The sequence below is a fragment of the Pagrus pagrus genome (genome assembly GCF_965226575.1).
Source record: "Pagrus pagrus genome assembly, chromosome: 19".
NCBI classification, from domain to species: domain Eukaryota; kingdom Metazoa; phylum Chordata; class Actinopteri; order Spariformes; family Sparidae; genus Pagrus; species Pagrus pagrus.
In genome coordinates this window covers 13,658,523-13,902,315 of record NC_140203.1, presented here as the reverse complement: position 1 = coordinate 13,902,315, position 243,793 = coordinate 13,658,523, and the positions used below count along the sequence as shown (strand labels likewise).

At 41.0% G+C, this 243,793-nt stretch overlaps 17 protein-coding genes across 26 annotated transcripts in view; 6 read left to right on the top strand and 11 right to left on the bottom strand.

The window, feature by feature from the left end:
- Nucleotides 1-10,088: 10,088 nt before the first annotated feature.
- tbc1d10ab (TBC1 domain family, member 10Ab) lies at nt 10,089-17,823 on the bottom strand. Its single transcript, XM_084382379.1, has 9 exons — nt 17,105-17,823; nt 15,978-16,077; nt 15,506-15,613; nt 15,305-15,411; nt 15,081-15,195; nt 14,810-14,875; nt 14,061-14,250; nt 12,958-13,112; nt 10,089-12,758 (listed from the first exon to the last, which is right to left on the bottom strand). The coding sequence occupies exons 1-9, from the start codon at nt 17,272-17,274 to the stop codon at nt 12,360-12,362; spliced, it is 1,410 nt and encodes a 469-aa protein (XP_084238505.1). The 5' UTR covers nt 17,275-17,823; the 3' UTR covers nt 10,089-12,359.
- A 1,343-nt stretch (nt 17,824-19,166) lies between these two features.
- On the bottom strand, nt 19,167-27,879 carry LOC311275099 (protein phosphatase PTC7 homolog). Its single transcript, XM_084383326.1, has 6 exons — nt 27,321-27,879; nt 25,004-25,183; nt 23,813-24,011; nt 22,703-22,826; nt 22,463-22,592; nt 19,167-22,130 (listed from the first exon to the last, which is right to left on the bottom strand). Exons 1-6 carry the CDS (start codon nt 27,520-27,522, stop codon nt 22,072-22,074), a joined length of 894 nt encoding a protein of 297 aa, XP_084239452.1. The 5' UTR covers nt 27,523-27,879; the 3' UTR covers nt 19,167-22,071.
- A 608-nt stretch (nt 27,880-28,487) lies between these two features.
- On the top strand, nt 28,488-33,142 carry LOC311275272 (uncharacterized protein). The gene is made up of 2 exons (XM_084383668.1): nt 28,488-28,590; nt 29,132-33,142. The coding sequence occupies exon 2, from the start codon at nt 29,136-29,138 to the stop codon at nt 30,612-30,614; it is 1,479 nt and encodes a 492-aa protein (XP_084239794.1). The 5' UTR covers nt 28,488-28,590; nt 29,132-29,135; the 3' UTR covers nt 30,615-33,142.
- Nucleotides 33,143-36,876: 3,734 nt separating this feature from the next.
- On the bottom strand, nt 36,877-53,973 carry LOC311275364 (calsenilin-like). 2 transcript variants are annotated; one of them, XM_084383841.1, is made up of 9 exons: nt 53,710-53,973; nt 49,132-49,306; nt 41,693-41,817; nt 39,001-39,070; nt 38,592-38,662; nt 38,361-38,468; nt 37,674-37,778; nt 37,518-37,580; nt 36,877-37,436 (listed from the first exon to the last, which is right to left on the bottom strand). In XM_084383841.1, the coding sequence occupies exons 1-9, from the start codon at nt 53,713-53,715 to the stop codon at nt 37,389-37,391; spliced, it is 771 nt and encodes a 256-aa protein (XP_084239967.1). In that variant the 5' UTR covers nt 53,716-53,973; the 3' UTR covers nt 36,877-37,388. The 2 variants fall into 2 exon arrangements, with proteins under 2 accessions (XP_084239967.1, XP_084239968.1); XM_084383842.1 differs by lacking the exons at nt 49,132-49,306; nt 53,710-53,973 and adding an exon at nt 43,776-44,008.
- Nucleotides 53,974-57,513: 3,540 nt separating this feature from the next.
- trim69 (tripartite motif containing 69) lies at nt 57,514-63,809 on the top strand. 3 transcript variants are annotated; one of them, XM_084383834.1, is made up of 7 exons: nt 57,514-58,032; nt 59,392-60,135; nt 60,638-60,733; nt 61,270-61,503; nt 62,131-62,153; nt 62,248-62,363; nt 62,510-63,809. In XM_084383834.1, exons 2-7 carry the CDS (start codon nt 59,494-59,496, stop codon nt 63,052-63,054), a joined length of 1,656 nt encoding a protein of 551 aa, XP_084239960.1. In that variant the 5' UTR covers nt 57,514-58,032; nt 59,392-59,493; the 3' UTR covers nt 63,055-63,809. The 3 variants fall into 3 exon arrangements, with proteins under 3 accessions (XP_084239960.1, XP_084239958.1, XP_084239959.1); XM_084383832.1 differs by having other exon boundaries at nt 57,514-58,060; XM_084383833.1 differs by having other exon boundaries at nt 57,514-58,064.
- Nucleotides 63,810-63,925: 116 nt separating this feature from the next.
- LOC311275356 (bone morphogenetic protein 1-like) lies at nt 63,926-78,050 on the bottom strand (the record flags this gene model as incomplete). 3 transcript variants are annotated; one of them, XM_084383827.1, is made up of 20 exons in its annotated part: nt 63,926-66,362; nt 66,456-66,706; nt 66,890-67,103; nt 67,199-67,326; nt 67,697-67,822; nt 68,390-68,570; nt 68,672-68,835; nt 69,526-69,651; nt 69,738-69,933; nt 70,147-70,292; nt 70,401-70,517; nt 70,648-70,750; nt 70,892-71,007; nt 71,174-71,298; nt 72,387-72,492; nt 72,618-72,796; nt 74,175-74,292; nt 74,407-74,556; nt 74,656-74,766; nt 77,915-78,050. In XM_084383827.1, 20 exons carry the CDS (start codon nt 78,048-78,050, stop codon nt 66,228-66,230), a joined length of 2,928 nt encoding a protein of 975 aa, XP_084239953.1. In that variant the 3' UTR covers nt 63,926-66,227. The 3 variants fall into 3 exon arrangements, with proteins under 3 accessions (XP_084239953.1, XP_084239955.1, XP_084239954.1); XM_084383829.1 differs by having other exon boundaries at nt 68,390-68,546; XM_084383828.1 differs by having other exon boundaries at nt 68,672-68,832.
- A 193-nt stretch (nt 78,051-78,243) lies between these two features.
- On the top strand, nt 78,244-96,645 carry antxr1b (ANTXR cell adhesion molecule 1b). 2 transcript variants are annotated; one of them, XM_084383831.1, is made up of 18 exons: nt 78,244-78,293; nt 84,392-84,463; nt 84,559-84,630; nt 84,725-84,806; nt 84,929-84,962; nt 85,241-85,320; nt 86,535-86,603; nt 86,694-86,774; nt 86,884-86,944; nt 87,055-87,153; nt 88,915-88,984; nt 89,521-89,599; nt 90,233-90,328; nt 90,437-90,478; nt 90,621-90,713; nt 93,599-93,757; nt 94,553-94,633; nt 95,746-96,642. In XM_084383831.1, the coding sequence occupies exons 3-18, from the start codon at nt 84,572-84,574 to the stop codon at nt 96,124-96,126; spliced, it is 1,566 nt and encodes a 521-aa protein (XP_084239957.1). In that variant the 5' UTR covers nt 78,244-78,293; nt 84,392-84,463; nt 84,559-84,571; the 3' UTR covers nt 96,127-96,642. The 2 variants fall into 2 exon arrangements, with proteins under 2 accessions (XP_084239957.1, XP_084239956.1); XM_084383830.1 differs by lacking the exon at nt 78,244-78,293 and adding an exon at nt 81,985-82,363 and having other exon boundaries at nt 95,746-96,645.
- LOC311275363 (pregnancy-specific beta-1-glycoprotein 9-like) lies at nt 96,608-99,766 on the bottom strand. Its single transcript, XM_084383840.1, has 5 exons — nt 99,733-99,766; nt 98,595-98,915; nt 98,238-98,477; nt 98,032-98,148; nt 96,608-97,873 (listed from the first exon to the last, which is right to left on the bottom strand). Exons 1-5 carry the CDS (start codon nt 99,752-99,754, stop codon nt 97,686-97,688), a joined length of 888 nt encoding a protein of 295 aa, XP_084239966.1. The 5' UTR covers nt 99,755-99,766; the 3' UTR covers nt 96,608-97,685.
- Nucleotides 99,767-104,982: 5,216 nt separating this feature from the next.
- Nucleotides 104,983-129,205, bottom strand: LOC311275355 (AP2-associated protein kinase 1-like). 2 transcript variants are annotated; one of them, XM_084383825.1, is made up of 20 exons: nt 128,129-129,205; nt 126,858-126,976; nt 124,859-124,967; nt 124,579-124,721; nt 123,790-123,911; nt 123,409-123,490; nt 123,035-123,167; nt 122,794-122,897; nt 122,400-122,482; nt 122,076-122,236; nt 121,488-121,609; nt 121,004-121,354; nt 120,429-120,574; nt 120,128-120,336; nt 119,958-120,047; nt 117,503-117,586; nt 117,281-117,388; nt 116,928-117,095; nt 115,372-115,479; nt 104,983-107,274 (listed from the first exon to the last, which is right to left on the bottom strand). In XM_084383825.1, exons 1-20 carry the CDS (start codon nt 128,289-128,291, stop codon nt 106,568-106,570), a joined length of 3,312 nt encoding a protein of 1,103 aa, XP_084239951.1. In that variant the 5' UTR covers nt 128,292-129,205; the 3' UTR covers nt 104,983-106,567. The 2 variants fall into 2 exon arrangements, with proteins under 2 accessions (XP_084239951.1, XP_084239952.1); XM_084383826.1 differs by lacking the exon at nt 104,983-107,274 and adding an exon at nt 109,437-114,628.
- Nucleotides 129,206-130,625: 1,420 nt separating this feature from the next.
- Nucleotides 130,626-139,896, top strand: anxa4 (annexin A4). Its single transcript, XM_084383839.1, has 13 exons — nt 130,626-130,765; nt 132,051-132,102; nt 132,918-133,005; nt 134,697-134,791; nt 135,663-135,776; nt 136,081-136,171; nt 137,016-137,092; nt 137,451-137,507; nt 137,587-137,680; nt 137,789-137,884; nt 139,098-139,156; nt 139,306-139,428; nt 139,647-139,896. The coding sequence occupies exons 2-13, from the start codon at nt 132,094-132,096 to the stop codon at nt 139,701-139,703; spliced, it is 960 nt and encodes a 319-aa protein (XP_084239965.1). The 5' UTR covers nt 130,626-130,765; nt 132,051-132,093; the 3' UTR covers nt 139,704-139,896.
- Nucleotides 139,897-153,538: 13,642 nt separating this feature from the next.
- prlhr2b (prolactin releasing hormone receptor 2b) lies at nt 153,539-160,948 on the top strand. Its single transcript, XM_084383838.1, has 3 exons — nt 153,539-153,594; nt 156,678-157,118; nt 158,145-160,948. The coding sequence occupies exons 2-3, from the start codon at nt 156,691-156,693 to the stop codon at nt 158,776-158,778; spliced, it is 1,062 nt and encodes a 353-aa protein (XP_084239964.1). The 5' UTR covers nt 153,539-153,594; nt 156,678-156,690; the 3' UTR covers nt 158,779-160,948.
- Nucleotides 160,949-161,354: 406 nt separating this feature from the next.
- brf2 (BRF2 general transcription factor IIIB subunit) lies at nt 161,355-165,852 on the bottom strand. Its single transcript, XM_084383837.1, has 4 exons — nt 165,573-165,852; nt 163,843-163,902; nt 163,405-163,726; nt 161,355-162,562 (listed from the first exon to the last, which is right to left on the bottom strand). Exons 1-4 carry the CDS (start codon nt 165,718-165,720, stop codon nt 161,752-161,754), a joined length of 1,341 nt encoding a protein of 446 aa, XP_084239963.1. The 5' UTR covers nt 165,721-165,852; the 3' UTR covers nt 161,355-161,751.
- Nucleotides 165,853-166,552: 700 nt separating this feature from the next.
- Nucleotides 166,553-181,915, bottom strand: LOC311275354 (uncharacterized protein). 2 transcript variants are annotated; one of them, XM_084383823.1, is made up of 6 exons: nt 181,131-181,915; nt 172,941-173,368; nt 170,878-172,864; nt 168,562-169,347; nt 168,062-168,176; nt 166,553-167,403 (listed from the first exon to the last, which is right to left on the bottom strand). In XM_084383823.1, exons 1-6 carry the CDS (start codon nt 181,493-181,495, stop codon nt 167,197-167,199), a joined length of 3,888 nt encoding a protein of 1,295 aa, XP_084239949.1. In that variant the 5' UTR covers nt 181,496-181,915; the 3' UTR covers nt 166,553-167,196. The 2 variants fall into 2 exon arrangements, with proteins under 2 accessions (XP_084239949.1, XP_084239950.1); XM_084383824.1 differs by having other exon boundaries at nt 168,562-169,329; nt 181,131-181,913.
- A 733-nt stretch (nt 181,916-182,648) lies between these two features.
- LOC311249037 (glycerol-3-phosphate acyltransferase 4-like) lies at nt 182,649-189,798 on the bottom strand. The gene is made up of 13 exons (XM_084339717.1): nt 189,617-189,798; nt 188,254-188,539; nt 187,401-187,470; nt 187,009-187,306; nt 186,822-186,896; nt 186,193-186,282; nt 185,858-185,951; nt 185,630-185,745; nt 185,119-185,174; nt 184,944-185,029; nt 184,731-184,859; nt 184,511-184,590; nt 182,649-183,816 (listed from the first exon to the last, which is right to left on the bottom strand). Exons 2-13 carry the CDS (start codon nt 188,392-188,394, stop codon nt 183,648-183,650), a joined length of 1,404 nt encoding a protein of 467 aa, XP_084195843.1. The 5' UTR covers nt 188,395-188,539; nt 189,617-189,798; the 3' UTR covers nt 182,649-183,647.
- Nucleotides 189,799-191,697: 1,899 nt separating this feature from the next.
- On the bottom strand, nt 191,698-208,294 carry LOC311274655 (calcium-binding protein 4-like). Of its 2 annotated transcripts, XM_084382501.1 has the most exons (8): nt 207,204-208,294; nt 195,972-196,139; nt 195,113-195,143; nt 194,886-195,029; nt 194,567-194,676; nt 194,143-194,217; nt 193,915-193,987; nt 191,698-193,266 (listed from the first exon to the last, which is right to left on the bottom strand). In XM_084382501.1, the coding sequence occupies exons 1-8, from the start codon at nt 207,879-207,881 to the stop codon at nt 193,241-193,243; spliced, it is 1,305 nt and encodes a 434-aa protein (XP_084238627.1). In that variant the 5' UTR covers nt 207,882-208,294; the 3' UTR covers nt 191,698-193,240. The 2 variants fall into 2 exon arrangements, with proteins under 2 accessions (XP_084238627.1, XP_084238628.1); XM_084382502.1 differs by lacking the exon at nt 195,972-196,139 and having other exon boundaries at nt 207,204-208,293.
- Nucleotides 208,295-224,582: 16,288 nt separating this feature from the next.
- Nucleotides 224,583-234,574, top strand: ggt5b (gamma-glutamyltransferase 5b). Its single transcript, XM_084383040.1, has 12 exons — nt 224,583-224,909; nt 227,591-227,718; nt 227,798-227,893; nt 228,682-228,877; nt 229,441-229,601; nt 229,757-229,903; nt 230,058-230,188; nt 231,223-231,410; nt 231,512-231,603; nt 231,698-231,807; nt 231,891-232,001; nt 232,218-234,574. The coding sequence occupies exons 1-12, from the start codon at nt 224,737-224,739 to the stop codon at nt 232,362-232,364; spliced, it is 1,680 nt and encodes a 559-aa protein (XP_084239166.1). The 5' UTR covers nt 224,583-224,736; the 3' UTR covers nt 232,365-234,574.
- Nucleotides 234,575-237,015: 2,441 nt separating this feature from the next.
- LOC311274923 (glutathione hydrolase 1 proenzyme-like) overlaps nt 237,016-243,793 on the bottom strand; it is a 7,700-nt gene continuing 922 nt past the window's right edge. Inside the window, exons 4-11 of the mRNA XM_084382946.1 lie at nt 243,548-243,708; nt 242,999-243,148; nt 241,296-241,432; nt 240,302-240,489; nt 240,070-240,197; nt 239,443-239,555; nt 239,197-239,310; nt 237,016-238,190 (exon numbers count right to left, since the gene is read on the bottom strand). Of these exons, the coding sequence (XP_084239072.1) occupies nt 238,044-238,190; nt 239,197-239,310; nt 239,443-239,555; nt 240,070-240,197; nt 240,302-240,489; nt 241,296-241,432; nt 242,999-243,148; nt 243,548-243,708 (1,138 nt within the window). The 3' untranslated portion in view covers nt 237,016-238,043. The remainder of the gene's footprint in view (nt 238,191-239,196; nt 239,311-239,442; nt 239,556-240,069; nt 240,198-240,301; nt 240,490-241,295; nt 241,433-242,998; nt 243,149-243,547; nt 243,709-243,793) is intronic.

The window sequence follows — 243,793 nt, the reverse complement described above, 5'->3', positions numbered from 1 at the left end:
AATCAAAGCAAGCTTCCTATCTGTACTCTGTCGGGACTGAGGTCTGTTTATAGCTGCGTTTGCTGACAGGCATGTGAATATACGGCTAAATAAAACATCAGGCCTTGATCAAGACGTCGACACACCGACTCACTTTCCCAAAATCCCCTACATGGAGCAGTTTTACAGAGGCAGGATAAGAAACTCAAAGTCTGAAGATGAAGATGGACTTTTGTGAATCTGATCCCAATTCTTCCTATTTTTAACCGCCACGAGTGACAACTTCCAATCGGACCGACTCACAGAGCATCCGTCCAGCTTCACTCAACATACCACAGCTCATCCAGCTTGTGTTTGTCCTCCTAATTGTCCACCTGTGTGTCAAATCAATTGCTGTTGTTGTTGGTGCTGTCCTCTCGTGTGTGGCCTTGTGCTGTAAACCACACACCATGAAGGCACCGAGACATTCCTCCTGTTTTTTTACGCTCTTATTTAACCACATCATCCATCCGTCATCCCTTCATTCGACTGTCATCCATCAGCGATGAGTTGGCAAGGATGTGTACCTGATTCTCAAAATATACACAAACCAGAGAGACACGCAAAACACACATACACACTGCAGTGACAGTCTGTCTGCAGAGCTCCCTTTGATCCTCTATCCTGGCCTCGCATGTTTATGAGGCTAGTTTTGGTGATACTTGCAGCGCCCCAAGAGCGTGAGGTGTGTGTTCTTGTTGTTTAGGTGTGTGTGAGGGTCGGCGGGGGTCCGACAGTTGTTTGATGTGTGTGTTAAGCTGTCACAGACCACATGCACGGGCCCCCCTGCGCTGAGACAGCTGGTTCCTCCTCGAGGATGGCTCTACTCTGAGTCAGACTCTTCTGAAAATCCATGATATCACACGTGTGACCTGATGGCAGCCTGACAGTCCTGATGATAAACAGACCCTCAGGAAAACACTGAATCATCAGCTACATTATCGATCACATCAACAGTCTGCGCTGCAGTTTTGATTATCTGGATGCTGTCGAAGCTAACACTTCCAGCACGGCTGGAAAGCTTGAACATTTGGTGTCGTTACCCCCTGCTCCGCTCGGCCTTCGCTCTTTTCAAGCAAAGAGGTGATTGACACCAGCTTGTTAAGACACAAAGGGCCACCAGGATGGGAGACGTTTACACCTTTTCTTACTAATGCGGCTTCAGCTAGAGGTTTACAGCTGTTTGCATGGACGAAACAGTTCTGAACTAGTCTGTGAACGGTATTTCTTACTCAGTCTGGTGGAATCTTTGATGATAGTGTGACTGCTGGTGACGAGCGGCAGGTCAGACCGGGTTTTCTCCTGGAGCTGGTGCACGGAGTAGGATTGGGTATGATTGTACAGGACCAGGTGGCAGGGCAGGAGAGAATGGGATCGGGCATGACAGGACAGAATACAACATGACAAAAGACAACACATTTTTATTGTGGATGTCTTGGACTTGGCCCAACAACAGCTCACATTCTCCTTCCAGGTATGAGTCAAATACTGAACCTGGTTCAACTTTCCTTGCTGGACGGCGTGCTGGAGCGCATCGCTGTGCTGAAGTCGGGTTGTTGACGCATCCATGCCAGACATCTTGTTGCTCTTGACTCATTTTTATTTTCATTTTGAAAGCATTGATTCGGCTGCTTGGTTTCTTTTGTTTTTACATGTTCAAAATAAAAATATATCAACCAATCAATCAATCAATCAATGGTGAAGCAGCGTTATTATGCTACTAAACTAATTTCGTCAGGAGCTTTCTGAGAACAGATTCTCAGCCGAAACCCATGTACCCCATGGGACCTTATTTCAGACTACTGGTATTAGAATAATTCTTAAGTATTGGACTCGCTTCTCCAATTACAAGTACAAGTAAGCATTAAAAAAAAGGTGAAAATCTCTAAAAAAACACATTGACAGCTGCAGTTATGTGTATTGAGAGTTAGTCAGCTCTGTGAGTAGCTAATATAAGCGACTGTCTCTACAAGGTTTCAGTCAGGGGCTTTGGTGAGCGTTAAATAAGACAATGTCTCTCTGTCTAATTAAGTGTTTTTACAGTATTGTATTTCATTAGTTTTATGACAAACTGCAACTGTCTTGACCTGGAAAATTTAAATTTACAAATTAAATGGACAAACATCATATGTGTAATTCATGCCACAAGTCAAACGGGATCAAAAAGATTATTTGTCTCTTGCCATTCACTATCATACATATTTTTTTCACCCTCTGGGCTCCACTGGAAGTGACTTCTCTCTGCACCTTATGAGCCAGATCTGCCCCACATTTGGTCCTCTGGTGCCAAAGCACAGAGGTGAGCTGACATTCAGTGAGACCTGGCCATGGCCACCATGATTATGGTAATGAGTGCTGAATCTGAAATAATTAAATCTGCTATCTACCACTTTTTTCTCTTAAATCATAGATTTTGGCTTGAAAAATCTATGAAAAATCTTGGCTTTTCCTGCTCAGGGTCATGACGTACAAGAAGCAGAGCCTTGGACCTATGTAGTGCTCAATCACTCTTCTGACGGACCTTTTTGAAAGGTCAGAAAACTGCCATGATGCACTTTTTTTGATGAATTTGTGTCTCAATGATAACAATGCACTGTCTTGACCCCGCCGCATGGAGTTCACAAGATGTTTTCATGACCTCTCGGCCTCGATGACCCCACCGCTCGCAGGCCCTCAAACATCCAGAGCAGCAGCAGCTATTCTGAGCCAGCAGCTAACCCTCACATGGACGCCCAATTTCTGTTTTTTGTTTGTAAGACAGTCGACCGGGAGATAATGTTGATATAAATCTTCCTGCCCTCAACGTGTTGTTGTCGTCTCGGACAGTAGCAGCCGAACAGAAATATTTATCAAATATAAAAGTGAGGACAGGAGAGGGAAATCCCACACAGTTTTCACGAATAAAGGTATAAATAGCTCTCATGTCTGCTCGGGGTCAGCAGCGAAAATATAACCGTCAGAGAAAGGCGGGGCGCCTCCTCGTCTCTTACGCAGGAGAGCTGAGAAGAGTTTAAATCAGAGGGAACAAAAGGGAGAGGGTCATTTGTCATTTATAGAAGTGGTGAGGTAACAATGGCAGATCATGCCAACTGTGGTTTGTTTACACAGACAATGAGTCAGGATAGGTGTGCATTTTCCCTCAGTTAGTAAATGTTATCATGCAACACAATAAACTAAAAACGGTGGTGACATGGGGTGAATCCGGGCCCCACTTTATCAAATATAACTCACAATGTGGGACAGCATGTTTTGGGTAATCTGGGACAGTCGATTAACCCTCATCCGACCAACATATTTAACATACATGGACCACCCATTACAAGTTTACCACATAATCCAATTACACAACCCCTCAATGCTCACGACATATTTTATAGTTTTCCTAATTTTTCAAGTGCACTGCTGTCTATATAATGCATGCCACACTCTTTGAAGGCACAGCATGCTTAATTGCATACAAGATACTGACTGTAGGGCAAGACCTTTTCAGAAAGTGCTTTTCTAACCTAAATATGATGGTCCAAACCACTCGTGAAGAACAGAGATAAAGTCTCCACCCTGTCTAAACACCAGAGAGCTGCAATAAAACCTGCACCCACATTTCCGACCACATGTTTTGGGTAATCTGGGACAGTCGATTAACCCTCATCTGACCAACATATTTAACATACATGGACCACCTGCATCACAAGCCAACATTTATTAAATTCAGTACTTAGCAATAGCCTATCAAGCTTAAGGCTGCTAACATTAGCCACCATAAGCTATCTTACTGGTAATAGCAGATCCGATGGCTAGGCTGCGGCTACAGAATCTCTTAGTGTCGGGTTAGTAAATTGAGCAATTGTGCATTTTATTGCACATTTAATCAACAAAGGTTACTTTTGAAACACGCTAACAAGCTGTGAGAAGTTTTTGCAACTTTACAGCAATTGTGAGGCCATGGTGGTGGTGGCGTTCCCACTGCATTACATCATAAACTGCTTATCTCTCTAAACCATATACAGACAAAATGCCACAAATTACAAGTTTACAACATAATCCAATTACACAACCCCTCAATGCTTACAACATATTTTATAGTTTTCCTAATTTTTCAAGTGCACTGTTGTCTATATAATGCATGCCACACTCTTTGAAGGCACAGCATGCTTAATTGCATACAAGATGCTTTTCTCACCTAAATATGATGGTCCAAACCACTCGTGAAGAACAGAGATAAAGTCTCGACCCTGTCTAAACACCAGAGAGCTGCAATAAAACCTGCACCCACATTTCCTTCTTCCTGTGGAGGGGAGGGGGGGGGACGTCCAGCAGGCGAGACACTTTCCTCTGCTGCACCGAGACTGATATTATTCTCAAAATCGTGTGAAACAGCGACGGGTCAGAGAACAGGAGGTCGTCTAGAAACTGTGTGAATTATTCTAAAAGCTCTGCAGGATTTAAGATGCTTTTAAGTCCTTTATCCTTCACATGTAACATGAACTGTTTTACAGATTTTTATGGCTGTCCGAACTTCACAGAGTTTTGAAACACAAGACTCCAGTTTGGTTTCAAGGTTGGGACACACACACACACACACACACACACACACACGTGCACAAAACACACTCCTGTGAGCTCGCACACTCTGTAACACCCATGACTACACTGGATGCAATACAATAAGCTATTGTAACCTCAAACCAAAGGTCTTGACGCCCATGTGCTTTTGTCATTAGTCTCAATTATAACAGGCTATGAGGTCACTCACTGATGTTAACACACACATCCTTTACTCTCTCTCACACACACATGCAAATATGAATGCAAAAACAAGACTGTGTCAATTTTTTAAATGTTTTTTGTGATTTATTTTTGATATATTTCAAACACAAAAAGGCAGTTTTAGGTTACTACTATTTGAGTCTTATTTGGGTGGATTGTACCTATATTTCTATTAGTTATAGTGACATTATACTCAATTGTATCACTTTATTTGGAGATGTCACTGAAAGTAGTTGCAAAGGTAATGTCATTAATAACCCCTGATTGCACAGGAAAAGTGTGCGAGCACAAGTAGATTATAGCTGGACCAGGAAGTTGGCCTGTGCCTGGTTTGTGTCAGTCTGTGATGGATGTTTGTCACGTATAGTTTGCATAATAATTTCACCTTTTCTCTTTGTTTTCTCTTCCTTACAAGTTTGGCTAAACTAGGGATTTTGTTGTCTGTGTCCGACTTATTTTGAGCAACGTGTCTGCAGAGCAAACTTATCATTAAAGATGGAAAAAATGGCCCAAATCATGAAAATAAGATAAGTTGTTTACGACCCAAATTATCCCTAATAAATTTGTGCGGGAAACAGCCGGCTCGTGCGACTCCTGCTCACTATCAATAGCCTGGCCCGGTTAAGATTGGGCCCCGGTTTATCAGGGCCACAGCAGGGCTCTCTTTCTCACTCTCACACACACAGCGACACGCACACTCACCTCCTCCCCCCTCCTTGTGTATCCTCTCCAAGCTGCTGGCTTCCTTGATGGGGAAAGAGGGGACTAGATGGACGGGAAGAGAGGAGACAGCGGGGATGTGACACAACAATGGCAGGAAGTGACTTCAGATCAATACAGATTAGTGCAAAACACACCGTCAACACAGAAGAAGCACCGGGCCAACAAACATCCCCGGTGAAGAGATAAACACGCAGCACAAACAGAGATGAGTGTGTTGCGAGGCAGCTTCACTCATCGTGTGTCGCAGGAGAGTTTTGGGGTCACGGGGTAAATAACCTATAATTACTGTAATCATATGTTCAAATCAAGATGGGTTAACCACAAAGAATTGCTGATTTTTAAAAGTGATCAAGCACTGTGCAGTATTTCAATGTGCTGATTGATAACACACCAGTCAGCTTCAACAGCGACACCTAACAGGCCTGATGATCCAGTTCAACGACATGCTGAACAATCCAATGCATAGCCTGGTAGTGCACTTTTCTTGTGTTAAAACATGTTTAAACACAAGAAAATGAGTTATATCCTGCAAAATAAGCGCAAGTTGTTTACAGGAAGGTGAAAGAGTCAACAGAGGGTGCAGTCAGAGAGAGGAAAAGTTGGTCAGCAGTTCAGAGGTCACAACAAGGTCCCTAAAACAGAAAACCTGATAGGTCTGGAAACTGTGTAATGTGTAACCAGGAGCCTACCCAACTTCAAACGCGCTGACATCAAGTGGAAAGAGGCCAGAATTACTGGAAGGTATCGTGATCTTTTACAGCCAAAAGACCGTCTGTTTGAGAATATAACAAAATGTAAGACTTTGTCCAGATCTTTAATCACAATGTTTACCCACTGAGCACTGCACATCTTTTCACTGCATCCCTACTTTGTCTTTTGTATTGTATTATATGCATTTAAAACACATCAGTACTAGTACAATCAAGGATCTTAAAGGATAAAAACAAAAATTTTGTCATTATCTAGTCATTCCAATGCTGATGGAAAGTCAGGTGAAGTTTCTGGAGCTTCACAACTTGGGATCTTGGGGCTTCAGAAGACTTGGAGTCCCCATTTACTTCATTTGTTTAGGAGAATGCTGCAACGCTGTTTTGCTGTTTTGCTGTTTTGCTATCAAAAATGTTTTGTAGACTACAGAACTTCACTTGACTTTCCATCTGCATGACGCTGAAAAGATAATGACAAAATTTACATTTTTGGGTGAATTTATCCTTTAATGCCTGAGCCAAATTTTGCTTTTATGGTCTTTCAAACAGAAAACGCCCCTTTCGAGGACCCTTAGACAGGAACAATAACTTGGATGTGGATCTGAAGTTGCTCTGCATTGTGCAGTATAAATCAGTCTTACGATGATTCATAAGACGTTCAGCTGTAAGGGAGATCAGGGGGATCCCCCGACTGGAACCAAACAGGTGTGTGTTATCATTTCCTACTGTGTCAAAAAAACGTGATGGATCTGAGATGATTAGGGGCTCCCTGTCCAGCTACCGTTATCCTGAGGAGAACCATAAAAGGACAAACACGCATCCTGTCCACTGTCCATTGAACGAGCATCTGTCCGACCCCTGACACCTTCCACTCCGACTCTGCTTCCTGTCCCACACGTGCAGCTTCGCTACTTGAAACTTTTCATCAAAGCCTTTCTGCCAAAACACGGAAAAGTCCCAGAAAGGAGCCTGTATATACAGGGTGTGGACAAAATAAGGGGGACACAGATTCTCAGATTTTACCTATGTACCCAAGTATTGGATTATAAACACCGACTGCAGAATCAGCTGCAATCCAATTTCACTATTCAAACTTTTATCAACATGGTTTTTTTTTGTTTTGTGCCCCTGACCTCTACCCCTTCTAATCCCAGAGCGGGCATGATGGGGGATGGCAGGCCTGGGATAAGGGTCCCAACCAGGACCCTCGGTCCTTGTTACCAAAAAGCTTTAGAGGAGCTTTACAGCTCACGCAGCCAGACTATAATCTCCCAGACGCTTCTCGCATATGTTCTCATTAGATTATCCACTTTACTATACTCACCCACCCCCCATAAACAGCTACAGTATGTAAACAGACAAATCACATGTGTGGGATATCTGATTAAACACACACATAATCATCAGAACGTTTTTGCACTAAAGAATAAAACTTAATTCTTGATTCTAGATTATAAGAGTCAAAGTATACAGGCAAATAATTGACCCAGGTGCACAGATTTTCATCCACTTACAGCATCTTTTCTGGTCGAAGTAATAAATTCAGTCGGTGACGTTTGCTGGTGGAAAGCAAAAGTAAATATTGGGTGCATAATGTAATGGTTAGAGTAGACATATACTATACTATAATATACTCCAGTGGATGAAGTTTGGTTTAAGCTCAAGACAAGTTAAACTTTATAATTCCTACACTGGGATCTTAAATTGTTTTACCCGTGTGCAGTTAGCACATTCAGTCTGCTATGCGGACCCTTGTGGACAGGGGAGCGTGACAACATTTTTGTCATGCAGGCCCGGGCAGCTATAATTTGAGCCTGCAGTTTTTTCTTTCTACACTGTCATGTCCACAAAGAAAGTCATTTTCTCAGAAACTAAAGCATCTTCGGACATTGCCATGAGACCACTCAACTTTAGATTTTTCAATTTCTTATGTTTATTTGATGTTGTTATTAGATAGTTGTCGTGGTGAGATGAGAGGACACATTGGGAGAGAGAGATGTAACAGAGGTCAGATTGAAATCAGGGACACTGGGTTCATAGTCGGTTGACTTTTGCTGCAACACAATGCAAAGTCATCAGGCAACAGAAGGTATCGGCCAGTCACATATGTATAACACTTTGAGGATAAAAGTATTGCCACCGTGATGACTTGCAATAAACTGCTGTGTCGTGTTTCTGCGTCAGATGAGTCTTTAAGCTCTTGGATGTCGTGTCATACTGGACCTCCTGGATCATATTTCATCTTCTCACCACTACGTGTAGCAACATGTCCACACCAACATAGCTTCTGTGTCTTTTTTTAAAAAACAGATCTATTTTCAGTCTGAATGTGGCTTCAGCTGCAACATGGACCGGGCGAAATGGCCACTCCAAGTCGTGAGAAAACCGGGAAAATGCCCCAAAACATGAAAACGATATGACGATATGATTATACCAATGTTCATAGGTTCATGCGGTCACTTGATGTATCGTGATAGCACTTGTACTGTACTGTACACATAGAAGAAGCGCAAAACCGACTTGTAACAGAGTGTACCATGATGTTCTGTGTACATACAACACATCCTTAGCAACAAGCTATTGCTACTACGAAAGCTGTAAATCCTGCTCAGCTCTTTTCTGAGAGTGTGGTTATGGGGGCACGTCTGGGTCACGTCTCCATAAAGCCGGTCTCCCATTACACCCTCTCTGGTCTAAGCTGGGGTCTAGCGAATGTCAGTGGGCACACCAGCAGGTTGGGAATGGGGGGGTGGGGTTGGATTGAGGTGAGGGGTGGGGTTGGGTTTAGACGGGGCGGACAAGCTAGCATTGTTTACCGATGGCTAAAGACACAAAAGAGATGATGAGAGGAGGCAGAAATACAAAAATGCTCTAATGACAGGCATCCTCAGACATAAAATCTTTCACTGAAACAGAAAAAATTTGTGACGGCTGCGAGGGAGACTCAGGAATGTGACACGAGGATGATGAAGAATCTCAAACATCTCATCTGATTACTGGGTGTGATAAAAAATGAAATCATGTATTCTCAAATGACAGAAAATGAGCGGAAGCTTGGAGACGTGAGTGGAAGACAATGAAGCATCCAACTGAAAATAGTCATGCAATTATACGCAAAGGGACCCGTCTTGTATTTAAATAAATTAAAAAAGTCTAGGTAAATTAAAATGTAGAGGCGAGCATTCTTGGCTGTCATGTTCTTGGACTGCAGCTGAACCTTGTCGAGGAAGAAGAAGAAGAAGAAGAAGAAGAAGACGTCTTTCAGAGACCAAAGGCAAATGGCTGGGTGAGGCGCTTTGGACGGTGCTGTGGGAATTTGCCCTATTTGAGATGCAAATGCCTCAGAGAGCTGAAAGAGCCGGAGAAACAGGTGTCCCGAGGAAGTGTGCTGCTGTGTGGGTGAGCGAGGGTGGGTGTGAGGGTGCTGAATGACAACACAGGGTGTATTGAAATCCAGTGTGTTCACTCAAATCCAGTCAGTGTGGCACTTCTTCTCTTGTCTCCTTGTATTTGTTTAATATTAAAGGGGCACTATGTAGTTTTGGAAAATAAATGCAGAAACTCAGGAAGGTAATAGTTACAATATTATCAAAGTACAAATTCAAACTCAAAAGTATTTATTGCTTCTATAATTTAGAAAATAAGCCTTCCTCGGAGGAAAATAAGGTCCCCAGAAGTAAAACAGTATGAAATTGTGTTGTCCTTTAAGGTCAGTTTGTTTATTCAGACATGAAAATGAAGAGAGTTTGAAAACATTTTTCTCTTCTGATTCAAATGACTTTACTACAAAAACTACATACAGCACCTTTAAATGTGGGCAAAACAAGGAGCTTTGTTGTCAGTGTAAAATAAGGAAAATATGACAGATCTGCAAATGTTTTCAGTTTTTATTGATTTAAATGAAATTTGGTATAAAACAGCTTATAGATTTGAGGAGTTGATTTCAAAAAGAATCAGCACATAGATCAGAAATAAAGTCCTACATGTTGACAAAGACAGCAGGTTGCAGATTTACAAGCCTCGGGCTCAATCAATGATTTCTTAAATCATAACAGTTACAATGATTCTTAATAAGGAGCACTGTCCACGTGGAGTACTTAAAAAATAAATCCTTTCATAGAAGTCAACATAACATTTTAGATGCCTCCTTCAGAACGACTGAGCAACTAGTCATTCAGTCCCTGGTTGAAGCTCAGTGGCACCATCTACATAAAGTATGAAAGCTCAACTGATGAATTGCACGGCGGTTAATGTGATCTGTGTTCTTGCTACAGAAAATGTTTAAAATCTAATTATAACAAGCTTCAGAATGTGTGGCAGGTAAACAGTGCCTTCTAAAAAGCAGAAAACAATAAACCCGTAGCACATATTTAAAAATGAATATCTCCACAGTGTTCAAAATCAACACATACCCACTACCATTTTCCATTTTAAAACCCCTTGACAGCATATAATCTGATGTAGAGTTACACATGCGAGTGCTGGTAAAGGAGTGTCCAGGACTTTCAGTGTTAAATGTTAAGAATTCATTATTTCTTCATTGAAACATCTCAGATAAAAATGAGTATCAACACATACAGTTTGGTCATTATCAAAGATTTGTGGCTTCCTTGACTTTTAATATCTTTTGCTGCTCAATTGTTTTTTTTGTTTTTTTTCTCAAAATCCTTTTGCTGTAGGGTCATGTGTTTCAAATAACAGAGAGACTCAGTGTTTCGGTTCATTTTTAGCCAAACATGCCTTCAGAAAAGACCTGCTGAAGACGATGTTTGTACATTACTTGGACCCCATGATTCTTTTATAGTTTTGATTTTTAAAACTTCATCAGAGCAGTTTTGAGAAGACAAAACCTGGTTCTCATTTCATCACATTTCAGCCTAACAAAAGAAAATCAAAAACTGACTTGTTGAGTGTTTAGATTGTGTGTTGCAGACAAAAAAAAAAAAATCTCCCAATGGTTTGCATTTCAGCTTAAAATGAGATATCTTTCAGTTTAGGACCCACGAGCCTTTAAGCACGATTGTAAAGACAAAAACAAAATAAAACAGTTTCATATTAGCATCCTTCAAAATGGCATTTTACCATATCTCATTCATGACATAAATAAAAACTTAATGCTCTCCCAAACTGACAATCACTTTATCACAATATGACTGAATAAACTTGCTTAGACAACATATACATTAACTACATGCATTAAAAATCTTTGGCTTAGTGGCACAAAATATCCCTGCACACTTTTTTCCTTCATCCAAGACTCACAAATCTCGTGTCAGTTTTACTGCTGGCCACTGCTGAGGCTGAGAGATAATCTCAGGATGCCCTCAAGTGTTCAACATGAGCATAGAAAAACTAATAGATGCAGCATAACTGTCACAAGACTGTGTTTAACAGACACACTGATAAACTGTGTACCTGCATATTAGTGCCAGTGACTGAGTCTAGAAAAGCAGGATAACTATGAATCTCTGTGTCGGCAACATAGTGACTTATGCAGGCAAAGAGGAAGACTATAAAGGCAAAGTGCTCTAGAGATGACCTCATCCAGTCAAACTTCATTTATAACTGAGCAAAAATATCTGAGCACTGCTTTTAGTAGGTAAATATCAGCAGTAGCCGTTCCCAACGTGTTCAGTCATATGAAGCTAACAACTCCATTCTCCCATGAGTCAAAACCTCAAAGATGTGAGGGCACGTCGTCGCCATCTGGTGTCGCTCCCTGGAAATTACACATTTCCATTACATTTGAAACAGTTGCTAAACTATTATGCGAGGCTTCCACGACTGTACTACTTCATTAAAACTGCAGTTAACGACAACAACCTGTGTAAATTATACGACACTGAAAATGTGTTGAGTATTACGGCGACTGCTCGGTAGTCACAGGCATTTCTTGTGCGAGTTTTGATGATATGATTACTTTTACAAATGTCTAAGATTAATTTTAAATCCCATAACTTTTCCTGGATTGTCTTGATTGTAAAACGTTTTACTTAATGACACAGTTATGACAATACAGTTGCTCTATATCACAGAAAGGGATGTCATGTCACTGACAGTTGTGACATGTGAGGCTGGAAACTGTGATGAGTGTCACTGCTGAGCTGGAATGATTTATGTGTGTAAACTGCGACACTCACCCTGCTACAGGTAAGTGTCATGCTCTGCACTGCTCAGACTCTCTTTGGACCCCTGTACGGTCATGTGTTCGAGGAGAGGTGAGGGTGGAAGGTAAGGATTATTAACAGTCTCCTGCGTTGGAAGGATCGTTTCCTTCGGTTTTCCATCTTGAGTCATTCGACTTTGCTTGCCGTTGTCTGCGCTCACCCCATCTGTCTTGGTTGCCAGAGGAGACTCCACGATGATCGTAGGCCTCTGTCTCAGGTCCTGTCGGCTGGGTGGTTCGGCTGCCATGATGGCCTTGGCGCCGTGCATCCTGGGAGGGGACTTGCAATGTAGATCTCCGTGAGACTCCTTCCAGCGCCGCAGCTGAGCATTGTGTTCCTTCTCAATGTCTTTCTCAGACACCACTAACTCAATAACCTGAAACACAAGGGGAGAAGGAGTGTGAATCATGAGTAAGTGAGTAATGTTCCAGCACATTACAGGTTAAGTCTACCACTGTTACCAGAGGAGGGCAAAGTCAAAGAAAGGGGAAGATAGCTGAGTGTGCAATAGGTGCCAGGTCAAAACAATAAAATGGATAATACAGACTACAACCTCGACAGAAGTGTAAGCGTACCTCGTGCACCAGGAAACTTTCTTGCATGTACTGTGGCTGTATCGCTCGGAGCAGCTCCATCGTTTCATAGAGACCTTGACAAGCCTTCAGTTTCTCTTGAGATCCGAGTGTGCACTTCAGGAGAACCAGGCCCACTCTGAAGATGATCTTCACACCTGAGAACAGCATCACATCATATTTTTCAAGTGTCTGTACTTTGTTTGAGTAGTAATTTCTTTGCAAACGTATGACTTTTACTCCACTACGTTTGAAAGACAAATATTGTGCTTTCGTCTCCACTCCATTTCTTAGAAGGTGCATTTTACTCATTTCCTTGAAGCATAGTTTAAAGCCAGCAGATTATTATTTTTGTCTTTTCTAAAATGCAACAGGCCATATGCAGTTTTCATCACAGGAGTAAGTCATCCAAGCCATATTGGGATCGGGTCCTTGTTAGCCAGCCAAAATACTGGAGTTAATAATGCTGACTTAAGTCCTTTCAGATGTATTTGACTAACTGTCACTTGTATCTGAGTAATATTTGACCAGGAGTATATGTATCCACCATATGTCTTCTCTATATTTTACAGACAGACAGAAAAAAGTGGATATTAGATTCATAACTCTGGTCTTGCAACATAGATTGGGTTCAACAACCTGGCAGTGAGGTGAACTATTTCATACACATTCTCATATTCATTCAGGCTTCATGTATTCAACATTTGCCTTGTTACTTTAAGGGTAATTGTGCTCTGGTGTTTTACAAGTAAAATGAAACAGGAGGATGATAAGGCCCTGCCTGGGGGAAGATTAAATACTGCTACGTAACCCCAAGCTTAAATAAATACGTTATCGCATTGTCTCTTAAGCCAGCTATTGTGTATTACCTCTGGTGTTCTACAGGTAAAACAAGTGGGCATGCCAGACTCATAATTTAAACAGCAAAGACAGCAGGTTTCTAAAGAACTAAAGGATCACTTGACGTAAACACAAGCTGTGTTTGCCTAGTGTGCAATCTCATGATGTAATCTCCGTAAGAATGATTTGTTTGGTCTGAGGAAACCGCTTTTGGTGTAATGCGTTCTCATTCATAATATAATAAATACATCAGTGCAGTATCTCACCCTCACAAAGGAACATGTCCCAGACCCGCAGCACCGATGCCCACGGCAGAGTCCGAGAGAAGGCACACATGAACCACTCGGTCATGTACAGGATGGGCTCCAGCTTGTGCTTCTTCAGGTGCCGGTGGGCCGCAGGGGAGACGCGCCGCAGCAGAGCGTACAGGATCTCCCCGTCCAGCTGGATCGCCTCCTGTGGAGACGACAAGGAACAGCAGTCAGGGGAGAGACAGAGACAGAGAGAGAGAGAACAGACACCTTTCTCTTTGTTTAATCTGATTATGTCGTCCTTGTAGCCTGGTCACCACCTCATGTTATTAGGTTGTGAGCATATCAGTGTTAAGCTAGAGACACACTGGCCTGAGAAAGCTACCACCACCAGCCACGTATTAAGTGCACTCTGTAAACTGAAGTGAACTGACAATTGGTTTTATGAGACCTCATTGTGGTGGCCTACAGTGTAATCTCTGGACAATGTAAATAAATGCCCAGATGCAGTCCTATAATGTGGCAGAAATGCAGACTTTAGAAACAGCTTTCTTGCTTCAGTATTGTGGGTTTATTCTTTCTTCTAATAGATTCATTTGAGGAGTACACAGTACATTCTGATGGATAATAATTGACGTGCTGGACACTGTGAATATATCATCCTGTTACAGGTTGTACTTGTTCTCTATGTTCTCTAACTTTTCTTACGGTGTCAAAGTCTCCTTTGCAAAATGATGTGACGGTGTGTCTGTCTGGACTCTTACCAGCCCTGTACTGTAGTATCCAGGAAGGTATTTCTCACAAATCTGGACAAGAACCCAGAATGCATCCTACGACAAAGAAGAGAAACAAGGTTAGACATGTAATAAAAATCACTATTAAGACTGAACTACTTCGACATAGAAATTATATTCGTTCACACTCTTTGCCCTGTTTTTTCTCTTAATCCTATCATCAGATCAGTGAGTATAATCTCTATATTCATTTCTAACAGAAAACATCTTTGGAAAGGTTGAATCATTAATGTTTGCTCACCTCTGCTGGCATATGCATCAGGAGTACAGCAGCGATAGGAGCCTGAGCCTGACAATAACCCTCTTCGGGACGATGCAGAGTGTAAGCCTTTAGCACGCGGAACAGGTCCTGCTGCCTGAAGGTATGAACATACAGTATACAAATGATGTATATTCAAAAATGACATTCAGCCACATTAACACACTGATAGGCATCATGATAGGCCTTCAGAAGACAGTGCTTACCCATGACCTCCTCTCGCTGCAAACATTTCGTGGAAGGGGAACTGTCGATGGAGGTCCCTCTCAATAATATCTACCCATTTAGGATCTCCTGGCTGGTTGTCCAACTCCTTAAAGCACAACAACATTTTGTCAGCTTTCATAAAATTATACTTGACATTTTTGGACCATTTCACACCAGGGATCACAAAATATAGGACTGACCTGGAATTTGCCCTGATTTTGCTCCCTTTTCACTTTGCCCCCCGTGAGGAAGAGCCAGGCCCGGCCACGCAGGGATGGAGGGATCCCCTTCTGACAACGTTCTTTCACCTGTTATTCAACATACGCACAGTTAACCGGAAGCAAGAGAAAGGAAGAACAGGAGAAATCAACAAAAACCTCTTTTACACAGCCTGTTTAAGGCTGCCTTTATTTGATATCACTGTTCTGACAGGGGACAGGGGTGTGATGTTTTGACGATGTGTGTGAACCGGGAGATTTAAAAAAGAAGCTAGCAGCAGTTAGCAGCTAACTCAAAGAAGGAGATGATCAACCAAAGATGTCCGCAAATTGGGGAGATAACAAATTCTGGGAGCTTGTTATCCTCCAAACAGAGGACGAAATCAAGCAACTTATGACGGGGACGTTATTGACTGAAGAAGAAGTGAAGTCCGATCTAATTTACTCAGCAGACCTTCTTGTGTTTTTTGGCCATCCACTTGTCCCAGCTGTTGAGCATCTCCAGCCATTTTGCCTCCCGCTCCCTCAGCACCTCAATGGGGATTTCTTCAGCACTGTGGAGATAGGAGACAAATGTCACTGATAACGTGATCACATTATTTTCATGCAAACTGACGATGGCTGCACTGCACTGCTTCACTTCCCTGTACTTATGACAGGAGGATCCTGCCATCAGAGGAGGAGGGACGGTGGTTCATCTCTTCCTCGTCCACACAGGAAATCTAACCTCAGACAAAACAGTGGAGCACTTGCCAACGGCAGCAGAGTACAAGGAAAACAGGAAGCTGTGGGAGAACTTTCCCCTTGCTCAGTTCCCTACGACCGCTCACACAAAACTTGCACCATTATCTCACCTCACTACAGTCCGACTGAAGATCGGAGCGGTCATGCTGTCATACACACACTTTCCGGTCCTGATCCGCCAAACAAACGCCTTCTTGGCAAACAAATTTAAAGAGCTGGCTGACGTTGCTTTTGCATACAGCATCTCAACAACACAACCACTAAACATCTACTGGCAGATGACGGGACCAGGAGGCCTGGTTAGCTCATTTCTTCCAGTGTCACTTTTCCAAGTAGTGACTAACGTGCTGTACAATTTTCAAGGCAAGGTTAGAATTAGCATTAAATAGATAGACAGATATATAGTTAGACGTATATACAAACAGAGAATAAAATGTTGTGTATGCTGGTGCGTGATGCAGAGTAACTGTAAACAAACACTGTGATTCAGTCTGTTGGCTTCCAAACTATGTGTGATGTCACATCTCATGCCTGACTGCCCACTTCTTTAAAATCAGATTTTCAGTGAGCAAAGAGAAAACTGGAACTGAATGAATGTAGTGTCAAACTCTGCACATACATTGTTCTACACAGAGGAGAGGAAGATAAACAATACTTTGAGGGGAGTGGGACTTTAATGAGCTATTAAGCTATTAACATTTACAGTGTGTTAGTGTGTAGAAGAGAGGCAGACCATCTGTTTAACTCACAACAGTGCTAGAAAAAGACTAACAACTCTGAGGCACTCATGTGAAACTCTTCTGACTACTTTATTGAGCATGATGAAGCTCCACTTACTTCTGTCCGGAGTGCTGCTGTGCTCCTCCTGAGAATCCGTACTTGTCCACCTCAGTCTCCCCGGGGACAACATTGCCGTTTGCCTCTGGGTCGGAACCTTTCCTATTATCTGTCAGCTTTTCTGCGCTGCCCCGCAAGTGAAGTCCATTGCCCTGCTCAGTTTTTGCCATTTAATCAACATTTATGTTAGCAGAAGCCGCCGGCCGGTCTATAATCTGAAGACAAATCTCGAAGGCTTAGCTAACAACACCTCAAAGCTCTCCATGAAGACGCCCGCTGGCTAGCTAACCAACTGTCACAGCTAGCTCCGGTTGCTAGGAGGATTTACTTCCTAGCTGCTCGCGCGCTACTGCTATAAAAAAGCCACTTAAGGTTGGAGAAATTGTTTCATGATAAACCTGTTTGACTTTGGTCGCTCGGTTTACGTTCTGGTCACTCAAAATAATGTCAAACTATTAAAGAATAAACGCAGCTACAATTGTATCACCCGAAGCTAACATGCTAGCATCACACAACTGTCAGCTGACACACACCTTCCTACTTTAGCCTGGATCTCTGCTGTCAGCAGGAATGTAGGCTAGCTGGTGGCTACAAGGAAGAGAGGCAGGAGCAGATAAGTAAACATAACATCCCTGGCATCCTATGACTCTCCACTGCCATCTACTGCTGAAAGCCACATGTTCAGGTACAGCATCTATCCCTGTTATTACACAGGTTTTACTGCTCTAATTTAAACACACTTTTATAGGGTTTGTGTGCTCAGATACAGCTGGCATGTTTCCCATAGCAATAGAAACTGGAAAACTGTGGATGCAGCAGTAGTCCCTCTTTAGAAAATACCTCTGTATGTTTAATCAGAATCAGAATGGCTTTTATTGCCAACAAACAATACTAAAAGTACTTAAAAGACATAATAAAACTATAAAAATATAAATAGAGTGAGAATATATATATAAATAGAGTGTGACCGATTTTAAAATGGGTGAAGACCGATTTAACCAGTAGTGCAAAAAGTTTGACCTAGATTGTGCAAGGTCGCAGTAGATACTGATATTACAATGTGCAAAAATAAGAGCGTCTGGTGACTAAAACTTACATTAATGTAATGTAAGTGAAGCGGGAGGGAGAGGGGTCAGTGTCAGTGGGGGTCACGGGCCTTGTAGAAAATAATTAAGTACATTTAAAAGTAGTTCACTCATTGGTGAACTAGTATAGCCTAAGTAAGAAGATATGAAGATCATGAGAGGTGAAATTACCATATTTATAGATATATATACTTGCACATACTTTTACTTTAGCAGGACATTGTAATAATCTGTGGCCCCCAGTGTTGGAAGGAGTACTCATATCCTTGAACTAGTTTAGTAAAAGTAGTGAATGTAAAAATACTGTCCTGCTTTTATAATTATACTTTTAATTCACCAAAATATACTAAAAGATTTCAAAGTAAGAGCACACATACTGCAGAGTGGCCCTTCCCTTTCAGAGTAACATTGTTACCTTATTATGGGATATAACTGACTCAGAGGTAATAAAAGTAAAAGTAAATAGTAAATGTATATGTGATAAATAAATGTAATAGAGTAAGAAGTACAATATTTTCCTTCTGAAACACAGTGTAGTGGAGTAGAAGTATGAAATAGCAGAAATACTCAAGTAAATTTCAAAATTGTACTTGAGTAAATGCACTTTGCTGCCTAACACTACTTCTTATGAATTTTCTTACATGCTGGTGTGTATGTAGACATATCTGCAACTATCTGGCATGTTTGCATACATAAACAGTTTGTCAGTGTTGTTGATCTTTAAACATGCTCTTCACACTTTATCAATAATACAGGTGTTTTTTTTTATAAATGTAGCTGCTGTATTAACTTATTTAACCCGCTTCGATATTTGCAGCAGTCGAGGATCATAGCAAATAAAGTAGTCAGAAACATTTGGTAAATGTGTCAGTACAGGAAGTTCATCATTTCATATTGAGGATGTTGAAATTTTCTCAATCACAAAAAAAAAAATGAAAATGAAACATGTAATGGCATCAGGAAAAATCGCAGGCAAATTTAGTATAAATACTAGATTCTTTATTTAAATATTGTACATATTTTAAAACATATTTACATAAATTAGACCTGCATTGTTACACTGTAGACATAGGTGTATCTTTCATACGCACAAACATCGCTTGCTGAAAAGAGGACAATCGTACCATACAGACTGCAGAAGCACCTTTGAGAACGACTTTACAGGAGAGACAGACGGGCACACTTCATTTACGTCAAACACCGGGCGACATGACCAAGACGAGACAAGCTTGCAATGACAGGAAAGGCCTCTTGATTACAGGTCTAGCTATTTGTTAAGGCTGAAACTGTGCTCACCCTCATACTTAAAGTTCACAGCACCATTACCTATCTCACCACCCCATCCCTCTGCAGCTTTTTGTGAAATATCTTTGAAGTAAATACAAGTTCAGAACCTTTGTACAACATATTTAAACCATTCTAACAACTGTGTGAAAATAACTTTGTAAAGTGGCTGAGACAGAAACCATGCAAAGAAGAACAGTGCGAACAGTAAGACAGATAGCATTCGAATAATTGTCTCCATTATGTGTATGAGGAATACACACCATTGAATCTTTACAGCAGGGCTTACAGAGCAGTGCCCCGATCATGTGTTTATATATGGCTTTCCTTCTTTGGTTTCATAAACCTGCCTTATACTTTGTTGCAACCAGTCCGTACAACTTAAACCAAGAATATGTTCTGAGAAAAACAACTGTAGGCATAGAAAATATCTCTCTGAACGTTTCTACCCACCCTTCCCGGCCATCAAACAAGATTCAGAGCACAAGGAATTTACAGTATTGCTGTCTGATGTTTGTAACAACAAAGCTTAATTACATACACAAAGAAAATGTGTCTTTGGTGCACCTGCTCTTAAACTGTAAAGACATTGTCCAAACCACTTGGGTGAACTGTTAGATAAAAAGGGACAAACTATCAGGAGCAGAACAGTATTATCAATGTCTTTGATTAATGTCGTTTGTTGCAGCACACACATTTACACACGCACTCGTTACAATCATGGTGACCATGTTCATATAAATCAAGTCATATACAGACATCTTAATTAAAAACGAGAAGCAGCAAACAAAAGTAAAAGGGAGAGGGAACTGAAAAATAAAAAACAACATTTCTCACACACACCCCCGCACACACCTGATTCTTGTTAAGATAGCTGGATCTCTTGTCATCCATCACACATATTTCATTTCAGCAGACACTTCAAACTCTTACTTTGAAAACTAAACAACGTTAAAAAAATACATCTTTCTCTTTTGAATTCATGCCTGACCTATCATTGCAACTGTAAGCATTCCCAGATGCTAGCTTTAGCTTTGTGAGATAACAAAAATAACATTAAATATACCACACACACTTCTCAAGCGCACACACACACACACACACACACACACACACACACACACACACACACACACACACTTAACATCCTTTCCTACCACACAACAGCTGTACCGATCAATCTCAGCACATATCTTCTTGTTCATTTCAGCAAATGTGGAAGTGTGGGATTGATAAAGCTCACTTCAAGATTAATGCTGCATTCACACGCATTTAGGTGGATGGTAAACGGCAGACAGACAACACTTTATGGACGGCATGTGAAAAAAAATTCCCAGTGTCGATATTACATTTAATTTTATATTGCCATATTTGCCACCATATGCAATATTTTTCATACCGCGATATCAAATTTGGGATCTTTTTTGTTATCAAGACTAACTGTGTTGTATTGTTTAGAAAGAATAGAATATAATGTATTGAAGAAAATTATTCTATTATTTTATGTGATTTTTCTAGTAATCTAGTTTCTCCTTGTCCAGATCACACATGCTTTCCCCTTGTGTGAGGACGAAAAGTTAAAATAATTCTGTCAGCCTCACCTTATTTTACCATCCTGCACTCATCCACTAAAATGATATCCGGTTTGCTGTCTACGGTCTGCCTGAATACATCTGAATGCAGCCTAACATCTACACAGGAAAAATATATTTATGAATGCATGTGTACATCTAGTAACAGAATTTGCTTTAATGACCAAAGCAAAGACAATTGAAAGGCCAGAACGTAGCCCTGAAAACACAAAAATATTTACAACTCATCAGGATGTGCGCCCCCAGCCGAGTTACGAAACCTGATCAACCTTCACGTTAGCTCTAAGTGTTGTTAAGTTTTCCCTTTACAGGTTTCTTTGATCTGAGCATTCACTAGTAAGCTCCTCCATCGTTCACATTCCCATACCCAAGACACTAAAACCCTTGAATCTCACTTTAAAACAACACCCATCCACTCCCAACATCAGCTTCCTCAGTCCCTCTATATGCTTCAAACACATTTACAACATGGGACAGATTAACAACTGGGACAACAGACAGCTGGATTCAATAGTCAACTCCAGAACTACGCTCTAATGAATCCAAAACCATGGCTTACTCCTCTGCTAATATTACTTTTTTTATATATGAGGACTACCAGGTTTTAAGGCCCTCAGTCAACGCAAACTGTCCTGCACTGCCTCTTTGTCACATCCACTCAAAAGTGTTGATGCCACGCAATGACACATTAGAGACTGAAAGGCATCCCCCTCAGCCCGTCGTACTCATCTCCTCCTGCGTCATGATCAACATGAAAATGTCCTAGCTGCCTGCTTCCCCCTCGACCGCTCAAGCACCAAAACAAAACAAGAGGAAGAAAACAAAAACGTGTACATGGGTGGACGTCAGCCCCGCAGGGAGGAGTGTGCGTCGTGTTGGTGGGCCTCCCCTGTCAGCCCACAGGATGCAGTGCATTTTTTGGGAGGGCTGCAGGTGGAAGACTCAGGCAGACGGGAAGGAAGGACCAGCCCCAGAGAAGCACACACACACACTGTCGCGCACACTTCTAGTCTGTATATTCAGCCACAATGGACAGCAGCACCGTGATATCGTCTGGCTTCCCTCCTGCAGGACAAGAAAAACAGTATGAGGAACCGTGCAAACACTTCTAACCAGATTTTACCCCCACAAGGTTGCAAGGATATTTCTCACTCACTGACACTTCATGCTGGGAGCACAACGACATTTCCCTTTTTATTTAGCTTTGGCTGGGACGGGGGGAGGGAGGCAAGCTAACGGTGTGAATACAGCCAAAGATGGCCCTCAACTTGCTCAAGGTTTTTCAAAAGTCCATGGTTTTATTATTTTCTGTGAACAGGATGTTTCCGGCTGTCAGTGACAGACAAATTGGTGTTTTTAAATGGGAAAAGACAGCATCTGAAGCACTGTATATTTACCTCGTACATTCAGGCCATTGTCACAGGCAAACTGTGCAAAAGGAGACATGTAGTTGGGGTCGTAGGCAAGGTCGTGAGCTTGCTTTGCAATGCTCTGTGCAGTCTGCAGAATGCTATCATAGTTGGTAGTCTGAAATGAGTAAAAATAAAAAGCATTAAGTGTGAGAAACAGTTATTCTGCACATATTTTCATTAAAATAACTAGATACAACATTTGTTAAAGCATAACTAAGCTGTCACCTTGAGTTTTTTAAGCTCCTGAAGAATCATGTAGTCTGGCATGTTGTCAAAGAGGCCGTCGCTTGCCGTCAGGATGATGTCTCCGAGCTGCACGTCGAAGGAGGAGCTGTCCGCTGCTTCAGGGCTAGAGGACACAGGAGCAGCGCGGCAAGATCAGTCACAAGTGAAACAGGAGCATGCGGCGCCTTAGCCGCTGTAAACAGTTTCCAAAATGGAATCAAGCAGGTCAGAAGACACTCTGCCAAATCTCGGAGGTGAGGCTGGACGCGGCGTGGGTGTTTAATCTGACAGCTGACTGTCAGCCTGCCCTGTGTGTCCTTGCCAGACACAGAGAGGTCCTGTTGCTTGCTGGCATCACAGCCAAGACTCAGGTTATTTTCTGGAAGCCTTTAAACTTATGTTCATGCTTCACCTTGAGGATTTTTATTTCAAGGTGACACACCACAGAGCCACAAATGTACCTTAAAAAGGAATGCTTACTGCTGAATAGCTAAATCTTAAAATGTTCCTCACCTGAAGAAGCAGATTAAACCAGTTGGAAAAAAAAACCACCTCAGGGCTGCTCCAAATGGATTACAAAAGGTTTATCCCTCGTTAATGAGGCTGCCATTGTCAGAATCAAATTGTGACACTTCTCTGGGATGCCTGACAAGCCTATGCATACGGCTGTATTGTGTGAAATAATTTGTAATCTAAATGAGTCTGGAAATTTCCAAACATGTTTTTCTTAATAAGCATGTGCATGTTTTTTAGATTGTAATGATAATAAAGATGATGGTGTGTTCACCTTTAAAATGGTTGAAATGTAAACGAAAAACAACAGACTATAAACAGGATACAAGAGGATTTTCCATGTGGGCGATATAAGAAAAAATTGTGTATTTGTGAAGTCAAAGTAGGTCTTGTTTATCCTGCAAACACTGTTTGAAAGTTCTTACTGGAACTGGGTTTGCTGCCCACATGAGATGATACAAGATGCTTTAAGAGATCCAGTGTGACTCAGTTGTCTGAACACACACAGCAAAAATCAAAGTGAACATAACCCCTTTCAACAAAGGACAATTTCACTTTGACCTTTCTCTTATTCACTTGTGTCAAAGAACTACCGACCTGTCGCTGAGCACCACCCCTTCAGCTCCCGGAGGAGCGATGGACAGCTGGAAGGGCGTGTTAAAATAGTGCTGTTGTTCGTCTGAGCGATGAACCACCTCTCCTCCCCGAACCACCAGGAAGCCCGAGTCACCAAGGTTACACGTGTGTAGTCGGTGACTCCGTCGATCCAGAACCACAATACAGGCTGTGCTGCTCCCTATAAAAACAGAAGAGTGCAAACAACAAAAATGTTATGGACATGTAGACAGAGAGGTGAAATTTGAGAAGAGATCTTCCAGTTTGTACAGGTGAGAACAAAAGAGGCACCGGCTAAATTCATGTCTCCCCTCCCTTTCAAGACAGGTACAATGCTGAATGAATTTCATGCTTCCATATTGGGTTGATGAGATTTATGATACAATTTGCAAGTGGTCTCGCACCTAAAAAAGGAGGAAAACAAACCCAAGGGTCATGGACTGCTTGTCCTAGTGACTACAGCTTTGTGTGCCAGTAGTCTAAGCAACCTTGAGCAGCGAAGGTCAAACTCAGACCTGGTCACAGCTTCCCAAAATAAAAGTAGGCCATTTGACAAACAGCGTGACAGGGGGAGGTGGCTAACATTGAGCGTCTGCGCTGGTTGTATGTCAGGGATGCTGATTCTCAGAAGAAATGTGACCTTGGTCACATGTTTTGATGTGAGCACGCTTTTAAAAACTGTTCAGCCCTCCTGCAGTGTCAGTTACAGATGGATTCTTGACCTTTTGGAGCTCTGGTATGAGACAAAATATTCAGCCTGCACGTTTAGCCCCACAAGGTCAGTGAGTTTAAACTATTATGTGTTGGCATAACGAAATACAGTCTGATTATGTTAGTTAGTTACCTCACACAGTGATTGCATCACTCAGTCAACAGCCCCCACACAAAATAAAATACTGGGTGAGGTTGAAATTCTGCATCTTATTTGCATATTTCATGCACCTTTTGCCAGGTTAGAAAAAAATCTGACATGCAAATTAAATGAAGGTAAGTTATAATAATGTTATAAACCTTGCTAAGAAAGGCCACTACCCATAGTCTGACTCATCCTGCAGCTATGTTATTTATTTAGAGAATGGTTGTTCACATGGGAAGCATGACTCACTCTACCTCTGACTGTGTGTGTACCACAATATATGATATCTGTGCGATGTTGTCCCCATGCGTACTCACCGAGCAAGGGAACTTTGTTCTGTAGAAGCTCGTAATAGCCAGTGGTCAGGATCCCAACTGGATTACTGGGAGTGAAGCGTCCCTCCTTCACCAGTCGCTCACAGGTTCTCATTAAGGTGGCGGAGAACTGGGATGGGTCGACGCCATAGTCACGCCAACCACCTACGCCATCTGCAACACCTGATGGAGAAAGGGGAAATAACATTTTTGTTTAGATGATGTTTGGTGTTCGCCCACCTGCAAATGAATGCTCACATTGTTTGTCATACGAGGTGATGACATGTATTGAGGCCCTGAAGAGCTCAAACTGTACGTTGATTAAGAGAACGAAAACAACAATAAGGACCAATGATTTGCAAATTAATCTAGAAAATAATTTAAAATAGCTTAACTGTACGAGGCCACACACACAGACATTGATGTGAGGCACCGAACTCCAGACCCTTTGATCATGAGGTAATGCATTAAAGCTTTATTCACGTTATGTTTAGTCAAATTCATTCTATGACTGTCCTGGAAGATACAACAACAGAAGACCAAGCAAGGCACCGTTACCTTGAGTAAAATTGCGAATTATCTGGGTTTAGACATAGTTGGAAACATTTGGGATAACTTAAGTGCACAATTCAACAAAATGTTTAACAAAAGGTGTAGTTGCTTTTAGATATTTCAATGCAGAAATTATACATATTATCTTTAATACTTTTACGTTTGTACTTCAGCACCTCATTCCATATTCCAGTATAAACAGTTAACAGTACTGTGACTTTAATCACTGCGTGAATTGTAAAGAGGACCACAAACTATGTGAGAAGAATAAACTTTACCAAAGAAATGGTAAACCAAAACAATATGACATTCGTGGTTTCACTTCAGATGCCTGAGAAATGCTCACCACAAGGGGAAGTTTTTTATTAGGAGGAAACAACCCGCATGATTAAATTATTAATCCTCGCTGTTTCTGCCATCCACTGGAACACTTGCTCTCCAACTATCTGTTTGGTTTTCAGTTACATCAGCCCAGCTGGTTCCAAACCACATGCATCACAGCTGTTGTGGTGGACAACACCTTTTTGGATGAGTCAAATGCTAGAGGGAAATAAACTGGATCAATCTAGGCAGTGGATACATCAGATTTGACCACAATGGCTTTTAATGGATATCTGCTCAGTGGATAATATAAAGAGCCATTTGGAAAGGCTGCAAGATTAAACAGTCCTCTGACTGAAATGCAGTTATGGATCATCCAACATCTAAAACACAAATACTTTGTTGACTTAAAAAAAATAATATAATATTTATCTTCACAGCACACTAATAGTATTTCACTCTATTGTTTCAAGCCCATGTGCATCCCTCTGTTAGTGAGCAAATTGCTCTTGTAACTTACTGTTCATTTAGGTTATGCCCCATTTCAAAACAGAAAGAATAAAATGTGGTATGGTATATAAAACATTCATACCGACATCAAGCACTGTTATCATGCTTTATCCTCAGATTTATTTTCCCCTTGTGCCTCCTGTGGAAGTTCCCTCAAATGAAACCAAAATTACAGAACAGACTCTCAGAGATACTTCATATTTCCACCATACATTTCATTTATTACAGACCATTGTTTGATATTTGATTAAAAAACAAAAAACAAGCCTTGTAGGAGTCGACCAAGCCATTTGGTTAGTAAAATAACCTATTTGCCTGTGTTAACACTCCTGTCAGCTGGGCGGTGAGGACAAAGCAATTGCACTCAGCTAAGCTGGCAGGCTAGCTTGACGCTATTAGCAACATGGCTGCCTCCATGCTCAACCATTCTGACCTTTGCAAGACATTGTAATATGAAGTATGAGGCGTTATAACAGGAGCTTTTTCAGGCATGTCCACCTTTAATGAAGCCTATCTACATCTCCTTGTTTTAATATGTAATATTTATTATGTTACCGACGCGTATTCTTCGGTTGGAGCTCATCTAGGTGAAAGGTCATTCGGTGTTTCACCTCAAAACTACCCGCTAGCGGCACATAATCGCAGTGTATGCATAGAATAATAACACTGCAGTTGCACCTTTTGCACTGATCTCTTGTAAACATTTACCCGGCTTTAAGTAGACTAAAGACAGAAATATCTATTGTGAGGAGAAAAGTTATGCATCTATCTGCTGCTGGAGGAGGGGGAGGGGGAGGAGGAGGAGGGGGGCTGTTGTGTTGTCATCCGAGGGGTCGCTGCACGTGCAGGCTAGCTAACTGAAGGTCACCTGAGCACAGAGGCTGTCCACTGTCCCCCTGCAAGACATCAACACTGATTTCTGTGTCTGAGAGCTTACCTAAAACGTCGGCGGTCCTGTGCCGCGCAATGAAGCAGGCGTCATCTCCGTAGCACATCCCTTTCTTAAGGATCCCCTTACGAAAGTCTTTACCGAAGCCATAACTGGCGCTTATCAGGCTGTAGTCCCGACCGTCTGTCTGAGAGAGTCCGCCCAGGACAGCCCTGGCTACCAGTCTGCCATAAGACAGTACGGATAACATCCCCCAGCAAGGACCAACTCCGTCTTGCTTAGAGCACACACACACACACACGCTGGCTGCCCCCCCCTCTCGCTCTCTTTCTACCCGTCCCGGCCGCCTGTCTGTTAGGCTACTTCTTCGGATCAAGCCCCGGCTGTCTGTCTTTATCCGTCCATTCGGTCCCGACCGGCCTGCTTCGTGAGAGTAACGTGGCCCCAGCAGCGGTTGCTAACTCGCATAAAAACGCCACCGTCCGTCCAGACCGATTGACGTCCAGTTTATGTCTCAGGTGTGCATTTCACGGACGCAGTTCCTCCGCTGGGCTCTCTCCTCCCCGACATGTTTCCACTGTGTACCGGACTGAATGCTGCGAGTACATACGGGTATTCGACGAACGTTTACAATCTTGACGTCATGGCTCACCGGTGTCATCCAATGAGGGAGCAGCCCGCAGCCCCTTTACACGTGCAGTTCACAGAGCCGCCGACAGAGGGCTCGCGGTACCTTGGAACTACGCAGGCTTCGGGGGTGCACTTGTTCTGAGTCCCTGGATGTAATGGTTGGGCGGAACCAGCGTTAGCACCAATTCACCTACTTACATTATAATACATTTATGTTAATAATAAAGTTATTTGATGATTCAACAAGGTCTCTACCCGTCCCGGGGTAGAGACTCACAGATCAAATTATATCCGTCTCTTTGTACCAATTAAAGGCACCTGTTGTGTTGTGTGATGAGACATGAGTGTGATGATTTTTTGTGTGAAAATGTAGCTCAAGCTAGGTTAAGCAAGCTCTGTTTCGGTCCTTATATGAGTGGCACTCGTACGTTACAGTCTTCTCAAAGCACAACACTTCTGTGAATGTAAAACATTTTAATTTTTATCGGTGTTTTTGGGCTTCTTCGTGATCATTTCACGGAGGTGTCCCCGCCTCACTGTGCTCGCTGAGTATCAAAACGACCGCCCCGCCCCCAACCGGGCGAAACCACCCTGAGCAGAGCATAACTGATCAGAGAGGGATAGAGGACGACAACGCATTTATCACCGAATAACCGTCGAAGCAGACCGCTTAAAGCCCCATTTCACGGTGAGAAAAAAATCATTTATGCTTAATGAAGATGTAATGGTCTTTGTGATTGGGCTCGACGAGAAAGCAAAGACGCCCTTTATAATAAAATTTAGCGTTAGTGGTTCGGCTTAGCTAAGCCACTGGGCATAATGATAATGATGCAATGGTCGTTTGTCGCTGTTTAAAGATGAAAACAACGTCTGCCACCGTCAATTCATAGTGGTAAAAATGGATTTTACTCATTCAATTTATTTTAGATTAACCACTTGATGAGATGATGATGATGGGAGTGGGCTTGATTATCTTGACATAATTAAAACGCTCCGCTTTAAAGGATTGAATAAGGCTATTTGCTGCTATATGGCTTACAGACGGATGCAATTGGGGAGCTATAAAAAGCCCTCCATTGTTGCTCATTATTAAATATAAATGGTAACACTATGCTTCTTTCAATGTCATCCTATGGAACACGCAGGGAAAAAAGAGCAGGGAGAGCAATGTTTGTTTATGTAATGCTTCATTGTTTTTATGATGTTGACCATGAAACACTTCATTTCAGGGCCATGATGGGGAGGTTGTGCGAGGTAGCACTTGTGAGCCTCCTTCTTGTGTTTCTCCTGAACACTGAATCGACATGGGCTAAAAGAGGTAGCAGCAGCAGCGGCAGGAAAAGCACATCATCATCCTCGTCCAACAACAGGGGTGGGACACAATCAAAACCATCCAGTACCAATCGAAACCCCAATCCATATCCCTCTGGTGGAAGTTATCCTGGAGCTGGTAACTCTAATCCAGGAGGATATCCCAGACAAAACCCAGGAAGTAATCCAGGAGCTGGTAACACTAATCCAGGAGGATACCCCAGGCAAAACCCAGGCAGTTATCCAGGAGCTGGTAGTAACCCTAACCAGTATCCTGGTAGAGCCAATCAGAATCCAGCAGGTGGATACCCAGCCGCAGGAGGATATCCTAACCAAAACCCAGCAGGTGGATACCCAGCCGCAGGAGGATATCCTAACCAAAACCCAGCAAGAGGGAACTATCCGAATCAGAATCCAGCTGCTGGAGGCTACCCCAACCAATATCCAGGCAGAGCTGGTACCAACCAAGGAGGATATCCCAACCAGTACCCAGCTGGAGGAGGTTATCCCAATCAGTATCCAGGTGCTGGGGGCTTCCCAGCTGCAGGTGGCTATCCTAACCAAAGGTCCCCGTACCAGTACCCAGCAGCAGGTGGTTACCCAGTCAGAGGTGGGAACACAGGACAGGGTTGGGGTCACGGTGGTGGGTACCAAGGGGGTCAACCCTATGGTGGTGGTTACCCTGGTGGCTACCCCAACTGGAACCCGAATAATAAGATCCTCAGTCCTGGCTTTGGTGGAGGAGGCTACGGACATGGTGGTTATGGTGGTGGGATGGGAGGCTCTCCTTTCTCTCGTTCTGTGCAGAGTATGGGATATCAGCCCAAGTCTTCAGGTTTTGCCAAAAAAGCCATTGTGGCAGCTGGCGTCGGCGCTGTGGCTGGAATGGCCGTTGGATACGGTCTGGGCCGCTTCCCTCGACCACATTTCAACTTTCGCAACCCTGAAGAAGAACAGTACTACAACAACTACATGTACCGCCGTTACGGCACCCAGTCCACAGATGAGAAAGACTTTGGCCGTGATTATGTCTACAAGCCTCCACCACGGGCAGAGACTTATGACAAGTTCATGTCTCGCTGTATGAATAGGACTGACCTTCTTAAAGATCAGGGCAGCAGCTCTACAACTCCTAACAATCAGAGTGGAGGAGATGATGACACCGTCAGCATTGAGGAGATTGGATATCCGTCCCTAATTGAGCAATTGAAGGCCCGACGCTGTGTTGAGCTGTACATGGAGTATTCTGAGAGCTTTCTGGAAGAACGAAAACCCGAGCCACACTCTGGTAATAAGCAACAGTACCAGCCTGGAAATCGCTGCAGCCCACTGAGCGACGGGGTGATTCAGCTTTTCACCTCCCTCATTATGCTACTGTCCAGCATGCTTCTTCTGCAGTGAGAACACCCTAAAGGGATTTCTACTTCCCCCATTATATCTGCACGCCACATTCAGCTAACGTAGTTTACCTCCATTATCTCCACAGTACAAACCATAGCTGTATACTTGCAAGATCTGTGGGTCGTATTTAGTCAGCCATTTATTATTTCCAGAGAAAACTTGCAAATGGTAACAAAATGATATAGTGTGTATAGTAACTAAAGCAGTCATTTTTAAGAGGCAGCAGTCATGTAATATTTTGACAGATCAGTTTTGTGTTGTGCAAACTGCACATATTTTTTGTTTTAATTTTATCAAGAATTCATTTTGCACTTTTCTAATCCCACATTGTTGAGCACTGAATGCATAGAAAAGAGATTCAGGTTACTTACGTTCAGTTTTTTGTGACAATTTATTATGACAATAGTTCTTCTACTGTAGGTAAAATAGGAATGTGACATTAAGAGTTTTATATATGTACAAAATCATCCAATTAACATCATCAAATCATTCATTCATCCTTGTCATCGACGGGAGGATCCTACAGACTATCATTGGTTAAATATGCTTAATCAAAAGGAAATTTATTTTAATCGAATATATGAGCATTTAAAGGATAAGGATAATGGTTAAGTATGGCTCGTCCAGTGTAATCAAAGTCTTCAAGAGCCCCAAGATCTCAAATTGATTGATCTCCGCCGGACTTTCCATCAGCATAGTGATGAGTAGATAATGACTGAATAATCAGTTTTGGGTGAACTTATCCTTTAAGCCAAAGTTCCACTATTAAATCTGAATACACGTCAACATAAGTATACTGAGTTAAATCTAGTTAGACTGAAGACCAATTGTCATTGTGTTTCAGTAACAATCCCCAACTCCAAATGTGCTTTGACGTATTAACAGGAAGAAAGGAGATGTAAAAGTTTTCAGGCAACACTGTGGTTTGCTCAAAATGCTGATGGATCTGTGGTGATGTTTGGCTCTACATTGTTGTATAATGGCCCTGACGAGACCACTTAATGCTCACAAAATAATTCACATTTTAGTACTGAAACTCTAAACATCCCTCAGGATCTACAAATTGGTGAAAATCAATTAACCACATAGGGACATGTTGAAGGGCCTGTGGTAAAACGATTGAATATCCCACAATTAATAACAGTTATAAGACAGTCTGGTACAGAATAGCCCCACTCCTTCTCAGGTACATGATACTAACATACATTATTTGTTGGCTGTAGAATCGTGGATTGCATGTAATAGCCCTTTACAGTAAGAGGCTGTAGGTGAATGTATGTCCTTTGATGTGCAGCAAATGGCGTCATTAGTGGTGTTGCTTCCTTGCCTGCAGCTGTAGAGAACAATAAAAGCATTTGTTGACAATAGCTCCTGATGCTTTTAGCCTGTGTTGTATTAGCATGGTGATAGCTAGGCTTTTGAACCAATAAAATCCACAACAATTCAACACTTTAATCCTAAACTCTCAGCACTAATTCTGCTTTAATCCTGTGCCTCTACCTTACTCATCATCACACACAGACTCTTAATGTCACATCTATTATCAGAAGGACCAGATTAAGACTGGAAGTTGAAGCAGACACTGGTGGAAATTAACTGGAAACTGAAAACTGCTGTTGAGGTTAGATTTGTTCCCAAATCTTGGTCAGATTTTCCAGGCCTGAGCTGGTCAGTACATCTCTGCGTCTTCCTCTCTCTAAGATGAGGTATTGGCGGGTCTGTAAATATCTCTGTTTGCTTTTTCTGAACTCTTGCCTCCCCTGGCTGTCATGCTGTGTGTCTCTGCAGGAATGAAAATTCTGCTCTCCTTTTCCTTCAAAGTCAGTTAAGTGGACTTTTAACTCCCACTAGGTTTGTGGGGTTGTGTATAGCGAAGTTTATCTGTACATCATTCCTTTGTGTACGTTATTCTTTTACTATTCCTGCTTGTTTTCTTTTATCTGAATGTTTAAATTCCTTCTTTAACTTTGCACTTTGTAACCGTGTTTTGAAAAACGCTTGATTACAATTGTAGGCTGTCAGTGAGGGATTTTCACTCCAGTAAATGTTCAATTTAAAGTAAAAGTATCACTGTTCATTTCAGTTTTTCAGCGTACTTGTGTTCAGTGAAGTCTGTTGTCGGTACACATTAGACAATACTTAGTGTGTTATAACTTCTTTGTAACTTTGTTCTGATCCGGCCAGTCGCCCTTCAAATCCCTCTTTTTTCCACACTCCTCCCAAGGCCTTTCCTGTTCCTTTTTGTTAATTCTGGCAAAATGTTTTAAATTGATTTTGAAATAAACATTTTCATACAGTTTCACATTTTCATACAATCTAGTCTGTAGAATATCTTTAAAGTGCACTTATGTCCCTTCAGGAGTAGATATTCTGTAACTGTGTCATTGAACTCATATTGGGAATGTAGACTGTGTGAATCTTCTGGTTTGGCCTGCAGTTGTAAACACTTTGAGTTACTCATCCAGTAATATGACTAATATGGTTTGTCATGGATGTTTATGTGTTAAATAAAATGAGTAATACAATAACGGTTTCTCTGTCTGAATGATATAATATCACAAACACTGTCTATGACATACTCTTAATGAAGTTAACTGATTAAATAATAACATCAAAGTACAGAATAAAGAGAGTGAAACAAAGATTAACTATTTCTGTTTCCTATTCAATATACAGTTAAACTGTTGAAGTTGATGGCAAGCTTCTGTTATTTTGCCATTTGAATACAGTATATATAGCAGTTTTGGACAAATTCTATTGGAGGAAATCTTGGTACAACAATTTTGTGATCTGGAAAGTCATTTTAATTCTATTAATCGTTTGTGCTCTCAGCTCAAGTTCTTCATTAACTGGTTTTTGTTGGCCCTAAAGTTGTTGAGTATACAGATCAGGTATCAGCCCGTACAATAACCACTATGTATACGTTTTTATTGTAGAATCTATTCTCCTCTGAGGTTGATAAATTACCCTGAAGTCCCAGAAAAAATGACCAAGGACATGACCTCAGTGTTGATATATGTAGTTGGTAATATTTCCATTTTAAAGAGAAATATTAAACAATAAAGGACACGGAGGATGATTTGTTCAAAGGAGCTTTTATTTCATTTCATTTGATGATCTTTTCCCCAGTGATCAGATATCAAATGTCTCTTATCCAGACTGCTATGAGGAAAGACACCACATGTCCCAGTGTGAGAAAGATGTTAGTCATTGGAGGAGGGGCAGCCGCGTTAACAAAAGCTCTCCACCGAGACTGGTTGCGATACTCTTGACGTTCATTGTAGTAATGCCGTTGATCTTGCTCATGGGAGGATGTCTTATGGCTGTGGTGACCCCCAGATCCGTGCTTTTTCTTACCGAGGAACCCCAGGCCATACCCGGTGCCCGTGCCTCCCAGCATCCCGGCTGCTGCTGCTCCAGCCCACTTCAGGCCGTGCTTGGAGAGGCCTCGGTTCTTGGAGGGAGGCTCTTTGTCGCCATCACTTTTTCCTCGACCCTTAAAGATGCCTCCACGCTTACTGTATGCACCTGGGCACAGAGCTGCCATGAGCAACAGCCAAACCCACAGTGAGAGAAGCTTCTGCTGGCCATTCATTACTGCAGATCTGTACCCTGCAAAAACACACCTACATGTGTAAATAAGAGCGACAGGTGAAGACTGAGTTGAATAAATAATGCTGATGATGATATTAGAATGATACTACGCTGTCTATTTATTTTGGTATGGTACATTTTAGAGACAAAGAGTCTGTAAAGTCTGTTGGCTGTTGTTCAAACAGGAATTAAAGCTTTTGATTTTGCTCACTGAACATCTGATGTCACATGCTCACCAGCACTAACACAACAGACATCCAGAATGATCCACATGCTCTGTCAACACTGGGATTAGCTGGGCATTATGTGTCTGATGCATATTTCTGCCTTTCAGGATGCATTTGTTTGCCCCGGCTCTGATAAGCAGCATATATTCCCCTATATATTTCCATAGTTTGTTTGGGTTAGGAGACGATTAACACAACTTAAATCAAACAGGTCAAACATGTTGATACTAGGGATGCACAATATTGGATTTTTGCTGATATCTGAAATGCTGACGTTTTTAAACTCAGTTTGGCTGATGACGATATGTGCACACGATATGTGAACATCAACTTTCTCCAGTAGTGGAATGAAAATGTTATAAATCCTACTTTTATTGGCGGATGCAGACATAAACTCCTTTTCAAAATGTACAAATTCACGGAAATCAGCAAAATCTTGATCTTATCAGCAAAATTTTTCATTTTAAAGCTTTTATCAGTCATTATGAGACCAATATTATCATGCATCCCTAGTTGATACCATCTATTTTGCAATGAACAACATAAAAATGTAATGAATATTAGTTGGATGTTTTCTTTACCTTTCTGATCGGTCACACTGAGAGGTCGTGATCCTGGAGCAGCTGTCCTTTCTCAAACCCTTTGAGTACAGCAGAGCAGCATTTTGGTACCTGCTTCATTTCTACATCAACATCCACATAGCGAGCACAGCTCCTCCCCAAAACAAACCCTGCTCTGCTATTGGTTCAAGATCAATAATACAGTACAGGTTGAATGAGTTTAGCTGATGGTGGCATTTCACATACAGTTTTCTCTCATTATTCACTAACTGCAAAGGCTAGGGCAGCTCCCATCTGTATGTTTGTCCTTACTTTTGTTCATTAAAAGCTTACATGTTGGTGCCAACATGATTCTAATGTTCAGCAGTGTTTAGGGAGATTACTGGTTTGTCCACTGAACTTTAAACTGGGACTTATTTTTTTAAAACTTATTTAGGATTAAAATTACAGTATGTAAGATTTTTGGTTGAAAACATTCAAAACGTTTAAAACTCTTATATATAGCTTTTTTAATCAGTGGATGTATAACATAGCAGGATAGCACTTGAGCTAAGGTGTTGAATCTTTGCATCCCAGTAATGTTTTAATATATTGTACCTGAAATCCAGAACATAAAACTACAAATTATAGCTTTTTTTCTTTTACTTTCTAATTTGCAACTGAGATATGGAGAAGATGGACTAAAAGAGATGTTTGGGACTATCTCATCGTGAAGAACACGATTTTGCTTATGAATGGATGTATTCATCACGCAGAGCAAAAATTGAGTTAACTGCATCGAGCTGGCTCTATGAACTCGACCCCTTCTGTATGAAATATAAAGATCAAGAGTCCAGAGGATGTAGAACAAGACAGATGATTGTTCAGAAAAGACTGGTGAGGCTGGTAAAAACGCAAAAATACAAATGATTGGGGAGAATTTCTTCGGGCCAAATCAAAGAACTATGAAGTTTTTTGCTTTGTGTCATGGGTACAGAAGCTCCCCTTGTTCAGTATCACTTTTACGATGACTGAATTTTCCATGTAGCTGGATGCATGCAAGTTGCACAGACCTCAAGCTTTTGGTCAGGAGAGGGGACAGAATACAGAAACTTAACCAAAGGGAAGCTTTTTGGATTTGTAGACCGGATGCACTCGTTACGTTACAGTCGGGGTCATGTGACTGCACAGACTTGACACGCAACTTACAGAGCAGCTTTACAAAAACAGACATGTGGCGGATGTTGGCTTTTTTTGTAATGATTTGTCTTTTTTAATGATGTAGCCTCTTTAATAAAGGCTTTTCAATATTGCCTTCCTCGTTTAAGACATTTTGGAGTTGCCTGGATCGCCTCTGGTTTTTGCATACTACTACTGTATGTTTCATTGCTCTTTTGCAGCTTTGCAGTAACATAACCCAAAATGTAATGTAACGCATTTGATGAAATCCTTTGCTACATGTTAAAATTTGTAAGCAGACATTCAATTACTATCACAGATCCCTGCGTCATGTTGTGATCGCGTGACAACTGGTACAAGATACAAACAAGATAAAAGCTGCATGTGGAAAGAACTTCATAGTTCTTTGATTTCGCCTGGAGAAATGTTCCCATGTTTACAATTTTGACCAGTGTCTTCTGAACAACATCCCTCTTGTTCTATATCCTCTGGACTCACAGCATCACAGTCTTGGTATTTCATATGAAAAGAGTTGAAAAGGCTACTGGCTGCTGTCATTAACTCTATTCTCATTCTGTATGATGAATACATCCACTTATAGCAAAAGTATGTCCTTCATATTGATTAAGTCTTTATAATTATAAAAATGATATATTTTACTTCAGGCTCACTACTTTTGGTGAAGACATTATATAAAAAAGAAGCCATTCATTAGAGTTATCATTATGTGAAGGTAAATGTTTATTCCAGCAGGTTTTGGAACAACATGACTACATACATGACTGGGTATCACGTTTACACAAAATCTGATAACTTAGAAACATAATTATTCTCTTTACATTATAATACAGTAACAAAGTATTGTCATTTGTTTCAAAGTGGTCAATGATAAACCCTCTCGTCTGTGTTCAATGTGCTTTGCATCACATGCTGTTAAATGTTGGGCAAGCACTCATGCTCATCTGACAAAGATTTTTCTTCACATTTCCTTTATGTGCAAAATGAAAACTGTCATGCAAAGAAACGTTTCTTCTTCAAGTGATTTGGTGCATTTTTTCTGCATAGAACAGCTCGACAGGGAAAATAAAAGTGTTTGCCAGTTTGTATTAAAATGTGCCAAATGTGTTGCATGACCCAGTTTTTTCCTTTTCCAGGGATGACTGAAGTTGTTTCAGGGCCAGAAGCTTGCAGCTGGAAGCACTAAGCAGCATTACTGCCGCGTCCGTCTACAGAAACTAGATGACGTTCTCAAAGAGCTGCATGGAAGCCATTATATTTTCATCCTGTTGAGAAAAGAAAACACAAGGCTGCATGAACTCTGACCCTCACCATGTGGTAAAACTTGAGTTTGATGATGGCTTTACCTTTTGGCAGGTTTCTATGAATTCATCGATTGTCACCATTCCATCCCTGTTCCGATCCATTTTCTAGAAAATGTCAGAAATGTAAAAGATGCAATAATATATATTCAGATGCCAAGGATAAGTCCTTCTGCTTTAGCGGTTGCAGAGATAGCATACCTGGAAGAACCTCTCCACATGCTCGTAGGGGGAATCATCTCGCACACTGGGAAAGGTATACCTGCCCATCATGTCATAAATGGAGGTCATTATTGCCATCATCTCCTGCAGGAAACCAGAAACACATACAGCACTGCAGCAGACTTTGGTAGGTTTTCTCAAAAATGAGAATTTGTTTGTTGAACAGCTCAGTGTCCAGGATATAATGTTAGCAGTTAATGGTTCTGCAAACCACAGATGTACACAAGTTTTCTATGTGTCATACGCTTTGTGCCATATTGACATTTGTACAAAACGTGTCATATCATGACCAAATTACATGTTTATTACCTCACTTTCACATTTGGAGGATACTTTTGATGAGGGACAGCAACGTTTAAAGCCTGACACCACTGGATGTTTTAAAGGAGACCTTGGGACATTTACAGCTGTGTTTGTTGCGACCAAAACCTTGTTTTTCACAGGAAGTTAGGCCATCTACAGCCGTGTTTGTGGTGACAGAAACGGGTGTTTTTAGGGAGACCTCCAGAGATTTCCAACTGTTTGTGAAGACCAAAATCTTGATAACCATGATGTTTTCTTAACCAGAGCATAAGCATAACGAAACATAACCCTTTAAATTGTCTGTGGTTTTGCAGAAATAAACTGAGCTTACATTTTTTCATGCGATTGGGTTGCGTTATGTACCTCTTTAGTGATGTAGCCGTCTTTGTTGATGTCATACAGGTTGAACGCCCATCGCAGTTTCTCTGGAACAGAGCCTCTGAGCAGCACCGACAATCCAATCACAAAGTCCTGGAACAGCAGGAGGAAGTTTAATAATTAACTTTCTTTAAAAACAAAAGTCATTCTGGTTAAAACTAAACCCCGGCCACCCATGTTACATAACAACAAACATGCAGTCCCCAGTGAACTCACTTCAAACCGGATGGAGCCACTTCTGTCCATGTCGAATGCATTGAACAAGAAATGTGCGTACATGGTTGCATCTGGGAAAACACAATGAAAATCCAGGGGCATTAACAGGATTTGGCTTTGTTTGATGGCAATATTTATTTATACTAAGGGTCAAGGTTTTGCCTACTTGCCTTACAACTTTAACACGTTTTTTCATGGTTTCTTTCACTCCACACAGATGAAATAAAATAAAGGTTTTGATGAGGATAAACTGCCTAAATTGTCATTCTTCAGACATTTTGAAATCAACTTGTCAAATTAAGCTTGCTGTTCCAAACGTCAGCAAGATTTACTGAGTCAGTGAAGGCAGCCTTGTATATTCTTGTATAATAACATGAGCATGAGCATATAATTGCATGAGTTCCTGTACCTCCTTGTGGGAAGAACTGTGCGTAAATGCTCTTAAAGGTTTCTTCATCCACGAGCCCACTGGGACACTCCTGTTGGAAGAAAAAACATGAACATCTTTTAAGTTATTGATTATATCATTATTATTGTTATTATTATTATTGTTATACATCTAATTCTTAAAGATTTCATCTTTTGCTGTTTGTGAGATAACCTTTATTTATTCAGGGAGGGTTCACTTTAGAGTGATGCTGTCTTTTTCAGGAGCACTAGAAAGAAAGAAAGCTTCATAGAGGTTTGTTTTTAGAAAAAGGACCCCCTCTTTTAAACTATAACTCGTCACATTTCCTGGTTAATAACAGATCTCTAGAGTTAGTGTTACTGACATTCATCAGTCATTGACATTGTCATGCTGTGCTGATACAGTCCCTGCATGCAGTGCAGGAATGTGGCCACTAGAGGATATCTAAAGCGCCAGTACAATAGGCTCTTACAGTAAGTGAAGCCTTCTGTGCTTTTTATTTATTTTGTTCATTTTTTTTTTACTAATCCTCATAATGCAGCGGCCTCAGATTACTACAGTAATGGAAGCCCTGATGGCACATGTGTACAAGCTGGGTTGAGGTCAAAATACAAGCGGTGCAAAGACAATGACACAGTTCAGTAACAGCACAACAAGAACAGAGAGAAAAAGCAGGGCAGGGAAAATTTGATTTTGAAGACTAAAATCAATTAAAATGGCCTGTTTTTCAACAAATGTCACTTAGCAGAGCAGTCTGCCACCAGTGGGCAGAGAGCAGTGGGAACATTTCTAATATCACAGGCCAAACAAGTGAGTCACATGTAATAATTTCATCTTCCAGGCTTTAGGTGTTGCCAGCTCATTGTAAACATAAGTTTTCATTACATCAACAAATCACTTAGAACTTAAACAAGCTGCTAAATACACCTTTTTCATCACAGACATTTTGACTTGTGATAGCAGGAAAGCGTAGGTCGATGTCATGACATTAGTGGTGAAGGTCTGTTTGACTATTAAAGACACCACATAAAGAGTTCATTACAGTTTTGCTTACACTGAACACTTGTCACCACAACTCATTATGGGTGTCATTAAGGCCTCAGAAACCTCATAAACCATTTGCAAGCCTTTTAAAGCCGACTTTGTTTACATCAGCTTGCTCCTGGTCTTCTTCTCCTCCTCTTTAATGACTCTTTGCTACCATTGAAGGCACATTACAGTCACTATCTGTCGATATGCATGCGCCTCTGCAGATGGCAAAAATATTTACCATGTCACTCCCATGCCCGTGCATATGCATACTTGTGCGTGTTTTGGTAGAACACCAAATTTGGTAGAAAACAAGTTTCTATCTGCACCCGGATAACAAAAGTCAAACGGCAGCTATAGGACTTTCCCCTGGCTCCACAGAAAAACTAGCTGCGTGCACGGTTGCATATTAGCGTGATTTCTTTTCCTTAAGAGGGTTCTGCTCAGTCCTGCTCTACTCTGCTGTGATTGGCTGGTACCACTGGGGTGTGATAGGCTAGTACTTACATGTTTGTGATTCAATTCAATTCAATTCAATTCAAAACACTTTATTTGTCTCCGGGGGACAATTAAAGATTGGAATGCTTGATTGTGCTGTCAGTGCATGTTTAGATATTGACAGTTGGGAGTAGTTTAGGAACAAAGTTGTGTTGGATGATGGGTCCAACTGATAATTCTCAAAGAAAAACAGGCTACTATCCTACCTGAAGTCAAAAATCAATATGAACAGATCATTTTTAGACAAAGCTGAGCTATTTTCCTCAGAATCTTCTTTTACTATTTTAACTTTTCAGTTAGGCAGTTTGGTAAGGTTAAGGCTGGGGTTAAGGCTTGGGTAGGCTACCTACACCCAGGTGTAGGTAGCCTACATCTGGTGCACCTGGTAATATTAAATCATTACAGGCACCTGCCCATCAAAACACTGCTTCACAGCACCACCGGTGGTCAAAACCTGCACAAAGTACTAACATTTTCATGTTTATGTGCAAATTTTGTCATTTATATTGAACATCTCATGCAATAAAACTGTTTTTCCAGCTTTAAAGATGTGGAAAATAACCAACCATACGGCTAACATACAGTATGTGACTAAAACTATGTGGACATTAATAGTGTTGTGTTATTCATTGTTTTGTCTAGACCCCTTGGTTCTGACTAAGGTCACTTATAAAGTGGCTTGGCCATATGTGAGCCAGTTGTAATGTGACGGGAAAAATAAGACCTTCCTCATCTCTTAGGTTCCTATACAAGCCTGTGGACTAATTGTTTAAGTTGTTTAATGCTGCTTGAATACAGATTTTTTGTGAAGGATGTGACTCTGTCTCTTACATAAAGTAACGACCTGCTTCCAACACATGACAGAAGCTCCACAGAGCCCCTTTAATATTACAACATAAATTTAAATTTTGGACCAACAATTTCTAACCTTTATGTTGAGACCCCCCAAGGGGTAACAACATAAATTTGGAAGTTGCTTTCAGTCTCAAATGTACCCTTAAACCACCATTAATATTATCAAAACTGCAACAAGTTGTTGTGCAGTCATGTCGAAGGATATGTGCAAAAAATGCAAGCTCATCTTTTCAAATCAAAACCCCTTTACAATTTCTTCAGATGATCAGCCACTCCTGATTGTGCGGGGTTAGGGTTAGGGTTTTCATACATTTTTGAAGCCTCTGTAAAGCGACTGAAGCTCCTTCCTGGTGAACTGTGTCTGGGCTTGGAGCTGGTCGAGGCCCTCGGGTTGGTGACGCACCATGGAGAGTTCAAGGTCGCCGTCACAGCTGTCTGTCAGCGGGAAAAACAGAAAAAAAACAGGGGTGGGAAAGAAGGGGAGGAAGAAAGGAGGGAGGAAAGAGCGGTAAGACGAGAAAGAAAGAAAAAAGGAAGGGAAGGGAGGGCCGAATGTGAAAATACTAGAAAATCAAAATAGATGGGAGACGGAAAATCAAAACGACTGCACATAACTCAAAATGCTCACCATCTTTACACACACACACACACACACACACACACACACACACACACACACACACACACACACACACACACACACACAAAAAAAACAGAAATGGAGAGGTTTAAGAAGGAAAGGTGAGAAGAGGAGGGAAATGGGCAGGAGATAAAATGGGTTAAGAGTACAGTATTGAATCAAATGGTGACACAGGGAAAGATGGAGGGCATTATTTTGACAGAGAGGTAAATAAATATGAGCAAAAGCAACTTGTAGCTTGGAGAAATAGCTTTGGGAAGAAATTAGCTTGATTAGAGGAAATAAGCAGATATACAGTACAGGATAACTAGCAGGTAAGTTAGAGCAGTTTGTTAAGGAAAAAAGACCTTGTGGACACTCGGCTGTGTCCAAAACAACTCCCTCTTCCCCTATCTCCTATGTAATGAATACATAATAGGTTCATTCTTTGCAAAAGAAGTTGTAGAAATTATAAGAGGAGCTCAGTTTTGCATCCAAACTACCTCTTCTTGCTCCATTTAGGACATTTTTGACACCACTTTTAGTGCACTGACACTTAAATAGAACGGGGGTGAGTAAATAAAGATAGCAATTAGGGAGCTGTTATAGACACAGCCGTTAACTTGCCATAAAATCACAGCTGTCACTAATAAAAATGAATGAAATTTCCATTTAAATGTACCAGTGAGCCAGCATGCACAACATCACACCTCTGGTAGCTATAATGAATGTTATTAGTAACACCTGTGTTTGACAAGTCGACATGTCCACTGTGAAAACGGGTTATTATTAAATCAGCCAAAAGGGACAAAACTGACAAGTTCAGCTCAAGAAAAAAACGTAAGGGGAAGGAGTTTTTGACGTGACTGGGGTGAAATTAAACTCAGTAATAATGCGCAGAGGAACACCACCTGAGTTACTCACCGTCTTTACAAGAACAAAACACAAAGTGGGAAGTTGAAAAGAGGTGGAGGCGAGGTGATGGAGGAATGAGAGGGGAGGAAAAGTTGAACAACCGTTAAAATATTTGACTTGCTTTCTGCAGGTTAGCAACATTAACCAACATACTGTAGTGGGCACACTATTAAAGGATGGATTCCCTTGTTTTTTTGGCCTTTCATCACTTTATTTGATAGGAAAAGTGAAGGGGGACAGGAAACAGGAAAAGAGAGAGTGGGGAATCAAACCCTGAGGACACAGCGTCTGTACATGGGGCACAAGATCCAGATTCACATTTTTGTATTCAATATCATTTATATTATCATTTATATTTCATTATATTTATACATCATTTTATATATTTATATATTATTATTTGGCTTTTCAGGGCTTTATTTGACTGTACAACTGAAGAGTGGCAGGAAAGGGGATGAAAGAGAGAGGGGTTGACATGCAGCAAAGGACCACAGGTCAGACTCAAACCCTGCGGCATACACTCTACCAACTTTAAACATCATGTTAAAATATCAGTATGTACACTGAGAGTTTCTGTTCACTGCCGGTATGAACAGGAGGAACGATTACAGTGACCACAAACACTTTCTATGTACCTGAGGGTTATTCTAAATCATTCGAAGAAGACTGATACATACATAATATTTTACAGCTGGCTTTTGGGACTGCTGTTCCTCCTCATGTCTACAGTACTATTACAGTCAGAATAAATACAATAAAATTGGAGCAAGTTTGACAAGATCATTGTTCTAATGCTGCACAGAGCAAGATTTTAACATACAAACATCCCGATTTCACTTCTTCAAACTCGCTCTCTTACCTTCCAGTGACAAGGGCTCCCAAATCCCAAATTGTTTGAGCACGACAATAAACAGTCCAATGACAACAAGAATGGCAATTACTTCCATGCCGTCCATTTCCATTGTTGCCTTGCATTAGATATCGCCTGTGCAAAAGCCCTTTTAAAAAACTTAACAAATACGTTTGTAAAACTGATTCTGAACCTGATCAGCTCGTATCCAAAAACATTATCTGCTGCCAATCACCTCCGGCCACATCCTTTTTTTATCAGTGTTTTTGTGCAGGCATCAGCTATTACATTCGCTTAAAAGCAACCCCCAACTTAAACCACTGACCAGTGCGAAAAAAAGCTAATAGGTGGACCGCTGTACATCCTCCTTTAAGTGAGCAAGTCCATCAAGTGCTCCTCGCAAAGAAATATCTAATTCATAGAGCGGTAATCCCCCAAAAATATCCACTTGCAAACGTCCATATCTGTTACAACTCGCCGGCGTTTTACGTCCTGGGCCGGTTCATTTTAGGATGTGTCCCACAACTCCATCAACTCTGGGGCTCCACCCCCCACTCACTCCATCTCCTCTCACTCTGTCCTGTGCTGTGTGTGGTGAGGCTAAGGGAGGGGTGTTTTTGCTGAAGGAATTTCTTTACTAATAGTCCCTGATTGACAGTCCACGCTGTCTTTATTTGCTCAGTCATTACAAGGATGTATAGCTGTAAAACCAAGCATTGATCCACATTCGCTGATGGCTGGGATATGAACAGCACTTAGAATAAAGGAGCCTGCCCTGCCCTGTGTGGCGCTGCTTGTGTCTACTAGGTCGTTTAGCGATACGCACGGTCAATAACAAGGATTCACTCAAAGCTGAAAAACATTGAGACTGTGAAAAACATTGTAGTTAAGAATAGTGAAGTTGAAGTGAATTGTCTGGGCTGCAAAGGTGCACACACCTCAGAAATCAATTCAATTGTCCACGTGCTTCCAGAGTATTGGTGATCCAGAAGGTTACACAAGTCTTGTTGTTGCAATGACGTGAGTCTTTGTTTGTTTGATTGTGCTGTGATGAGAGCAAAGAAGAATCTGAGCTCACAAGTGATGACTCTGCACAACATAATGGACTCTGTGTAAGGAGGGTGGAGAGAAAATCAATTGTTAAGGGGTAAAATGTTGGTCTTAGAACAGGTAGGGAAAAAGGAAGGCCAGAAGTGCATTTGGGTCGCCCTGGAGAGTATGTAAATGTGCTTCATGTCTGAGTTAAACAGCTTCTATTGAACTGGAATAGTGTCACTCCGAAAATTGACTTTATGTGGAAGGAAACCAGAGCCAGATTCTGGTCAATTTTTAAAGAGGAGCAGTAGAAAGCATTCTGGCTGGAAACATCACAAACCGGCATGTTTCGTGCACGGCACAGGACAAGAAGGCTCTACAGCAGGTGATTAAAACCGCCCAGAACATCACTGGTACCCATCGACAGAGCATCAGTAATATCAGAGAAGTGAGGTGTATGCACAGAGCCCAAAGGATACTAAAAGACAACAGCCACCCCAGCCACAGTCTGTTCACCCTGCTGCTGTCTGGCAAAAGATACAGAAGTATCCGTTATCGTACCACCAGACAGGGACACACCAAATAAATAGTTTCATTTTTATGTTTTAAAATGTTTAACATACCATGTTTTACATAATTAACTTTTTTGTAATTAGTATCAAGGCACTACAACTATCACCTTCATGTACAATGATAAATAAAATAATTCTTGAATTTTGAATGTTGATGAGCAGTGTGATTTGATATTTGTACACAGAATTTGTTCAATAAGATGTTGTGGTTTCAGAGGGAGATTTGATGTCATATACAGTATTTGTTTGTATTCTTGTGATTATAATATATTAAGATAGGATAGTTCCTTCATTAATTATATATATATATATATATATATATATATATATATATATACATATGAAAAAACTAGAAGAATGCCAGTCTTGTACAGCTTAAAAGGTTTGTTTCCCAAAATGTGTCAGAATATGAAATAAAATGGAAACTGAGGCTGAAGTATTACATTTTAATTTGTTTTTGGACATAACATGCTTGAGTTATGAGTCTGCAGAGTGTAAACTGTGAGATCAGAGGCGATGAATCGTCTAATAAAATAGTGTCACTATAGTTATCCTTTGCATGTGAATGTGGATGTTTGCTGCGTTTTTGATCTGTGACCTAATCCTGCCTCACCAGACAGACACGCTCTACTACAGCAACATGCAAGATGTATGAGCTCATATGGAAACTCTTCCACCATAAAAATAATGCAGCATTACACTGTTTAATGCACTCTAAGTGCTGAGCTATCCCTGTTCTTCTATTAAATACAGACAGGAGTGAGGTGGCTTAAGCATGCAGAGATGCAGACAGTGCAGCCATCAGTCTCACCGTCAGGTTTTAATGACTGCAGTGAGAGCAACATTACAGCTCAGATCCTCGGACCATCAATCAGAAAACCATCACACAAGTTCTCTTCATCACACAATTAAACACCCTTATCTTTGCTCTCTCTCAGCCCCTCTTCTAAGTGCATCCTTAAAGCTCTTTCATTGGTTTTAGGCATTTTATTTTGTTGGCATGAAGTTTCCTTTGCAAAGAAGTCTTTTTGAATTTTTAAATGGATAGCCATCATCACAGGCTATCCACAGATCTCCTTTTAACAGCTGATACTGTATGTTGATGAAGGTTCTCAGTCATCCAGGTCATGGTAACTGTAAGTGCTGTATCGTAGGCACTGGACTTATAGGGCCCTTATAAGTTCTTATAATTTTCTTATTAACACTTATACACTTATAATATAGAAGTGTTAATAGTAGCAAGATAAACACATTTATTTTCAGATTATAGGACATTTATAAGCACCTATAAGAAACTTGTTAACAGTTTATAGATGCTAAAGAGTGTTAAACTCATGATTGTTTATAATTACATTACAAATAGGCATTATATAGGGACTTATCAAGGCCTTATTACCTGTTAACTAACACTTATTAGAAGACCCTTAACATAAAGTGTTACCGGTTACAAAAGGACATTCATACAGCCCCTTTAGTCCTGAAGACTTTAATTTACAAGAACAGATTTGTCACTTCTGGATTAGTGTGGTGTGGGAGCCGGTCATGACTGTATTGTAACAGAGCACCAGTGGGTTTGCCAGTGTTTAGTTTTGAGTAAACTGAGTGAGTCTACTGGTAACAAACTTGGATTTTATTTACAGTATGAGGTGGAAGAACTCACAGGCAGAGCGACATTTTATAGTAAGTGGTACCTGTAGTTATGCATTGTGGTTACAGCCAAAGAGACATTTAAAAACATTTGTTTCCACATTTTACACAAAATCGAATTGCAATTGTGTTATTCTCACCTTCATAATGTCTAAACAAAGCAGTAGTTCCACCTCTTCTGGCATGATTTTAAAACGTTTTGTGAAAATTTGTTTCAAATTTTTTTAGGCTGTTCTGCATGAGATACACCTGTAGGGGAGTGAGTTCAGATCACCTTCTATTGTGTAGAGACGAGGCCTAAACCAGATCAGAGTCATGACAAAGACCAAGACAAATGCGAGTCCCACAATGCATGACACACAATAAAATGAGGAACATGCGAACCATGGCACGCCTAAAGTTGATCTGGTCCACATTCGGATAAAAACCCACAGAAGACAAATGAGAATTCCTCTGCATTCACCTCTTTTATTGATATATATATATATATATATATATATATATATATGTATATATATGTATATATATGTATATATATATATATATATACACACATATATATGTATACTGTGTATGGGTACGTGTATAAGTGTACCATGAGAAATGCCTTGATAGTAATAAAACAGCACTGCAGGGGTGAATTTTACGTGTGTGGAAAACAAATACAAACACGAAGGAGCTGAAATCAATGTTTTACCCTCCAACAAACAGAATACAATTAGAAACAGTGATATCCCTGCAGTTTGCGGCCTTGACTGGTCTTGAAATCCCAGAGTCCTCGTTGAGACCGAGAAAAGACCGAGCAGTAATGCGGTTGACTCTGAGACGAGACCGAGACCTTTAAAAAGTGGTCTTGAAACCAAGATCGAACTCGAGTACCACAACACTAATAGAGATGGTGGTGCAGGAGACATTCAGGTGCTATAATGTCTACACACCACTAGATGGTGATCAGGTTGAGGAAATATGCTGACAAATATGTCCATTTTAATGCACAACCAGCAGTAAGTGAGAATGATGATGTATCTGAGCCTGTAGAATGCAGTGCTGACAAAATAGTGATTTATTTCCAAATTGTTTCTAAATTAGAGATGCGGTGCTTTTAATTTGATAATGTACGTGTTTTACATACAAAATACATCAGAGCATTTGTTCCTATTTATGTGACTGTTTTCATCCTTGTGATGTCTGAGTCACATGGCCATCTGTCTGCTGGCAGAGAGAGAAGTCAGCAGTTGATTCCTGGAAACTGCAGAGAGATTTTGTCTGTTCATCACTGTGTATGTTACCCAGACTGATCAGTGGGGAAGATGATCGAACACATCAGAGACACAAAGAGATCGTTTACACGTTAGCTGAAATGAATTATGTTGCGATGCTTTGACAGATTGTAGAATGGTCCGTCCTGCTTGTGAAGCACACAGCTGACGGTCTGTGCTGTCTGCAAGCACAGGAGGACAATGTCAATAATTTAGGCAAACCAAAAGGAAATGGGGGCGCGTGGGAGCAGTCAGTGGAAGACACGGCGCTCTTCATCTTAAAGATCTTCTCCTTTTGTGACACATAAATATGATGAAAGGACGTGTTCTTGTTGATTAATTCCTTCGTAAATTGAAACTAGAGTTTAAGATTAAATCATTCCTCATAATTTCTCAGAAAAGAGCAGCTCTATGTGTTTGTCTGTGTGGGGGTGTGTGACAGAGAGAGAGAGGAGAGAGGGAGAGCGAGCACTAAATGGGGAGGGAGATGTGTAGTGGATCAAACTTAATTCTATGAAGGAGAATCAGAGGTGAAAGCGAAAGCAGCAGCGGCCCATTCATTGACTGATTACATGATGGAATGAAGTGGCGTTTGGTGAAGAGAGAGGTCTGTGCTGTAAACGCTGGAAAGAGGGAAAGACGGGCGAGAATATATAGACCGTAGATGGGGCAGGTGCTTTAAAATTCATGTATTCTGTAGTGCTGGAGATTGAAGGCCTGCCCTCCCACTGTACCTCCCTGCTGCTTTGCTCTGCTTCCCCTGCTGTCACACACAATCATGCAGATATTCACTATGCTGTATTGCTGTTTAGGGGTGTTACCCTGCTGGTGTCTCTCTCTATGTGCCTGTACCTGGCCCTTGTTGTGTGGTACTGGCGATAATCCACTTGACGAGACAGCACTTCATCAGAGATTTACGGGTAAGCCGTGGTTTCTGCCACTTGGAGCCATCCGTCTGTCCGCCAGGGTTTGGGTCTTTCCCGTTGGCATCAGGCAGCAGACCGCCATCCACTGCCTTCTCGTTCGCCTGAGGGAGACAGAAAAGAAAGTGTCCTCTGAGAGAGATAAGACGCAAGACATCTGCAGGTAGGGAGAAGAAAGCAGGCACCCCTCCTGTAACTTCTTCCATGTTTTAGCAGAGAATTTGCTCACCAGATGGCCAATAGCTTCCAACAGTTCATCAGAAGTGTGTTAAGACTTGGCAACAATTATATAATGGATTAAAATAACATTTGGTACAGAAAATGAGTCGTCACAACTTTGGCAAGCCACTGACTTTTCCAAGTCTTTTCCTCAAGAAAATTTGGTACAGTAATTCATGCCTTGTGGTAACTTCAAGGATCCCTTCACTTTTCATTTAGCTCCATTTTCAGATCAAAGTTTCTGTCCGACTCTTTGGTTTACCGAATACCTGCAAAACTAATGACAATCCCCATAAGCATCAGCTATACTTTGTATTTAGTGATAATTAGTAAATGTTACCATGCTAACACGCCAAGAATGTGAACATATTCCAGATGAGTGTAAGCCTGCAAGCTAGCAAGCATTAGCTCTGCCATGTAAGCATCTTACCATCCACATACTTGCCTATACTACCCCTGTTACTGGAGGAAACCACACACATTAGTTAGTTGTCCCAATGTTGTCCCTGCTGACTTGCTTACTGACCTCTGACCCTGTCACATCCTGAACATTCAAACGGACCCAGGATACACGAGGCAGCCATCAAGCAGGTATATCTTCAGTCTTAGCTGACGTCTGTAGACTCTTTTTGTTGGTGTGTTTCATTTTGCAAATATAAATAGCGACCACACATGCAGATATCAAAGAAAAACATTATGTGGTGCCCTAATGACCGGGGGGTTCATGATACTGATCTGAGTTTGGTTGGGGCCTTTGATGTTACACATCCTCCCTCTGCCTCTCAACTCATGTTGACTCAGCTCTCTGCTGCATGCTGTCTGGAAATGCCCCTTAAGTACTTTAAAAAAGAAAATGTCTCGGTATTGCATCTTGGTTTCCTGCCTCACAGGCTCATAGGTCTCTCAAGCCAAAAAAACTAGGTGTACAACCCATCATCCACCGTCTGGTACAGGATGGAAGTTACAGAGAGCAGACAGTTTTTCACAGACATATTAGATGTCTCACAAAAAAACCCAATTCAAGCACATTTTGTACAAGTTATGTATTGATAAAGGCTTTTATGACACGACAGTTGTTCTGGCACTGGCAAGCTAGCTCTGCTTTCATAGCTTTATATAGCAGCTGAACCAGCAGCAGGAGTTACACTCAGACATCCAGCCAGCAGGGGAGTACTGATGAACAGATCAATACCTCAGTAATAAATACTTCAATACTCAAAACGCTGCTCATTTGACATTAAAAAGTGTTGTTTACCAAGATTTGTTTTGTTTTTTTGAGGCTGCAGGACTTTTGGAGACACTATCAGGTTCTCTGAAACTACATATATTTGTGTCCAGCATATTTTAACACTGCAGCTCAGAGGGGATGATGTTTATATGTATTATACAGATTAACAAGTATTAAGAAGTTTCTATGTTGTTATTTCCAGGAAAAAGACAGAGAAAATCTAATACTCTGTTAACATGAGCACTTACGAGAATAGGGACCTGCATGCTCTCTCATTTCCACTTATTTGCACCATCACATAACATCTTCTCATCTCACACCGGATGAACATGCATTTCTATATTCAGATGAATATTTCAGTGATAATAGCTTTACATATCTGAGTCGCCGAATTTACGCAGCACAGTCCGTCTAGCATGATAACTGTGAGTCTCATGCAGGCCCCTTCAGTATTACACTGCCACATGCTCGGCTTTTCTCTTCTTTCTCTTCCGATTTTTTCTTTTTCCCTTCTTTTGTTTTCTGGATCTTCACAGACAGTTTTCTTAAAGCCCTTGTCTCCTTTTTCTTTGTCTCTGCAAAGTCGTCCCCCTTGCTTTATAAATAAAACAGCTTTCTTTAAGAGGTTGGTGCGAAAGCAATGTAAAGAGTTTGCAGAGAAAATAGCCAGAGCTTCTATCTGGGGAGCTCCTCTGTGTCCCCCTGGTCCTCTATTTGAATACGAAGGGATGCCAAAGCATACAGAGCTTCGAGAACGTCGCTCAATAATTCACACTCCTTAAAACTGCATCAATAAAAGATCAGAGCTGGCTGCCATGTTGAGGTGAATGATGACTACGAGTAACACACAAGGACTGATACTTCATGGATCACCCAAAAGCCACACACTGTACACACACATTCATGCAGAAATAAACAAAATCACACTAAAAAAAACACAAAAAAAAAGTCAAGCATATGACCTTCTGGAGCATCTGAGGGTTAATGAGATAATATATCAATCAAATAACACAATATGAAGCACAATAAATCATCAGTGAGCCATTTCAAATTTCCGTGACTTCATGCTGAGAAACTATACGATCTGAGAAGACGCTGATTTGGGGTTTTAACATTCACAGCGCTGCATTATTAAAAGCCCTGAAGCCATGTGTGCTGAGCAGCGAGATGCTCCCTCTGATCATCTGTGCCATCGTGAACACCGTGGGCGACCATCCTCCACTGATCATCACATATGTTACCTTTGCAAGCCCACACACACACGCGCTGCTTAAACAAAGAGACATCACAATATCTGCCAGGATTGTTTCTTTCTTCCAGCCCACTTGAAAAGGACACAGCTGCTGTTGGTGGATATTTCAGCACGATGACAAACCTTGTGTTTGCATGTTTTGCATCTTTACATCGCTTGTATCCAGCCTGCACAGCCCAACGCGACTCTCTACCACATGTGATGCTCCTAACTACCTTTTTATTTCTGCTTTCCGTGCAGTTAAGATGTTTTGGCCTGAAGACAAACTGATAAAACACAAACATGCACATGTTGTATTTGTATCTGCCTTGAGATCAGCATAACATGAAGGTGCCCTATGATTATCTCTCTATATCTCTCTTTGTAATCACCAGTTTACAGTCACTGTTTTGCTCATTTTTAACACATTTAAGACGAACCATAATGGGTAAAAAAACATATTAATAGTCATGTCACTTTGATCATGAAGGTGACACTACTCTACAGAGTATACAGGCTACAACACTGAATAGAAATGAGAATTTATAGTAGTTTTGAGAATTTTATAGATCCAAGACGAAACTGACAAAAGGGCAGAACTGAAAGAAAAGATTCAATTACAAATCCGTCTGCTGCTTCAGCACCTCTGACAGCACCGTGGATTTATCAATACACAGAACAGCTCGACTACTCATATTTCAGAGCCATAGAGGGGCCATATATTCTTACTTTCACAAACCTCAGTCAGATAAAGTGATCAATGAGTCAGACGAATTAGATCAAGACATATGCAGCTAAACCACCCCTCTGCCCCCGCACTCTGTCTGCTGCTAGAGGATGGGGAGAGGGGGTGCCAGGTTGAAATGGGGGATGCATTTTAGTGCTACTTCCATTTCATTACATTTCAGAGGGAAATACTGTACATTTCAATCCACTTCATTCTTTGATAGCAGTGCTGTTGCGTTTTTCCGGTAATTACAATAACTGTGATGATAAAAAATTACATTGTGTTAGTTATACACATATGATAACTTTGTGTGACTAATCCAGTGCAGATGTTTGGCCTTTGGGTCCAGTGTTTATCAGTTCATCTGGTTGCCTTTTCACGAAGTGTTATGGTTCTTTTTGTACTTATTATTAATATTTTTTTTACATTTATGGTTACAGTCTATGGTTACAATAGTGTAATTTATTTGCCAAAAACAGCCGAAACGTACAGTAAACAAAGTTAAAGATACATTTGACTAAGTTTCTATGGATATTGTGGATTTGTTTGGCCACAATAATGATGTGAGTCTGCAGGTCCAGACTTTAGATTCAAAACATATGATCAATAACCAAAATATAATGCATTTTAAGAGAATATAGTTCCCAACAGCATATAAAGTAGTTAAACCTATCAACATATGGCATTAAAATGCTGCTCACATGTTAATGAAATAATAATAATAACATCCAAATAATAGATTGCATGCTGCATATAACACTTCTTGATGCCTTATATATTATATATACTTTGCTGATAATACTTACTTGGTACTTTTACTTGTAACTGAGTTTTTACATTCAAATTACTGTATATGTCAGTAATCCAAGTGCTTCTTCCACCACTGGAAATCACAATGCACGCCTCACTAAAATGCTTTTTCTGTCGTGTTCAGTTAAGTTTGAAGACTTTTTACAGAAGATAAATTATGAAGTATTTTGGTCACATTAAGTTTAAGTAACCACAGGTAGGCTAATAAAGGGATATCAACACAACAAATCGTTCTGCATGCCAGTCCACTCAATCAATAACTCAATTAAGGCGTAATAAATGTGTATCGTACCTGCATTGCTTCTGGATTTGAGTCGCTGTTTTTGCAGAAAATGTTGCTGCAATCCTCCGCTGACGCTCCTCCTGCGACCCTTCAGTGATCTGCAGCAGCGCACACAGACAAGAGAGAGGAGAGCTGTGAGGAGGAGGAGGAGGAGGAGGAGGAGCAGAGCTGCTCACAGTCAGTCTGACTCTGTAGATTAACAGGCGGACCTGAGGAGTCGGGAGTCAGTAGCAGGGGGAGTCGTGATCCTCAGCAGAAAACAATAAGAGCATCAGATCTGCTGAAGCTGGTCTCAACAAGTGAAGAGGAGGCAAACAATTTATAGAGCGAGGTGTGGATGAGGCGCTCACATCGTGACAAACAGTATTATTAGAAGTGCCAGACATAATATAACCAGCAGTGACGGGTCCAAACTCAGACAGTGTGACTCTCTGAGGAAATTAAACAAGGATTCTGCATCCTTTCCCTGCGCTTTGCTTTTTCTTTATAATCCTGCTCTGATATAATGAAAACAAGAAGAGTATTATATTATTAGATTTACAGCTCTCTCTCCATCAATCCTGCAGGCTGCTTGTGACAATGTCTCACTTTTTGTTTGTGGGGACAAACTTTGATGTGTCACTTGAAAAAAATGCACACAATTTGCAGCATCAAAATGACAACATCAACATGCAAAACTGTAATTTATTGTGTTTGATATAAAGGGGGAAAACAAGCATAATTTGTCATGTAATGTTTTTTTTATTATTATTATTTCAGTGCTTAAAGGTGCAATGTGTAATTTTACTTCAAAAACTGAATTAGCATGCTAACCAGCTAGCTCCAGCAGGCCAAGGCTCCTGTGCTAGTGGTGTTAACGCCCACACTCCCCCATTGCTCCAAACTCCCAGTCCAGTCACACTCAAGCCAACTAATAAGACCACTAGCTACACTGCTAACTGAGCTAACGGAGGCTGCAGTTAGCTGCTACAGCTGGCCGATTATTACATACTGCACCTTTAAAGATAAAAATCTATTTATTATGTGATGGCTCCCTCACACATGAGGGTGGATTTAGATGGTTCGTGGTTCAATCGGGTCTTGCCAAACCAAAGAAAACAATAAAACATATTATAGACAGGCTGCAACGTCGGTCTGTAATGTGCTGAAACCACAGTGTCAAAATCTGACTTTGAATTTGACATTACGAGGCAGCGTTCACTTTGTACTGTGCACCTGTTCTATTCACGGTTTCACATTAACTTGAAAGGTAAATTAATACGAGCGCAGGAAGCTGCCTCCTGTGCCCAAAATATGCCCTGACATTGCATCAGTGCCTCTTCTCAAATTCTATGAAAGTCATGAGGAGGACTTTTTCTTTTATTGTCTAGGGGAATCTGAAAAACACAACAACAAAAAGAAAACGGATGGAGACCAACTGTGATGCAGGGAAAGAGGGAAAGATTTTAAGCGATGCATTGAAAGAAGTAAATATATATTTCACTTGCGTGCATACTAATGGCTATAAATCAGCATAAATGTGCCTGCTAGTGTTTTTCTTTAAAAAAAACAACAAACTAATGGTGGCTGGTTGTTCCTAAAGTATTGGATGAACCATAATAATATCATTACCATCATGAAACCTGGAGAAATTCAATATTTCTGCACTGTGTGTCCTTGTGGCTCTTATCTTCCTACAGGTCTGTCTCACTCCTGCAGACACTGAGGTTATTTTTAGCTTCACAAGTTCCAGAGAGCCTCCAGTTTCCCTGGTGCCTTCCACATCAGCTCAGGGTTTAATTGAGGGTGTGTGTTCGGTGCAGATGTGCCTTTTGAGTGTGTGTTAGTGTGTGTCTGTGTGAAATGGAGTTTCTTTTATTTTCCCTCTTTCCTCATAAATGTTGCATTTTTTCCCCCAGAATTTGCCACAAACGCTCACATGCATGGCTGCACGCATTTGAGGGCATATTCACACTTTGTCTCCAGCTGCGCCACAAATATCCACCACTTCTCATCCTTATGTATGATGGCTGACATTAAAATAACCTTTAAATATAATGTAAAACCTCCTTATGAGTTACTCACATGTTTGTGTAATGGGTGGTGATGAAGATAAACAGCTTCATGGCATACTTGTACAGCTCTGTGGTTGTAACTCTTCCCCCAAAGGTTCAAAAATATAGTAACCAAAATTAAAATCTCCAAAACTTCCCAAATAAACAAAACTATACGATAAACACTGTGTTGTTTTCTAAGATCTGACCTTGGTGAAAGATCTTTCTAAGAAACAACACATAAATAAGAGTCTACAGCCATGCTAGCCTTGCTTTGCCTTGAGCTAAATGCTAATGTTAGCATGCTAATACGCTCACATGAAGGGTTACCATGCTGATGCTAAGCAGGTATAATGTTAACCATGTTCACCATCTTAGTTTAGCATATGATGCTAACATTTGCTAAGAAGCGTTAAACAGAAAGTAGTTTTGCAGGTATTTGGTCTTAAACGAAAGTTGCGACAATTTTAAATTTTGACCTGATGATGCAATAGATGCAAAGTCAGAGGATCACCATACTTTGCACAGTTTATCCTGAGGGGACGGTGAATATCTGCACCAAATTTCATAATAATTCATCAAATAGTTGTTGAGATATTCCAGTCTGGACTAAAGCCCTGGACTGACAGGACATGCCACCCACTAGCATAGCTAAAAAGACATTTTCTCCTTGGTGGAGAATTTTTTTGGATGACTCTAGCCACATGTTTAAGAGAGAAGAGCATTTAAGTATATATTCACCCTGTTACTTGCGCTACCTCTCCGCACTGCTGCCATGAATCTATCGCCACCAATTTGACTAAAAGTCGAGTGAAAGCTGGAGACTGCTGCTGTGTTTTCACAGCATGTTTTTTGGGGAAAAACTGGAAAGACTTTTAAAGCTCCCAGTTTAATTTTTGCTGTTGAAGATATGGTGAAATATAACCACTTCATTCCCTCCCTGCCGCACCACGCTCAGTCTTTTCCTGACCCACCAGGCTCATAGGAATCACAATGCTAAAGAATTTCAACAGTTTAATTAACTCAACAATCCTAATCTGCCCCGTGTGTTAATTATGTGTGTGCAGCTCTGAAGATATGGTGATGGTCGTTTTTATTATGACCCACTGAAGGTTACAAGTTAATTACACGACGTGCCACCACTTAATTTCCACTTAGACCTCAGTTAATGTGGACTAAAGCTGATAAAAATGTCATATATTACCTTTCTTCTTGCTTATATTTTCCAGTAGCTGCACATCATAAGTAATGCAACACATTATACCTGATTTATTGAAAGCTGATTGGGTTGAATGACGTTATATTGAGCAGTTGTGACATGTCTTTATGTATTAATATGTTCACCTCATGTAAGATTTCAAATGCTGTCAGTATGTACATGTTTGTGAACATGTTTCACAATAAAGAAGTTACACTTGTAGTCACATAATGCTATTTATTTCATTGTTTGATTGCACATTAAAATAACCATTATTATAAAAGATATAATAAATGCACACATATGCAAAAACACTTAGCAGCCAACACTCAGAGACACATGAAATCAAAGTGCAGGAGAAGTAAGAGGCTGTTAAGGTCTCTATGAAATAATAAAGGACAGATAAACAGAATTAGATTAAATAGAAATAGTAATGGTGGAAGTCTTTGTCTTGGTTTTGTAAAAGTATGAATCTTAAAATGTTTTCTGATCGTGGGACACTTCCATCGCAACCAAACTTTTCTTGTTTACTTCCTCTAGTGTCTAAAAGTCAGGGGGCAAGCGTGAGTAACTTACCTTCTTTTAATTTCTGAGTTTCTTCAGTTAATTGTTGTTCAGATAGATGGGTTTGTTTAAAAGTGTGTCTAAAGTCATTTTTAGTCAATAGCTTGCTCAATAAATGACAAAAAATCAGAGGAATAGAAATTACTGCAACAGCTAGCAGCTAGCTTGCTTGGTAGCTAGTTCCCTTTAACTCAACCTAGCTAGCCTAGCTAGTTATTAGCCCTGCCTATGAGCAGCTTTTAAGAATGACCGCCACCCCACCCTGTCCTGCCGTCTGACACACTGGTTAGTTTGTTTAGCAAATAGTTTAACTCTAGTATTGCTGTTAAAGGATGACCTACAGTATCTAAAATAGTTGACGTCTGAAAGTTAGCATACACAGTTTGGGGAAACGAGCAAAAAGAACGGTTAAAAAAACAAACACAAAATGGCCGCTTGTCATCGTCTCCACAGGGCTTCCCTCCTGTTCAGACATGTCCAGCTCTGCAGACAGCTCCAGCAGCTCCCCAGCACCACGGACAGCGACTGAGTTCAGAGGTCATGTGATTACTCTGTGCCCTCACCTGTAGGTCTGAGTGAGGGTTTGGGGACGTGTCACGCTGATGGAGAATGATAGTACAGTAGGATCTGAGCCCCAGGGCCTGTGTGCTACTTACATTTCTTTTCACTACAGAGGAATAGAGTAAACATTTTCACTAATAAATATATCCATGAAACTTCCCCTGTTCTTTTATGTATTTGCACCTGAGTCAGTTATTTGTCTTTCTACTTAAACTTCACTGCATTTCCAAAATGACTGCCTTTAACCATCTAAACACCAGTTATTTGTAGATTCTCTGCTCACTCTCAACTGTATTTTTCTGTACCATCAGTCATCTTGATTTAATTTTCAGTTTGGACACCAGATGTCACTACTGTCCTGTCAGTAGTACCAGTTCTCTCTGCAACGAGGAACTCAAACTAAAGCTATGAGCCCTACAGTCACTAGTGGTTTACTTTGGTTTCCAGAACTTTTAATTGGGTTTTATTCACTCCGCAATGTCTGAATACACTCCACACGCCAGACATGATGTTAAATGAGCTCTCTGTGTACACATTAATTTTTAAATCAACATAATCCTAGTTGTACTCTCCTGACCTGTGATTATGTTCCAGTGCATAATCACAGGGTATCTGTGTTGAGTTTACTGCGATACAGTGTGATTAGCCTGATGTAACACCCTGTAATATTTATACTAGACTCTACAGTTATATGCGATTTCCTTGGTAGTAATCCACATAAAACCTCTCAACCACTGTGATGAAAGAAGCTCTAGTGAACTGGACAGATGTTTCAGCCCTCAGGGAACAAGCTGCAAATATCTGTTATAATAACTGGAGGGGGAAAAACAAACGTCACAGGATGCCGGCAGAGTGTGTATTTGCCCATGGTGGAGCTTTCTTCCTGCAGGGCATTTTCTTTTCTTTGTGTAAATCTCTTAATGATCTTGTTTACCCTTCAGCCACAATGATTACTTACTGGGCAGTGAGCCTTTGCCATAAAAAGAAGCAGGAAATGTGTTACTGCTCACAGGCATCTTGTCGGACACGCTCATGCGTGGGCATGCACACACTCAAAGTCACATAAAATGGATTTACATTTTTCTGTAGTTACTCTCCGGCAGATTAGGATTAAGTTTAGTGAGGCAGGACTTTTCTTGCAGTCACCGGCCAGGCTTCACTAAACAAACATGCTAAGGATAAAATATCCACGGTCCGCCTCCGTTTCCTGACTGAGATGTGACGTCAGTCTAGAGGGAAAAGGGGGGCCCGCTGAGATCCCCTCACTATCTGCTGAGGATGTGAGAGGCTGTGGCTGATTCTGCACCACCCCCTTCATTTCCCCACAATCAACAGGAAGACTGGAGGCCAGCGAGAGCGGCCACACTCTGCAGGAGAGGAAGGACGTAGACGTCCAGCTGTACAGTCCGAACAAAGGAAAACAATCAAGGCAAAGGAATGAGCAAGAATCAGAAAGAAGTGAAGAAAATCAGTTCAGTTTATCTGCAGAACTTGGAGAAGCTAAACCAGGGGATAAAGCCAGACAAGAAAAGTTGGAAAGCAAAGGAAGGAGAGTTTGCTGTGCAAACAGCGATGGAAAAGCTGCGGCAGCCTCCCATAGCTGGAAAAGTAACCAAAAGCTCAGCACACACACACAGAATCAGCAGAGATCTCACCTGCTCCATCTGCTTGGATCTTTTCAAGCAGCCAGTGTCTTTGCCCTGCGATCACACCTTCTGCCAGGCGTGCATTGAGGGTTACTGGACCGGTCCCCGGGGCCCCGGGCAGGGAGGCTCAGGCTCCTGCCCTCAGTGTCGGAAGGTGTACCCCGGACAAAGCTACAGGCCCAACCGCATCGTTGCCAACATAGTGGAGAGCTACTGTCAGGGTCTGGAGGAGAGTGGGACTGCACCCTGCCTGCCAGATGTTGGGGCGACAGAGAGGGCTCCTGCTCCGGTGCCACGCTGCAGCAGACACAGAGAGGAGCTGAAGCTTTACTGCGAGGAGGACCAGGAGCTGGTGTGTCTGGTGTGTGGTCTGTCCCAGGAGCACAGAAATCATACCATGGTGTGTGTCCAGGAGGCTGAGCAGAAGTACAGGGTGAGTTAGGCTTTAAGTTGATGTCTGTGTAGTGCAAAAGAATCAGCAGAGTGTTAAGATCTTATGATTTATCTGTTGATGAAGTTTTCAGGATTTCTGGTTATTCTCCAAAAGTCTGCACATCAGGATGCATCTCAGGAAGAATACATATTTTACTTTTGCATAGTCGTCTGCACTGCCTGTAATAGTAATGTACTTTTATTACATCCTTTTCAAGTTGTCGGTGAGCATTGATTTTCTTCTCTAAACATGGACTTTAATACATTTATATAAAACACCCCTTTTTGTGGATGCTAAAGCCCCTTCTTTATCACATATAGTACTTGATATGGTCCTTTCATCATCATTCATTCCACATTAATCACTGCTGTTTGCAGGTACCACGTCTATTTTTCATGTATAAGGAGTTTTTCGTGTGTCTGCTGAATGTTTATGCTTCAGACCAAACCGATAAAAGTGGATGTGACATTGCATTTGAAGTGTTGTGTCTCTCTCCGTTCAGGCGTCTCTGAACAGCTCCATGGATTCCCTCAAAGCTGAGCTCAACACGGCGCTGCAGTATGACAGGGAAGCAGAGGAAGAGGTTAAAAAGCTGAAGGTGAGAGGAAACCAGAACGAGGTTTTAGGAGACATATCATGATGCACACGTCACATACAGTAACTGTACAGTTTGACCCACTTAATGTCTTAAAATCAGATTAGACCAGAAAAAAATTGATACATTTACAAAAGAAAATTGTTAACCTCTAAAATTTCCAACTCATTTGAGTTATAAACATTTCTTTCTACAGTAAAAAAAAGAGTAAAACATGACATGAATTTTATGCATCCATCTTTGTTGTCATGTAACTTAGGGCGGGGTGGAATGGCCTTAAAATAACCTATATTTTTAGGCTTTATCGTGATACAGTTGACCAGATACCTCAGAAAACTACATAACTTAAGCCTAAAAACCAGGAAAAGGCACTTGTCTCATCATGATGATATCCAAAATCTAAGATGATACATAGTCTCATATCACGATAACGATATAATATTGCCCAGCCACTGCAATTCCTGAAAATAGTGGTTGCGTGAATATACATGTAAGTGATTCTCCTCAGTGACGTCATCCATCATCTTCCATTTACTCAGGAGCACACTGCCGACCTCAAGCAGCGCATCGAGGCCCAGTTCAGCGACCTGCACCAGTTCCTGTACCAGGAGGAGAAGCTGCTGCAGGTGAAGCTGAAGACGGAGGAGCGCAGAGAGCTGATCCGCCTGGACGAGCACAAGGCCCTGCTGTGCGTGGAGATCTCCCGCCTGCAGAGAGCCGTCCACGAGATAGAGGACAAGCTGAAGGAGCAGGACCCGTTCACTCTGCTGCGGGTGAGTTAGGTTCATATGAACTTCATACACGATGATTTGAGTCCATCTGGAGGTTATTAAGAGCATGATGAGTCAGCTCTGGAGATGATTAAGTTGAGAAATGCTGAGCTTGTGATTTTTAAAGCTATTTGTTTCTAAAGGTATTTATAACAAAGTAAAACTTGGGATGAATGACAGCTTTTCTGTGCCAAAATGTTAAACAGGCTCCAATATCAACGTTCAAGGTTTAACTGAGCAGGGTGTGGCCCAGTTCGTACCCTATTCTTAAAAGCCATAAACATGTTGATCATGTCGGTTTGCGTGCATTTTGAAGAGCAATCTTTGACATACTGGCGAAAATGTTGCTGCGTTTCTAATAACAAAAGCCTTGAGCGGAGACAGGATGTAGGCCAGTGATCTCACCCGTTGATCTGGAGGATAAGGAGTTTAGCTCAGGCACAGGGCCATACTCAGGCCACGGCTGCGGGACTTTCCCCCAGCCACAGGGAGATCCCACAGGGTGGGATAGCGTGAGCTCAGACATTGATGTAATGTGGAAAAAAGCTTTCTCTCCTTTCAGATACGACAAATACTAATCATCACTCTCCATCTCTCTTTTCCTGTGTTTATTCTTGTGCCTCGTTTCAGAGCATCAAAGTCCTCCTCCAGAGGTGAGTGTGGGAAAAGTGTTTTATTACTTGATCCTGCAGAGGCTAGTGTTTTTAGTCCCTCTCCTTTCTGTGCTGACTTTGCTTCTGTTGGCAGGCCTTCGCTGAAGTTTGAGAAACCTGCGTTCACACCACCCAGTCTGTGCGAGGGTCGGTTTGCGGGGCCCCTGCAGTACAGAGTGTGGAAATCCATGAAAGGAAGCATTTATCCAGGTACTTTAAGTGACACACATCTCCCCTTCCAAACAACTGACAAGCATTGAATTACACTAGCACCAGCATTTTTCGTCTGAACATCAAGAAGTGTTTTCAAAGAATCTCTTAAATCTTTTGTTGTTTTACATTTTCCTTGTCTTTAGTTCCAGCAGCCATCACGTTTAACTCCAGCACTGCCAACCCATGGCTCAGCCTTACCTCCTCCCTCACCTGTGTTCGCTACCAGACCTTTAACCACACCGTTCAGGACAACCCTTACAGGTTCAACGCTGCCCTGTCACTGCTGGGGAGCCAGGGCTTCACCCATGGACGCCACTACTGGGAGATCGAAGTCTACAGCAGCACAGTGTGGACTGTGGGAGTGGCGCGAGAGTCGGTGCCCAGAAAGGGAGTCATCAAAGCCCTCCCAGCCAACGGCTTCTGGACTCTGTCCCTCTCTTATGGGATACAGTACATGGCTGGCACGTCACCACCAAAGGTCCTGTCCCTGGAGGAGCCGCTGGCTCGGATCGGAGTGTACCTGGACTACAAGAGGGGCCTGGTGTCCTTTTACAATGCAGAGAGCATGACACACCTCTACACCTTCAGGGAGACCTTCAGGGAGACACTGTACCCTTACTTTAACTTGGGCTTTCTGGATAAAGTGCATGAGAATGAGCCTCTCAAAGTTTTCTTACCTAAGATTTAAAAACTGTGACAACAAAAGAAAAAGGGAACAAAAGAAACATGTTTTTTGGTAAAAAGTTACAGAAAAACATGAAAAAAACAACTTTCTATTGTACACAAATAGATTCAACAGTGGATTTGTAATTGTGTAAACATTAAATATTGGAATTATCTGTCCACAAGAAACAGATGTATCTTAAAGGGGCCCTGTGGAGTTCTCTTATAAACAAACAAAGTTATGTTTATATTCAGCGTTAGTCATCAAAACACATCGTGTGCAGCTCGCAGTCCTCGTCTTCCCTGCCTTTGCTGGCATCGCAGCATATCTTGGCATGTAATCGCCACCGAGAACCGTAGTTATGCATGTCCCCCCCCTCGACAGCTGTGGGTCAACACATTCAATGTCAAACACTGTCTCTCTGTTTCATTACTCGCAAATGTATTGAAAAGTAGAAAACAGAAAGTAATATTGTTAAGGAGACTGTCACTGTGGATTGTAGATCTTTTTTTTTAAAGTGTTGTGTAGTGTAGTGAATATGATAGAGAGCCTAGGAAACGAGAGGGGAGGAGCTAGGTGGAGAGGAGACTTGGGGAGGAGATGAGAGAACGGCAGAGGAAACAAAAGAGGAAAAAATGTCTGGACGTGGCAGCCGTGCATGGGACAACATAGAACCAGAGGAGAGGAGAAAATGACCGGAGAGGAGGGCAGAGCTTGTTAATTGTAAATATCTGAACTTATCTTCATATGACGATGCATAGATTTCTGTACAGCCTTGCCACTCCCTGTTGATCAGTGGAATAGCGCCAGACCATTGGTAGGATTGTGTATTCACCCAAAAGTAAACAGGGAAAAGCAGCTCCAGAGCACCATTAGAAATCAAAACTTCACAGGGAACCTTTAAGTAATATTTTTATTCAGCACATAACTCAGTTTGTAGACTGGATCTACTGCCACACATTTCACGTCAGAGAAGCTGAGCTTCAGTGAAGAATGTGAAACTGTCTGGTCGCCTGACTGCAATGTGCTTTATGTTCTTTTTTTTAAAATCAATTATCTTTCTTGTGCATGATACACTTCATACATTCAATATCTTCATCGATATATACTGTAATGTTTTTGACATGTTGAAAATGATGCAAAAATGTACTGTTTAGTTGATTTCATGGTGTCATATCATACTAATCATGTATTTGGTGCTTTCAAGGTTCTTGGGAGATGTTAAGCTCTTTGATTTGAGTTGGTAACAGAACAGTTATACGACAAGTAAAAGCAACTTTGGTTTAATAGTCTCTTTTATGTGAACAGACGGTTATAATTTTGGACTTGCGGTGCTACATGACAGTACCAACTGTTCACCCTGGTTGATCTAAGGGCTGATGCACGTTAAGTGGCACCCGATGTCACACAGAATTATACGATCAACATTTTTAATAAAAGCAAATGTTTTTGAAACTGTTTTTCCCCAAAGTGTGCTTATTCCAGCATAAAAATAAATAGAACATCCTTGTCATCTGATTACATCGAGCAAGATGTTGAAACACTATTTGTCATTGTTTAAGAGTAACGGCCAGACAGCGTCTTCAAGAAGTCACGTGATCACACCTGAGGCAGGTTGAGCAACACAAGCACTCCTCTTCAGGTGCAATCACTTCCTAAATGATGCCTTCCTCCCTCTGTTTTGTCTTTGACCCCAGTCACGTTGTGTGTGTGCTGTAAGGGAATTTTCTCATTTAACACCAGGCTGAAGAGTAATGTACGACTGCACCTGTAACCACGCCCCCTGGTGATGTCACAGTGTACTGACAACCTCCAGATTACTCTTCTACATATGAGCAAGTAAAGACAGGAAATAACGTGAGGGGTGAGCAAAATCAAGATATTCAGCTGGTGTTAGGTCGCTCTTTAAAGGGACAGTTCACCCCAAAATTAAAAATACATATATTTCCTTCCTGAAGTGCTATTCATCCATCAAAAGATATCGGCCACAGAGATGTCCACCTTCTCTGGAATATAATGGAGATAGATGGCACTCAGCTAGTGCCCAAAGAATATATTTGAAACCTTCTGTGTGTCCACAGACGGTTTCATGTAGGAACTATTGTCTTTTTTTGACTGAACTACACCCACTAACTGTGTCATGGTGCAGAAGGAAGCGTGCATCTACTCATGGATGAGAGCAGGGTCGGGTTAAATGAATAGATTACACTAGGCAGACTATTTTTTGGGGCCCCCACATGCCCATTTAGAAACTGTTCACAAAAAGGTCCTTTGGATTATCTTGAGTAACAGGGTCATGATTTTAAGAAAGAGACATTGCTGTTGAGTTTTTCAAATGTACTTTTCTGGCACTTTGAGCACCACAAGCCGAGTGCTAATCAATTTCCATGATAATCAAGAGAAGGCTGATATCGCTGAAACTCGGCAACTCGCACCAAAACAATCTAGATGGATAAATAGCACTACAGATAAGAGGAAAAATATGTATTTTTGGTTTTGGGGTGAACTATCCCTTTAATTTGATCCATTATCGTGCTGTCCTTATGTATGTTAATAGAGAGCACACAGAAACACCAATCAGAGGAAAAGCAGGAAAAACTGTGAAAAACTGTCACAAGGGAACTCAAATATACTGTGATTGACTGTTAATGTAAGGAAACTCAAAAATTGAAGTAAATCAACGACGGGGCTGAAAAAAAAAAGTAAATAACTGTTCAATTGAGCTTTCAACATGTTCGATTGTTTCATCCTTCTTACTCATTTTGTGCATTTCTCCAGAGATATAATACAACAAAGTGCATCACATTCATTTAAAGTGATCAAACTTCAGCCTCAGACAGTAAAATGTTCCATAGTTGATATTATGATTAAAAAATAAACAAGTCAAACTATATCACAATATATACATTTTATATCTTAACACAGTGCTACGACGTAATCAGCTCATTACAAGCGGCGCGACTGAATTTACTCGAAATAATCACTGCAAACTAGTCCTTGTTTCTCATCCTACACAGCTACAGTATATAATGAGGAAGAGTAAAGTGTGGCTTCACCCCCTCTAACAGATGTAAAGTATGTGGGCTGGTGTTTGTGGTGTCAGTCCATGCATTCACTCCTCGTCTGGAAACGGGTGTGTCCCACCAAATGTTAGGGGTGAAGTCTCCATTTGGGTTTTGGGGTAGGTTTTGAGAGAGTCACTTGCTTGCGTGTAACGTGTCCTGGAACTTTGTGCTTGTGTAGCGTACATGAAAGCCTTTTTTATTGATGCTGTCATCTGAGTGAAACTTTAAAAGTATGGCATCTCCAGCTGAGTAGACCTCCTCTGGGGCCTGAGTTAGAAAGAAAAAAAGGACAGACGCAAAAGGAAGTTTTACGAAGATTCATTTAGTTTACCAACACAAGGCCGATATTTTTAGCCTTACCCCAGATCCGCAGTATCGCCCCAGCCTCGGAGACTTGATGTCAGCGCCGTCGTACAGCTCCACGTAATCATACCCGCAGTCTGCCTCCTCCTCGATCTCAAACACTTGGAAGATGATCTCCACTCCGTAACCCTTCTCAGCAGAGACCACCCACAGACAGTCGGAGCCACCGGGGTAGTTGTTATCTCCAAACTGGGCATGAGAGTAGAGATCTTTTGTCTTGACCTCGGCTTTCAGGCTTCCTCCACATTCTGGGAATTGGCGACCACAAAATTAGAGGGGTCAAAAAGAGGAACTCGTAAAAGTGTGGAAAGAATGCAGCCTTCTAAACACGGCAGAAAACAAACCCACGGTTGAAATGACACATTTTTGGTATTCTATTCTCATTTTACTCATTTTCCAGGGGTAAAAAAAGGGACTTTATTGTTGCCCACCTGCTCCATAAGTAACCTCGAAGCCTCTCTTCTGCACGGAGTTGTCTGAGAAAAAACGCAGGAACATCTTGTTGCCACTGGAGACGACCGGAGAGGGTTTTTTGGTGCCACAAAAGCGTCCAAGAGTTGGGACACGCACGTCTCGCCCGTCGTAGATCTCCAGATGGTCGTAAGCACACTCCAGATGAGCCTCCATGTCAATCTCGTTGAAAACCTGAGAGCCATTTTTAAAAGTCATGAATGAACTCCATAGGTTGCTGACTGTTATATCATGAAATAATGTTTAACTGGGAAAAAAAGCAAACATACAAGTTTGATACGATGGCCCGGTGTGGTGGACAGAATCCAGGTGCAGGCCTTCTTGCTGGGGTATCTGTCAGGCCAGTTGGGGCTGCTGATTGTCCCTGACACACTGTTGACAACATGATCACAGCCCGCTGGAAAACACAACAACAGAGCAAAACAGTGGAAGCTGCATCACTGAGAGGTCACATCATTTCCTTCTTCACAACACAAGTGCCCTCTGGGGTTATTTCCTTTAAATAGGCATCCATCAAGAGTGAATACAATGAAAGCACAGCTAAGTCGTTCCGTGCTTAAACACACTGGAGATATCTTCATTTGGACTAAAAGACTAAAAAACATAAACACTTGGGCTTCCTGTCCCCCCATGACTTCATACCCAGCCCTAAATGACCCCCAGCAAGTGATTAACTCATGAAGAACTAGAGAATTTCATCCAGACATTTTGTAATTTGGATGGACTGACCCTTTAAATCAAGTAGAGAGCAGAAACACACACTGTACCTTCCTTGCAGTCGTGCTTGTTATCGTGCAGCATGAAGCCGCTGCGGCACTGACAGCTGTAGCTTCCGAAGGTGTTCACGCACTCATGCTGGCAGCCTCCGTTTTCTTTGGAGCACTCGTCTATATCTGTGGCAACGTTGAAACAACTTTAATTAAAACCTATTCACAACACGCTGCAGAAACTAATAGAACATACCGAGTTACATTTTAGGCCCAGATGTATGAAGTGCAGGTGCAAAAGTGTTTTTTTTCACATGTGAACTGGACATTTTCACAAGTGATTGGCTTTTTCACGTGTGTATCAATATTTCCACATGTGAATTTAATAGATTAATATGTGACTTGATTTTTTTGTCACGTGTTTCACATGAAATTTGCTTCTTCAGCTGTAAATTCCACATTTTCACACACGTGATTGGCTTTTTTCCCCACATGAAATCCATTTGCCAGCTTTTAACGGTAGAAAAAGATGTGACTGTTCCTATGTGGATTTTTGGATGGGCTATAAACATTCTTTTATTTTTATTAATACGAAAGAGCAATTCAGCAGTAAATCTATCTGACAAACAATCGTAACTCTATAGCTATCTGTGATTTGATTAAGCAGAACACATGGTGAATTTATTTAAGCCTCCATGATATTAAAAACTCCCCATAAATTCATAGTTTTATTGATCATCCTTCCTGACTTACCAGAGAAGAAGTGAGCCTTGAAGCCCCTCTTGGCAACGGTGTTGTCAGACTTGAACTCAATCCTCATGTTGTTGTGTTGGGAGGTGATGACCTCGGGTTTCTCAGCTCCGCAGAACTTCCCATGAAGCTTTGAGTCCGAACTCAACCCGCTGCGCACCTCCACATAATCATATTTACACACCTGATGGTAAACACTGGAAAATTTTACTTACTACAAAGATGATGGTGAAAGACGACGCTATATTACCTATGGACAGAAAAACATCACCTTCGTGAACTCACATCGTTTCCTTCGGTCTCGAACACGTCGAACACCAGAGTGATGCGGTACTGAATGGGCGCCACCAGCTGCCACACGCAGTTCTTGTTGGGAGGGTATTCTTTGGGCCAGCCGGGGGTGGTGAGGGAGCCGTTCAGCTTGGTGATGAACCCACCACAGGCAGCTGCTGGTGGGAGAGAGCACTGATGTTAGTGGTAGAAGTGTGAGAGAAAACACTTGCATAACATAAATTATATATTCCATTTGTACAAATTTGTGCATTTCTTATCCTATTCTTTAAGTCTATAACTGCAGGCGATGATGGCCTCTTAATTCTGCTGCTGATAACAAAGAAATGGAGTGATCACCAAGTACAATCAATGTCACAGGAAATAATGGCGCCAGAATAAATCTGTAATCAGAATACAATTCTTTATCTAATGCTATGACCAATGTAGTGGAGTAACAAGTAAAGTATTTGTCCCTGAGATTTACTGGAGAAGAAGAAGAAAGCTCCATAAAATGGAAAAGTGAAATACAAGCAAATTAGTCAATCAGTGCTGTAGTGGACTGTCCAGGCTCAAAAATAAGCTGCAGCAAGGACGTGCTGCCCTCTTGTGGTTGAAGAGAAACCGCCAGGCCAACTCATATTGAATGTAGTACATGAATGTACAGCAGCTGATATTTGGCATCAAGTCTCTGACATGTCATTCCGCTAACTGGTTGCAGGCCGTGGACTTATATTAATGGAAATATATGAGAGCGGTATTGATCTTCTGAATTTGGTCTTCCCCACAAAGCAGCATACTACTAGCTTCACTAGCTTTCCTGCATAATTCGGGTTAGTATCATGTGTGTGTTAGTGCTCTACACTCACTCTCACAGCTGCGTCTGTCAGCTGCCAGCTCATATCCAGGATCACACGCACATCTGTAGCTGCCCAGCGTGTTCATGCAGCGCTGCTCGCACTGACCGTTGTCAGGTCGGGAGCACTCGTCCATCTCTGCCAAGTGAAAAATGGGCAGAATCAGTTCCAGACTAAATGTTCTTTTGATTGCAGGAAGTTTGTATCTGAATGGACTTTCTGACCTTTAAAGAAGTTGGCTGCAAACCCAGCTTTGTTGACCGATCCGTCAGATACGAACTTGAGCCAGAGCCGTTTGGAGCTGCTTTTGATGTCGTCTGGTTTGTCGTAGCCACAGAAACGGCCCAGCAGCGGGCTGCTCTCCGAACCGCCGTCCCTCACCTCCACGTAGTCGTAGGCACAGCTGTCATGTCTCTCGATCTGCAGTAGAAGCGAGGACAGTTAAGTTTGCCAAGAGATATCACAGCAGATGAGAGTGAGCTCTCAGATGCTCTAACAGGCCTTTTCCTGCTTTTCGTGGTCGGCACACAATAAAACGAAAGGTTCAAGGTGCTGGAGTGAATATGAGGTTTTTTCCTGGAGATATTTTCTTGTTTTTCTTAATGTAACCAAAAGCAATAAAAGTGGTTTCACCTCAAATGACTGGAAGGAGAGGCCAACATCGAAACCTTCCGCGACTGTGATTTTCCACACACACACTTTGTTGGACTGGTAGTCATCGGGGTAATTGGGTGACTGGATCTGTCCGCTGTCTCGCTTCACCTCTCCTCCACAGATGGCTGCACAGGAGGTGAGAGAAGAGATTCTAATTTTTTTTTTTCTACGTTTTCTACATTAAGCAGTGAAAAGAAACGCATATTAAAACCCACACATTGTCAGTTTTATACCTTCGTAGACTGCTGAAAAGCCTTTGCCCAACCAGCTGCTGCTGCTTCTGAACTCAATCCACAGCTGGCTGTCAGTTGAGATCATTGGATCTGGAAGTGTGTCTCCACAGAAACGGCCTGCCAAAGCACATGAAAAAATAACTGTGTCAGGAACCAGTGCTGAGAACATAACACAGCAGGTATGACAGGTTTCTGGATGATACTCAGAGGAGAGAGAGGAGGTGTGCTGTAAATCACAGTCGAAGACCTTTCAGGGGAGCTTTTCTCCAGAACCCGTCTCGGACCTCCACGTGGTCGTACCAACACAAGTGACTCCTGAAGAGGTCCATCGAGGTAAAATTCAGAACAATCTAAGAGACAGAAGATTGGGACACTTCAGTGATTGAAAATCGTGGTCGGCGTAAACACCGACATTCAGTAAGTCAGTAACTTGATCATTTTGGTCACTGTCAAATTCGACTGATGACTTCACTTATTTTGTCATCACTCGCCTTCTCTCCAGGAGTGACAGAAATCTTCCAGACACAATGAGCGTACGCTGAGTAGCCGTTGGGAAAACCAGGAGAGGAGAAGTTTCCAGCACTCTCCTGCAGGCTGTCCCCACATCCTGTAACAACCACACACCATAACAACACGTTACACTACAATAGACCAGAGAAACAACATTATAAAGAACAGAGAAAATTCTAAACTCTCTTCTATCTTATGTTTTCTTTAGCTTTAGTTAGCGCACATACTTATTTTCTCTACATATTCAGTATAATGCATCTTACTTGCACACTTGTAGAGTTTGCGGGCTTGTGCAATATCCCCTTTGCTGAGCTTGGTCCTCTGTCCGATAGGTGGCCTGACTCCATTGACATCATAACGGGGCAAGATGGTGTCCAAGAAGACGCCTCTGTTTCAGACAGACCACAACATGAGCCGTTTATTCTCAAAGAGGATCGAAGCGTCTAATGATTCAAAAGTTAAATACAGCACAAGGAGCCTGATGAGGAAATATCCAACCTCCTAACTGACGTGCAGGAAAATGTCATTTTTCACAGAGAGATTAGATTGCAGCATTTTTTCTTAGTAGATCCGACTCCTGACCAACAACTTGATACTTTATTGATTTTGATAATCTCTCACTGGGTTTGGAGCTCACTCTCGCACAGTTCCCATGGTGATGCGCCCATGAATGACAGGCATGTGCAAACAGAGTGCACTGAATGGGGCCTTTCGACGGTGCCAGCCGGCTCAGTGGAGCCCGCTCCTGAATGCCAGAGAAAAAGGCCACTCCAGCCCAAATTGTTCAACAAAGCCTGAACTGCCAGGCCTTTATTTAGCTTGGCTTGCCTCCATGACCCAGACCAGCAAAGCGGCGATGGAGGTAAAAAACCAGAGCACAGAGAAAAGCAACGGGGCAACAACATGCACGAGACAGAAATGAAAAGGAAACTGGTGTGAAACCATTTCTGTCACAATACAGGATCAAATCCCCTGAGGTTTCCCGTGGAGCTTGTTTAGCAGAGCTGAATAAAGGGACAAACAGCAGGTCAGCTGGTAATGCAGCATGATATTAGTGTCAGTGAGGGAGGTTTTGATCAAGTCAGAAACCCTCAACAGTGCAATATTTAGTCATTTAAACCCCAAAAATGCAGATATTTGAAGGAGTTTAGTCACTGACTGAGGTCAGAAGTGAAGTGGTGGTGATGATGGCCCGGTAAGAAAAGCCGGCTGGTGCACTAGATGCTGCCAAATTAAATATACAGGCAGAGTGGACAGAGTGAAATCACCAAATGCTCAGCGAGTCAGCTCTTAAGCAGGACATTTAAGCAGTAACTGTCCCAGTGGAGCTGTGTAATGGCCTGTTAATGTGAACCAGGGTAGAACTGAAAACAAAGTGAGCACGCTCAGGAACATTAAAGTGATGAAGTCCTTGCAAACCCGTTAACACAAAACTAACTCTAGGAAAGAAAATGCGAAGCAAAAAGAGTCGCCAACCTGGAAAACGTATTCCTCGCGTAATGCATGATGCTGCCAAAGTCGTACACCTCCCCGAGTGAGTCGACCTCGCCTGGCTCCATCTTCAGGAAGTTATACTCCTGTCCTAGTCATATACAGATGCTCTAAATGCAAAGAGAAACATCTGGAGCACACACATGCTTTGTCTTTTCTTTTTTCTTTTGACTTTTTTACACTTATTCATGCCAGCTCAGCTGAAGTTAACAGTACCTGGTTGGATGTTGTCTCTGACGATGCTTACATGCTCATCGCGGTCTGGACGCGTGTGTTCATGCCAGAAGCCGATCACGTGGCCTAGTTCATGGACCACAATGCCAAACTTATCACAGTTCTTTCCTATGGAGATAGCCTGAGGGCCGCCGCCTCTCCTCCCCACGTAGGAGCAACACCTGCAGGGGGCAACACTGTTTAGATCCTTGAGCGCCTGCAGAACAAACACTGAGCCTTTGCTGCTTTTGAATATTGAAGAAGCATGCCAGTGTCTGTACTTTATCTATATTTTTTAGTTTTTTGAACTTTTTAGAGTACAGGTTTGACAGTTTAAGGTTCCTGGATGTCATTTTCCTAGAGTTCAATAACTGTATGAGTCACAAACACAACTCGTGGCAACAAGTATGTCCGACCCATGTTCATCACTTTTTAAGGTCCTCTGGCAACAGTCTCTGTTGTTGTCTGTGCTACTAGCTGCATTTTTGTATTTGGTTTAGTTTTCTGTATTGGTTTTGTTTTTGAGTTGTTTGAGTTGTTGTCTTGTTTCTACTTCCTGCTCACCTGTGTTCTGTTTCCCTCCTGTGTTCCTCCCCAGTCTGATTTTGCACCACACCTGTCTCACATCAGCATCGCTAGCACTGCCCTGTTCCCTGTGTCTCTCCACTTGCACCTCATCCCCTGGTTAGTTTGGTTTTTTAAGCCTGCGTTGGTTCGTCTGTTTTCGTCCTCGTGTAAGTCCTGTGTCTCCTGTGTCTGCTCTGCCTGTTCCTTTGTCCTTGTGTGCTCTGCGTTCCTGATTTGTTCCTTTTGGTTTTCTGGTTTGTCCTCAGTTTTGTATTTCTCTTTAGTTTTTTCCTTGGACTTTCCTTTGCCTGTCTTTTGTTACTTCCTTTTTGGTTTTTGGACTTCACATTGGACATCAGCTCATTAAAGCTTGCTTTTTGTTTTCAACCTGCCTGCCTCAACGTGTCTGCATTTTGTGTAACTGTCACAATTGGTATTCATTCGGACTCGTGTTTCTGGCAACCCGATGAACGTAGGTCCAATATTCTCTCTCTTTTAGCTCTGTTTTTGTCTCCACCAACCCCTGAGGAAAACATCTGACTCTTTAGCTGCTAATGCTCCACTATGCTCACCAGCTAGTTGCGAAATGTAGGTGCTGCGCAGGTAGCATATATTGGGTTTTTAGAGCACTTTAAAAAACAGTTGCCAGCTGTGGCTGAAAATAACGATGACGAGTACACTGAGAGTGAACCAAAACAATGAACTGAAAGGAGATAAACTGCTCTGCGAAGTCGGGTAATTCTCTGTGGGTTCATCATCAAGCAAGCTTACATGTAAAGTCTGCCAATTGACTTTCACATCATATGAAAATGAATGGAAATCAATGGATCCCTTGAATAGTAGAAATGTAAAAATCCTAAAGCAGGACATATGGTTGGTTGTGATGTGCCAGACAATCTTCTATTCCTCTGTCTTTATAGGATCTATGTGCAAATCTGTTGATCAATCGATAAATAATGGTAATTCAAAGTAGCTAGTGTGAACCCAACTCACCCACAGGGTCGGTATGTGAAAACAATGTAGCTTTCTTCAGTCGTCCTCTCTGTGAATGTTACACAAGTGTGTTTCTCCCAGTGACGCATCGCCTGACGGAAAATGGCTCGCTGGCTGCCTGAAAGGAATTAAAGTAAACCACACATGGCAAGGAGCTCATTGTGGCTGTATAAAACACACACAACCTCTGCAGGAGCAGATGAAAGACTCATTGTTTTCATCCAGAACTCACCAGTGAAATTCCCACTGATCACATACGGGATGATGCCATCCGGCCACACTCGCTCAGGTCTGGAGGTGGCCGCTCTCCTCCAACGACGGAGCGTCTGTCTGTCTGCTGCTCTCGTCCTCCTGACACTCCCGTTGGAAGAGGAGCCATTAACTGCAATAAGTGTGTAGAAATCACTGATTTATTTATCTGAACTCACAGAAGTCAGTCAGAATTATTCATAGATCAGTACATTAATGCCTGCTTTGCTACCTGAGTCTGTGTGGTTGATCTGGAGAGAGTGCTGTGCACTATCACCGCTGTGGACGTTTTTGAACATGCGGAGGTCGTCTTCATCGAGGGCAATGTCTCCCAAAAAGGCAGCTGGGGAGAACAGATGAACAGTGTACAAGTGATCAAATGTCTATCTAAAATTTACGTCACATTTACATTGTCTGACAACAACTGGAGTGAAATTAGGAAGTGTGTTTCTTCTTGAGGCCTTTTTCATCCATTTTCAGCTGCAATTTTGAATTTCAGTGAAGGTTTCTCCTCTAAGCAGGAGCCAACACTAACTGTCTGCTTTACTGTACTGTAGGTGCATATCTCTGTCCTGAAGAGAGGACTCCATGTGTCTGTTTGATCAGCAAACACACCTCCTGAATACAGTCCGCACCGCACACACACTGGAACATATTGGAGAGCTGTCAGGCTGCTGCGTCACTTTAAAGGATAAAGATGTGAACTGAATACGTTACAGGGTTGTGATCTCACTGCGCTGGACTCTGCAACAACGTACAGCTTTTTGTACCATTATTACAGGAGATTTATATGAAAGGCCTATAGATGTTGTCTGCACATTTGTGCTTATACCAAATTTACACACACACATCTATTGTAGTATAGTGGCCTTGATCAGTAAGCAGGGATTCTTTTGCAATGTTCAGCGACTGACTAACGTCAGGAGTGACGTCCTCTCCGTCAGAGCAAAGACCTCCACATGCCTGATATGGTGAAGTAATGCCTCTGTACTAAAGCTTCACTATAAAGACTAAACATACAGCACCTCTATAGCTTTAAAATCCTTGAGAGGAAACTTCCTCTAGAATATGTTACTTATGATCAGTGTGGATGGTAATGAAGGGAGAGCTTTGCTCTTTGACACACAAACTGACTGAATGCAAACAATCCCAGTCACCTCAGATGAAGATTTTTTTAAACAGTAATCTTTCAGGATCTCCATCGGTATCATTAACGCCACAGTGAAGAACGATTAGAGCGATTATCTGGTATGTTTAAAGCAAATCAAGTTTCACATATTTGTCTTGAAAACAACCTACTGTGAAAAAGAAACGTGTGTTAACACATACCAGAATGACAACAGATATGCAGATTTACGGGATACTGATGATAATTTAATGAGCCTTATCAATTGGTAAAAAAAACCATAACATTTATTTTTCCGTCATCTAAAATGCAGAGTAATTACTTTGGTTCCTAGGGGGCCTCCAGCTGGTTGGGGTCCCTTTTTAACTTGTGACTTCTGAAACTTCCAAAACACACCGTTCCTCTTCTCCGGGGCAGTTGCCTGGAGACATTTGAGGTCATTGAGGCCGTGCCAGCGCAGTCCTCGGCTGGACGCCGGTGAAATCCCTCTGGCTTCAGGGCATGGGGTGCACGCCGCAGGGGTGACAGTCATTTACAGTCACCCTTTGCATGAGTGAATTCACTTCAAAGGCTGACTCAGGGCCTGCTATGTCTTTTCATTTGGACTTTCAAAGGTTGTTACATCACATGGCTAAATGAGCTATTTAATGGGAAAGTCTGAAGTGAGCTGTTCTGCTTGACTAGTTGATTTATACAGGAGGTACGGTCATAATAAAGTGTTAATTGCATTGGGAAGGGAAACATGGAAGAAAAGTGATGTATGATGTCAAATACAACTTTCAGAAAGGAAGTTGTGAAGCCTGGATTAGGGTTAACATTCAGTGTCGTCCTACTGGAGACAGAAAATCCTGATTTGGGCATCAGGATCGACCCCGGGTTGTCATTCACGCAGACACAGTTCATGATATAGAATTGGTATTTCCAGGAAGAAGTCGAGGGTTTTCCCCACTCAGTGTGTTGAAGCCAACAACCCAACTTCAGTCCAGTTTTCTCTCACAGACGATCCTGTTTGATGTCTTATGGTTTCTGATGGTTGTCCTATTTTTTCTTGAAATCTTCAGCTGCTTAAAAACAGTTTCTGTGGTGACTATGTAAGAACACATTAAACCCCGCAGTAATCAGCGGTCGAAAGAAGCCACTGAAGATCAATATTGTACATAAACACATACAGTAATACCAGCTCATGAAATATGATGCCTTGCTGTAGATAAAACTTTTGTTAGATGAAAAAAGGTGATTTGTCCCAACCATTACTATAGTATGCTTGTTTCACTGCGCTCGCAAACCAAGATTCCCCACACGGGAAGAAAAGAGCACATTAGTATACCTCCTCTAAATAAAGTTAATTAGTTAGTAAGTTTTGTTTATTACCCTTTTTGAAATTACCTTTGTGTAAAACAAAAACAACCGACATTACAACAATTTACAGTCAAACAACAAAGTGCTTCACATCATCACCAACAAAAAATATAAATATACCAAAATACAAGCGCAGAACGCCTCATGTCACAAGCACAAGGAGGTCCACCAAGGTGGTACCCTGCACCTCCGTCCTGATGGCAACAACTCATATTCACCACAGAGAGGCTGTGATGCCTTACAGAGGATTGCCCGTCCTTCTTCTGCCACTCAGGTATCACAAAGCAGAGAGTCACTGTGCTGTGGCTAAACACACTGACAACCTTACCTAGTTTGTTCTTCTTAACTACAGACAATCCTCACTGGAGTGTAAGGACAGAGGATGTTGTTCACTGTACAGATCGTAAAGCCCACTGAGGCAATGTGATTGTGATTCTGGGCTGTATAAATGAAACTGATTTGACTTGATTTGAAGATTAGCAGGCTTTGCTGAGGTATTTCCATTGTATTTATTTACATTTCTTTGACAGCTTTAGTTAACAGCTACTTTGAAGATCAGATTTTACATACAAAAAACACGATGTGCTATAAAATATGATGTATCACTGTCGGTGCTTTACTTTTTGTAAATAAACCTATGAATACAAGACTTGCAAAAGAGTATGTTTACAGTGTGGTAAAGGCCTACTTCTTGGCTTGCTCTACATTAGCAAGCAGATTTAAATGAGGTATTTACTTTTACTTTTTTTTTTTAAAGTTAATTGTTGCTTTATTTATCAATCACATGAAAATATGGAAATATTTTTCTTGTGCTTTTGTTTTGCATGCAAGCATTTTCATCCACCTACATCAGCTGTTTCTACATCACCAGCTACATTAAGTTATCAGACTAGCTCACAGTGATCAGGGCCTGTGGGTATTGGCCAAAACACATTAGCCTATATATAAACCAACCGGAAAAGCAAAAAGATCAATAAATTGGTAGAGGAGATAAAATGCACAGTACCAGCTTTACATGGATCCTTGTAGTCGATTACATCATCGAGGTAGGTGAAATTAGTGTCCACAAACTCCCAATCAGCCGCCAGAGAACCGAGCAGACAGACGCACAGCAGGAACAAACATGCAGGAGCGACTTCCATGACTTCTGATCAAATACCCGCAAGAGCCGCAGCTAATGAGCTCACTGAGCGGCTGTAGGTCGCTGTGTAGGCAGGTAAAAGAGCGTGGAAAAGTTGGTGAGCAGCGGCGGTGTGATTTTCTGACACACAGCGCTGTTTTCTCACGTCTCCATTCTGCTGCAGTGATCGGCTGACGGACAGGAGCAGAGCAGCGCTCACAGCTCACAGCAACACACAGACATGACGGGCATCCGAAGCAGAGAGGTGCCTCACCTGCACACACGTTTCCATCATGAGGGAGCAGTGCTGCGAGTCGTGCTCGAGTCAAAGGAAAGGTTGCTGTCAGAGCAAAAGTAAAGGGATGGTACTTGAGGAAATGTCCTAAAATATTTGATATGACTGAACTTAAGTATCAAAAGTACAAGTAAAAGTAAACCATACATGTAAATACATGCAGTGGAGTAAATATCTGCCTTTCAGTGTTGTTAAATGGAAGTATGAAGTAGCAGAAAATGGAGATACTAAAGTAATGTACCTCAAAATTGTGCTTAAGTACAGTACTTCAGTTAATGTACTTAGTTACATTCCATTGCTGAAAGTACCTTAAGGCTTACTTGAGTAACAGTGAAGAAAACGTGTTAAAATATTACTTTGGTAAAAGTGAAACACACCCATGTAAATAGTGCTTGCGTGAAAGTATCTTGCATTAACTGTACTTACTTAAGTAAAACTTGAGTACTTAAGTAAAAGTAAACGATACATATAACACATGTAGTGGAGTAAAAGTACACTATTTGCTTCCAAAATGTAGTGGACTGGAAGTATAAAGTAGTGGAAAATGGGAATAATTGAGTAAAGTGCCTCAAAATTGCACTTAAGTACAGTACTTGAATAAATGTACTTAGTTACATTCCATCTCTTAAAGTACCCCAAGGTCATACTTGACTTAAAGTAAAAAGAAAACATGTTAAAATATTACTTTGGTAAAAGTGAAAGTCACCCATATAAATAGTGATGAGTAAAAGTCTTAAAGTATCTGATATTAACGCTGTATATTACGAGTTGACTGATTATTGACTTGGAATCTTTTAAAATTCAATTGCTGATAAAATAAACTAATTAAAAAACACACTTCTTTGGCTCTGATACAGGTTGTAATCTGAAAAGTTACTGCTAACTAAAGTTATCAAATACATGTAGTGGAGTAAAAGTACAATATTTGCCTCCAAACACAGTGGAGTGAAAGTAAACAGTGGCAGGAAATGGAAATACTTAAGTACTAGTTACCTCAAAGTTGATGAAAAAGGCACAGTACTTGAGTAAATGTACTTAGTTCCTTTCCATCACTGTGTGTGTACCACATTTTAATGTTTCTGTCTGATTTAATTTGAATTGTGGTGGACCACAGAGGAGCACTTCAGAGCCGAAACATCAGTATCACTTCAGTGAAACAATTTATTAAGAATAGCGTAGATTTTTAAAATTCCAACAAATCATTTAAATAAAAATCATATATAATAAATGAAAGTGCTCTCTGTTGAAAATCCTGCTTCCGACACATTCTCATCGCAGACGCTGATTGGAGAACAGAGCTAAAGAGCAACTTGAGAGAGGAACGAGGATTCACTTACTGAGTGTGATGAGTTTATTGTCCTCAGCGTTCCCAAGCTCATCCATGGTGCCCCATTTAATCCTAAATGTTCCTGAATGTAAAGTGTTGCATTTAAACTTAAACTGAGTGAAGCGTCACCTTTTACATGAGATAAATCCTGTTTTCTGCTCTTCATCTGAGCTTCTTTACTGTTACACAGCTGCCATTCAGCGATGGCATGAGAAGCTTCAGTGTCCTCTATGAACTGTTTTTTTATGCTGGCACAGACAGAAAGACTGCTGCCACGATTTTTTTTTTCTTTTCTGGGTGAAAGGCCCAAACGCTGTCACTTCAGTTTAGTTGGTTTGGTTTCAGAGGATGTCTCTATTGAAGCAGTCCCTGTTGCTTTGAGGTTATCAAAGCACCTTAAAGACTGGGGGCTAGATCCTTAAAGGAAAAGTTCACCCAAAAATAGACATTCAGTCAACAAGTTCCCATCTGCTTCAGATGTTTAGGAAAATGCTGCAACACTGTTTTGCCGTGAAGCTCCAGAAATGTTTTGTGGACTATGAAACTTCACCTGACTTCCATCAGCATGAGGGTGAGTAGATCATGACTGAATTTTTCATTTTTGGGTGAACTTTTCCTTTAATGTGGCTGATATGAAAAAAGAAAGAGCACTCCAATTTAACTTCTTAATATTGCTACAGGATGTTTGGGGCAAGTCGCCCTTCTTCAGTGTGTATTCTGGCAATTTCACAGTCAGTATACTGTACATCAACCAGCACAAGTACGTCCCAGCAGGGGGCGCCAAAACATTTCCATGATTATCATGATGTAGAGAGATGATCTCCACATCAAAAGAAGCCAATGAAATCTCCTCGTTCATCCCACTGGGAAGGTGGTGTCGAGCAAGTGTAAGCAATATGATGCGATTTTAACTGTGGTATGTGCTTACTGGGAATGGGCAATTCAGTACGAGTTAGTGATGGTGACACATCAGTCAGTCTCTTCTGTAAACAGGATGAACACCACACGGCAGCTTGGCGACATATAACGATAAATCTGGCAAAATGAAACACAAAGTCTGTCTTCATGCACACAGAAACTGGTTGTGGATGAGGAGCAGCTGCAGGGCAGCCTGTCAGTGATGAGAGCTGATTAGCGATGAGCCACAGGTGTGAAGATCAGGAAAACAGCAACAATTCTGAGGAAAAAGTTAATTAAATAAATAAAGTCTTAAATTAATTTGAATTCATTCTCAATTTACAGTATGACCCAGCTATTTGACCTTCTCCTGTTTACCTCAAAGGTAAAATATGCATTCTTCCTTTTTTCTTTTCTCTTTTCTGATGCTTAACCAACCTGGAAATTCACAATTAATAAATAAGTCATTATTTTTGACATACTGAGTCATTTTTTGACATACTATGTAATTATTTTGACATACTTAGTCATTATTTTTACGTAGTAAATCATTATTTGACATACTAACTCAATATTTTGACATAGCAAATCATTAATTATATATACTAAGTCTACTAGTATGTCAAATAATGATTTACTACATAAAAATAATGACTAAATTTGACATACTATGTCATTATTTTGAGATAATATGTAATTATTTTGAGATAATATGTCATTATTTTGAGATACTTAGTCGTTATTTTAATACTAAGTCATTATATCTTAATACTAAGTCATTATCTTGAGATACAAAGTCATTATTTGACATACTATGTCATTATTTAGAGATTATAAGTCATTATTTTGAGATACTGAATCATTATTTTTAAATACAAAGTCACTGTTTCAAGATTCAAAGTCATTATTTTGGGAAGGTTTCTCATTGTATCAACTTACAAGATATTTTTTTATTCCATCAAATTGACAGAAATGGACTTTCATAATAATAAACTGTCAGGCATTTCTTTTCTTTTGTGAATTGCTCAAGACTTGACCTGTGTTTGACATTAGAAGGTAAACGTGTACCAGCTGTCCCAACAGGTGTACTGCATTACTTTAGGAGAGACACATCACTATTCCAGTTCTTACTGTGGTTTATTTTTCAATTTCAAATGCCGAGAATCTGAATGACCATTTCATGTTTACAGTGACTCACAGTGAGTTGCATGGTGCATGTGTTTACCACTGAGTGGCACTGATGGGCAGGCTGTGGAATTGAGTGAACTTAAAGAAAAGTGAAAGAACAAAACAAACTTAGTTATTGTGAGAACAAATGACTGGTGAAAGCTGTAGGGTCACACAGACAACACACTAAATCAACCACTAAGACTTTTTTATGATTTTATTGATGTGATTTCATGGTACTGTGTGTTAAAGTGGTTCACTGTGGAGAGAGCGAGAGAAAGACCATCAACTTCACTCCTCCTCTGCCAGCACACATCTGTTGCTGAGGAGATGGGACTGTGATCCAGAGAGGAGCGTTCAAAGCCTCTGAGATCGCTTTGCACAGCATGGCTGACCGCATGCTCAGTGTGCTGTGAGAGGGGACAGGAGAGTATTTATGTTTACCTTCTCTCTGATTGATTGAGCCAGTGCTTTCTCTTTAACCTGGGGTGATGTCCCAGTGCTGGTGCAGCAGGCAGGTCCTGCTCGGTGTGGAGCTGGGCATGCTGGTGGCGGTCCTGGTGGCCGGCGGCGCAGGACAGATCCATGACAGGAGGGAGGCAGGGTCGTCCTGCTACGGAGGATTTGACCTATATTTTGTTTTGGACAAGTGAGTGTTACTACTTTCACACTATTACAAAGGAAGGCTTTTATTATTCAGTGCATGAGTCATCTGAAGACACAGGTGCAAACATTCAAGTTGATCTCTAGAGATATTAATGGGCTACTTGCTTGAAAAATATGTGCTACTGTACTACAACCAGCAGCCTTAGCCTGTTGATTGATGAATCTAATGAGGACAGATTTCTGGCTTTGTAAAGACAAAAAAAATCATGTGAGTACTTAGAGTCATAACTGCCAAACAAAAGCACATGAATGTTTATTTTGATATGTCGCCTGTCCAATTCTGTCTGTATTAATGTAGCATGTTTGCCTTGTTTGCTAAAAGATAACTTAAAAAATAAATGAAAAAATCAGTCATCAGAGCTGCAGAATTTTTGGTGGTGTGAATCTCCCACAACATTTTATAGCTCCATTGTTTTCCAAATTGCTGAAACAGAGCTGTAAACCAACAACCTGCATTGCAATTCATTGTAATTCTGCCCTGCATCAGACCAGGGCTGCAACTGATGATTAAATTCCTCATCGATTAATATGCTGATTAATTTGAATCGGTCAGTGGTTACCTACCACAGAGGTTTAGGGCCACTGTAAGACTAATTTTCAGAGTTCTGACTTTTCCCCCCCATAATCTTTTTCTTCAAACAACAGTTTAAAGTCAAATTTATCAGTTTACAGTTAGAATTCTGAGTCTAAAGTCAAAAATCTGAGAAAAATGACTTCTGAGTTTAAAGACAGAATTTGGGGGAAAAAACAAAACAAATTCTGTGAACAGCAAAAGTCTCAACAGTGGCTCTTATCCTCTCCCGTAGGTGTTTCAAAAAGAAAAGAAAAAATTGAAAAATAACCATTTGGATTCATTCATATGGGAGAATAGAAAAAACAGTTGACACTTTTGTTTGAAAATGACTTCAATGGTTAATTGTCTCCCTTTTTAGTCACCAGGCAAAAGCAGCAGATTTTATGGAGACTTGAATGTCCTGTGTGAGCGCAGCCATAAGGGTTAAATTAGACTGTCCATTAACCTGTCATGAAGCTGATGTGTTCTCCTGAGCAGGTCATGTCAAGTCATGTGCTGTTGTTTTCTAGGCCAGGACTGCATAAACATCCAGGAAGAATAACTTATAAGACAGACAGAAAGTGTGTTTACACTACGATGAATCATTTGCAGAGTGCTTATTCAGCCACATCAATGAGAAGGTGCATGCAGGGATTCCTGTTGTCAAACTGCGGCCACATTTCACTGACGGTAGCCCACGCAAAGTCGCAGCTTCAGCTCCCTCTGCTTCAGTCGACAGAACCCTTTCTCCATTAGAGCCAGATGTTCCAGGGAAGTTTTTTGGCTGTCTGTGCACTGGGACTCACATCACAGGATAAATGAAAACATAAGGGAGCGAGGCAGAGGAGCAGTGCAGCGTGAGAAGACGCTGCAGAGATTTTGCAAACTTTTTCCTCACATTTCTGGTTAATTGCTGACTTTTGCTCCGAAAGCTGCATTCTTCTTTTGATTGCTTTGTCGAGTCGGCACCTGTTTTCAAAATCAGGACCCCGACACAAAGCCGAGTTCATAAGAGAAGAAACTGACGTGGCACTTTGGTTTTTGTTTGGCATTTAAGAATGAGCTGTGAAGCCACATGAGAAACAGTGGAAAAATTAAGCATCAGCATTCAGAAGGAAATACAAAGGCTGCAACTCACTGGCCTCTTTTGTGAAGTTTCACAATGTTGAATGCGCAGACACTCATTTAGTATGCATAAACAATCATAGTGCAAAACCAACTTTTTTTTTGTTCACAGGCCAAGTGGTTAGTGGATGTTAACTCAGTAGATTACCATTGTTTGTTTGCCTGGCGAGTGAAGCGATTTTTTGCCCTATCACCATATGAGTCATGACACTTACTCTGCTAAAATAAGTGCATGACAGAAAGATAGAAACTGGAGGGCTTTTGGGACTGCCACTTTCATCTTATTATCATGAAACAAAAAATCATTCATCTGCCTTGAATTTTCCTCTCCAGGTCTGGCAGTGTGCAGCACTACTGGAATGAGATCTATTACTTTGTTGACCATCTGGCTCACAAGTTTATCAGGTAAGTCCTCACAGAAACATCAGATTCAAAGAGAAAAAGAGTACAACGTGTTTTGCTCCACGTATCGTCTGACAGTCGCCTCTTCTCGTTTCCAGTCCTCAGCTGCGGATGTCTTTTATTGTATTTTCAACAGAAGGGAGGACTCTCATGGCACTAACGGAAGACAGGTACAAATATACACTCAAACGTCTTGCGTTGAAAATTCTTAAATTTACTTAGTCTTGAAATTAATTTACATTTTTATTCCCTGTAACTGATCAGAGAGCAGATCCGGGCCGGGCTGGAGGAGCTGAGTATGGTGCAGCCAGGTGGAGACACCTTCATGCACAGAGGTTTCCAAAGAGTAAGCCATCTGTTAATTCAATGGGAATCTGATCCTGCTTACCCACCAGTATGGCATCTAACTTTTTCAAATGAGGCTCATTTCAATTTATAGCCACTGACGCCTTAAAACTTCTCCCTCAGGCAAGCGAGCAGATCTACTACGGGACTGGAGACGGTGAGTAGAGGTTTTCCTTTTTAACACTTAATCATTTCCTTCTACTCGTGGAGTCTTCATCCGTTCATCAGAACTCGATTCAAACAGATGGAGGAATCATCATATGAAGAAAGACACAACAACAAAAAAACCCTCCTGCCCTTCCCATCACATGACGATTGTGTTCAAAATGTGTTTTTCCCAAAAGGCTGATGGTGATTCTTCATTAGAAGAATACATTTGAATAACTAATTCCACTTCCACAGCTAATTTTCCTCCGATCTGGGTCTGACTTTCAGGTTACCGGACAGCCAGTGTCATCATCGCCCTGACGGACGGTGAACTGAGAGAGAATCAGTTTGATCTGGCACAAAGAGAGGTGATGTGAAAATCAGCTTCACAATGAAATGAAGGGTGCTAGCATTCTTTGAATGTACTATGAATGCACTTTTAATGAATCAGTGTTCAATAGCAACCCAATAGGCAGAATAAGTGACCACAGATATGTTGCAACTTTACATTTAATATGTTAAAACTTTACGTTTCTTTAGGTTCAGTTTTCAATTTTATGTTGAGACTGCCCTGTGCTTATGGTCTGGTGAGCTTTAGGCACAAAAACGTCTTGGCTCGGTTTAGGAAACGATCATGTTTTGGTTCACTTGGCTCAGTCGCCAAAGACATGCCTGGAAATTCTCCGGATCTATCGTTAAGAACACCCAGTTTCTGGCTGCAAATTGTCTTGATTTATTGTCAGAAATATCCACTTTTGTTGCCACTAACAAGGCATACTTCTCATGAACAATATCCACCGTCATTTCAAATAGTGGTCTCTCGCATTGGTGGACTCCATGGAGTGCCCTCATGTTTGATAAAAATGACGGGAAAGTGCCCTCTTTGATGCCCTTATGGTAGATAAATCATGATAAAGTGCCCTCTTGGATGCCCTTCCAGTGGATAAAACTTGTGCCCTCTGTTCACTATAGATATATCACCACTTTCCTCACATACATGTGATGCCTTTTTTGCTTTTTTGGCTTTTTGGCTTTTCTTCCCCTCAAACATCCTCAGTCCACCACTGGTCTCTTGTTTGGCAGCTGTCTGACACATATAATATTTATATAATACTTATGAAACATTCAAATTGAACTTATCTGTGGTTTGCAGAAACTTACAACACCGACATTTTATTCTGGCAACTCAGCTGTTAATTGTTAATATCTTCACATAAAAAAGGTAAAAGGTAATAATGCATAATTTAACTTGACCATTATCACCTACTAATGTATAATATTGCTTATTTTTCCCTTCACTATGTTAAAAATAATTACAAAAATATAAATAAGGAGGATGTTGCTGAGGATGTTGCTGTGTTGCCCTCTTCAGGTGAAAAAAACTTCCTGGCTTGTTGTTCTTGTGGCCACGCCCCTCTCAGTGATGTCACAACAGATGTGCCCAGCAGCTGTCAATGGCAAAACATGAGGCGCAGCATCACTTCACTTTGAAGTTTCGGCCCATGAAGCCCGTCTTTAGCGAGCGTTCATCATTTTACTGCAGCTCATTTGTTGTTTGTTTGTTTGTTTTATTTCACATCAGGCAGGCAGAGCGCGCCAGCTGGGGGCCACTGTGTACTGCGTGGGAGTAAAAGACTTTAATGAGACTCAGGTACATCAATCCGTCAACCAATACACAAGTTAATCAGCAGAGGAATTAATTAATCATCCGAACAATAAAACGCATCAAATTTCTTGACAGCTTTCGACGATAGCTGACAGTAAGGACCACGTCTTCCCTGTCAATGATGGATTTCAGGCGCTACAAGGGGTCATTGACTCGGTAAGAAAGCACATGACACTACAATATTACCGTGATTAAATACCGGATCGCATAATTGAATCTACTGTTCCTTTATTCAGCTTTTTAATATTATTATTTTCCCTTTTAGATTCTGAAGAGATCCTGCATTGAGATCCTGGCTGTAGAGCCCTCCAGCATCTGTGAAGGAGGTAAAGACGCACAGAAACAGAAGAACACGACATTCATTATATTATCAGATTACATGACTCTGCCCAAGTTTCTTCAAAAATACTTATTGCATACTTACCTGCTACTTCAGAATCTTTCCAGGTGGTAGTCAAAGGAAACGGTTTCCTGCACGCCCGAGACGTACAGAAAGTTCTCTGCAGCTTTCGCATCAATGACACCGTCACGTTGAGTAAGTACAAGCCCCAAGGTCGTCGTTCATAAACTTAAAGAAAAGTAAGAAAAGTTGATTCTTGAGTCTCAGTCCCAACTCGTCAAATACTGACACTCTGGGATTGTAGGTCGGGTCGGTCACCTTCCCAAAGCGTCAGTATGTGACAAGTTGGGAACGAGACTCAAAAATCAACTTTCTTACAAAGTGAAGTTTAAGTTCGGTGGTACATCACACTGTTCTTGGCAGCCTGTGATACATCTTATTAAGGGCGTATGTTTTAAGTTTTTTAAGCTGCATTGATCTATATTTTTATATAAACAATGGTAATCTTCAATACGGAACGAGTTGCTCTTAGTGACAGACTCACATCGAATTCTCGCGTGGCTTTTTAGCACCTTTCAGCGTGTTGTTTCGGTTTCACAGCCTGTAGTGCTACCTGCTCAGCACCAAACATCAGACAGGCAAACTTAGCGACCATCTGGTAAACAAGCTCTCAGGAGCTCCTGGAGACCAAAACAGAGCTAATAGGAGAGCGAATGTTGGACTAGAAATTCAGCAGGACATCAGCTTTGAACGTGAGGGCTTGTTGTGGAGTTCTCCCCCTAAGAGGCCAAAAACAAAATACAAAAATACATTAAACCCCAGAGCAACATTTCTTTATTGTGATGCACTATATAATCACTCTAAGCCAAATAACAGTAAACTTCTGTAGACTTTGATAAAGAACCAGATTTGTTCTTTCTAAAAGCTTATGAGTTGTTAATACAGTAAAAACTTCAGAAATCATGGAACTGACGGGTGTTAATGTACTTAAAGGAACAGTAAGTCATTTTGTGAAGTGAATATATAGCTTTCTTGCCAATTGATGAGAAAATACACTCATGTCTGTGCTAACTAAGATATATATACACAGCCAGCAGCAAGTTAGCTGAGTCAGTATAAAAACTGCAAACAGAGGGAAAAAGCCCATCTGGCTCCGTCCAGAGGTAACATATGGTTTATCTGGAGACGGTATGGCTGTTTCGATGGTGAACAAAAGACAGAAGAACAGTCGGAGGGAGAACCTGTTAAAGTCATCTATATATATATTACACAGTACTGAAGGCAAGCTATTTTAGATACAGAGATGTGTGAGAAAAATCCTCATCCTCTGTTGTTCGCATTATATTGTGAAGTGATCGACGAGGGACAACAACATCGTAGGTGTGTGAATTCAAACATCGCATAAAAAGCCCAAATCCAACTATTAATAGGCAGAATAGAAAAGCAGCAGTTTTTGGTATTCCACTCAGCAGCCATTTACATGACTGTGCCACGTTTGTTTTGGCCAGCACGGACGGGGATGGGTGGGGGAGAGCAGCACTTTGTGGCTCACAATGATTTAAATCCCCGTCCTCCACAAAAACCATCAGCACCATCTCTCTCCGCTTTGAATCGGCTGGTTTAACGCTCAACGCTTCTCAGATGTCTGAAAGGGAATGTGGATCTCATCAGCGACGAGCACTGTCTTAACACACACTAGACACTCACTCAGCCAGGGTAAATACACCGCAAGCCTCCCTCATTTGCTTCATTTTCCATAAGGACAGGAAGTCCAGGAATTTAATAACAAAAAGAATATTTTCAGGCTTGAATGGACTGAAGTTTCAGGACTGGTAGAGAAAAGTCTAGCAAACCTTTCCCTTTTATTTTTCACCAGAGACCCTGACCTATCTTGGTATTTGGTATCTTGGTATTTTTATCATGATACAAATTCTCATGTTTATTCTATTTCCACAGTGAAAAGACCTTTGGTGGTGAGAGATATCTACCTTTTGTGTCCAGCTCCTGTTCTGGAAAAAGAGGGAACGTAAGTGATCACTGTTAATGATCACAGACAAGCACTGATGGAATGTAACAAAGTACATTTACCGTAACTGTATTACGTCGAATTTTGAAGTACTTGTACTTGAGTATTTCCATTTTCTGCTACTTTATACTTCCACTCCATTACAATTTGGAGGCAAATAGTGTCCTTTTGACTTGTTTATATTTATCTGATAACTTTAGTTACTAGTTACTTTGCAGATTGCATGCTACATTAAAGCCAAAGCAGCACATTTTTAAATTATTTCATTTCATCAAAAACAAAGAAAACTGATTTTATTAAGCAGACAAATGCTGAATATCTGATCTGAATAATCATAAAGGTCGATGATCCCTCACCCCTTAGTATTTATGTATACATTTAAATATTTCGTTAATTTTGTACATTGATTGCCAATAAATGACTCTTGATACTTTATACCACATACTCACTATCACTTAAGTACTATTCATATTGGTGTCTTACAAAATACAGCAAATTATCGTCATCTTTCATTTACTTTCCTACCTTTTCTACAGGTCTGCCACCCTCCACGTCAGCATGAATAATGGCCTGAGCTTCATATCAAGCTCTGTCACAATTACTGCTGTCACCTGTGTAAGTACAATGTACAACAAACACTAAACTCACTCATTAGCTTATGGCTTCAAGTATTCAATGACCTTCAGCGTACACTTTGACTTTGTCTAAAGGATGCTGAATGTTTCCTATTTCCAGCACAGCAGGTTACATATTATTGTGTTGCTGGTCATTAAGAGTTATGGCATCAAAGAAACACTTTTGTCCTTGTTAGCATCAGCTGTTTCTTTCAGTTTATCTTTGAAGAAACATCCAAGTCTCCTGCTGTCACACACGTCTGCAGCTGCAAGCAGCTTGACCTCCTGCCTCAGTTTTGAGCATTTCGTTAGTAGCCTTAATGCTGACAAGATGCAATAAATCGAAAGTAATCCATAATGTCCTCCAAACATCACTGAAAAGACTTTTCAGAGGTGATTTATCTCATTTTGGTTAAAAGTGAAAGTTGCATCAATAAAATACACATATAAAACATCATAAAGTATCTACATTTTCTGCTACAACGAGCTGTATACAGGTTTGATGGGGTACTGTATGTGTTGCATTGACCTCTTGGACTTCTCTTTCACAGTGTTTTTGTCATTTTATCCAGCAAACACACGTCTTTTAGGAATCTCACCCTGTTCATGTCCTTGCATCTATTTTCCGCTATAGTCTGATGGGACCTTTGTGGCCATAGCTCTGCTCATCCTGATGTTCCTGCTCACCATCGCTCTGCTGTGGTGGTTCTGGCCTCTCTGCTGCACCGTGGTACGACTTGGATCGTCTCAGACTGAAGAACATGCAAATGTATTTACGACACACCAGCCGTCCTCTGAGGCTTATAATACACATTCCTTTTGTTTTGTTTTTTTGCAGGTCATTCATGAGCCGCCTCCTCCAGTAATAGAGGACGTCTCTGTGAGTTTTTTATTTCTTCACCTCGTAATGAAAAAATTCTTGGTACCCATTTTAATTATTTACGACACATCTGCTCTTTGGCTGCAGCCTCATCTATTTGATTTACTCTTGACAACATGAAGACTGTTTCCTTCCTTTTCAGGATGATGAGGATGGTTTTCCCAAGAAGAAGTGGCCCACAGTGGATGCCTCGTACTACGGAGGGCGTGGAGTCGGAGGCATCAAGAGAATGGAGGTAAAAACAGATTATAAACAAGTAAATATGTAATAATTATGATGAAGACACACTAAAATGGAAATCAGTGTGATATCTGGCACATGAACAAAGTGAGTTCTTTCTTTTATGAAATGCTGACAACACTGTTTGTGCATTTTGTGAACATGAGTCATCGTACTCAGGATCATACAGTATAAATTAATCTCTAAACAGCTGGAAGATGATACAAACATTATGAATTTAATTTTTCATGATTTTAATTATTGTTATTAAAAACTCTTTTTCAAGAGAAACCTGAGGGCAGCATAAAAACACTGTTACAACAGTTAATACTTCGCAAATAACATAAACCAAGTAGGTTATTTTCCAGATATTCCTTAACCCTAAACTAAATCATTGCTTTCAGGGTTTCTTTCTTACATTGAATTAACATCAAACCATCATCTCACGTTTCTTTACATGCTTTTGTAGTGTAACTACTTGGTCAGAACTGCTGTAAATCACCTCCTTCCTGTATCCCCTGTTGTCAAACTGACCTCCATCAGTCTTAGGAGGCTGTGTTCAGTCCCAGTTCGGTCTCCAGCCGTGTTCACACTCACGTCAGGTGGCCAAATCCAGTTGAGCTGGGCCCCCCTGTGACCTGAGGTCTCAGTCAAGACAAACTCCAGGGCCACTGGGTACACGGCTAATTGAGGCATGAGCTAATCGTCCAATGGTGGATGCAGGCTTCCTCCTGCGTGGCGTAGTTCTGGTATAAAGATAGTTTCTCCATGAAACTGTTCAGAACAAGATCTGTGGATTATCTTGAGTAACCTGGTCATGATTTCTGTTGACTTTTCTAAATGTATTATTTTATAGCATGTATCTTTAAAATACAGAATATGATTGAAACTACTGTATATCTGTTTCCATCAGCCGGCTTCAGGCTCCTAGACGAAACACGTGGCAATCTTAAATCTCGCACGCAGCCAGTTAGGAACTGTTGGAAGACGCGATCAAACACAAATAGAGCAGGAATACAAAAGGAAACAGGAAGCGACTCATTCCTTAAAAGAGATGACTGTGCAAATCCATGCTGGAATAGACTGAGTCAGTTTGTTGTTGTGGCTAGTTTGGAGCGCTAGTGAGAGTTGTGATGAGGCCATCTGGCCGGTAAACTGCAAGTACGACACATCTAGGCAAAGATTTAGACAGTTTTTACGGTCCGGGGGCGAGGATGTACTGTATATTAATCATGCGAGCTGGCATGATTCGTTTGTGGTTGTGTTTGGTCTTTGGCAGTCTGCTCCGGACAGATGAAGGTGCCTGTCAGTGAGATCTTTTTGCAAAGGCTTGAGATGGTAAAAAAACATCTCAGTTTCTGTGAGGAAAAGAAGGAAAAGGTAAGGAGTGGAAAGAAAAGTTCAGAGTCATGACGTCAAGTGATTCCTGATTCAGTTCGACATCTGAGCCAAGATAACCGAGCGCAGCCGTCAGTCGAGTATGAAGTAACATCTACAGGTCAGGAGGGACCAGATGTGTCTGTGGTCTGAGAGAAAAGAATGTCAAGGAGACAGAAGTCTACCTCTCAGTGTGAAGTGCTTTACAGACTGGTGGTGCAGTTTGAGGTGTGTGTGATGTGAACTTGAAGCGGCACCGCTTCCAAACAAAGCAACGGAAAATATGCATGACTCCATTTAAGTGCCACAGTTAAAGACTTCACGGCTTCTCTGTGGCAGCTGCAAGGGAGCTAATCTGAGTAATGAACTTCCAAGGTTGCTTTGACAGTAGTTTTCACTCGTGATCTGATGCAAACTCCTTGACATTCGTGTTAGTTTTGTTAGTGTGAGCAGCCAGGTTAAAAAAAAACATCTTGAAACAAAGCTTTTAGTGAAACGTTCCTTACCTGTGGCAGTGGGTCTCTTGTTTAATTTGAGGTTTTTAAAAAAAGGGTCAGAAATAACTGCTCTCAGAGATTTAGGACAGAATCCCCAAAACTCTGGAAAACTTTGAGGTAAGGGAGCCAACTTCTGTTTTCTTGTGGATTTTAGAGGACTGGCTTTAATTAAATTCCACACAGACATGTTTATGACATACACGCATCTGCCAGCATAAGTGAGGAAAAGTAATGTTTTACATGTAACAGTAATGCAGCAAGTTGTTGCAGAGCTTGACATAATTTACAACGGTTTTAGTTGTTGCATTCAGATGAAGAGGTCTTGGTAGAGTATTAGCAGCTCAAATCAGATCACAGCATCATGCTATCAAGTGAAGATTGTCTTATTATCCCAAAATAACAGCTGTACTAGCAGCTCTGTGAGGCTGTACTTAGGGCACAGCAATTTTTTAAGCTAAATGTTCAAAATCATGATCACCAAAAGTATTAAAATTCATCCTTTTTCATGACAATCCATTCAATATTAAGGTATTTCTCTAGAAACCAAAAATATTAAGCTAATGGTGGTGCTACAGGATTTCATTGCAATCCATCCAACGGTTGGTGAGATATTTAAGCCTGGACCAAAGCGTCCCCTGTCCAGTTCATACTCCAAACAAACACCATTTCACCAGAGTAACTGCTAACTGCTGCTAACTGTACCTGCCGTTAGCTTGTCAGATAATAGGGCAGTGCTAGTGGTCCAGATTGGGAGCTTTGTGCACTGGGGAATTGTTGCTGTTTATACAGATAGCACAGGAGGTTTGGACCAGGGTGTGCCGGGGCTAGTTGGACAGTAAGCTAACTTCAGTAGATATCTCTTCATCTATCTCTCTTTCAAATCAAAACACCTTACCTTTTGCTAGGAAAATCTGGCGGGCCAAATCGAACCTCGTGTCGGGCCACCTTCGGGCAGCCCTGCACTAAATAAAGTCTCGTATTTGTGACTGATTGCAGCGCTGTGCTGAAAGCTTCTGCTTCTGTTCAGGTCCGATGGGGAGACAAAGGCTCGACTGAAGAAGGAGCCAAACTGGAAAAAGCTAAAAACGCTCGAGTTGTGATGCCCGCAGAAGAGTTCGAGTCACCGCAGTCTTACTACACTGTGCACAAAACCATCCGTCCCCAGAAGTGGTACTCTCCCATCAAGGTGCTCCAGTCATTTACTTTTATCTTCCTTTTTATTATATTATTTATCAATTCACTTATTTTTCACATTGGACTTTGGGGATTACTATGTGCAGGTTACTTTTATTTCATCTAATGTTTGATTCTGCCATATTTTGACTAAAAAGATATAAGTTTTGGGTTTACTTAGTAGCCTTTAACAGAGCTTTCGATGACATCTCACGGTGCTCCTCAGTTTGCTCAGCTGTCACAGAGATGTGGATCACATAATGCTAACATATGTAATACACAGTGTGGTGCCTCTTCCAGATGTTGCAACACTAGGCTTGGCATTAAAGACCTCTTCCTTATGAGAATGTCCATCCTCCATAACCTAAAAATATTTCATTTTTAATGTTTCTGGGACTGATGTGTTCGCAGGAAACAGTTAATAAAATTAGTTTCCTGACATATTAGTCAGCTGGAAGGAGGGTAATGAGAACCAGACATGAACCCAGCTAACCCTTGAATATGGAATCTGTTGAGCTGGTGTTATTCCTGACAGAATGCATTCTTTGTTTATATGCCTCTGTGGCATATAATAAAGCTTCCTGAGAATCAAAGAGAGACATCTGGAGCAGATACTGTCCATCAGAGTCATAAATAAACACTTAAACTCTGCTGCTCGTTTGTTAACTCAGACTTTTAAGTGATTGTTTTTGCTGCACTGATGGCCAAAGCACACACATTGCGTTAAAATTCTGGTTGTTATCAGAGATTATTTGTGTAATATACCATTTTTTATTCGCGCCCGTCATCTGTGATCCTCTTTCCGCAGGGCAAACTGGATGCTTTGTGCGTATTCCTGAGAAGAGGCTACGACAGAGTGTCTGTGATGAGACCTCATCCTGGAGACAAGGTGAGACACGCCAGAGATAACAGAATAATAGAAAGTTAAACAATGTTTTCCTCTGATGAAAAACAGCAATCAGCTCTTTACAGCTGTAAGATAAGCACACATTCATTCAAAACAAAGCAATTAATAAGATTGTGAACCAACTATGTCAACTTTTGGCAGGGAGGCGTTTAGGAATTTGCCAGAGCTTAAAATCTCAACCTTTTGGAAATGAGGGATAAGGGAGGTTTGGATCTGAATTCTGTACAAGTTAAGAGAAGTTTTTCCATGGAGTAGATGTTTATAAAAAAGAAAGAATAGTGACTTCAAGGAGACCTTCAAGTAGCGTAGTGAGTAAACAAAGGTGATATTTGCAGCAGCATTGTCTGCAGGAATGCTCCGGTCTGCAGAAGTGATCAGGAGTAGATGCGGCCTGGCTCCCTTCAGCTCCCAGCGTCAGCACGGCTCGGCTGGCAGGAATGCTGTTTTCTTCCATGACACTCACTAACGGAGGAATTTCCTCTTTCCATCTGTTGAAAGCTGCTGCAAACCTGCCAATCGCTGCGCCACAGTAGATTTCTCATTACACTTAATGTGAGACACAATCACCTCCAAAGTAACGTCTCAGCGAGAGACAGGGACTTGTTTTAATTTTCACTTGTTGCGTTGGCATTTTGTCTTTTGCTTATTACATGAACACCTTGTATTCATTGTTTCTTTAACTTGTTTTTTAAGTGACATTTTTTTCAGTTTCATGTCTTTTCTTTTCATTTCGCATTGCGCAGTTCACCCAAAAATGTAAATTCAGTCATTATATCCTCACCTTCGTGCCAATGGAAAGTAAGGTGAAGTTTCGTAGTCCACAAAACATTTCGGGGGCTTCGCAGCAAAACAGCGTTGCAGCATTCTCCTAAACAACTGACGTAGATGGGGACTTGTTTTAAAAAGTGAAAAATCAACCAAAAATGCAACATTGTTTTGCTGCGAAGATCCAGAAATGTTTTGTGGACTTTGTACTGAGTACATAATGACTGAATTTACAGTTTTTGGTAAACTGTTCCTTAAAGTACATGAACAAAACAACCTGCGATTACTTTATGTGCTCTGACTGAACCAACTTGCTTTCTGTTTTAAAGGGCAAGTGCATAAACTTCACCCGAAGCAAGTCCTACCCCGCTCCTCGCTATCCCATCTACAACCACCCTGCAACGCCTGTCTACACTTTGCCGCACAGTTACCGGCGCCGTCCATCAGACGACGACAACCTCTTCAATTTGCCCCCTTCTCCAACTTCAACGCTCCCCCCTCTCCCGACCACTCCTCCCCCGTCCTCCACCACCCCTCCCATGTACTACACACCGCCTCCAAACAGAGCCCTGCCCCCAACCAACATGAGCCCAGTCTCTGCACCGCCGTCTCCAACTGGCTCCCTACCACCTCCACCTCAGGGTCCACCTCCGTGTAGAGCGCCTCCTCCGTCACGCCCTCCTCCACGCCCCAATTCCGAGAACCACTGATGATGATGATGATGATGAAGAACCAAAGAGTTGAAGAGGAGGATTCAAGCTCAGGATGGAAACATGAAAAGACCTTCTCACTGTGCCTCTGTTTAATTACAGAGTGAGAATGTGACTATATAATGCAATTCAGTGCCTGCACAGTAAAAACTTTTGACACTTATGTCTCTTCCTCAACAAGTGGCTCATGCATGATGTGCCATGAACTAAGTTTTTTTTGTTTTTTTTAAGTCTAGAAAATGCTATTTAGTGTAGCAAGCACAGCTTCGGAGCTTAGCTTATTAATTTCTTCTGAACATTTCTTCCTAATATCAAATCAGACAAATTGGTCGAGTATTGCACTGTGCTTTGGACTGGTATAAGCTTACATTTTAGCCTTCGCCTGGTCTAAATCTTTTGACCTTAAACTAATCTTTTACTGTTTTGCACAGTGAAAAACAAAAGTCATGACTTTAAGCAGCAGAAAATCCAGAGGCTCAGCAACAGCGTCATGTGTTTTATACATGCAGGTCTGTATATTTTGTGAATGAATATTCAATAAATCACAGAAATATATGTGTGTACATTATACAGCATTTGATTGATTTTTGATGGTTTTTTTTAAAGTTAAAAGTAGGAAGGCTAGTTAAAGTAATACTTAGATATTTTGGGAAATACACTTATTCGCTTTCTTGGCAAGAGTGAGATAAGAAGATGAGTACAACTGTTATGTCTTAATGGTCCTCTTCAGAGAGACACGGCTGGAGGACGAGCCATATAAATGCCAGGAAAGACTTAGCAATAAGGGACACAATATTTTGTGTAGTTACCAAGAAACAATTGAGGAACGAATAAGCAACTAATGGCTAGTTACACATTAGTAAGTAACTCCTAAACAAGTGAACAAGCACCCAAAACTCTGAACAAGCAGGTGAACGGCACAATCATGCCTTAATAATTACTTAAACATTAGTTACACTTTTTGTGCACCCCAAGTAGTGACACAGAGTACTGAGTAGTTAATAAGTAGTTCCTCATTACCTAATCATTATCTTGTGATTACTTACAGCAAAAGGCCACACCCCATACATGTGAGTATTTTACTTGCACACTAATAAAAATGAATACAAATGCAAAAAGAAAAACAAAAAAGAAGTACAACATTTATGGAAAAAAACATACAGGGAACTTTTAAAAACAGTGACTTTAAAATCATATCTAAAGCCAGTGAAAAACACAGCTTGAGAGGTGTCACAGATGTGTTGGTTCAGAAAGTTAAAGGAGCACTATGTAGTTTTTTTTTATGCCTAAACAAACTAAATAAACAAACTCTCTTTGTTTTCATGACTGATAAACTGACCTTCAAGGACAACACAATTTCATACTGTTTTACTTTGTTTATATTTGTCGGACCCTGCCACCTTTCTAGCGTCAGACAGTGTTCTTGGGACCTTATTTTCCTCTGAGAACAGCTTGTTTATTCAATTATGGAGAAAATATATTGTATTATTACCTCATTGATATTGTAAATATTAAAATCCTGAGTTTGCATTTCTTCTTTAAAACAACATAGGGCCCCTTTAAAGTTCAGATGCAGAACTTCCCATTTCCACCATCACAACAGAGTTCTCTTGGTCCATCTTTCCAGGGGCGGCAGAGCCTTCAGCTGTCTCGTATTTCTTCTTCCTCCAGACGTAATAGACGGCAATCCCAATTAATATCAGAGTCACCACAGCTGCTCGCAAACCACATATGAGCAGGGAGTGATCTGTTCAGATAAAGAGACACAAATATCACGAATCAAGTTACTGCTGTGACAGCAGAGTTAGTCATCACTTACTTGAGTACCGTGGGTCATCTCTGCTGGATTAGTGTGTGTGATGTGAGTGGAGAGTTTTATGGACACTTTGCTGCTACTTTCCTTACCCGCAGAGGATGACTCTTTATCTGTTGTTGGCCTAGTACACCAGGATTCGCTGGATACAAGCAATCTCTGTGAAAAGTGCGTCCCGTTGAATAAGCTGCAGTCAGTTAATCTGAAGCCTATGGAAAAGAAACAGATCGATAACTGATGTCAGCTAATCTTCAGTGTCGTAATTACCAAACTGTTTTCCACTCGTCTTCTCACTCACCGCAGGTAGACATCCTACTGACGTGATTGCTGACTGAGCAGTCCAGTTGTCCTGAGACTTTTTGTTTCAGAGTGATGTTGTTACTGTCTTTATTTCCAGAGAGGAGCTGAGCGTCTGTCAGTGTGTGTCCATCCAGAGTCCAGCTGTACTGAGGACTGTCCCCTCCCTCAGAGGAGCAGGACACCCTCATCTCTCGCTGGGACAGACACTCAGAGACCAGCAGGACAGAGGACACAGGAGCTGAAGGAAACACACTCACATGACTTTTGATATTGTCACAATCTGGGTCACTCTATACAGTTTCTAATACAGAACAGACATAGATACAGAAATAGGTAGAATATGAGATATGTGTACCTTGAATGGTCAACTGTAGAGTCCGAGGCTCTAATTTCTGTCCTCTTAAATCAAAGATATGAAGAGTGTATTCACCACCATCAGTCCTGCTCAGGTTATTGATCCTAAGAGTTCCATCACTGGGAGTAAATATGGAGATGTTTTCTATCAGGTTAGACATGATGTGATTCCCTCTCCCATTCAGTACCATCGTTTGGCTTTTGAACCATTGGTATCTGCTTATTTCTGAGGCGTTGTCCATCAGCCGGAGAACCATGGTTCCTTCCAGAGGTCCATAACACTGGGCTCTGTCCTGTCTGCCATCACAGTAGGTTTCCACACCTGGAAATTTTGAAACAGAAGTTGAAATTAACCATTCTTGATCCTTCAGTTTCAACAAAAATAAATGACAATGAGACATACAGTAGTCAAACCAGCAGAAACAGTGTGTTAGCTGCAGCTGTGTCTCTGGCACAGACCTGTGACCAGTGGTGGGATGGCACTGAAGTACTCTGACAGAGTAGTTTTATATTTATAACACAATACAAATATATATTATACATGATAATATATATGAAATAAAACCCTGTGAACAATGCCATTCAGTACTGTGAGTACTTTTAATACTCCAAGTACATTTGCACAATTAACCTTTCGACTATTTTAGAATCCATTTTTACTTTGTAGCATCTAGAACTGATAATGTAATTATAAATAATGTATTACGTATCAAACAGAAATAGTATTTTTGCTGCATCTTCTTAGACCAACCAATAAAACATTTTAAGCTGAGCCACTAGTGTACAATTTTTTAGGTAAAACATTGTTTTTAAGTCTCTTCCGGACGTTTTTCAAACCTTGTTAATCTTTTGTATCTGTTATTTGTATTTCAGTTGTTTTAATATCAATGAAAAAATAATACAAAAGCCGCTTGAATTTACCATCATACATTATGTAAATAGTAGTTATACACAAGCTTTTGTTTAAAATTACGCCAGAGGAAGCTCTCGTGATGTTTCAGTATCGCAGTATCGAGCTATAACACATCACTGAAGATGATATTTGTAACTTTATCTGGTCGTAGTATCTGCAGATGATATTTTTAATATATTTGATACCTGCAATAAATGTGTCAAATTAAAATAGTTCAACGGCTCACCATGAGAGACTCCAAGCAACATCAGCAACAGTCCAAACACAGTGTCCATGGCTCATCAGTGTTCAGCCTCTGTTTATTCAGTCAGCAGCTTCCAGACAACCTTTCTGCTACTAGCAAACAGGCAGATCTTAAACTGAGCACCCTGAAATGTATTCTCATAATGATCAGATGGAGATAACATGTGTGAAAACTGTTGTTAAAATAGTATAGCTGAGAGAAGAAACAGGAAGCAGGGTAAATGTGGTCAGTACTTCTCAACAGTACAAGTCTCAGAAACAAGTCATCTGCTTGACAAGTTGAAATCTTGACATCTATCTTATTCTTTAGTTGCAGACATAATGTTTATCAGCGAGCTTTGCACAATATCAAACTAACTGTAAAAAGTTAAACAAGTAAGACTTTTACTCTATTTTTGATGAGCAGAGCAAAGATGAATGCAGGTTGAAAATCCATTTTCACTTTGAGGTTACACAGCTTAATCCCTGCAAATATCTTGTAAACCAGAACGTCTCATAGACTTGTTGGATCAAAAACTCTGTGAAAGAACTTTTTAATTCTGCTTTTGGGCCTCAGAGCATCATCAGGTAAAACTTTACACTGCATCAACATAATCTAATTAATGCATTTATTTGCAAAATGGCACGAACCATTTCTGCCAACATGAAGGTGTTTCATGAGGACAGTTGATATTCTTATACCCAGGATGCCTGTATGCACTTGTGCGAAAACGTATGGTCTATTTAACACAGCCAAACCTCAACCCACCGACATCACAGTAAAGCTGTTTTTCACAAAATGATGAAGGAAGCAGAATATTGCTGGTCGTACCAGTTCCTCATTTATGTTGGGAACAGAAGTCCAGGCTACGCATCAAGATGTTATGATATGTTGATCGAACTGCAAGAAAATGTTGGTTTATGTAATTGTAATGAAATGTTCCTCATTTATAACAATAATCTTCCTCCTCTGCTTCTCTCTGTGCTCTCATTAGAGTCTAAAACAGTGTTTTCTCAGTCCTGTTCTTGTAGGCCCCCTGCCCTACATGTTTAAGATGTTTCCCTGCCCTGACACACCTGATTCAAATGAATGGGTCGTTACCAGGCTTCAGATGTGTTAGAGCAGGAAAATGTCTAAAACATGCAGGGCATGGGGCCCTGGGATCAGGACTGAGAAACAGTACCCTAGCAGCAATAAACTCATTTTCTATTAATAAGATATCTTTAAAAAAAAATCTTAAATGAAAGTAAATCTTTCTGATCTTGAGCTTTTCTGTTGAGAATGATCAACAATAAATCCCAAAGTTAGATAACCAGAGAGTTTAACCTGTAAAACTGTCTGCATGAAGCTCTTAAAACACAAGAGTTACATCTTTGGCAGCCTGTGAGGCAGACTGTCAGGAGCTATTAAAGTTATGTAGCACGGACCAAACAGACCTCTGGAAGATTACCATGAGACTGACTTGGCCGCCAGAATGGCAGACTGAAGGCTTGTGAAAGGATGTGTTCCTGCCACAGGTGAGTGATAGATCAGTAAAAAGATTATTTTATATTGTTTGCTCCACTCATCACCATGAATTCTCATTGGCTTTATCTGCATTATGATGGACAAATCATGGCACAGAGGATGTTTTAAAACAGTTTGATGCTGGTTAGTGATGAGTTTATGACTTTAACTTGAAGGTGTAAAATTGTGTATGTATATTAATTCATCTATTACAAAAGTCCTACGTTCACAGATTTATATGACAGAATGAGAACATGACATGAACGTGTCACTATAACATATAACATAGAGCCATGGGGACAAATGACCTTGGGAACATAGAGTCATGAGAACCTAGGCCTTTGTGAACATAGGACCTTAAAAATATAGGGCCTTGAGAAAATACAGCCATGGGAACATAGGACCTTGGGAACATATGATATTGGGAACTTAGAACCCTAGCAACATAGGGCCATGGGAACATAGAACCATGAACATATGACCCTGGGAACAAGAGCTATGGGAACATATGACCTTTGGAACATAGGACTTTGGGAACTCAGAACAGTGGGAACATAGATACAGACCTAATGTAACAATGTCAGTTATGCTGTTACAGTTCAAAACTGTACCAAGTGTTTTCTACTAACAGATCACAACACTGACACCACTGCTGGTGTTTTCACTTTGGCTGATTAGATTTAGCCTCTTCTCAGGGCCCCCTGGGTGTGTGCAAATTGTGACATCACCCTGACTTTCCTGTTAATGTTGTGTGCTTATTAGTGCAGAACAACCTAAAGTAGGATCATGAATTTGTCCCAAACCACTCCCTCGTTTACTCATCCGTAAAAAGCAAAATTAATGATCATTTAGCTGTGTAAGTCTCGGTGGCCATGGCACTGCTTAACTGTCACACTGTCATGGATAACAGGGGCACTCAAATAAAATGGAGCTATCGTTAAGTCAAAATGTCTGCTGCAAGAATTAGTGAGGGCACTATATAGTGCATGCATTTTACACTCAGAATTCAGACACTCATATAAATGCAGGGTGGTGATTATAGTGCACTGTATAGTAAAATGAGGAGGGATTTCAGACACAGCCCAGGACTTTTATTACTGCATAAAGTTTGTTGACATCATGTAAGTCGGTGTAGCTCCACCCAGTTTGAGCCTGAGCAGTGGTCCAATCAGCAAGAATTGGAAACACCTGTGTGGGTGTGCAGGGTCTCTCAAAAACAACATATGAACTTTGTCCTAACATTGGAAGCAAAGATGGTACATGGATGGAGTACTGATTATAAATCAGCCTCCTGATTATGACCAATCATGTTAAAGGTCATTGAAATACAGTAGGATGAATGGATTCACTTTAATTGAAGTATTTGATTAAAAAGGTGGCTTCACATCATTGTCGAGACGAGATGAGCTGCACTTGAAGTGGTTGTTCTACCTGATGAAGACGCCCCCACGTGTCTCCATAGGAGTATACTTTGGGCACCACTTGAAACTTATGGAAAAACTGGAGAAATTGGCAAGAGATGCACATCTGGGCTGCTTTGCTTTCCTGGCTGGCACGGCAGGAAATGAGCATACAGCTAGAATGTGAATGAATTAAGAGAAGGACGAATGAAGTGAAATTGTTTATTTCTAAGACGACTCTAAAATGCCTATAGCCTATAGACTCCCTCTAGATAAAAACTGTAACCTGATATTTGGGATTATGCAACAAGCCAAGGAGCAGCCAGTCAGCTGACTCTTACTCAGATCTACAAAAATAAACCCCATTATATCTTTTCCATGTGTATCCCTTAGTTTCTGTTCATTTGGAAGTGCTTTCACAGACGCATTCAGTCGGACTTGCAGTCCTGTGGGCAGTGAGCTAATGGAGGCGTGTCTGAGAAAACTGCCAGACGCAGAGGCAGACAATAAAATCAAAATCCAACTATGATGCCATGGAGATCTGGAAGAGGAATTTACACAGCTTAACACTTGACCAAGTTCATCAGAGAGCAATGAAAAGACAGTTAACAAAATGCTTCTTAAATCTTCCTATTGAAAAGCAACCGAAGCTTAAAGACGGGCTTTGGGACCACTTAAAAGTCTATTTCTGATCCTGTTTGTCTGTTTCCAGCTTTGTTTTGGCAGAGAGTTTGTTTTTTCTGTCTTCCATAATGACCATATTACACAATAAATGAAATTAAATTCTCTTATTTCCAAAAGGACAACTATGCAAAGATCTCTTGACACAAAAGCAGGCACTGTTTGTGCAATGTGCATGTGACAAAAACCAGTGCTTCTTTTGTTGATTCCCTTTTCTGGAAATCTCACGGCACAGTGTCGTAGCCTCAAATACCAAATGATAGCAAATATGTTTAACTCAAAGGAACAGACTGTATATATGCTCAGCTGTGGCCTCAACTTGGCCAGTGCTCAGCCTACCTTGGCTGTACAAACAATAGCAATCACTGACGTCACACAGCTCATCAGCCGCACCGTAGTGGGGGTTTATGTCTACTTTGCACACTGCCTTGAACTAATTCATAGGAATGCCTCGGCCCTATCTCTTTCCATTCATCCTGACATGTTTACTGTGATGGAATCGGCTCATGACCCGGCTCTCTCCCCTCTTTTTCCATGTGCTCTTCTTGTCCCAAGTTGATCAATCTCTTACTGAATCTGAGATCAGGTGCCTTTTACGCATTGCTGAATAAAAACAAGTGTCTCATCTTCCACATGAACTGAACTTACCCCCTTTTCTTCCTGGACTGGGAGTTTTAAACTGTAACTCATGTGTTTTCGCGCTGGTTTATTGGAGTTTCAGCCTGTCATGAAATAGCAAGCACTTGTGTTTATAGAGTTGGATCAATTGATTTGTTTTTGTTTTTTTTCAATTTTCCTGCATTTTGTTATATTGGCACAATCTGGTATGACTAACATCCTGCTGCAGCCAAGATACAGAGGAATGGGACTCATAATCCTCCTTAAGTACCTATCAGAAAGCCTCCTCAAGCCCCTGTTGTCTTTTAAAAAATCTTAAAAGTGGCTGAAATTTAAACAGGCATTTGCCGTCACGAACCATAATAGGCACAGCATGAAATCCTGGACCCTAATATGAAACAAAGGCAATTTGGCACAAGTACAAATAAAGACTCCCCGGTAAGATGACACGGTTATGTAACTCAACATCTGCATCGTGTCGGTAGATATACGTCTCTTATACCCAGTGGCGGACTCAGGATGTTTGAGAGGCAGGGGCAAAAAAAATAAAATAAAAAGGGCACCAGCATGTAGAAAGTTGTGATATATTTATAGTGAAGAAAGGGCACACCACAGGGACATCCAAGTGGGCACTTTCACTGTGCTTTTTCCAGTGTTTCTACCCACCGAGTAATAAGTGACAGTAATTCATGATCATTTCATTATAGTTGACTCTATAAAATGTCAAAAAAAATTGTGCCCATCACATTTTCCCAAAGCGAGGTCTTCAAATTGCTTCCTCGGTCCAACCAATAGTCCAAAACCCACAGACTCTTCATTTAAAATGACAAAGAAAGGCAGCAAATCCTTACACATACTGTGAGCTGAAACCAGCAAATGTTTGACATTTATGCTTGAAAAATGCCTGAAATGATAAACTGATTAAAATTCTAATCGATTAATTGACTAATCATTGCAGCTAATCATTGCAACAGGTGTCACCTGGACCAGAATCAACCAGAAAAATATTGATGTGGTGTGCTCCTTAGAGGAAATAAACAGGAAGCCATTATGTTTACAAACCTTTAATAAAATACAGTTTAAAGTTTTATCTTCACTGACAACCGTTCCTAATGTCCAGTATTAATAGCCAGATAATATAGAAACATAGAAATACTGTTAGCAAAGGCAGCATAGTTTACAACAAGTCCTTATCTGTGCCAAAGCAAAATTAGAAGCATTATTTAAAATCGTATCACTTTTTTGTCAACACATTCTCTTGAGAATGCATTCAAACTGAATCCAATACACACATGATATGCATCGTTTAAAACACCAAGGCCAAAGACAAACATTATCAGGTTATAAAAATCCTTTCAAGAGAACTATAATGGTGCAGTTTGTGGGAAAGTTGCAGCAGCAACCTTCGAACAGTTATTAAGCATTAAGACAATAAATTGAGCTTGAAATCTTGTGATACGGGTTCCAGTATAAAGCTCTCTAGTGACCTGCCCTTGAGGATTTTGGGTAACTCGCATCTCTTTTCTGAAAATATTTCTAAAACGTTTACAGTGCTTTCACTCTTTTGATGTGAAACTAATAACTGCATAAACATCTTTTGTCCTTTCCTTCAACTGTGTGTAATGTTTCTCACCATTATATTTAATTTCCAATGTTCTTTGGCTTGCAGCGAAACATTTGGTATCCTCTGCAGCACTGACGCTGAGGCCTGCAGTGATACCAAGGCACAATTCGTAATCTACAGTAAATGTAAACGAAAGGGTAAGCGGCTACAGAGATTTAAAGGCGTGCAATGTAGGATTTTTTCGGTTGCTGTTTGTAAACACACCATTCAGAGTTGGTTGCTTCGGGCTGACGAGCCCTCAACCAAAATTGTCTGTATTTGAAGAACCTGAAATGAGACAACAACCATCATCTTTCAACAGGATTTCTGACACCCAGAAACATCTCGGACGTGGCTAAATAATAATGAAAAAACAAATTACAGGCAGAAGGGCGGGGTCTCTAAAGATACAGACCGGCCACACACTTCTAGTCGATCGTAAGTGCTGAAGAGGGAGCATGTTTTATGAGTCTGAACGTTTTGGGGTTTTTTTTGTTCTTTTTTTGTTCTTTTTAGGAAAAATCCTGCCTAATATACCTTTAAAACAGAACCTGCAACCACTGCTAAACTGACTGAAGGACTAACTCTGAAAACTAACTCTAGTTATGGTGTTTAATGTTTGAATACAACTGTCATGTTTGTAAAGGTCTGAGTCAAACAGGACCCACTTTCGATTATGATAAACTGAGAGACGCTAAATACTTGTATCATTTGAATAAAACTGTTATTCATATATTTAAAACAAAATACAGATTGGGCTTTTCAGAACCCTTTATGATATCTTAAATTGAGTCGAGGACCAATCCTTCAAGTCCATTTTAAGAACTCAGTCCAAGTTCAGACTAAAGTGCTGAAATGATGCACTCACATGACTGAGGTAGAACTTTAAGTTTAAACAAGTACATAGTTGGCTAAAGGATCATTTACTTGTCTTAATACTGCAGCAATAATGACAAGAGTACAAGAAATGTGTATAATACTGCGTCTCAACTGTACTTTGGCTGAAAAAAGCTCTGACATTTTTTTCAAATCAAGGTTTCCCCTGAGAGCATCTCGGATGAAAAGGTGCGGCAGTGAACGGGTCTTCCAGCGCTCTTCCCCCGATGGTCCAGGCGTGCAGAGGCCCCACAGCAACCGAACCTACGGCGGCCTGCTGACCGATCCTGGAGACGACGCGGTGCACCGCCACTGGCTGCTGGAGCAGAGGCGCCTCTGTGTGCACATGAGGGGCCCGAACACTGAGAGACTGAGGAGCAGGAGGAGATGATACTGGGACCAGGTGACACTGTTTGACGGGTCGGATCTGCTGTGCAGCAGACTTAAATATGTGAGTGTTACCAGAAACAGCTTTGGTGGTTTCCTGCCTCTTTCCAAACGGTGCCTGGAGGAAAACATCAGACGCCTCAGCAGGTCTATGAGACGCAGAAAAGGAGGAGCTGCTGAATGCCATCCGACTTTCTTTTGCTGGCGTTTTAAAAGGGGCCAGCTGGAAGACATCAGAGGTGACTGGGCTGTCTGGGGGCTGGAACTGGGATACTTGGTTGCTGGGTACAAAGTGTAGGTTGGTGGACGTAGCGGGTGTCGTAGTGTGTTGTATGCTTCTCTCCTCTGATGGCAACATGTGTTTATTGTGGTCACATGCAGCAGTCCTCTGCTGGATCCTCTGCCTCTTATTCTCCTCAGAAGCTGCAGTCTGAGCTGCTGGCAGCACATTACTGTTGAGCTCCCTCTGTAGGTCTGTATGAGGAAAAAATGAGAGGAAGGTCAGACAGCTCTGAGAGACCTCTGAAGCTTTTACACTCTTTTGTTACAGTATTCAGAATCAGTATCAGGTGTCTTGGCCAAATTTGACCCTTTTTTTCGTTGCTCTTAATGCACTTACACAGGAGCAGACATAGAGAAACAGTGACGAACAAGGACAGCAAAGCTGAACAAATAAAGACGAAGAACAGACAGGACGATTATGTCCACAAGTATGTGAAAAAAATAAGTAAAACTACAAATACTTGACCTTTACTCAAGCTCATTTTCCACTCTGGTGAACATTTTTCTTGGACTCTCTTTCTCGAGTTGATTAAAACTCAATGATTCAAACACATTTGTGTGTTCTTAAAATGGAAGTCCTACATGTGATGTGTATCAGTAAGCTCAGATATGAGACATGAAACATCGCCCCACAAGATTTCTGAGGCTGACAGATATATTAGAGTTTTACCAACTCCAATACTGATACAATACATGTATGTAGTACATGACAAGCATCTTTGATATCGTTATTGGAGAGTTGTGGTGGTTGAAAAGTAAATTTGTCAAAGTATATGCGATTAGATAATACAGGTTAATTCATCGGTTGGGCTCGAGAAATGATCCTAACCCACTCAGCAGCAGATGCACTCCTGACTCTCGACTAGGGCTGCAACTTACATTATTGACATTTTTTACTAATCAGTCTATTATTTCTTGATTAATTGATTAGTTGTTTGGTCTATAAAATGTCAGAAAATGGTGACAAATGCCGATCAGTTTTCCCCAAAGCCCAAAATGACAATCTCAAATGTCTTTTTTCATCCACAACTCCAAGATAATCAGTTTATTCTCATAGAGGAGTGAAGAAACGAGAAAATATTCACATTGAAGAAGCTGGAATCAGAGATTTTTGCTTTATTTCCTTAAAAATTACTTCAATTATCAAAATATCTGGGGATTCATTTAATAGCTGACAACCAATTCATTATTCGTTGATGCTCTACTCTTGACTCCGTTTAGGAAAGTGAAACATGAAAGAGCCACAGTCAAAAAAATACAAAAAACAAAAAATGGACTGACATTTTCATGGGGCATGAAGTTGATGATGTTTGGTCTTACCTGAGTAGAATTAACCTGCTATTTGAGCAGAATGAGAATTTGATTAGTGCATTCAACATTGAACCTGCCCGACTGTATTATGTTACAAATTAACACACCATTCACCAGATAATTTAAGCTCTTACTCTCTCACCCAGAGTACTTCATGCAGATACAGTACATTTGCATGCAAACCTAATAAGAAGCAATTAAAACAATACTCCAGCAATTTAGCATTGCACTAACAATAATAAATAAATAAATAAATAAATAAATAAATAAATGGCTCAAGAAATAAATTAATATACCACTAAATGCACCAAAAATAATAACAATAATGTAGGCATTGATACATTTATAAAATATGACACAGATTGATATTTCTGTATTTATTTACCTTTGAATTAATTCACCTCTTCATTTAGTTTGCAATCTAATTCATTAATTGTTAATTCATTTGTTTAATGTATTAATTTTTGTACTCTTTTGCAACCCTTGCCACATATTTCCACAAACTCGAATGTGAATTATAACAAAGAAGCAAATTAAAAATACCAATTTATATCACATTATACATATAAACGGCAACATTCACTTTAAATCTTATCTTTGGTGCAATTAGTTGTGTTGTGTGTTTATTTTTTTTTAATTGAGCCATTATTTACTTATTCATGTATTTCTGATTTTTGGCAGTTTCAGTCCTGCATATGGTAAACTCACTTCTTACTCCACACAAACAAGAGTTTTTAAATTCTTAAATGTGTAGTCTTCATCTCAACTTAATGTATTAGACTATTTATTTAACTTTTTCACACAGTAGACCTTAAACAACATTTGTATACAAAAATTGCTTACAGTTTATCAATCATGTTTTTTAAAAAACAGTTGTTTAAAATGTAGAATATTTATTAATGCTGACGATTTTCCTTTTTCTGACAAACAAACATTATGAACCATGTAATTTTGTGTATCATGTAACTTTGTTGAGTTGTATTAGTTTCATATAATATTCTGAGATATAACGACATAAAACCTTTCAATCAATACTCAACACGTTGACATTCACATTTGTATTTTATTTGCCATCCCTTTATAATTCTTTAATTATCTCACAAAAATAGAAGGAGCACACGATACCACAGCTCTGACGCAGGTTTGGGCCATTAAAGACAAGAGGTGTCTCAAAACACTCAGATAATCAGGTAAATCGACAGCTTTCATTTTTGGCAAAACAACAGAGAAAAAACGAGGGGCTTCTGTTTCACATCGAGGACTAATCTCACTACCTGCTTGGCTTTTTACCGATTACAACAGCACACAGGCGGCTACAGGGAGAAGAAGCTCGGGAGTTGCATAGGTTCAAACAGTAACTGCAAATGATTGAGTTGTTCGGCGGAAGGATCAGAAAGAGGATGAAAAAAAAAACATGAGCCTTCAGTTACACATGCAGTACCTACAGTAAATTCATCTGGGGACCAATTTTTTTCAAAGATAAAATGATCATTTAAAATTTAAATCAAGAACTCTACTCAAAATACTCTAAATTTTTTATTGGAATTACTGAATAAAATTGAAATAAGACTTGTGCATATGTCCCTTTTATAAGGGCCCTTTTCCACCAAATTAGCTCCAGTTCTGTTTGAGATTCTTGGGACCTTGGTGAACCAGCCCGAGTTTCTACCAGTTTTGAGTGGAAACACTGTGATCAAGGACGTGTCATCAATGGAGGGCGTTGCACAATGCACTATGACTTGTAGAATATGACACACCCACTCTGGTTCGCTCTTGATGGACATCTTTTTTGGTTCCAGCTAGGAACGGAACCGGTGCTATGTTGGTGGAAAAGAGGTATAACTGAGCTCCATGCTTTTGGCACTTTTCTCAGACTGAATTTTGAGATTCAGTTTTGAGGTGATTCATTTGATACTGCTTGTTCAACAGCCAACTACATTTTATTTCACATTACATGTAATAAAAGGTGCAATATGTCAGAATTGATCACCTGTATAATTCACACTCCAAACAAATAGGGGGCAGCATATCACCAGAGTAACTGTTAACGGCTGCTAATTGTAGCTAATGTTAGCTAATAAGCTCAGTTAACTGTGAAGCTAGCGGTCATATGAGCTGACTCTGCCCGGACTGGGGGCTCGGAGGAGTGTTGGTGTTGTTAAATATCGGGGCTATCACCTCTTGAGGTACAAACTCGCTAGGTGCTAGGTGGTTAGCATGCTAACTTTCATAGATATCTCTGCAACACAATACATAGACGTCTTTAAAATAACATCAACACTGTTGTTTCTTAAGACTCTGTAATTTTTTAGTTCATTTGTTGAATGTTTTAGAAAATTCTTACATATTGCACCTTTTAATCTAACTAGCCTGTGAAAAACCACAAAGATGTGTGCACTTTGTCCAAAATATGAATGATTTGTTTATCATTCAAAAAAAAGAACCTTGTTAGTGTAAAAAAAAAATACTTAAAAGGTGCACTATGTAACTTTTTTAGTTACCATTGTTATATATTCCTCTATACAAGCCTGTTTTGCTCTAATGTTCACAACTAAAAATGTAAACATATGGCTTAAGTTAATCTAAAACTCATTTAGCTTGTGCTGTCTTGGTTTGTTTATAGCCCTGAAAAAAAAGTTGCATAGTGCACCTTTAAACTTATCTCTGAATTACTTGCTGAATTATTAGATCTCTCAAGAAAAACATACTGTTTCTTTTAATATTATTTGAAATCACTTCCTAACATGACACGATGAAATTAAAAAGGTTAATGCAGTCTTCTCATTGTGTTCATGCATGAGAAGCAAAATAACTTTGTTTGATCCTACAGAAACATTTATATTGCTGATTGGAGCTGATTTTTCGAACCCTGGACAGCTGATTTCATGCTGCCTGATAAACAAAGCACGGCTACAGCAGCTTCACCATAAGATTAAACCTTTTCACACTTCACAGAGCCCCTCACACATGACCTATCAGACAAGCTCTCTTAACTGTAATATGGAGCGCAGACTTCCAGCGGACAGTGAGACTGGGGAGCAGTAAGCCAATACATATCCAACTCTCAGAGAGAGTGATGTAGCTCTGACTTCCTGAGAGAATTCAGGGATGGGGTGGATGGGGTTTGGGTGGGGGGGCTGTGCTTTCAGAAGAGATTTTAATGACAACGTGTCCGTCGCCATATTTGCAGCAAACAACAAACACAATAGGCTACTGGAAAACACATCCAACAATTCTGACTCCACGCACACACACACACACACTTATCATTAACACTGTATACCAACACACATGAACATAACATTCAACAACACTGCCATGCTTTTTGATATGAAGTCTGTGATCACTAAAACCCGGTAAAGCAAAAACAAAGCTTTACGAAGCACAAGTTCAGAAAAAGTTTCTAGTTTAGCGATGAAATGAAACAAGAGGTTACGCTCCCACTTTCCAGATAACTGTTTTGAATAAAAATATAATCCTTCGTCAGTCCATGTAAACAAACAAAACACAGGCTCACATTCTTTTCACAGAGGAGGAAGAAGAAGAGGGGGGTTGGAATAAAACATGGGATTCAGCCTAATCTCCAGGTTGAACAAAGACTAGGATTATCATCTATACATTTGAATGTACTGACAATAATAGAGTAGATATAACCAAGAAAAAAAAACTTTCTCAACACACAATTCCACAAAGAGGAATGAAATATTTATATAGTATTCTTCAATATTATTCAGTGATTATGGTGTTAAGAATCATAGATATTTTTTTTAATTATAGACTAATATTTATTTCTTACATTCATTCTCTAACACTCTATTCATATTAACATTTATTAACAGGAAAACAATGTCATTTTTCAATCATATATACATCCATAGCTATATATAGATGTATATATGAGATTACACAAGTAAAGCATTATGTTTTCCACAAGTAAAGCTTTATGACAATGACTTCATATATACATGGGAAGAATAACTGATCCTATGGTCTGGATAAGAGCCCGCAGGGGTTGCAGATATCTATTTACATAAATGAGGAGTAAACAAATGACAGGAATGTAGGAAGGATTGCACAATGCGGGATGAATGTTTGTGTTAATTTCAAATTAAAAGTGTCAGTGAGTGAAAATAATTTTTAAAATGCCATATTAGACTGTTTGTTAGTGCCAAAAAAATGACCTGACTAGTCATGAATGGTCTCTCTCTCTAAATATATATATAAATAATAGCTACTGTATTTCTACGATTTCCTATTATTGTTGATTATTGAAATTATTTTCATGATTTCATGCATTTTCTATTGATATGGCACACTGCTATAAACAAATGCTAAATGACCCTGATTTGTCATTTAATTTCAAAACAACCTATTGCTTGCCTCAAGGATAAAATGAAACATAAGCTCAAAATAATAATAGGTCCTCTTTTAAAAGTACAGTGTGTCTGGAAAACAAGTTAACCTTGAATAGTCAGACAGATAATTTGTTTTGTTGTATTTTGAGTTTAGCTGATACACTTTCAGAGCTCAAACTGTCAGTGGTTTTCTTCACAGATTATTTTATGGCACTTGGCTGTTAAGTCTGATCAGTAAGGTTGTTCTGATACGTGGGTGGGATGTGTGGGTCTGTTATTTTTATCAGCACTATGCCGACGATACTCAACTCTACTTATCTGTTAGGCCCAGGGAAATCTCTAATCTAAAAATCCAGCAAAATTACCTGACTGAGGTTGGTTACTGTATGTCTCAAAATGTTCTTCAATTAAATCATAGTAAAACTGAAGTTCTGGTTTACGCCCCAGATCAGGTCTCCACCACAGCCTCCAACACCTCGGCCCACTAGCCACTAATAGAAAATCATATGCCAATATATGTCAGTTTTGATTAAATTTAGGATTCAATTTAAGATCCTCCTCCTCATTTTATAGGCTTTAATCTTGCTCTGTGGTATATCATTAAACTACGAAGACAATATTTCTCTGCTAGGCCCCTCAGGTCCTCTAATCAAGGCTTCTTAGTTATACCTCAAACAAGACTGAAATCACGAGGGGACTGTCCTGGGTCACGGGAGGTGGAACAGTCTCCCTCTGGGAATCAGGTCAGCAAATTTTCTTGGGTCTTATATGTTGCAGTTGAAGTCCTGTCTCTTTTTGTTGAGCTGTAAATACGCACTGGTATATGATAACGCACTGTATCTGATCGGTTCCCTGTATTGGCTGACACACAAAGTTGAAGTATCAGTATCGGCATTGGGAAGGAAAAAATGGTATTGGAACATCTCTACTGATCAGGAAAACTTTTGGCGTCCTGCTCTTCCCTTCAACACAAATCACAATAACTTAGTGTGATGTTTGCAGGACGTTTGTTATGGCTGTTCTGTTTCCAGATTGATGTAATTTTTCAGTCTAACCTATAGCAGCTTTAAATTGTTAAAGATATACCATCTAACAACCCTGACAAAGGTAACATTAATGCTACTGTGCAAATCAGGCTACATGACTAAATTTCCCTTTTATTAGAAGAAATAGACCAAACTAATTTCAACAAAGGCTCATTTAACTTTTACATGATTTTACTTTAAAATGTGCAAATAAATGTGGGGAGGAGAATTTAAAAAGGCAAACGACGACAAATTCACTTGTGCACCATAATAACTACGACCACTTATAACTATGCCTATTGTACATTACAACAATGATCTTCTATTGTTTGCTATTAGACATAATGCAATATTGTTCAAACAAAAGGGATAGCAATATTATATCCTGAAAGATGTAATGGTTCGTCTTTAGAGAGGATGATGTTAGCGTACTGGCCACTCTTAAACCGATGGACGGTAACAATGGTGATGTGTGGAGACTACAACAAAGAGAAAATGTGAGCGAGAGGGTGAGAGATGAGAGCTGAAGAGAAGCCAGATAATGCGATCGATGCGGCGGAGAGGGCAGGAATGAAGAAGCACTGAAAGGCGAAGGCTGCTTCTACTGTAAGAACTAGAATTGAGATGACAGCCGAGGGCGGGGTGCAGGAAGCTAGCTATGACAACAGTGTTGATTGCCGTTATGCTATGCCAGTCTCTAATCCAGTGTTACAGCTTCTACTGGGGGGGTTGTAGGGGTTGGGGGGGGGGGCGCCTACAAGTCGATGAGCTGGTCCACCAGCAGCAGGGAGCGCGCCAAGCTGGGCAGGCTGGATTCAGAGCCACCACTGTTACTGCGCGAGTGGCCTCCTGAAACTGGCCGGAGAGACAAGGGGGGGGGATTGGGATGAGACGAATACAGGCAAACAGAGGGCAGAGGGAAGGGGAGGGGGCAGAGGAGCGGGGGTCACAACAAGCAAACAGAGCGGAGGGGGAGAGAGGTCGAGACAGAGAGAGAGAAAGAGAGGGCAGAGTTTACCCATTTACTTCTACTGGTTTTAAAACATTCTTAACTCTGAGGATGTAAAAATAGTGCAGGCACCTGATTCTGTTATCAGTAGGTTTGACTATTTCTTTCATTCATTAATTAGCAAATCAGCATGCAACTGATGGGAACCCAATAAACAGCCAGTCCCTGTTTCGGTTTATCTGGTATTGCTATTTGTTGTTGTTCCTACAGTTCAAATTAATATTGGTCCAGGAAAATCATTGCAACTGACCAAAAAGCAACGAAGTCCACAGAGGAAGCAGTTTGTGGTGGGTGAATGGGTCAAGCTCAGGACTTTCACCTGGCGGACCAGACTTTTTATTTTCAGTTCTCAATCGTAGGAGTAGGTGACAAAACTACTAGGTCATGTTTAGAGAGAGAAGGTTAAGAAGATTAACCACTTGTTACAAAGCATAACTTTGGTTTCGGCCCTGGAGCAACATTAACTATGATGTAATAGGAGCAACACCAACACGGCGATATCAGATCGTGTTACCTGTCTTTGATCTTAAAGACAAACCCGAAAGAACCACCTGAGCTTCCTTGTGGAGAATGAATGAGAAAGACTCACCTTGGGAGTTCTTTCGGCCTGTGACCGGAATTGGATCGAACTCGTCCTCTGTGCCGGCCTCTGCACTGGCTTGTTGGGGCTCAAAGTCTGAGATCAGGAGAGATGAGTCTGCAGGGTATAAAAGAAGGCAGGCTGATGATGGAGTATGAAAGCCCAATTGTGTGAGAAAAAGTTTGATATGAAAAGGTGAAAAGATTACCTTCTCAACATTACACAAATATTCAGAAAATCTGAAACTACTGCCACAAAAATAAAAAAATAACACAGTGGAAGCTCTCCAAAGCCTGTGTGATAAGACATGATGAGGAGAGATCGGTAGTAATTAGGATCTTGCAGCTGGCTATCAGGCAGTATTTCAGAATTGGCACCGTCAATACAGTTTGCTTCCTTTCACCAGCCAAAAACCAACAGATGTCGAGCTCTCAATTAGCGACAAACGATATGGTTTTACAAATAATTACACTCAGAAGAATTATTTTGTAAATTTACAAACAAAAGGAAAACCATTTTCATGAAAAGATCAAGTTTAAAACTTCAATTGCTTTTTAATTAACTTATTTATTTTCTATGCTTTATGAAGTTGTGGGGATAAAAACACTACATAGTCTGTCAAGATCAATTTGGATTAGATTAATATGTTAAGAAGAAATAGAAATGCTTTTGCTGCCACCCAGTGGTTGAAAACTTCAAAACATTGCACTGTGAAAATGTTAACAATGGCAGCTCAAGACGTTGGTATGTCGATGTAGTTTATCAAGGCTCCATGTCACGAGTCAGCCTTAAGTCCAACTTAAATTGATTAAATTAAATTAATTCTCCTACAGCATACTTATCAGCTCTATAGACTACATGTCCTGTGATCTCCTGATAAATTAAACAAAAGCAAAATAAAAAAAAATAAAACAAATCAGGAGGAGAAATTCAGTTTACATGTTTTGGTTTCATGCTGGCGCCCTCTAGTTTTGCATTCCTTCCTCAGAATGCTGTGATTAGTTCCATCTACGTAGACCCACATATACTGTCCTGCTAAAGCGTCCGTCTTTTCTAAACTACTAACACATCTTGTCCTGCACCTTAGCTTGTTGAATGAATGACTAAACAAATTCATGGGGAAAAATGCACGTCAGCTACAGCATGTAAACTTACCTGCAAATATCACTTTGGTTCAGTTGCATGTGGGTGTAGTCCTTACTCATAAGGACTACTGCTGACAACACACAGTCTACCCGTGTCTTGAAAGCTATGGTGTAAATTTGTTTATTTTTTCTCTCTTCCCCTACCCTTGTACTGTACAGTGCTGGGGCTCAGCCTGCAAGCTGCTCCCAATGAAACTCAGACAAACAAAATGTTTCCAAAGACCCTTTTTCTTACTTTTAATAATCAAAAACTATTACTATAACACAGAAAAAAGTCAAAAAGGATCACTGAAGGCAATATCTAACTGAAGTGTAAGTAAAGAAAAGAAATAATTCGGTATGGAAATACTTCTCTCACTAATTAAAAAGCATTGGAGTTCACTACCTATGTGAATAAGTATTTAGATTCTTCCACCTTACCTGCTTTGGGCTGTGCGGAGTCTCCAGACAACAGGCTGAATTCATCCAAAGCTGAGGCAGCGGAGTTGGGAGCAGATGAGATCGAGGAGGTGGCACTGCTTGCTGCTGGAGGGGCGGACGGACCGGAGATCAGAGAGCCCAGGAGAGAATCGTCTGCAGTGAGAGGGTCTGGGACGGGTCAGGAGGAGCCAAAGGTTGACAGAAACGAGAGCAAAGTTTAGTTATGGCTCAAATAGAAAGATACAACCTCTTGTATTTCAATAAGTTGATAAAAAGTGTTATTTATTCACCATTAGTTGTGTACTGTTAAGTTAAAGAATACATAGATGGAATACATTTTGAAACACACACACCTTTTGCAGACTCTTCCACAGAGCCACCGAAGGGATCAGACAATGACAAGAGATCGGGAAGCATGAGCGAAGACGTGTCTGGAGATTTGAGTCCTTCAATCAGCTTCTCTAAAGGTCAATTAAGAATTAGACACAATAAAGGAGACATACTTGAGCAATGCGCAATGACAACATCAGCTGTAGCATACATAACTAAGACAGAGAACAGAGGGAGATATTTACCCGGTGCATCGATACCGAAAGGATCAGGGACAATCAACAGTGAGGCTCCTGAATCCACGTCAACGATGGCTGATGGTCTTTCAACTAGGAAACAGAAGCAGTGCTTTATAGTAAAGATTTGTAATCCATTAAAAAGCCTGAAAATTAGGCTAAAATGCATTTTGGGAGGAAGCAGACTTTTTCAGCTGGTGAGTCTCAATAGAAATGCTTGTTTCAGCCATTTACATCAATTAATACCAAGTCAAGTGTGAATCTGTCGCTGGAATTTAAAAGTGCCCATGGATACTTTAAATCCAGTTTTTCAAACAGTATGAAATGTATTCAGATGTCCACATAAACACAGCAATTCCTTGAGTGCATTTTAATTAACCCAACAGGAAATTAAAAAACTTTATGAGCTCTCTTGTGCATGTTTTCACAGCGTGTGAGACTAAGCAATCCCATCACCTGATACAGAATATGAGCAATATGCTATGTTAAAAACGTTCTTACTTGTTAAAGGAAACAGTGCGTACATTTGCTGGGCAGAGCAGCAGTACAGCCAGAACTCTTTACATCAACATCATTAGTGTGATATTGTTTCTTTTATTCAGACAAACCCTTTATTTTATTTATGTGATGCACAGAGGCAGAACTTGCTTTCAAAAGCTTCTTAAAGAAGATCAGATTAATGGATAAAGTGCATTAAGACCTTTACCTCTCTATTTGGTATTACATTAATCAAACTCATACAGTACAATGCATTAAGTGGCGTCAGTACGATAAAGTGGGGAAACAACTTATCAAGATATTTGAACTGTAAATCTCACCCGCCTTGCCAAATAAGAGAAGAAGTCTTTATATTAGCTTCGTTTTGATGTCCATAAACCAGCATGCTAACTCATGCTAATGTCTATTGACATTTAACCACTTGAACCAAGTGCACAATCGTTGTGGGGGTTGGACGGGTCATGTCCCGCCAAATACATGAAATATTAGTATATAATGTAATGTACACTAACCCGATATGACTAATCTTCAAATGCATCTAAAAGCTAAAAGAAAGCAAATTTTATTTCTTCAGTAATCAGTTTAAAACGGACTCTAAAACATGATGGATGCACCTCCTTCATGTTCCTAAAGTTTTGGGTCTTTCTGTATCCTCCCTCATCATGTATACATCTGATCCGCAAGTTGATCTCTCTTGTCTACTCCACAGGTAATTGTGTTGTTTGCAGCAGCATCAGTGTGGTACTGCTCCTGTTGGTTGACACATCTGGTCGGGTGTTTTTAACAGGCTGGACGATGATCTGACTTTCACTCTATTATTAGCCTTCGGATAACTGGGTCTGTAGTTGATCTGTCAATAACCTATGTCATTTAGGGATGGACTGATTATCGCCCTTGCCGGTCGGTGTTTTTTCTCTCAGATTGTTGATAACAAATTTAAAAATGAGCTACTTTGGCTCTGATGCAACATCCCCTCACACAATGTCCTGCCCACAACAATATCTGATTAGTTTTATGTCACAATTAATGACCGACAAAAAATGAAAGTAACTAAATGTATAAAGAATCAGAAAACGAAAATACTCAAGTAAAGTACCTCAAAATTGCACTTAAGAACAGTACTTAATAATCTGTACTTCTTATTGCATCACTTGTTCTAAATTTTAAAAACAAGATTTTAATTTTTACTGCAAATGAATGTTCGTTCCAAATAACAGTTATCGGTCTCCTAAAAGAGCGATATCAGTTGACCCCTATTGTCACTATTTTTTTTTGTAGATTTGTGTTGACAGATCTGGTTATAATGTGTTGTGTTGTCAGAAACACACTCACACATTTGCATGCAGGTGCTAATTCTGAAACACGGGTGCAAATCATCTGTGGCTCGTGGTCCTTATACATCTGTGTTTTACTGAACATCCAACATGTAGCTACTGTTAAAGAGGTAATTACTAAAAAATCAAGGTAAATCTTGGTGTTTGGATCCTTTTAAGAAAGCGTGCTCACATATAGACTGAGTGCGCAACTGGATACAAATAGAAACTAATGCATGTACAGCCTCATTTCCCAGATCAGCGATACGCTACTAACACTGCTGTCTAATTTCCCTTCTAATGGGTTTAAAGTTAAATAAAGTATTTCGAACAATTTAACAAGATTAAACCCCTGTTGTGTATTTGATTGTTACAGCCCATTGTTGGCTGCTTTCATGAACTGTTGAAGCTTTATTACACGTATTGTGCAATTAGTTTAATAGTTTAATTCCAAGATACTTGAATGTTGACATAATATGGGAAGTGTTGCAGTCTGTGTATCATAAATTGCCCAAATTTGAGAAGAACTAATGTTGATGGGGACAGTGTGAGTTTGCGATAATGTCACTAAAGGATTTGTGGCGTTTCATGTGTCCAGGTTCATGCAAAAGACAGAAAAGAAGAAAAACCCTGATTTTAAAGCAAAGACATACCAGTTTCTTGGGGTGGACTATCCACAGTTGAGTCCAGCAGGCCTGGTATCAACTCCTCAGAGGATGTTGGCTCGAGTTCTGAAGGTGCGTCTGGAAAAAGAAACACCCAGTTATCGACAATTTGTCACTTACTAGAAATACTTCTCACATACGACTGCATTAAACTTTACCAGCAAGGTTTTTGTCCTCAGCTTTGAATTCCTCAGCACCGAGGTTAGAGAAGTTGTCATCGTCAAAAGGATTCCATGCCGGCTGTGTGGGGGTGTTGGAGGCACTGCCAGACACAGGAACAGCGGCTCCAGCTTTGCTTTGGTCCTGCCCTGCATCACCAGCACTGGGCTGAGCAGGCTGGGCGGTGCTTGGGTGAGATGGAAGTGATCTACAGGTAAAAGGAAGTACACACAATAGATAAAACAAACAGGAGAAGACTTGAATTTAAAACAGGTTTATTCCAGTACACATGCCACTTACTGGCTGAGAGCAGCGTCTCCATTAACTCCTTGTGGCTGCTGTGAAGTGTCACTCACTGGGACTCCAGCAACAGTGCTCGCTGCGGCGTCACTCGGTGTGCGTTGGTGGCCTCGTTCTTCGGTTGTCTTTGGAGAAGCAGGTGGAGTCTGTTCAAAAGGGGCATGGAGTGAAAATAAAACAAGATGGAAGATCAAGATATATTTCATGGAAGATCTCATGAGTCACAGCCTAATATGTTTAAAGGTTAGGCGCAAATGCTTTGACAACTCGTGTTATTCAGGTTTCATTTCACTCACAGTCGCAGTTTTTTGGTGGCAAAAAGTGTCGAAGAAAAGGAGCAACATGATTAGCAGATTAAGTATCTAGTAAATATTTTTACAATTTTTTTTTTCTAAATCACATTTGTGAAGAAAATGGAAACAATTTATGAATAGAAGGACAACAAGAACATCACGCTGTGGCACTTTAAAGATTAAGAAAAATGAAAAAGGGAGGAAAAGTCATCTGACAGCTCTGCAGTGATGATGACTTTTAGACACTTTTTGAAGCTGGTTGGTGAGCAGAAGGCCACTCACCGTCTCAGCTGCTTTTTGGCTGATCTCGCTGGAGGCGGGCTGAGCTTGGGCAGCTGATGGCTGAGTTATCTGCTGCTGCTGCTGACTAGCGGCCGCTTTGCTGGGTGAAGACTGAGCCGCTGGCTGCTGAGCCTGGCTGGCCTGCCTGCGTCGAGCTGGACGTTGAGGAGGAGCAGGACTCGATGGAGCCTGTGCTGCCGGCTGGGAAGCTGCGGTGACCACGGCGGGAGGCGTGGTCTGTTGCTGAACTATCGGCTGTGCTTGTGCTTGGACATCAGCCTTCGTCACTGGTGACACGACTGCAGCTGCTGCTGCTGTCTCTGCCCCAGCAGCTGCGGCTGGCTGCACCGGCTGTCACACAAAGAAAAGATCACATTTGCATCCTAAACACCTTCATGCTGCGGGTCCAAAAAACAACTGTGAATGTTTTGTTACATCTGTGTGATGCTGACACAAGACTTCAGTGTAATCCATCAGTATGTACCAGCTTCTGTTGAGCTGCAGCCTGACTTGAATTGTTTTGTGACTGGATGAGTGGCAGACATGAAGTCTGTGCCTTCTGTGACTGCAGAGCTGCAGCTGGCTGAGAGAGGTCCAGGCTGACTCCTGTGGGATGTTAGAAGAGCACAGACAACACATTAGTCAACAGCATGGAAACATATTAAATCTTAATACTTAATACAGATGAAAACAATGTAAATATCAAGCAACATAAAAATCGTAGGAGTCGACACAATATTCATTTTAAAGTTAAAGAGGATTATATAATCTGTTCCACAGTGATTAAGACATCAAAGTCATTAGTAACAGGTACAAAAAGTGATATCAACAGAGGCGCCATTTCAGAGTGCGGAGAAAATCATTACATAATCCATTTGGGCCTGTGGTTACATTGCTTTAATTTGCACGAGTCTTAACCTGCATACTTGATCTATTCCTGCTGAGAATTGCAGCGTTTATTGTGTGCACAAAGGATTAGAGGGATTCCTGTACTTATGCACATCTTTATTCAAAACCTCAGCTTCTTTTCTCTGCGACGGAGAGGAGAATAAGGATGGAGTGCTGTACGTACCCACAGGCTGAGCTGTACCACCAGGGAGATTAGCTCGCTTGCGAGGGGTGAGAGCAGCAGGCTGGATGGGTAAGATGCCAGCCGCAGGCTGGGTATGGGCTGCTTTGGGCCTCTGGCGAGGGGTGATGGAGGTTTCAGTGGTGGGAATTGGATCTGTCAGTCTGGCAACAAAGGGAGCGTGTTGGCCTTCTTGTTAATCATGCCACATAGTGTTAACATAATTATTTAATGAGTATCAGAACACTGTCTATACCTAATTACTTCCACAAAATATAGTGTCACTACAGCTCTCATGCTAATACAATGTAAGCAGGTCATGCTTGCCTGGGCTTAGCCTGGCTCTTCTTTGCTGCAGCAGCCTCACTCGCTTTGACTGGTTCAGGAAGTTTAGTAGGAATTGGAGAATTCTGGATTATGGAAAGAAATGCAAAGTCATCAAAGAAATCTTGAAGTTTTACAAGACAGCAGTATGAATGACAATGGTACACTGGTAACGCTGGCCGTAATAATGAAGAATATCATCAGTGCTAACAAGCATTTCCTACTGTATGCAACTGATAAATTAGTGCAGATTTTGCTGCAGAGCCTGACAGCCGATTGCTCGGACAGAGAGCCTATAGCAGATTCCACTGAATAAGACATGAAAATCAATTCCTGATGAGAGAAAGCCGAACAAATCCAAATATTTCAGCTGACTCTGCTGCTGAGAAAGACTGACCTTCACATTCTGAACAGGGCAGGTCCGCTGAGCTAGTTTAAAAGCAAAGTAGGACACCTGGTAGATATCTGGTCTTTTGTCTGGGTCTGGCTCCAGCATATACCCTGAAAAATGAAAAAAAGAGTGAGACTCAAGAAAACCAGCATTGCGAAAGCCAATTAATAGGTATTCAAGCTTCAACCACAAGTGCAGATTGAATTTGATGTTGTTGAAAAATAATTAACGTTTAAGAAGGACTAACGAATGAGGCAGTGAAGATCATAAGAGTAGCGGGAGTTATCTGGAATGGTGAAACTGCCATCACAGATGGCCACCTGGCTTTCACCAAAGGGCAGAGTGAAGAAGCACAACTTGTACAGCAAACAGCCCAGTGCCTGGAGAAGACAATCACATGCACACGCCCCGTCACACCAAACATGAGGAGAGGAGGAGAGGAGAAGAGGAGAGGAGGAGAGGAGAAGAGGAGAGGAGAGGAGAGGAGATTAACCAAGAATAACAATAATAAACAGTAAGTCACACAACAATGGCATTTCTATACAGTAGTTTCTATACAGATTCAATACAGTATGGTTTGCATTTATATGAATCCCTGTCATGATTATACTCCTCACTCACCCAGACATCTGCTTTTGTGGTGATAATCTTATTGTTGTAGAGGTTCACCATCTCAGGGGCACGATATGATAAAGTGGTGTACCTGAAAGAAGACAGGTATGACTTATTTACTCTAAAATGGACAAATTTAATAGGAAACCATATGTTTTTAATGTGGCAGTGAACAAATTCAATATCCATCAAGCTAAAGCTGTTTTGCACACACATCAAAATATTAACAGTGCTGCGCAGAACCCTATATGAGGATGAGGTGAATAAAAAAACAACAAAGCTGCTGATGAATGAAGAACTGATGACACGTTTCTGTGCAGCCATACCTAAAGAGAGCGCTATGAATGAAATCTGCAAATATGGCTTAAGCAGATGAAAAGAGGCACAAACTTTTTGATCTCTTCCTCCACGGCGGCCACTCCCTCAGTCTGGGGGCTCTGGAACTTGTTGGTGGCACTGCCAAAGTCACACAGCACATAATGACCCTTGTCATGCAGGAGGATGTTCTCCACCTGCAGAAGAAGAAACAATCACAATGTTTGTTTACAATATCTTCCAGGTAGAAAACAGAGAGGTCAGACCACCGTCCTTAACAATATATTTTACAAGTTACATTTACGGCTGAAAATGACAACAAAAATAAATAAGTTTGCAGATTACACATATCTCTGCATTGCAAAACAACAGCCATTGTCTACCTGAAAGTGACTGTTGTTAGCGTAGAAGAGGTGAGACCCCAAACATGGAGCTATACATGAAAGGGCCGAAGTCAAACACAGTTTTTTTGCCTCCTGCAGCATGTGCAATTGTCTTGAACAATAAATGCAGTAGTGAAATCATTATGACACATGCTATCATTTTCAGGTTTTTATGCAGATCAAGAAAACTGCACTGCAATAAAAAGATTAAATCTACTGAGTGACACTGACTAAAAAAATAAAGCGACTACCACACCACATCGACTGGGCTCTGCAGAAATGGACATATTTGAAGTATTTTGACAGCTGACATTCATCCCCTCCCTCCCCTGCTGTTAGAGCTTTCCATAATTAAACACAGTTTCAACTCACAGAAACATGTCAATCAAGACATCACACAGCATGGCGATCTACAGAAGGTGATTTCCCTGCCTTAACATAGAATGGCAGCCCGTCCCATCCAGTACGCAAAATGTGTCACCTTTAGGTCTCTGTGGATGATGGGTGATTTGCGCTGGTGCAGGCGAGAAACGGCATCACAGGTGTCACAGAAGATCTGCAGCACCTCAGCCTCGGTGAAGCCGGTCTGCAGCCTCTGGTTCATCAAGTTGACTACCTGCCCCCCTGAAAAATAAGATCCACATGACTGAATCTTAACTTTCATTTGCTAACACTTTCACACAAATCCATTCTGACACCGAAAGTGCTACTTATACTCTAATTCTTTCACCAATCACAGCCCATTTCCCTTCAGCACTCACCCTTGCAGTAGTCCATAAGTATGAGAACCTCCCACACGTCCCTCGATCCCATAGCCGTAATACTGGAGTCCAGATAACCAACAATATTCTTGTGACCGACAAGGTCTTTCTGCAGGAACACAAACACACATTCAAGGGCATTAACAAACCACTGTGCATAAAAACAAAACAAAAATGGCTGCATAGTGAGCACATACTACGGCTGAAGTCAATGGTTAGACGTTATTTTCAACTTTGAACAAGTCAGAGAAAACAGGCAGGAAACATTAGCATATTTTGCTGCAATTAATTTTAATGCCATAACCCTTTTACTCAATCTGGTCTGGTTATTGTTTTTTGATGCAGTGTGATGCTACCACCTGCAGAGGGAGCTGCAAAGGAGAGCTGAAATCAGGAACCCATTAGGTAATGAAAAAATGTCAAGCACTGCAGCTGAGGTGAAGCACTGTCTGTCTATGAATGTGTGTGTGCATGTATGTGGGTGTGTATGTTGTGTGTGAGAGAGTGAGACCGAGCAAGAGAGAGAGAGAGAGAATGAATGAGACAGACTGAGAGGTAAATAAAACACGATCAAATGATGTAGAAGAATGACACCAGACATCGTCTTTGAACCAAATTTTAGACTGTTAGTGTTCGTTTCAAAGGCCCTAAGTTGTTACAATGTGCTGTCTGTAATTCTGTTGACTGTTTATACAATCAGCCCCTTTTTTGTAATTTGACCATCCACCGCTTCCTTCCTTCCTTCCTGAGTGTTCCTTCAGACATAAAAGACTAAAATCTGTGTGTGAACTCCATGAGCGAAAGGGTCCAGCTACAAAAATGCCTCAAATCAAAATAAGATAACTCTTAAGACTGCTGGTGGGATACTTACATTTTGTGGTCTATTATACACTAAATAAATACCAGTTCTGCTCTGATTTTCACCAAATCAAGACATCGAACGATGCTGGGATAGTCCAGGATGTGATCCTGATACATTAAGGCCCCGACACACCAGGCTGACAGTTGGAGTCGGCCATTGTTGGAGAGCATCGGACAGAAAAAGAAAGGGAAAGCCCTCTGAACCCGTCGCTGTAATACCCATGATTTCTCCCATTTAGTGCAGCTTCTCCTTATTTTACTCCTTTGCCTCTTCATCAGTGCCACTTGCAACTTCTTATCAGACATATTTTCAATTATAAGCGGCTATATTAGCAAGAGTGGTGTTGAAAAAAGCTTCTTAATCACAACAACGTTGGACATTTCCTTTCATGCAGGCGCAGAACGTACAAGCTTGTTGGCTGTCGGCTGTGGTCTTTGCTGTGTGTTCAAGTGCAGCTTTTTGGCTGAGACACAGGAGGTGGGAGGCAGCCCAACAGTCAGCCTTTGTCGCAGCTAGTTTTTGTGTCAGTTTGGTGTCAGGGCCTTTACATTTACAGCAGAGAGACATGTAGCTTTGTGTCATGTTCAGGGATGTGTGCGATTAGTTGATGATTATTATTATTACTTTATTACTGTACACATTTGAACGCACACAATATGTAACTTGGTCGTTAGAGACGTCTCTAGCAATGACTGTCACAAATTTGTCAAAGACCCCATAGGAGGAAAAACTAGAACTTCTTTTTTTCTTAACAAGTTTAACAATGAACACTGGATAGAAAACACTGCATCAAGAACTAGACGGTCCTTTAAGAATTAATTCAAAACAACTCATTCTTCAAGACGTCTCGGGAGGTGAGCAGGACATGTAAGACAATACTATGAAAACAAAAACAAAGCACACCAAGAACCAGATGAATAAATACAGTACGACCATCCAAACAAGCCCGCTGCAGGCTGTGTGTACCGACATCTGCACTTCAGTCCTGCAGACCAGAAAACTTTGCAGAAACAATTGGACTTTCACGAGACATTCGTTTTAGAGTTGCCTTCATATTGTGGATTTAACCCCCCGGCAGAAAATCACATGAGCTCAGTTTGAGAACAAGCAAGAGAAAATGTAATGTCAGCGACTCACCATTATTTGAATCTCGCATTTGCACACCTGCAGATCATGCTCGTTGTTGACATACATCCTCTTCAGGGCACAACGCACCCCTTGATTTGTTTTTACAAGGAACACGATTGCGAAACCGCCTGCGGGATTGGAGAAAGAGACAAATTAAACTCGTTAGTCCTCAAAGAGATGATTACCAAAAACCTGGATGCATACAAGATAACTGACAGATGCAACTACAATCAAACCCAAATGTATAAGATTCATATGAAAGCGTTAAGCCATTAGCACTCATGTTCTTAGGGCAGGACATGCTAATTTTTACACAAAATTACTTCAACAACTGTTGAAATGTGTATTCATGTGGCCTTACAACAATACAGACAATCAGGACCAAATGGTGCAGCCTTATAGCATAATGTATTAGTCATGCCATTGCTGCAGGGTTTACGTAGAGGCCTACATTGAGGCCCAACCATCTGGTACAGCTCAGACCACAAATTCACTTTGCCGAGTTTAGTTGTGACAGAGTCATCAATTTCAGGCAGGCATTGTGGCTTTCGCTGCATCCTCAACTTGGCGTGTGTGAAATGTTATTGCATGGCACTGTCGCTGCAGGAAATACCTATGGACGTGGGTGCAAGTTGAGGCTGGGGGTCAACACAGTCTTCCTTTATTATTCTCATTCATATCCCCCCGTTCAACTCTTACACTGTACTTGCATTAGCACGGATGCAGTCTGTAAGAAACTGCCAGTGACTGTTGGCTCACATGATATTCAGAGAAAATAATTAACCACTTCAAAAGCAATATAGGAATAGCAAAAAAGATTGAACATGATCAATAAAATGACTTGGTCAAGTACAGACCTCTACTTCAGCATCAGTAATTTGGTGCAGATGCCAAAAAGTATAAAGAAATCCAGATTGTACCCCACACTCAACCTTCACGCAATCATTTTAAACCAAATACACTAACTGTGCTGCACCAGGTGAATTTCCATCTTCTTGAATCACACTTCTGAATCATAAAACGGCCAAAAGGAAAGTGTTGTGTTAGTCAGAGCCCAGCTGAGAGAGAGAGGAGTAGGCCTCTAGTTTGCATCCATGTATCCAAGATACATGGATGCAAAGCTGCATCCTTCCTGTGGGAATGGCATAGGGTTACATCCCTGCTCTGTCACGTGACTCACACATTTGGCTTGAGCAACATGCATGGAAAGAAAAATTTTAAAAAAAGAAGGTGAAAACAAAAACAAATGGCATCATCTGGCCTGTGCAGCCCCTTCTCACCTTCAGCGATGATCTCCTCAACAGTGACTTGGTGCCGCCCGACAGTGAAGGCTCTGCCAATGAAATTTCCGCCTGCATGACTGGACCCGGAGCTGCCACCTCCTCCTCCAGAACCAGGCCCGGAGCTCACCAACTCCCGACGAGAATCAAAGAACTTCCTCATGTTGTCGAGGCGTCAGGAAGATTTTTTTTTTTTAATGTGGCTTCAATCACAGACGAGCTGCCTGTTTCCTGCAGGCTGAATTATTGCACTAGTAGATAACGCAGGTCGAGACTGTAAACCACAACGACCGCCTCGAGCCTTCGAGTCTATTTGGAGCCTCGAGACGTGCAGTGGTGATTCTGTCACTTACGATGCTGATGTTGAGACTACCCAGATTTCTGGTGGCAAATTTCCCATTTGCTTACCAACACAAGCCAGTTGGTTGATAGCTAGAGCGGTTGCGACTAGCCGTTATGTAAGTGAATTACACCACCCAGGAGGCTAAAGCATCTCCGGAGAAAGTCTTTCTTTAGCTATCCATCCAGCTGTTCATGGTCGGCTGCTGCTGATGCTGCTGCTGCTGATAACATTAGGTCCTTCTCCATCTCGTCCAGCCATTACCAAGCTAGCTAAGTGCTAGCTACTTACGCGCTATGACATTTCGTGTAAGGTTATCCAGGTTATCCTCTGAAGATAATGTCTCCGGGTGCGATGTATCCGACGTGTAACTTGTCTGATAGCGTTGCCCGAAAAAATGTTTCCATCCTCAGTCAAGCGAGGCGAGCCGTTTGGTGGCACATAGCTGCCCGTCTATCCGTTTAATTGCTCCCATTAACGATAAAACTATGATTTTTAGTAAGCTAACGCATTAGCGCGATGAAGCCTCTCGTCAACACAAACAAGCGCAGGGTCGACAGCAGACCAGAGCCTCCGTCCGTCACAACTGTGGCACAAAATGACCAAACATACGATTTGACATCTATCAAAACATGAGACAGAGGTCTCAACCCAGCAGCCTAATCTCTGCAACCACAGCAGTCTTTGGCTGCCAGCGATATCGCAACATCCTAGCTGTTGCTGTTGACGCGCGGACGGAATTGTGGGTGTTGTAGTTCAGAGCGCAGCTGCAGCCTCCCCTCCCCCTCGTCTATGTGGTCATGTGCTGCGTTCAAGTCAGATCACGGAGTGGAGAAAACTGTTCACACCAGGCTGGTTTCACTTCTGATGTGTCAGGATCTGTGATAAGAACTCTATAAAGCAAAATGGCTGCAAAGCTAATTAACAAGAAACTAAATACACAGGTTGTTTGTATCTGGTTTACAATGATGGGAAGTAATTAAGTGCATTTACCAATTAATTACTTAAGTTTGAGGCACTTCTAATTTACTTGAGTATTTCCACCTCGTGCTTCTTGTATTCCACTAGATTTGAATGGCTAATAATGGACCTTTCACTCCGCACCGTTCACATGACAGCTGCAAATACTAGTCTCTACTTTGCAGATTTATTTCATTTAGATCTCATCTTTAATTCATGTTATTTACACAAAATAAAATCAACAAATGAATCCTAATGTATTGACTTTTGCTCCCTGAAGGCCTCATCTTTACCTTCTACTTAAGTAAAATTGACTTACAATTGACTGTTAACTACTTAAAGAGTAATATTTATACGCTGTGTTTTACTCACAGTTTTACTTAAAGTTGTGAACACCTATTCCACCACTGCTGTTTTAATTTAATCTCCACAAATGTGTAACATGATACAAATATAGCTAATATAGCCTATTATACGGTGTTGATAATAGTGGTAGAACTAGTATTCAGATCCTTTAATTGAAAGCACTTAAACCAAATTTTATTTTTATTATTCTAATTTTATTTAATAGGGACAATACAATTTAAAATGTACAGAAATGCTATAGTTATTGCTAATTTTAACCAAATACTAAAATAAACACTCCTTCATTGAAAATGTTATTTAGGTAGAATTATGTAAGTATAATCACATCATTAACACTATGACACTGTTATGTCATTAAATTATCATTACTCCTGCATGGATGTTAAAGCAGGATTTAACTGCTGTAGTTGGTTGAGGTGGAGATAACTTTAAACTGATAGTGGGAAACAATCAAAGTGTTCAAAGTGACATCTTTGGTGCAACTACTGATTTAAACACATTCAAAACAAATCCATGTTTGAAGCATTTAAAAGGAAAGGGAACAATTCCTCACATTTGTAAGCTGGAGCAATGAAATGTTATCTCATGAAAACGTATTTAAACAATTGCCAATTAATTTTCTAAATGGACTAATTGATAAGTCGACTAATTGCTGCAGCAGCTGTAAAACAGTCGTATTTTATGAGCTCATATTTTCTGTATGGAAAAATAACTGCAAAACAAAAGCTGCTGTAGACTTTGACGTGTAGTTGTTTTCTGTTTGTTCTGTTTTTTCCCGACATTCATGGAATGCAGCAGCAAACCGCGCGCGCAGTCTAACGTGCACGCGAAGGGAGGACCCTGTTCATAAAATTTGCATCCCGGTGGGTGGGACGTGAGAGCAGCTGCTGTTATAAAGTCTAGTTTCCTGGTCCGGTGACGCTTCACCCTGTCTTCTGGCTCCTCACGAGACTCACCAGTCTTCAGCACAGGTAAGGTGAACTCCACAGGTCGGTCCGTCATGTTCTCGAGCTGTTTCACCTTCTTTCATTTGACAGAGCAGAGCTCAGACTGAGGCGGCTGCTCCCCTGTCTTCAGGGTGTGCCCACTAACTCCATGCCAAGTTAACTGTTACCCAGCTCTGCTTCCTGAATCACTTCTGTTTTACACTTTGCATTTTGTTATCTCACATCTAACCTCAACGCTACAGTGCGGATTTCTTCGGCTATTTTAACGTGCAGTGACAACTTTAGAAACACAAGTCTTGTGTCAAGTTTTTTCGGTTCAAAGGAATACAACCTTTTCCTACTATTGCTCAATTCTGCTGACGTTATAAGTTGATTATCCAATCACATGCTTTAGAGGGGAAAAAAAGCTGAATATACTAAATAATGCATCTGAGAATGAAAAGTCAGGTAACAGGAAAACACTTCATCGATCCAGACTGTTAGACACAAGTTTGACAGCTTAATGTGAACAACCTTCAAGCCCTGACATCACACTATACACACTAATGTGAAGTTAGATGTTGGTACTGCTGTGGCTAATAACTGGAGGTATTTACCAGAGGGATAACAAGCTAAAATTTTGTTTATTCGGGTCAGGGTTTCAATGTAGGCTATTCACTGCTTGCGCTTAAGCAACATGATCCACTTTGTCTATATTTACAGTCTGTGGTTCATACACATGGTGTGAAGTGTGTGTAGGAGCCACCTGCCCTCTATTTACATCACAAACCACTCGGGTGTGGCTGTGGACCTACACACAAAGCTCAGGTCCCTCTGTTTAAGTAGTAAATGCCTCCACTGTCAAACTCCTGTTTTTGTCTGATAAGTAGCAAAAACTTAAACGGAGAGAAGAAGTTTCAATTTATTAACGTCTGTGCTGTGAACAGACTCGCTGTGCTCATAACCTAAATCTTTCTCCTCAGTAATCTTTTATTTAATTTGATTTGGACAGATGTGTGACGGCTGTGTTAGTGTGTAAGTTGATCTATACTGGCAGGAAAAAACCTCCCAGTACCTTTGCTCCCTGTCGAGTAATTACAGGTGTGTCCAAACAAACTCTAGCTTAATGAGATTAGCTCCTGGGACGCCAACGCAGCCGTGGGACACAAGAGAGCTCGTGACCAAATGTGTGTGACGGAAAGCCTCTCTGAGATGATGAATTGCATACAATATTGATCAGAGGTTAATGAGGGTCACACTCAAAACTCAGACCACTTACCGCCCCTAAACCTGACACTGCATTTATCATTCTCTGTTTTCTCTCTTGCAGCTTTCTGCATTTCCAGTTTGGGAAACCTCTCACTCTTCGTACAATGGCAGCGGTAAGTGCCACCCATGCACAGCAAAAAGATACAACAGCCGTGCAATAAACAACATTTACATTTATTTGCATGCCCGGTAGAGGCTCCGCTGTTTTGTTTCGCTTGGATTTGAATGATATTGGCCATTTAAATATTATTGTGATGATGTGGTCGGCCACGGTTGGGATTCACAATGGCCCCTGCAATAAAAGTTATGTTGTCATGTTTATTTTATTCAAAACATAGACACAGGGTGATACATAAACATACATTTTAATCAATATTACCTTTATATAATATTATATATAATGTAATATTACTCCTCCTATCTGCAGGAAGGTTGCAACAGTATGAGATTTTCACAGCTGTCTCAGAAAATATCAAAGCTTCGTGATATACAGTATTCACCAACTTTTATTATAATTATAAATTACAATGATCCTTAAAAGAATTAAAACAGTTTTTAAAAACACATTTTAATAACAATGGTATACCTTAAACTGGCATACTGCTGCAACTCTCATCAGCAGTTTAGCCTATTAAATTTAATGCAAAAAGTCATAATTTCAAAATTCTACATTAAACTTTTGTAAAATCACGATCGTCTTGAACTGAGATTGAAGGTGAGCACATTCAAACTTTTTTAACCTTCAGCAGAGAAATGTGAAAACGGCCTGCTAGCTTCAAACTCATACATACAAGCACATACATCATTCAGCACAGTGAAGGCCAAACATCCAAGTGAAATGAACAATAAGCAAAACACATTTTTGAGCAGACTTTAAACCTTATGTCTATTTATTTTATGTATTTATTTACTCTTTCTTCATGACCAGATTGGAAACCGTGGTGCAGTGACTGAGGCGGCTGGTTTCGACCCAGAGGCCGATGCCCAGAAGCTCAGGGAAGCCATGAAGGGAGCTGGTGAGTGATCCAGCCACTGTCATCCAGAAACGATCATTAGCCGACGATATGTTGAACCGTGTCATTAAGACTCGGCCTCTACGGGGGAAAAAAATGTAATTAGTACTTTCCTCGGTCTCTCTCCTCCTCTCCAGGAAAGTTTGAAACCTAAATTCAGTGTTGCTCAGTGCCTGTGTTGTCATGGCAGCTTTTTTTTGTTTTCATTGTCCGTTCATCCTGCTGAGAGACTCCCTCGACACACTGTGTTGTAAAGCTTCTCCTCCACTCCTGATGTGGGAGAAAATGAATCTTGACTTTGCTGATCATGCAGGAAATAATAATAACCTAATCTCATTATGGGTTGCTCTGTCCTGAAACCACGCTGGCAGGTGTGTGCCACTCGGAGAGGTACATCCTGACAAACACTCAGGCGTGTGTGACAGTCACATCTCTTTCTCTATCAGCTACATTCATGGTGAGGAATGTTGATGCTGTTAAGGTTTGCTCACATAATCATCTTCCCCTGACTCCAGTTTGAGCTCTGCTGCAAACAGATGGTTTCTATGACGATGCAAACAAAACATCTGTGTGTTCGGATCATCTCCAGGGTTGCAGTTCTGATGCTTGATTCATTGTCCAACACTCCAAGGATAAGAATACATGACCCTTACAATTAGGGCTGGACAGTACATCGATATTATCACGTTATCGTCATTATATCCACATCACTCGTGATCATTAATCAAACTTATTATGTTAATATTTTGTGAAAACACCAAAAGTCATCACTACAATATTATCGCAGTATTGTTATTGAGGTATTCGATCAAAAATATTGCAATATTTGATGTTGTCGCTAAGTCCTAGCGTTTGTGAAGTGCTTTTGAGAAGATGTCAAACTCTCGAGATGTGTATCTTCTGTTGTGAGAAAAAATTAAAACAGTGCAATATTATATGGCCATATGGCCCAGCTCTTCTTATAATTAGAGATGTTTCAGTACCATTTTTTCCTTCCTTAAAAATGTTTTTTTTTCTTCTATTTTCACACATTTAAGATCACAAAAATCTGATAATTAAAAAATAAGAGATGTGCCAGGAGAGATCAAGAGAGGTCGTATAAGCCATCAGGCTAATACGATGAACCTTCCCTCCCTTACAGAAAAAAACCCAATAAAAATGAATGTAATATTATTGGGGGAAAAAAACAAAAACTAAAGAAAAACTAACCAATCAAGAGACAGTGATCCAATAAAAACATGGAAATACCTAAAGAATTAATACGAGAAAAAATGTATTATTATTCATTATTATTCTTTATCATTATATACAGCCATTCTAGTAGTTGAAACTACTTAAATGTTTGTTTGTTTGTTTTTGGCACTTTCCACCCTCCATGTCACCTGACAAATGTAGTTTAAAGTTACACAAGTCACTTGCCATATGTGGATATTTGCTTCTTGTGCTGTAAAAAATCTGATAAGTTGCAATCATGCGTTCGGGACACTGCCGGGAAATAGCAGGGTCCGGTTTTGAGGGTTTTAAATCACGTGGTATCAGATCGGTGCATAAACTTGCGTATACAACGACACTCAATTCAGCGTTTTAACGGGGGCATTTCAGATACCGGTATTAGTATCGTAATGACCCAAGGTACAATTTTAGGTTAACATTGGTTAACTTTATAAGATTCAACGTCGTATTTTATCTTGCAGGCACCAATGAGGCAACCATCACTGAGGTCCTCGCACACCGTACTATTGCCCAGAGGCAGCGCATCAAAGAGGCCTACAAACAGTCAGTGGGGAAGGTGAGCGTTCTGTCTGGTGAATGAAAATGTGTTTTTCATCCTAAATCCACTCACATGAAGCAGAAGAAGCCTTGATGGAGACTTCTGGCAGCAGCAGTGGATGTGTCATCTCTTAGCCTTTTTCCATTGTGTACCCTCTCATCACGTTTTCACTCAAGGTGGGGTTTTGCTTTGCTCACATAGAGCTGAGAGTGTGCAAGTTAACTATTAACTGTAAAGCAGAAATTAATCCCACCTGTAAACAAACACCAGGACAGAGAGGGCCTTGTAGTCTGTAGGGAAGGGTAATGTTCACCTCCATAAAAAGACGTACATTGAACCCACAGAGGTATACTTCTCACTGACTGTTTCCTTGTTTCCCGATTATACGGATCAATATATTAACTGAAAGGGAAGTCTGGGATGTAAGTTGTGTTGACCTAATGAGGTAATAATCAGCCCACCTCGCTGTGCCCGCTAAGATGTCGATAAAGTTATCTGGAAGTCCCTGTGAGCGAGCTGCAGACAAAAAGCAGAGCTTGTGAGTGGAAATCCTCGCAGGCAGAAAGAGTGAGTCATGTTGCACTTTGGCGACGCCCACATGCGGTCACACAGGCGAGTTGTGAGGAACAGCTCCTCTGTTCACACAACTGTGTCCATAAACCACACCCTCTAGTGGAGACACCAGTGAGGAAGAGTGGAATGTATGAGGTCATGTGAGGTCCACGCTGGCAGCACAAATCCCAGAAATAAAGCCAGTACTGACTCATTTTAATGCCAAATATAATCAGCTTTCATTACAGATTCCCCTTCTTGATGAAATATGTAAAGTGCTGGGAATGAGTGATGGCCGTTTCTTCCTGTTAATCCATCTGTCCCAATCTTCCTGCAGGACCTGGCTGATGATCTGTCCTCAGAGCTGAGTGGGAACTTCAGGACTGTCGTTCTAGGTCTGCTGATGCTGGCACCTGTGTACGATGCGTACGAGCTAAAGACTGCAATTAAGGTCGGAGTTTCTCATATGCTTCTGTCTTTATAGGATAAGTGAAGTGATTAATCCACAGCTGAAAATAATCCCTGACAATTAGACAATTTACTCCTGTTTGAGTTACGTTTGCTAAGAAAACTACAGTACCCAGGTTTTTCATGATATTATTTAACCTTTAAAAAGTATATTTATGCAGTCATGACATGTCCTCAGTACATATAGGAACAAATAAGACAAAGTTTATCCTTTTAAGCTTTATGTTTCCTTCTTGTGTAATCATTGTCTTTATATCTTATTTTGATCACATATCCATTCATCACAGGGGGCTGGAACAGAGGAGGCTTGTCTCATCGATATTCTGGCCTCAAGGTCGAACGCTGAAATAAGAACCATCAATGCTTTCTACAAGAAAGGTAAGTGTGCCCCCGTCTATGAATGACTTTAGGTCACAGAGTATCTCGGTGTCTGTCGGCCCCATATGGGTTGTGTATGATATCCGATATTGTCTATCAGTGACTAAGCCTCACAGATAGACTGTTCTTTGTTTGCAGATGCAATGACCTCCATTATTAGAAAACAGTGGACGGCATAAATTATTCATAAAAGCCATCACTGCTGGCTGTGTAGCAGTTTATTGTTTGCTCATTTGTTCTTCTGCGGTTTAAAATGACAGTAGATGGAAAGTATTTTCAAAGTGTTTTCTTAAATGGATTTTGTCTCTGTAAATAAATTGTTTTGTTGTAGTGCTTTGTGATGTCACTTACATGTACATGTTTTGTACCAATGACTCCAGCACAGTTTGATTTAGATGACAACACAGTAAGAATTAATGAAAGTGGATTCACTTGTAACTTTTTCTTAATCTCTTTGAAAGTATGGCCCGTAACTCCTTCGTGTTCCTTTGTCTTTGTGATTTTAACATTAAATCACGTCACTATTTTATGTAAAAGGTAGTTGCTCATGCTTTTTTATCCACTTTGAGCTTATTTTTTTTATTTAAAGAACATTTACTGAATGGTTGAGTCTGAAAAGCTCAAATCAGCATTAACTGCCTTTCTAAAAACAGTGGACAAGTTATCAACTGACTATTGAATGTAATAGCAACACTTGAGAAACAGGTAACTACTAGCCACTACATAGTATGTGGTGGCTGTGTATCTGTCAGTTTTTATTGATTATCTGCCCCATAGTGGCCAAAATTCAACAGTTATTAGATTACATGTGTTATATTTTCATTTCTTATGTTTTTTATGGCAGAATATGGATGCTTGGAAGACGCTGTGAGCGGAGACACATCCGGGATGTTTAAGAGAGTTTTGGTGTCTTTACTCACGGTGAGCAAACATGAGCCCACATAACCTCTCGCAACTTGGAGCAATGCGAATGTTATCATGGCACTCAATACGGCTTTGTTAACATTCAGTTTGGTGAGGAAATGTAGTTCAAGTAAAGTGTATTCACTTCCTTTCTTGAGATCGATCCCCCCTTTGTACCCACGGGTTGACTTTTAAAATGTCAGGAGGAACTTGTGGTTAAAAAAAACAAACCCTTTTCAACCATTGTTTAGGGAAGGGGAAGCCAAAGTCACTTCTGCATCATAAAAATACATTTTCTCCTGTATTTTTTCTGTCTTGTCAATGTTGTGCAATCCTCCTCATTTTCTCCTACGCTGTTGTGTCTTCTGCATTACAGGCTGGCCGGGATGAAAGCGACAAAGTGGACGAGGCCCAAGCTATTCTAGATGCCAAGGCAAGAAGAGTTCAGGTTCTTTTACGTGAAAGTGTGTGTTTCGATCATGACCCTCATTTTTTTTTTTCTCTGATTCTAGGAAATCTATGAGGCTGGTGAGGCTCGATGGGGCACGGACGAGGTGAAGTTCCTCACAGTGCTCTGTGTGAGGAACCGAGTCCATCTGCTGCGAGGTATTCTTACTGCACATTCACAGACATCATGTTTGCAGACTGAATACCTTGAGGTTTATCAGTGTAGTCTGTCATGTGAACAGATCTGTCGTTGTTTTTTCCCTTCAGTCTTCGAGGAGTATCAGAAGATTTCTGGAAGAGACATCGAGGATAGCATTAAGAGGGAGATGTCTGGCTGTCTGGAGGATGTCTTCCTCGCCATAGGTCTGTCTTTGTTGAGAAATGTTCCTTGTTTCCCACAGACTGGCTGAGTACTCGTCCACCTTAATGAAGACACATTGTCTTGTCTCACCTTTTTGTTTCTCTCTACCAGCAACGTTATCTGTTTTCTTCGTCGGCAATGCATTTTTTATAAAGTCGACCAAAAAACACACCTCGCAGTTAAGATTTTTTCACCTGTCATTACAGCAGGAGAGCGGCGTGTGGAGCGAGCTTGTGATTAATTATGTAGCCGATAAAAACCAACGTGCACGCGCATGTGAATGACATCGCAACAACCCGGCTTTAAAGTTTGTTGAAAATAATAGCATGAGTAGGCCTTTAGTAAATAAGAGAGGTCGCATCACAATCAGTGTGTAGGGGAAGAGCGAGGGCAGTGTCCACTAGTTAATCAATCGCGTATCCCATCGATCTCTCGGATGGATGGGGGAAAAAAGTATAAAATGCTAAAATGGGTCTCCAAATATACCTGGGTGGACCACCCAAGTAACATCTACATGTATGTGTGGGAAACACTGCTTTATAAAGATTCATAAAAGTAAAAGGGAATACTATACAGCAGGTCTACCCAAAACTGAAAGTTAATGGTGCCCATCAAATCCTTTTGTATTGCCTACAGATTCAAAATGATACTCGGATCCCAAGTGCCCTCTATTGACTGACTTCTTTCGCAAAGTGTCAGTGTGCCCGCCATGCTCAAATGAGGAAGATTATGAATAATTAGGGATCCTACATGATTAATTTTTACTTTTATTTTCACTAGTAAACATCTAGTGGCCGAATTGAACCTTATTTCAGGCCTGTGGGCCTCACTCTGGGCAGCCCTGCTACGTGTACAGTATAGTACCAGCTGTTGGTTTACCAAATAGTCTGTGTGAGGTTTAGAGCAGAAACACGCTGCAGTGAGTACCTGGCACCAAAGATGCCAAAAAAAGAGGAACTTTCATCCATTTAAGCTCAAAAATAATAGTAACACCTGTTCAATCAATGCAGTCTAATACAGTAACCCTGTAATAAAAGACATGTTGTGAAGCATCACAGGGATGAAGTTGTTGGTGCTGTATTCCCTTTGTTTTAAAACACTTTAGCTTTAACTTTTAAATCACTAGGCTTATGAACATTTCTATCGCTGAAGTTAACGCATACATGTTGTGACAGCATTACACCTCATGTGCTGTCATTTGTTTTCTCTTTCCAGTGAAATGCTTGAGGAACAAGAATGCGTTCTTTGCGGAGCGATTATACAAATCAATGAAGGTAAATATTTCATGCTCGTAATGGAATGAGACCAGCAGACTGATGTTATCGTACTCTGTGTGGTGAAAAGAAGCAGCAGGGGCAAAGTCTAGCTCATTATAAACAGATCCTCTCTCTCTCTTTCTCTCTTTCTCTCGCCCTCTCGTCAGGGGCTGGGCACTACAGACAGTGTCCTCATTAGAATAATGGTCGCCAGGGCTGAGATCGACATGTTGGACATTAAGGCGGAGTTCCTGAAGATGTACGGCAAGACTCTGTACTCCTTCATCAAGGTGAGCGAGGGGCGGGGAAATACTGTAGTCAGCGAAAGCTTTGCAATGCATCAGCTGTGATATTATATGATGATAATGATAATAAGGATTCCAGCTTTGATCTTAACGTTCTTGGAATCTGTGTAAGGACGCTTCACAGTTTGGCTTCATGAGACTGATCGCACTTATTCCCTACACTGGTCCTTTGAAGTCTCACTGATCTTTCTCTGCCTGTGCAGGGAGACACGTCTGGTGACTACCGCAAAATCCTGCTGGAGCTGTGTGGAGGCGAGTAAAAGAAGCGTCAGAACAACATCTGGCTCTGTCTTCACTACACAGACCACATCATGAGCTTTTTTCCGTTGATGACTTCCTTGACCTTACCTATCTCTTCTTCCGCTGTCCTTCGCATTTCGCTGATTGACCGCAGTGCCTTGTTTTACTGTTTGTGTTGTAATACCAATTAAACCAAAGAGCGGTGACCTTTTACACATGTATCTGTTTTTGTTATTGATCCTGCATTAAGGGTTAATTAATGGTATTAGTTAGAGAGAGATATATGCTTCTTACATCTTTAAGGACATAAAAGATGAATGTTATTGGCTTCCCCTCTGGGTCTTGGTACAGCACAACATTTTCATCAATGTCCAGTCAGTGAAGTCCATTTGTTTAATTGGTAGCAGTTCCTGATTTGTTGAGTCAGCCCTTCGTTATTTGACTCAATTACATTAACGGGCTGCTAGCTTGATTTGGGAGGCAGTAAAGTGTGCTCTAATCAAGTTAAGGACGATGGTCCATAGCTCATACAAACTTAGAGCACCATCTCAGAGCAATAAGCGTGGATAATAATTTGGAGGGGTTGTACTCAATGTGACCACCAGGTGGAGCCAAAATAGCTCTTCATAGAGTTTGTTTTGAAGCAGCTGGGAGCTCAGCAGTGTAGAAAAATCTCAGCATCAACTTGAAGAACACCCAGTGTCCTGTTTTCTTAATTGAGCTGCAAAATAGGACTCATTTGCAATGTTTTTCTCAGTAAAAGTCTAATGTTGAATATTTAACATGTTCTTCCACCGACTCTTCTCTTATTGTGCTGGTTCCCAGTTGCTCGCAAAAGCCTCACAGGGGGTCGTGTAACCCTCTTGATTTTAAGGGGATTTCAAGGGGAAGTATGAAAACTTAAATACAGTAGGCCCTATCTCTGAGAATGGAATTCCTATTTGTGAAGAAGTGTAGAAAATCATTTTAATAGAAACTTAAAAAAACAAAATCTCATATGATGAGGGCTGAAGACCTGAATACAAGCTAACAGCCTCAACCTGCATTAAGAAAGTACACAATTAAAACAATCAAAGAGCTAATAGGACAATGGCCAAGCGTCAGGGAGAAGAAAACACTGACCTTGTCCAAAAAAAGCTGATTAGGTATGTATGATTGTTAAAAAAAAAAAGAAGAAGAAAAGTAAAAGAAAACCATCACACAATATAGACAGAAAGTTCTATAAAATGTTCCTTTAAAATATCAGGAAAACTCTTGTATTGACCTTTTTGGATAATTGTACAGTTTATCAGTTGTGCTGCACAGTTATCGTTATGCATTGACTATTATATGAAATATCCATAAAATATGTCACTTAGTCGGGGGTCGTCAATTACTCAAGGATAGAAAAAGGGCTCCCTGAAGGGATATAGGATGGAAACCTCTGTTTGAACAACATGTGCTGTATACAGACTTTAAAATAGACCCAGTTTGGACTTGAACGCAAAACATTCACCACCGCAGGCCGTCCACTCTGTGTGGTGCAAACAGGAAAAAGAAACTACATTGTTGAACCCCCATCAGACTGATCGTTAAGCAGTCAGATGAACTAATACATCCATTTATGTCTATCTGTGAGGGACTGCCACCCTCTGGGGCCATCTGGTGAAAGCCTCATGTAGTCAGTTCAGAGTATTCAGAGGTTTTCCCGGCAAATGTGAAGTCGATCCAGGCACCAGAAATGATTAAGAAAGAAGAAGTACTTTATTAATCCCCAGGGGGAAATCAATTTTCACTCCATTATACACACACACACACACACACACACACACACACACACACTCCATAGACAAGCAACTGGGGGAGAGACATTAGACTGATGTGATCTAACAACAGGTTTCTCAGCATCAGCCAAGAAATCAAACCTAAGTTATTTCTGACAGGATAACATGAAGTGATGACATTTTATATCCAAAAGGTCAAAGGTCAACTTCACTGTGACATCATTATTTTCTGCAACACTTTTCAAGAACAGAACAGGAGATTGTGGCCGTATTTCACATTTGGCCGGATACTGAAGCGGTGATTGTGATCATAGAGATCCTCTGTGCTGCTGTGTCCAACATGTGCGTAGCATCCACGTTTGAGATGAACTGGAGGTGGATGGGGCGGAGGAGGGTCGCAACGATTTTGCACTGAAACGACAGCTGACAACAGCAGAGAGGAGGACAGCGCTAAAGTCTGACGGCAACGACATGATTGGTTGGTTGTTTTAATCGAGGACGAATCTGGTTGCTTTAACTGAAAGAGTAAAATGCTCATCGACAGTTGATTAATTACTGGGGAGAGAGAGTAAGATGGAGAGAGTTGTGAATGGTCTTCCTGATTGAACTTCATTTGTCCCTTTGTTCTTATGAGCAACAACTATAGACGCCATTAGTCGACATTATTATAGAAGAAGAGAATTAGTTTATGATTCAAATAAATGCTTTTAAACAGTTAAAGGAAAAGCTCTCTCCTTTACTGTGTCCAATATAAAACCTTTTTAGGAGCACCTTCGTTTATTTGGATTCATGGCATGAAGTCTGTTCATTAGACAAAAAGAGCATTTGTTTTTTCATTGTGTGCAATAAACGTGGTCTAATGAAAGGAAACATTTAAAAGAAAATGAGGACCCTCTGAGAAACCACTTTCTCTATCAAATATTGTCGATGATAATGAACAGAAAGATTCTTAGTTTTTTATTTAATACATCTGTACACTAACTTTTGATAAAAAAATAACAAGTTGTTCTCTGACGTTTGAGATGTGCAGGAGGTCCTTGATAAACGCAGGAGAGCCACAGAAAATAAAGAAGTGAGACAAAGAAGGTATAGCAAACAAGTACCACAGGATACGGTTACACAGGAAGACGCTGTGTTCCTAACTACTTTCATGGCTTAATGGTTATCCCTTAATAACCCTGAATAACTGGAAGAACACAATATTGCAAATATTACCATGGCAACAGAAATAAAGTGCACGGCAGCAGCAGAAAACACAACCTAGTGCTTATTGTTCATTGCTCAACTCTGCGGCTGCTGACATTTGTAGGTGGTGAGCTCTGACACGACAGCTCATTAACATCAGGAAAACAAAGTATGTGTAAAGACCGAAGCTGTTGTTCACTGTCAGGTTAAAGGAACGCAGCTGTCGCAGCAACCCTGGTGTAACTTCAGTACATGGAGGTGGATGTATGGAAATGTGACGCAGAAATAACAATGCATGTGTTTTAAAGTTAAGCTAAATTAGCTCCCACCTGTGCATTACAGGGAGATGTGGTGGCAACTTAAATGTGCAATATCTAAGGATTAGCCACCTTTGACCGCGAACTGCTTCTGACTGTAGCTGCTGTTTGCCGGTTAACTCAATTAGCCATGCAGTGTTGGTGTTTACACCGCTAGCACACTTACATTCTGTTGATATTTGCAGGTAATTTTAGAAGTTTTTCAACAAAAAATCTTACATATTGCATCTTTATATGATATAGGTGAACCGAAAACGTAACGAGACCTCCTCCTCAAAAAGCGACACAGTTCTAAATTAGCATTTCATTTTTCAAAATCATTTTCTTTTACAATTTCCATCTATTTTAACAGCTTTTGAATGGGTTAAGATTAGACTTCATACACACTTTCATGTTTCTGAGAGGATGACTCGTACTGACTTTGGCGATTCCCTGACTTTCCTCCGGTGCCACTGCAAGGTTGACATTTGTGAGTAAAATATCAAATGTTCCTCTTCCTGTTCCTGCTAATTGGCTAATGTTGGCCGAACTCAAACTAAGATGTCGTTGATCTGATGTCACATGATGAAGTAAAATTTTTTTGAGCTGAGGCAAAATGGCGAACTCCTCCTTTGAGGTGTATATCAATAAATAAGTAAAATCACGCCAGATTCTCTCTTTAAAAATAAAAACTGTATCAACAAGTCGAGCAGAGAGGAAACAGACTGTGTCTACTTTTACCTGCTCTCACAAACCAACAACACAAATTTCCTCTTTACCTAGCAGTGGGACATCAACATCTGAATAGAGTCTGGGGTCGCTGGGTCTGAAATGTGATGTGAAAACTCAGGTGGGAAAATATGTGACAAGGTCCACCGGACAAAAACCGTCTGTCAAGGTCTCATGCAGGAGAGTAGAGCACACGGAAGACAGAGAAAGGCTGTGAAGATAACATCAAACTGAGGAAAGGCCTTTGCTCTGATCACAGGGGACAGCAGAGAGCAAGGAGAGGTCTTGAGAGACTGTTGAAGGCTGCAGCGCTGCTCCTGCAGTCCCTAAGACGACGTAAAGAAGAGATGTAAGGAAGATGGGCAGAGGGAGCCGACTGTAAGGCCTTTAACCACCACAAAACCTGCAGTTATTAAAGAAATTAATATCAAAAGATGAATCTGTTTTCTCTCGTTTCAATTATGAATCAAGACCAAAATCCTGACTCTGGTAGTACATTACTTTTTGTAATACAACACCGACTGCCAACAGTGAAAATAAGAGCCTTTGAAAAGCAGGCGTCAACCTTCAACACAGACAGCAGCTGCAACGATGACGGGAAAACTGACAATGGATAAACCAAGGGCAGGTTGTGAAGAACATGCAGAGGGGAATAAGCAACATCAACAACGTCGCCAAGTGAATGGGCTTCTTTTTCTCTGTGAGAGCCGAGCAAGTGCTCATGTTGGATGATGTTCAAGGTGAACTGTGCAGACAAATCCACATCAAGCTCAAACTCGACATTCTCGGAAACGCTTTTCAGAAGAAATTACACCCCGAGAAGTTAGTGGGGGAAATATCAAACTGAATTGAAATGAAATGAGCAGATCAGGTGAACAATGACAGGATGAAGAGCGACCAGGAGGAATAAAGAGCTGCTAATGAGGTTTCCTGAAAGCGTATATGCCTTTTTCTCAGCAGACATTATGAGTTTTTCATTGTAGGAAAAGTACAAATGTTAATAATGACATTGAGAACGATCAGATCAAAATCACTGCATGATGGCAGGAATGAAATGATGCATCTCACTTTGTCAGAATGTGGTCACACTGCTGATTTCACTAATTAAATAGCGGGGAGGACAGAAGTGTTTTCTGCATATCAACTAGACATGTTTAGGACATTTAAATGATGTGAAAATTTATGGCTCTCCTTGGGCATTTCAGAACGCTCGGTGCTTGCCAACAATGACGAGCACTGTTTCTGTTCATCACATTTGAATAGCTGATCAGAAAAACAGAGCAGAATGCTACAGAACCTTGGTGAGTTTTAGTATTTTTATTTTGGGGTTAGCTGCTTATATCATCGCCTGTGCTCGACACAGACAGAAGTGGATTTGAACACTGCATTCAGTAACATTAGATCATGAGCTCATGTTCTGCCTGCAGAAACAAAATGAAATAATGAACAGGGTCTGATGTGAATCCAGCACTGCATAGTTGCTCTTTTTCTTCGAAGAACTTGACAATAATGTCACGTAAAATGTTTTACCTCAAAAAAGTTCTATTTTAAACAGGCAGCAGCCATGGTTTTTTTTAATAAAGTATCATTATGAAGTAAATGTTGATTTTTGGAGTAATGACTGTAGAATAATGACGCCATCAGCATTTAGATTGGTTCCCTATAAACCTCGCTTTCATTTTGCAAGGATGAAATCTCCCAGGAAAATGAGGCTGACTGTTGATCCGGTCAGGCTGGCAGCCAGGCACCATTTCCATACGCTTTCATGACTCCATTACAGACTGACTGAATGAATAAACTCACACTTTTTTTTGCTGTGTTGTTGGAAGCTGACACTCTGAGGAAAATAGAAATGATCCAGTAGTCTTTGCGACGGCGGCGCCAACAATAATAGCACTTGGAAACGCAAGCGGGGAGAGTTATCTGTTTCTACTTTGCAGTGCGATCAGTCGCACATAATATTCAGACTGTCACGCTGACAATTTCACTGAATTTATGAATTGGATGTAATACCCTGTAAATGCTGGGTGTGTCATAGTAAGAAAAGCACAGGTGTTACTGATATTGTTAACGTTAATGATGGCTCTGTTCTATTCAAGCCAGCGTGCACCGTACCAGGACCCTGAAGCAGCTTAATGGGACCAAGCCATTATTAACTTTATTATTTTAACCAGTACATAAAGCTCACAGTTGAGTGAAGAGTTAGGAGAATTGCTAAGTGTAGCTAAAACAAGCACGACACGACATATTATCACCTTTAGGTTGATTTGTTGCAAACTTGTTAGCAAACAGTTGTCTATTTCCAGCTGGGCTACATTAGCATTTATTATTTTTCACTAACTCCTGAAGGAAATATTTGGCTTTTTAGCTGCTAAATGCTAAATGCTCACAAACTACTCCCTCACTTTGTTTTCCTTTCGTTGCGGGCAGGAAGCTGATTTACAATCGATATTAGAGCTTTTTGCTGACAACAGCTGCCTGCTGTTGCTAAAAACTGTGCTAGAGCAGCGAGAGTGAAGCAGAACAGTAAAGTTGCGGACCACAAAACAGAAACAAGGAGCTGAAAGACTACCGATGTGCTGTAGAGTTGAGGGGAGCTGCAGACTTATGCATTTCACAAAGGCCTACAAGCGATCAAATGATTCATGGTTGATATAAAAACATTAAAGCAGCTTTAAGGACTTGGCGTCCATTTTGGCTCTAAACTTGCACTTCAAAGCTTGTTTGTGACCCTGGTAGCTGGTAGAAATTCAATTAAACTATAAATTCACTCTTGCTTTTTTTTTTTTTAAGCTTCCCTTCAAGGGAGACATTAATGGAAATTAAATGTCTACTATTCCATTAAAATGCAAACCATGGAGCTCTTTGAAAGTAATAGACTGTCTTTGACAGTCTTTTGTCTTCATTTGTGTGAAAACTGGTGGAAAATACAAGTAATGCCTTCATACAGTGGAGTGGAGGAGAATTGCCAGTTACTTCATCCAGAGTTTATTCTGACTGAGCTTGAATGATCTACTGTACGCCACGTGTCTCTTTGAGAGCATAATTACAGTACAATGACCCGACACACCCGACCTCATTAAAAGGTCCAAGATGAGCTCCTGAAAATGAGCACGATTATAATAAATTATACGTACTGTAAGTGGAGTATTATTGATGACCTTTGTCTAAAGAATTGATGGTATTATTTAATCTGAAATGTGGCCGTAAGCAGCACCATGATTAACTGTCTTCCTCCTCCTTTCTGAGGGTATATCCTTGTGTCGGCTTGAGGTAATTTTATAACAAGTCTTAGTATATTTACTTAGGTGGCCTGTTTCCTTATCATTCAGTTTAGATATAGTCTTGGCAGCTCAAATTTAGCTTGTGGTTTTACCCAAATAGACAAACAAAATGCTCATCATGTTTGACTACTGAGAGATTACAGAAATATGCATAATGCAGTGACAGATCAGTGACAGGGGCAGGTAGAGGGGACTGCCCTGTGCAAAGACCACTGAGATGACAGAGGGGGATGCATTTAAAATGCATGGTGACTGGAGATACGTTTGAATCTTTTGACAGCTATTATTGTTGCAACTGTCTTTTCTGTGAAATTTTAGCTCTTTCTATGCAAATGAGCTCCCCTCAGTGGCTCAGATCCCATCCTCATTTGTGGAATAATGATCTTTAATCATTATCTTCAGCTTTTCTACAGATGCCAATCTAGAGACTTTGTTTTAATTCTCGCATTCAGTTCATGGAAATAGAAAATACATTTTTCTTTTTTACAAGTGAAGATCAATTTCGAAAGGATGAATTTCAGGGTTAGATTACAGGTCAGCCCCTGGAGAGCCGTTCAGTTCCCACCTGACTGGCTGACTGACTGTCGGATGCAGAACTACTGATGACACACCCATTAATATAGAATAGGCTTTAGAGGAAAAGTCACATGGGAAGAGCAAAGCTCAGCTGATGCTGCTGTATTTGCACTGGAATGAAGTGGAATACAAATATTGTACCAGCTATGTGCAGACAACAAAAGGGATTTGATCAGAATCCCGTGACGGCTGCTGGGACACACTGATATTCAAAGACAAAGCCTGAAACTAGATACGTGGAATCCATCAGTGTGAAGCTGACACACACACACACACACACACACACACACACACACACACACACACACACACACACACACACACAAACTATACACTACATACTGATCTGAAGTCTGTACATGCCTTCATCTTCATTTAAAATGCATGCAAAAGACTGGGGCATGACTCACAGGCGACAGTTTCCGCACCGCTTTGACTGTCTCTCTCTTTAGATCTATTTTCTATCAAAGAAGTAGTTCCGGTTAAAAACATCTGCGCTCTGTGTATTATCAGGACTAACAGGTAAATGGTTTCCGGAGAGAGTTTTTGCTGTGTAATTTTTGGGACTGCACTTTTTAATGAACACTCCTGTCGTATTGAGAAAAATATCTCAGCCATGGAGGTCTGGAAACTTCAGCAGAAGCCTCAAACAGAGCAGAGCTGCTGATTGTACGTGATTGGCTGTGTTATTGTAAATAGGGGACAGACGTTTGTGATGAAAAGTGTCATTATGAAACATAACGATCATTGGGAAAAAACGCTTTGACAGATAACTTGCAATTAACTTTATGATGATGAGCTGAGTAAAACATTTGCCAGATTATTCCACTGTTTTGTTATATTTTAATGAGGCTGTGAATTGCACCTTTTTAGTCTGAGATTTGGTGGAACCGACTCTTTAAAAGTGAATATTTTTCTCCCCTGTGATGATTGCTGTTTTCCCCACACGAGCATTCTCGGGTCCAGCTCCTCCACATCAGCAGCTGCACACTGTGCTTGTTGACGTCAGAGTCTGAGGCACAGATTGGACCTCATTGACTCTAGGTGGCAGACTGAGTTATTCTCTACATCTAGTGTTGGCTGCGACACTCTTGAGTCAGATGAGAGTGTGATTCTACACTTCGGGGGATACAGGGACATCTTTGTCCTGGAGTGGACTCGCTCATCTTGAGCGGAGCATCACTCTGATCATCAAGACTGCGCCTCGATGAGAAGTTCCTCAGGGATCAAAGCCTCCTCAGTTGAGTGCTCAAGTTACAGCGCGTTAACACGGTGCTATCAGCTGCAGCAAAGTGGCAGTGATCATCTTAGAGTACACAGAAAGATGAGTTGTGACTGCCTTTTCCCAAGATAAGGATGTGGTCGACTTTGATGTAAGATGGAATTGATGTTACAGCTGGGTTAAAATGATAGAGAGACGTGGCTTTGATGACTTGCAACTTGACTTGACAGAAAATAAATGACTTGAGACTCACCTCGGACTTTGAAGTTAAAGACGGCGTCGACTAAAACTAATTTCTAATGTAAGTGTCACGAAATGGTCAAATTATCTTACATTTGGACATTTTTGGCATTCTTGATCATACATCACACAGAGGGCAACATTATCATACAAATACTATCTTATCTGTCAACGCAGGTCTCTATTCTTTCACACTTTTCCCCCCTTTTAGTTATCACAACCTGTTTCCGGCACTCTACACAGTGTAGTCTACCGTGCTGTTGGGCCTCATTCGCCTCAGTAAGTGAGAGACAAACAGAGACATGGAGCAGAGAAAGGAATAAGTAAATGTCAAGACATCCTGGGAAGTACAATCCCTGTTTCATTCGTCATTGCATTTCGTAAAATCTGCCACACTTGCTGATCGTGGGAGTTGCACAGACGTCAATCACCATCAACTGGCTGACACATAGGACACTAGCATGCATAGACTCTTTGTTGTTTTATTTTGTATGTGACAATAAACTCGGCCTTTATCTTCGAACTGTACATGTCCATCAAGCTTTACAGTCTGTTATTATCTCCCAACCTCCACAAGACGATTGTGCTGCTCTGAGTCGGACAGGCGAACATCAAGACACTGTAAGAGCAAACAGACGGCTTAAAAGCCTGTGTAAATTCCATATAAATGCAGCTGGTGATAGGTAACAGCCAACATCACTCTCACTGCTAGATGCAGCTGGTTTTGGACTTTTAAATTAAAAGGTAATTTTGTTATTTTCCCTTCCATTAATGTGCTGTGGCCAGTTATGCTTTGCAGCTGTAGCTGAGGTGAAAGTACACAGTTACATCAGGATGCTTCAGTAGAAAACCATTTACCTTCAAATTGGCCATATTTTTCATATTTTCTCATTCACTCTGGTCTGCAGCACCTTTCATCAGCACTTCAACACCTTCATGTCACTACACGTAACATAACAAGTAAAGGCTCAAACTTGCCCCCTGGTGCCATCTCGCCAGAATCTGTGATGACCCTCATACTGATATCAGAGTCACCTCCTGTGTGACTTGGGTGTTAAATTAACAACACACCCTTTCTGGTGGTTTCATCTTCCATCAAAATTCTCGGAAACTGCTGTAGGTGAAGGCCTCATGCATAGTGAGCAGGTCTGCTGCATGTTTATCCTGATAATGTGGGCTCCTCTTGAAATTTGAAATTCATTGTCAGTGAACGGATATAATGATTATGATTAGGACATTTCCTGAACTGCCAGTCATGCACTGAATCTTCTCATATGATATTCTGTCCCCCTTTAGAGGAAATACACAATAGAAAGGGTTTATTATTTATTATTAAGTACTTAATTAATGCGTATAGTGTCAAATATAATACGCACCAGTATAGAGCGTCAAAAAGGTTGGCATCAAGTTTTGACTTAAAAGTTATCAAGTCTAAAAATAAAGTTAACCTGTCTAATGAACTATAAAATCTGCAGGTGGAAATAATGGTGATACATTGATAACAGGGGCAAACCTTTCATTAAACTGTCGTTCGTCAGCGACAAATGATAATAAAGGGTTTCTCAGTGTTCAAAGCTGGAATTATACTTCTCCAGGCATAAGTGAACGTGCACAGGGTTTTTTTTTTACTCGTTGTTTAGTTTGTTTTCATTCCCATTTTAACTCACCTCCCAACAGGAGATGAATCCACCCATCAACTTGCTTGACGCACAGCCTGCATGATGTGTTGCATGGTTCTCTGTGTAGGTCCACGAAATATTTAAGTGTATATTGAAAGAAGCATAACTGCAGCTTTAAAGCCTATAACGGAAGTGACAAAGGGTTAATTACGCAAGTCTGCTGTTGTAATTGTTAATAAGATCTAAATAAACCTGCAGTGACGAGTGGAATCGAGCTGTAAGCACAACACTGACATTTTTTTCACTTTTTTGAATATATAATATGAAGCATTTCGACATTAAAGGGGCTCTGTGCAACCTCTGTATATGTTAGTGGCACTGAGACAAGGTTCTCGAGAACTGAAAGCAAAAGGCCCTTTGGACTGTGGTGGAAAATCCGATGGATTTGGGTCTAGATTCTCTGCAGCTGTTAACCGGAAAATACTCTAAACTTATCATATATTAGGTGAATACAGCCAGTTGGAACATCTTCTGCCTACAGACCATTAAAACTCAAGATAAACTTTAATGATCTGCAGGTTTTGGTATTTACACTCCCATGACATCTAATTACCTGCATGCTGCGCTGAGAAGGGCTCGTACAGAACTCATTTTAAATAAAACTTAACATGCATGAAAATGTCAAAGGTTATGTAATTGCACATAATTTGAATATTGATATCGGAGCATATAAAAATAAAAATAAAAATACTCCCTCTCTGGCAGCTTACTCCATCTGGGTCTTACGTTATCATCTCTGCAGCCTCGGGCAGCATTTTGGGATTAAAGCATTGCAGATAAACATGATGTTTCCTATAACATCATCATCCAAACCTGTGATTATTTTGTGTCTGTGGATTGATTCTTCTCTGGCCCCTTGAGGGATACATTGATTCTCATTATTTTTTCTCTTTCCACCCTCATTGATTTACCAGCTTGGCAATATGAGAGATGGCAATGCTATTATGTATGTATGTGTAATGTTCTGTACATGACACAAGGGTGTCTTTACAGTCTTGCTCATCATGAGCCGGCTGAATAGATAAATTTCTCCCATATTACAGCCCGGATGGATGCGGATTATCACCTCGTTTGTATTCGATCGCCATCTTTTTCTTCACACATTTGACAGGGTTCGAATGCCTTGTTCACGAGTCTCTTACCTCTGAAAGCAGCCAGGAAGGGTGACACTGTCTCTGAGAAGGTTAATGATTTTCAACTGTTCTACTGAATAACAGACTGACTTGTGTTTTGTGGATTTTTTTTACTTGCCAATTAAAAGGAAGTAGAAGGCAGAAGAGCCGAGGTATAAAAGCTGTTTGACTTCCATTAATCATTCTCCATCTGCAATGAAAAGGTCATTTTGTTAGCATTTTTTTTTTTGGCAAAAGAAATGAAATGTTTCAGCCTTTTTCTGTCATTTTAACATGTAACTGTGAATCATAGCAGTGCACTTTAAAACATTTTAGCCAAGGAACATTTCTAGACAGTGAATAACTGCAAGCACTCACATGTCTGGGTGGGAGTTTAGGGGATGATCATCTAAATGGACATATTTTCAAAAAGCTTTGTTTTCTAGTACTGAACAGCTCCACATGCTTTCCACGTCACTCGCAATTAGAGTTTTGTTGGGAACAAGCAGTGGCGGATTCAGGACATTTGAGGGGCAGAGGCAAAGGTCTGGGAAGGCCTCATTTTTCACGTGATGTGACAATCCACTCACATATGGCCAATAAAAAAGTGATCAATACTTGTTACATGTAACAAAGAGCCCCTTTAATGATAGTTTTCACCTGCAATAAAACAGAATAATTCATTGAAGGTGCAATATGTAAGACTTCTAGTTAGAACATTCAAAAATTAACTAACGTTAACAGCAGAATGTGAAGAACAACAATAGACATCATGTTATGATGTCTATTGCGTTGCAGGACACAATAGTTAGCATGCTAATCAGCTATCCCCGGCCTATCATGATCCAAAGCTTCTCTGCTATGTGTAAACACCAATACCACCCTGGTGCTCCCAGTCTGGATAACTAGCTGCACAGCTAATTGAGCTAACTAGCTAACGTAAGCTACAGTTAGCAGCAGTTTACAGTTACACTGGTTGCAGCTGCCCCTTGTTTATTTTGAGTGAGCACTACACCATAACTGTGTAGTGAAATTCCGATATCGTGACAGCCCTGCTCTGAGGAACTGAGTTTAAAGCTGGAGTATGTCTCTTTTGTCTCCCCCTTGTGGCAACTGGTTTCTCTTCCATAAGCTCTGCCGTAGTTGCTGTAGCCTACTCCTTAACAACGGTTGCTTTAAAACATTTAAAAACTGTTATACTGCAAAATACAGAGAGATTTATCTAAAGGGCATAGGCTTTATCAGCATTGTGTGAACTCGTTTGACAATAGCTTCAACCTAAAAGACTTTCATTTGTATGTAAAAGTTACATACTCCAGCTTTAAAACATAACTACATCTATGAATAGCAGGTAGAAACGTCAAAGGACAAATGGTGACAGCTCACAAACTGTTTTTAGATATGTTGGTTTAGTTCTCCATCTGCCAAAAGCTTGTTTCAAAACACAGCAATTAAGTTTTACTTGAAAACAGTTCACTGACAGCATTTAAATATGCTGTTTAAACACAGGTAGACAGTCATGCACATGTCTGTGAACAGATCAATAATTACCGTTACTGTCACTATCCTGAGATCTATCAGTCCCAATTAATCACTTCAAGATCAAACATCATCGTCAAGTGCAACAAGGACATGAATCTTGTTGGGGTCTCTGCAATCTTATTGGTTTACTGTCATCGCCACAGGCGTCTCTCTCCCTCTCTTTCCCTCTCCCTCTTTCTAAAACAGCAGCAGCTTCAGCTCGCTCACCGCGGAGAATCGCACAAGGAGCGTCTGCTCTTCATGCTCACTCAACTCATCTCTACACTGAGAAACACCAACACAGGTAAGTTACTGGCTGATTGTTTTATTTTATTTTTGGGTCTGTATGTATATTTATTTATTCTGTGCATGCCTCAGGTCAGGCAGGAGTGACACCTCTTCCTCAAGACAGAACAAAATAACTGCACAGATTAAAAAATAGACTGACTGATAGAGCAATAAACTCATGAATATATTCTTAGTAGCCGCAATAACTCACACTTTTCACACTATCAACCTTTAAATGTCAGTGAGTGAAATCACATGTCATTGCTGGGGCTCCTTTAATGTAATGGAAGGATTTATTTGCATCCCCCCAGGATAAAAACTGTTTAAATTGATGTGTATTTAGAGATACATTAATAGATGCTCACAGCCTCATGTGCCAGAACCCTGTTATGTAAGTCTTCTTGACATTATAATCCAGAGGCCCATATCTAGACTTTTATAATAGACTTTTATAATACAAGTGCAGGGGATAAAAGCTTCAACTATGGTATTCAAATGACTGAGGATGGTACAGAATCTGTGAACGTGGCTGAATCTATCCCGACGGAATAAAAACAGAGGAAAGAACACGAATATGTTTTTTTTTTTATTGCTCTGATATTTTTGTAACATCCAAGTTGATAACATACTGCTCCATTTGGTTTGAGCCCATGATGACGTGTAGTAATATTCAAGGAGAGTCACTGTGCGCTCTACATTTCTGCTTTAAAACCAGTGGACTGCTTTTGCCTCAGCTGAATATCTGAGTGTTTGTGCAGATGTGATCTTTTGAAACAGATTTGAAACAGAATTGACTGATAAGCAGCCGTGGTTTGTCTGTAAGATACGCACTGCAAAGTCACCAGCCCTCTATGCATTAAAAGATAACATCTTCATGTTAGTGTGAGCACTCTCGTACATATGTGATGATACCTGATTATTTAAGTAATAATAATTATAATAAGCAGAAGAAGAAGAAGAAGAAGAAGAAGAAGAAGAAGTGGAGAAGCTGCGGAGTTTACTGCAGAATTCTGTACTTTCTGTGCTGCATATGTTCATGCACTAGATGTTCATCATGTCTTGATAGTCTGAAACACTGAATATGTGTTAATTACAATTTTCAACGAACAATCAGCAAGCAAAAGACTAATCAACAAAATCTCCCTCACTGTTCATGAGTATCATGATTAGTTGTCTGTGATCAGACTTTGCATCGACTTGTGGATATTAATTTCATATAGAAACCTGACTGCACCATGAGAGCTAACCGAAGACAGTCACTGCTGGTGCTGCAGTTGCAAATTTGGCAATGTGGTGAGGTAGAAGGTACAACAATTGGAATGACATTATGTGCAAAGCAATGGAAAACCACATTAGCAAAGAGGAAGCGAGGTCGACCCTCACCAACGCTGGCTCAAGGACTCTTAATGGGGCATTAAAAAAACAGCACGAGCTACGGCTCTTCAACAAAGTGACTATCAAGATGAATAATCGCAAAAAGCAGAATTATGTGCTTCAGTTTGTCACTGCAGAAGTATCATTCTGTGAGGTGTTTCTCCACAACCAAGCTGATTCACATTTAACATTTTTGGACACAAATGTGTTTGTATGTCGCTAATAACAGTACATACAATCACTCACACAATTTTAATGTTGGCTCAAACCGATTACCTTAAAAATAAAAATTCAATTTTCAGATTTTACTGTTGTGGGTGCCCCAATGCCCTCTTGGTTGCCCCTGTGGTAAATAAAACATTTTGATGCTCATCCAGATTTTCGCTCTCCTTTTCTTTCCTTCTTCTCCCGCTTCCTTCACGATCGTCAGCTGGGTGTTTACTCTTTCAGCTTAACCAACTAGATTATGCCACAATCTTCTGTAGCCAATCATATCACTGCTGCCTCACTAAACCTGTTCTCCTCTCTGCTGCTGTCAGTTGTAATTGCAGTACGCGTCGTCGCAACCCTCCCCAACCACATTCACCTGCAGCACCCTGAGCTCACCAGAAGCCCGCTCGTCTTCACATCCATCCAGATCTCAGCCATTCTCTTCATCCACTCACCACCACAGGTGTCTAGACTCCATCATATTTATACCACACGGCTTCATTGCCCCCTGATGACATCATGATGGGGTCCAAACGCCAAAGATGATTCACATTTCTCATCTTTGTTGCGCACATATCAATAAATACTTGTTCACAGGAAGGAAGTCTCCTGATTTAAATAAAAAAAAGTAAAAGTGCTTTTTCTCTGAAGATTTACTTAGAAAATCTCTCTTCAAAGGGAATATAGTATTAGAATTTTACTTCCCTTTCAAAGTACAATATGTAAGAATGTTAGTCTAAAGCAAAAAAAAATAAAAAATACTAAAATTATCAAAAGACTGTGAAGACGTATCAGTTTTAAGGTTGTGTAATGGCGCCGTCCCTTGCCAGTTTTTCCCAAGTGGTTGCCTCAGTCCCGGTCCTGAAAACAACCTTCTCCCATTGGTCCAAAGCTCCCAGGCCGAATTGAATTTCTACACCGCTAATTAGCTCACTAGCTAACTGCTGCTACAGCTAGCAGCAGTTAGCGGTTACTCTGTCAATATGCTGCCCCCTATTTGTTTGGAGTATGACTCAACAGGTGGCCAATTCTTACATACTGCATCTTTAATTTCCTCTGTAATTCATTATCCACTAAGTGACAGTGACAACAATAATCAACAAGTAAGCTGTCTTTACTTTTTCATAACATGCATCACACTCCATCAGTCAAACAGCTGGTCTGTAATCACCTGAAAAGAGATCTGTGCGTTCTCTGCAGACACAACCCTGTGATTTGACATTTTCTGTAAGGACATTTCAGCGGAGGTTGCACAATGTTGTGGCGCTCATCTATTCACATTCAAATGCCTTCGTGCCATTTAATAATATGCTTTTTGTCCTACGAGAGAGAGAATGTGTTGGTAAAAGCGTTCACTAATGGCCTTCCATTTTCTAAGTGTCGCGACCTGTTTTAATCTAAATGTTGTGTAAATTTTACATGCATCCTTGAATCGAATATTTGACCTTTAATAAAATTATTCATGTTTTGTTATAACAGCTGCAAACCTGCGTTGTTTTATTGTGGACCGTGCAGGTACTTTGCTGCCATGGAGGGTAATCACAGTGGCTTGGCTGGCGGCATGCAGACAGATGGACACATTTATGAGGTTGCGGTACAGAATAACTCCGCCAACCGCAGCTCCCAGTTTGCAGATGTGGCTCTGCTGCAGACGTTCAAGCCTCTCATCATCCCCTTTTATGTGCTGGTCGTGGCGGTGGGTGTCTTCGGGAACTACCTGCTCCTCTACGTCATCTGCCGAACCCGCAAGATGCACAATGTCACCAACTTCTTCATTGGAAACCTGGCCTTCTCTGACATGCTCATGTGTGTGACCTGCGTACCCTTCACCCTCGCCTACGCCTTTAACCCACGTGGATGGGTGTTTGGCCGCTCCATGTGCTACCTGGTATTCCTCATCCAGCCGGTCACAGTCTATGTGTCAGTCTTCACACTCACTGCTATTGCTGTGGACAGGTGGGTGGATCTGTCTGCACTGCGGGAATCATGCCACTCAGAGCTCAAGTGACATTTAAAAGTTTTGTATTTTTAGTTTTTTGTCCTTCTTCCTTTAATTCACTTCAGTGTAGTGTCTATGTGCTGCCATTTTGGAAATAATCTCTTCAAAAACTGATTTAGATCTCAGTCAAGCTCCAGATCTTTGTATAGGTCAAATACCATACAAAGAATTCCCTCTATGTATAATTCATTTTGCATTTTAAACACCTGGGAGTGGAGTTATTTGATTAACGAGAAAGAAATTAGACAACTGAATCATTACCTTTCATCATCATTTGAATTTATACTAATTTAGATATTATGGAGATGTGCAGATTGATTGGTTAATGAGTGCTTGCTTACTTAGTGCTACTAAATCAGTGTTCATTACTGATGGTTAATACATTCACGACTCATCATGATTTAGTGCATAATACCGGATAATCTGGCTTCATATTCATCAGTGATCAGAGTTTTATTCCCTCAAAATGAAATTATTCGAGACATAAATGAACAATTAAGTCATAAATTAATGAACAATACTTAGAGCTGCACGTGTCGAACTCATTTAATGTTCACAGATTGTAAATCCATATGTTAATTAAAAAACAAAAGCAAATGGAAAATGAGCAGCGTGTACGTGACCGGACTAAGTTATCCGGCTTTATACGTTCTCTTTGAAAGAACAGGAACAGGCATGTCTTGCAGGGTGATGTGCAACAGTAGACCTCAGACTCTCTGCAGCTCACTGTAATGCAGAGGTACCTCCAAGTGCTTTGTAAATTAATCACAATTCATATTATCAATATCAAACTCTTTTGTATTTTAAAAAGGCAAATTAAATGAGATTCTGTGTGGTAACAAGTTAAGAGCAAATTTAAGATTATATGTTATCACAGATATGATACATTAATACATGATAACTCATGAATTAATTTATACATTGGATCATGATCAGTCATGCATTTTTTACCCTTAATATGAATTTCTGCTCATTCTTAATAGATACTATGCAACAGTTCATCCCCTGAAGAAGCGCACCACTGTGACTACCTGTGCCTCCGTCCTCACTGGCATCTGGCTGCTGTCCTGTGGGCTCGTCGCTCCGGCAGTCACCCACACCTACCACGTAGAGTTCAAAGATGAAGGCTTCACCATCTGTGAGGAATTCTGGTTGGGTCAGGAGAAAGAGAGGCGTGCTTATGCATACAGCACCCTGCTGGTCACATATGTCCTGCCACTGTCAGCTGTCTTTGTGTCTTATCTCTGTATCACTGTCAAACTGAGGAAGTGTGTCGCACCGGGCCACAGGACACAAGACCAGGCGGGAGCCCAACAAGCTCGCAAGAGAAAGATCTTTCGCCTGGTTGCTCTCTTGGTGACTGCCTTTGCAGTGTGCTGGCTTCCTATTCATGTGTTCAATGTGCTGCGAGACATAGACATCCACCTGATCAACAAGCGCTATTTCTTGCTTATCCAACTGTTGTGCCACCTGTGTGCCATGAGCTCATCTTGCTGTAACCCCTTCCTCTACGCGTGGCTACACGACCGCTTCCGCGCCGAGTTACGGAAGATGTTCAAGTGCCGTCATCGCATTGGAGTGCCTGCAAATCACTGTGCTGCCAGCGTGGTCTTGTAATTACCTGGTGAAGAGAATCCTTTGACATCATTGTAGTGTATGTTGCTGATTCATCTTGAGTACATGTGGAAATGTTGGCGTGTCACCAAACTAATGAGTCTGCCCACCAATAAAATCCACAGAAACATTAATGGCAATTAGTTCTGTTGTGTATAAAGATGATCTGTTGACCCTCTGAGGAGAGGTCAAACTGTCGGGCAGCATGATGGCATCCGGTCGTTTCTATGGCAATCTTAGAGCTTGAGATATAAAATGAAAAAATAGAAACTTTGGCCCTGATGGTAGCAATCAAACGAGGGCAAATCGGTTGTTCATCCTCTGTGGACAATGAATATCCACAAATCTTATTGCAATCCAGTTATAAGATATCTTGTTAAAAGTTGGTAATTTGACTGGAGGTTGTTGCAAAGGAAAATCTCATGTAGGGTCCAAAATTGGAGGAGGTTCATCCTCTGGGAAGCATGAGATATTGTGACTAGATAAAAGATCAGTGGGTCACTAGGGGGTCCTCTGGGGACTATGAAAATAAGGCCACTAGTTTTCAACCACAGTGTTAGTCAAGGGAAAGTTCCACATTACAGTGGCGCTAGGCGAAAGGTGAAAGTGTCTCTGAAATCTAAAGAGGGTCGAGAAACAAACAGCATGTCTTCGTTACCATCCTCTGAAAACCATGAATGACTATACAGAAGTCAAACACAATCAGGCCAGCAGTCGATATCTTTCTCTGGAACCAAAACACTGCAAGGACATTTCTTCAGGAAACTCCTTGTGCCAACTTTTTGTCAACTTTAACAGAGGAACAACAGAAAGCATTCTGCGCTTTGGAGGTACACACTGGCATTGGATGTTCACGGCCAAGGACAGGAGGGCAAGTAATACAGAAGTATCCGCTGCGCTGCCGTACCACCAGATTACAGAGCCTCTATCCTCAGGCTGTGAGACTCCTTAACTCATCCACCGTATTCAAATACAAAAATATTAATATGTGTATTTTAGGGACTTATTTATGGATCCTTCTATATAATTTATGTTTATGTGAATAGCATATAGGGACCTATTATAAAATGATAAAATAAATTAATCATGAACATTAATAAAAAAACAAAAAAATGAATGCATAAACGTGGATATTGTAACAAGGACTACCAGCCAGGCTGTAGAGCCTAATGTTTACTGCATATTTCACTCTTTGTTACTAATTCAGCCTTGATAAAATATGCCAGTTAAACATGAGACAACCTCGAAAGAAGAATGTGAAGAGATAAATTCTTGTGTGACTGGAATACCTGCCCTGTATGAAATGATATGAAATGATAAAATAATCTTTGTAATGAGAAGATAATGACCCTGTGATATGAAAGAGATGAGATCTTCGGGGTGTCAGGTTTTCTTTAATAAATAAATTAGGCTTAAACATCTAAAATGACCTATAAGGCTGGAAAGGATTTGTGCGTGGTGAACAAAGTGCAACTGTATGAGCATCGTCAGCTGAAATTGTGTCGCTGCAGATGTGTGCAGGTGTGTTTCCACCCGTTCCCTGATGTCAGAACGAATCCTCACGTGAAGCCCTGTGGAATAAATTAAATTTGTGAACTTGCTCCCCCGGGCTTTAATTTTCTTAAAGCCTGTGTAGATGATGAATATGCACCTTAACATATAATTCAATAAATTATTTCCCATGGCATCGTGCTGTATATTGGCTGCAAAAAAATGTAACCCTTATATTGTGGAGGTTGGTTCTCTGCTTTCTTTTGTTCCTATAATGCTTCAAGACTGATTTACATGCATAATTTATTTATTAATAATCTGAATACCCACACTCTTAACAATGGGTTGTCAAGATCAGGCTGTCTTCATTCCTACTATTTCCTTTGCATTATACTGTAGCTTTCATGTTCTGTATTCTCTGTATGCATATTCATCTCTTTCCTGCGGGTGGATGGGACAGATTTATCTTTGCAGCAGTGACAACTCAACAAAGTCAACCAGTCTGAAGTGCTACAGTCAGTCCTCCACAGTGGTGTGGATGTAAAACACTTGTGTGCCTTTATTTAGCTATTTCCATCAACATTTTCTTGTTTCAGTAACTGAATGGCTTTGGGTGTTTACTGTCCTATTATTACCGCCAAACTGTTGTAAATTATGTCTATGATTTGTGGTGAAAAAGATGTCATCTGTGGCCTGTACTAACAACACACTGTGTGAAAATTATAAATAAAAATGCAGAGATTGTATGGCCTTTACTTCAGATCAGTGTAAATGCATGGCAAGTAGGACATGAAAAGAACTCAGCCATCATTAATTTCATTATCTAAACCTGTGATTTCCTGACATGAAACGTGACCGTTTAGATTTTTTAAATGCGTGTGCTTAACCACATTAAAGGGGCGCTGTGTAGTTTTGGAGAAGAAGTTCAAACTCAGATTTTAATGAGGTAGAAATACAAACTCAGACATGTTTTTTTTCCATAACTGAATAAACAAGCTGTTCTCAGAGGAAAATAAGGTCCCCAGAACACCGTTTGAAGCTAGAAAAAGGTGGCAGAGTCCGCCACATATGAACAAAGTGAAACAGTATGAAATTGTATTGTCCTTTAAGGTCATTTGTTTATTCATTCATAAAAAAAAGAGAGTTGCACCTTTAATTTATTCTTACAGTCCCTTCAAAAGAAAAGCCCTCGTTTTGTTTTGTTGTTTTTTTACAAAAGCGTTTTATATTTTAACCATTTCAACTTAACTTTATTTGCAAGTCCAAGTATAAGCAGCAAAGTAATACACAGATACAATCTGTAAGTGGACAAAACTACATAAAAAAAGGTTGCAGCATCTCTTAATATGAATATGTGGAAATAAAAATATCTGCATCCTTATTAGAATAGTCCTAAAGTAGAAAGTGCATTTAAGCTTAAAAATCTGTTTTAACTTATACAACCAAGATCGAGAGACGTAAACACTGGTCTCTACAGATAACCGATCATGACTTCTCACTCTCCGACAAGGACAGAATCTTCTGTGTCAGCGCAAATTCTCGAGCTTCCCGAGGAGTGCGGATGTATGAGTCAATTTCACTGTCAGAGATTTCCTCATCACCAGTCACATCCTGGAGCCCAGGCTGCTCCACTCTCCTTCTCTTAGGATGAGTCACACATGGAGGAGCAAAAAGCACTCTCTTCCCCCAGTTTGGTGCCGACTCCTGGCTCTCATGAGAGTCACTGTGCAGCTCAGGTGCCGTGCATGGACTTTCATTTCCATCTCCTGGTTGCTGGGAATTCAGTCCACACAGTTCCACAGCGGATGCATTTGGAGTGTGCTCTACAAGCTCGGAGGAATGGGAGGAAGCGGTCTCCTCAGTTAGAGAGTCCTCTGCCTGCAGAGCATCCTCATGGGTTCTCAGAGCCCTCCTCAGCAGGGCGTACCTGTTCTTTAGAATATCATCCACCTGCCTAACCACATTATCTGGTGTAACGTCCTCCCTGACCCAGGGAATCTCCCTCCCCAGCTTACACAGTACCTCCTTCATCTCAGCGATTCTCTTCAGAGCAGGCTTGTGCTTGTTCACTTTGGCAATCTGACAGAATCTGTCTAGTGTGAATTTCAGGCGCTGCTTGCTGGGCTTCAAGGACTGCCACGCCAAATAGATGGCTGCCATCATGATGGGGATGGGCTTCCGGCCAGTCACAATCCAGGTGTCTGCTGCCAGCTCGACCAGGGCCACGCCACGTTTGGCCAGGTCCTTGGAGTTCTCAGCCAGCTCTTCAGGCACGTGAAGCGGGCTTATTTTGTACCTGACAGAAAGAAGAAACATGCTCAGTAACTGTAGATGCAATCTTGGAAAGGGCTTATAAGAGCCTGGAGTGAATCATTTGAAGCACTTTTAATGCACGGTGCCAAAGAGGCTTTTTTTTTTTTTTAACTAACTAGTATACATTTTTTTTTAAATTAACATTACCACCACCATCACCACAACAACAACAACCCTACAACAGGTTGTGACTTTAATATGACAGAGTATGAATAATCAAGTGTTCAAGAGAAAGATATCTACTTTATTTACTATAATAAAGTCATAATTGAATGATAATTCAGATGTTATTTAATGAAAATAAAAGGATAAGAAAAAGGTCATAGTACAAGAAAGAGTTGAGATGGTAACATCTGTAATAAACAGATGAGAGCTGTCGGTTGTCCAGCAGGGACCTGGTTGTCTCCAGACAGCTGAGACCCGAGTTCAGTCATGGCAGCAAAGAGTGATTAAAGCTTAGTGGGGTTATGTAAATGATGTAAAAGGCAGGCAGAACCTGCATGTATGATAGTCTGCTGTCTATTACGTTACTGTTCTGCACTCTGCTGATATGGTGGTAACCCATTCAGACCAGCTGACAGACACATAACCCTGTATGGGACTGTCTCTCTGGATTAGGGAAGCAGATGTGATGTGCTAACCTGATGCACCAGATGATTTGTTACACAGAACCATCTGGAAAGCCTCTGTTTGGAAAAGGGCAGGCACTTTAGAAATAATTGGCATGTGATTGGACGAAACATCTGTCTATCATTGTGTATCACTTACCAGCAGAAACCAGCTGGTAAATCAAACTCTTGATTCAGACCAGTGCTCTTGACTTACTCCTGACTGTGGGCCTCCATGACATCAGTGACGTTGACGATCGGAGCCTCGATGTTGAGAATCTTGACCATCTCCTGATAAACCACTCCCACCACCATGGGGTCGGCATCCAGCAGGCAGCTCATGGTTCCCATGGTGATGGGCCAATTTAGCAGTCTGCAGCTTACGAGCACACAGCAACCGGCGAGAACTTCTTTCTTCTGAAGACTCACTTTAATGAAACTTTGATGCTGATACGCCTGCTTGTAATACGTCTGTGACAGATCCTCGATCTCTTTGTGGACCCTGAGAATCCGACATATAGCTTTCACACGCTGCAGGCCTGTAAAGATATAACACGGATACACGAGCATGAACAGCAGGATCAACTAAATATAGAAGAGCTATTATGTAATGATATCTAATAAGCAGAAGCTCCTGTTGAAGAGAAGATCTCACCTTTTATCAGGTTTAGACACAGCTTTTTGGTCACAGCTGTGGTTCGGCTGTAGCTGACGTCTGTGCGGGGCACACAGAGTCAAGGCAAAGACAAAATGGAGGAAATGTAAATATAATGAAAATGAGACACATACTGCACACTGATGATATTCACTTATAACCATGCTTTTTACCAATACTTTTAGAAGTGTGGGGAAGGAGTTAGCTTAGTTTCTTTAGTATTCTTGTCATGTTAATGTTGGCAACCCCAAATTTTAAAAATAAAGGAAATGACAACGCTTGACACCGTTTCATTATGTCAACGTGGGTTTTATTCCCAAATAAATGTGTGTTCAACCAAATTACTACTGAGTGGGTAGTAAATCTTTTCACTCATTTCCCTCAAATCATATCACTCATCTCAGTGGTGTCTAACTGTGTAGGTAGTGTCAGATGTATTTTTTCGCAGGTTTTGAGATATCTGTCTCTAAAGTGTCTGCCTCCACCTCAATAAAATAAAGGTGAATGGGATTTGCTCACGGCGCTCACACTGCTGTCAAATTAAATCTGAAAAATAAACGGCATCACGTCTGAGCAGGAACGCTGTTCGTGTTTTAATTGAAGCCGTTATTGCTCGCAGCATTGGTGCAGTCGTATACGTCAGTATACCGAAAAATAAAGCCAGTACGGCAAGATACAGAACACGATGAACCCACATAAAAACACAGCGAGTGTCTGTAATAAAACATTCATCATACGAACATGAATTCAGGAGAAATATAACCCCTACACACAGACAGATCCTCAAGAGCTGTCAGTGATTAGACTTCTACAAGAAAAGCAATGAAGGGGAACACATGTTGCGAAAATACTCTCACATTTGCTGTTCTGGTGGCTGTTGAGGTGTTTTCCAGTACTGTGGGATATTTGTCTTTGTTGTCCTAAGGCCATAACAGTCTTTGCTGCTCTCAGAGCACTCCACCATAAATATTAGTTTGTTTTTATAACATTATCTATTCATCCATTTACATAAGCTGCTTTGTTAGTAGCATCAAGGGATTACAACGTGTCCACCCCTGTGTTATAGAATGATGAATAAATGATCTTTTACCTTGAAAAGTGGCTACTGTTAAACTTATCAACGTTGGGTCTGATTGCACTGCAGTGGCAGCCACCTTATACAGAACCACAGAAGTAACATCTGATTTTGAGCTGACTCTTGGAAAAGCAGGACCCTTTGTAACATCTTTAACTGGACTGTCCCCAGTGTTAAAGCGACTCTCCAGCAGAGCTAGATAAGTCAGCCAATATTAACGTATTGCAGATATATCTGTATCAGTGTAACTGTAGGCTGATAAGACACAAGATACTGAAGGCGCCTTGTAGATCTTTGAAAACAGGGTCTCCATTATGTGGTTTGTCCACCAGAGAGCACTGACAACTTGTTGTCAACCTGTTTACAGAGCATCTATGTATTTTTCGTGTGCTTATGTCTTATCTGAAGTTGCTCCAGATGTTTCAACATGCTTGCGATTTTAAATGTTGACGTGTGTCCTCCATGTTTGATATAGCTGCTGTAGTCTTGCTAAAAAATACGTCATGTAGGTTCCGAAGTGGCAAAATTGGATGTTCAGTAATGTCAGCAAGAGCAGACAAAGTTCAACATGAAACTTCTGAGATGAATATCTCCAAAAGCTAGCAGGAAAACGTGTTAGGGTATCATGAGATGTCCCGCTGTGAGGCCTTCGTACCTGAACCTCCGGCCGGGTCATGGGCCAGCACCCCCTCGGACACCACGGAGCCGCAGTCCACACACACCATCTGGGCCTGAGAGTACAGGTCATCGTCCACGATGTTGGAAGAGCCGCAGCCCGGGCAGCTCACACCCGCACCGGACATCTTCTAGCAAACTGCCGGGGAGCAGGCGACCGATAACATATATCCTCAAATTATTAAACACCTACAACACCCCAGTGAGGACAGGACCCGCGCTGCGACTGTAAACAGCTTTTTGAACGACCAATGAACGTTGTTGTCACCGGTGTGATGGGGGCGGTTAAAATGTGTCCGGGCAGACACAACGTCTGAATGTCAAAGGTTCCGCTTGGTCCTGTCATAAGAACGTACTATGCATTACTTAACGAATGGGAATATGGCTCAACTAAACAAGTCTCTTCAACACAAGCTCACTTTTCTTTTTGAAGAGATTAATCCTAAACTAGTAAATACACAAGGATCTTCACTGATAAAGATTGTTTTTTAGATATTAGGAACTGTTAAAGGTGCACTATGTAGTTTTGGAAAGGAAATACAAACTCACAAAAGGTACAATTTTAAATATTAATAAGGTCATAATATAATCTCAGACTTATAAATATACTATTTATATACAATTAAATATTATTAACAAGTACAATGCTTTATAAACAATTCATTTAGCAATTGTAGAGGTTTATAAACTTCATAATAGCCATCTAAATGTTTTTAGATGAGCTACACAATATTTATCAACCATTTACAAAGTATTATAAACCTCAGTTGAAACTTTACAATAAACAATTGCTTTACAAATGTTTACAAAGCATTTCAGTGTCTGTTAACAGTGAAATAACTATTAACTAAAGTTTGGTTAACCATAAATGTACCAGATATATAAAGTGTTGATAAATCTACTGTACATAACAAATATCTCAACTTTATCTAAGATATTATTTCCAAAAATGCCAAGATGTGATTTTGTCATAAAAGAAAAAACGTTTATTTTATTTTGCATATTTTAATACCATAAAGCAGTAACCTCAGTACAGTGCAGTGATTCAGTGGACATCATGTTAATAGTGTAAGCTGGATAAAGTGCCTTTGGGGTTAGTAGAATCATGTAAACGTTGACATTCAGTAGAGCAAGAAGCTTCTATCAACATGACTAGTGCATTATCATTAGTGCATAGTTGTAACAGTAAAATAAGGCTCTTCTTCATACCGGAGATATCTCCAGAGGACAGGAAGCTAACAGTAGAAAATACAGTAATTTAGTCTGACATGTTGGCAACATTCAATATTGCTGGAAAGATTTATATGCTCGACAGGAAAACGGTCATAACAAATATACAAAAGAGGTTGTTTCAACGTCACACATTTACATACTGAGGCAAAATATTGCTAAATATATAGAAAAAATTTTTAATATGTAATATTTATTACTTATTATAATCTTTGATTGCAAGTCAACTGAAAGGCTGAAACAGCAGCAGTTTTCCAAAATACATTTCAACTCTAATCATTTTTTGCCAGTATGTTGAACTTGAACTCTTAACTGTTCAAACCTTGTAAACCTAACCTTTAACACTGGGAATAAAGTGTCAGCTGTTCATCCACCTAGACAGTTTTCTTCAGAGAGTTCATGGACATGAGGATACTCGGTGACTCTTCCATAACGCGCACAAGCAGGTTGTCGATATACAGCTCCAGCTCCGATATCTTCTTATCTCTCCCTGACAGCTGGTTGTCCTGCTTGAGCACCAGAGAGATGAGCTCCTCCCGAGTCAGCTGGGAGTACGGCCCTTTCAGCTCAGTGTCCTTTGCCTATGAGAAAACAGAAAACATGGAGAATATGTATGTGTATATTGAACACAAATAGGACACAAGTTTATGTTGGTTCGAAAAGAAATCCTTTAAAAAAGGAGACATAGTATGCTTTTTCGTTTTCCTTCAGTGTTTTTTATAGGCTGTTGCGATGTAAAAGGTCTTGTAAGTTAAAAAGCTCAAAATCCACGGCAACAGAAGCTCCCATCTCCCACAGAAAACACTGCTCCCGAAACGCCTCGTCAGTAGCCCCGCCTCTCCGTCACCATTTCATTCATTTGCATAATTTATGCCTATATCCAGGGGTAGAAGCGAAGCTAACGAGAAACTGAAAACACGACAGAGCCGACCAGAGACATGGTGAGCGGAGTTGGCTCAGGCTTGTGTGAGTTGACCAATCAGAGCAGAATGGGTATGCAGGAGGGGGCCTTAAAGAGACAGGAGCTAAAACAGAGCGTTTCAGACAGAGGGGGAATACAGAGCTGCAGCGATGGACAGCATGGAGGAAACTGATGTGTTTTTTGAGCATTTAAGCTTGTAAACTGATTCCAGTAGTAACCCAAAATAAAAGAATGAACCTGAAAATGAGCATAATGTGTCTCTTTTGAAAACCACAGCAATTTTGATTAAAAAAAAAAAAAGAAAAAAAGAGATATACCTTTGTTTTCTCTTCAACTTCACTGTGGATTCCTGTGGATTTGTTATCCATTTCCCCTTGAGCAACTGCGAGAGGCTGCTGTCCCAGAGGATTAAGGGGTTTTACGGGTTGAAGTCTGCAATGACCAAAAGAAAGAAAGACTTAAGCACTGTCTGGATGAGAGTGAAATGAAATGGAGTATTGGTTTAGTAAGAGATGTTTTTATCATTTAACGAAAAAAAGATCACAGAGTAACGCTAGTCAAAGAGAATACAGTAGTTTGTGATGATACTGCAAGCTCACATCAACCTTATCAGATACAACACAGTTAATAATACAAGTGAAGATGAAGGAGTTCAACGATGAAAGATAAATGAGGATGAATCGAAATGAGGATGAAGATGCTACATAAGCAATTTGCAACGTGATGGATATCAGGAACTGGTGGTGTTTGATCTATTATATATGAAGACATGGACGAGCGAAAAGAAATATTCTGTTGAGGAACTGATCAGTCTCACCTGCGTGAGGTCACAGGAGGCACCTCCTTCTTCCCACCTGCCTCCTGCGCAACAGCCATCGCAGGCTGGGACTCTTGTACTGGAGCCTCCTCAGGGTCACATGGGTGGGTTAGACCATTGTCATGTGTGGCCACACCTGTATCATGGCCTCCTTCCGTGTTTTGGTTGATTGAAGTGCTCGATGTGGCGTCTGTGGTTGCAGGAAGCAGGGGAGCACGGGCCTTCTTTGAGGATTTGATTTTTGCTTGAGAGGCGGCATCTCCATCAGCAGCTTGTGACACAGCTGGAGGCCCTTGTATTGAACCGGTAGTATCTTGGGCTGTGAGCTCATTTTCATCCTCATCATCTTCAAATGGATTTAAGCCATAAGCAATCGGCTCTTGTTTAGCCTCGGAGCTACTTTTATTGGCAATCTTGCCATCAGAAGACAAGGCTTTCTTGGGTTCAGATGGTGCAGAGGGTGCAGGGCGTTTACCTTGACTTTGCGCCAAGCTCTGGGTGTTCTTTGCATCTGTAGGAGACCGATTCAGAGGAGCGATCATTTGCACCGAGCGCTGAGGGGGGACGCTGACGATTTTGGCGTCTTTGTCTTTGCTCTGCTTGTTAACTTGTACCAGATGTCGCGTAGATCCATCCTGACTCTGTCCCTCGGCTTGATTTCTTCCTGGAGGCTGAGGAGCCGGTCGTTTCTCCCGTTGACTACTAATAAGATCCTTTTCATCAGTGGAAGAAGTCTTGCTTCCTACCAATGACACAGCAGGTTGACTCCTGGAAGAGAGACACAGACTGCATGATATTTAAGCAGATGGAGGCATTTAATTGAAAGGAGTCTCATAGGGAAGACAATGTACTCTAATGTGCTTTCAGATACATGAAGACGTTCACCCGCCTTGAATAATAATCTGAAACAAGTCATCAGGGATGTTGATGAGACAATTAAAGATGGTAAAATCTTGTTTTGCGAAATTAGAGGACAAACAAATTTGTCCTTTTCTTGATTTGAAAAAGTAAAGGTAATGTAATGAAGTAAGATGGATTATAATAATATAGGAGAACCTTTTAATATGCCAAGAAACTCTCATCCTGAGATCACTGTGAAAAATTAACATCCACCTTCACTGTCACTCTAAGTAATTACCCATTCTTCAAAGTCTGTTTATACGACACCCGATGTAATGACGTATGACTACACAATGAGCCCACAATCTCAGCTGACAGAAGAAACCTATCCTTGCTCACAGATACGTATCGGTCTGCACGCTCTGAACAACTCTAACACACACACACACACACACACACACACACACACACACACACACACACACACACACACACACACACACACACACACACACACACACACACACACACACACACACACACACACACCAGAGCTATGCAATTTTCATGATGGTGTCAGGTTTAAGTTGCGTTTAAAAAAAAAAGAAGTGCTGTGAAGAGTTGTTGTCGTGACCGACTCGAAAACAGAAGATAAAATACTTTCAGATAACATGTAAATGACTCTGATGAAGATGAGATAAAGTCAGACATTCAAATTTAGTTTCAATACTTTGCCTTTCTCTTCCTGGTCCTGTTAGCTACTGATAACACAGGCAGGTTAAGGAGTTGATCAATGCGAGGTTCAGTACAAGTTCATCAATGAGGTTGAAATGGTTTTTCACGCTGTAGTCCTTTTGGCTCTTTAGATTTGGTCCGCCAAATCCCGACTGAAAGTATCTCAAAAATCAGATGATGAATGGAAGTCTGACATTCATGGCGCCACGAAGATGAATCCTACAGACTCTTACGAAATCCTCATTTTAATGTCCCCATCAGGGTGAATTGCAATAACTTTGCTGATCCCGTCGCCATGAATTAACGTGTTGGACATTTTTTTTTTTTTACCAGATACCTGAAAATCTAACAATATTCCCATTGTATTTAGTGCTAATCAGTTAATGTTAGTATGCTAGCTTTTGCTAGCATTAAGATGGCGGACCTTATACCTGCAACATTAGCATTGTAGCCTGATCATTATAAGCATCATGCTTAACTGGCCTCAAAGAGTCACTTTAGGCTGTAGACTCCCAGTCTTGTGCTTTTTTTGACACATAAAAAGGTGCAGGGTTGTGCAGAACCCTGATGAAGGTAAAAAGCCAAAAAGTTCTGGGAAATATAGTATGGTACACATTCATGAAGAGGAGAAAACTTTCATCCAAACTTTAATTTGGATGGTGTTGACTATGCACACAACAATAACAGTTCTGTATGCATCAGTGTTTGTGCTCGGTGTAGTACGAGATGACATGAACTAACCTTTGTTGGACCGTCGACACCGCGGTGCTGTCAGGTGCAGCAGGCGAGTTGGGATTCTCATCAAAAGGATTATTCGAAAAGTCTTCATCAAAAGGATTCGTAGAATAGACTTCTGCAGAGCTCCCTACTTGGGATGTTCTCCCTGCAACTTTCTGTTTTGTTTTATTTCCCCTCTTCTTCTGTTCTTCAGCATTTCTTGCAACTTTTTCCAGCTGCCTGGCTTTCTCCTCTTCCTCCATTTTTATTTTCTCCTCTTCCGCTTCTCTGCTCCTTCTCTCCTTCTCCATCCTAATCTTTTCCTGCTCTTCCTGTCTAATTCTCTCCTCTTCCACAATTCTTTTCCTCTCTTCTTCCTCGCGTCTCCTCTCCTCCTCTTTCCTAATCCTTTCCTCTTCCTCCCTTTGCTTTTTTTCCTCTTCCTCAATCCTTCTTTCTTGCTCTTCTTTTATCCTCTTCTCCTCTGCCAACTTCTCCCGCTCTTCTTCTTGCCTCCTCTCCTCTTCCTTCCTCCTCCTGTCTTCCTCTGCCCTTACCCTTTCCTCTTCCTCCTTTCTAATTTTCTCCTCTGCCTCAATCCTTTTCCTTTCTTCCTCCTCTACTATCCTCTTTTTCTCTACCAATCTCTCATATTCTTCCTTTTCTTTCCTAGCCTTTTCCTCCTCCTCTTTCTTAATCCTTTCCTCTTCCTCCTTTCGCTTACTTTCTTGTTCCTCTCGCCTTCTCTTTTCCTCACGCTCCTCTTCAAGTCTTCTCACCAGCTCCTCTTCCTCTCGTCTCCTCCTCTCTTCCTCCTCCCTCCTAATTCTCTCCTCTTCCTCCTTTCTTACTTCCTCTTCTTCAATCCTACTTCTTTCTTCTTCCTCCAGTCTCTTCTTTTCCTCTGCCAATTTATGCTCTTCTTCTTGTCTCTTAACCTTCTCCTCTTCCTCTTGTCTCCTCAGCTCCTCTTCCATGCTAATCCTTTCCTCTCTTTGCCTTCTTTCTTCTTCCTCTAGTCTCTTCTGCTCTGCCAGTGTACGCTCTTCTTCTTGTCTCTTAGCATTCTCCTCTTCCTCTCGTCTCCTCTGTTCCCGAGCCATTTCCTCCTCCATCCTTATCCTCTCCTCTTCCTCAATTCTCCTTCTTTCCTGTTCCTCCAGTCTCCTTACTTCCTCTTCTTCAATCCTTCTCCTTTCTTCTTCCTCCAGTCTCTTCTTTTCCTCTGCTAATTTACGCTCTTCCTCTCGTCTCCTCCTTTCTTCCTCAGCCCTTTCCTCCTCCATCCTAATCCTCTCCTCTTCCTCTCTTTGCCTTTTTTCCTCTTCCTTAAATCTCCTTCTTTCTTCTTCCTCTAGTCTCCTCTTCTCCTCTGCTAATCTTTCACACTCTTCTTCTTCTCTCCTAGCCCTTTCCTCTTCCTCTCGTCTCCTCCTCTCTTCCTCCTCCCTCTGAATCCTCTCCTCTTCCTCCTTTCTTACTTTCTCCTCTTCATTCCTTCTCCTCTCTTCTTCCTCCAGTCTCCTCTTTTCCTCTGCCAACCTTCGCTCCTCTTCTTGTCTCGTCCTTTCTTCCTGTGCCTTTTCTTCCTCAATCCTTATCCTCTCTTCTTCCTCTTCCTTGATTGTCCTCCGTTCTTGTCTCCTCCTCTCTTCCTCCTCCTCCATCTTAATCCTTTCCTCTTCCACATCCTCTTTTATATCTTCGACTTCCGCCATCTCTTCCTCCTCCTCTGTCCAGGGTGAGTATTGCCTCACTCCTCTGAGGGAATCAACAGATGGAGGAGAGCTGTCGGGGACGTCCTCCATGGATCCGTGTCCTGAGCTGGCCAGACTGAAGTTCGAGCCGATGCGAGCGGTCCGGGCCGGCGGCTCTTCACAGTACACATGACTGCCATTGATGCACAGGTTACTCTGTTCTGTAGTGGCGTGTTTTTGTTGACCGGAGGAGGAATCTTTGTTGTCGGAGCTGCCTGAGCGTTTGTGTATCTTGAACTTGAACTTCTTTTTACCTGGAAGGACACGAGAAAGTTAACATGCATGTAATAACACAGAGGACAAGAGAAAGTGAATTAAATCGCTCCCGACCTTCAGAGGGATCCACATTCAGACCGGATGACTGGCTGCCGCTCAGCGGGGAGTTCTTCCCAGGCAGGACAGACATGGACTGAGACATATTCTTCTGCAGATTAGACTTTGGAGAAAACAACGACTTCATCTTGTTTTTCTTCTTTTTCTCCTCCTTTCCTGGAGCCGCCTCAGCGTCCCCGTTCCCCTCCTCCTCGCTGTCGGTCAGAACCTGAGTGAAGGATGGCACCACGGTCGACGCAGCATCCGATTCTTTTTTCTTGCCACGGACTTTGTCCTTGAACTTGCCCAGGCGGGATCTCGATTTGCCGGCAGCAGAGAGGTCAAACATGCTGGCGGTCATGTTGTTTCTCATGAACTGGATGTCGACGAGCACCTCCCCTCTGTCTTTGTCTGCCTTGCCGGTCTTGTCTAGCAGCTTAAACCATCTGTCAAAGAGAGGCATCTTATTAGAATAACAATTTTCAGGCATGATCCCAAAATATCTGATTAATCTCAAAAAGGTTAAAAACTTCTTAGACCTGCATTAGATATTTTGGACACTAGGGGGCAGTGGACACAAGTTGTGACCACAAAATTAGAGCCTTTAAATTGGTATGTCAAACTTAGAGGGCGACATTCATTTGGAAGCAATATTCACTTTCCCATTAGCTCCGTTTTCAGTCGCTACCTACTCCTCCTACTTATATCTAAAGTTATCATGCTTCACACACCATTTGCTATAACAAGGTTTCGCCCAGAAAAGACTTCTATTAATGGAGCAATCATTCATCACAATGTCGTCTACTGAGTGGTTTAAAGGAATCACAGACACAAAGACTGAGATTCATGTGCAGCACGCTGACGTTTAGTCCTCGTCAGTTTCTTTGTGGAAACTATGATCCATCCAACTGGAGGTTGACTCAGAAGTGACTTGAATGTTTTTGGAAAGTCTGCGAGGCTCTAAGAACAACAAGGAAGCACACCATGAAGGAAAGTTTTTCTTGTTTTAAAGAAAAAAACTGCCCTGTCTGTGGCAGCCTCGAGTTTATGAATGCTTGTACTGTCTCTGTAATTGTTGCATCAATATTTGACAGCCTCTATGAATGTTGTTCCTTTTCCCTCTCATGTCTCACATGAACAGATCTTAATAAAAATAACTGCTTGAGGATCAGACCTGTTCCTGTTACAACTACCCAGCGCCCTGGAGACATGCGTCAAACTCAGCGTTACTGCATATTTCTCAGACATCTAACCCTGCAGACAGTCAACTGACCGGTCTGCTCCCTGAAGGAAGAAGGTTTTATCTTACAAGATTAGTTTCTGCACCTCACAAAACTTAAACAAGTCTGGTTTACAGGGCATCAATCTGCTATTAACCTCATCATCACCCTTTAAATGTACTGTATGTGCCAGAGAGGAAGAGTTAATGCCAAGAAACGACCAAGCAGGGTCAGATGTCCTTGTCCTTGGTTTAACCACCACATTTAGATACAACTGGGACAATTGACCAACATCAAAACTGGCTACAACCTCAGACTAGCAAGTTAAAATGCCTTAACAAGAGACGTCCACTGAGACCAGGCTTTGTCATCTTTGCACTGCTTCTGCACCTGTGTCACGGTCCAGTACTGACAGAAGGGTCCTCGAATAAGCAGAATATCTTCAACAGAAGAATGAAAAAGGAGCAGTCAGCATAAAAAGTGCCTATCAGGCAGAAAATCTGAGGTCAGCCCGCCACTGAACAAACAACTCCAACTGAAATCTGAATTCCTGGGGAAATGAGGAAATGAGGAAGGGGCCGTGTGTGCACTTTTTGTGTGTGTGAGTAAGTGTGTGTGTGCGTGGGCATGCCTGTGTATGCAAGAAAGAAGACATTTCTGTGTTGAGGCTGCATCATTCTGTTCTTGCATTATGAAACAAGAAAAACAGAAAAAGTTGTGATTAAAATATATCCTGTTCTGTTTGTGTGCTATAAACTGCATTTTTTACCCTTATTTTACATAACACATCCTCCTGAGAGGCCACTGATGCGTACTCAACTGAAGACAGTGCCTTCCTCTCGGTGGTACCGAATAAGATATGTTGTTGAAAGTCGTCCTCCTCCTCCTCCCTCAGGAATGCTTCAGATGTGGCACAAACAAATTAAAAGGAGGAAAAAGCCTTTTCCTGGAATTCGCAAAAAATGGATGAGACTGTTGTCAGAGCCCCCCTGCCTCCTGCTGCTGTTGAGTAATGGGATGTGATTTGCAAATTTCAGGCTTTGACATTATAAATATTCCACTGTGAGACTTCCTCATGATTTGCCCGTTGAAGAAGAAAACACTGCTACACAGATCATACACTTATTTATCATGCAAATAAAAGGAGACCTAAATCACTTTTAAGTGCTCATAAAAATGGAAATGCAAACACGCCGGCCGGGCAAACTCCCTAACCCTTTGAAAATCATAGTTTGATGCTATAAAGCTTTGTAGATCAGGGAGGAACTGCAGAGTCTGGTATTAACTCTCAGGTTTATGACTGTGAGAAACCCGTCTCAGATATAAGCAGTCATGAAAGATACTGTTAAACTGAGAATAGGCAACTTTTTGCTTTAAGAAGGTGCAATATGTAAGGATTGACCACTTGCCAAATTGCACAAAATGCCAATTTCTACATAATGTTGCTTTAAGAATGTGCTACTTTGGCAATGACGCATGCAATCTTCAAAGTAACTAGTAACTAAAGACATCAAATACATTTAGTGGAGTAAAAACTACAATATTTGCCTCCAAAATGCAGTGGAGTGGAAATATAAAGTAGCAGAAAATGGAAATACACATGTAAAGTACAGGTGCCTCAAAATTGTACTTAAGTACAGTACTTGAGCAATTGTATTTAGTCACATTCTATCACCAAGTGTAAGTATAATTGTATAAGTTGTATATAATAGTAAAGTATTAGTATAGTATAAGTACAGCATAGTATTAGTGTAATAATAAAGCACATTATGCTTTATAGTGCTATATTACAGCACAGCATTAGCATAGTATGGTATAGTGTAGTAAAGTACTAATATGGTATAGTACAGTATATGGGTTATTACGGTATAGTAATGCATGTTGTACTGCGCTATAGTGCAGCACAGTATTAGTATACTATGGTACAGGGTAGTTTAGTTTAGTAATAGTACATACTATAGTATAATAGTATAGTATATTATTAGGATTATTACTCTATGATATGCTGTGTGAGCTTTGTTGTGATATAGTATAGCAGTGTGAGGTACGGTATAGTATCAAAGTACTTCACTACTATAGTTAAATATAGAATAAAGATACTAATAACACTGTATGTTATATGGTATACTATGCAGTACAATCACAGCCCTGCCGTTTGAACAACCTCCATGATTCTCTGATGCTGAATCATGCCACTAACAGATATGCACATGCACAAGTACAAAAAGAGAAGAAGTAAGTTAGTTCGGTTTAAACAGAAAGGAAGTTGCAAAAGTGTTTGGGCGTTATCTGGTTGGGGTAGTAAGCAGTGTGCAGCAGGAGGAGCTAAAAATGCCTTTCACTGAACAACGGCCGCAGGATGATGCTGATGCCCTTAAACCCAGTAATCTCACACTCCTGTGACGAGAAGAAAGAGTTCTGCTCTGCTGTACAGACATAACCCAAAGAGGATAATACATGACTCAACATTTTGTCAATTTATTCTACATTCTGCACACGCACACACACACACACACACACGGACACACACATCCTTCCTTGTGAAGCCTGAACGACTGATAAGACAATACCCAGAGCGGCTCTTATCACAGAACGCAGCTGTGTGAGTGGGAGAAGAGCTGAGTGAGTAAAACAACTCTACAGTGATAATGTCCAAGGACCAGAACTGTCCAGAGTTTAGTCTTTCACTCCATATCTTAGAGTCAGAGCGCAGGAGTGAAACTGTAGTAGTAATTACATTTCCAACAAACCAGCGGTTGAAGCGAACGTCATTTTCAGGCCAAAATCAATCACAATACAGGCTAGAGTACACACGATGTCAAGATTCTGAACAGAAGCTGTAAAGGAGGCTTGCCTTACTACATTTTTTAAATATCCTTACACTTTACAATTCAATTTACAGTTTCTCTGTATCTGGGGTTCAAAGCACAGGTCCTGTAATGCTTGACCAGACATTTATTATTCCATGATAAATGGACAAACTCCATACGCTGCAGATGATTATGTAGTACAATAAAAAGCTCAACACATCCTCATACCTGAACAACAGAAAAGGTCATTTGCAAATGACTCCCGAAATGACATTTATGACTGTTCTCTAAACGACATGATGTAAGTTGCTTACCTGCCTGACATTTCCTCACATACATGACGTAAATGAAGTACATTACATAGTTAATGTTGTAAAAACGGTCGCTGTTTGGTTACCAAATCTACAAAAAGATCATGGTTTGGGTTAAAACAAGTACTTTACATTAAGTACATGACATAAATAACATAAGTGCGTTAAGAAACATGATGTTACTGTACATTATGCATGTGACATTAGTTCAGCATATAACAGAAGTTAAGTCAGCTCTGGTGAAAGACTTGGTGAAAGTCCTGTGCTTGCTTCAGGCACCCAATCTACCTAGGTTCACACAGACCACAAACAGCGGTCTCTTGGATTAAAGTCCTGTGTTTCACCCATCCATCCATCCCAACCTCCCTCCTATAAATGGACTTTCATGCCCTTTCTCCTCTTTCTGACTTCCTCATTTGCTACCATCATAAATCACCCGGTCCACTAGAGGTCACTTTCAAAGTAAATACTGGTCATTTTAACCCCCTTAAACAATCAGCTAGTGCTGTTGTTTGTCTTTCGAGGACGAGCTGCCAGTACAGCTACTGATGGAACGTGTGCTGCTTTGTAAACAGTCATGATTCAGCTTTTTGCTCGTAGCCACGAGTCTTTCTAAATTCTAATGGTGCCAATGAAAACCTTCTCTATGATAATCGTCTTTAAAATTAAGCAAACAAGAGTCAATAACCAACAATTAAACACAATCATCAAGTGATCAAAGACTTATCAAGAACATAAAAAAATCTACATCAGATGTCTTAAAGTAAATATTATAAAAGCAACTAAAGTCATCTCTAGTCACTGTTAATTTCCACCTGTGCTGTGTTTAACTTTCACTAACAGGACAAACAACGCATGTTAAGAACAAGAGCAAAAAATTGGGTGAACATGCTTTGCTGAATTCAGCAAACACCTCAAACAGTAGAGCTGTTGTACTGACATGTTGTGGGACATGTTTGTCTTTTGGGGGTCAGTGCACTCGCCGTGGTCTCGCTCAGAAAAACTGACCTTGCTAGACTGTCACTGTTGGCATCAGTGTTTGTTTTGCATTGATAAAAACAGTCAGGAATGTGAGGCTAAAGCTGGATTTAACCTCAGAGGCAAGGTACATTCAACAAGCACAGCTGAAAACAAGCCGAGTATTTACTCAACTCTGGCTGGAGCATGTCTCCCTATCCTATCCAAGTGATGGACATGGTAAGAAGTCCTCATGAAATTCGATTCATTTATGCTTGCACATCATCTGATCCCATATCGGATTTCTGAATGCCAAAAAGAGCAGATGTGATCTCTGCAAAACCCCTAATATGCACAATTAAACATGCAGCACACAGCCAGGTGAAGTTCAGCCCAGCATGCTGAGAGTTGGTACACCAGCCAGGCCGAATGATATGAAAAGTTATTTGTGCCCAAATGCATTTTAATAACAGTTCATTTCACGCCCTTGAATTTCATCTCAAATGTATTTTTCACTGTGGAAGCCACAACAAACGCTCATATTGGTCGACCGCTTGCTCCGCGTTATAAAAGGTTTGCTATAATATGAAAAGACAGAAAATCTATATTGTTTTATAATGACAAGAAAAACATGAGCGGTAATGAGCCACAAAATCAAATCTAGCCTCGGCATGGACTATATTACAATTCATGCAAAGACCCAAGACAACACAGAGCAGACAAACCCACAACAACAACATATAACCTTTGTCAAGGTGGAAGGAGGAAGTGTGTGTGCGTGTGTGTGTGTGTGTGTGTGTGTGTGTGTGTGTGTGTGTGTGTGTGTGTGTGTGTGTGTGTGTGTGTGTGTGTGTGTGTGTGTGTGTGTGCGCTTTCAGACAAACAGGTTGGTATGCAGCCTGCTTTTGTATAATACCGGTCACACGGCGGGGGACTAAAATACTCAGAAACAGCTTAACACAACAAGTCATTTTTACATTCTTACTGAATTGCAGACATGGCTGCTGGGTGTTGCGTTTCAAATTTCAGATATCTTGAACTAAAATGTGAAGAGAGCAGGATATTTTCTGCATAAAAGAAGTATAATCATGATTATTGAAGCCACGCAGGAGGACAAGCCAGGCATGTGAAACCTGATCACTGTCATTATTAGAACAAGCTCAGGAGAGACGGGTGTGAATATTTTGTACAGTAAAGCCAATCATCACCTCATTTAAAACTGCACCTACACTGCTGGGCGTCTCTGAAGCATAACAAGCGAGCGAGCCGAAGTTTCGGGTGGAATCTGTCTGACGTTGACAAGCTCAGTCAATGAGAGAGTGAATCCTTTGAGTCGCGTCCTTCGCCCGAGTAAGTAATGCTGATTGGCATCCTTGAAGGCCGCTGCCGAGGGAACAAATCCCTTAAGCTGCAGTGGAGCGAGTGGGCAACGTTCACAAGTCAAACCCACCAGAGCGGGTCTGTGCAGTGATGCGTGGCTGTGTGCATGTGCGTGTGCGCTCGAATACCTCACCTCAGTGGAGAAAAAAGGTGCAAATATCACACAGGGAAACCTGCAAAGAGCCTTTTCAAACGCACGAATTAAGGGAAACGTACTCATATGGCAACACTAATCCACAGTTTTCACAGATGCTGCAAAATTCTCCCCATTAATTTTTTTTAATAAAGCATGGTGTGTAATTATTAGGGATTTATTAGGGATTATGGAGTTTGGTCCTGCAAGACCACAAAGCTGCAGTATGACTGACAGAAGCAACCAGCAGTAACTCCCTGTGGTGCAGACAGGAATCAAAGTTTACTCAGTCTTCATTTTGCCTTCGTGATTTCCTCAAGAATTAGATATTGCACATTCATATTAGCTTTTCTAAAGGAAAAACTACAAAACAAGACAGCGGTTGCTGGCCATAAACTATAATTCCTTAAAGATCCCCTTCAGAGATGAATACTGGACCAGGATTGGCTTCCAAACTGTATGTGATGTCACAAATCATGCTCATAGGCCCAGCAATCACAGAGAAAACAGCCTTGTAGTGCCGAACTCTGCACATACATCGTTCTACACAGTGAAGCTCAAAAATTCAACTGTATGAGCAAGAAGTGGTTGGCTACTTGCTGACAGAGAGCACAAAATCAATTAAATTGGAAAACAATCTGCAGATTTATCACCAAGGAGGATATATTTTCACATGTTTTTTGTTTGGTGGTTGGTTTGTGAGCAGGATTTCACACAAACTACTGAACAGATTCCCACAAAACTTAGACGGAGGGTGTGTCTTGGCCCAGAATAGAGCCCATTAACTTTTGGTGCAGATTCAGAAATTCTCTCACTTTCTTAAAGATCGCAAGATAGGGCTCTTCTTTTGACAATACTATTCATTTCTCAGGGAATACTGCATGGTTCTTGATGGAAAAAATAATCTATTATGGTGAAGCAGTTATGGGTGACACAGGGCTATCCGGTTTGATATTGGATGAGGCTTGATTGAATTAAAGGGCACCGTTGGGAGTTGGCTGAGGTATGTGCTCTACTGAGTGCTATTACACTATTTTTCACTGAAATGATATACCCTCTTATAGAGCTGCAATTATGCTTAATCAATTCATCATTTCAGTCATTTCTTAAGCAAAAATGTCAAACATCTGCTGGTTCCAGCTTCTTAAATGTGAGTATTTGCTGCTTCTCCTTGTCATTTATGACAGCAAATGAAGAATCTTTGGGTTTTGGACTGTTGGTTGGACGAAAGAAGCAAACTGAAGATGTCACTTTGAGCTCTGGGAAATTATAATGAGTATTTTTTCACTTTATTGGAACATATTAACGATTAATCGATCAACTGTGAAACTGATTAATCATAATGAAATTAAAGGCGTTGCAGCCCTGCCCTGTGACTCCCTGCTGTGTGCACTTACTCGGTCTTGTTGCGGGTCTTGTCCTCGCTGAGCTGCAGCAGGTTGATGACAGCCTGTCCCAGCAGCTTGTCTGGACCCACCAGGGCCCGGTGCAGGACGTGGACATGCAGCGTGGATCGCTCCGTGCCTCCTCCTCCACCTTGCTGCTGCTGCTGCTGCTGCTGCGGCAGGTCGAAGGTGGCCTCCTCCTTCCAGACCGGGGCCACGCTCTTCTCCACCACCGAGGTCTGGTACTTCTCCTTGCCCACTTGCATGACCGCGTACGCATCGTTGGTGCCGCCTTTCCCCTTTATCCTGAGGCCTCTGGCTTGGAGCACCGTTACCTGGGCGCTTGCGGGACACCACAGCTGATCCGACAGGGACATGCTGACACCACTTGTTGCTGGATTAACGCGCACAAATTAAAATCCAGAAGACAAACACAGCGGTGGTGTGTCTACCACCATGGGTCCACTGGACAGAAGCAGGAAAAGTTTTCCCGTGAGCTCGGTTGAACTTGAGGAAACAGCTGATTGGGCGTGGTCACACCGACAGGGGGCCTCGGTTGAGACAAGACACTCCCCCAGATTACATGACTGCTGTAACACACTTGACACTCAGCAGGCTCATTCACACCCTAACAATCGTTAACTGGAGACAAAAGGCCACACCTGATGCTTGTTGACACCTGCCACAGAGCATCAGATCAGCTGCTTTCAAGCTAGGACAAGCCTGACTGATTGATTTGACTGAAGATGACAGTTTTCAATCATCTGATCCCTTGATTTGTTCTGTGTTAGCAAATGTTACTATGTCCTATTATAATTTATAGTCCCTGTGACAGCCTCCTCCTTCCCCTGTCTACTATCTCTCTGATCTAGGTCTGCAAACCTGAGACCCACGCTGTAATAATTGTGTTGGAGAGAGGACAGGATACCTGACAGGTCCAGATAAGGTTCATATGGTTGGATTTAGTTTCAAGTGTAGCTCCAGTTTGAATCTTAATCAGGCTGCATGGATCAGGTGGACTGAATGAACCTTGAATGTGTTTTATTTGTCTGTTCGTGAACTGTGAAATAGATTATTCCCTGCATTCTCCTCAATGTTAACTGGGATAAACACTCAAATCCCACGAACCTGGCTAGAATTTGGTGCTTATGGTGTTGATTTGTATGTTTATAGTTCAGTAAAATGTCCTGAGTGGTTCCTGATTGAACACTGACTCCTGCTGTTAAAGAAAGGGAATGAAGTTAACACAATTTCTCTTCCTCTTCATCACTCTAAATCTCAAATGTTTCAAAGAGTTTCCTAACAACCTGAGAAAAACAAACGTCCTACATAGGCATCGTGGAAACGTTTGATCTCAATTACACCTCTTCTCTGGTGCCCAGCACAGATTAGAGGTGAAGACATATATAGAGCTTTGAGCCAATTAGCTCAGTGACGCACAAGCGCTGGCACTGCCCAACTGTCTGACTGTGATGTAACCGCTGTAGTACTAGGGACTTAAAATAGTCCGTGCAGGTATTTACAAACATGGCAGTTCGAATATATTTTTTTAATCAGACATACAACAGGCTCACATGGCAATAAAGGATAGGCAGAAAAAAAATAAGGTCACAGTAGGAGTTCTGTATACTAACTGTTCATTTGGTCTATGAAGTTTGTTTTCAGAAGTCACGATTTCAATTCTAAATTGAAACTCGGTTAAATTGAGCATTCAGTTTCAATCAAAAGCATGACTGCAGTTTCTTCCATGGTTGTTTTTTCTCTCCTAGTCACCTACTTGTGTCTGAAGAAAAACAGAAACAACACCTTCAGCCACAAGGATCAGACATTTTTGCAGGTAAGGAAACAGAAGAACCCTTCTGCCCTCTAGTGACTCTTCTTGTCTTTGAGTTAAACAGTTTGTTCCAAATGACTGGTAAAATATTGTTATTACATTTCAAAGGAGACCTATTACGCCCTTTGTTTCCTTTCCTTCAGTGTTTTATATAGGCTCTTGTGCATGTGTGAGATCTTGAGAGCTAAAAAGGTAAAAGTCTGCACCAACAGAAGCTCCTCGCCTTAAAGAGACAGGAGCTAAAACAGAGTTTCAGACAGAGGGGGGATGCAGTGCTGACGCTCTGGGCAGTATGAGAAAACTGAGTTGTTTTTGAGCATTAAACACATGTAAACATATTCTATTAGTAATCCAACATACAATTATGAACATGAAAATGAGCATCATGTGTCTCCTTCAAATAAATGATTTAAATCTGACCAACCATAGTGTGCGTTAGTGTGGTACATTTACAAACAAATATGGCAGTTATGACAATCTAAAGTTAAATCGAATCATTTCTCTAATTTCGTATTATACAAACAATGTTAATACATGTAGATTTTACAGTACAAAAACATAAATATCAAAACATAAAACGCAAATGACACAGTTACAGCAATTATCAACATAAATTCCTATCTCTGAAGATTCACATTCACCGTTATGTTAGCTGTCGCTATATGAGATGTAAGAGTCGTACATCCACCGTGTCTTCATTGTCCATTTGTTGAATCATGATGTCTTTTATTCCCCACTGAATTTTCCTCCTCTAAACGTTTGTTGTGCCCCTGTTCCTGCTCACCTACAAGAACTTTACTGTAAAGTTTCTGCTGCTCTTCCTTAAAGGCATCTTTCACTTTTGCTCGTTTCAGCCCTCCATCCCTGAGAGCACACAGGCAAGGAAAGAAAATAGTATTAAAAACAGACTCAGCAGTGTTACACAGAGCTACTTCTTACACAAAAAAACACAGGGAATATCCACAATTGCATCTCTGGGGTGTAATACTGCACAGTTTTTGTCAAAGCTGTGAATCAGCATCTGTGGTTTGGCTATAAACCATTCAGCTTTACTGATGAATATCATGAGTTAAGGTTCATTTTTATCCACCTGTTTTTATATGCGTTTTTAATTTGTGAATAAAAAAAACCCTCAAAAACTTGTATTTGTTTTCTTTTACCTTGGCTGAGGACGGAAACTTGATGATTGATTGAAGAAAAATGGGATAAAGTATAAAGGAAACAGAGCAAAAATGGCAGCAGACAAAAACATGAGATCTGTGCAGAGGAGATTGTAACTTTCCTCAAATTACCCACTTGAAACAAACATATGCAATATTTTCATCTCACATTTCTTGCCACTATTTGAGGTTTGACTAGTGCTCTTTTATCTCTGCTATGTTGTGCTTGTTGCGCCCACTTCTTCTGCAGTAATGGAACCTGACTGCAGAATTATAACACCTACTGTTTATCTTGAAGAACCAACTATAATTATTTGCACAACAGATGGAAACATGCATAAATTTGCATTTTTCTAAAAAATTCTTCACATTTGGATAGAAACCTGCTACTGACTCACCAAATGAGATCCACTAATCCTCCTTGTGCAGCTATGGCTGCTTTTACTCTGTTGGCAAACTGCACTGCATCCTCTCCTTCCTACACACAGGCAATAAAAAAGAACAGGCTGAGAAAAGGTGGGAAAACTACTCCAGTAGATATAATAAACACCCTGAAGATTTGGTCGCTTTGATAATACACTGAACATTTCTTTGTTTGGATATGACAAAGAGTTTCACCTCTCTGTTCATTGGCGGCAGGTACCAAACGCTGCAGACGATCGCCCAGCTGCTCATCATCCTCAGCAGATAATTCACCATGCCAAACTTACTGCTGTTCCAGAAAGCATCACCAAACAGAGGATCATACTGCAAGACAGACATACGGACTTATCAGGCGTAGGTAGGAGCAAACTGAGCAGAACGGAAAAAAAGACAAAGAGAAGTTCACACCTTAATGGCAACCGGATAGACGGTGCAGCCAATTTCAAAGCTGCCCTTTTTGAACATCATCACTGATGTGTTGTTGATGCAAGTACCTGTAGGAGACACAGTGTGAAGCTTTCATCAGCACTGAACAAAATTGGTTCTGCATCTGTGTTTTGAAGAATTATATCATCATACACACCCTCAGGGAAGATCAGGATGGGCTGCTTGGTTTTGTCAGCCACATGATCACTGAGCCTAAAAATTACAAAGCAGAAGTGATCTAATTATATAAAATAAAAATCTTTCCATTGGCTTCACTTCAAGAGTTTAAGTCCAATGACATTCAGATCCAATATGGACAGCGGCTATTATAGAAACACTCAAATGATTATGTACTCATACTTCCTGGTCTATGGTTCACTACAGTACTTATAAATGAAAAGAAATGTAGTATATACTGCTTTCTTAAATGCCTTTAAACACCACACTGCCAAGGTTGACAGTAGTGTGCAAGCTGCTACATGCTTTCCAGTTCTACATTATGTTATGGAAATGCTCAGAGTAAAGTTCATTGTTTAATTGAAGAGATACATACATGCTGGTATGTTATATATTGAGAAAACGTTTCTTGTAACACATTCTTAGAGCAAGGATACAAAAATGTGCCATATAAAGCAAAACTAGTGCAAACTGAGAAGTTGCAGTGTTACCTTTTTGCCACTAGATGTCTGTCTTTGACTTCTGATCTATCAAACCAGATGTGAGGAGAGGACTTGACCATGGCTCGCTGGACCATTCCCAACAACCCTCCATGAGCCTGGCCGATCTGAGAGACGGGTTCAACTCAAGTTCAGCTGAAAGACACAATCTCTACTCATCTCTAATACTCAAAAAAGCTGAGTTATTAATCATTCATAGAGAAACACAAACTTTTGTACCAGAGAGTAGCAGCCATCGTTGGCCAAGATGATGACATCAATGGGGGTTGTGTGATTGGCCACGCAGATACCGCCATTCTTCGGTTTGTTCTCTCTGAAATCAAAACAAGTTTGTTTTATACACACATACAACCTGGTGACAGGTGAACAAATATCCAATTCTGAATCCTGAGGTATCTTTACATCACCAAGTTCAATGCTTGCCTTTATTTGTAATGAAATAGAGACACTTAGGAAACTGTCCACTTGTGAATATCACTCTTCTGGTATTTTATAATGTTTTCAATAAATCAAAGTGTCTCTGAAGAAGCTGCAGAATATTAAATATGTTGTACCTGTTATGATAGGTGATGATTGCTGTGAGAGCTCTGACACAGATGCGGTAACACATCAGATGAACCTTCTCGCTCAGGAAGAACCTTAACCTGTAGACATACAGCATAATGTATGAAAATTAGTTTCAACGATAGTATTAACTTTGATATCAATTAATCATTTCAGTCATTTTTAAAGTTCATTCCATTTTCAATTCTCAAACATTCGCTGGTTCCAACTTCTTAAATGTAAGGATCTCCTGCTTTTCTTTGTCATTTATGACAGTAAATGAAGCGTGTTTGGGTTTTAGACCGTTGCTCGGACAAAAGAAGCAATTTGAAGACGTCACTATGAGCTCTGGGAAATTGAGATGAGCGTTTTTTTTTTACAATTATAGATTGAAAGATTAATTGATGAATCGTGAAAATAACCGGAAGATTAACCAATAATGAAAATAATCATTAGTTACAGCCTTACGCACTTCTGTGTCTGTCAAACAACTACTTCAAGTTTCAAAGGAGCAGAACAATCCCTTATAAAGCACAAAATAAAAACATGGCTGCTCATAGCTTTTGATCATCTGTCTATTCTTGTTACAGGGACCTAACGTGAACTGCTTGAACTGTGATGAAAATCAGGGGAAACTTACTCTCTACTTGGTAAAAAGCCCACCAGTGTAGTCAGGACTAGAATCAGACTAATGCCAGTAGCTGCCAGAGTAACCCTGCAGAAAAAAGGATGTATAGTTGACACAACATTAACCAGTTTCTCACCCAATCACAGCCTTTGCAGTATGAGATGAATACCGCATAAACCTGCCTGTGTGCTGCTCTGACCTGAGTGGCAGCAGGATGCCGTAGCGGATGAGGACTCCCAGGCCCCAGAGGACAGTGAGCCTCAGACTTATATGACGGAAGTTGTAGTCGCTTCGAGTCAGCAAGTTCCAGGTCTCCAGTTCCTGGGCGGAAAATCGCTTAGTCACCTCGTCATCCACGATGCTTTCCACACCTCTGCGGCAGAAGTAGAAGATGTCAGCCATCTCAAACTCCGGCTCTGAGTGCAGACAGCTGGCAGAACCCCGGAGCTCCTGGATCCCCTGCTGCAGAGATGATGGTGGTTCTTTGACTATGATTCCTACAATGAGAACACACGGAAGAAAGACAAGTCAGTGGTAAAAATAATACGGGTATAATGAGCGTTAATGACTGACACAATTTTGAGATTTTACCACTGCTATATGGTTTATAGAGTTGCTGATTCTTTTCCTTTGCTTCCATCTCCATCCTTAACGTTGCCCACTAGTTCAAGAGAAGAAACATTGAGTCAACTACATTAGAAAACAAACTTTAAAGTTGGATAAGAAACAATAAGTAATGCAGGCCTCCAGAGTTCATTCAAGGTTGGGGATATAGAGAGATATCAGAGTGATGAAATTAGGTAACACAGTCTCTGGAGACTCGTCTAGTTTCAAAGCACTTTGTCTGACTTATTCAAGCACAAATACCTCCTGGTGTTTACTCTGAATAAAAACATCAGTGTGTATTCAAGAAAGGCTGTAGTCCATAGAAACCAAACTATTCACAATAAGTGCACACTCAGCCTGCCTGACATAAAGCTTCCTGTTGTCTACAAACACCACACACACACACACACACACACACACACACACACACACACACCAATGATTCAGATTCAGATTGATCAGTTCCAGGGTCTCAAACAGGCCTCATCCAGGGCCCCAAGATAACAACTCAAAGGGACTTCATCCCCGGAGTGTAAGCACTCCCTGCAGTATCTACAAACCTCATATGGTAGTCCCATGGCTTAAAGTCTGATCTCCCAGGGGCTTGTCCCAAAATCCAGTTCTCTGAGGAGAGGGAGGCAACAAATCGCCCTAACAGTCCCTCTGAGATGGGAGAACCCCCAGGGTCCCATCCAACAGGGAATGCATTTTTTCAAAATACAATATGTAATCAACAAAGTGCATTTTCACTTCACTGACAACATACTGCATGAATACAAAGGACCTTGATTTTGTACCCGTCTTTTAATATCATGCATTAAACAGATGCTAAGCTTACCTCAAATATCTTGAGAAGTGTCCTCATGTAGAGTCTGCGAATACCAATAGAGACTCCAAGTACAGCCGGCACGATTGTAAAGACAAACAGAAGGGTCAACCACACAGTGATGGAGATGCTAAGAAACGTTAACCAAGTCATGCTGCTCGGCAGCGGAAGAGACAGCAAAGAGACTGCACCCCACGGCGAAACCAGCAGGTTTAGGACAAGCCTTCTGGTCCGTCTGAAGTCTCCGTCTCTGAAGCTGATGATGAAATGTACATCAGGAGTGACTCATTGTCTGCGTCTGACAAAGACAGCACAAAATATCAGGATCAGTCATGAAAAGTACAAAGTCCCTGTGCTCACTTTCAGGTGTTGTGTTCTACATTGTGAATCACTTTAAATAACCCTTTGAGCAACAAAATACTGCTGATGGCCTACATATAAGGTTGGTTTTCACACACATTCAAGCACCCCTGGCCACAGTTTAATAATAATGTTATAGTATAATTTCCTTGGCATCAGAACTGAGTGGTCTACTGCTGAGGGGGACTTCTGTTATTGAAAGAGACAGTTATAGTACAGTACTTCCCCGTAGTACAAGTGCATGTTTTGAAAGATTCAAAATTACTTAGATATGTGAATCGTTTGTGAATTCACCATCATTTTTTCTGACAGCATACTTAAGAGCGACTCCAACCTGAAGTAATAGCTTTTGCTCACAGTTGTAAATTGACAGCTATTTGGAGTAACTCTCAGAAACAAAGCTGGTGAATGCAGAGGAAGTGACTTCAGTTCACCTGTTAGCTGGCTAGTGTTTAATGTCAAATTTTGTGGGTTACCAATTAAGTAATTAACTGAAAATAAAGCTGTGTGAAATTCAAAGCTAGTTATATCACTGAAAACTCAAAATGTTCAGTAATGGTGGCTAGTTCTGGAGTAATGACGAATTCAGAGTAATACCTTAGTTTACTGGGATACAAACATGCCACTTGTGTAAAAACAATTAAACTACAGTAGTTATAATTCAAGGCAAAGGGACACCAATACATAACACAGGATTAAGGCTAATTAAGTGCAGTAAGCGGTCATTATGTAGTTTCTCTTAGCTATATTTAACCTAACTTGAGAACAACGCATTTAAGCTAGTTTATTTCTATTTAAAGTTGAATTAACAGCAATTAATTGTAGATGCATTTAAACAGACGTCTACTTACCTCAAATGAATTGTCGTTAGGAAGTTTAGCTAGGCATTAAATAAGTTTATTTTGTAACATGCTAGCTTAGAAGTGAGCTGCTAGGTTAGAAATGCTCACTTTGACCCCAGGCTAACGGCTAATAACGTGTCAGCTAACGTTGCTGGGTAACTAACGGCTCTTACCGTCCTACTCCTGCGCCCGAGGAGGATTGAGGTGACAGGCGGTGAGGTAGTCCTCCATCTGGACAGCCCAGGGTGAAGTACAGGGATCTCTGACTCCGTGCTGCTGGATTTGCAGGGTTTTAGCAGCATGCTACAGCCACAGGCAGAGTTGTTAGGAGTCGTCATGGCAACAGGTGGCCAATGAGGGCTGTTGTCACTGCACTGTTGGCCGGACATGGGCAGTAATCTGATTACAGTGAGGGGGGTCCCATCAAAGTCAATCTGTTGTATGAACTGTAAGTAGGCACACTGACCCTGACTGTGTTTAATACGATCACACAGGAAAGTGACAACATTTGGAAATAATATTAAAGCCTATAGGAATTATAGTAGTTATACCATTATTATACTGTAGTATCAATACCAGTGGTTTAAACACTACTACTACAGAAGACTTGCCTGTATGCTACTTACCCAGGTCTTTGTAAATGTCAGAAATGCATTTGTCCCCTTCCTAATTTGTTGATATGAGACTCAGTATAACACATTATTCATTTTGATAAACCACTCTGAAATGTTTAATGATGCTCCTATTGCCTGTTGGCTTTTGAAACAGGTCATCACAGACTTGAATCTGTCCTGTCTGCACTTTGCTGGATTTGAGGAGCTGAATTGTCTCCATCAATCCAAATAATGTCACAGGAGGTTCAAAGTTTTGCTCAATTGTCCCCAATGCCTCCTGTGATAAACCTGTAAAGTCTAATTGTCATAACTTCTCATTTATTTACAATCTTATTTTTAAAAATACCTCCTCCTTTGAGTTTTTTGTTTGTGTGATTGTTTTAAGCTATACATTATTAATCATGAAAAATATTTAAAAGTATATAAAAAACACTATATACTGTACTGTATGTACATTCTCCTCTCAAGAAATGAAAAAGATCTAAATTATGCAAGTCACATTGCACTAGCTGCTGCAGTCACCACGTCTTAATGCAATTGCACAGCTATAGGCAAAGTTGGGCAGATGTTAATTTAGGCCAGCAGTAGGTGGCTAGCCTCTGGGAGAGAGGAGTAATGCGCAGTAACTCCATAATATTCTCAATTACCATACGTGCTGTATCTTCTTGGGAGAGCTGAGTGCAGTCACCGGCTCTAATTGAGCTATCGGTCAGTAAATACCACCAAACTATAACCTGACTGGTTGTGTCTCTTTCTTTTTCTACATGTGTTTAACGCATAAGAAGCTGCATGTGAATGTTGATGCTTTGGTATTGTTGGAGGTGAGGCCCCTTTGATGGAGCTGGGTTGCCTAATAGAAAATACTGTCAGGGAGTAATGTAACTAATTACTTTTTTGTTGCGTAATTAGCAAAGAAATTAAATTTGAGGGTAGTTCCATAAACATTAAAGGAGCAGCATATCACCAGAGAAATGGACCACTGCTGCTCCCTTGGCTGTAGCTAGATACTCTTAGTTAAGTGGCTCACATGGCTCCGTGACCCTAGACGTTGTCTGGACCAGAATCACAGGGGGAGATACCACAGGGGACGTGAGAGTGAACACGGCTGGACACTGAACTGGGACTGAATACAGCCTCCAGGTCAGTTTGACAACAGGAGATACAGTACGGAGGTGATACAGCGGCTTTGGCCAAGACTATGTCTTCGGGGACGACGAGGCACGTCAGGCGGTGATGGGAGAGGCAACAAAGAGACAGTAGAAGGTGAAAATGGAGCGTAGGGCTGGAATATTTTCATTTCTTACTCAGTGAATTGAGGATCTGTTTAAACAATCCAAAGATGATTGTGGAACTGCAAACCAAGACTGTGCTGGTGAGTTTTAATGAGTGTATGTGGAGTTTGATTTGTTTTCTTTATGATAGTTAAACAAGGCAATTAAGCTCATCACTAGAAATGAATTTACACCCGTCGTACAATCAGAGCCTAGAATTTTGTGGCATTTGGTTTTCATTGGAGGGGACCGGGTTTTTTGTCCTCAGTCCCCATAATGTGGCTGTCAATCTCATGTCTTCGTGAGTTACCTCAAACAAGAGGACACACTCCCACACACACACATATGCTAGAGATATTACTTCCGTGCTCAAGTTCCAATAAAAACCTTTATTTTTATATATTCTGCTACAAATTTAAGTTGTTTCTTGCATGCATAGTTTCACACAGTTAAGACAAGTAAAATGACAAAGTAAGATTTCCCTTGAGAAGAACATCTTGACTTTATAGCATGCATACTGAATACCCCCATGTCCATGTTAGAACAGTCAACCAATGATTTAGCTGCCCCGGGAACCAACCAGCATTTCAAGCAGCCATTTTGAAAATATAATCCCGTGGATCATATTTTAAAAACATACTGCAGACACTTACGACACTGAATAAGACTCAAATAAATTTTTGTAAACTTTCTTTGGCTTTTTGCATAAAGAAGCTAATTCTACTTCTTTACAAATATAGATAAGGAAGGTAAGAGGGTAAAGAAATTGGTATCAGAGATTATACTATAGGGGCAGTTTGTGGATGAGGTTGATTGTTCAATTCATTTTGAGGTATTAAAGTTAAAAGTGTAAATGTTGTACCAAAGTGAAAATCACTTCAGGACTGTTCGGTAGACTCGGTAGACTCACAAAAGCCCATTAAACAAGAACATTTATCAAAGCTCTCTGATAAAAATTAAAGCATTAACAGAACCTCTCTTTCATGTATAGTTTTAACGCTCCGTCGATCATCTACCTAAGGATGATCTGTCAAACTCTGCCTGGACTCGGGCAGAGTCGTGTTCAGATTTAGTAAAACATACATGTAATTAAAAAAGGCCTATCACAGTAGTCAACTCACTGTACCTAGAGAGGATTTCCTTCAAGTATTGTTGCAGTTGAAGGAGTCTTATTCACACTGAAAATGACATATATATCACAGTAAGATAGGCATAATGTTATTAAAGTCAGAAGAACTGCGTCAGTGCTACATTACACATAATTACAAAACAAATATTGGCTTGCCTTAACCAGGGTTGGACAATAGTCTTCAGAGACATAATAAATCTACAGTAGAAGGTTGAGAGAAACAACAGTAAGCACAAAACACAAACACACAGCTTTGACAAGATCACATGAAATATTTCCATATTGCCGTTTTGGATTTGTGCTTATTATGTCTTCAGCGTTATAAAAACAAATGTTCTGTATTGGTTTGGGTGTCTGCTGGCATACTGCTGTAGTCGAAAATATGTCTGCTTAGTTGCTACATTTATTAACATAATATAGGCTTTGTGCTAAATACCCATTTCCCATTGAGACAACAGCCATACCAGCGTTAGAAATGTTGTTATTACTTAAGGAAAATATGCTTTTCAAAATATACTTTGTAAAAGTCAGAAATGCAGCTGTTGGTTTTGTTTATGCTCTAAGAAACAGCAGCAGCATATAATCAACAGTGTTGCTCCCGGCTGGAGTCGTCAGCCTTTGTGCTTCAGCGTGGCAGTTTCAGGGCAGGGTTGATATGTTTTTGTTTTCTCGTTCACTGACAGTTCAGAAGTTCAAGAGCCATCAGGAGTCCGTGCTGGTCTCTCTCCTCGTCCTCCGACACCAACAAAGAGTCCATGTCGTGTTTTAACATGTCGACTCTACTCATCGAGACATCATCCGCACAAATTCTGCGAAGTATAGAAAAAAACAGATTGTTTTGCAAAGCTTTAGTTTGAAGAAATCTTCAACAAAATGTTACGATGCTGCAAAAAATGCGCAGAATTGCTCTGAGGTATAAAGGCTCGGATATACGTTGTGCCAGTTGAGAGTTTGTCCCTCTGCTTTTGAGTTTTTGATGGGTGGAAAAGTTGGTTTGAGTACTGAACAATGGTTCAGGTTTTTAATCAAAGAAATGAAACATTTGATTAATTTCAAACTTCCCTTGAGAATGCGGCGAAAATGTGAAATTATCGCGCTTCTGAAAACAGCAGCACTTTCTGATATTTTCATCCCTGACAGCATGTATGCATCTTTTTCTCTGTGGGTAATCTAATCCCTTGGTATGGAGATAATCTGACAGACAGACCTACTGCCTTCATCCCCTCACCTCACTATCAGCAGGGTGGGGATATCAGCCACACACATGTTGGGATTTTGCTTACACTTGAAATGTGTGTGTAAGTATGTGCGTGTTTAAGAGAGAGCGAGAAGGTCGAAAATAGAAACACACCAACAGAGAAAGGTATTAGTTAGGCATGGCTGATTTCCAGGCTCTGCATGCGGTGAAAAATGTGTTATGTCGGATGAAATGCAAAATATTCTGTCACGTTCTTTACCTTCAAAGTCCACATGCCCGTCTCCGTTTAGGTCAATGTCTCGTAGGATGTCCTCCAGATCTCTGTGTCCGACCTGAAAAAGTCAGGATGTGGGGAAGGTGTGAATGTCTGTGGCACAAATTCTGGCAGATTACACAAGTGAAGGAGTAAACAGACACGATTCAGACAGACACCGTGACTGATGGAGAGCTACAAAGCGGAGGACAGACTCTCCCAACAGCTCTGTACCTGTTGTCCTAAAAGTTTTTTCATTGCTTCTCTGAGTTCTGCTGTGCTGATCTGGCCGTCACCGTTCGTGTCAAACTGAGAAGGAGAGAAAACATATATCTTACCACTGTTAGCATCCTTTTTTTTATTAAAATAGGCGAGAGGGGCCTTAAAGAGACCGGCACTAACTAAACTAAATTAACTAACGCTAAAAATAATGTGTTTTTGAACGTTAAAGCATATCAACATTTTCTAGTAGACCCCCAAAATAAAAGTATGAACCTGATAATGAGCATAATATGGGACCTGTAAGTTCAATTTTGTTTTTGCAATTCCTGTAATCCCCTCTGAAGACATTCTTTCAACCCACTGAGAAATCTGTTTGACCATAAGGCTGTTACACAACGCTCCATTTGCTATTTTGTGTGCATCTGTCTTTCCTCACCTCCTTGAATGCATCCCTCAGCTCTTTCACCCCAATCATGTCGGCAGTTTCAGCCAGAAGTTTGGGCCCCATGAGTTCAACAAAGTCCTCAAAGTCAACATGTCCTCCCACTGTTGGACAAATTGAAAAGAGGAGGCTGGGTCAACCTTCAGGGTATTCTCCGAGACAGAGAGACTTAGCTATATTTAAACCCCTTCTGATGAATAGTGATGGTGAAGGCTAAGTACTCTTTCAAAAATGGCTGTAAAGGTATTGAAATCATGAAACAAAAAGTGAGAAATAATTCATAGACATGTACTCGCAGTGCAGTTTTACTTACGATTCATGTTGATCTGCTGGCTCAGCTCTATCAGCTCCATCTCTGTTGGCATGTAGCCCATTGTTCTCATGCAGTTCCCCAAGTCTTTGCACCCGATGAACCCATCTTTGTCTTTGTCGAACTCCTTGAATGCTTCACGAAGCTCTGAGAGAAAGAGAGACGGGTATAAATGTGAGAGAGGTGGGAAAATGTCTCGATAGTATTGTAAAAATTACAATTGTATTTACCATCCATTTCTTCGGGCCTCAACTCTCGGTCCTGTGAAGGATCACAGTGTATGGTTAGAGTACAAAAACTGTGGATGTTTTGAAATCATTGCCAAAATGCAGCATTCCTCGCACAATATGAGACTGTGAAAAAATAAATAGGCGACCGCAGGCGTGTGCCGCAGATTGCCAAGAGTCCGCAGGTTTCCTTCCATGCAGGGAGGAAAAGCTCATCGCTGAGATCACCTGCTGAAGAAAACATGCAGTCTCTTGGCAGTCTGCGGAAAGATAACACAGTAGGTACTGGGATGAAAGTAGCAGAAATGAGACAAAATGTCTTGTGTAGATGCAGAGACAATGGAAAGTATGCAACAGTTCCCTTATTTGCAAGTCCACTGAATTAAAATAGCTCAATCGCAATCCCTGCATCCTTTACGAACAGCCATGTGTGCTCGTCAACAGAGGCATCGGTAAAACAGCGTTCCTCTACACTGAGGATTTCAGCATCACTGTTTTCTTCATTGTGTCGCTGCTGGAAATACAAGGAGCAATAACCGTCATGTAAGGAGCATTTCTGCCATCACCATAACCCTGCTGGAATAATCCTCCAACCTCCAGCCTCATGCATAAACATACACGCAAACACACACTCTCTTGCATTCAGCGTTCTAGCTTTCAAGGAGACTTCATCCTAAAAATGATTTCACATTCTAAAAATACCATCTTCCCACTTCCACCACGCTCGTTCACATGCTGTAAGTGCAGATGTTACAGTGAGAGGTGACATACACTCATCACACGTTTCTGTTATTGTGCGTGTTCTGTGTCGTGCGCTAATCTCTCGGCATGCATGCACATGATATTGTCTGGACTTACGTACAGCCTGCCGGCTCTCAGCGAAGCCCTTGCGTAGAAAGATGCATGCAGGCCCCAGTACGTTGTGCATGTTGGCTCCGTTCTGGGCCAGGGCCACTAGCGGCTCAAGATAGGCCCCCCCAGAGCCCCCCTCCTCACAGGACTGCACTGCTTTGTAGTTCTTCTTCTGGTCCTGGAGCAGCATCCGGGGCAGGGGGGCCAGACATGGGAGCAGGGGCAAAGACAGGGGTAGAGACCGTGACTCAGATTTGTGGTGGCATGGAGTCAACAAGGAGGAGGGAGGTGGGATGGAGGTAACAGACATATGCCTGTCAGTCACAGAGAGGTGTGGAGTCAGGTCAGTCATGACGGAGGAAAGCACCTCGGTCAGAGGTAGGAGGTTGTAATTTGTTATGACAAGAGCAACTGATGCCATCCAGGAATGTGTCCTGCACAACAGAGCACAACCAAGCCTTCATTTCATGCTTTATAGACAGGGTTTTTTTTTACATTTGAAGCTTCTATTGAGGTTTTTGAATGAAGCTTCAAATCTCCTCATTTGTTATGACGTCATCACCCTAAAAAAAACAACAAAAAAAACATAAAAAGCCCAGAAGAAAAATCCTTAATTTGAATAAAGTGACTCATCGGATGAAATGAGTTTGTCTTATTTCATTAAATCAACTTTCTTTAATAAAAAGGTGCGTGCGTCCCTTTGTGTGCAGGAACACTTTTAATGACCAAAAGAAAACGTCAACAAACATGGACTGATTTAGAGTATTTCATTGGGTAAAATGTGCTGAATTTTAGAAACTAACTAATCTTTTGTCAATAAATTTGGATGTTTCCGGAGTTTTGCGAAATGTTTGGATCACCTGAGTTGAAAATAAGGATAATACAAGTGGTGTCATTTCTCCAAATCTACAGTTCGATCAGACTTTCGATTTAAAGGTCACGATTCCATTCAATTTCACTTTTAGCACTGACAGCTGTGCTACTGTTCGACTTGGTAGAGCCCTAGTTATAGATAAGGTCAGCTGGCCAAATAGTCATTGGTCACAAATTACAGACCAACTTCACGGTTCAAATTTAATGTAATTTCCATATTTATGCGTACAGTTTTCCTGTGCAGTCAGGAGTTATTTTTCAGCCCAGTTGCCAGGATATCATGTTAACATTTAATGTTTCTGCAGACGACAGATACGTCCAAAGTTGACATTTGTAGCAAATGTTATTACAAGTCAACAAGGCTGCCAAACGGCTGAGAGCAGTTTGGGTAACACCAGTGGATATTTGTAAGGACACCTGTATGTGTTTTACTTCCAGCTGTGTATGTGGCGCTCAACGTGGGTGTTTCTGATGAAGACCTGCAAACATTTCCAGCCGTTTTCCAGGCGTCCAAAACCGTCAACTTTTAACGAAAAGTCGGACCATCTCCATCTGTGATCGTGGTGACTGTAACAGACTTTTTTTTGTGCCCAAACCAGAGCAGATCATGAGCACTGCGTTGTGACAAAAGAGAAATTTAATCTAAATGAATGTTAAGCTGCAACATAAAGAGAAGCCCAGTTTCAACTTTATTCTGATGATTGGGTTGATTATTTCAACATTTCAGTATGGTTTCTAAATAAAGTGGTCTATTTATTTATTTATTTTATGGCCGGAACTACAAAAATAAGACCCAGGTTGAAATATACAGGAATAATCCTCTAATACCCAATTTGTTGTCGGTAAGGAACAACAGACTCCACATGAGTAAACTTTTAACTGACAGCTTCGTGACTCGAACTAATGATTCAGCCTGCACGTGTTAGTAGTAGTAGTGTACACACAGGACATGCTCCTATAGTTACTTGAATTTCTGTGACAAGTGACAAGTTTTTCTTTGGTGCACATTGCAAAATAATTGTCCAGAGAATGAGGGTAAAGTTCAGCCAGGCATTTAATTATAATCACCAATTAGCCAATCAACCAGGGGGCAGAAGTTGTTTTCAGAGTCAGTGATCCCAATTAGACAGAGAGCTACAGGTTAATTAAAAACGGGGCGATCGCTGCCAGTCAGTATTTAGGGCTCCCTCTAAATAAAGGCGGATAAAGTCCAACCAGTGCGCTGACTGATATCACGCAGAATACGGAAAATGGACTGCGTGACTATCTATTTCACTTTTTAGAGTGTAACATCTCTTCGTGCTTATAAAAAGAGATAACGTTGGTCAAGCCTTCAATTACCGCAGTGTGACATCCAACTCAGTGGAGGAAAATCCAGCGAAAAGCGAGTGGACTCAACTGTCACAGCGAATTACCAAGGGACTGTTTTCGCTGCTGCTTTAAATCTCTCAGAAAGGAGCTATTATTTCCTGTCTTCAGATGCTTTTTACATGCAAACATAATGAAAAATTAATATGCCTACATACACTACATTAAAATGCACACAGTGCACACAGCGCTCTACAAATGACCTTCACACTCCATCTGTTAGCACGCCAGCCCTAATGCCAGTTCATGCATTCCTACAGTGCCCGCCACAGGAACGGATGCCCACTGGGTAATCTGACCAAGTGATGCATGGAGCTGGGCTGTCTGTGGGTATATCGTGCCAGAAAAGTACTATGAAGCCACGCGCTGGCAGTTATATAACCAACAAAAAAAGCAACAACAACAGTGTCAGAGAAAAAGCTCGAGTGAAGCAAGAACTTCTCCAACCCATTTTTTGCACAGATGGCATCAACAGTTGCTTGTCATATTGTGCTTCCTCAAGGATGTGCAGCTGCTGATATAGCGGAAAGTCTATTTGTGGGAATGTCTGCGAGTCAATTCAAGCATACAGTTATACGATGAGGACAGCAGATGTGAGAGACGGAGGTCGTCTTCTTGAGCCTTTACATAAACGGTTCTGAGTGTTCCTTCGCGTTCCTCAATTGTGCACTTAACTGTCGGTCGTCGCGTTCAACTCGATGCAAGCGGTACGTTTGAGCTGATGGAATGAGACAGCACACCTGTTCGCAACGTTTCCACTGACTGATCACGTCCCGCAGGTGCAGGTGCAGGTGCAACAGCTGGCTCGTAAGTGAGATTTTACAGACTCTGAAGTTTGGTGGCATGATCCAAATTCGCGGGTCAAGAAGCAGCAGCAACAACCAACTCCTCTGACCTCGGTCTAAAAGGCTGAGATGGGTGTTTCAGGGAGTGCGACCATGCACTATGAGCACAGAAGGAACTCGTATCTACAAAGACATACATTACGATGCAAATGTCATATTAGTGCTGCGCTTCACTCAGTGCATTTCATAAATTTCATGCAGAATGAGTTTGAGAGGAGATCACAAAAGTCCTAAACAGTAATCAAGACTGTAAGCTCCAGCGTTGGCAAGCATCGGCTGAAACTACAAGAAGGGAGGCAAGCTTTATCTTGAAATTCTCTCCCATGTCAGTGCCACACAAAACACAAGGAAACAGTTCAAGACAGCGTGTTAGTGAACACCCAGTCGGTACAGACAGCGCACAGGGTTCAGTCAGCACAGGTCCAGTCAAGAAGCTTTCGGTCAGGTCGGGGAGACAAACATGCAGCAACATTCAGGGGATTCAAAGAGTGAAAAGCCTCCGAGCGGACCTTACCTTCTTGGTGAAAATTTTAAGCGACTTTACAGAGTTGCCCATTGCAAAAAAAAAAAAAAAAAAAAAAAATCCTCCTTGTTTTATGTTTTCTCTCTAACTGTGTCTGTGTTGGTGTGGCTGTTTGTAGGTGTACACGTGTGCATGTGTGTTTGCATGTGTTTCCGGGCATGCATGGGAATAGGAGTGATTAGAAAGGGAGAGAGGGTTCAGTGGGTCACTGGCTAATGTAAGAGGACATTTGGGAAAAGGCAGGGAGAGTAGCAGGGATACCATGGGAGGTAGAGGAGGGAGAGGACGAAGGAGTGTTACGGGGAGGACCTGGAGGCAAGGACGCCGGGAGGTACGAGGGGAGGGACAGTGAGACAAAGGAGAGAAATATGTAAACAAGAACAAAAGGACAGATTGGAACGACACAGAGATAAGCGAGGGAGAAAGGAAGGAAGCATGCATGTGATCTGAGCGAGATGCAAGCGCCAGGAGTAGAAAAGGCAAGATTGCTTATTCATTCCATCCTCTCTCCTACACTGTCTCTCCTCCCTCCCTCCCTCCCTCCCTCCCTCTCTCCCCTCTACCCTCTCTCTCTCTCTCTCTCTCTCTCTGTCCGTCCGTCTGTCTCTTGCTCTTTTTTCCTCACTCTCGCTCGCTCCACAGTTTCAAAACATCCATGCCAATGTGACAGAAGAAGCTCGTTCGGACAAGCATATTACCTTCCCCTGAGCGAGACGCTGGAGACACTAATCCAAACGTGCGCGCACACACACAAACACACACTTGATTAAACACACACGGATGTGGGGCTGTGGAGCTAAAAATATAACACACGCTCTCTCTTTTTTACCCCCGTTTCTACCACATCTCTCCCCCCACTCTTCCTCCAGCATCCATCCATCCCCCTCTCTCTCTTGCTCTCTCTCACGCACACACACATGTACACAACACACATGTAGATGCACAAAGTCATGGTGAGCTTGAAGGGCATGGATTCAGATCAAAGGCAAAATGTGCAAGAAGTGACAGCACGTGCAAATGCAAACACACACACACAAAACGGGCGTGTAAATGCTCGTTCTCAGCCTCTCTCGTCCACACAAACACACGCGCACACACTCACATACACACACTTATTGTAAAGTATTCTGACTGAGAAAGTGAGTGTCTCTACAGATCAAACAGCCCAAAAACCAGCAGTGAAAAGTGACAATGTACAGATATTTACAGGTGATTGTACTCCACCTGAGTATTTTCATTTTATGCTTCTTTATGTTTCTACTCCACTTCATCTGAGAACTGTTGCCTGTTTTTAAGAGATATATTTAAATGCAAATTGGGATTTTACAGACAAACATATGATCTGCTTATAGAATATGATACATTGTAGTATCTCAATGTACCAAATGGTGTATAAATGTGTTTTTTCTTGGTGTTTGTATGGTTTTAATCATCTATTCTTATGAGTTTTATTTGTCTTTCATTTCTTATGTTGGCCTGTTTATTCAAAATAGGGGTGTCGTGATTTACCGATATTGATGGTACGGTATTGTGTCTCTTAAATCATTTCCGTTTCTTTCCATTCTTGCTTTGTCGTCATCGGTGATGGTTATGCATGCCGTAGAAATGTGCTGGTTGCCGTAAAAATGGAAATATTGTTCCTTCTTGATAGTTTTGTCCAGTTATGGTTACAGACTCTCTCTCCGCCTGCTTTGACGCGAATTTTGAGGGCAATTCATTTGCCAGAAAGGAGACAAAACACGTAACTTTGACTTTGATTTCTATAGATATCACGTTGTTGTAAAGTTTGTTGTTGTTTGTTGTAAAGTACTTTTAATGCTGGTTTTCATAAGTACTATACAAATAAACGTATTATTATTATTATTTTAATGTTGTCCATGAAGTAAATAGCAATACAAAACTCCATAAGAAGCCATTCTGCATAATAAGTACTGTTAGTATAAGTGCATTTTAATGACTATAGACCGAATCACAATGTTTGTTTACAATGACACTCGGGTAGAAAACCTCTGCATCATGCGTTAGCTTACATAACAATTCAAATTGGATCTACTATTTTAATGATGCTACTTCAAAGTGTATTCATCTAGTTAATCTAAAATGCATGTTTGATGCTGTCATATCTTATCAATAACAAAACTTCCACCAATGTTACATTAGAGACCTAATTTAGGCTACATGTTAGGTCACAGACAAAACAAAGTGACAGCTTCAGTTTACCCCAAACTGGTGAAATGATCTAGAAAATGACAACAGAAATAAACAAGTTTGCTGATTTTCATATATGAAATACAAACAAACTGCGGGTTTTCTACCCGGACGTAACTGTTGCTGTTACCACGACGTCATGGTGAATCAGTCTATACTTGTGAAGACAGGCATTCCTTTGCATGTGATGTCACGCATAACTACTTTTACATAAGCTAAAGATCCTAAAGATATAGTTAATTTTATATACTGGACACATCCAAAAGTCCATCCTTAGTCTATGTGTGTTGGATGTTTCAAGTTTCCACATCACACTTGCGCATGCAGCTGACTTCCAAATTCTTGTACGTACATGTTTTAAGGTTTGAGGTGAGCCCTTCAGTGGCTGAATTCAAAAACAGCCCTCTGGTGTCAAACTCTGCTTACATCATTCTGCACAGTGAAGGTCAAACATCTAAGTGAAGCAACAATAAGCAAAACACACACAAACACAGTCATTTCAGGTCTCTACTCCAGCAGCATTCACTCTTGAGGTAACTTCAGCGGCGGCTATTACAACGCTAATGCACATCCTCGTTTGCCTCTCCTGTTCGACCTTGTCTATTCTCTGCTATTTTAATAAACACATTCACGCCGGAGTCGTTTCGCATCTCGCTCCCATTCAACATCTCTGCGGCTCCTCTGTGTTGCTCTGCGGATGATTCATCCAGCCTCTCACCGGAGGCTCATTGTGAACTTCAGAACACATCAGACGTCAGACACAGGAGCCGTCAGCTCTCATAATGTCAGACCAGAGTGTGCACGGGCATGAGATCCATTTCCCCCCCCCCACTCTCTCTCTCTCTCTCTCTCTCTCTCTCTCTCTCTCTCACTCACACACAGAACACACACATATACCAATGAGGAGAAGATCCATCTGAAAGTCCTCTGAATACTGGGGTGCCACTTTGCAGGTGCCACACACGGACTTATCGGTATAACTTAAATGTGCAAAACATTCATCGTAAAGAAATCTGCACGCATCCACAAGTCGGGGGGCTCATTCCAAGAGAAAATATTAATAACCGCTTCCTTTTTAATGAAGATATTGAGGTCAAATGTAATCCTGTTTCATCCACAGCCATCAAGTGTGTTGAAGGAGAGCTGCAGGTGGGGGAAGGAGGGCATTGATGTAAAAAACTGAGAGTTGTTCTTGCAGCTATGAGGCGACGTTGTGTATCTTTACTTTTTCATTGAGAGTGGAATGAAATGTGAGCATGTCACGGTCAAAATTTCTCTGAAAATGCAGAGTTTACATCACGGCGCATTCAAAGGGAACAAAGAGGTTTTTTTGCGCATACATTTTCTGTCGTCATCAGAGCACGTCTGGGCTGTGAAAAAAACACACAGCGCACACTTGCGTCATCTTCTTGTGCTCGGGCTGAGACGTCACAGTTACATTAATTCAGTCAAATCAGAGAACGCTCATGGAGATTATTCTGGTATGTCAGTGTTATTTCAGACACATGTTAGTTTGGTTAAGCCTCATGCATCAGCGGGGGGGGGGGGGACTATTGGCATGTCTCATTTCAGTCAATTAAACCTCTGCTCTCTCTCCTCTGACTCATTTATCCCCTGTCCTCTGTCTCGCAGTGTCTCTCACTGATTTTTTTCCCTCTCAGCCTCAGGTCTCCATGAATATTTAGCATCACGCACGCGCGCGCGTGCTCGCCGCGTGCGCTACGCTCTTACATTTCGCTGCCTAATCCTGTTTCAAAAAGGGATTTAACCAAAAAGTGAATTTTCTACCTCCTTCTTCGCCGCGCACGAGTACAAAAATATCCATCCAGTCTAAAAATAGCCTGTTCTACTCTAGACACACTGGAGGCATATGCTGTGGTGATGCTGCTGCTCTCTTTCCTCTCTTTTCCACCCAGATCCCTCTCCCTGCTCTACTCCTTTTTTTCCCCTCCTCTCTCTTTTCACTCACTCAAGGTCAGTGTGACCCCGGCAGAGGAGAAGAGATTTTGTGAGAGAAAGAGAGAGGGGGAAAAAAAAAAGGAAAAAGACAGACAGGAAACGTCAGTGGGTGCGAGGGCTGCGATGAGTAACAGGAAAACCAGGCGAGGAAGTGATGGGCTAATCTGTGTTTCAAGACCTTTCCTCACATTGTCTCCAGAGCTGTCAGGTGGGAGCAGGGAAGAGAGAGTTGATGAGTGTTTTTTGTCTTATATAACAATCATCAGGTCCGCCAGCACTCACTCGCTTCCTATTTTCTCCTTTTGTGCTCTTCCCGATTTATCCAATTGCCTCGCTTCCATCACTTTCTTCCCCTGCCCTTTCACTTCTCCTGTCTCACTGATGTGACACACACTCGACTGTTAATCTTTTCCTCTCTATCACACACACACACACACACACACACACACACACACACACACACTCTCACTCTCTTTGAGTTCAGACCTATTAGTGCAAACGGTACTTGCTCCCTCTGCTGGTTAGCGCACATATCCTTTCATCTAAATTTAATTTGAAGGGAAAAATGTCATCTCCGCAGTAGATATCAGACATCTTTTAATAACAAGCCAGTCCTGATATCTCCAGATTTCTAGTGAGGGTTTGCAGAAGGTCAACGAAGCTGTCGAAAAAGCTGAAGGATGTGCTGATTGTTCAGAATCTCTTAAAATAGAATCTAAATTTGTTCCGGGACAAAAAACTACTCGTACTCTGTCCTTGATCAAGGTCTAACCTGGATAGTTTCAAGGCCTGAATGTGCAGAAATAATGAGTTTCTTTATCTTTATCTAATGAATAATTACATCACAATCTGTCTCTATCCAGACACATTAAGAAAAGCCAACCACCTTTCACATTTGTCCTTATTCTAACCCCCACACTAGCCTTCATGGTAACCATGATTCATCTTATGAATATGAGAGCATAGCTTCAAGATACATGTCACCACACGCTGGAAACCAGCTCTTTTATTTCACAAATCTGTTCTGTCAGGTAACATGTTTGCTAAAAGATCGGAATATTTCTACCAGGACAAAAAAAAAACCCCACTCTACTCTGCCCTCCTCCAGTCTCTCATAATCAGGTCTTGATGGGCTGGGGCTATTTTTAGCTTCTTCCACTGGCAGCGAACAAGTCCTGTTGGGATTGTATGCAGATCTTGATGTTACGTAAGAAAAAAAAGCGAAATGAAAGAATTTGGAGTGTGCTATATCTCGCCCTGCATTCGGCTGCCACGTCTATTCATGGAGCATTAAAAGGCATCTTATTGTGACTGCGTGGTCACTAAAATGAAACAGCTTGGGTAAGATGCTGAGCAGGTGCGAAACACACGCGTGCACGAACCCTCTCAGACGTCAGTCGGCCTCTCTTGCTCTCTCAGAAGTCTGTTTCGACTACTGACATCTGCGTCTGATGTGACTTAACTTCACAGAAAACCTTCAAGGAGCTAACTCCTGATTGGATGTTTTTAATGCGAGTTGATAACTGAGAAATCTTTTTATTTGTTCATATTCCTCTTCCCAAAAAAACACTAAAAGCTGCCGTAAAATGTGCCGACACAGCCATTCAAATACGCAGCAACACAACACTTCCCTTGCCAAAATATCTGCTTTTTCCACACACGTCAGCAGCAGCAGCAGCAGCAGCAGCTCTACAGACTTTATATAGCACACCGCTGCGTGGATTTTTGCCGCGCTGGAACCCCTAAGACTGATTGAAGCTCTGGCCTGGATTGAGAGGAGTTATTTCTGGAACACATTAGCGTTCGGGGAGGTAATTGTCTCCTCTTGAGCTTTTTATCACCGAGAGAAGGATTTCAATGAAACAAGAAAAAAAAAAGATGGGAGGGAACAGACATCCTACTGTACCGCACAGGTACACCGAGTCACAGGAGCACAGAAGTGAGGTGCCTTGCAGAAAACCGATGCATTAGTGGGTGAACAGGTGATGCAGGGAAGACGTGATGAAGACACCCTTGCTCATTACAGTATCAGTAAAAGTTTAAAGTGTGTCTGTATACAAATGGTTTACTTACCTGTGTATATGTGTGTGTGCGTGTGTGTGTGTGTTTCTGTCTGAGTGACAAGCTCTCATCATTGAAAAGTTTTCCACGCAGCAGGAAAGTCGATCCCCCTGCTGTCGCTCAGGTGACAGCCACAATGAAAGCGGCTGTATTTATATTGGGATGCATGACAGACTGCAGCCCCTCCGTCATGAAGCTGATGGATACAGGAGCCAGATTTGGACTGAATGCACGCATCCATTTTTAATCTGCTCAGCCGGGGTCACACACACACACATCGTGGCCTTAACTCGTTCCAGCTTCACCTGTATCTCACCTGTGAACCTCCACCAGCTGCAACACACTTTATACACACATTGGCAGTGAAGGAGTCCAAACTTTCACTGTGTTTGAATATGGACACAATCGCTGGTGCCTCCGTGTTTGAAAAAAACGCAGCAAAAGTGCCCTCTTGGATGCCCTATGGTAGATAAAACATGATAAAATGCCCTCTAGGGTTCCCTGTCCAGTGGACATAACGTGGGGAAACGTGTCGGCTTTCTGCGCTGGTGTGGTGACTTTGTGGTTACACTGCTTGCGCTGGTGTGCCTCAATTGAAAGTTAGGGGCACCAGCACAAAATTTTGGCGCACCCGATTATACATTTTAATTTAGTGAATGAGTGTAAATGTGAATAAATTGGCTCACAGGCACCCAGTCGGTGTTTGTCAAAAATATTTTTACAGGCTACATTTTTTTAACCCAACCTGCTGAATTTCAGGCGCACCGGTGCCACCAATGAAAATGTTTAGCCGCACCTGACATGTGCGACCAAAACAGTCGCACCCTGGAGCCCTGACATTCGTCTAATTTCCAGTCAAAATATCTTATTAGTCTTAATATAAGACATGATCATAGAAAAGGTAACATTTCAGTGAGATATATTACTTCTTTTTGGAAAATTTTCACTTGTTCCATCAGCAGATAGTTGTTTTTAAACATTGGCATCATTGTGCCGTAACCTGTTATATCCTCATAGGCTCATATGTGTAAACTTTTTTTTTCAATAAGTGAGCCTCTATGTAATATAACACTTGTTCTTGTTTGTATTCCTGAACAAGAAAACAATTAAAGTCATCTTAAATTAAGCTGTACTGACATTTGTGCCACAGTCTGGATACTTGACACATGATGCTGATGATGATTTATGTACCCTACAGCTTCTTTAATGACGAAACACCTGCATTTAACAGTGCACTCGCGAGCTTTGAGCAATAAGACACTATTCAGATCGACTTCTGTGACTTAATTGCAAAGGTGTGAGGAAACGACTCTAATGCTTTCATTTAGTGAACTAAAAGCTTATGAAACAACCTTATAGCTGTCTTCGGTTGTGCTTTTTTGAAAAGTTTAATGTGCAGACTTACGTGCCCGAAGACTGACTTCACTATGGGATGAAGACTAGAGTCGTACTCAGACGCGGTTGCGCTCAGTCTCTTGGATTTGTGGCTGGCTGCGGGCTGCGCCGGGGCGCTGGTCGCAGGTGGGTCGGAGCTGAGGCTGGAGAAAGACCCGGTGATGACTCTCTCCCTGGGCTCGAAGAAGAAATCCGCGTCGTCCGTCTGTTTGGGATAAGATGGAGTTGGAGAGGTCCTCCTGTCCTGCCGGGAGCCGCCCTGGTGATGCGCTGCAGGAGGCGGCTCACCTCGAGAGGAGTCGTGGTGGTGATGGGAGTGCTTGGTCCTGGCGGGCTTGCTGCGCTCCTTCTGATGCCGGCTCGTCCTGTGCCTCGCGTCCTCCTGAGCGTCATCCAGGTGACTCGCCTGCCGGTGAGAGTGATGGCTCCTCTGCGCGCGGTGGTCACCTTGATACCGAGAGTCCGCGTGTCTTGGCTGGCAGAGGGGTCTCCGCGCGCTCGTCTCGCACTCCTCCGTCCAGCCTGCATCCTCGCTGCCTCCAGCTCCGGCGGGCTGATGCTGATGATGGTGAGTGCGGTGGCTCCGGGGATCTCGTGGAGCGCTATTGGAGTGTGCGGACCTGCGGTTGAGCCCCGATGATCTCAGCAGAGAGGTGGTGGACTCGCTTTTGGGCAGAGAGGAGCTCATCGTCCGCTTTCTCTCGCTTGACAGGCGAAGTGATGGAGCTGCTGGAGGCTGGAGGTCGAGTAGAGGAAAAGGAGGCAGTCCTCCGCCACGTGCAGGTGTTGAGCATCAGTCGGACCCCGAGCTCTTTAATCCACACGCACACACTCCAGCATCACTGTGATGAAGCTGCAGCCACCTGACTGATGTGAGGTGCAGCCTGATGTGGCAGCCGGGCGGTCAGTGTGACGCTTCACGAGGGGCTCCGCTAACTTTGGATGGCAGCACTGTGTTGCGCTGCCGCGTGCCACGCGCAGTACACGCGCAAAGTTCAATGAGACCCACGTCACAGATCCATCTGTGGCGTAATGAGCCGGCTTGATTAATCCTCCCTTTCTGTTTTATCACTGCAGAACTCCTGTTTGAGCATCTCTCTGTTATATGTTTACACCTTTAAAGGAACAGTTCACACAAAAGTGAAAATCCAGTCATCTACTCAACCTCATGGTGATGGAAAGTCAGGTGAAGTTTTGTAGTCCGCAAACATCTGGAGCTTCACAGCAAAACAGTGCTGCAGCATTCTCCTAAACAACCTAAGTAGATGGGGACTTGTTTTAAAATGTAAGACACAAAAGCGTAAAATGGCTCCATACAGCTCGCCTGGTGTAAGGAAATTCTCCAGAAGCCCAGAGATCCCACAATGATTTTAAAATAAGTTATTTACACCCACGACACACAGTCAACCTTATGCACCGACTTCAGACGGAGTGCATGCTAACGCTTTTAGCTTAGCAGCTACAGTGAAGAATTCGGCGCCTAAAAGGTTGTAATAAGGTCTCTTCAAATCATTTCAGGATTTGGGGTCTTCTGGGTCTCGGACTATGCCGTACGAGCTGTATGGAGCCATTTAATATATTTCACATCTACTTCAGTTGTTTAGGAGAACACTGTTTTGCTGTGAAGCTCTAGAAATGTTTTGTGGACCACAAAACATCACCCGACTTTCAATTGGCATCAGTATGAGTAGATAATGACCGAAGTTAAATTTTTGGGTGAACTTATCCTTTAATTTCTGCGGACAGTCTTCTTCGAACACGTCAGAAAGCTGATCTCCTGTTTCCAACAGATTTGAAGTGCGACTTTACATTTTCTTAAACTAGATACAATTTAAAGACTCAGAATCAATGTGAAATATACTCACAATAACGTAAGATTAATGAAAAAGTGACAACAAAAGCCCAAAAATGTTCAAGGATGACACAAAAAGGATGACAAAGTGAAATCACTCCACACTCATTAGGTCATTTGAGCTATGAATAGTAACATAACCTTGTTGTTGTTAACAGTGAGGCATTTGTTCATTAGTCAACTGCGGAATAAACAAACGAGGGGAATGAGACACACAAAACAGAGAGTTAAATCTTCAAGAGTAAAATAAAACAACAAGATTCATTTATTTTAGACACCACTCTCTGCTGAAGGACAACAAGCTACTAGATCACTTCTCTTTGAGCCATCTAATGTTCATCAGAGAGGTCATTTTTCTCTCTGTTTGGTCCAGATTTACATCTTCCTGCAAGTCCTACTGAAAAGAATCAATAAAAAGTCTTTGGCTTTTGTTTTATTTGTATTTTTAAACTTTATAAACGATGTATATTTCCCAGGTATTGAAGAAAGGCCCTTCTCTGTCTCGTTGCACATGAGTTCCTTTTGTTATTTCATGGGAGCAAACACATAAATTCACACTCAGTTAGCTTTTGCCCGCATGAGTCAAAAACATTTGAACCTACCCGTATAGACAACACAGTTCAGTTGCATAATCTGCGTATAACGATGGTGCCAAGGCGTGAACGTAACGGATCATTTGACTGTGGCTTTATTCAAAATAATAGCAGCAAAGTTCAGAAGGGAAAAAAAACAAAAAAACAAACGCTGAAAATAAAAAGCGTGACAGTCTTTCAGTCTCATCCCATCTGCACACCCTGGGTCATAATTCTCACAGCAGATGTCCAGGGATGCAGGGCAAAAAGTGTGTAATGATGTTAATATATGAGGCCAATTAGACTCTCGTGCTCTCACGAACTGCTTTTCGCAGTGCAAAGCTGAGAAATGAGCAGATTTTGCCCTCCTCTCTCTGGGGAATTTTTGTTCTCTGACATCTGTGTCTCTGCCTCCTCTGCTCCAGGGAGAGGCAAAGTATCTTCACTCCATCGCTCCCAACCCCTCCCACTTCAACATCGGCCTGCTTTAGCTCCTCTGCTACCTTTTTTTATCCTCTGTGCATCTCGTCAAGTGCAGGAAAGTGCCACCAATGCTGAGCCAGTGTTACTCTGAAAGTCATTATCAGGTGTGACACTACTGACCTCATTGTCCTGTAAACATCCTCTTTTTTCTTTCTTTTTTTAATTTTTTTTATAAAATCCTGATGTTTTCAGCTCAACTTTGAGCCTTTTTTTAAACTGATCCCTGGCTGTCTTTATGTCATTATATGAAGCCCCTCCCTCTCTATTTTGCTCTCCCCATCTGTAGACATTGGGCTGCAGCAGGGGACCACAAGCCTCAGGGTGCAATATGGCCCATTTAATATCCACAGAGACAGAGAGAGTAAAAAACAACAGGAGATGCGGTGTGTAAGAATAAACAATATTTAAAAACAAAATCAGAGTTAAAAAAAAAAAAAGAAAGATGACACTGGAAACGTGTTTTCTTTATTCTCTTTGGGGCCATGTCTCTTTCTATTTTTCTATCCATCCCCCTGATCCCCACAGCCCTGACATCACCCAGTCCAACACTCAGCGGGGTCAGATGGCCAAACTAACTTCCATGATGCTCACAGCTGCTGCTCTGCACTCACAAACAGCACAGTCATTGGGAATACATGTAAAAAAATATTTCTGTTTACAGGTCATCCCCTGAAGGACGGATAAAAATCCATTTACTCACTTATTCTGGAGCACTCTGGAGAAAGAACGTGTCATGCTGAATAAACGTTCATTGAGATTAATATGTCTGCACATATAAGATATTAAAATCTAATTCAAAAGGAAAGAGTCATCGCAAACTGGAGCGCTATATCAGACAGTGTTCGGGGTCCAGCGGAGGCAAAGACCCAGACTGCAAACAACAACAACTTTGATGAAATAAAAAATTATGAAAGCATAAAAGAAACCTAAAAAGACATAGATCGATAGTATTCTACAAGAAATTATACAACAAATAAATGTAAGCACGCCATAATTTCTTCACATGTACCATCACCTAGCTGTCTGTACAAGTAGTAAATTATGGAGGAGTGAAACTGCCAAAATCAAAAATCAAATTAAAATAAATGTAGACATGAATTCATTTATGAAATGTGACATACATTGATATTTCTGCTTTAGTTTGCCTCTTACCTTTGTCTGAATTCAACTATGTATTTATTAATTTATCAATGTTTTATTTATTTCTAAAAAAGTATTTATTCCTGTATTTCTTTTTCTTTTTCTTTATGCATTTCAGTCTTGGGAGAAAAAAGCCTCCGATGTCCTCCATCCTCCATTTTAGTTTTGGTGTATTTAATGGCATGACTATTTAATTCATGTACTAAGCCATTTAATTATGTTTGATTTTGGCAGATTCAGCCCTCCATAGTAATTAGTTATTACATCAAAAACTGTAATGTGGTTATATTTGCTGCTAGAAGAGATAATGCCAGCTAGCCTTAGGCTCACTATTAGTCTCACTTTCACTCCCGTTGGTGCCAGTAAATATCAGGATTCTGATGAAATTACAGTCAGGAAATGTAAGATTTAATACCGTCTTGTATGCTGAGTAATTTGGTGAGAAAAGATGTGTTTGTTAGTTTTGCAAACATCTTTTTCAGTCAAATACAACAATTGTAATCTGTGTGCATCACAAACTGTGTTCTTGATATAAAATGTAAAAAAGTTCATCCGTAAATTTGAATTATGTGTGTGGCATTCTCATCATTATCATATTTCATCCTAATAAGCCACTTTTAAAGAAATTCAAACAAAGCTAGCTCATACATACTGTACTCTAATTTTCATAATGTTATTCAGCAGTTTTGGTTAGTTAACTGGTCCCTTGTCTCTGACTCTTACTGTATCTCTGATCACATCTTGCATCCCCATTAACCTCGTCCCCCGGTACAGTTTGGTATCGCTAAAAGATTAATCAGCGGGGTAAATAATTAACCACACAGCAGCTTGGGGACTACTAGGTGAAGAAAGGGCTCCCTCATCTGAATCATCGCAACATTTTGCCCACTCATCTAATGAGCATTTTGTGTAGGATGTGATATCAACACTAAAATATGAACCTTGAAATCGATACGTTGATAAAACTCAAGTTTCAAGTTCAGACGAAAGCTTTGCTGTCATCAATAGGCTGATATGATAATTAACTGGATGCTCCAATGAACCACAGCAAAGCTCATTTAAATTAATAATCACATATTCATTGATTAAGTCCGCCAGCCCCTCTTAAATGCACAGTATGTCTTTTCTGCTGCTCGGGGTCTGTCAGCCAGAAATGGGAAAATAAAGGATGTAGTTTGGTGACTTCTTGAAGTAGCGTGGGATCTTGGGAGTTGTTGCCTTCATTTTTAAACAACCACCATTGCCAAGGAAAATAGATTTGACAATGACCCCAACATTTCCAGGAACATTTATGTTTAGCCACCTTTGCTGACTTCCTTCCTCACCGTCCGATGTATCATCTGATGCTTCCCCAGAAGTTACAAAGAAAGGTGTCCAAAATTATGGGTTTTTCTGGGTTTGTATTGGAAACAATTAGAATGACAATAACTATTATGTATTATATCTTTAATCTCAACTGTCAGTTCAGTTTATACCTAACTAATATCATAATCATGATTTTAGCTCAGCTTGGATTCATTTTTGTCAGTGAGTGTGTGTGTGTGTGTGTGTGTGTGTGTGTGTGTGTGTGTGTTTGTTTGATGATGTCTTGTCATTCCCCAGATCTCCAGTCTGAAGGTCTGCTGGAATCGTTTTTGACACTTCCTTTTATAGTTCGGTGCAGCAGCTGTCAGTGATTCGGAGTCAGATTTTCACAATACTGCAAAAATAAAAGTTCATTAAAGGTTTGCTTCGGATGCCAATTCACCCTCAAAAAATGACTAATACTTTTGTTTTTTGTTGTTGTGTTTGCTGTCCTCACTCTCATTACCATCTGTTATCAGGCTGACACTTTGCTGTCATCAGCATATTTTAGCATTATGTTATTTTAGCATTTGGCAACTTAGCCACTGACAAAGGCAGCGGCAGCAAATACAAGGTTGTTGCGGACTCGCACAGCCTGCGGTCGCGTCAATAAACCCCAACGTCAATAAACAAGATTCTGTTTACAATTTTAAATGTGTCCTCGAGCATCGTTCATCATCTCGGGATATAAACTTGTCATTAAACTGCAGCCTTTTGATGGATGAGCATGTTGAATTTTATGAATAACAAAGCACTGCTTACATAAACTTTATAAAAGCAGTTCAGAGCCAAATGGCAGTAATCACACAGACGTGATGTCTTCTTGGTTGTTCTATGCATTTTTGGTGGTATCTTTGAGGTTAGGGGTGAGTGAGCAGGAGGGCGGTCCTGTAGTAGTGCATGTGTTACTCCTCTCTCTGATTTCCTTTTAATGTGTCTTCCATTTCCTTTCTTAATCTCTCTGGGAAGAGGATGCTTTTGTTTATCCAGGCACTGATTCATTTCGAAGAAGTACCATTGTTATGTTTTAACAACTTTATCTGTATAGTAATCATTGAATTGGAATTTTTGGGATCTTTATTTTTTATAAAGTTTTAACAAATACAACCCACAAGACAGCAGAAGAATTTGACTGTCATTTAAATACTTTAAGGTGTTATCGATAACATTCATCTCCCCCCTACCATTGCATTCACATTACAACACCGCTGTTGTTCGAATCATCTGTGTCAGTTTGTGCACGAGCTAACGTTGCTAATGGGGCTTTCAGACAGAATGCAACAACGGCACCGCTGCGCTCTGGTACCCATTATTTCTGATGGCAGGTTTTCGCTTCGCTGAGCCTTGTGCCTTTGCGTGCAGCACTGTGCTGAACCCCGCGGCAATGCACAGCTCAAACCGCATCCTGTCTGAAGGACCAATAACGCGAGCAAACGTTAACATTGCTAAAGCTGGCTAGCTAACGTTTGGGCCATACAGTTTGCTGGGTGCGTACCGTTGAACTCAGCAGTTCAACTTAACAGTTTTTTCTCCAACTGACAACTACCAGGACTGTTGATCGCTGACAAAACACAGATACCACTTAATACAAACAGCGTTATACTATTGACTCACAAACCTCATCAGAAGCTTGAACCAACTGTCAGATTTCTTACACAGAGATAATCAAAACAATAATTTTGGATGCAACAGACATTTTAAAATTGTTGAATCACTATCATAATAATGTTTTTAAGGAAAGCGATATTATTCTACACCTTCCTACAAGCTCTGTGGATGTATTATTTAATAACTTTAAGAAAGTATTTCACAGCATACATTTTGACAGGTCACACTACAGCAGGTTGTAATTAATAACCTGGAGAGAAGACCCGAAGTGTTCTCTGCAGTCTTCCAAATGTTTGGTCACAGTTTTCCTGAAACCAGAGCTTAGGTGTGTGGCGCCGCACCACAAACTGACTCATTGTGTGGAAAGCACAGACCACAGTGCCAGCATTAATTTCACTAGTTTGTTATTTCCTTTTTAGAAAGGACAGTACAAGTAATGTTCAAATGTCTGAATGCAAAAAGCAGATGACACGCTCGCAATAAACTCCATTACCTAACCCTAATTCCCCTAAAGTCCCCGCAGGTGTTTTCACTTATTCTGTCTTATTAGGCCTCTGCTCAGCTTGAAGGTGGGCACAGCTCTTCTGGGGTTATAAACATCATCAGTCAGAGCCCATATTTAGCCAAATGTGGTCCACATACTCGTAAGTGTCCTGCCGAGGATGCCTTGGCAGCTGAAATTCAATATTATCTCAGGTGAGAAACAAAAAAATTAGATTTCAAATGTGTTTTCTGAGATATGATGCCAGTCATCACTGCAGCAGGGGGGTTTCATGTGATGACAAGCTGGGCATGGTTTATTGACATCTTGGAGAGAACAGTCTGTTCTCTGCAAGCCTTTTGGCAATTTACATGTAGTGTAGCACTGATGTCGCTGTGGCATTTTAAACATAAGAGTCATATTATGTTGTAACAAAACAGGTATGTGTGGTACTTTATAGTTTATTAGGCATATCGCACTGACAAACTGTCAAAAAAACAAAACAAAGCATCCTTTTTCTTGAGATGACTCTCTGAATGGGTGGGTATAAGTGCATGGGGATGTGCTCATGTGCTTATTTCCAATCAGCCACAGCTCTATGAGGGAGGTGTTAATTCCTCAGAGCTTAAACTGCTTAATTTCCACCCACTCCAATAATGGCTTCATCTCAGTAAATGGAGGGCTGGCGCAGTTCAATCAGTGTGACTGTTACCAGCCACAGCAGGTGAGTTTCACTTTGAATGAGGTGGATAAAATAAGTGAAATAAAGACTGCTTCCACTGCTTCCTTTTTTTTTTATTATTGAAAACAAATGCTCTTAATGCAATGCACTGGAATTCATTAAAGGAGACAGACTATGCTTTTTCCGTTTTTTCCTCTCCTTCAGTGTGTTATATATGTTCTTGTGCATGTAAAAGATCTTTGAAGTTAAAAAGGCCAGAGTCCACACCAACAGAAGCTCCTCTTTCCCACAGAAAACCCTGCATCGAACTGTATAATGTATGTCTCCTTTAACCTTGGATAACATTTTTGATGAATGTTCAGGCTTAAAAATCTTATTGTATTTCAGTTTGAAGTGTTTACATATCATTCATTGTTTGGTAAATAGTGGCAATTGGTGATAATATACAACATATACATGCAAGTTATTTGCATGAAAACGTAGTCCATAATATTGTTTGTATAATCGTGTTTTCTGTTTTGCTTTTTAAACAGTAGTTGCGACAAAACATAGCTGCACAAATCTCCTGCGGTGACTTGATTTGAGTGTACTTTTTGGATGATGTATTACTCACGAACTCTATGTGTAATCCAAATCATCTTGAACTTCCAATCTTTCCCCAGCTGTTACATTTCGCTCTGTCTTTTGCTTCTTCGGGGGGGTGACTCAGCCAGACGAGAACTGTTTTGAAACTATTTACGCCTCGGAGGAAAACAGCAATATTTTGGTCACTCATCTGTCACTCATAAGCCTCAGAGTGCACGTTAATAAAGACAAGACAAGTGACTGTTGGGGGATCGTGAATCAGTCTTGTGAGCGATGTAAAGGTTACACACTGCGACAAGAAAAAGAAATGTCTGCGACTGAAAGATGCACTAAAGGTGCAGTGCACACATGCTGTAGGACGGCAGATTTGAGTGAATAGGGGCTGGCAAGGGTGGGCGGGGGGTTTGGTTTGACGCAGGGAGGGCAGAATAATAACTGTGCACTATTTATAGGAACACGACCTACAGTATGGTATCCTTGCAAAAAAATCCCTGCACCATTTCATGGGCTGAGCAACTATGAAGATATACATTATGTATTGCCCTTTTTTTTTTTACTGCGATTAATTAGCTTCAGAATTCAAAATAAATGATTCAACTCCTTTTGATTTCTGTGCAGTCCTGTAGGCATGCCCACGCTGCTATGTTCAGAGGAACAGGTCTGTGACACTAACTTAATACAACAATAATCAACATTAATATGCATGTGTTTTCTGGCTATGTTTTCTATTTACAGGTCTTGTAAAGGTCATTAGCTACTCTTTAACATTTCTGCTGTGTACGCATTCAGCTACAATAGATGCAATGAACAGACATTACTTATCACACAACTACAATGCAGCACTGAGTTCTCTCCCCGGACAGCTTCACAACCATTCACACCTGGGCTCACTTAGCCCTAGAAACCCACACAAAGGCCGGTTGGGTCAACGACCCACGAGTGGCCCTGACGACTCAGCTCACAACTCAGAGCTCACACGTGTCCTTAACGACTCTCAGGACACTCCCACACAGAGTTTAACAGCCTGCGACTCCCCTCCAGTTAGTTAGAACTGGAGAAGCCTCTTGGATGAGACAAAAGCATCCTCTACTTGATTCTATGGTCTGAGAGAGCCTAAAGGCCGCTCTCAACAGCCCCGGCACACTACTACTTCTAATCTTTCTGATTTTCTTCCTGCCTCGGCAGCACAGTTAATCACCATGGCCAGAAGAGCTGGAAGCCTAATCTTGTCCTTGCAAAAACAATACTCATCATGCTTCCTAACGTTTCTGTTTTTTCCTCCCTTACGTCTTTCCTCTCCTGCCCGCTTTCCTGGAATCACTTTATCTCGGCTCTAATTCTCATTGCTTCCATCTCCTCCTTTCTTTTTGGACAGTCTGTTCACCATGCTGCATGACTCTCCCCACACCGATAACACTTGGGTTCTTTCTCACAGCTTCTTACAGCCACTTCACTTCACATCTCATCTCCACATTTACCAAATACTCGAAAACTATGCCTACATAGAGGTGAACTGTGTCTAAAAATTGACTGCACTGAATGGGTTCGGGAACAAACGGCCTGACTGGGTAACTGACATGATCTAAGAATCCAACATCCAACATTAATAAGTCCACTTCGTTTAGCGTCCACTTGACATCACCATGTTTGTTCTCAAACCACATTGCGACATCACATTTGTTTGACAGCAGTCCAAATCTGCTCTGGCTCCCAGTCATTTTAATACCAGCCAAAGGGATTTCTCTTTCGTTTTATCATCCTCACTGTAACTTGAAATGTCTTCTCCCTTCTCCTTTGTCCGTCCTGGTTTCTTCCTGCTTTCTTCCAACAACCAAACCCCCAAACCTCTTCAGCTACCTCATCCAGGCAATGAACACACCTTAAACTTGTCGAAAGCATCAAAATGTAACAAAGTTAACGAAAGTTTATGAACAGGGTCAAGAGTGATCTGCCAACAAAAGCCCTACAGCCAACCTCCACTGGGCAGACATTAGGTTTCCAACCACGTTCCTCTCTGCCGCAAACTCTTTGAATCCAAGCTTTTTTCCTCCCATAGGCCATTTTTGTATCCTCTCACAGTCCTGTAAGTGCCACAAAATACACAATACTCTGTGGTTCTGACCACGTTAGATCTGGTTTTAGGTACCTAGTGGTGAATATCTGCCAGTGCCTTTGGCTGAGGCATTAGCCCAGAGCTGGATTTGGTCCCTGGGTGCTGCATGGCGGCTGCCCAATGCTCCTCAAGGTCGGTTAAATGCAGAGAACAAGTGTCACCAAGTTGTACTAAAGAATCTTCTATATCTTCTTCTACTAGTAAGGGAACTGTTTTCCAGCATCTAGGCTACTCTCATTTTCCAGTCCCTCCATATCTTTAGCTGCCCTGCATTGTTGTTGTGCACATAACTGTTCATCATCCCGCCACAGACAAACAAAGTGCTATCTTTTTGTTTAGTTGTATGTGCTTACTGTCAATGGGAGCATATCTCCAGTTGTATCACCGTTAAGAAAGGCTTGTTTTACAAACTGACAGAATGTAAAACTGAACACAAAGGACGTATCAGGTCCTTGCCAGTTAAGTTACTAATACTTTAAGGAAACAAAAGCACATCATAAAAATGCTCCTAGCATGAGTCTAATCCTGCCAGGTTCCACTCCCCGTACTTCCCTCCAGCTACATTTCCTGTTTTCTTCTCTTTCCCAACTCATCATCTGGCCCTGCTTTGCTTGAGAGGCTGATCTTGCACATCTAGCAGCCTTTTCTTGCCCCTGAATCTCCTCTACAGCCAGTTTCCTCCTGCTATTGCTTCGCTCCATGTAGGCTGTAACTGCTGGTGCTGTTCTCCTTGCTCCTTCATCCCTCAAGCATCACATTGCAGGTTTAAATATACAATATTTCCTGGCCACTTACTAATTTAAGAGCTAATCATTCATTCATCTGAGATAGAACTTGTCAATACCAAAACCTGTACATTGGTGATGATGTTTCAGAGACGTATACAACTGGAAATATATACACCATCTCCCCCTTGTGTTGATGCTCTAACTGGCCACTGGCAGCACAGGACAGAATGCATTTAAATCAAATCAATGTGCTCTCCTTCAGCATTCAAATGAGGTCTGACAGTCAGATGTCTGGCCAGTCACTATACCTTATTCGTATAGCCCAAAATCACAAGTTTTGGGATTCACAGTCAGTATCACATGACACCCTTTAGACTCTTGATTCAGAGAAGGAAAATCCTGAAATAAAATATTAAAACTGGGGAAAAAACACTTGGAAAGGCAAGATTAGGGTTAGGGTTGTTGCAATTAATATAATTTAACTAAAAATGTAGTTTTAGTAAAGAAAACTAATCTCCAAAATGTTTATGTTTACAATATTAATAAGGTAATAATATAAACGTATAAAGGAAGCAGGGTCCAGCAAATGTAAATAAAGTACATTTGTGTACATTTTTTCTTCTGATAAAAATTTCTTCCTGAAAACCACACAGTGCACATTTAAAACAACTAACAGTAAACTAAGACTTGATTCACGGTTGCTATAAAAGGCAATGCCAGGGACAAAAGAGCTCGCTCATGGTTTCCCTGAGGGTCAGCACCCCGGACAGCGACACTCGATGCCACCTTTGCCAGAGCGTATTCAGCACCTCGGTCAGCACTCGACCACCAGGGACAGGCGAACATAACTGCAAGCTAAAGGCACTGAAATCTCTCGTGTGACGGCCCTCTGGCTCTGTCAAGGTCAGTAGGGTTACGCCTTGCCCTGTTTGGGCTGATGCTTGTGTTTTGTGTTGCCCTTCAGGTCCAGATAGGTCGATATTATACGAGTGCGGCTGGGTGCACATGGCGCATGGTTCAGTGTGCATTTAGAATCAGCTGTCCCCGTTCCTCACCTCTCTCTCTCCTTCTCTTTTGTTTGGTGACACTGCACATTCACACAACCGGGCAGCAACACTACTGAATTTACCATTTAACGCTTTTAGTTCATTTATTCTTCTCCAATTTAGTGCCACATTTAAATATTTTAGTTTACAACATTCAAGAATTACCTAAAATTATCTAGAGTGTGAAGAAACAGCATTATGTCAAAGATGTCTGTAAATTGCGTTGCAGAGATATTTACATAAATTAGCATGCTAACCAGCTAGACGCAGCCTGTCTTGTACTGTTATAGTGGAAAACCTCCTCCTCCCAGCGGCCCAAAGCTCCTGTACTACCAGTGTAAACATTCCCCTGGTAGTTGCTAACTGCACGGCCAACTGAGCTAACTGGCTAACGACAACCACAGTTGTGGATGTATAAAGAAAATGCAGTTAGTAGTTAATGAGGTAATATGCTGCTCCTTATTTGTTTTAAGTATGAATTCAACAATATAATTGTTGTCCTTGCATTTCCCGTTCTTTGTCATGGCTTCTGGGTCGTCACAGTTGCTAAAGCCCATCGGGGGCTATAATAAAGAGCAGGAAGAGCGAACAATGAGTTTGGGTCAGGCCCAAAACGGTAATTCATCACTTGTACTCTATGAGGAGAGAGATCCAGCACAAATACTTTACACATCAGGGTACTTTACACATCATTTATCAGCATCTGTAACACATTACTCAAATATATTACAATCCTTCTTTCTATTTGCCCGGCAGGCAAACCATGTGTGATCATGTGCAATTAGCTGATGGATTATCAGATTGGCTTTCCTCCATCGTGACTGGCAGCTTTCGTAATCTAGCGGCCCACATGCTCAGTCTTGTTGCCCACTGCTCTTGTTACCTGTGTGGCTGAAACTTAAAGTGTGAAACTTTCTGGGTCTCCACAATTTGGATCAACGAGTTGGAGACTGAGGTGTTGGCAGCCACACTGACTTCATGAGATCCATGTTTTTCAGTCTGGGCTTCTGCCACTTCACACAGCTTAAGGGTAGACCGGCCATCTGGAGAATCTGGGGGGATTTGGGCTCAATGTGCTGCAACATCAGAAACACAAACAACACAATGAAATCTCATTCTGTGTGGTAGACCTGCAGTAGTCCGGCCAACCAGCTCAGTGCAGGTGTGTGAGAGGTGTTCAGAGTATTTCATGGAAAGACAATTATGACCAGACACACATGTACCCGTATGTATGACAACAGGGCATTCAAAGCTTGTCAAAAACTCATAGTAGAAGTAATTATTTCATTTTATTTTCAATTTAAACACTCAAGTGCAGGTCCTCCGATCCGTTTGCTTCCATAGTCAACCAAGTTTGAGTTACTTTTCAACAGATGGTTGTGAAGTAACAGGTATTAGCTCAAATGCTGCAAACATCACAACAACAACAACAACAACAACAACAACAACAAAACAACAAACCTATTTAATAGATTCTTTAATGAACAGCAGCATTTCCAAGAGCGCCTGCGGTTATTATCACACTGAAACGTTGATCTATTTGTGTAAATAGAAATGTAATCTATTATTACAAACGTATTAAACTCTCAGATTGTAATTTAATCGAAATTGTTTTTGTTTGTTTTTCTCCTCTTTATTTACAGTCACAAAAGGCACAGGTGCATGTTGGTTTTGTTTTTTGTTTTACTGCTCCTGGCACTTTTTTCACTCGTCACATACTTCACATCATCCTTCACTTGTACCCAAAATGCTGCTGTCTCGTTAACAAAAAAATAAAAATAAATGATGTCCCTGATGTTTAAGGGTTTATTTAAGGATCTCTATCATACATGATTGTATCTTACAGGATTATTTCGGGGACATTTTATCCCTCTGTGGCTTCAACTCTTTAAGTCCAGATTGATGGATTGTTAATGGTTTTCTTATGTGTGATGAATTTGTTGGAAGCAGGGTTGGGAGGGTTACTTTTAAAATGTTGCCAAAAATTGTAGTCAGTGATCACAATGTTAAAGTAATATTACTTGAGTACTTTCTGTTACTTTTGGATTACATCAATACCAAATATATGCAAAAAAAGACAAGAGAAAAGACATGTGAGTGTGTGAGACTCGTGAAGTGTTGTCATGTGTGCAGGTACAGACTAAAGTTGTAATCCTGTTAGTATCCCCTCTTTTTTACTGAATGTATCTGTAATCTAAATGCATCTTTGTTTCTGTGACTTTACCAGAAAAGAGTTTTGTTACCATTACATATTCCATTACATGTACTCTGTTGAATTGGAAACAGTCAGAGCAATACTGGGAAATGGATCTGACCCACTTTACAGTTTAAAAGTTTTTGTGTCATTGCTTACATGTGTCCACATGATAGGTGATTAAGCTCAGTGGAAATGCACACACAGCAGTCTTTATCATAGCTTATATTCATAGTTCTGTAGCGGCAGTTTTACCCTGTGTAGAAAAGGGGAATTTTCATGTTAAAATTGTAAAATGATAAGAGCATATATTTCGTAATTGGGGTTTATCACAATCTCATATTTCTGCATGACTGAACATGCTAAGTGTGTACAGATTTCCCCTTGTGCTCAAACTACTCTGAACTACATGCTTTCTTAAAAACTTTCTACTGACATTAACGACAAATATATTGTAAAAAAAAACAGCAAGGCACGATATGTTCCTTGATTTACATTGTTTGTAGGCTGAAGTACTTTGGGTACAGAAAATCATTTGAAATGTTAAGTTAAAGGTGTTCAAAGTGACCTTATCGATAATAATAAAAGTTAAGTTTAGGACATAAAATGCATAAAAGATTCAATTAGAGTGTATTAAATGCTGAACAGGTGGGATGAATATGACCTTCGAGCTGTGCATTTCTTTCAAAATTGAGTGTTTTGTGTGTAATGTTTCATGTCATGCCATATCACTATGTTTAAAGCAACAGCTCACCCGGAAATGATAATCAGTCGTCATAGACTGAAGCAGACCAGAACTTCAACAACAAAAAACATAAAATGGCTCCATACAACTTGTCCACCATAATCAGTATGTCCAGAAGCACTGAGGTCCTAAATTGATTTTTAAAGATGTCAATTGTTTAAAGCTATAGTTGGTAATGTTGGAGCGCTAGCAAGATTTGAAAGTGGCACCTCCTCTAAGCTCCTCCCCCTCGCTTCAGTGCTCCACCCAAAGCCACGCCCCCACAAACTTGAACTCGCATCTGACAGTAGGAGTCAGCAGGGCAGAGGAGAGCCAAGTATTTCAGTAGCTAAGTTGGCTAACGTTACATATTTCATGAACATAACAAATCCCCCTGAAGCAAAACAGATAATTACTTGTCCAACAGAAAGACAGCAACTGCATCACTTCTTATGCCCTTCAGCTCCCTCAGCTGTCTCCACCGTTCAAAAGCTGAACTGATGTTGACCCTACTTTTCCCTCTGGTTTTATCCAAAGCCTTTTTCATTGCAGCCTTTTCTGCCTCCGGCTTTCTTTTCTTAGCCCGTTTAGCAGGGCGAGCCGTTACAAGTAACGCTGGAAGTGATACTTTTGGCTGCATTTTCTCTGCCATTGCTCTCTCCTGCTATATTTCGAGCAAAGGCGACACGTGAAGAGTGCACAGGGGGGCGTGGGCAGGACGAGACATGAAGGCATCTGATTGGTTCTTTCCACTCGACCGAGAGGCAGGGATTGGTCAGTTTTTACAGGCCTGCAGCTGCCACAGAGGTTTTTTTTGTTCCTTTTTCTGAACACATGTATTGACTACTCTCAGGGTGGAAGGACCATTTCACCCAGTATAACAAAGAGTGTTTCTGAACAGGATTACCAACTATACCTTTAAGTGGAAATCTTAATAAATGACATCTTTTCTAAACCAGTTTGGAATCTCGAGCTTCGAGAGACTTAGATTACGACAGATGAGTTGTAAGGAGACATTTAGTGGGTTTTTATTTTTTTGGTTGTTTTTTCTAAGTTGCTTTAAAAACAGGTCCCCACCAACTTCAGTTGTTTCAGAGAGTTCTCCGCAAGGTTTTGCAGTGGACTACAAAACTTCACCCGACTGTCTTTTGGCCTGGGGGTGAGTAAATAATGACTGATTTGCTCTTTTTGAGTGAACGTTTCCTTTAACATCCATAAGCCCATTAACAGTTCAGATGGCACAATTGAAATACGGACACAGCACTTCACAGACTTCACTTAGAGGCATTACCCCCTCCTCCCCCCTGTTTGGAGGAAGTCCGACCTTGGCCTCAGTTCAAAGACTCCTGTCTCCTCTTGGTCACCGACACAGAGGTCATATCCAGTATAATTGTACAACAGGGAGCAGGCTGTGTTTCCTGACACTGTGGGTCACAGTAGTGGGAAGCGAAGGAGCTGCAGGAAAAGCAAAAAAAAAAAAAAAGAAGAAGAAGAAGAAGAAGAAAGGGGGGGACTTTATGGATGTTGAGCAAGAATGAAACAGATAATGTGTAAAATGTGGTTGAATTGAAAGAAAGAGCTCTGCTAAGGTCCCTGGAAGTGAAGGGAAGTGAAAGGCCCGATTATTTTTTCTTTTTTAAATATAAAACAATAACTCATTTGTAGCATTTTAGAGGTTCATGGGAATTCCTACATTCAAAAAAAAAATCGGACAAACGGGAATTCTGGTTACATCATGGTTATTTCCCCATTCCTTGGTGATTAAAGCGAGCTGTCAATGGCTTATTTATAAGCTATGGTCATCCTAGTAATTACTCAAGTACCTCCTTTCCTTCAGTGTCTCACTTTCGCTTCAGCTCCGGCCTTGATGCAGAGGAGGGAGGGGTGAACCCAAGCTTGGGATTAAAGCAGTGCGCACTTGAGCGTGTGTGCGCACTGAGCTGCAGCAGCAACAGTTCCTCCTGCACAAAGTTTCCGACGCAGAAAGTTTGATGGCTAAATACAGGCCGTGGGTGGTGTGCTGCTTCACCTTGGCTGGTTTGATTTGCGCGGTCGCCATCATCTGCCTGTGCATCTCCTCACTGGTGGACAGAGGATGTCCCGGCGGCAGCTTCAGGCGCGCAGCCGTGTCTGCAGACTCGCGTCTTTGCTCCGACATCGGCAGGTAAGTCACTTTCTGACTAGGGGGAAAAAAAAAAAAAGTTTTGTTTAGTTAGTGTAGAGTTTGACCTGGATTTTTCTTGACGCATTGCAGCCAAAACATTCAAATAAAACCCTGAATGTTAGAGAATTTGAAATGTTAATTAATGTGTGTTATTTAAAAAGTTAGTTCGTGTATTACTAAAGCGTGTTTCTTTATTCACAGGATGACTTTAGTTATTCTCTAGACTCTTGAGGCTACCCGTCCATGCTCATGTGGGTGAGATAAAAAGCTGAACTGAGCAATGGGATAAGCAGTTTAAGAGATTTGATAGGCTCTGTTTGAGGAGTAGACTTAATGCCTGCAGAAGTGTGTGCAGACAGACCTCGATTCTCTTCACCTCCTGCTCATTTGTACCCTCACCATCCTGTTGATGTGACTGTAAGAGGGGGAAAACAGGTTTAAACAAACACTGACTGATGTTAATCTTCATAATATGGAGTGAATAGACTTGTCTCTCTCTCTCTCTCTCTCTCTCTCTCTCTCTCTCTGGTGAGCTCCTTGATGCTGTTCAGTCAGTCAGTCTGTCATCATAGTAAGAGTAAATATAGAGAAAAGGTGAGTGTCACTGGAGTGAGCATGTAGGTCTTCCGGCTTTTGTATTGTCTGAATTCTTCCATCCCCTGCCAGGATTTGTTAGAGTTCATTTCCCAGTTCACAGCGCAGACAATGAATATGAGCTCCACCAGTGATGCACTGAGGCAAGATGATCACCTGATGACAGAAGCTTTTAAAGGAGAACATTTGAGTGTTTCTGTGATTCAGATAAACATGCTGAATTTCTTCGGGTGAAGAAGAGAGAAACAAAAAAAACAGGGGGATTTAATTACACAGAGTGTGAGGAAACATGAATAAAAAACAAATAAGAAGAAAAAAGATAATTAAAAAAAACAAACAAATAAGGAACAGCATGTCAGAATAACCGCCAACTGCTGATAACTGTGGCTACTGTGAGCTAGCTCTGTTAGCTGTGCAACTAGCGGTCTTGACTTGGACCAACACCAGGGAGGTGTGGGCGTTGACACCGCTGCAAATCAATACAGAGACGTCATAACATCAAAACTGATATTTCTTCACATTCTGTTGATAATTTTAGTTTATTTTTTAATGTTTGAATGTTTAAATTCCAGGTGTCAATCCACAAACCTCTGAGGAACATTTTAAGTAAATGATTTCAGTTTTAATCCACATTTAAAGGAGCACTATGTAGTTTTGGGTAAGACATTTTGATCAGAAAATAAAGATCTTAACAAACTAAACTAAATAAACAAACTCTTCATTTTCACGACTGAATAAACTGAATAGACAAACTGACATTAAAGGACAACATAGTTTCAAACTGTTTTACTTTGTTTATATGTGGCGGACCCTGCCACCTTTCTAGCTTCAAACAGTGTTCTGGACCTTATTTTCCTCTGAGAACAGCTTGTTTATTCAGGTATGGAAACAATAAATATATCTGGGTTTGTATTATTACCTCATTAATATCGTAAATATTAGAATTCTGAGTTTGAATTTCTTCTCCAAAACTGCATAGTGAACCTTTAAAAAGATTTACTCATTAGTCAAGACAGAAAAAAATGATCAATGTTGCACAACAAAATTGATTTACCTCAATAATAAAACCTCAAAAATACTGTTTAAGTGTAATTACAACCAAATCCAAATGACCCAATTCTTTTGTCAAACTCTCTTTTGTTTTTTTGTTATTTTCTAATGACCAGACAAAAGCTCCCTGATAGACACAACACTTCTCGTTGTTGGACCAAACTGCTACATCTCTGGCACCCATATTATTTTTCCTCGTTTCTCTCCCATAACACTTTCCGCATCATTTAGGGGCAAGTTTCCTGTCATCACTTTTTCCAAAAACCAAACAAGCACACAGTACATACAAATGAAATAACAAGATGAATGTTGCTATGGATTTATACACAAAATACCAAACCTATACTTGATTTTGTCCCTCTATAGACCAAATCCCATTCAAACAGTAATCAGTTTATAATATTTACTACTATTGCGTAATTAACCACAATGAACAACTGCATTTGTTGTTCTGTCTGTTCACATGAGACTCATTCAATTAGATTCTTCTGATTCAATTTGACTCTGTCAGTCTTCCCCCTCAGACCTTTTCTTCTGTGAAACCCTGCAACCCTAACTACGAGGCACAAGGCGGCATGACCTCAACGGAGCCAAAACATTCCCACAACTACCTTCTTGTTGCTCAGTGAACATGTCTGACACAATGCCAAACTTCCAGTGAAAAGCCTCATTCAAAGCTTTCAGATGCGATCCAGATTTATACTTTCAGGCTTTGTTGTGCCGTATAATCAGATTGGATACACCGAATTCTGACAAATCAATTGTAATTTCTAAGGAAGACAGTTTACTTCAAGATGAAGTCATGTTTAAAAAAAAAAAAAAAAAAAAAAGAGCACCACCACGGCCAGCAACTCCCTGGTATGTATCTCAAGCACATGGTTTAAACTTGTCTCTTTGGCAGAGCTTCCAAACCTTGACACCCTGAAAAAAAAAACGAACCAACGAGGACCGCACTGATGCATCTATTAAAATTGTGCGCACGTGCAGTTGTGCAAATGTGTGGTGAGTGCGTTCACTTCCCATGTCATCATTTCCAGGAACATGCTCCAGCAGGGGGGTTCGGCAGTAGATGGCGCCATTGCAGCTCTTCTGTGCACATCTTTGGTCAACCCTCAGAGCATGGGGATTGGAGGAGGGTCTATATTCACTATAAGAAATAAAACAGGTCGGTCTCCTCATTTGTTTTGCTTCTTCCCAAATTATATTGATTGGGGCAATAATTTGAATTTCTGATCTTTCTCCAGGCAATGTTAAAGTCTACAACTTCAGAGAAACGGTCCCAAAGTCATTCAAAACTAACCTTTTAGATGACTGTCCCAACACATTCAGACTGAGCACAGGTAGGAGCCGTTGTCCACTGATGTGTAGTAGCTTCATATAGATTTCCTACTCATGCTTCCTTATGTAGTCATTGCAACATTCCAGTAACTCAGGGAAATGTTTTTCTGTTGGATCCTTTTGGCTCTTTTTCAGCATCATTCATTGCATTTGAGGCGTCCTCTCACAGAGTAGTAATTTATAAGCACTATATAAACATTTTAAGGAGAAGTTCAACTACAAATTAAAGTTCAGTCATTATCTCCCTCAGCCTCATGCTGACTCAAAGTAAGGTGAATTTTCGTAATCCACAAAACATTTCTGGAGCTTTGCAGCAAAACCGTGTTGCAACATTTTCCTAAAAAACTGAAATACATGGGGGCTTGTTTTAAAAAGTAAAAAAACAACATAAAATCGCTCCATACAGCTCTTCCGCTGTAATCCAAGTCTCAGTGTGCCCTGAGATTGATTTGAAAATACTTTATTTACACCTTCAACGGGTAGTAAAACTCCTGCAACCACCGCAGACACTTAACACTGTTTTGCTGTGAAGCTCCAGAAATGTGTTGTGGACCAAAGCTTTACCTGACTTTCAATCAGCATGGGAGTGAGTTGATATGATACTGAATTTTCATTTTTGGGTGAACTGTCCCTTTAATAAATTGCGCACAAAGCAGCTGTGAGCAGATATAAAGACATATTTAAGTGAAAAGTTAAAAGTCACTTAATCGCCACCAGTCAAGTCATTTTTGCTCAACTGCTTCATCATTTGTTTACTGCAGCTGCCCTGTTTCCCACCTGTCCGTTGCAGGTGGCCAGTGGATCGGCGTTCCCGGGGAGCTGCGGGGCTACGAGGCAGTTCACAAACAGTATGGGAGGCTGCCTTGGCCCAAGCTGTTTGAGCCAACAATTAAACTGGCGAGGGAGGGCATCAACATGCCACCATACCTGGCAAAACTCATGAGCAGCTCCATTGTGAAAAGTCACGTGGAAAATTCCTCGCTCTGGTACATCATCTCCCTAACTTCCTACTTTACTGAATGAGGTCTCCAATAATAATTGTTTGTTACTTCAAGAATATCTCATTTGTAACCAGACTGATGCTGGAAATTTGAGGGCACTGATGAACTAAAAGGGTTTGTTTCACTGTTGAGATCCTGGAGATAAGGACGCTCCCATAAATCCCCAGTTTAACTCATTTCATGCTATTTTTATGTAACCGCTGGATTAACAATTGACTCTGTACAGTTATGTTCAGGATTTCACATTACATCAGAGTTTTTCACCCACCTCATTTGAACGCTTAGATTAGTAAAAATGATTGCACGCTGTCATTCTTAGAATATAATTTCACAGATGCAGAAACAAATTTCTACTGAATGACTTGATCAAGTTCAGAAAGTGCATGTCATATGTTATAAATTGCATGAAATGAACGTGATTTGATTAGCAAAGTAGCCCAGAGAGGTCACACATCACCCAAATGATAATGCAGCACCAGTGTCTCTAAGTGTTTTCTGTTAGTTCCTGTGTTCACTATGTTCTTCCGCATGCACACTTTCTTTTCCAGTGAACTTTTCTGCAACAAGAACAAAAAGGTCCTGAGCACAGGAGACATCCTGACGTTTCCTAGACTCGCAGAAAGTTTGGAAACAATTGCAAAGCAAGGGGCAGACGCTTTCTACACTGGCAAGATAGGACAAGACTTAATCAAAGACATAAAGGATGCAGGTTGGTGCAATTTCAACATAGTTTGACAAGTTGGGGATTTGTACTTGAATAGACAGAAAAAGAAAACGTGCTTGAAAGTGATGTTTAAAAAAGACAAATCAGCAAAGCAAACAGAGCTCAAGATAAACAAACTGTTTCTTCCATGTTTCTCTCAGGTGGGACGCTGGAAATGGAGGACCTGAAGTCCTTCCAGGTGCAGGTGGTTGATGCATGGAAAGTTCCTCTGGGAGACTCTCAGATGCACATCCCTCCACCGCCTGCCGGGGGCCCCCTGCTTGCCTTCATTCTTGGACTGATGAAAGGTATTATGTGCTGTGTGACGTCTCTCCTGTTATTCCTGAACAGACCTATTGCAGCAGTTGAATTAAATCAGTCCTATACTCTGAATAATGCAAAGGTATGAACAAAAAAGATTGTAGTGTCTTAAAGTTGGTTGTTGTTCCCCTTTTTCTGCAGGTTACCACTTGACTCAAAGCTCCCTGCAGGGATACCAAAAGATTCTGATGTACCATCGTTATATAGAGGCAGCTAAATTTGCTAATGGACAGAAGAGGAGCATCTCTGATCCTGGCTTTAGCTACACAAAGGTTGGGAACTTTTTCATTATTATTATGACATAATCATGTATTTTCATTACAATGAGACCAAAGATATTTTCTGGTTTTGCCTCTGATGTCCTCAGACTGATCTGTCTCAGCTGTGTTTGACAGACTTTCCTGATGGACAGATAGCTTTATTTATAGTTGAAGTAACCGCTAACTTCTAACTGTAGCTGCTGTGAGCTCGTTAGCTCCATTAGCCATGCAGCTAGCAGCTAGTATCATATGGGACCTCTGTGATTTGTGGATTTTCCTAAAGGACAGGTAGTTTTTCTCATTGCTAAATTGACCGCAAACTGCTGCCGTAGCTGTCTTTAGCTAGTTAGCTCAGTTAGCCATGCAGCTCGCTTTCATATTAGCTGTCTCTGTCCGGACTGAAGGCTCAGAAGTTATTTACATTATTACATTTATTTGGGTGGCCAGAAGGAGGTTGTTTCTAGACCCAGGGTGGAGGGACTCAGTGGGAATGCTAACGGGGAGAGGGGTGGCTGGGAGCGTCAGCTAATAGGACTGCTAACTGCACGGTAAAGTCACCGTTAGCAGCATGAAGCAGTTAATTTAGCAACAAGTGAAGCTATCAGAGAGTTGATACAGAGAAACATAAATGCGGCTGAAATTTTTCATCAAGATTTATGCATTGCTCTCTGACACATTAATGAAAAATCTTGCAATGTTATATAAATATAACATATATAATTTATTTATATAAATAAAAAAGTGAGAAAAAGTCCTGGATTATTCAAAGTTAATGGGGTCTCTTCTGGGCAGAGACCCGTCCTCCATCCACATTGAATCAATCCATTCAGTACTTTTCTGTGTTATCCTTCTGACAAACTAACACAAACGGACACAGGTACAGTAGGAACACCAAGTTGCAAAAATTCCTATTAATTAAAAAAGAAAACAAACTCCAGAAAATTAAAGAGAAAAGAAGAATAATAATCTGGGATACAGTCGAGTTACATCACACCCCAGCATTTATTAAACCCTTTTCCAGTCTCATTATGATATTCTTCTTTCAGAAAGCAGATCATTTGATTGATCCCTCCTTCATTAAGCGAATCAGGGAGAGGATTTTTTCAAACAGCACCCATGACAACTCCTACTACAACAACGTTCGGCCCTCCTCTGATCACATGGGGACGACACATGTGTCTGTCCTGGATGAAGACGGACTGGCTGTCTCCGCCACCAGCACTATAAACCAATTGTGAGCAGGAAGCCTCTTCAAACAGAAGTATCTACTTTATATTACATCAAATCTATGATGTGATATAATCCACTCACGTATATTGCGTTTTGTTTTTGTAGATTTGGGGGAGCCATTTACTCCTCACAAACAGGCATCATCCTCAACAATGAGCTGGCTGACTTCTGTGGGAGGGCAGACACAGTGAGGGCAGGTAAAGTCACACAACCTTTTAAATCTAATCTCATTACTTAACATAGTCATTTAGTCTCTCCTCAGTGTGATACGGAGTGTGATTGTTGTCATAGGTGAACATCCTCCTTCCTCAATGACTCCAGTAATACTCGAGTCAAAGTCTGGAGGGCTCCTTGTGATTGGTGGATCCGGAGGAAGCATGATCACCTCAGCGATGGCCTTGGTAACTCAGTTGAACTCTGTCTGCATTGTTGTTTGTCGGCTTCTGTATTTGTTTGCTCACATGAATCTCTTTTATTCTCGCAGTCAATAATGAATCGCCTGTGGCTGGGGATGAGTCTGAAAGAAGCCATCGCTGCACCCATAGTGTTTGTCGATGCCAGGAACAATGTGAATTTTGAGCCTGGTTTTGACAAGGTGAGGTTTTGTCCATTTATCCCATTCAGATTCACTAGACTGTGACCATCTATCTAATAACTGAGTAACATTTCTATTTATGTTAATGGATTCCAATGGAGATTACCACGACATAATCCTACAAAGTCTGATTTAATTTACCTGTAATCAGTTTTGAAAATCTGAAGTGGGCAGGATAAGTGGTATTAAATCCATGTGTGTTTTGTGTGCCCTCAGTCTGTGATAGAGGGCCTCAGAGCTCTTGGACACAAAGTTGGGGACTGGAAATATTTCCTTAATGTCGTCAACGGCGTAGAAAAGGTGGACGGATGCATTGTGGCCATATCGGACAGCAGGAAGATGGGGGTGTCAGCTGGATACTGACCGTACAGACCATGAAGAAGCACCAGCTTCACACTAAAATCTAATGACTGACTGAATCGTGAGCCTTAAGAACAATGAATGTGCCGAAACTGTGATAACAAAATGCGAGCTATTGCGTGCTCGAGCTCTTTGCTGATGGAACTGATTAGCAACAGCATCAGTCAGGAAACTGAAAAACGATAAAGGATAATCCTTTTTATTTTATTATAACTTGGGTCTTATTTTGTAATTTGGGCCATTAATTCGATCCGTTAGAGAAAACTGTACTCACCATAGTAATTGCGGAGATCTTGAGAATCTGCAACATGGCTCAAAAGAAGTCAGATGAGGCGAGAACAGAAAGTGGTCATGTGAGCAAATGATCTGAATCCTTTTAGTTGGAGATCAACTGAAATGAAAGAAGGTTTCTTTGTTTTATTCCAATGTCCGATGTTGTCTACCGTGTTGTTTTATCTGCAAATTGAAGATGCACATAGAAACAGTTGAATGGAAATGCACTTGTCGAGTGCACAAGGAATGTCTGTAATAATAGTCTAGCAAGTACACCGTGTTATAGTTGATCAGTTATCCATGTGTTGGTAGAACATCACGTTCCCAGAATATGATAATGAATGTTGTTCTAGGATAATCATTACAAAATTGAAAGTCCACTTCTGTAACAACCTGTTGTTGCTCAGTGGGTTAAGTGTAGGACTCTATCTATCACTACCCTCACTCAGGATACGGCCGTTTGTATCCTGTTTGAAATATTTTGTAACAATAATACTGTTCATATATATCAATATCAGATCGTGCCATAGTTTACACATTCAGTATCCAAACTATCAGAGACAAGTAATAATTAACTTGGTAAGTGTGACTGACAGAAACGATGGTCAAAACTCTGAAAATCAGACCCAAGTTGTAATATACCAGATTATTCCTTTGTGCTGATCGGGCCACTCTGTGTGTACATATTTTCATTCTAGCCAGTTGTCACAAACGCACCTTTAAAGGATAAGTTCACCCAAAAAGGAAAATTCAGTCACCGATGGAAAGTCGAGTGAAGTCTGCAAAATATTTCTGGAGCTTCACAGCAAAACAGCATTCTCCTAAACAACTGAAGTAGATGGGGATGTAAAATAACAACCAAACCCAAATGGCTTCATACAGCTTGTCCAGTGCAAATCCAAGTCACCAGAGGCCCGTCATTTACACCCTCATGCGCAGTCAAGCTTGAGCTCCCACTTCAGACGGGGTGCGTTAACGCTTTTAGCTTAGCAGCTACAGCGAAGATTTTGGCTCGATAAAGGGTGTAAATAACGTCTTTTCAAATCAATTTAGGATTTCAGGTCTTCCAGAGACTTGGATTACGCTGGATGAGCTGAATGGAGGTTTGAATGGAGGTCTTTTAGGGTTTTTTGGGGTTGTTTTCGCTTACATTTTAAAAAAAGTCCCCATCTACTTCAGTTGTTAAGGAGAATAATGTTGTGCTTTGAAGCTCCAGAAAAGTGTTGTTGAAACTTTAACCGACTTTCCATCGACACGGGCGAGTAGATAATGATTGACTTTGAATTTTCAGGTGAACTGTTCCTTTAATTTCACACGACATAGATGATGTAGACTAAGTACCATGAGGCTGCAGCTCTCACTGCTGAGATCTGCTTTTATGAGGATTACACACTTCTGACCAAAGTGCAATGTGTTCGCAGCAGGAGCCTTAAAAGCAAATTTGCTGCCATCCAACAAAACAAAACCAACCGCAGTGTCATGATTATCTTTTGATGGTAATGAATGTTTCAGTGTCCGACTGAACTACATGTGTAAGAACTGTATTCTGTTTGTGAGCCATGTAACTCTTCCAACGGGACATCCTGACTGACATGTGAGCTGAAGGCTGTTGTAGGATGTCGGCTGCCCAAACCAGGAACTTTTACTGTGACCACGAATAATTTACTGTATGTGAAACAACCGTATTCAGGTTCCTGAGCATATTGTGATCTTTGTTTAAAGATTAAGAAATGCTATACATTTCAACAATACATTCAAAATGAACAAAATTATGTCATAAACGTAAGTGTATTTTCACACCACCATCATGTCATTTTATATTTTCTCTGTGTTTTGATACATCAACACTTTTTGTAAAATAATAATACTTCTTTTTTTACAACTATTAACTGTGAATATCTGCGTTGTCACCATAAAACATTAAAATTTAAGACAAGTAATCGCTGAGTCTCTGAACTCTATATTACCTTTAACACACATTTCACTGTAAATACACTTTAAAGATGTATTCTTTGTTGGTAGTATAGCATGATCAGCAATAATCTGCTGCATGTTTTCCTGTTTGCCTTGTTCCACAGCAGCACTTTTGCACTGAGACAAAGGAAGCGGTAATGAGATACATTTCAGCAGAGAGACTTATGAATTAGTAATGATTTCTTAAGTGGATTCTGCTCCATTTTCCTTTGAGGCGCTAGATGTGAATTATGAGAACATGCAAATTTTTAGTCCATGTGAAGCACCACTGTCTTTGTTGTATGACAAATGACTTAATCTGGATAAGTTGTGACTTCATAGCCGTAGTGTCACGACATTAACCGCCATTTAAAGTAAGCATCGTTTTACATTATACCAAAAATGTCTCCCCGCTAATAGTCTTTCACTCAAAGCAGAGGCAGTTACGATGACTCTCTGACTTCCGGTGTTAGCACACGTTCAGTCACAAAGTCCCTTGATGAAGCAAATTATCTCAACAGTAGTTATTTGATGTTATTCTACAGGCTTTCTGTTTGTGTGCTTCATTATTTGTAGCTGTCATAATGTCATGCAAAGCAGTGGCATTGATATACGTACAGAGAGTTGAGATGTTTTCACGCCTAAAGGGTGAGCAAATTTGCATTTCTGAGTTGCATAACTCTGTAGTTCATTATAACTGTGGAAGTCAGATTGCGCTTGATTGATCAACACCAAGTAACGCTACTGAATATTTCAATGTTTTAATGTTACTTTTGCAGGGCGCCCTGGTAGTGCTGGCTGGGTGCTAAGACACATACCATGCAATATTGATGTACTCTCTCACCCCACATTTCCTGTCACTCTCTGCTAGCTCCTGTCAATCAAGGCAAAAATACAAAAATACAAAATACAAGTCAACTTGTTCTACTTTTAACCTATGTTAGTTTCGACATACAATCAGGCCAGAAAGTCTGACACCACTCAACACTCAATCGTCTCCTATTTTGCGTTTGTTTTTGAAGGTAATACACATTTATTTCATTACAAATTATACTATCAGGTTAACGATTTGAGTGAAAAGTTGAAGTTTTAAAAGAAATGTTCATGAATTCCTCAATATCCTTTTTCATTTATGACAGCATGCACTCGAGCTGGCATGGACTCCACAAGTTCCTGATGACTGATCCTGTGATGTCTCTGAATATTTGGCTTTCTCAGTCCTTAAGTGCCACCATAAAAGTTTGATGGAGCTGAGGTCAGGTGATTGTGGAGGAAAGTCCATGACAGTCAGGACTCCTCGGTGTTCTTTGGCTTGCAAAGCTTTAAGATGTGTTTGGGCTCGTTATCCTTCTGCAGTATGACGTCAAGTTAGATCATTGCATCCAATCTAAGCACCTGTAAATTTTCATGACTGCATGGTTGTGACACTGTCTGTCCACAGACACACATAAACACCTGGCAAGGTACTCAAAACTACTTCTGGAATAGTTGCCGCTGCAAGAGGTGTCTCACATTTTGTGATGATCACAAACTCCCCATTACATTTTGTACTGCCAATTGTTTTCTGAGGCTTTGTTGACTTCATCATCCCCTGACTTCTCATCACCATCAGGTCAAAATTCAAATTTTGTTAAATACTTTATTTTGTGACCAAATATGTGCAAAATGAATGTCATTCCAGTCAGTCTCAGCTCTACTTTGTGTTTAATGCTAATCAAAAAAATAAACATTGTGCTTCATACTTCAAGCATCAGCATGTTAACATTGTCCTTGTGAGCATGTTAGCATGCTGACGTTAGCATTAAGCTAGGCTGTCCTCATCAGACGAACAACCATATAGGTTGACCGTTAAAGCAGTTTATCACGACCCGTGTTTATGTCTCTTGTTAGGCGGCGGCCTCTAGTGGTCGTAGTTATTATTACAGCAGCAAAGTCCACATGAGGAGGAGGTTGGGGTGGATGGTTTTGTCAAACAAGCACAGGACTTTCACTCAGGAGACAGCGAGTTATTTGAAATTGCATAGTGAACTAAAGTTATGTACATAACAAAGTTATTTTAAGCCAAGCCAAAGATTTCCTAAACCTAACCCAGGAAGTTGTCTTGCCTAAACCTAACCAAACTGTGAGCATATGATGAAATCCAGTAGTCCCTTTGGTGCCAAAGCACAATTGTGCCTACACACAGTCTCACAGAGTCAATAGCATGGCTGAAGACTCATATTCTTGTTAACCATCAGCGTAAGTCTGTCAATCAAACCACAGTTAAGCCAACAGATGGTAAGTAGCCGATGAAGCTTCTGTTCTGTTCTGTTCAGGTTAAAGCTCCAGACTTCAGACACAAAACACATATACAGTGTATTCTCAATATTATCAGAATGTTTATTTCAAGTGTTTATTTTGAAAACCTAAACATCTAGAATATCTACAATACAAATTTGATAAAAAGCAATAAAAAACATTCCTATTTGATATTACCAAATAAGAGATCCATTCACACTGAAATTGTCCTTCATTTACTTTAAAATAAATATATGTGATATACAATAACATGATAAGTGCTCTGATTGTTAAATCACTTCCATCATAACACCGTTACAATCACATACAAATCAGTGCAGCAGTGTAAGGCCTTATACATTTACACATCTCAGTAATTATGTAACACATTTACATTCCAGTTGAGAAAGTAAGAGCCCTGAATCTCAGTGGTGACAGCCAACAGCAACAGCTGTAATGTTGTTATGGGGTCATTATAGGCCATTGCACTCCGGTTTGTGGGAAATTACAGTAAGTTATTAAGAGCTGTTTGACCCTGAGGTGTTATAAACCTTTAATTTAACAGCAGCTCGTTCCTGCTCTGTTGGTGTGTTTGCTGTCACCTCATAAAAACAAAATGTTTTCATGTTAATTTAAAAATAACTGAAAGTTGAAGCTTGAGGTCTCTCTCTTAGTTTTGGTTGATTTCTTTCAGTGGATGTGTCCTTAATTTAGAGTTTAGGTGTTAGACATTACTGTAGAAGTCACATCATATCTTAAATGAACAACAGGAGACAGCTCTACACTGCTAATGATTTACAAAAGTGCTTCATAAATAGTTAGGATTTGTACACATTTATGACATATGACAGTGTGAATAAAACACTGTGCCTCTGCAGTGAAAATATAATGATTCCAGCGTTCACATGTACCTCTGTTAAAATGTGATATATAAATGTGTTCCACATTCAGTCTGAGGCACTTTGTTCTCGAGGTCATAACAAACAATAAGTCAGCGCTCTGTGATCTGAGTCCGTGTTGTGAAGTAAATTGATATTATTCTCACCTAATGAGGGAACAATTGGCAGCCAGGACAGTTCCTGGTTCTTTATTAAGTCTCTAATCTCTCAGCTCGTACCGCCGGTGTCAAGGTTCACACAGCTACAGACTCCCTGCATAATCAGCTGTGTGTTTATGAACTCAGTACCCAGCAGCGTACGCCCACTTGCGAGGATCTGACTGAGCGTGGAGTCCGTCATCATGTCGAACCACCGCCTGCACAACAGCTCCTGTTGATTTGAGGTACTCTGTCTCGTGGTTCTTTGATGCCAAACCATCCAGGATGTTCTGCAAACGGGAACATAACAACATGTTGATTCTGTGCAGCAGTGATGAAATGTAACTAAGTAGGCCTACATTTACTCTATTACTGTATTTGTGAGGTGCTTGTTCTTTGAATATTTCCATTTTCTGCTACTTTATACTTCCACTCTGTGAATATGGTCTATTGGATAAAAGAAGGAAAAAGACCTGACCCTCTGACCCTGTGTCTGAAATGCTCCTGTCTCTTTAAAAACTTGTTTATCAGCCTGTTGCTGTGCTGAGAAAGTGGAGTGACGCCCATTTTTAGAATTTATATTGAGTTAAACTGGGAAAACAACTCTCTCAATAAGCAAGAAAACACTTGTGATGTGCTGGTCAAAGTGCAATCAGTCGGATGCCAAATCCATGCTTTGTTGAGTGATGACATCAAAAACAACTTTATATCGAAGCATTACAAACAAGTACAAACAAGAGTCCGAACCGAGTATGCCAGAAAACAAAGTGAAGATCATGTTTATTGCCTTTGGAGCAGCAAATTATTTTACATCCAACTATAATGTTCAAATCAAGGGTTAGTTCTCCAGTTTCTGCAGCAATGTGGATGTGGTTTCCTCTTCTATTTATTCCCCTCAATGATTTATTTATAAGATAACATATTATGATTTGCAAGTATACTTTCTGAACTCTGCAGAGAGGGAACCTTACAAACTGTTTTATTCACAAAATAAGCCATTATTTGCTGTTATTTTTTGATCAGTGGCACCCACATACTGTATACTGTGATATGCCCTACTAGCCAGACTACAAATTAGACCATTACCACACCAGGGCTGGAATATTTTTCTCCTTGTTACTTTGGACACACCCCTGAAGGTGAATATAATGAACAGTCTCGCTGGTGCCAGTTATGACTGAGCTATGAAGTTTCAGTGCTGGCTGGACTTTTGGTTGACTGATTGTCTCCCTACACACCACACCACCCTGCTATTAGTCACATATATCAGTATTGTTTGCTGTTTGTGACACTCACTCTGTCAAATCCAGGCTCTGCAACAGTGGTGTTGGGACTCAGCTGGTTGTGGAGCCTTGCGTCTGACACGGATTTCTTCAAATCGTAGTCGAAGAACAGCGCGTTCAGAATCACCTGAGAAACAGCAACATTATAATTCAGCAGCCAAGAAGAAACTAAACAGGTAACATACTTAACAAGAGCACATTTCATGAATTTTTACAATATTTTAAATGTTTACAACTTCTCACTGCAGCTGTGTCTTACCTGAGCGACAGAAGTGGTGATTTTTGTTCCTCCTGAGCCTCCGACCACCATCTTAATTTTGTGATTTTTATCGAAGATGATCGCTGGACACATAGAAGACATTGGCCTTTTTCCTTTGAGAAAAAATAGTGGTAGTTTATGTTAACAAGGTCTAATAAAACAAGTGCATATCATTAAAGTAGCAAGTTTTCACGTTACGTTATCATTAGACAGCCTCTGTAGCCAAGTCGCACGTTCCATCAATTGAACCACTAGTACGCCTCATATTGCACTCTTTACAGCAAAAGCAAAGACTAATTTAACACTTTGTACAGGTCTGTTTTCACTTTGACATTAAATGGTCTTTTTTCTGTCAAAAATGTAACCTTATTTCTACTTTGATTCAGTGTTTACAACACTCAGCTAAAGATGAAACCTTTCAGAGGAGGTGAAGACATTTCTAGTATGAATGCACAAAAAAACATTTATTTAAAAGCCAGTGCACAGTGTCAAGAAGGACAGGTTGACATCAGCTTGACCTTCAATCAGCCGCCCATTGAACAGCCAATTTATATTACAAATGCACTGCTTTCGAGCACTCTTATGTGTGTTACGGTGTGTGAGTGTGTGTGTTGGTCTTAATCTCACCAGGCCTGATGAAATTGTTCGGCGAAGGAGGCACTCCAAAGCCATTTGTGATGAGCGGGGAGCTGAAGTCGTCCATCTCATTGTTGAGAAGTATCCCCGTTGATCCCGACATGACTTTGGAGCCAAAACTGCAGAACAAAAATACCCGTTGAGATATCAAGGGCATTACTGGTAAAGATGGATTAACTAACATTGGTAAGAGTATTTGTCTTGGTCAAGAAGGAGGCCGTACTATTGGTTGATGGTGCTGGTGGCGGCCACGGCGCTTCCATCTTCTGCTACGACTGAGACGTGTGAGGTCCCGTGGGTTTCAGGCAGGTAGAACTCCGGCTCGTAGTAGTTCATGTGATGTGTGGTGTGATCTGTGATCTTCCCACGGAGGCTATCAGCATAGAAACTGGATGTCATATTCTGGATGAGCTTTGGAAGAGTAATGGGGACGTGAAATTAAGTTACATGCCAAATATTTGGTTTAGTTTAGTTTAGTTTAGTTTTATACATTGAGTTTTGATTCACGTTCTGGGGAATTTGATTATTGTTCCTTATTAATCTAAGACAGTCTTTTATGGTTTGTCCTCTGTTTTTGGATTACAGTTTAGTTCCCTTGATTTGTACTTGCTGCCTTTTTGTTAATCACATTTCCTATTTTTGGAGTTTGGATTATTGATTGACATTTTTTGTTCTTTACCTCCCTGTCTCTGTGTATCTTGTATTTGGGTCCCTTTTCGTGTTAAACATATCACTGCCATTCTCAATCTGTATCCTGAATGCCTGTTCTTGCACTGTGTAACTGAGCTGATTAGGTAATTTGTGCACAATGTGTTACAGCACAATATCAAACACCACCAACTATGTCAGTGAAACATGCCGTCAGTTAGCCGTGCATGTAGGTGACTCTGCCTGGACAGGACTGGAAGCTCAACTGGGAGCGTTGGTGTTAACACAGCCACCACAGGAACAAACTTTGACCCAGAGGCAGCTGCAAAACGCTGGTGTTTTCAAGTGCTGTGTGTATACTTGTGAAAACATTTACTTAAAATTAGCATGTTAAATTTGAGAAGGAATAAATGGAGTTTTAACTCTAAAGCTTGGTACATTCGATTTCCCTACTTACAAGAGGATCTGCTGTTTTAGCCTCAGGGTTGGTAGTACAAAAATAGTGCGATTCCCCAGAAATTAAAGCCAGTGTTTTCACTGTTTGTTTTGAGCAGAGTCCATGACCTTACATCTGTGATGTTGAGAAACTCTGGGTCTCCAAGTAAGGTCCTCTTTGCATAAGCGAAACGATAAGCCTCCACGATGCGATGGTAGGTCAGGATCTTTTTCTCCGTGCTTGCCATGCTGTCTGAGTTGAAGTTGTAGCCTGTAGGAAACATAACAATGATCAGCAACTTTATTTAAATCGCAGCCTCTCTCATCTGCCTTCATTCAGATTGTTGTTCAGGTGGAAGACAGTTAAAATAGACCTGACCCAGCCGATTTCTCTGTTTTTATTCAGTCTTAAAGCTGCCGTGACCAGACCATGGGTATTAAGCCTGACAGCCACAGAGGGAATCAAGAGGAAGGGTGAGAGAACCGGAGAGTTTTGGTTTGATGGGTTTCAGCTGTCGGACAGAGGCAGGAGTCACATTAAATCAGCCGGATGAAAGTTTTGGACAGTCGCTGAAATGTCTGCATGAAGCCTCCAACGCTCGACTGTGTCCAATTAGAGGTAAATTGGTGAGATTAATGTTAGTGTGTGAGGCAGGGGGGCGCAGTGAGTGGGTGGCCAGTCGCAGGAAAGGAAAGGTTCAGAGAGATAAATTACTTTGGAAGGAAGTTCCTCATGTAATCCTCAGAGGCTGACTCTGTGACTGTCCTGGAAAGTAGCAGCGAGACATTGTCTTCACTGTGCACAGTTTGGATTTCCTCCAATGAGAGTTAAATCAGAAATGATAGATGGTCACACGATGAAAATAATGATGATGCTCAGACTCTGACTGTGTACTTTCTTTTCATTATCTTTGGGTCTTAATTACTTCAATCAAACAAAAGCAGAGTTGTTCCCTCAGTGGGTTTAACTTAATCTGAAAGCTGGAGTGAATTAAATGCCAACTTTCTATTGGTGACATAATTTGTTACTTTATGACTTTATAAATCACCATCTGAAAATGTTACCAACAAAAAAAGAACAGATTTGGGCGAGCACTTGGATGAAATGAGTTCCCAGTACAGATGAGCTAGATTCAGCAGAGCTTGATGACGGCTCGTCATCAAGCTCTGCTGAAGCCTGATAACGACCCATTAGATTCAGGTGTGTCGGATCAGGGAAACATCTAAAACATGCAGGGCAGAATGTATCGAATTTCATGGTAATCCATCCAATAATTGGTGAAACACTTCACTCGAAACAAAAAATCTTTAACCGGCTTGTGACATGAGAAGAAAGGCCGCAGGATCAGTAAATTCTTTAAGGATGGTTTCATTTTTTTTTTTAAATCATGTGCCCACATTAACTTTGAAGCAGGTTTTGAGAAAAGTTAGCAATCTTTCCGATTTAGAGATCCTTTTCTAATGTGCTTTCAATGTTGCAATCAATGTATTAAATGTTTTTTTTAATTGAGGATTGCCCAACAATGTAAACATTACTTTGTTATTGTTCTAAAAATGCGTTTCTAAATGATATCTGTTGCAGTCACATATTATGTTATATCATACAGTAGCGCCTGTCTGCATTACAAATGTAGAGCAGTATTTCAGAAAGTAGTTCAAGACAGTCTTAGGTAACTTCGAGTCAGCCAAGCTTTTTGTATCTTAAGAGCAGATTTACTGTTGAGCAGATCAGCATGCTGCTCACAGTGGAGAGGGACTGGCAAAGTGAAGGCAGCTCACATTAAAGCACATTCTCTCCCACTCAGGCTGTTTTTTTGGACAAAGCATCAAGGCTTACCATTCAAGATGTTTAATATCAGCAAGAGCACAGGGCCGCTAGCGGGGGCATTGGGAACAGCCACGGTGTACTCCCCCACATTCACCCTTAAAGGGTTCGCATCCAAGACAGGCACATAATCCTTCAGATCCTCCATTGTGATGATACCGCCTAAACATGGATTGACACACACTTTGAATGCACACTTGGGCAGAAATACAAATCCTCCTTATCATGAAAATTAGATGTGCAGAGAGAGGTGCACGTTGGTATATTTTATGATATGTCCTCAAGTCTTTCTAGCAAATTACTTTTAACGGTAATGGTAGTGGTGATGACGATAATAATGGTAATGTGCTTCATTAATGTGACACTAATCTGAAACACAATCTAATCTGTTTAGATATTCAAATAAAGTGTAGAATAAAAAGATGAATCTATTTTGCAACTTAACACTGAAAATGACAAAAGTCACAAACAGAAAAAGCAGCTTTCCTGGTGTTCTGACCTGATGAGGACGGGACAAACAGAGAAAAGCAGCTTTTCTATAAACAATAAAAAGGTGTTTACCTGCTGCCTGAATATCTGCCACAAGTTTCTGAGCCAGCTCTCCCTGGTAGAAAGCATCAGGACCCTCTTCGGCTATTTTCCTATACGTTTGTGCAAGCTTGGTATATGTGACGGTGTCATTTTCTTTCAAGACATCACCATTTCCCCCGCAATACACTTCACTGAAATAGAGGGAAAAATACATTACAGAATAATAGTTGTGATCATGACGAGACTTCAGGACATTTTCCAGCTGTGTTGGTTGCG

Excerpts from the sequence above, each read along its gene's own strand:
- tbc1d10ab (XM_084382379.1), bottom strand. The coding sequence starts at position 17,274 with ATGGCAAAAACTGAGCAGGGCAATGGACTTCACTTGCGGGGCAGCGCA. Across the intron at positions 14,876-15,080 it reads TGATGCATATGCCAGCAGAG|GATGCATTCTGGGTTCTTGT; the intron begins GTGAGCAAACAT and ends TCTTTGTCGTAG. Across the intron at positions 14,251-14,809 it reads GATACTACAGTACAGGGCTG|GAGGCGATCCAGCTGGACGG; the intron begins GTAAGAGTCCAG and ends TCGTCTCCACAG.
- LOC311275099 (XM_084383326.1), bottom strand. The coding sequence starts at position 27,522 with ATGTTATCCGTACTGTCTTATGGCAGACTGGTAGCCAGGGCTGTCCTG. Across the intron at positions 24,012-25,003 it reads GAACAAAGTTCCCTTGCTCG|GGAGCAGCACAGCCTGTATT; the intron begins GTGAGTACGCAT and ends CTGTTTTTATAG. Across the intron at positions 22,131-22,462 it reads CAATGGCCTGAATGTACGAG|GAGGGAAGCCAGACGATATC; the intron begins GTAAATATACAG and ends CTTGTCCTGCAG.
- LOC311275272 (XM_084383668.1), top strand. The coding sequence starts at position 29,136 with ATGATGGGGAGGTTGTGCGAGGTAGCACTTGTGAGCCTCCTTCTTGTG.
- LOC311275364 (XM_084383841.1), bottom strand. Across the intron at positions 41,818-49,131 it reads TACCACACAACAAGGGCCAG|ACAGCTGTGACGGCGACCTT; the intron begins GTACAGGCACAT and ends TCCCGCTGACAG. Across the intron at positions 37,437-37,517 it reads TCATAGAAACCTGCCAAAAG|GATGAAAATATAATGGCTTC; the intron begins GTAAAGCCATCA and ends TTTTCTCAACAG.
- trim69 (XM_084383834.1), top strand. The coding sequence starts at position 59,494 with ATGAGCAAGAATCAGAAAGAAGTGAAGAAAATCAGTTCAGTTTATCTG. Across the intron at positions 62,154-62,247 it reads ATCAAAGTCCTCCTCCAGAG|GCCTTCGCTGAAGTTTGAGA; the intron begins GTGAGTGTGGGA and ends TTCTGTTGGCAG. Across the intron at positions 62,364-62,509 it reads GAAAGGAAGCATTTATCCAG|TTCCAGCAGCCATCACGTTT; the intron begins GTACTTTAAGTG and ends CCTTGTCTTTAG.
- antxr1b (XM_084383830.1), top strand. The coding sequence starts at position 82,206 with ATGTCCCAGTGCTGGTGCAGCAGGCAGGTCCTGCTCGGTGTGGAGCTG. Across the intron at positions 84,631-84,724 it reads ATGGCACTAACGGAAGACAG|AGAGCAGATCCGGGCCGGGC; the intron begins GTACAAATATAC and ends GTAACTGATCAG. Across the intron at positions 84,963-85,240 it reads CTACTACGGGACTGGAGACG|GTTACCGGACAGCCAGTGTC; the intron begins GTGAGTAGAGGT and ends TCTGACTTTCAG.
- LOC311275363 (XM_084383840.1), bottom strand. The coding sequence starts at position 99,754 with ATGTTGCTTGGAGTCTCTCATG. Across the intron at positions 98,149-98,237 it reads CAGTAGGATGTCTACCTGCG|GCTTCAGATTAACTGACTGC; the intron begins GTGAGTGAGAAG and ends TCTTTTCCATAG. Across the intron at positions 97,874-98,031 it reads TAAAGAGTCATCCTCTGCGG|ATCACTCCCTGCTCATATGT; the intron begins GTAAGGAAAGTA and ends TTATCTGAACAG.
- LOC311275355 (XM_084383825.1), bottom strand. The coding sequence starts at position 128,291 with ATGAGGAAGTTCTTTGATTCTCGTCGGGAGTTGGTGAGCTCCGGGCCT. Across the intron at positions 124,968-126,857 it reads AATGCGAGATTCAAATAATG|AAAGACCTTGTCGGTCACAA; the intron begins GTGAGTCGCTGA and ends GTGTTCCTGCAG. Across the intron at positions 121,610-122,075 it reads TGGTACAGCTCAGCCTGTGG|GAGTCAGCCTGGACCTCTCT; the intron begins GTACGTACAGCA and ends AACATCCCACAG.
- anxa4 (XM_084383839.1), top strand. Across the intron at positions 134,792-135,662 it reads ACAAACAGTCAGTGGGGAAG|GACCTGGCTGATGATCTGTC; the intron begins GTGAGCGTTCTG and ends ATCTTCCTGCAG. Across the intron at positions 137,093-137,450 it reads TTTTGGTGTCTTTACTCACG|GCTGGCCGGGATGAAAGCGA; the intron begins GTGAGCAAACAT and ends TCTGCATTACAG.
- prlhr2b (XM_084383838.1), top strand. The coding sequence starts at position 156,691 with ATGGAGGGTAATCACAGTGGCTTGGCTGGCGGCATGCAGACAGATGGA. Across the intron at positions 157,119-158,144 it reads ACTGCTATTGCTGTGGACAG|ATACTATGCAACAGTTCATC; the intron begins GTGGGTGGATCT and ends CATTCTTAATAG.
- brf2 (XM_084383837.1), bottom strand. The coding sequence starts at position 165,720 with ATGTCCGGTGCGGGTGTGAGCTGCCCGGGCTGCGGCTCTTCCAACATC. Across the intron at positions 163,903-165,572 it reads TGACCCGGCCGGAGGTTCAG|ACGTCAGCTACAGCCGAACC; the intron begins GTACGAAGGCCT and ends TGCCCCGCACAG. Across the intron at positions 163,727-163,842 it reads GTGTCTAAACCTGATAAAAG|GCCTGCAGCGTGTGAAAGCT; the intron begins GTGAGATCTTCT and ends ATATCTTTACAG.
- LOC311275354 (XM_084383823.1), bottom strand. The coding sequence starts at position 181,495 with ATGTCCCTGTCGGATCAGCTGTGGTGTCCCGCAAGCGCCCAGGTAACG. Across the intron at positions 173,369-181,130 it reads AAGACCCGCAACAAGACCGA|ATGGTTTAAGCTGCTAGACA; the intron begins GTAAGTGCACAC and ends TCTCTTTGACAG. Across the intron at positions 167,404-168,061 it reads AAGTTGAAGAGAAAACAAAG|GCAAAGGACACTGAGCTGAA; the intron begins GTATATCTCTTT and ends GTTTTCTCATAG.
- LOC311249037 (XM_084339717.1), bottom strand. The coding sequence starts at position 188,394 with ATGACTTGGTTAACGTTTCTTAGCATCTCCATCACTGTGTGGTTGACC. Across the intron at positions 187,307-187,400 it reads CTATAAACCATATAGCAGTG|GAATCATAGTCAAAGAACCA; the intron begins GTAAAATCTCAA and ends TTCTCATTGTAG. Across the intron at positions 185,746-185,857 it reads ACGATGGCTGCTACTCTCTG|ATCGGCCAGGCTCATGGAGG; the intron begins GTACAAAAGTTT and ends CCCGTCTCTCAG.
- LOC311274655 (XM_084382501.1), bottom strand. The coding sequence starts at position 207,881 with ATGAGCTCCTCTCTGCCCAAAAGCGAGTCCACCACCTCTCTGCTGAGA. Across the intron at positions 196,140-207,203 it reads TGAAGTCAGTCTTCGGGCAC|GACCAGAAGAAGAACTACAA; the intron begins GTAAGTCTGCAC and ends ATGCTGCTCCAG. Across the intron at positions 194,218-194,566 it reads TGAGGGATGCATTCAAGGAG|TTTGACACGAACGGTGACGG; the intron begins GTGAGGAAAGAC and ends TCTCCTTCTCAG.
- ggt5b (XM_084383040.1), top strand. The coding sequence starts at position 224,737 with ATGGCTAAATACAGGCCGTGGGTGGTGTGCTGCTTCACCTTGGCTGGT. Across the intron at positions 228,878-229,440 it reads GTGGAAAATTCCTCGCTCTG|TGAACTTTTCTGCAACAAGA; the intron begins GTACATCATCTC and ends TTTCTTTTCCAG. Across the intron at positions 231,808-231,890 it reads TCACCTCAGCGATGGCCTTG|TCAATAATGAATCGCCTGTG; the intron begins GTAACTCAGTTG and ends TTATTCTCGCAG.